Source organism: Sinohyriopsis cumingii, chromosome 11, assembly GCF_028554795.1.
Source record: "Sinohyriopsis cumingii isolate HCF-2022 chromosome 11, ASM2855479v2, whole genome shotgun sequence".
Lineage (NCBI taxonomy): Eukaryota > Metazoa > Mollusca > Bivalvia > Unionida > Unionidae > Sinohyriopsis > Sinohyriopsis cumingii.
The window spans coordinates 61,855,698-62,107,734 of record NC_142971.1 but is presented as its reverse complement, the minus strand read 5'-3'; the positions used below and the strand labels follow the sequence as shown (position 1 = coordinate 62,107,734).

General features: G+C 35.0%; 3 protein-coding genes across 6 annotated transcripts; 1 reads left to right on the top strand and 2 right to left on the bottom strand.

The window, feature by feature from the left end:
- Window positions 1-916: 916 nt before the first annotated feature.
- On the bottom strand, window positions 917-71,181 carry LOC149788554 (uncharacterized). 2 transcript variants are annotated; one of them, XM_089974587.1, is made up of 6 exons: window positions 70,795-71,181; window positions 35,579-35,670; window positions 26,806-27,053; window positions 20,120-20,273; window positions 16,790-16,954; window positions 917-6,255 (listed from the first exon to the last, which is right to left on the bottom strand). In XM_089974587.1, exons 2-6 carry the CDS (start codon window positions 35,652-35,654, stop codon window positions 6,251-6,253), a joined length of 648 nt encoding a protein of 215 aa, XP_089830713.1. In that variant the 5' UTR covers window positions 35,655-35,670; window positions 70,795-71,181; the 3' UTR covers window positions 917-6,250. The 2 variants fall into 2 exon arrangements, with proteins under 2 accessions (XP_089830713.1, XP_089830710.1); XM_089974584.1 differs by lacking the exon at window positions 70,795-71,181 and adding an exon at window positions 53,156-53,306.
- Window positions 71,182-123,405: 52,224 nt separating this feature from the next.
- Window positions 123,406-168,873, bottom strand: LOC149788553 (uncharacterized). Its single transcript, XM_089974583.1, has 6 exons — window positions 168,752-168,873; window positions 155,192-155,297; window positions 153,190-153,437; window positions 148,604-148,763; window positions 147,301-147,477; window positions 123,406-128,377 (listed from the first exon to the last, which is right to left on the bottom strand). The coding sequence occupies exons 2-6, from the start codon at window positions 155,268-155,270 to the stop codon at window positions 127,959-127,961; spliced, it is 1,083 nt and encodes a 360-aa protein (XP_089830709.1). The 5' UTR covers window positions 155,271-155,297; window positions 168,752-168,873; the 3' UTR covers window positions 123,406-127,958.
- A 1,492-nt stretch (window positions 168,874-170,365) lies between these two features.
- LOC149788552 (uncharacterized) lies at window positions 170,366-241,213 on the top strand. Of its 3 annotated transcripts, XR_016424166.1 has the most exons (3): window positions 170,366-175,929; window positions 215,750-215,841; window positions 240,704-241,213. XR_016424166.1 is itself a non-coding variant. In XM_089974582.1 (2 exons), the coding sequence occupies exons 1-2, from the start codon at window positions 225,606-225,608 to the stop codon at window positions 240,729-240,731; spliced, it is 1,353 nt and encodes a 450-aa protein (XP_089830708.1). In that variant the 5' UTR covers window positions 225,442-225,605; the 3' UTR covers window positions 240,732-241,213. The 3 variants fall into 3 exon arrangements, 1 of the variants encoding a protein (XP_089830708.1); XR_016424165.1 differs by lacking the exon at window positions 215,750-215,841; XM_089974582.1 differs by lacking the exons at window positions 170,366-175,929; window positions 215,750-215,841 and adding an exon at window positions 225,442-226,930.
- The last annotated feature ends 10,824 nt before the right edge of the window (window positions 241,214-252,037 follow it).

The window sequence follows — 252,037 nt, the reverse complement described above, 5'->3', positions numbered from 1 at the left end:
TTTTAAGTCAATGATGATATTGATTTTATAGTATCATCAAAGTTCCATGCATATTTTTAAGTCAATGATGATATTGATTTTATAGTATCATCAAAGTTCCATGCATATTTTTAAGTCAATGATGATATTGATTTTATAGTATCATCAAAGTTCCATGTATATTTTTAAGTCAATGATGATATTGATTTTATAGTATCATCAAAGTTCCATGCATATTTTTAAGTTAATGATGATATCATTTCCAAGAGAGGTTAAAGTGAGCGTAACATAAATTTTGGGAGAGAACAGGACATAGTCATTATTATGATTTGGTTACAAAGTACACATAAAACCATCTTGATAATGTAATAATAATAATAACAATACATTGGTCACCTGTGTGGAACAACAGCCAATTTTACCTTTTCACACGAGTGACTGCTATTGACAGGTGTATGTATGTATATACATAGATAGAGTAGGACTTGCTGAAACCAGCCCTTCAATTTTGTAAGAAAGAATGCAACATTTTGGAATTCCAAGTTTTTGCACTAAATCTATTGAGAAATGGCTTATTCCAAGTAAGCATCAAACAGTGCCACAATTGTGTGTGTATTTTTTGGGGGAAACTGTCATATTAGTAATTTCTCAATCAACTGTTCAAACCTCTGCTGATCAGCAATCAGTACAGTTTATCTTACAAAATGCACTTAAGTTTTATCTCTATATAAATAAGAATTAAACACAAACAAATAAAATGACTGAGTAATTATAACTCTGAAGGTATTTAATACAGACAAATGCATACATTCAGGTATCAAGACTAAATGTATGTACATGTATGACTGTTACTTTACAAAAAAAAGTGAGAGGCTCCTTTTATAATGTGGGGTTGTGTTTATCTCTAACTAAATAAGAAATGAAAACAAACTAATACGATGTTTGAGTAATTATAATTCTGAAAGTATATATGATAGACACATTCTGGTACCATGAGTGAATGTACATGTATGACTGTTACTTTAAGCAAACATACTGAGAGGCTCCACAGGTGTGTGTTTTGTAAAAAAAAAACCTAGGAAGGGTAAATAGCAAGTAAGAAACAATATACCAGTGAGGGTCAGTGTAATTGGTACCTTGACAGTCTTCAGATAAACATGACCAAATTGTTTTAGTTCTCTCTTCCTATCTTTCCCTTTTATATTGCCTAAACTATTTGATAACTGAATAAAAAATATAACTTGTGTGATTTTCTACACTGGTGTGTTTGGAAACACTTTACAACTCGGTAGACTATTACCAACTCCAAATGATAGGTGTGTTCGGAAATAAAGAGTACTCATCTCTCAGGATCAGCTACCTTGATTTTATTAAAAGCATATAAAATGTACCGAAAACGCATAACCCACAAGCCACGACTTTCAAACCTGATGGTAATACCTCCTTAAAGTGCATGACAATGTCAACACTGATACATGTTATGAACCGAATCAAGCCAGTACCAAAAAAAATGTTAGTGGTGGATAACATAATACATGATTTTCACATATTCACCAGATGATTTGGTGCAACTGCTTTAAGGAATAAATGTACTTCCTGGGATCACAAGAATAGATCTGTAAGACCTGAAATTTATGTAAACTATAGATATGCAATAACTATGATGCTGTTGGCGGTAAAACTTCAAACTTTGACAGTATTTTGCATCATATGACTACACATTTTTGCATTTTGTTTATGCGAGCCAGTAAAACTATTGTCTACTACTAGAGTAAACACTCAAACAATGTGTCAAATAAGTAGCAAGTTAAATTCAGTAAGTAACAAGTTTTTTATTTTAAAAGTTTAAGAAACTCTTGGCCTTAAAACCTGGCACTTATTTGTTCTAGAAAGGGAAAATATACATGCTATAACACACCTGCTGATATATTTCTGTCTTTGTTTGGTGTTCATTACCATACACATTTCTGATCCCTATGGTGGGGATTTGTTATGAGAACTGACACTATGGTTTTAACAATGAAATAAAAGTAGGGCTTGAAAATACAATAAGCTGTTTTCATGCATTTGCTTTATTGTTCAACTCTATTTATTAGACAAATTAATGTGAACCTACATCATGCATCCTTCAATAGACTTCATAAGACTATGGAATTTAAATGAAACATCCTACAATAGGCCTCATGCGACTGGAAATTTTCATGAAACATCCCACAATAGACCCCATACAACTGGAAATTTACATGAACATTTCCACCAAGCACATAAATTTTACAGCAGGAGTTAATGAAACCAAATTCTGAAGGAATTCATCCAGATTTGCATGATTTCCTATTCATTAATACCATAATTTCAGTCCAAGCTTGATGGAAAATGTAGTATCACAGAAGACATTGTTGAGAGAAATTATTTCCTTATAATGACTTCAGAGCATAACGAATGTTCAAAATTAAGAATCACTGTCAAATTTTAATGTTTTTAATTTATAATTGATATATATATATATATTTTTATTTTATTTTATAGAGAAAATTGTTATTATAAATTATATAGAAAAATTGACCTGATGTATTTAATACAAATATAGTTCATATTAAGATTTGGGGCTCTGCAATGACATTGTTCTATTCTAATTCCTATTTATTTAAAAATTATCTGTACTTTTACATTTTTTTATTCTTTTTCTTATTTAGTTCGAAATTATCTGTACTTTTACATTTTTTTAATTCTAAATCCTATTTAGTTCAAAAATATCTATACTTTTACATTTTTTATTCTAATTCCTAGTTAGTTAAAAAATTATCTGTACTTTTACATCTATTTATTCTAATTTCTATTTAGTTCAAAATTATCTGTACTTGTACATTTTTTTATTCTACCGGTAATTCCTATTTAGTTCCAAATTATCTGTACTTTTTACATATTTTTTATTCTAATTCCTATTTAGTTCCAAATTATCTGTACTTTTACATAATTTTTTTTCTAATTCCTATTTAGTTCCAAATTATCTGTACTTTTACATATTTTTTATTCTAATTCCTATTTAGTTCCAAATTATCTGTACTTTTACATAATTTTTTTTCTAATTCCTATTTAGTTCCAAATTATCTGTACTTTTACATACTTTTTATTATAATTCCTATTTAGTTCCAAATTATCTGTACTTTTACATATTTTTTATTCTAATTCCTATTTAGTTCCAAATTATCTGTACTTTTACATAATTTTTTTTCTAATTCCTATTTAGTTCCAAATTATCTGTACTTTTACATACTTTTTATTCTAATTCCTATTTAGTTCCAAATTATCTGTACTTTTACATATTATTTATTCTAATTCCTATTTAGTTCCAAATTATCTGTATTTTTACATATTTTTTATTCTAATTCCTATTTAGTTCCAAATTATCTGTACTTTTACATTTTTAGTACACATATTGCTACCCCCCATCTTATGCAATGTTCCCAAGGTAAGTCATGTAACTTGAAATTTTTGGTTTCACTGCCTTTACTTTCATTGAAAACTAAATGAGGTTAATTAACTTCAATATCATTATTTTAGTCATTCTAGCCATTTATCTTAATTTTTTGTTTTAAACAAATAACTTTTTTTTACTCTTCATTAAAAACAGTAAATAAAATAAATTCATAAGAAATCATGCCAGTGCAACATACACCTAAGTTGAAATCATGTACAAATGTGGACACCTGTTGCTTTAGATAATTACAAAGAATATTCTAACATAGTTAAAGATACATGTCAATTCTGACTATATGGTTAATGTCTTAATATGTCCAGCTTTATAATATAACATACAATAAATAATTTCATCATTTAGCAAATGATCCTAATTTTTAAAAAAATGAAAAAGCATAATTATTTCTTGATTATTAAAAAATATTATAAATTCTAAATACGTCTACAAAGTTCTACAAATCTTTGAACTTTTTCACACTACACTGGCTCATACAAAACAAATTTATGAAATCAACACTGATACAAGTTATATTGCAATCATACAAAACAAATTTACAAAATCAACATTGAGACAAGTTATATAGCAATCATATAAAAAGAATTTACAAAATCAACATTGAGACAAGTTATATAGCAAACATACAAAACAAATTTACAAAATCAACAGTGAGACAAGTTATACAGCAATCATACAAAACAAATTTACAAAATCAACATTGAGACAAGTTATACAGCAATCATACAAAACAAATTTACAAAATCAACATTGAGACAAGTTATATAGCAAGAATCACTCAAAGAGATCGATGTTCTACTGGCTGAAAAGAATTTCCAGGTAATCACAATAAGATCAAGGCTGAAACCATCTCCGATAATGATATTCTTTAAATTAGCTTCATGGTGGACACATTAGCTTTCTGATTTTCACCATTTTCGTTTAGGACCAATGAGACATCATAAAAAGTATTTTTTTAGACAAGCCATGTTGACAGACTTTCAGCTTTGGAAGAGTAACAATTATAATATTTTTAAGATGGCTGCCACAGTGGCCATATTAAGTATCAGACTGGCATTATGTTCATTTATTACCAATAAGATATCTTAAGAATCATTTTGGTGAAAGCACAGTATCAACATTACCAGTCATCCAGAAGTAGTGAAAGACTTTCATGAGGCCAATGTCCAGCCATATTGGAAGTCATATCAGCACCATTTTTATTTATGGCCATGAAGTCTTTCAGTGAATATACCATTCATTCAAGAGTAGTGATAACATGAATCTCAAGATGGCCACTGTGATGACCATACTGGATGTCCGAGAAGCACCATTTTCAGTAAGGACCAAGTAAATATCATAAGAAACAACTTAATATAAAGCAGATGTTGATACATCAATTTAGGAGATGCAGCAACAGAAAGATATTCAAGATGGACACCACATATTGGACTATGTTTTATTGGTCACAAGCTCAGCATCATTACGAAGTGAAAACCCATGTCAATATTGCTTTTTGTTCAGAAGGAGGAATGAAAATAAGATGGCTGCTGTGATGGTTATACTTGACATCAGATTGGCATAATTTTTATTTTGGACCAAACGTGATATCAAGCCAAGTCTTCTGGTGAAACCTTGTGTCTGTGTGACTCTTCATTCTGAACAAGTAGTAATAACAAGATGTGGTAGCCATATTGGATGCCATATTGGCATCATTTCTCTCCAGGAGCAAGTATACATCACAAGAAGTCTTGTAGCAAAATTCTCATGCTGATATGACCATCCATTCATTTTCAGTAATGCCACTCTCATGGCAGTCTTTTCATTCAGAACCAAACAGATATCAGATGTCTTCTGGTGAAACCCCATGTCATCATGATTTTCTCTTCAGAAGTGATAAAAAGATTTTCAAGATGACAGGTGTCGCAACCATACTGGATATTCATGCAGTACTATTTTCATTTAGGCTTCCTAATAAGATCGTGATGAAACTGTGTGCATTAGGTTTCATGGCAATTCTCCAAGCAGTTTAGAACGGGTGGCAAAAAATAAACTTGTGTTAGTGGACAAACAGACAAAGGACAACACACCATTCAATAAGGTCTTCTGGTCTTTGACTAGTCCAGCTAAAAATACAAAATATCGCTGCATAGATCATGGTAGTATAACGCTTTAGATGCAGTGATGTGATTACACTACACTTCAGTATTAAGAAGATAATGTTGGGTAATATTCAAAACCAACCAAGATAGACAAAAAAATTACCATTTTACAATTCTGTATCACAATATACAATTGCAACTGAATATTGGCAAAATGTTTACCACTTTACAATTCTGTGTCAAGTTATGCAATTATAATACAATATATTTTAAGATGTTATTTGATAATACATATCACTCTTATTCACCACTCTTAGATTGAAGATAATGTTTTTATTGGAATGTTGATAAACATAATAAAATATTGCAGTTTAAAAATCAGGCCAAAATCAAACTCTTATAAAGTGATTCAGTAAATATTTACTGTAATCAGCTCAATTTTATAAGATGCTTTTCAGGAAAGCATCAAGAAAAAGAAAAATATGTACAGAAATTGTGTTTTGTTTTTTGTGTTCCTGTACATGAACCACCACTGTGGAACCATGACAACCCAATAGAACAGTTCAGATTTGACTAGATGGTACCATGAATTGCACTTCTAGCTGAAGTTAGCCAATGCATCATTAGAACAGTCACATGACCATCACAAAGGTAAGGAGTAGATCAGAAGGAATCATCTTTGAGGACAGAAAAGTATTCAAGCTGAAAGAAAAAGCATAAAAATGTGTGATTCCCATTTTCATATCATGCAAAATAATTATGACATCTTAGACTAAGGAATTCTTTCAAAGGATCAAAGAAACATAATTAGTTGACCATTTAGTTTAAATAAGGTGTCCTTGCTATGTATTGGTTGACATGTCACTATGAAAAATAGACAAAACTTCAAAGCAGCCATGCATTAATTCACGTCATTAGTAAACATGGCCAAAACATTATAGCAGAACTATTTTCCAATATCTTAAAATTCAATTTAATTATTGATATGCAGTCAAAAATATACACAAAGGCTGTGATTCTGTGCGATCTCTCAATATTTTGCCTGAAACCAGCAACATGCCAACTTGCTAAAACTCTGCCATGAACTGCAACCATCAGACTGTTTGTTAGTTTGTTTGTTTGTTGCTTTTAATGGAACTTTTAAAATGTTAATGGCTATATCACTTTTAACACGTAAATGGCTTTCTCACTTTTAATATTTTAACAACTCCTCCAGTGGCCTACTGGTTAGAGCATCTGCCTCAGATGTGGTAGGTCATAGGTTTGATCCCTGGCTGAGTCATACTAAAGACTTATAAAAATGGTACTGACAGCTGCCTCGCTTGGTGCTCAGCAGTTAGAGGTTAGTGTTAGGACTGGTTGGCCAGGTGTCAGGATAATGTGACTGGGTGGGACATCATGCTATATGTCTGTGGCATGATGCCCCAGTGCTAGTTCCACACTGCAGACATTTTACAGATATGACTGAAAAATTGTTAAAGCTAAGTTCAAAAATCCAAATCACACACACATTTTAACTTGTAAATGACTATATCACTTTTAACATGTTAATGGTTATATCATGCCAGGGATATGGGAATTAAGTATCTTTTCCAAGGGCCCACTGACATTACTGACCTAAGTTGGCAGGTCTCAAACACATGCCACTATTTATTTCAAGATTACAGTGGCCCCAAGTGGTCTAAAGCACTCCCCATTTTGGATCACTGCCATCTCACCTCTGTCTGAGCGGGTTCAAGTTTTGGGTTCGGCCAATGTGGATATGTGAGAAAGGTTGCCACTAGCTTCTCGTGAGTCAGTGGTTTCTTCTGGGGTTTTCCCATGTTCTTCCTCCACCACTGATACTGGCCACCATGTATAGCCTATCCTGTGGTGAAAAATGGCATTAAACCCTACAACTGCAATAACAACAAGAACGAGAATTACACCTTACTAGCTAAACTACCACAACCAAAAGTCAGTGGATAGTGGTAGTAGAATACAGCGTGGTGAAAATGCAGGGAACAGCAGTAAATTTTGCCTTGAAAGTAGTTATGGGTGTCATAAAAAATGTTCTAAGATTTGCAAAGATGACTACCAAATGGTTAGACAGTCATTGAAAATATCAATGGATGTACAAAAAAAAGCTACTATACTATGCCACAATTAGCTTTTGTTTTAATCACAATTTAAACTCACAATTCATACTGGTCAGAAACATGATCAACCTAAACTGTCATGGATGGTTATTCACAACAGAACTGTTGCTGTTGACATCTGCAAATGCATCTGATAATTTCAATTATATGTATCTTGCATGTTTTCCAAAGATGGAAATTACTTTGCAAAATAGGGTAGTCTGAATTAAACAGTTAACTACCATGACTGCTCTACATAAGACATTTTTTAATGCTGTCTACTGGAAACTTAACAAGTTCCAGAATATCAACCATTGCATTGGGATCAAACACCAACCACTGCATTGGGATCAAACTCCAACCATTGCATTGGGATCAAATGAAACCAATTATTTTTAAAGTTTTATAATGAATTGTATACAATGATGCCAACACCCTCAAACTTGTGTGACACATAAACAAAACAAATGCTCTAGCCATATAGATTTTTCACAATTTAATTACCTGTATTGGCTTTCCAAAGTTAATAATTACGTTGAATAATCATCATAAATTATTTACTCATTGTAATCAACATCAGGTGATCAGTAAGGAGATGACAACATAGTTCATTTGGATTGGTTTGGTGTTTATGGCACAGCAACACAAGTGAGTTATTTTGTGCCAAGGCAATTGGAGTGAAGCATCCTGTTTAAGGGACACATCACTGTAGAATGTGTTGATCCATTTGGTAGGATTCGGTCCTGCACACATCACTGTAGCATGGGTTGATCCAATGGTAGGATTGAACCCTGCACCTTTCCCATGTCACATGTTTTGCATACCAACATGTTAGTCATGGTGGGCCATGTATCCATTGGTTGTATCTTACAACAATCCAATGAGCCACAGAAGCTCATGTATGCATTGGTTGCCTCTTACAACATGTGTGAGAGTGCATCCAGCCCATTCTACTAATCTCTTACACCATGCTATAGGGTGCATCCAGCACATTCTACTAATCTCTTACAACATGCTGGAGAGTGTATCCAGCCTATTCTACATTTCCAGGTCCACATATGTTTAGGAAATACTCTTAAATAAAAATCAGTGCTGTTTGCTGTGAAAACTGACTTAGATTTTATGTAAATTCTCCAAGAATGAATACATATCATCTAATGTATAATAACAAAGAGATAAGGAAATAAAATGTTTGGAATGGAAAAGTGTTTGCCTCATTAAAACAGGAGGAATACAGAACCATGCTCAACTTTTGTGTCCAGTAAATGGACCTGGATGGGTACTGTACCCTCACTTTTGTATGATGGCTATTATGTGAATCCCATCTAATGGCTCTTAAGTGAATATTATCAAATGGCTATTATGTGAATACCATCTGATGACTAGTATGTGAATCCCATCTAATGACTATCATGTGAATCCCATCTAATGGCTCTTAAGTGAATATTATCAAATGGCTATTATGTGAATACCATCTGATGACTAGTATGTGAATCCCATCTAATGACTATCATGTGAATCCCATCTAATGGCTACTATGTGAATCCTATCTAATGACTGTTATGTGACTCCCATCTAATGACTATCATGTGAATCCCATCTAATGACTACTATGTGAATCCTATATAATGACTTATGCAAATCATATTTAATGACTATTATGTGAATCCTATCTGATGGCTATTATGTGAATCCTATCTGATGACTATGTGAATCATATCAAATGACTATTAATTGAATCTTATATAATGACTATCATGTGAATCGCATCTACTGGCTACTATGTGAATCCTATCTAATGGCTATTATGTGAATCCCATCTAATGGCTATTATGTGAATCCTATCCAATGACTACCTGTTAATCTTATCCAATGACTATTATATGAATCTTATGTAATGGGTATTATGTTAATCCCATCTGATGACTATTATGTGAATTCTATCCAATGACAATTATATGAATATTACATAATGGCTGTTATGTGAATCCTATCTAATGGCTATTATGTGAATTCGATCTGATGGCTATTATTTGAATCTTATCTAATGACTATTATGTGAATCCTATCTAATGACTGTTATGCGACTCCCATCTAATGACTATCATGTGAAACCTATCTAATGACTATCATGTAAATCCCATCTAATGGCTATTATGTGAATCATATCCAATGACAATTATATGAATATTATGTAATGGCTATTATGTATGGCTATTATGTGAATCCTATCTGATGACTTCTGTGAATTCTGTCTAATGACTATTATGTGAATCCTATCTAACGACTTATGTGAATCCTATCTGATGGTTATTATGTGAATCATATCTAATGACTATTATGTGACTCCTATCTAATGACTATTGAATGAATCCTACATAATGACTATCATGTGAATCCCATATAATGGCTACAACATGAATCCTATCTAATGGCTATTATGTGAATCCCATCTAATGGCTATTATGTGAATCTTATCCAATGACTATCATGTGAATCCTATCCAATGACTATCATGTGAATCCTATCCAATGACTATCATGTGAATCTTATCCAATGACTATTATATGATTATTATGTAATGGGTATTAAGTGAATCCTGTCTGATAGCTATAATGTGAATCCTATATGATGGCTATTCTATGAATTCTATTAATGGCTATTATGTGAATCTTATTTAATGACTATTATGCAAATATTATGTAAAGGGTATTTTGTTAATCCCATCTAATGGCTATTATGTGAATCCTATCTAAATTAAAGTTTGCTTTGCCTTGGTCACATATTAGGGGGTGTGAAAGATAAAAGCTTAGCTTCTTTTGGAAATATAAGAGTAACTTTTTGTAAAAATAACTTGATCTTAGAAAAAAGTAATCTGGTATGCAGTGCAACATGATGCAATTTTTCTTTGCTGTCTTTTTAAACAGTACTAAGACAGGCTTTTGAATTCTTGGCAAAGGTCAACAGTACTCCATTTGTACTTATGATTACTCACTGAAAAGTATTCATACTCATTCTCCCAATTAGGAAAACCAGAAGTAGTTGTACTAATAATCCAACTAAACAAAAGTACTTTTACTTAAGTACAATAAAACATACTTGTAATTCAGTGCATTAAAAGTAATCTGCCACATATCTGTGTGATGAACCAGACAAAAGAGAAATTGATACTGGATACTGTGTAGACACAAACCTCTACAGGGAAAGAAATAGGGGAACTAGCATAAGATTTATATGCTTATTTTGTCGATTTGTGGTTATGTGAGAAAGCTTACCAGTAACTTTCTAGTAATAGGTGTTTCTTCATGAGGTTTCCAAAACGTTCTTCCAGTAAATATACTGGCTGCCATCTATAGCCTATCAAGTGCTGAAAATTGGTGTCAAACCCACAAAACCAATTTTCTTTTCTTACTGATTTAAAGTTTGATCCCAATAATTTTCCAAATAAGTAACATAAACAAAACAAAGACAGATACATAGCCAAGCTGAAAGTACATAGACAAAAACAGATGAGAATTAGTAGGTCATTTAAATTAAGTGAGAAGATACGGCATGTAAATTCAAATTAAGCATAATAGTAGAAAACAAAATAAAATTATATTAATATGCAAGTAACAAATCTAATACAAATTAAGTTTAGAATATATAAAAACTTTAGCTATGTCCAAATCTGCCACAACACTACAGGTACACAACTAGTAAAAGCCTAATTAGGAAGACTACAGGTACACCACTAGTAAAAGCTTAATTAGGAAGACCACATGCACACAGCTAGTAAAAGTTTAATTAGGAAGACTACAGGTACACAACTAGTAAAAACTTAATTATGAAGACTTCAGGTACACATCTAGTAATAGCTTAATTAGGAAGACTACAGGTACACAGCTAGAAAGAGCTTAATTAGGAAGAATACAGGTATACAACTAGTAAAATCTTAATTAGAAAGACTACAGGTATACAACTAGTCTAAGCCTAATTAGGAAGACTACAGGTATACAACTAGTAATAGCTTAATTATGAAGACTACAGGTACACAGCAAGTAAGAGCTTAATTAGGAAGACTATGGGTACACAACTAGTAAAAGCTTAATTAGAAAGACTACAGGTACACAACTAGTAAAAGCTTAATTAGGAAGACTACAGGTAAACAACTAGTAAAAGCTTAATCAAGAAGACAACAGGTACACAGCTAGTAAGAGCTTAATTAGGAAGACTACAGGTACACAACTAGTAAAAGCTTAATTAGAAAGACTACAGATACACAATTAGTAAAAGCTTAATTAGGAAGACTACAGGTAAACAATTAGTAAGAGCTGAATTAGGAAGACTACAGGTATACAGCTAGTAAAGTCTTAATTAGGAAGACTACAGGTTCACAACTTGTAAAAGCTTAATTAGGAAGACTACAGGTACACAACTAGTAATAGCTTAATTAGAAAGACAACAGGTACACAACTAGTAAAAGCTTAATTAGGAAGACTACATGTAAACAACTAGTAATAGCTTAATTAGGAAGACTACAGTTACACAGCTAGTAAAAGCTTAATTAGGAAGACTACAGGTACACAATATCTTAATTAGGAAGACTAAAGGTACACATCTAGTATGAGCTTAATTAGGAAGAATACAGGTATACAACTAGTAAAATCTTAATTAGGAAGACTACAGGTATACAACCAGTCTAAGCTTAATTAGGAAGACTACAGGTATACAACTAGTAATAGCTTAATTAGAAAGACTACAGGTACACAGCTAGTATGAGCTTAATTAGGAAGAATACAGGTATACAACTAGTAAAATCTTAATTAGGAAGACTACAGGTATACAACTAGTCTAAGCCTAATTAGGAAGACTACAGGTAAACAACTAGTAAAAGCTTAATTAGGAAGAAAAAGTAAAGTGCAGTAGACCCTCTGTCATCTGAAAATTATTTGTACAAATGATTATTTATCCAAAAGAATATAAAACACTTGCAGATTTTGCATAGCTCACACACACCCTCATTTACATAAACTTGCATTATTTTTAAAGTGTAGTTCTGACCATTCACTAAAAGAATAAATCAGGCTTTTTGTGTTTTATGTGCAGCAAAACTTTAAACCTATATCATGCTGAGTCAAGCAAAGAAAGTGTACTGCAACACCATCCAAGTAAATCCACTTTCATCCAACGGTGGGAAACGAACCCACACTGTTCTTGTCACAAGTTCAAAGCTATAAATGCTGCACCAAACAGATCCATGATTTCAGTTATACAAGGTTGTAATGTACTTCCTTGTAAAGCATGAAACAGTATAAAAGTGTATATCATGATTTTAATTGTACAAGGCTGTAGTGTACTTCCATGTGAGGCATGAAACAGTATAAAGTGTATATCCATGATTTTAGTTATACAAGACTGTAGAGTACTTCCATGTGAAGCATGAAATAGTATAAAAGTGTATATCCATGATTTTAGTTATACAAGACTGTAGAGTACTTCCATGTGAAGCATGAAACAGTATAAAAGTGTATATCATGATTTTAGTTATTCAAGGCTGTAGTGTACTTCCATGTGAAGCATGAAACAGTATAAAAGTGTATATCCATGAATTTAATTATACAAGGCTGTAGTGTACATCCATGTGAAGCATGAAACAGTATAAAAGTGTATATCCATGAATTTAGTTATACAAGACTGTAGTGTTCTTCCATGTGAAGCATGAAACAGTATAAAAGTGTATATCCATGAATTTAGTTATTCAAGGCTGTAGTGTACTTCCGTGTGAAGCATGAAACAGTATAAAAGTGTATATCCATGAATTTAGTTATTCAAGGCTGTAGTGTACTTCCGTGTGAAGCATGAAACAGTATAAAAGTGTATATCCATGATTTTAGTTATACAAGGCTGTAGTGTACTTCCAGGTGAAGCATGAAACAGTATAAAAGTGTATATCCATGATTTTAGTTATTCAAGGCTGTAGTGTACCTCCATGTGAAGCATGAAACAGTATAAAAGGGTATATCCATGAATTTAGTTATACAAGGCTGTAGTGTACATCCATGTGAAGCATGAAACAGTATAAAAGTGTATATCATGATTTTAGTTATTCAAGGCTGTAGTGTACTTCCATGTGAAGCATGAAACAGTATAAAAGTGTATATCATGATTTTAATTATACAAGGCTGTAGTGTACTTCCATGTGAAGCATGAAAAATGGTATAGGAGTGTATATAATGATTTTAATTGTACAAGGCTGTAGTGTACTTCCATGTGAAGCATGAAATAGTATAAAAGTGTATATCCATGAATTTAGTTATTCAAGGCTGTAGTGTACTTCCGTGTGAAGCATGAAACAGTATAAAAGTGTATATCATGATTTTAGTTATTCAAGGCTGTAGTGTACTTCCATGTGAAGCATGAAACAGTATAAAAGTGTATATCATGATTTTAGTTATTCAAGGCTGTAGTGTACTTCCATGTGAAGCATGAAACAGTATAAAAGTGTATATCCATGAATTTAGTTATACAATGCTGTAGTGTACATCCATGTGAAGCATGAAATAGTATAAAAGTGTATATCCATGATTTTAGTTATACAAGACTGTAGAGTACTTCCATGTGAAGCATGAAACAGTATAAAAATGTATATCATGATTTTAGTTATTCAAGGCTGTTGTGTACTTCCATGTGAAGCATGAAACAGTATAAAAGTGTATATCATGATTTTAGTTATTCAAGGCTGTAGTGTACTTCCATGTGAAGCATGAAACAGTATAAAAGTGTATATCCATGAATTTAGTTATACAATGCTGTAGTGTACATCCATGTGAAGCATGAAATAGTATAAAAGTGTATATCCATGATTTTAGTTATACAAGACTGTAGAGTACTTCCATGTGAAGCATGAAACAGTATAAAAATGTATATCATGATTTTAGTTATTCAAGGCTGTAGTGTACTTCCATGTGAAGCATGAAACAGTATAAAAGTGTATATCATGATTTTAGTTATTCAAGGCTGTAGTGTACTTCCATGTGAAGCATGAAACAGTATAAAAGTGTATATCCATGAATTTAGTTATACAATGCTGTAGTGTACATCCATGTGAAGCATGAAATAGTATAAAAGTGTATATCCATGATTTTAGTTATACAAGACTGTAGAGTACTTCCATGTGAAGCATGAAACAGTATAAAAATGTATATCATGATTTTAGTTATTCAAGGCTGTTGTGTACTTCCATGTGAAGCATGAAACAGTATAAAAGTGTATATCATGATTTTAGTTATTCAAGGCTGTAGTGTACTTCCATGTGAAGCATGAAACAGTATAAAAGTGTATATCCATGAATTTAGTTATACAATGCTGTAGTGTACATCCATGTGAAGCTTGAAACAGTATAAAAGTGTATATCCATGAATTTAGTTATCAAGACTGTAGTGTACTTCCATGTGAAGCATGAAACAGTATAAAAGTGTATATCCATGGTTTTAGTTATTCAAGGCTGTAGTGTACTTCTGTGTGAAGCATGAAACAGTATAAAAGTGTATATCCATGATTTTAGTTATTCAAGGCTATAGTTTACTTCCGTGTGGAGCATGAAACAGTATAAAAGTGTATATCCATGAATTTAGTCATACAAGACTGTAGTGTACTTCCATGTGAAGCATGAAACAGTATAAAAGTGTATATCATGATTTTAATTATACAAGGCTGTAGTGTACTTCCATGTGAAGCATGAAACAGTATAAAAGTGTATATCATGATTTTAATTATACAAGGCTGTAGTGTACTTCCATGTGAAGCATGAAACAGTATAAAAGTGTATATCATGATTTTAATTATACAAGGCTGTAGTGTACTTCCATGTGAAGCATGAAACAGTAAAAAAGTGTATATCATGATTTTAGTTATTCAAGGCTGTAGTGTGCTTGTATGTGAAGCATGAAACAGTATAAAAGTGTATATCATGAATTTAGTTATACAAGACTGTAGTGTACTTCCATGTGAAGCATGAAACAGTATAAAAGTATATATCCATGATTTCAGTTACACAAGGCTGTAGTGTACTTCCGTGTGAAGCATGAAACAGTATAAAAGTGTATATCCATGATTTCAGTTACACAAGGCTGTAATGTACTTCTGTGTAAAACATGGAAAAGTATAAAAGTGTATATCCATGATTTCAGTTACACTAGGTTGTTATGTACTTCTGTGTAAAGCATGAAACAGTATAAAAGTGTATATCCATGATTTCAGTTACACTAGGCTGTAACATACTTCTATGTAAACCATGAAACAGTATAAAAGTGTATATCCATGATTTTAGCTATACAAGGCTGTAATGTACTTCTATGTGAAGCAAGAAACAGTATAAAAGTGTATATCCATGATTTCAGTTACACTAGGTTGTTATTTAGTTCTGTGTAAAGCATGAAACAGTATAAAACTGTAGATCCATGATTTCAGTTACACTAGGTTCAACTGTACTTCAATACAACACATGAAACAGAAGACAAGCTTTTATCCATGATTTGAGTTTTACAAGGTTGTACTGTATACAAAGTATGACACAGTGCACAATGCATACAAGTTTCTATCCATGATTTCGGCTGTACAATATTCTACTGTACTTCTATGCAAAGTATGAGACAGTGTACAATGCATTCAATTTAATGAGTGTAGAGATTAATTTTTTAATTTTATTTGACAACTTTTTTGCATTTGGAAATGACTCTCTTAAAAGAAAAAAGAAAAGAAAGGTTTAAGTACATAGTTTCTTTCTCATATCTGGAGATTTGTCCAAGAAAATAATAATTGCTTAAGCGTTGAATCAAACAAATATTTTTTTAATTACTAGGGAATGGTCTTTTACATGGTATACAGTTTAAGTTTTATCAACAATCTAGAAACAGCATAATTTGATGAGAGAAAAACCCAGTCAAATACTTTAAATTGGAAAAAAAACAATCCCATATCCAGCTGATGTAAATCTTGAAGTAAAAATAACTGTGCACAGAAATATTGCAAACAAGTTTGTTACTGTTTAATGTAGCTTTGTTTTACATGACATGTAATATCCCTCTTGCATTAATTTCCAAATTTACTGAAAATACAAATAAACACCAATTACATACCTTTGGACACAGACGACATGGTATACCCTCTGTTGGGGTGGTTTTTGTAGTAACACCATGCTGCAAGAAACAGCAAGAGGAACGCCGAACACAAGCAGATTCCAACAACTATCCCATGTATTAAAGACATTCTTGTCTTTTCTTCCATGTCCACTCTACTAGGTGCTGAAAAATCAAAATTGGGACATATTTCCTAATCTAAGTTCTTTTTCTCAGTATTACAACTCAAATAAATTGACCAAATATAAATACACATCATCATCATCATCATCTGGAGACTACTGGGGTAGAGAGTATCTGGACTGAAACAGCCCTTGTCCAATCTAAGCCAATACTCTTATGTTCAGTTTACAGGCCACCTAGCATTAAAGCATTACTAAAGAAAGATTTAGAACTATTATATTTGGTGATTTTAACATTGACTACATGAAAACTCCACCATTAATATGGATAAGTCACTTTGAAACTTACAACTTTACTCAGTTAATTAACACCCCAACTAGAGTAACAGATAAAAGTGCTACAATCATTGATCATGTCTATACTAATAAACCTGAAAACAAAAGTGAAATTAATATGCCAGTGTAGGCACTGAGTGACCACTACCCAGTCTGTATTACTTGACATGTTCTGAAATCATCTAAAAATGGTCAACACATTGAAATACAATAAAGGGACTTTAAACAGTTTGATGAGGAAATGTTCTTAAATGATTTAAATTTGCAAATCCTTACAATCAGTCTGCAATATAGCTCATGTCAACACTGCCTTTTTCAAATGGTATCGGATGTTACATGCAGACAGACAAGCATGCCCCAATTTAAACAAAAAGGGTTAAACACCAAATTACACCCAAGTGGCTTACCCCTGAGATCAATGAGGCTAGGCACCTAAGACATAATTTCCATAAGAAAAAAGATGTGAAAATCTGTAGAAAGTGGAGGAATAAAGATTAACACCTGATAATTAAGGCAAAAGAGAACTACTATAAACAGGCTATTGATGAAAGTAAGAGTATCAAGACACTGGAAGCATATAAAAGAGCTGAACCCACCCAAAAACAGTTGTTTTCCCCTCTAGACTTAAGCAAAATGATGATATAGCAACATCTGTGCAAGACATTGTGGAAATGTTCAACAACTTCTTCATAAGCATCTCCAGTATCAGTATTCAGAACCAGACAAACAACCCGACTGAACTTGATGTTCTTCTATAAGAGCTCAAATTCCTGATGCTAATTATTTTTCAATAGCTAATGTTAATGAAGCTAATGTTTTTAATATGCTAATTAAGGTGAATAATAATAAATCCTCTGGATTGGATGGCATTGGTCCACAAATTCTTAAAATTGCTGCACCAGTAATAACAATGTCATTAACACATATCATAAACTTATTATAAGTATAATGTGTGGTAATTTTCCAGAAACACTGAAATGTGCAAATGTTACACCTATCTTTAAGAAAGGAGAAAAGGAGGATCCACGAAATTACAGACCAATATCAATTCTACCCGTACTGTCATAATTATTTGAAAAGCATGTAGCCATTCAAGTCTAAGATATATTTTGAAACATACTCTCTAGTTTTAAAAAGCACAATCAAGATTTAGAAAGTAGCACTCATGCCAAACAGAACTTACCAAATTAATTGATCTTTGGCTGAAGGAAATGGATAATGGACATTTGACTCAGATTGATTTCCTTGACTTCAAGAAAGCCTTTGATCTTGTTGATCATGAAATTCTGCTGCAAAAGTTGAACTGTTACAGGTTTGATAATCCTTATTTAAACTATTTTAGATCATAGCTAAACCAAAGGTCTCAACAAGTAAGCATTGGCAATATTAGCTCTCAAACTCGCACTGTTCATTCAGGGGTCCCTCAAGGCGCTGTTTTAGGCCCTCTCCTCTTCCTTATCTATATCAATGATCTACCATTAAATAATGAATCCACTTAATACAGATTTGTTTGCAGATGATGCAACCTTGTATACATCTATTTCTGATACTGGTTATCCAAATGAGATTAAACTCAGACCTTATTAGAGTCCAAAACATGGCACAACAAAATAGGATGGTAATTAATGAAGGTAAAACAAAATGTATAATTTTGGGGACATCACAAAAGCTACACAAGTCAGGGAACCCAGAACTATCTCCTGCAATAAATAATCATCTGTTAAAAAATGTCAAACATGAAAAGCTTGTAGATCTGACCATAGATAATAATTTATTATGGAATGACCATATTGATAAGCTTTGTAAAATACTGTCATTCAAAATTGCTCTACTCAGCAAAATCAAGAAATATTTACCTATGGAAACTCACAATCTATACAAGTTATATATTCTTCGGGCAATGGATTGTTGTTTTAATGTATGGGGAAATTGTGCTAAATCTCAGCTTGAGAGGATTTATAAACTTCAGAAACGAGCAGCACATGTAATTTTAGATGCGTCTAATGATCATCCCCTCAAAAGCATTGTTTACAGAACTTAAATGGTTCACAATATATGACAAGATAGATTTTCACAAGGCAGTTCTTTTATATAAATGTCTACATGGAACTGCACCAGAGTATCTTCAGGACTTATTCAGGCCTTTTTCAACAGAATGCCAGTTGAGATCAATATCACATGGAAACTTTCTAGCACCAAAACCAAGAACAATTTAAAAGAGCTTCCAATACTCTGGTACAGTTCTGTGGAACAAACCTCCACTGCATGTAAAATCTGCTGAAAATATTAGAGTATTTAAGAAGAGATATCATGAGCATGTATGTGTTTCAAATAGATAATGGAATTTAGTATTTTAACACTAAACATGTTAAAATAAAATAGTAATTATTGCTATCTTCATATAATGTGCATTGTTATACTCTCCTTAAGAGGGCCCCAAGGGAGAATAGTCCTTGACCAAAGGGTCACTCTCTATATAAATAAAGCATTATTATTATTATTATTATTATTATTATTCATGCAATGCTACAATATCTTAAACAGTCCATCATCATCATCATCAGCAGCAGCAGCAGCAGCATTCATGCAATTCTAGAGTGTCTTATAAGGTCCATCATCTTCATCATCATCATCGTTCATGCAATAACAGTGTCTTATAGGGTTTATCATCATTATCATCATGATTATCATCATCTTCATCGATATTCATGAATGCCAGAATATCTTACTTGGTTAATTTGAGTGCATTCAGTGGAAAATCATCATGTTTTAATATTGTTATTAATATTTTTTTATTATGATTATTATTATTATCATTATTACTTGTAACTAACATAGTTAACAATGTAAAATTCAAATGCTATATAATTACGTTGATAAACAACATCGTCTCCACATCTTGGGTACACAGTGGCACTGAAGTTATACTTGGGAGTCATTTCCATATCATCGATTACAAAATCTAATTTGAGTGTGTGGGCACTGCTGCACCATGGGACTTCCATCGACTTCTGGCAGCTTTCTTCCTGTATAGATAGGAAATAGTGTTTTACTAAACTCTTCAAATATTTTTGACAAATTCAAACCATATCTTTCAAGATTTCACATTTGTCTTACCTTTTGTACTATTTTTATATACATTTACAGAATTTTAATAACCTTGATGTTTCATCTAAATATGCCAGGACTCAGTACTCGTGGCATCCTGTTAGCCCAAGACTAGTAAATTTTCTGTCCAACTAATAGTCTTCAGAATTTCAATACTCCAGTCGCAAGTTAATTTTGTTGTGTGGCATTGTTTTGTGGGAAGGACTGATTAAGCACATCAACTAATTTATTTTATCTACTAGTCCTTCCAACTACAAAGAGATGGTAAATTCTAGGCATGTGTACCTATGTTTAGATTTTTGGATAGGGAAATGTTCCTAAAATGTTTCTGTAATTCTTCACTTTTTGCATTTTCAAATCTTTACTTTTAATTGGCAACTTACAGTCATTATTGTACTTAGATGTCACATGCTACATGCACTGTTTTACATGCTAATAAATACACACATAACACATGTTTATGCCCATTTTTACACACTAATAAATACACATATACCACATGTTTATGCACATCTGACACACTACTAAATACACACATACCACATGTTTATCGTTTTCTTTAAGACCAGCAAGACATCATACAAAATCTTTTAGTGAAAACTCCATCAGGATATGACTATCCATTCAGGATATGACAACCATCAGGATATGACTACCATCAGGATATGACTATCCATTCAGGATATGACTACCATCACGATATGATGACAACCATCAGGATATGACTACCATCAGGATATGAGAACCATAAGGATATGACAACCATCAGGATATGACTATCCATTCAGGATATGACAACCATCAGGATATGAATATCCATTCAGGATATGACTACCATCAGGATATGACTACCATCAGGATATGACAACCATCAGGATATGACTATCCATTCAGGATATGACAACCATCAGGATATGACTATCCATTCAGGATATGACAACCATCAGGATATGACTATCCATTCAGGATATGACAACCATCAGGATATGACTACCATCAGGATATGACAACCATCAGGATATGACTATCCATTCAGGATATGACTACCATCAGGATATGACAACCATCAGGATATGACTATCCATTCAGGATATGACTATCCATTCAGGATATGACAACCATCAGGATATGACTACCATCAGGATATGACTATCCATTCAGGATATGACTACCATCAGGATATGACTATCCATTCAGGATATGACAACCATCAGGATATGACTATCCATTCAGGATATGACTACCATCAGGATATTACTACCATCAGGATAGGACTATTCATTCACATTTCGATGCACATTTTCAGATGCCAATAAATACACACATACCACATGTTTATGTATTTTTTACATCTACTCATATACTATATTTCTACACACCTTTTAACTTGCAAAAACCCCATGTACATTTCTACACATTTTAACTTGCAAAAACCCCATGTACATTTCTACACGTTTTAACTTGCAAAACACCCATGTACATTTCTACACATTTTAACTTGCAAAACACCCATGTACATTTCTGCACATTTGTGAGCAATAACATACTAGTGCTGTGTACAACAAACAATTTGTTACCATGGTATTTCCAAACATACTTCAATATGTGCCATGATATACCATAGTTACATAGTTACCATAGTTACATTAGCTTAATTTTCTTGGGCTTTTTATTTCTATTTTAAATTTCCATCTGTCATTAGCTAGAAAAATAGCTTGCTCAGATTCATATCAAAATAAAACTAAATTATATTTTTGTATTACTGTATCTGAAAAAAAAATACAATAATAACTATTCTAAGAAAAGAAAAATATCTTAGTTAAAAACAAAATTACATTTGCCACACCCCTGAAAACCTGAATTTGCTATGTATGTGAATTACTATACATGTGAATTGCAATGTATGCAAATTGCTATGTATGTAAATTGTTATGCATGTGAATTGCTATGTACGTGATTTGTTATATATGTGAATTGCTATGTATGTGAATTGTTCTTATGTTAATTGCTATGTATGTGAATTGTTATATACATGATTTGTTATATATGTGAACTGCTATGTATGTGAATTGTTCTTATGTGAAGTACTATGTGAATTGCTATGTATGTGAATTGGTATGTATGTGAATTGCTATGCATGTGAATAGTTATGTACGTGGATTTTTATGTACATGAACTGTTCTGTATGTGAACTGCTGTGTATGTGAAGTACTATCTGAATTGCTATGTATGTGAATTGCTAGGTACATGAATTGCTATGTACATGAATTGATATGTGAATTGCTGTGTATGTGATTTGCTATGTATGTGAATTGTTATGTATGTGAATTGTTCTTTGTGTGAATAGCTATGGAAGTGAATTGCTATGTATGTGAATTGCTAGGTACATGAATTGCTATGTACATGAAATGCTATGTAAGTGAATTGCAATGTATGTGAATTGCTATGTATGTGAATTGTACATATACCACACACATTTATACACTAACAATCACACATATACCACACACATTTATATACTAACAACCACACATATACCACACACATTTACACAATCACACATATACCACACACATTTACACAATCACATATATACCACACACATTTATACACTAACAACCACACATATACCACACACATTTACACAATCACACATATACCACACACATTTATACACTAACAACCACACATATACCACACACATTTACACAATCACACATATACCACACACATTTATACACTAACAATCACACTTATACCACACATATTCATACACTAACAATCACACCTACCACACACATTTATTCACTAACAATCACAATTATACCACACACATTTATATACTAACAACCACACTTATACCACACACATTTATACACTAACAATCACACTTATACCACACACATTTATATACTAACAATCACAGTTATACCAGACACATTTATATAATAACAATCACACATATACCACACACATTTACACACTAACAATCGCGCATATACCACATGCATTTATACACATATTTTTGTATACGACACATGTCAATTCCAATCTGATAGAACTCGTAAAGTTTGTCCAAGATGAGAACCATTAACTTATAGAAAGGACTATAAACATCTGCCAGGTACCTGTCAATCCTAACGATCGGTTACCTTGGTGCATGAACAAAGGGAAAATTGATCATATTCAATGTGTATAAACCTGACCTGCTTTGATGTAAGCTGACGCTGACACTAATGTAATGCAAAAGTGTATTTTTTTGGTGGTTGAAGTGTAAATAAAAGAACTGTTTATTGTGTATTTATTTGTATCAAAATATGAAATAAAAAAAGGAACAAACTATTACCATATGCAGGTGTTTATGTAGAGATGGAGCTTGAGCTCTTTAACCGATTCGGCCCCGATCCCATCTGTAGGCGTGATGAGGCTGTACCCTACTTCTGAGATCTGCAGCATCAAGGTCATTTAAGATACACCAACGTGGGTGGTATTTAAAAAAAGCAGACAGATATAGCTCTAAAATGATACCAAAAAATCTAGAAGTTCTAGTTGCACTACAAAATACAGAGAAAAACCTCAATTTTTAGACTCATTTTTTTTTTTCCACCCGAAATTCGCTCAAGGTCGGAATGCGATTTTGTGTCCGGATTTTAGACCTTTTGGCCTCAGATCTAAGGCATACCAGTCTTAACTGCACACAGACAGGTGATTCTTTGCAAAAACTAGGATAAGGTGGGCATTTGGAATAAATTGCAGTCTCCATACAAAACTGAATGGTCCATTAAGCCAAAAAAATAATAATAAAAAAATAAAAGAACTCCAACTTTTACGCTTCTGCTCATGCGCAAGCAAAATAACCAATGGAAAATGATGTTTCTAATACAACTAGGCATTAGTCTCATGGAAAATCTCTTAAAAGATGATGTAGATGTATTCAGAAATAGCCTCCCAAATGTCTTTCCTATGCACATTTCAGGCAAAAATGACAAAAACCTTTGGGGCCGAATGAGTTAAGTAACATTTTGATCATAAATCAAAAGGCTGCAACTGACCATGTGTCAATTGTGTGGCAAGAGCAAATAACCACCCTCTGTTACTTGCCACTGAGCAAGTATTACACTTGTGGCTCAGTCAAAGGGTTGTCATATAAGAAAACTAGTCAAGGGATTAAAGTCAAACATTTACAGGAAAAGGCAGAACTCTACATGGCTTTAAACAAGTTTTCACTGGAACACCTGGACCTCTAAAAAAAGTCTGTGGTCACCATGCACTTTTATGCACATGTAAATCTTATCCCCATGGGTGATCCCATTCCTGTTCCCCCCGTTCCCATAGGTTAAAGATATATCGCTGTAATTCTCTCTGATAAGATGCTACTATTGGAGTGCATAAATGGTAGAAATGAGGGTTAAGACAATGCAAATCGAATATCTCTGAGGCATCTTTATGATTGATGAACTTGCATCAGTAATCCCATATAGAAATGAAATCAGCATCATGAAAATGGATTCATCAATAGGACCTGACACTCACTGGGTCATATACATTACAAACCTGGCTGGCTGGACCAAGATATGGACAGCTTGTTTCTAAAGCATTGTGTGCACAATGCACCTATTAATTTTACATTGTCACTCAGAAGTACGCTAATAGTATGTCTTTTTAACATTTACGGATTTTATTCAACCTGACATGGCACTAATGTGGATCTGAGAAGGTTTGCAACCAAAGAGGATTTGACCTAGTATACTAGCCAGATTGTTCTTGATGTTGACCTGGGTAATCTTGTGATTTTTCAAGACTGAACTGTAAAACTTAAAGCATCAAACGTGGACATTCAAGATGCTGTTTTGACGCTGTGTAGTGCCATTGTGAAAAACCTGTCTGAATTAAACAAAATAGAAGGAATTGGAAACTCTGGCATGTCAGCTGCATCTCTCAAATACTACGTTGATGGTGATGCTATAACAATAAAATACATGGATGAAAAGATCACAGAGATGCCTTCACTACCACGTATAGTAACTTTACAGAGCCAAATTCATGAAGCATTATTCACAGAAAGACAGGAATAAGCTGATACCATAACCTAAGCTAATGGTCAAACTGCAAATGGCTTTGATAGACTTACACATCACACCTTAGTTGTGCACAGGTCTGAGTCATACTCATTTATCAGAACTAGAGTTGGATGAGGTAGAATGGTGATTTGGACGGACAATCAGCAGCATCCTTTTTTCATACCAATACCATGTATTGACAAAACCAGTAAAAAGTGGCCAAATTTTTCATATATACAGTATCAACATTATTTGTTACCTGATATGAAATTCAGTTTGATGAATACAATGTTCATCTGGATGCATATCTGCATGTTACAAAACCCTCCCATGTACTTAAATATAATCTTGTTAAGGGTCAAATATCAACTGACAGTTGGAACCACCATGATGTACCAATCCTTGCTTGAAGCACATGCTACAAAAAACTTCAGGAGACATTGAATTTTTTTTTGTCAACTCATAAAACTGTTCTGCATATATACACGCCCAAACAGATCCCAAGGTATTACATATCTATTTTAAACTGCATAAAGAGTTGCAAGACATTACTCACATAGACCAATACATAACTTACAAATACCAAGACATTACTCACATAGAACAAGACATTATTCACATAGACCAAGACATTACTCACATTGACCAAGACACTACTCACATAGACCAAGACATTACTCACATGGACCATGATATTAGTCACATGGACAAAGACATTACTCACATAGACCAAGAGATATCTCATAGAGATCAAGACATTACTCACACAGACCAAGACATTACTCACAGAGACAAAGACATCACTCACATAAACCAAGACATTACTCACATGGACCAAGACAATGACTCACATAGACCAAGACATTACTCACACCAATCAAGACATTACTCATGCAGACGAAGACAATACTCACATAGACCAAGACATTACTAACAAAGACAAAGACATTATTCACTGAGATCAAGACATTACTCACAGAGACCAAGTCGTTACTCACACAGACCAAGACATTACTCACATGGACCAAGAAATTACTCACACAGAATAAGACATTATTCACATAGACCAAGACATTACTCACACAGACCAAGACATTACTCACACAGACCAAGACATTACTCACATAGACCAAGACATTACTCACAGATCACAGATATCAAGACATTACTAACCGAGTCCAATACTTTACTCTCAAAGACCAAGACATTACTCAAATGGACCAAGACATTGCTCACATGGACCAAGACAATACTAACAGACCAAGATATTACTCATATAGACACAAACTTGTGTATGCTTGTCTGGACAGACATGATAACATAACCCCACATTTTCTTTGAAATTTCTAAACAGATTAAAATAAAAGCAGGATATAAGATTATAGTATACCTTAATGACATCAGGTACCAACTCTCCAAAATGAATTTCAGTGGTAATCAACTTGGCGTAGCAATCAGCAAAGTTAGAACTTCTCAGATCAAAGCAGACACCACGGCAATTTTGGCTTCTTTGTACATTCATTCTGACACTGCACATGCTTTTCTGGACCATTCCCTTGGAAACTATCTGCAGCTCATTTCCCTCCTTGATTTCAAAGGCATCGCCGCTGCAAACACTGTCTGGACCATCAACAGAAACTGAACAAGGAAAAATGTTCAGTAAACATACAAGATTTATGTGAAACTCCAGGTATCACCTGCCAATATTATAAGAGTATATGGACTTTAATACAAAATCATACAGTTGACTCTACCATGGTCAAAATCACATGATAGTAATACACATAATGGATACTGCAATGCTGCAACTTGGATGAAATGACTGAAACTGATTATGTCCCTCAAAGAAACTAATGCACTACTGACTGAAAATAATTTCCAGGAATTCAAGATAAGACCACTTCTTCCATTCAAAACATCTATGACATTCTTCATCAATAAGATTTTCAAATTAGCTGCTGTGGTGGACATACTGATGTCAACTTGGTACCATTTTCATTTAGAACCAACAAGGAATCATAAGAAGTCTTCTGGTGAAAACCCCATGTTGATATGATTTCCATTTTGGTGAAGATTTTCAAGATGGATGCTGTGGTGGGCAAATTCAGTATCAGATTGCCACCACTTCTATTTAGTACCAACCAGACATCAAAAGGATTCTTTTGGTGAATGCCCAATGACAATATGACCAGCATTCAACTAGAAGTAAGGGTAACAAGATTTTCAAGATGGTCATTGTGGCATTGATTTATGACCAACATGATATCATAAGAAGTCAAAACCTGTTGCTGACATGACCATTCCTCCTTAAGGAGACACGGGACGTTTTCAAGATGGCCAATGTGGTAGGCATTAGGACAAGCTAGACATTATAAGAAATCTTCTGGTGAAAACCCCAATGCAATGTTATATTCAGGAGTATTAGCAATAATCAGATTTTCAAGATGGTCACTGTGGCAGTCATATCTGACATCATATTGTCACCGTTTTCATTTTGGACCAGCTAGGCATCTTAAGTATTCTGGTCAAAATCCCATGCCATTCATCATAAATGTAGTGATAACGATATTTTCCAGATGACATCTGTGTCAGTCAAATTGGTAATCAGATCTGCCCCATTTTCATTTGAGGAACAAAAACTAGACATCATAAGAAGTCTTTCAGTGAAAACTCCATGTTGATATGACCATCCATTCAGGACAAATAGTGATCCATGCATAGGAGAAACAATTAAAAAATTCAAAATAGTCACTCTGGTGGCCATAACGGCCAATAGATCAGCACAATTTTCATTTAGTACCAACTAGATCCATCATAGGAAGTCTTCTGGTGAAAACCACCAAAAATCAATACAACTTTTTATTCAGGATGAGGTTTTCAAGATTGATACCTTGGCAGCCATGCAGGACATCAAATCAGAACCATTTTTAAACTAGACATAATAAAAAGTCTATTAGTGAAAACACAATGACCGTTCATTCAGAAATAGTAGCAGTAACAAGATTTTCAAGATGGTCACTGTGGTGGACACATTAGATATCAGATCAATGCCAATTTCATTCAGAACCAACTAGACATTATAAAAAATCTATCAGTGAAACCCCATGCTGATATGACCATCTATTCAGTAGAGAAGCAGTGATTTTCAAGACTGTCATATTGGATGTCTGAGTTGCACCATTTTCATTTAAGGCTAAGTGGACCACGGGATGAATTTGTGCATAATGTTCCATGGCATTCCCTGTAAGTAGTTTAGGAGAAGTGGCAAGAACAAACTTGGGCTAACAAATGAATGGATGATGGACTACAGACCATCCCAAAAGCTGGACAGACAACAGATGATGGACTACAGACCATCCCAAAAGCTGGACAGACATGGATGATGGACTACAGACCATCCCAAAAAGCTGGACAGACAATGGATGATGGACTACAGACCATCTCAAAAGCTGGACAGACAGTGGATGATGGACTACAGACCATCCCAAAAAGCTGGACAGACAATGAATGATGGACTACAGACCATCCCAAAAAGCTGGACAGACAATGAATGATGGACTACAGACCATCCCAAAAGCTGGACAGACAATGGATGATGGACTACAGACCATCCCAAAAGTTGGACAGACAATGAATGATGGACTACAGACCATCCCAAAAAGCTGGACAGACAATGAATGATGGACTACAGACCATCCCAAAAGCTGGACAGACAATAGATGATGGACTACAGACCATCCCAAAAGTTGGACAGACAATGAATGATGGACTACAGACCATCCCAAAAAGCTGGACAGATAATGAATGATGGACTACAGACCATCCCAAAAGCTGGACAGACAATGGATGATGGACTACAGACCATCCCAAAAGCTGGACAGACAATGGATGATGCACTACAGACCATCCCAAAAGCTGGACAGACAATAGATGATGGACTACAGACAATCCCAAAAGCTATACAGAAAATGGATGATGGTCTACAAACGATCCCAAGAGCTAGACAGACAATGGATGATGGACTACAGACCATCCCAAAAGTTATTCTGGTCTATAGCCAGTAGAGTTAAATTCCCAGGAAAAAATCTTTGTTAAACATAATAATGTCAAACTAATACTGTCCATGTACTTCCCTTACCCTCCACCCAACACCCCAAGCGTCATGCAATGAATTAAATTAACTATGTCATGGCTTCCAAAACAGATATGAATTCTGTTATGTATTTTTAATCTTCATTAATTGTTAGTGTTTTTATTCATTAGATGCTGCGGGTTATATAAAATTGTATCTTGTAGCTGACCTTGTCCAAAATCAAGGTCATTTACTACCTTATCAGAATCATCCATTTTTTCTTTAATTCTGTAAAAAATATAGCTTACATTTCTCTGTTAAGTGTAGGATAAATATTCAGACCATGATCACAACCTCCTTGCTTTTATTGGCAAGATGAAGAAACAAAAATCACAGAATGTCAATGTGTAGTTTGATATCGCAGGAATACAATATTGACATCAGACATATCAAGGCAATTTAACAGCAGATGCACTTTCACATGTATATAAATATTATGTATATAAATATTATGTTGCTTCATGTATATTTGGTGTCATATATAAGATTTTATCTTATGTAAATTAAATCAAATGTATATTTCACTAACAGATAAAAGAAAGATTTATTGCATAAATCATTTTCTTCATGAGTGGAGGTGTAATCTACATTTAATTTGCATTGTTTGTTAGGTTTATTGTATGCTGAAGGTTATGTTAAATTATATCTTGTTGGTGACATTGTCCAAATTCAAGTTAATTGTCTATGTATTACTTATTTCAAGACCACAGAGTTGTAATAATTTGATATATACATAAGAAACACGATGTTTAAATGATTGATTTATGTGAAAAACCATAGCTTCCAAACAGCATGTGCTGATTTTAATTCACTATATACATGAGAAAAACCATGGTTTCCAGTCAGATATGACCTTGAAATATGAGAAGAAAAATGACTTCCAGACAGGTTAACATGTAGTAAAAATATATGCAGTCTTCAAACAAAAGGTAATAGAAAATGTGAAACAAGCATGTCTTTGTATATCCTCTTATAATCTGGGAATCAGTCCAATAATAATAATAGGATTTCTAAAACAGTGCAAAACATGTATGAATCACCAGTGTCTAAGGCAATCATTTATACAGATCATGGTGGCCAGTTTGATTGGTAGAGGAAAAACTACTGACCCATCGGAAGCTATTGGCAAACTTTCTCATATATGTTGACTGAGCTGAGACAAGAATGCGTGATGACATAGGTAAGATGTCAGTGATCACTGGGGGTGGCAAACTGGATGTCAGATTGGTACCATTTTCAATTAGGACCAATTAGACATCATAAAAAACTCTTTCTGTGAAAACTTCATGTTAAAACAAACATCCAATCAGAAGGAGTAGCAATAACAAGATTTTCATGATGGTTGATGTGGTTGCCATACTGACCATCACCATTTTCATGATGGTTGATGTGGATGCCATACTGACCATCACCATTTTCATGATGGCTGATGTGGATGCCATACTGACCATCACCATTTTCATGATGGTTGATGTGGATGCCATACTGACCTTCAGATTGCACCATTTTCATCTACAACCAAACAGACATCATAAGAAGTCCTTTAGTGGAAACCTCATGTTAATACAACCATCCACTAGGAGTTAAAATAACAGGATTTCAAGATGGCCATTGTGTGGTGGCAATACTGAATATCAGATCAGCACCTTTCTAGTTATTAATAATAATAAAAACTGTATTTTCAGATTTATGACACTAATCAGCTACAAATGAGAATTAATGTTAAGGCACAATCTAATACAAGCTATAATATGCATACAGACAGAGATACAGACATACACAATCAAATACATAAACAACTACAATTACATAAATGCTCCATTGATCAGAAAAGAATTGTTTTATTTAAAAAAATAGGCAATTAGTACATCATTTTTTAAACAAGTTTTTTTTTCATTTCATCCATCTAATGCACCTATTGTGGAAGGATTCAATATTTGGTACATTTAATACAATCCTGATATCAAAATAAGTCTTCAAATGAAAACCCATGTTAATATGATTTTCTGTTCAGGAATTGCTATTGAAAGTATTTCAAGATGGCTGCCAAGGTGGCCATAATGGATGTTAGATAGGCACCATTTTCATTTAGGGCTAACTATTACTAAACATCACAAGACTGTCAGTTAAAACCTGATGCTGACCAAGTATGAGAAGTAGCAATAAAAATATTTTCAAGATGGCCACTGTGACAACCATACTGGATATCCAAACAGCAGCATTTTAATTTAAGAACAACCAGATCATGGGGTGGACATAAGCATACATTTTATAGCAAACTTGTGCAAATGGATGGATGGCAGACAGACTATCCCATAAGTTCTCATGGTCTATGACTAGTAAAGGAAACAAAAATTATAATAATAATAAATCAATTAATTACTAAATTCAATCATTCATTCATTCATTCAAAGATGGTAAGACAATTATTTGAAGAACTGATCACATACACACACACATTCTTGTATTTGATGGATATCAAGGACTTGTATATGGAACCGCATACCGAGGACATTTGGTCTAGCAATGTTAGAGCGAAAAGAAATACTGTTTGAGGCAGCAAATTAATAGCAAATGGTGACGTATCAAGGAGGGAACTGTATTATCAGTTCTAAGGAATATGAAATTTAGCAATGCAAGTGAGGACGCACACATTTACACAAATATTCTGCATAATCCATGCAAACTAAGGAAGCACACTATTTGACAAAATCATGGAGACCGTGGACATTGGTACATTATTACCAACAAGGATATGTTTGCATATCTAGTTCAGTCTTAACAATCAATACGATCACTCAGGCTGCCTAATGGTTAGAGCATACCCTCAGATGAAGGAGGTTGTGGATTCAAGCCAAGGCCTAGTCATAACAGACATAAAAATGGTACTAATAGCTGCCTCGCTAGGTGCTCAGCATTAAGAGGTTAGTGTTATGACTAGTCAGCCTGGTGTCAAAATAATATGATGTATGGGATATTATGCTACATGTCAGTGGTATAATGTCCCAATGCTCGACATGACTATAAACTGCCACACTGCAGACATTATACCGTTATGACTGAAAGATTGTTAAAGCTACGTTAAAATCAAATCTAAATCACATACTAGTATTAAGTAACTATAACCTCCATAAGGGTTTTATCTACAACTGTTCTTTAAGGCAATTACATTATTATTTGAAAATATATCTTGTTGTTATTGACAAACCAATGAATTTATTGATTGACTGATTGTCCTGCAATTAGATTTTAGTACAACATAACAGGATTCAGACTAATCCACCACTTTGGAAATCATATTGTAATAAATATGGAGTATGCGCATCTGGTTATAGTGCTCTGTTTTAAGGAATTCTTAGATCTGTGTGATTACCTGTGTGATTATTGGAACTCGATGCAATAGAAATATTCCTTAGCCTGAAATAATTAGCCAATTAGTAGAAGCAAACATCACGGAGTGAAGTGTTTGTGAGTTTCCATGATGCCATAGTTGACTTTTAGTGAATTCACTTCAAAACCTCATGAGTATTCCTGGCATAATATAGTTCCTCTCAAAACCTAATGGTTTACATTGGTGGTGTGACTGCAGTGGCAGTATCTACTGTAGGAGACTGGTAAATTATATAAAGGAATAAACAAGAAGGGACTCGGCAGATACCATTTATGTCACCGTGGTGGCAAATGTAATGCAGTTGTACTGGCAAAATGTACCTTGAAACCATAATTGACTGGCCTAAGATGGTGCAGTAAAAATAGTTCCCTGTATTAGAGGATAGTTGTATAGTTTCTACAGTGTGGACTGCTGATGGTACGAAAAGTTGATGAAGTGAAACTATGCAGATGTGTGGTTGATAGATATTTGGCAAATTTTGAGATCTGAGGTCTTGCATTGATTAGAGAAAAATTTATGTCTAGAATAGACACGTCTGGCTTTCTAATTTACAACTGAAGTTGTACAGAGGTCTTTGGAAATTTGAGGTAAACTTATGACTTCTAGCGGAATCACGCCAGGGTTTGACACCACTCAGTCAAGCAAATACCTCTGGATTATAGCAATACTATTTGGCTGGATTTGGGCATTTATGGCAGGAAACTCACCTTATCTGCAATGACTGTTCGCTTTTTGACAAAACTGCTTGCACGTTTAGTCGCAGGTCTTAAACGCATGATAATTAAAAAAATATTGCTGTAATTAAATGTTTCATTTTGGGACTTTCTATATATTTAATGAAGTTTTGTGCATGTAACTTCCAAATTCAGTTAGTGATAATCTGATCACGGGATTTTTCACTTGATTCACATCTGTTCTCTCCTGTTTGAATACTAAGTAGGCAAATGATGAAATAAGTGTGGATATAGCTCATTTAATAATCATAAAATAAATTTCGCATAATTCGAGGATGTCTTTTCAATATCTTTACATTTGTAAAATCTCACCGCAAACAGAAAGTTTTAACTTTACAGATGGGTCGGATAATTAGCAATTTCGGTACAACTCTACAATGAATTCACCCCTATGTCCAATAGCGTTTTGATGTACTTCTTTCGTACATGTCGTAGATTTATTTGCCTGTATCGGACGTGTATGGTATGAATGTATCATTAGTTTCCCAACACTATTGTCTCACATGCCTCAAATATTAATAAAAAATATCAAGGACTGTTATATGCACCAGCTTATCTTCTTAAAGTTTAGCTAAGTAGTTGGTATCTTATGCTTGGATCTAAAGAGAGATAATATCTTTTTGCATTGTATAATTTTATAATGGAGATCTCTCTACAAGTTTTCCACTAGGCAATCGAGGACATGGTTTCGGGCGTGTGTATCGCCAGCTTTGGAATAAAGATACACTCTAAAATCGCTAGCAAATACCAAGCGTGTAAATGGGAACCTTCCTAAAAATCATGATTTAACATTATTCTAGGCTAAAATAGATGGGAGAAACAAGATTTTACCATCTTTCCAACCAAGGACAACATGCTCAGTTGGAGGTGTGTCCGTGCTACATTAATGTGAAATCTCATGAATGTCCTCAATTTACCCCAAATACAAATGCGCATACACATACACACACACACACACACTTACCTATACACAGTAGCATGTAGATGTATCATAAGTCAACATTGTATTTACTTTCTTTCCTTTCACCAGATATGCGGTTAGTGACAAAACAGATGAGTAGCATATTTAATGATGCCATGAGGCATTTAACATTTATGGATACAAATAGAGTTATTTTCAATCTCATTTTAACTACATCTCTGAAGCAACTGGATATATTGAGTCTAGAAGAAGGAAATAGAGTGGGCATTTCTAATATCAACTGGAATACTATTCCAGAGCAAAGTTCCAGAATATTTTGAATTTGGTTTGGGAATTTTACACTGTTTGGTAGATATGGATCGCAGGTGGGGACTATTGCCAGGCAGCCTATTCAGGAATAGTGACTGTATAGCTACAGGGGCGCTATTATTGGATATCCTTAACTTGGCTTTTCTCCAATAGACTCGGTCTTTAATAGGTGATATTTTTAACTAAATTTTCCCAGCTTTTTGTTGGGATTGATATTAGCTCAAATGCTCTTTTTTGAAGATGTGCTAGCTTTTCTATCCTTTTTATAATCCGATTTTACCCCATACAGTATTACAGTAATCTAAAGAACACTGTATCTAACTGTTATAAAATGGTTTTATGTGCTTTTCTGGTAGAAAATATCTTAACTTACTGATAAGCCATACATTTTTATGTTTTTGTTCATATATTTTATATGTTCAGTCCATGAGAGGTTATTATCTACCAAAACACCAAGTCAGGACAGACCAACTTCAACTAGTTTTAAAGTATTTAAATTGTTAAGGAAGCCGTGATGATCACTAAAATGCTGAAGTTTAACCATGAACTTAGATAGCGTATTAAAATTTTATTTGAATCAACTAAGAAAGATAATAATTTAAAAAATAAATCAATAAATGGATGAATAAATAAACAAAACATCATAATAACAAAAAATATTTAAGAATATCTCACCTTTTGTGACATCTACTCTTGCTGCATAGACACATGTCAGGACAAAAACAACTATGATGCAGACAAAGGCCCTCATCGTTCCTCTTTCTACACTGGAAAATAAATGAATCAGCAAAGATGAATACTACATCTCAAGACTGGCTTGTAAGGGTTAGTTTGCATATTGTTGACAAGCAGGTTTCTGAAACTGTAACAAACACTGGTTCCACGTTGACTTCATGGTCAAGTTTTATTCCTCAACATAGCATAAAGCAACTTCTTGGATCAATGAAATTAATCAGAAATACTTGTTTCGCTCGCTAGCTAAATATCTAGAAAGCCTGATACAAAACTTAGTCAGTGGATACAATGCTACCCAGAATGATACAAACCCATTTTCAGTGGATACAATGCTACCCAGCATGATACAAACCTTTGTCAGTGGATACAATGCTACTCAGCATGATACAAACCTTTGTCAGTGGATACAATACTACCCAGCTTGATACAAACCACTGTCAGTGGATACAATACTATTCAGCATGATACAAACTTTTGTCAGTGGATACAATACTACCAGCATGATACAAACCAGTATGATACAAACCATTGTCTGTGGATACAATGCTACCCAGCATGATATAAACCATTTTCAGCAGATACAATGCTACCCAGTATGATACAAACCTTTGTCAGTGGATACAATGCTACCCAGCATTATGATACATACAAAATTATTGTACCCTTCAGTACATGAATATCTCCAATTTTCAAATTGCACTAGCAAAAACTTTTTTCTCTCAGACATACAGTTTCTAACAAAGCAGAAAGCACAAACAAACACACAAACACACAGTATATGTGTGGTTTTTATTTTTAACGTAGCTTTAACAATTTTTCTGAAAATATCTATGATATCTGCACTGTGGCAGTTTATAATAAGGTCTAGCAATGGGGCATCTTACTGCATACATGTAGCATGATGTCCCACCCAGTCACATTATCCTGACACCAGGCCAATCAGTCCTAACACTAACCTCTTAATGCTCAGCACCAAGCGAGGCAGCTACTAGTACCATTTTTATAAGTCATTTGTATGTCTTGGCCAGGATTTAAACCCATGACCTTCTGCATTTGAGGTGAATGCTCTAACCACTAGGCCACTGGAGTGGTGCACACACAGTATATAAAACAACACTGTAAATAAATGCAACATTTCTGCAGAAATGAAAACGAAAAAAGCTGATGATGAAGTTGGTGCTTTAATATGCACATCCTATTTAACTCTAACGTGATTTCATTCTTCTAATAAACCTACTGTGGATGAAGAGATACCTCGAACTGATTAATATCATGTGTTAGCACCTGAAAATTTAAACATATTTTTGAGCAGCTCATTTGGAATTGGTTACTTTTGAATTGTGACCTTTTAATGATCTTAGATACAGAGGAAGAGTAGATTCTCTATGCTGGAAAACGGTGTTCAGGTAAAGGGGCTGAGTTGATTCTCTTTGCTGGAATAAGTTGTTCAGGTAAATGGTTGAGTTAGTTTTCTTTTTTGAAAAAAAATTTAAAGGGTTGAATTGATTCTCTTTGCTAGAAAATGGTATTCAAATAAAAGGGGTAGATTTTATAGACACCAATACACCATTCTGGCTTTTCTCAAGAATATTCTTGTATGCATGGATAATACATTGATTATAATCATTGCAATTTTGATGACCAAGATTTATTGACAGGGCAGGCATTTTCCTGGAGTCTGGAGATTTTTGTAACATTTGTAGCAGGTGTGTTCCCCTGAATTATGTTACAGTAGCCAAGATGCAGCTTTTCTTAATGTACTGTATTGGAATGAAGGCCTTGATTGTCTTCAGATGTCAGAGGTCAGAGTTTAAATACAACTTGTATGATGAGACCATTGCAAGTTTCTGTCTACAAATATGTACCAAAGATGTTATCAAAACAAGTCATTTTCAGAACACTGTTATCAAGGGGAACATGCAGCATATCCATTTGTAATCACTGTTATCATGGGGAACATGCAGCATATCCATTTGTAATCACTATTATCATGGGGAACATGCAGCATATCCATTTGTAATCACTGTTATCATGGGGAAAATGCAGCATATCCATTTGTAATCACTGTATTCATGGTTAACATGCAGCATATCCATTTGTAATCACTGTTAACATTGGCAACATGCAGCATATCCATTTGTAATCACTGCTATCATGAGAACATTCAGCATATCCATTCATAATCACTGTTATCATGAGGAATATGCAGCATATCTATTTGTAATCATTGTTATCATGGGAAACATGCAGCACATCAATTTGTAATCACTGTTATTATGGGGAACATGCAGCATATCCATTTGTAATCATTGTTATCATGGGGAACATGCAGCATATCCATTTGTAATCACTGTTGTCATGGAGAACATTCAGCATATCCATTCATAATCACTGTTATCATGAGGAATATGCAGCATATCCATTTGTAATCATTGTTATCATAGGAAACATGCAGCATATCAATTTGTAATCACTGTTACTATGGGGAACATGCAGCATATCCATTTGTAATCATTGTTATCATGGGGAACATGCAGCATATCCATTTGTAATCACTGTTATCACAAGGAACATGCAGCATATCCATTTGAAATCACTGTTATCATGGAGAACATACAGCATATCCATTTGTAATCACTGTTATCATGGAGAACATTCAGCATATCCATTTGTAATCATTGTTATCATGGGGAACATGCAGCATATCCATTTGTAATCACTGTTATCACAAGGAACATGCAGCATATCCATTTGAAATCACTGTTATCATGGAGAACATACAGCATATCCATTTGTAATCACTGTTATCATGGAGAACATTCAGCATATCCATTTGTAATCATTTTTATCATGGGGAACATGCAGCATATCCATTTGTAATCATTTATCATGGGGAACATACAGCATATCCATTTGTAATCATTGTTATCATGGGGAACATGCAGCATATCCATTTGAAATCACTGTTATCATAAGGGAACATGCAACATATCCATTCATAATCACTGTTATCATAAGGGAACATGCAGCATATCCATTTGTAATAATCGTTATCATGGGGAACATGCAGCATATTCATTTGCAATCACTGTTATCATGGGGAACATGCAGCATATCCATTTTTAATCACTGTTGTCATGGGGAACATGCAGCATATCCATTTGTAATCATGCTCTTTTATGCAATGTAGTTATCAGCAAGACTTGGTTCTGTATTGATGATCATACCATTTTCTTTGCATCATATCTGAAGTCTGTTGAGAGTAGTTTGTCAGTTTTTTTCTCAAATTCAGTTTGATTTCTTTGAGTATCAGACAAGGGAGTGTCATCATCATACATGTCAGTCAATAAGACGGCATCTCCTATGTTTTAGGGGTAGGTCACATACAAACAGAACAAATAACAAGGGCCTAAAGCTATAACCTGCAATACTCCAAAACTTACCATGTCATTTTCAGACATGTGCCCATTAAATGTTCCCTGTTAAAACCTTTTGCTCAAGCAGGATTTTGTTGTTGTTTTCCACACATGGTGGCCAGTATATTTGGTGGAAGAAGAACGTGGGAAGAACTATCAACCCACAAGAGGCTACTGGCAAGCTGCTACTGGCAAGCTTTTTCACATACCTATGTTGGCTGAGCCTGAGACTTGAACCAATGCAGAGATAAATGCCAGTGATCTGTAAAAGGAAGTGCCTTAGACCAATGCAGAGATAAAATGCCAGTGATCTGTAAAGGGAAGTGCCTTAGACCAATGCAGAGATAAAATGCAAGTGATCTGTAAAGAGAAGTGCCTTAGACCAATGCAGACAGAGATAAATGCCAGTGATCTGTAAAGAGAAGTGCCTTACATACATGTAAATGATAGTGACCTAAACATTATGGAAAAGGGGAACAATTCTGTTACTGAACAAAAGACATACTGTAAAATCCAGGTGCTCTTTTGGAACCCTCCAAATGATATCAACAGTGGCTTGATTCAAATTTACAGATGTAATTTTCTGCAGTTTCAAAGATGGTCACAAATCGATGTTAGATTACCCTTATTCTCAAAGTCCATTTTCTGCAATTGTTGAGTGGGAAAATGCTGCTGTGAAGGGATGAATGCAAATTGCAGTTTAAGCTAATAGTCATTTGTAAACTAATGTTCAGAATTAATAATTTTTGTCCATTCTGGTGGGTTGTGGTTTAAGATAATATTTATAAATATGGTGACATGGCGTTTGGATCTTAGAATGTTCTGGAAGTGAATGTATGACCCACATCCTGGCTATTTTGTTTTAAGATTTTATACAGGGTTGAGATCAGCAAAATTACTCATTCCTATTTTGGTAACAGTCTTTAAGGAATCACTTTTACTTGTGTTCAGTTAAAATTTGAGAGGAATTATTTGGATCATTCAGAGGGATTTCTAAAGTGTTCATGGACAGGATGAACACTATTTTGGGATTACCGTGAATGCATTCAAAGATAGTTTGGTTTATATCACTGTGATACATCAAGACTTTTAGTACCATACATCATCACATTCAAGATTGGAATTTGTTTGAAACACTCAATAAATTTGGACTTGTGATAGAACTTTTAGGATTATTTGAGATTTAATTCACAATACTGTACATCCCTCCCCAAAAAGTACATTTTATAACTTAGTGAATTAAAGTATTTGTTGATTTTACAAAACTTTTTGGTTTTTGCTTCTATCTGTTACTTAGAATGTAGAGTCATAACAGAAATTGGGAGCTCATCTGGGGTATTACATTTCAGAGATAGTAACAATTGTCTTTTGAAATTTAAATTTACTTGTTTCTGAATTTTTATTGTCCCTGGTAAAGGTATTAATTTCATGTATAAAAAATCTTTAGTGAAAATAATAAGTACTCACAATGTCATCTATTGTAGTGAAGTTTGCTGCAAATCCTACTAGAAAGGGTGTATGAAAAGTGGTAAGTTACCTGAGCCTGCCAGATATTTTATTTTTTCAGAAGTAAATGCATCTATAAAACAACAGGAAAAAAAACATATTTTCATTCAATATTTGGTGTAACAGAATGTTTTGGATAAAAGTACTTTGGGTTCGATTAGTAAGTTTGACTCTGGTTTTGGTAGAAACATTTTTTAAAAATCATTCAAAATCAGATGTAATTGGAATTATCAAAACTTAAGCTTCAGAAAGAAATGATGGAACAACAAATTCAGAAAGAGGAAAAGGAGAGGCAAATGCATATATAGAGAGAGAACAGGGAGAAATTCTGAGAGAGAAAAAGGAAAAAAACGTCAGCAAGAAAAGGACAGGGAAAGTCAGATACAGAAACAAGAGAGAGAGAATTAAATTAAAAGATTGAGAGAAAGAGAGAGAGAAAGAGAAAGAGAGAGAGAGAATTAAATTAAAAGATTTAGAACTGACAAGTGGAAAACAATACTTCAACCAATTATCAACAAGTTTATGTTTTGATGTTACCACAAATGTTAAGTACCCCCTTTCAGGAAACGAAAGCAGATAACTCTTGGAATTTTAGACTGGTCAATAAAGTACTGGACTTTATTATTATAAAGTGTACCTATTGGCAAAACTCGTGAAGTCTACACTTCATTGTCGGTACAACAAAGTGCTGATAATGATGTACTTCAAACGGCTTATATTAACTTAAGAGTTAAATAATTGATGACATGACCAACCTTGATAAAAACAGGTAAAAACTTTAGAAAATGCTGCTTGTACGGCTTATGATTATTCCTTGACTTGCAAAGTTTCTTTTCTCAATGAATCTTCCTATCAACAGTTTTTGGTTATAAGAAAGGCATTTCTGTCTCATGTGAGTACTTCCCATTCTCAAACTGGCACAACTTTTAGGAATCAAACTTCTGATCAGACTGATATTCGAGATTTCGGAAACGCTTAATTACGCGTATCTGGACGCCAATTTTTGATATGGGACGCAGAAAATCACTGAGGCGGGAGTCCTCCGTACGCATGTAATAGGTGTGCAGAAAAATTCAAAGACTTGCCAGTCCTGCTTCAGCCACCTGCTTTGTGGGAAAATGTGTTGATCAATTATCTGTACCGATATTTACAATGACAGAATTCGGTGAATGAAAGACCCCTTGATGTACATACATGTAGCCATTATAAGAGTACATAAAAAAGAACATGACGCAATAGCTGGGCGGCCACTTCAAAGGCTCTGACTAGCAGCGTGGTGGGAAAATGTACTGATATTTACAGTGATTGAATTCAGAGTCAGAAAGACCCAGAGATGTACATGTGGTCATTTATAAAAGTACATCAAATACACAACTTTAGCTTTCGTTATTGTGTTCATTTCCGAATGCGTCGGAATAAGTAGTGCACGAGAATCAAGACATGTTGAAACTTAGACAAAATGCCATTCGTAAATTTGGATAAGTATTTTGGGGTTAAACGGCAAACTTACGAAGATTGTAACGAGATTCAGAAGAGTGCTAAAGCTGCTAGAATTGATATTTCGGATAGGACAGAAGATAAGTGTAAGAAAGTGTGTGATGCCTAGCTTAGTGTTTGGAATAAATCCTTACTTGGATTGACAAAATTCAGTATCACTCCGATGGACGAACAAGAGCTATTTAAGAGGTACATTGCCTGACCATACGTTTTTTTAAAATGCCCTTCGCCTTAGCCCAATTAGTTCTAGTGTTTGTAGCGAAATGTATTCATCAATAGATCAGTAGCTAGAAGGGCCTAACCGGAAATCGCCTCGGACATTCGCCTCGGCCGAATATCCCGTTTTTAGGTACTATTTGGAAGTATTCGCCTCGGCAAATAATACGCGCACAAATGGTTACAAGTAAAATAATTCAATAAATATCGAACTTTTTAAAAAAAAGTTTTTTAATACATAATAATTTAGTTAAAAATAAATTATAATTACACAAACAGTTAACATTTAAAGTTTAAGCTTTGCATACGATAATGAAACAAACGGTGCTCTCCGGTGTTGCACCTACTACTCGGTTCGTGCCTGGATCTGGCAAATAGTACATCCAAATACTCGGATTCGGTACTCGGTGAAAATTATCTACTCGGTTAGGCCCTAGTAGCTAGGCCAAGTTTTGATATCAGTTACGTTGACAAACTCCTGCACATTCACGAGCATGTGTTTTGATAGCTGATTGACCATTTACCCTTTTTCGAGTAAGGTAGCAACTATCAATTTCCTGCATGATATCCTTTGTTGATAAAACATACATGTTTTTAAAGATCAGAATCGGTGATCTGGATATATATTAACTGCCTCTTGTACACTATTTCGTCATAAAATTAGTTTGAAACTGTAAGTGAACCAGTAGGCCTAACGAGAAATAATTGCGGACTTCGCTAAGTCTGGGATGTACCAGTTTATTAGATTGTCTGTTTTCGTACATCATCGGGCAAATATTTTCAGAAAAATATACAAATCATTGAAAGCAAAACCAAGGTGTTATTTTATTAAAGATTTAACTTTAAACTGCAAATTATGTAGGTCAGAAACGTAGAGGACAATGCTATGTTGTGGAATTCGCGAGATGCGCTTTAAGGTCTAAGCTGTTTTCCGACTTGACACGTATTTGCGAAAATACTCGGGAAAAAACAGCAAATCAGATACTATTTAACCATTGCCTAAAATTACTACAAGGACGTAGACAAAACAAATAAACCATAAATTTCCAATCCTGTCAATGGACTGTTGTAATGAAGCTATATTAAAGTGAGTGATTACATTATGGAAACCTCTCCATCTAAAATAGACGCGCTCACGTCTGTGTTGATTCTGTAGGAAAGAAGGGACTGCAACTTTTGATGGTGGGACTCCTATTTTTACCAAACTGGGAGTCATGTACTCCTTGTTTTAAAATCCTAGCGAGATCTCTGCCTGAGTGATATGAAATCCTTATCTCTTCATATGTGCACTTATTGCAAGAACAAAGGGCATATTGTTTCTGATTGCAACAGGTTAAAAAAGAAAGAAAAGAATCAAAACAGAGCTATTACAGATGCTCTTATTTCTTACAGGTCAAGGTTACGGTCTGGCATTGAAAGCAAGACATCAGTTGGGTGAAACAAATCCCAACCTTATCATAATATACAGAAATATGAATCATTTGTGTTGTGTCGAAAGGTTCTAAATCACTTACGGCTGATTCTGCTTATCCCTATTAAAATATTAATGGAAACAGGACCTTCTCAGAGTCTTTTGTTATTAGGTACATTGATTTTATCTTAGAAGATTTCAAGTGAAAATGTTCTCATTCAAGGTGTAGAGTGCAGCTTTATCAATGTTCCTCTCCAGTGTGACAAGTTGGCTTAGTCGCAGGACCCGTGACAGCTGGAGCTGAACCCTCTTTACCCATTGGGGGTATTCGTTTATTACTACCAGGAGATAAGATCATGTTTAATCTACTTCAAACTGACAAACCATGTTTGTATCAAAAAGTTGATTCCTGGTGAGACTGAAATCCCTGATTTCCATCCTTCTTGTGCAGTTACTAGAGCTCTTGAGAATGATAATGATGAAGAAAGTATTCCTTTAGCTGACACATTTAGTGGTCATGATTTTGATGAGATCACGTTTCCTTCTAGTATAGATCAATTAGCAGATACTGATAACAGAAGTCCTCTTCTTACGACTTACTTTACTACCCATTCTCTCTATTCTAATCAGGGTGACAAAAGGCAATCACCCATTGTCAAATAGATGTGCTATTAGCAAAACAGAAGTCACACAAGTACAAGTCTGTTATTTTGTAAAATAAATGGTGTCATTCTGAGAAAGTGGAGTCATTTCCGTCTCATCTGAGGTACCCACTGTGACGAGTGGTCAGTGAGCTATCAAACTGTTATAGTAATATTTTCAAGATGGCAGCTATCGTGATCCTATCATAAGAAATCCATGTTGATACCGCTATCCATTCAGGAGGAGTAGCTATGACAAGCTTTTAAGATGGCTGCCATGGCAGCCATACTAGAGGTCACAGCAGTACATCTATCAGAAATCTTCATAAAACGCAGTTTTGAAATTCTCTTTAGTATGTAGTAACACTTGTAGAATATAAATCTGTACTCGCATATATATTTCTTTTACAATAAATATAAGCTAGTTTTTTCCACGGCAGTCTTAGTTCTGGTACGAGTTGTAGAAAATTTAACACTACGGATGATATTTACATATTTTCGTCGCTTATGAATTGTGTGGAGTTTGTAATTCTTCTTTGTATTTGTACTTGAATGTTCGTTTTATATAGTAAAGGTTTAATTGATATCTACACTACGAATAAATTTATTCTGACTAGTGAATGAATCATTATTATTCAGGCACCCGGTCTACAAGTACAAATTGGCGAGTATAACGTTACATGCTCGTCCCTGGGACGAGTACAAGCAAGATAAGCTGAATACAAATACACTGTGCCAAACCTACCTACTTGCTGTCAGTCTACAAAAGTAACAAAGAAAACTACTTCGTTGCTTCTTAGCACATGCATTTGATGTAAGCTGGGTACCGAATTGGGTAAATGTTGTGAACATATTGTTTTGCAGTTTTACACTTTGCCCTTCCCGTTGTAATACTGTTCTCATTTAGTGACACGTTACAGTCATTAAGGCGTCATTTTGATGTTGAGAAAGATTACATTTCAACGAGCCATCTCACGTCTTTAATGTCCAAATAATTTGTAATTGTTTTGTCTGGCCAAGCAAAATGACAGCTGCCGCAAGTCACCGGTATTTTCAGGACTTAAACTGTATTTATACATTGTCACGCTCTATTGATACAATACATTGTCACAAAGGGAAGATGGCAGCAGCTATTTCTATAAGCATGTAATTACTTTTCACAAGAAAATTTTTATCAACGTACAAACGAAATAGGTAAGTGTTTCAGACGATTCAGAATTTTTTAAAATACAAAACATGCTGCTGTAATATATTAATATAACACATAATGCCGCCGAGATAAGAGCCAACCGGTCGAAATCTATTTGGGGTAATGGCCAGTTCGTTTGGGCGATAATCAGTCTCCCTTTTCATAGCGTTCGCGTGGTGCTCTCTAAAATGAAAGTTTGACAAAAACAGATCATTTAGTATGATAGCCAGACCAAGTCATACCTTGGACGGGTCTAGCATAATAAATTGTTCTTAATGATGTATGTACCTCTATTAGCTTTACAGCTGCTATCAGTGGTACCAGTCGCAAGTTTTGTATTATAATGGGTCAACACATGGCGTACATTTAAAACCGTCTAATGCATGGTCCTCTTGAAAAACATATAGTGACAATGTTTCAAACCGAGAAACTAGGGGCCCTGAGTGGCCGAGTGGTCTAAAGCGCTCTCCGTTACGGATCACTGCCATCTCGCCTCTGTCTGCGTGGGTTCGAGTCTCGGATTCGGATGTATGTGAGAAAGCTTGCCAGTAGCTTCTCGTGGGTCGGTGGTTCTTTCTGAGGTTTTCCTGGGTTCTTCCTCCACCATTAATACTAGCCGCCATGTAATGCCTATCGTGCGCTGAAAAATGGTATTACACCATACAACAACAACAAACCGAGAAACTGTATTTTCACACCTAGCCTCGATTTCTTTTTCAACTAATTCTGAAACTTGACATATAAGGCCTTGTAATACAAACATGACGGAACATGTCCACTTAAAAATTTCAACGTCTGACACGTGTCAAGCTGTTTCCGGCACTGCAGGCTAAAATCTAGTTGTGTAAGTAATTACGTTACTGACTTATTTCATTCTCGCAGGACAAGTATTGTCGGTCCACTTTGTTCCACACCAATCCTTATCATATTTAGCTGGAAGAAACAAATAACCTCTCGTGGATAAGAGTCTCTGTCCATAGCATGCGAAATCAATTACGTATGAAAGACCTCATTCGTGACCTGTTAGGTATTGAATAAGGCACTAACTTAAAAGTTGTTTAACTTGGGGAAACTTGCGTGCGACATGTGTTGGTGTGTAAGAATGCCTATTCCTACCAACCTCCTCATTTTGATGTAACAAGGGATGTGATTGGATCGGTTTCTTTCAGCTGCATTGATTCAGAGAGCAGAGCAGTAGATATCGTTTCAGTTAGCTATATTGCCAGTGATTAATATGGAACAAAGTAGATCGAAGATCTTTGGCCAAGTTTCGTAAATTCGCGTATTAGTAAAAAAAAAAAAAAAAAAAAAAATGATCACTTCCATTTAGGTATTCTGGGATCCCAGACTACAGGCAAGATTTATTTACCTCCGATATTGAAAAGCTTAGCAACGTCCAAAAGTTACACACCTAAACTAAAGTTCTGACAACGGAAGTGCTCCAATAAGCATAGGCAATTTCACGCTTAGCAGTAACACATGTTGACACATTTCTTTATTAAGAATTGTGCTTAGTTTAAATTGCAACCAAGAGACGTGTTGGGAACTAATTTCTGTTATTATACAGGCGTGACCTCAGAGCTGATCGGCGTAGGGGTAATATCCAAAACTGGACAGTAAATGATAAATGTAATCTGATTAAAATCAGATCTCCACTGTCCTAAGTGAAGATCAAACTGCGACCACTAAGAGGTCATGTTCTAGTGACCTATGGTATTACCATAATCGCTAATTTTATCAGCCAATCGGATGAAGTCTTATAGCTTCGCCTTTGGGAGACTGAACAGTATCACCAAAGAGCATTACTTTGAGAAGAACAATTTGATTCACTTTCAAATTTCTAGTACTTTCCTTTCTAATGGGTAACTCAAAGGACACCAGAAGATGACCCCTAAGCGGTCGCTGTGAGATGTTCACCCAGGACAGTGGAGATCTGATTTTAATCAAATTGATAATAATCGCCATATATCAGATGTGCATTGTTAGCTGGCATGACACAGAATGGGCTTTTTGCAAGCGATGTTGGTATCATTTTATCTAACACACCGAGGTAGGTTTTTTATGTATTGAAGAGAAACCTGTCAAATCAGTTTCATTGGACAGACTATCTCTCCAGAGTCTACTGTCAAAACTATTTTCCATCTTATAATGACTTTTTTTAACCTAACCCATTCGTGACTTGCATCCGCCCATAATGAAGTGAAATAACCTAGCATTGATCATACGTTTTACATCATTACGCATCACACCTAATCTGTGAACAACAACAAATTCTCCTACCACTTTAGGCTTGCTTTAATGGCCAACTTGAAAACATCCTATATGCCGTGCTAGATATGGAAAAAGTGGAAATCTCTGCCCATTACAGATTAGGTACACATATATTTAATTTGGACATCAAGACTGTCAAGGTCGGCCCATTCTGGTGTCGGACTATTCGGCCGTTAAGGGCCAAGATCGTCAGTAGGTCTACTCTGCTAGTCTCGTAATCGTACATTTTTAAACTGACATAACTCTTGCATAACAGCGAACGACGTTTAACACAAAGCTTAAATCATTATTTGTTGCTGCAGGCGTATGCAATATCAATAAGCTTTCGCACATCACTAGGATAAATTGAAAAAGGTGAACAATCGTCAGCTAGAACTGAACTATCGAGTTATCGATCCAATCCTTGCCTCAAATACATTAATTCATTTATAAATATTGTATACATAAAAGTTAAAAAATGCCTCTATCTCTCACCCCTAGGCCAAATTTAGGAAACAGTCAGACAAGTGCCTGTTAAGAAAAATGCCCCATGACAATGATTTTGTTTTGTAATTTACATACATACTCAGAAATATAAAACGAGATTTTGCAGTTGTTTCCAACGCAAATAACTTAAAACGTAACACTTTGTCCCACATATAAAAACCCTTATTTTTGGTATCGAGAAAGTAATACATACATTCTAACCCGCGTATATGTTATATCGTGCTGATCGCTACGTCTGGTGTACATGCTACTCTGAAATATGAATGTTACAAATATTGTCGTCGAATTATGTGACCAGACGTGCATAAATCATTCTATGCAGCAAATTAACAGGGATGCAACTTTCAAAGAAGTTGTTTGGGTTCAATTCCGGTTGCACAGTGGTTTCACTTATCCTTTTTGGGACAATCTACAGTTATGTGAGATTTATCAATAAGCTGAGTAAATACAGTTGTCAGCAAGGTTAACTACTGCCATAGATCAAACGTTCCCCAAAAAAATTCGACCATGGCCATGTGCTTTGAATTTCTTTACGCCGTTAATGACTTCTTTTACTTCCGGGATTCAGGATGACCGAGTGGTCCAAGCGCCCGCCTTTACCGATCACTGTCATTTCACCCGTGTTCGCTTGGGTTCGAATCTAGGGCCAGTGCACGTGAGAAAGCTGCCAATAGCTTACCGTGGGTTGGTGGTTCTTACCGTGGGTTGGTGGTTCTTACCGTGGCTTTCCCGGGTTCTTCATCCACCACTTACACTGGTCGCCATCTATAGCTTACCTTGTCCTGAAAAAATGGCGCTAAACTTCAAAACAACAACTTCTTTCACTTCAAATACGGGCCCGATCCTAGGATGTGAAGGGCCCATGGCAGCATGCGGAACCCTAAGGCAGCAAGCGATGAGCGGGGCCCCAAGCAACAAAAAAAAAAACAAATGCATTGCAGCGCGGGGCCCTAGGCGGTTGCCTCGTTCGCCATGCCCTAGGACAAGGCCTGTTCAAGTACATTAATGCTCTCTTGTAAGGTCTCACTGTTCCATTTTGTACAGCATAACCCAATCATCTTCGATAAATGCATATAATATATCGTCCAAATTATGCCTTAAGTTTGGCATGTGAATGACGTCATAATTTCTGTCAACGTAATTTGCAATGGACGTCCAATCTCTCTCTCTCTTCTATATAGAAAGAAAAGTAAAATTTACAGAGATAAATGGTTTATAAATAAAGAATATTAAATAGTGATAGCGATTCATTAAACTCGCCTTTCACGGAATTAGATATACAAACGGGTGAAAGCATGACAAGTAAAGTGACGTTACTTCGTCATTCTGTAATGCGACTAGTAGGCAATGGTTGAGAATGACTCCAAGTTTGGATACATGTTAATAAGTCCGGATTAGTTCTGGATACAATTTGAATTCATATTAAAAAATATGCGTATTTCCAGTATAAAAAGACATATCAATAAACTTGTACGAAACGAATCGGTAACACCTTATTTAGCCTTAGTGAAAAGTTGTAGGCTTCCCGTGTAGACTGAATAAATGTGACAGTGTTATAAACTGCAATGGGAATGACAGTGCATGAAGATTGATGGAGTACGCTAAACAAACCTGACAGTGTTATAAACTGCAATGGAAATATACATATACATTCGCGGAGTAGGTTGTATAAATCTGACAACTTCATCAACCGCAGTTAAATGTCGTACATGTAGATTCATGGAGTAACTGGTTCCTCGTACAACTCCATTATTTGAATCCATCTTTACTATTCATTATATTGTTTTTACATCGCTGTTCTACACAATACTTGTTTTTACCCGTTTCAAACTTCGATACGGTTATCGACTGTATCGGCAACTGTCTGATGGAATCACGTGATATCATACATAGATTCATCAAGGCAACTCTCAAAACACAGATTAACGACGCAGTCATACCTTGTACAGTGCTAAGCTGATCGAATACATTTTTAGAGACGTTTCCATTTATTTAGTATATTTATTTAATCCACTCAAAATAAGATACCGTTCTCTTTTAATGTTGTCTAGACGAGGACGAACCTCCGCCATCTTTCCTTCCCAACCTTTGAGACATACATGCAAATTGTCCCTTACAGATTTTGTCTTCACACTATTTTGGAATAAATGCAACGAGTAAACTTAACTTGAACAACTCGTGACTTGCTTTAGACAGTTTCATCCACTTTTATTGCACAACGTAGGCGTGCAGAATAAGATGCGCGTTGTTTGCGAAATAGAATGGGGAAGGGAATTTTAAACACGTACCATGGTAGTACTGCATTTGATTCCACTCCATTGATTTGTCTAATACGTATCCAGCAAGAGTATCGGGAACAAAACATCACACACCCGCCCTATATTTAATTATCCTCTTTGTAGATAAAATAACTTTCTGTGCAGAATCTACTTTCTTCTTTTTGTCATAGTGACACGAACCGTTGACCCAAAAATCGAAAAGCTTTATCTTTACCACATAAACAGTCCATGCATAGAGGTTGGTCCAGGCATATGATATAGAACTAACATTATTTTGTGAAAAACATATTTTTTCTTTCAAACAGTGATTTTGATCTTTGACCTTTTGGTCACAACATTAATAGAGTTTTAATTAATCTCAAGTTCAAGCTGTTCATAAACTTCATCAAATGTAGGTAGTGGACAACTACAACTATTGTGTGAAAACCATTCTTCTTTTTTCAGTAAGTGACGCTGATATTTAACCCTTTTACCTCAAAATATATTAGGTTCTAACTTATCCCATTATCCCAAGTGCAAGCCATCAACACGAGATGGTAGCTGTAGGTGCTGAACAAATATGAACTCGATACGAGTCTGTCAAAGTCACACTGATATTTTAACCTTAACTCGATACGAGTCTGTCAAAGTGACATTGATATTTGAACCCTAACTCGATACGATTCTTTATCACCCAAAGTATAAGCCATCCTCAAAGTTTGGTAAATGGCAGGCATGCGTATACAAACAGGAACTGGACCAATACCCGGAAGTGATTCTATTCAGAGCAAATGATCACTTTCACTGTTTTCAGGCCATGCATTATTTTTACAACGACATTTTGTAACAAAAGTCAATGAAATCGTTCAATGCATAGCACGAAATGTAAATGTGAAGTATACCGTTGTATTTATCCTGTACGAAATATGAAAACAAGACGATATATAATAACGGAATTTCCCGGTATGGCTCTAATGTAGAGAAGCGATGTAGTTGTTGTATGCTGGAGATTAAACATGGGTTTTTTTTCTGAATGAATCCATGGGATTATATTAAATAAAGATTAATCATGCCATCTTGTGAATGTATCCATGGGATTAGATTAAAATAAAGTAATACTGTAATTCTATTTTCAAGTCTGAGATCGGCCTCAGTGTTCGGTTTCAGAGTTCATTTGCATTACCCCCATTTCTGTGTAATGTATCCCAGTTACTGCGCTCATATTTCGAACTCAGACATTAGTGAAATCCGCCGACATACTTACAAAGTAAAACCCCAGTTACTGCCATTCTGGGATAGGAGGACATGATTTGTAACTTTCTGAAACTAATTCATTGTCATTTTCTAATAGGAACCAAACACAGTATCCAAGCTCTATTATGCCACAACAACACATATAGTACATGTTCAATCTCGAACAAAGCTAGAATCATTTCTTCCAGATACCAGCCTTTGTGATGGAGATCATTTCAATCTTGTGCTTATTAGCATTTTACTAGCGTATGTGTGCATGTATTCGCCGTTTTCCAGAGAGGGAGAGAGAGAGAGAGAGTAGGCGAGGTTCCATAAAACAAAGCAAAACTATTTTTCTCACTTTATTTATGAGCCCAATTTTCACCCCCATGCAAATCTCTCTCTCTCTCTCTCTCTCTCTCTCTCTCTCTCGGCCGAGTCATACCAAAGACTTACAAAAATGGTACTAACAGCTGCCTCGCTTGGCGCTCAGCATTAAGTGGTTAGTGTTAGGACTGGTCGGTCTGGTGTCAGGATAATGTGGCTGGGTGGGACATCATGCTACATGTGTGCAGCATGATGCCCCAGTGCTAGACATCATTATAAACTGACACACTGCAGACATCGTAGCGATATGACTGAAACATTGTTAAAGCTAAGTTGAAATCCAAATCACACACACACACAGAGTACTCAGCATAGTGCGTGAGGTACAGAGAGAGAGAGAGACACAGAGAGAGGCGGGGGAGTCCATGTCTGAAATAACATAAATATATGTATATATTTGTTTAGTTTGTAACATATGTACTGTCTACTGATGTCTAACTATTCAAAGATTGACAGTAAACTTAACCGTATGTACACCATATCAGCCCCTACAACAAAAGGTAACCTATTAAGATTTCACTTCGCACAGAAATTAGCAAACATATATGTCCATGCTGTGCCCAGTCAAGCACATGCAATTTGCAGTTACACGCTGTCAAAAACTGTCCTCAATAAATCATGTATAAGAACAGTTTGTTAAGGACCTTTCAAAGGGCTACTCACACAAGTACATTAATACGGGATTTGATTTTACTACTTAGACATAAATCATCACACAATTTTTCAAAATAATATATTATCAAAATCATTCTATCATTAAATTTTATATTTCTTAAAACAATGTTTACATATTGTATCAAAGAACGATTTCAGACTCGCTCAACTGCTGGAAGCAAAGAATGTGTAAATTACACTGTATATGCAATGCTTTCGCGATTCTGCATCTGCATTAACATGTACTTAGGTACCGCAAAGACTACTGATGGTTAAAATGAGCCAAAAACTAGGTTTGAAACACATCAGTTCATTGATTTATGTCAAAATGAGGAATATATTCGAAACTTACCGCACAAAGATGGCAAACTGAAAGAAGCACTGCAGTCTAGATCAAAATCAGCTGAGATGACTACTGTAAAAACGGCGCAATTTGACCTCAGCGGGGCACTCCAGGGAACAATGAATCGTACACTACCTTTACATTACGGTTTTGAAGGGCATGAACATATTCGTATCACGTGGCATTATCCATTACTATGGAACGTCATGACTCTCTTATGTTGTTGATTTTAATTATATCCAGTCCATTTGTCATTCTATCCAGTCCATTTATCTTTATACGTAGTCCATTTATCAGTATATACAGTCTAAACGCCTTTATATGCAGTCCATTTATCTGTATAAGCAGTCCATTTATCTGTATACGTAGTCCATTTATCTGTATATGCAGTCCATTTATCCGTATACGTAGTCCATTTATCTGTACATGCAGTCCATTTATCTGTATATGCAGTCCATTTATCTGTATATGCAGTCCATTTAATCTGTATATGTAGCCCATTTATCTTTATATACAGTCTAAACGCATTTATATGCAGTGCATTTGTCATTATATGCAGTCCATTTATTATTATTTGTAGTCCAAACACCTTAATATGCGCTCAAACACCTTGATAAGTAGTCCATTTATCATTATATGCAGTGTAAACGCCTTGATATGCAGTGTATTTGCAATTATATGGAGTGCAAACGCCTTTATGTGTACTGCGTTTCTCATCATACGCAGTCCATTTATCATCATATGCAGTGCAATCGTCTTAATATGCAGTTCATTTCAGATTATATGCACTGCAAACGCCTTTATATGCAGTAAAAACAACTTTATATCTAGTGCTTTTAACAAGAATACATTTAAATATTGATAAAGATGTTGTTAGTTGCAACTATACTTTTATCATGTCATTGGTTATATAATGATGAGGATATGGGAGCCAAATGTCTTTCATAAGGACATGACGAAGCAACCGACCCTGACACCCCTCGACGAGTACCGAACCCGCGACCCTTAGAGTACGAGTCAGACGCTCTACCAAGTGAACTTAAACGAGAAAATACGATGATCTGGTTATCTTTTTATATAATAACTCCAAATGATCACCGTTATAATCATACACACAGTTACGTCTAGTTATGGGCCGTTCATTTAGTACGTACGCATGGAGGGGGAGAGGGGTAACCCAAATGCATACGCTTGCGTGTGGCAGGGTCTACTGATAACGTACGTACGCATAGGGAACCTGGGGTGGTGGGGGTGAAACCTCAATAATAATTTGCCTAATATGTAACCTGTTCGACTGGGTTCAGTCGGGGTTGAATTTTAGTGGACACTAGACAAAGTGTTTAAAGTTACACAGCTCATATATTTGATGCAGCCAGACATTCAACGTTGGTGGACTATCTGTTTTATTAAACACTTTAATATTATTTTTCTTTTATGGTTTGGGGTCATCCATTTAGTATCTGCACAAAAATCTGGCAAAGCTTGACCCCCCACCTGTACACATGCGTACGTTTTACACCCCTCTACCTGCGTACGTACGCTTGACGCACACACCCTCCCGAATTATATAAAACAGTTGGTTTACAACAATGCGTCCACTGTCTGGCTTTGAACATCCTGAAATTCGTTGCAAAGATTTATAATATCTACTTGTTGCTCCTTTGTCGAGTTTACCCCTAGCTTATCGCCAGCGTCACTTTCACCTGCTCTTGGAGGAGAATCAACATCCACGCCATCGTTCTCGTCTGCCTGCATTGGCAGCAGCACAGCACTCTTGTATCCACGCAGTACGTTTACATGATATGTTACCATATCGCGCCTACCGGGTACAGATGCCTTGTTATTAACATCGTTTACCTTTCGGACCACACGATTAAGTCCCTGCCATTTTGTCTTCATCTTGGACGAATTGACGGCAAGATAATAAAGACTTCATCCCCTGGACTAAATTATCTTGTCTTCATGTGACGATCGTACAATTCCCTGATTTTCCTTCAGCAATGCAACTGTTTATCTTCGAGAACAGTTCCGATGTCGGTCAGCTTCTCACGCATATTCACAATATGCTCCACAGCTGACTTTTTCCTCGTATCCTTTTCTCCAATAAACAAACCTCGTAAAATCGGCATTGGCCCTCTAACTGGCCAACCGTATACCATCTCAAAGGGTGCGAATTCAGTTTCCTCATGTGAGACTTCGAGTATTCAAACAACAAATATGGTAACCAATCATCTCATTCATTCTTGTTGTCTGTCCAGAGCTTCCACCACAATGACTTCAACGTCCCGTTAAAACGTTCTACCGTTTCATTCGCTTGTGGGTGATAAGGCGTTGTTGTAACTCCACGGATATCCAATAGCTCATACAACTGTTTCGATTAAAGTTTTAGTGAAGTTGGTCTATTTGTCGGTTAATATGACCCTTGGAAAACCAGCATGGCTAAACAACTACGCTTGTTGCCTACATATCCTTCAGCGGAAAAGCTTTGTGATATCTCGTAGCATTATCAACGACCGTCAGAATGTATATGTGTCCAGACTTCATTCTAGATAACGGTCCTACAATATCCACAACAATTCTTTAGAACAGTTCTGTTCTCACGGGTGGTAAAACCATTGGTGCTTTCCCACCTGCAGTCCGTTTTGACGTCATCTGACATTCATGACACGATGTACAATATCTTGTTATATCTGAAAACATTCCACGCCAAACGAACGATTGGAGAATCCACGTTTTAGTTTTCTCCATATCTATGTGATCTGCAAGGGATCGATCGTGTGCCAGCTCCATTTCCACTTTTCGTAATCCTGCTGGTACAACAATTTGCACCCCTCCACGCGAACCATCACCAGATTTCCATTTCCGCCGCAAAATATCATTCTCCCAGAACAATGCCGCTGGCTCATCATCTTCACGAGTAGCAAAGGACTTCTCTCTAATACTCTGCAGTGAAATATCCGCAATCTGTAGTTTCGACAACATGTCTGCATTCATTGATGAAAGCTTGTCAACTTCAATGTCATCATGCTGATCAGTATCTGCTGTCTCGATGCTGTTGTTGACAACTTCATTCATATTCTCATCCTCACATTGGTCACTATTTTCCACAGTCCTACCATCGCCGATTCCTTTAACCAACGACCTCGTACCAACAAATGCCCCTTTCTTACTAAGGATATCCATCCGCAATAGAGCTTCAGCGGCTAAATTTGAGACAAATCCTCACTTGCGCCAGTCCCTTTTAATGCGGAATGTCGACATGTATCACATACAACTGTGCGGAAAATGGTTGTCAAAGAGATTTTCTCTTATCAAGGTTATATCTGAGTCAAGTGTCCTTCACAAACATAACCTCGCCTCCATTTATTTTTCATGCTTGTGAATGAGCCTCTTATGAATCGTTTTGCTTAGCAAAATATGTAGCGGGAATTCCAGGATACTTCACGTCATCCTTTTGACAATCCAACGCAGTATGTCTATATTGCTTGCACCAATAACAATGCCTGTTATTATATTCCAGATGGTCGTTCTTTGTTCCTTTTCTGTAAGTTTTACTCTTTCTCACTCGATTTCCCAACGCATCATTTTCAATTCATATTCCATTCCTAATTTTTCTCTTTCTAATTCTAGTTTTTCCATTTCTCATTCGATCTCCTTCTGTCTTAACTCCAGTTCTCTGTCATGTGTCTTTGCACTAGGTTTTCGCTTTGTTTCCTTGGGTGGTTGCATGTGCTGAAGGTGAAGTTCCCCTTCATTCTCCGGAATCTCAGTATCTGCAAATACCATCAAATTCTGAACGGCTGCTTTTCTTCGAGGTCGTCCTGAAGCAAACGTTGCTCAGTCAACTTCTACGTCATCAGCAACCGACATACTGACAAACTATATGTACGCACTGTAGGTTCTATCACTATATTCACAGCCATCATACAAGTTTTTCTTATCTACGAAGATATACACTTTGTACTTAGCAATCAACAACTGTACGTTATACGCACAGTACACATCACACACATATTCGCTGAATTCACAGCTTTCAGAATTGTTGAACACAATTCCAACGTAATGAACTTTTCCAAAAACTTCACCGAATTATTGGAATCATCTGCACTTAGCAGCCAACAACTGTACGTTATACACTTAGTACAACCATTCACTGCTAATATCACACACAGGTTCACTGAATCCACAGCTTCCAGAATTGTCGAATACAATTTCAACCTATTGACCAATTCCGAATAATTCACTCGGATTTTTTGGAATCGGTACCGCTGCCACCAAAATGGTACATTCGGGTTCAAAGTACACATAAAAACCAAGTAAGGGTCCTACAAGTTATGTAAAATAAAGCTAAAATGTTCACAAAAACTAAAACCAGTGTTGCTTATAGTACCAAGCCCAGCTACATAACTGCCTGCTCTCCCACTCTGCTCTTGTTTTAATAATGGTTAGAGATAAAGGATTTTAATTAATTTTACATCCAAGGACATGAACTGGCCAAGGATGAGTTAACCATGAGAAGATAAACAACTGAACCGAACCTGTTGACAGTCTCTGGTACAGTGCCGGATTTAGACATAGCGAGGCCCTAAGCTGTGGGAAGCTGTGGAGACCATATTTGGTACAAAATCACTTTGAGAGGCTCCTTCAGCAGCAGAGGTGGTGAACAGACCACTTGCTTTAAACTCCATTTATGAACATAAGACCTCATACGTAAAAAACCCAAAACATTAGGGTCAATAATGTCAAACCAAAGTCTTTAACTGACCGAGAGTTTCTCTAACTGGGTTACATTATCTTTTTGTCGTTCGTGTTTTTCAAAATTTTGTTTACCCACCGTGACACTCATTTGTGGTCGCACCCTCTCTGCTGCTATATTGTGTGGGTAATTAAATCATTATTATATCAATAATGAAATCTTACACTAGCAGACTAGCTAGAGAAAGATTAGAAGCAATTAGAAGATATCTTCCAGTTCATGATGCTCTCAAACAAAAACTGCAAGAACGACAAGAAGCACAAGTTGAATATGCAGAAGATAAAGATATATTTTTAAAACCTGTTATAAAGGTTACTGAAAACGTTGCAGAAGCTGCTGAAGGTCTTCTTCCAGTAATAAGACAAACTGCTGATCAAACTGAAGATAGCAAGAAGAATCAAACAGACAAAACGAATTTTAAGAGATCTTCCAGGTAAAATAGCTGCCGCTCAACCTACTGGCAAGGAATAAGAGATGCTTGAAGGTTTAGGTGAAATAAAAAAAGATCTTGAACCAAAACTTAAACCTAAAGTAAGAAAAGAAAATATTCCATTGATTAATGTTTGTTTAGAGAATGTGCTGTAGAAGAACTTAGAAAAGGTAAGGAGGAAAATTTACTGAATGCTGCAATGGTAGCTTTTCTTTTTAAAAAATGATGCTTTTAAAACCTGCGTATGCTGGTGTAAATGTTGATAAACTTTTTAAATTGGTATATCGCATATCTTGCAACAAAGGACAGGTTATAGATGATGACATAATATATCATCGATATATTACTGAGATAAATAGATTGTATGCAGAGTCACAAAAACAACAACCTTCTCAACCTCCTAAATCTGACGTTTCTCTTAAAGATAATTGACGAGAAAAGGTTTTAATGCTATCGCGAATGCAAAATCAGAAGTTTATGATGTTGCTGCAAATTATAAAATTATAGGGAAATATGTAAGAACGAAATATGCCGATTTTTGGACAAAAGATGATTGGGTTAGAGATGTAATTCATATCTCTACTAATCAAGATTATCTCAAAGATAATGATCCTGATTTTGAAAACTTTGAAAAAGAAGCAAAAGAGAACAACCTAAACAACCACAAATTACAACTTCCTCAAATTCCTCAACAGCTTCCTCAAATTCCTCAACAACTTCTTCAGATTCCTCAACAACGACAAAAGTAAAATTACCAACCAAATCTGAACCTCAATCTTATCAACCTTCTAGAGCTGAAATTGAAGCTGAAAAATAATGTACACCTAAAGGTTTAGACACAATTACGAATGTGGATTATTCTAAAACATTAGATATTGCTGCAAAATATGATGAAAGAGATATATATTTAAAACCCGAATATAGATCTTTGACAAATGATGATTGGATTGATAATATAGGCTTAATCACACTTGGTTCTAAGTATGAACATATTTTCCCCCATAAATTATTTCATGAATATGCAAGAGAACGAGAAGAAAAATTGAGACAAAAAGATTAAGATTTTTATACTGATTGGAAAACCTGAACCAAAACAGGAAGTGGAATAGGAATTTGTCCTGACAGTGTTCTTGCCAATGTTGACCCACTAGAAATTCTGATCGTAGGAAAACGCGCAGGAAATAATTCTCCAGAAAGTATTAATGAAATATCTGATATTTGTCGAAGATTACTTGCAGGCGGTGTTGTCGATAATACTATTTATTATTTCTCATTAATGACATTGTTGATAATTATTACAGCGACTGAAAACAATTACTTAATCAGCAGGAAATTTAAAAATGATTATACACAATGCTCAACGTGTACATGTAATAGATAGGGTAGCAAACTCACGATTGCCAACCTACAAAACAATTTACGGAGATTGGCTGGGTGATATTGTTCAAGGTTCATTTAAGAGAATAGTTCCAAAAGCAATAACGATTGCAAAACAATTAGTAATGAAACTATCGACGCCATTTGCGATAAAGGTATCAGTGCTGTTGGTGTTGGTAATGTTGCCGGTAAAGCATTTTCAGCAATCAAAGAAAGATTAACTCGATTGGGACGAAGAAAACGACGGCCAGTAAAATTACCCAGCACTGAAATTATGTCTGCAAATATCAGTAAAATAATAAATCAAGCTGCAAATCAAGAACCAGCAAAGTTGGCTGTTAATGAAGTTGTTCCTACAAAGTTGACTAATGAAATTATGCCGGTAAATACAAGTTGTATTTCAGGAAGTGGTCTTCGTGTTAGACGAAAATAGTTATAATAAAGTGTTTAAGCGTATATCCGATCCAGCGTTTGATATGGACGCACCAGTTCTTAAAGATGGATCTATACGCGATTATCAATATTATTCTTATGAGGCACTTGTACCAAATCAACGTGGTCGAATCGAATTACAAGTTCAAAATACAAGCAGATATTTCTTACCTGCTGAAGCATGTATTGAAGTAGAAGGATACCTTATAAAAGCAGATGATCCATTATATGGTGCTGCGGTTAGCTTTGGTTTTGTTAATAATGGTATTATGGCGGTGTTTGATAGCGCTACATACATGGTTGACGGAAGAAATATTGAAACAATTCAAAACGACGTTGATGTTGCTACAACGATAATAAATTTAGCTAGATATTCATATGATTATACAGATCCGCTGGTCCGTCAATGATGTTTGTAAAAGATAATACTAATCATCCTCAATACATCAGGGAAGTCGAGGGTAATGTAAAAGACGCTTCAGGAGCTGCAGCTACACCAGCAATTGTATCAATAAACGAAACTTCTAATTTGGGATTTGCTGTATGTAGAAGATTTTCATGCGCAATTCCTCTGTCTTATATCATTGGATTTTGTAGAAATGTCAGAAAAGTTATCTTTGGAGCGAAACATACAGTTGTACTTGTAAGAAAAGCTAATGATGATGATGCACTTTGGCGCCCTATCGGCAAAATACTATTAACAAAGCTTTCACTGTGGATGCCAGTGATGACTCCATCAATTGCTGAAGAAAAAATATTAATTACTTTTACGACTTCAGGCGCAAAATCATTGTTATCATGGTTGACAATGACCACATATAGCATTTAGAGTAATGTCGCTGGGTTGTTCACATGGTGTATTGCGTCGCAACAATGAGTTTCTGCACCAAGACATATTTATCGCTTTACAAAATACTACACGACTAAACTCACAAGTACATAGTCATATGATATTTGACGACCTAGCAGTTAGTGAAGTTTCTTTAAGGATAAATGGACATCAAGAACCATCTGAAGATATATTGTTAAATTTTGAAAACAATTATGTAGCACATGGATATCATCGCTTAATGACGTTTATGGGACGTGATCAAAATCTAGATAACGGTTTACAAACAGTTAGATTTCACAACACTGTTTCCGATCTATAACTTTCCGCTGGAGCATATAGACTTATTTAAACAATCTGTCGTTGATATCCATTTTAAAGCTCGCGTGAACCCATGTGCTAGCTTAATTATAGATCAATCGCAGTTATTCTTTCAGACAAAGCAATGATACTTGAAGGTGTTGGTGGACGAATGAGTTATTGACACTCTCGTAGAAAACATGTAATTAAATCGCTCTCAATATTTATAATGTCATATCATCATGTTAGCGTTACTCTGACTCCTGATCAGATTAAAATGCTTCAATCAAATTCAGCAAATAACACTGGAATAAAAATATCACCAAAATAAAGAACAGATGACAGGTGATCAAAATAAACTATCATTGTCAGAACGTCACCTCAGGCATTTTAATGATGTCAAACAATCAAACACATGCGTTAAACTCAATCTTTCTGCTAGTGTAGTTAAAGACTCAATTAAAACAAGGGGTATATTTTCACATCTTGCAGCTATACCAGCGTTAATAGCTGCTGCAGCCCCAGCTGTTGCAAGAGCAGCTGCACTTGAGATGGCATTAAAGAAATCAACAGGACAAGGATTTAAAAAGAGGGGAAGGGGTCTAAGATTACCATGAACCCCTTATTGATATGGGAAAGGTCTGAGACTTCCAGGAACAATTCCTTAATTCTTCCAATGTCAAATTTTGATTTACTTGATGCTGCTAAAAAGTTAAATATAAACGATTTCAACTGGGTTTTTTTGCGTGATCAATTACCAAAAACAGTCATACAATACTGAGACTGGTATTATTAATCTCGATACTAGTTCTTATCCTGGTACTCACTGGGTGTCATTTGCGATTGATCCAATTATTTATTTTGATTCGCATGGACTGGCTCCACCAAAAATAATTTTTAAATTACGTAAACACAATAAAAACTCCGGTCTGGTATTCAACAGTACCAACAAAAACAGTAACCGATCCGCCAATATGTGGCCGTGGAGTAATTTCTGTACTTGACTCTGTGTCATCATCAACATTACCACCTCATAAAGTCGTGCACTATTATACAAGTAGACGCGACGTTTTAAACAGATCTTAAAGTATAATGGTTGATATTTACGGAAGATCTTCATGTAAACAAAAACAAAAAAACCGACGGAATAACCCATGAAAATGTGAGTAAACAGATTAGTGATGAAATATCTGAATTATTAAATATTGCAAATGTAGATCCAAACCAAGTGGTTGTATTTCAAGATAAGCATGGATAATTAAAAACAAGTAATCTTTCATTGAAAGATATCATCGTTAAAATTATTGGAGAAACTGAAAATAATATCAGTGTGTTTGATAATAATGGACAAATTAAACCCGGTGTTATTGTGTCAACGATATTAGTATTCGTGGTCTAGAATAAAAATCCGGTGATACAATGGCTGGTTCTCTCAATATGTATAATAACAAAATGCATCCTTCCAATGAAGAACTCGTTAGTTTCAGTTAATAATTAAATGACAACATTTGGATCTCATTATACTACTCATGTAAATACTTGTTTGAATTATCGCAAAAGAATAAATAGAATTATTGATGCGTTCTTTGAAAAATCAGCATTTGTTGGTTTTACACTCTCCGAAATGAAATAAACTACCGACAATGTAGTATATACAGTAGCGTCTGGACAAGCATTATGGTCACCACTCAATAAATCTATCAAACATCGCGCTGAGGTTACCAGTGTATACAAGCTCGCAGTATTTGGTATTACAACATTTATAATATCTACCCCAATTATTTTGAAAATCTGCCAACTAGTCATCAGACTTGGTTTAGTGGGGATATGGACATGACTAAGTTCAAAAACTTATTTTCAAAATCAAAATCTACTCCACACGGATTTATAACAATAAATTAGCATGATCCTCGATCGCGATATCGTATAGGTCTTGATAAAATATTTGGTTAAGAGATTGATATATTAATGATTTAATTACTCACGCATTTATAGCAGTAGAGAGGGTGCGACCACAAATGAGTGTCACGATGTGTAAACAAAATTTTGAAAAACACGAACGATAAAGATAAAGTAACCCAATTAGAGAAACTCTCAATCAGTTAGAGGCTTTGGTTTGACGTTATTGAACTTATTTCTTTCTTCTTCGTCTTTTGTTTCGTATTAGGTTTTATATTCATAAATGGAGTTTAAAGCAAGTAGTCTGTTCACCCCCTCTGCTGCTCCTTCAGGGTGCTCCTTCAGACTCTGAGTCACTAAGTTGTAGCTTGTTTAGCTTATGCCTAAATCCAGCACTGCTCTGGTATCAAATATCCAGAATGCTTGGATTAATATTCTGGCCAACTGTCAATATTAACCGCCTGAATCTGATTCAGGCACTTAGAATTGAATAATACTGACAACACCAAATCATTGAGAAGTGAGTTGTCCCATTGGCAGTACGCGTCTGATTTAATCCCTTCGGTGTTATATAAATAAACAGAACCCCGCGCAAATTTTTGCCTAAACACATATAAGACTCGTGAAGTGGAGGTGCGTTGACAATAACGTCACACTTTCGGTGCTCGTGAAATTGCATTTACCTTACAGGAACATCCTTCGGTCATTTCCGTAAACTCTTGAAATAACCTATGAAGTAGTTGTAGAAATACACATAAATTTGGTGTTTGTTAATTAGCCTATGGTGGAGGGCACAGCATATGTAACGAAGCACATAAGGCCGACATTGTTGCAACTGTCACTTTGTCCCTTACTGCCGTCATATTGTTCTACGTGAGAAAAAAAATTGTACATCTCACTGACGACGAAATAATCTGATGTTTAGTTCTCAGCTTGACTGAAGAGACCGAGGATGTTCCGACTGACAGAAAACTATCATTATTCATCTCTAGCGAAAGTACATAATCTCCGTACTTGTTTTCCCATGATGCACCGTGCCTACATAAAATAACAAGCAGTTACTGCACTTCGGGAGAAAGTTTCCAAACTAAGAGTTACAGGAATGACGTTATTGTTCTGACTAACCAATCAGAAGAAACATATTTAATATTTACTGGCCTATGATATTGGCTTGAAAATTTAGGCCGGGTACTAACAAATAAATGGGGGAGGGGTACGCAACTGTCAACGTTGTGTCAAAGTTATGATCGTATATTTACACACATCTTAACTAAAGTGACAATTCCCCCCGATCCACCTACCTTCCACCCTCCATCAGTCAAGATTTGTTGATCTAGCATTCCAATAAGCACACTGCCAAGCTTCGTTGCGTAATAAACGTTGAGTGTGTTTAGTTCGACAGACTATAAAAACAGCCGGTTCATCTTCGCTAGCCAAGGTTCCAATATGTTAACACTAGCTACACCTTGGCGGATTGAGCAAATATTTCTGTGCTTAGGGTTTGTGAATTTCATTGGATGCGACCGCAAGCCACCGCATTCAATCAAAATTTGAACACTGTTCCTTAATGATCGAGGCAAGGGGAGCACACAGTTTGAACGGACTCATAAATAAGCTCATTTCCGCTGCCGGTCCGTGTTTGTACAAATAACTTCCACTCAAATACATCTGTAATGGGTTCTCTGTAGGACGTAATCATACTTTCTATGTTAAACCTACAGAGTATCGTTCTGATGTCGATTGCCTCCACCATCTTCTGCTGATGTACAATACACCGCTGTTACACGCTATTTGTTACTTGGCTTTACATAGTAAGGGAGGGCAACTGATGAAATCCAAACGATGTCACTAGGACAAATCACTAAAATATCTGCTCGATCCGCCAAGGTGTAGGTAGGGTTAACATATCTGAACCTTGGCTAGCGAAGAATGAGGCCGGATAAGTGATCGTCTGTCATAGTAGTACATCGTAGTAGCTGGTGATAAATGACTTAAACACAAATTAAGTAAGCTCGTATATCATCTTTGTTAGTTCTACAGTAGCAACTCGCAGTTATAACAAATTTGTCCTGTATTACCCCAAACAAACGGTGTTGCCATTACAATCTTGTCCTGTATTGTCGCATATAGACAGTTCTGTCATTACAATGTATCTTGTATTGTCCCATATATACAGTACTGTCATTACAAACTTGTCCTGGTTTGCACCAAACAAACAGTATTGTCATTACAAATTTGTCCCGTATTGCCCCAAACAGTATTGCCATTACAAATTTGTCTTGTAATGCACCAAACAAACAGTAGTGTCATTACAAATTTGTCCTGTATTGTCCCATATAAACAATAATGCCATTACAAACGTGTCCTGTATCGTTCCATATAAACATTACTGCCATTACAAACGTGTCCTGTATTGTCCCGCACAGTATTGCCATTACAAATTTGTCATGTATTGTCCCATATAAACAGTGCTGACATTAAAAACATGTCCTTTATCGTCCCATAAAAACAGTACTGCCATTACAAAGTTGTCCTGTTTTGCACCAAACAAACAGTGTTGCCATTACAAACTTGCCCTGTATTGTCCATTATAGACAGAATTGCCATTACAAAGTTGTCCTGTATTATCCCATATAGACCGTACTGCCGTTACAAACTTGTCCTGTATTGCCCCAAACAAACATTATTGTCATTACAACTTGTCATGTATTGTCCCATATACACAGTATTGCCATTATAAACTTGTCCTGTATCGACCCATATAAACAGTACTGTCATTACAAAATTGTCCTGTATTGCCCCAAACAGTATTGCCATTACAAATTTGTCCTGTATCGTCTCATATAAATAGTATTGCCATTACAAACTTGTCCTGTTTTGCACCAAACAAACAGTATTGTCACTACAAATTTGTCTTATATTGTCCCATATACACATTATTATCATGGTAAAATTGTCCTGTATCGTCCCATATAAACAGTACTGTCATTACAAACTTGTACTGTATTGCCCCAAACAAACAGTTTTGCCATTACAATGTTGTCCTGTATTGTCCCAAACAAACATTACTGCCATTACAAACTTGTCCTGTAATGCCCCATATAAACAATATTGCCATTACAAATATGTCCTGTATTGTCCTATATAAACAGTATTGCCATTACAAATTTGTCTTGTATTGTCCTATATAAACAGTATTGCCATTACAAATATGTACTGCATTGTCCTATATAAACAGTATTGCCATTACAAATTTGTCTTGTATTGTCCTATATATACAGCATTGCCATTACAAATATGTCATGTATTGTCCTATATAAACAGTATTGCCATTACAAATTTGTCTTGTATTGTCCCATATAAGTATTACTGCCATTGAAACATGTCCTTTATCGTCCCATACAAACAGTACTGCCATTACAAATTTGTCCTGTATTTTCCCATGTACATAGTATTGCCATTATAAACTTTTCCTGTATTGTCCCATATAAACAGTACTGTCATTACAAACTTGTCCTAGTTTGCACCAAACAAACAGTATTGTCATTACAAATTTGTCCCGTATTGCCCCAAATACACAGTATTGCCATTACAAACTTGTCCTGTATTGTCCCATATGAACAGTACTGTCATTACAAACTTGTCCTGTTTGGTTCCAAACAAACAGTAATGCCATGACAAATTTGTCCTGCATTTTACCTAGTAAACAGTAGCCCCATTACAAGTGTGTCCTGAATTTCATCAATAATACACAAATATTTCAAGGTTATTGTACTACGGTAACGTATCATATGTAGAGAAAAACTGTGGAAAAAGACAACCTCAAAGGGAATCATCCTGTAATGGGACAAAATAATTTTAAAAAGTTCAAGATAACACCATTTATATATTTTGACTGGCGAGTGATCTAAAATATCTTTGATATTATTGGGCAATAATACAATTCTCAAAATTCTCTGCCGTGGTGCACATATTAGATATCCATCCCCCACCCTTTTTTATAGAAAATGGTAGACATCATCAGAAGTCTTTTGTTGAAAACCTCATGTCATAATGATCATCCATTCCCAAGAAGTCGTGACAATAAAATTTGAAGACAGTAGTCGTTGCAACCATACTGGATGTACGACTGTCATCATTTTCATTTAAAATTTCGAAAACAATCCGACATAATAATCGCCTACTCACGGAAGAAGCTACAAAAAGATTTTTAAGACATTTGTCGCAGCCATATTGAATGTGTGACAGGGACCATTTTCATTTAGGACCAACTCGGTATTATAAGAAGTTTACTCGTCAAAAGACCGAGCTGATATCGCATCCATTTGAATAGATGTAGAGATTAAAAAATATTTTCAAGATAATACTTTCGATTCAGTATCAGCAATAAGAAGATATTCACTTCCGCCCAAGAAGACATCACAAAAAGTCATATCATGAAAACCACATGCAGCTAAGACAATCCATACACGAGAAGCAGAAATAACATGATTTTCAAGATGGCCACTTTGGCATCCATATTGGACATATGATCGCCACCATTTTCAGTAAGAACCAAGTAGACACCCTAAAAAATGTTTTAGTGAAAATTCCATGCTAATATGACCATCCGTTCAGGAGAACGATAACATGGTATTCATTGTGGCTGTAATGGCAGCCATGTTGGTCTTCAGATCGGCACGATTTTCAACTAGGACCAGCATGCTATCATAAGAAGTCTTTTAGTTGTAAACCCGTTTTTACTATGTCCATCCATTCAGGAGGAGTCGCAAGTAAAAAAAAATTCATGATGGTTGCAATGGCACGTCAAATCCGTAGGTACCATTTTCATTTACGACAAACATATGGGATAAGAAGTATGTTGTTGAAAACCCGATGTTGATAACAGCACCCACTCACGAGGAGCAGTGATCACAAATTATTAGTTGTCAGAGCAGTACCCTTTTCATTTAGGACCAATCAGATCATTGAATGAATATGTGTGCAAATTTCAAGTCAATCCTCCGAGTAGTTTTAGGAAGACCTGCGATAACAAACCTGTGTCAGCGGACGGACAACTGACCATCCCATAAACTCTTTTCATCTATGACGAGTAGAGCTAAAAACTATTGATGTATAATTTATAAACCACACAGTCGGTAAAGTGATTCTAAGTCTATAATACATAGAGCCATTTTGAATGAAAATATTTATCATAACGGCTCTGAAACAGTAGCCAGAATAGCTCTTGAGGTTAGGTTTAATGATCTCTCAATGCCTCAATCAGCCTATGCGAGGAGTGCATAAGACCGCTCTGGTGGCCTAATGGGTAGAGCGTCTGCCTCGGGTGCTGAGGTTTGAACCCCGGCCAAGTCATACCAAAGACATGAAAATGGTACTTAACAGCTGGCTTGCTTGGCGCTCAGCATTAACATGTTAGTGCTAGGATTGGTCGGTCTGGTGTCAGGATAACGTAACTGGGTGGGACATCATGATACATGTCTGCGGCATGACGCCCCAGTGCTAGACATTACTATAAACTGCCACAGTGCAAACATCGTAGTGATTTGACTGAATTTTTTTAAAGCTATGTTAAAAATTCAAATCACACACACACACACACACACACACACACACACACATTCTGTAAGTTGTGTATCTGCATTTCTGTAAAATTAACAGTATCCCTCCCACACTTTGGTTTTGACCAGTTTATTTGTTTACAAGCTATCAGTTTGCCCAAGCGATGAAAATTTACCATGTACAATAATGTGTCACGCAGAGATACAAATTTTGATTTCCAGTGTAATTATGCCACGCCAATTACCCACCTAATATGCTAAGAAATAATTAAAAAGAACAAAGAAAACAAGGTATCGAGCCTAATGTTCCTGAAAATAATGCAGTTTTAGTGTTCACATAATTGTCATACGGACACAAAATCTATATTATACCGTCTTCATTCCTCTCGATTCCATTGATACTAAATGTGTCTTTCACCTGATGTTATCATAAAATCTGATAAATAAACGAGGTCCTTTTACTCTTAAAACCATGGGGTCAATGTTATATGTACAGGTAGTTAGCTAGACGGGGTTTTCTCTGACCCTTGCCACCCTATTTTTGATATCTTTATATTTTGACATTTATGTTGAGGTGTAGGGTCAGAGTCCATTCTCTATCGAAAATTTGGAATTCACCATTTGGTGTCGGCATCGGTAACCTCTTACTAGCCGGCCCAGAAAAATAAATGACCTTTCATCGAGATATACCTGCACGAAATCGATAGGAATATGATTTTATTTCTTAAAAAATCGTGAGCATAGCATTCGTCATCTCTTGAATCCGCTGACAGACGAAACGAAAGAATGTTAATGCTTAAATTTGATCTGGATCTGGTCATTTGTATCCGGAGTCACATGACTATATAATATCGCAACCAACATGTCAATGACATCAGAGGTCATATAGTCACGTGATATCGACAATAAACAAATTTCCAAAGTTTTTTTTTCATACATAGAATTTGGACATATTACATAGAAGTCACTTAATGTTTGTAAATAAATATAATACACACTTAATTCTCAACATATTTATTCTGAGAACAACGACCAGAAACCTGGCGGTATCGCAGCAGGGTGGAGAAAACCATTTTCAAGAAGTACCGAGCACGAGTCAGCAATGTTTGTGTTGGTGTCACGTGACTACCATATTGACATGTGCTCTCTGCGTAGTGAATCTGGTTTTCCTTAAATTGTTCTAACATTTACAGATTTTTGGTCGCTGTTTTCAGAATAAGCATTTTGAGACGTTTATGTTTTTTTTCATTTTTTTTTAAAAATTACGTGACTTTCATTTATATGTTCGATTTGTTTTCCTACAGCAACATAAAAATTGTTTATTGTTGATATCACGTGACTGTATGACCTCTGATGTCAATGGAATGTAGAGAGTTGTGTAGTCACGTGACTAGGAATGCGAATGGCCAGATCCAGATGAAATTTCAGCAACGACGTACTTTCGTCTCGTCTGTCAGCGGATTAAAGACAGAACGAATGATATGATCGCAATTTATGAGAAAATAAATAATATTCCCGTCAATGTCATGCGGGTATATCTCGATGAAAGGTCGTTCAAATTTCCTGGGCCGGCTAGTAAGCGACTACCACATGCCGACACCAAATGGTGTCGCAAATCCCAAATTTTCGATAGGGAATGGACTCTGACCCTACTCCCCAACATAAATATCAAAATATCAAAACTGGGGTGGCAAGGGTCAGAGGAAACTCAGACTAGTAGTTAGCTTACACTAATATAATTTCTGAAATGTCTTAAAATGAGCAGAGTCGGGTTCTGAACGTTCCCTGCTATCAACCTGTCCAACATGTGGGTGCTACATTTAGGGGAGGCGACCACTTGGACCTCGGGCGTAAAAATAAAAGAACAAAAAAATGTATTGACACAAGTGAAGGTTGCTGGGAGCGCGCCGAAGACGCTCCTCGCCCGCAGCCCAATTTGGTCTAGAGCCGACCCTGCTACCATGTATCATGAAATAATAGGGCTGTACAGGAAATATACATCTGAATGCATACAATGAGTGAATATTCCTATGGGCCCCATACATACATCCACGCATTACTTACCGGTTCTGTGTTAGCCTTTAAGTGCGTTTATAAAGGTCAGAACAAAGACTATGTATTTCCCCAGAAAGGTGACCTAATTCCTGTTCATTCACCTTCTCTACGCTACACTGCTGCTATACAGTCCCAGTATATACTATGCTGCATCCTCGAGTGTGCATAAGTGCCCAATATGTAGGTACAAAAACCTATAACATACGATGTCTGTTTTGAAGGAATCGTTGTGCTAGCTTCCCGCTGAGTGGAAATACTGCACTGTTAAGGTGAAATGATGTATTCAGTCGATTTCGAATCGATCAGCAACAAGGCTTTTCTAAGTGTAGACACAAAGTCAAGCATCTTTGTAACCCACTGTAGCTGCTACTGGGACTAGTTACACTGACATGCGTCTTAATTTGTGTGATGTGATTTGGATTTTTAACGTGTGCATGCATATATATAAGTAGTGAATAGGGGCACATTAGCGACAATGGGAATTAGCATTACAGACCCCCCCCCCCCCGGTCAGATTAGCGACAATGGAAATTTAACATGGCGAAAAATCGTGGGTCAGATTAGCGACAAGGGAAATTAACATGGGAATAAATCGTGGGTCACTCTAGCGACAAGGGGATTTTAACATGGAACTATAGTGTGGGTCTGTCTAGCGACAAGGGAAATTAACATGGGGGGAATAGAGTTTGGGTCTGTCTAGGGACAAGGGGAATTGAACATGGGGAATAGAGTTTGGGCTTGTCTAGGGACAAGGGGAATGGAACAGGGGACTATAGTGTGGGTCTGACTAGGGACAATGGGAATTTAACATGGGGAATAGATCGTGGGACTGTCTAGGGACAATGGGAAATTTAACATGGGGAATAGATCGTGGGACTGTCTAGGGACAATGGGAAATTTAACATGGGGAATAGATCGTGGGACTGTCTAGGGACAATGGGAAATTTAACATTACGGAAACCCCTGGGGGATATAGCCTCAAGGGAATTTAACATATGGAAATTGAACATGGTGGATCTGTATAGCGTCAAGGGGAATTGAACATGGTGGGACTATCTAGGGACAATGATGGTAGAGGGTCAAACACAACAGAGACAGAAACATACATACACTAGTACAAGCGTGGGATTTATATATAAAGCATTACCAAGACCTGAAATCTTGCTGGGGTGTTCAAAAATTTGCATAATTGTAATGATGCTATAAATAGCTATAATCAAGGAAATGCTCAACGACAAAACGGATGTGACATAAGTAACGTTAAAATGACGAAATTGTCCCAGAATTTAAAGGAAAATAAACATATCCCCGAAACTTAAGTTACAATGGTTTAGACTAAAATGGATAAAATTAGTAACTACTTACAATATCAACTTCTGTGACGATCGTGGATAAATACCTATGTATCTATAATCAGCTGAAATTCCTATGAAATCCCACTATCTATTTATAGCTCCAACTTGTGGGTTTCTCCTTTGGAAAATCCCACTATCTTTTTATAGCCTCAGCTTGAGTGACGTTCCTGTTTATGAATTCTAGTATATATGCAAAGCTACAAAATGTGGAAATCCCCAAGTCGATATTTATAGTCTCAAAATTTCCAGCGTCAGTGACGTCACTGTACTGAACACTAGGGGATAAATGGCAACAGTGTTGCAAGTGGCTGACCTGAATACGCGCTACTGTAGGTAGGTAGGTAGAGTGTATCTGATAGGGATAAAGTGAGTTTTATAGGGACAAACAGAGACCAATACACACACACACACACACACACACACAACATAAGCGCGCAGACACACACACACACACACACGAGCGCGCGCGCGCGCGCGCACACACCACAGAGGGAAGAAGAATAAAACCATTATACACTATCCACACGGAGTGAAGAAATAACCCTTTATATATACTATCAACAGAGAGTGAAGAAAATAACCCATTATATTCCATCAACACAGAGTGAAGAAGAAAAAGTTTTTTGAAAACACCTAAGCCCTCACCTGCAATGACCAACTCTGCCAAACACTTACACCCCACCCCACCCCCACTCCCAACACTACAAAACCCATTTAACCCGTTATTTTATGGCATCAGTGTGTGCTTTAGGAAACATCAAGACACAAAAATGATGGATGAATAGACTGACTATTGTTTACGGACTTGCATGCCTAAAGAGCGTGCGTGAAGGAAAACATCCTTCCATTTCAATTCTAACTAAAACATGATCCAGAGGGATAGAGAGAGGTGAAAGAGCACAATTTCATAAAGTGTGAGTAAAAACAAAGCACGCCATCCTTATTATACAATGTCAAGACCAAGAGACACTTACGTTTTCTTTCTGGTCTATTCTCTTTTAGAAGGTAGTATGACATTTCACATCAGGGCCAACGCATCGGCTCACATTGTCAATTTTTCCATTTCCATGTCTTTACTGGCACAAGTTCTTCATCATCTTCAATTTCTTCTTCTTCTTCTTCTTCTGAATCCCTCTTCTCTGTTTCGTCTTGTTTTTTGTTTCTTCTCTTTTCTCGTAGGGCACTCTGAATTCCAGTGTCCTTTCCCTTGACAACGATATTAGGTATCTTGACTTTTGTCTCTCTTTCTTAGACGAAGCAGGTATTTTGGAGACAAATACCCATTTACCTTTGCAGATATAGCAAACTTCATTAGCACACACTTTCGTATGACTCTCATCAAATTAACGACCAAAAGAGTAAGTTTTGTTGCCACTTTCGCCTTTGAATTATGCTTTCGTATGACTTTTAGCAAATATTTGACCAGCAGGTCGATCTGTGCTGACTCATCCATCTTCGTGATCGTTTGAGAGCGGAATGAATACTCTGACGCTAAGACACTCTCCTTATATACAGGGACCTGCTGCGTATGAAACCTAGTCAAATGTAATTTTGCAATAAGATGAAACGATTTCATTGAGGAAGTAAAAGGCAATGATGTACCGTATCGCCTTACACAAAACCTGAAGTGTTAGCTCAGATCCGTGTCAGCAATTTCGAAGACGACATAACTGAGCTTTCATCAATGCTCTCCAATTATGCCACAAAACCACGAGTCCTGATTCACGCCAAAAGAAATTTCGTTCGGTCCATAAAAAATAGTATCACATCTGAGAAACGCAAAAACGAACTTCCAGAAAACTGAGAACGACGGCTTACACCTACAACGTAAATGTATGAGTTCAAGTAGTGCGTAAAACTTAGTCAAATTAAATTTTTATAGTCAAGACGAAACGATCTCTTTTCGAACAAGAAAGCAGACACCAAGCGACAATGGCAATCCGTGTCACACAACACTTTTCAAAATGTATATTATCAGAGGTTTGTTCTAGCGATCTGCACGGTTAAATTAAATGTTGATGTATTTTGCAATAAGACGGACACAATTTCCATGGGATCGCCCATGGTACGATTGTTCGTGCATTAGTTTAATTTTTAAAAATATTTTTTATATAAATCGCCTATAGGATAGACCCAGTAAAGCATGGCCATTCTCGTCACTGTCTGAATAGCTACTCAAGTCAATTCGAAGTGAACGCGGTAAGAAAATAAGTATAGCCAATGAAATGGCTTACAACGGGTGATGCATTGTTTTGTTCTAGGACTGTGTGGCGTAATAATCCCTATGTTCTTGCGTTGTTACCATTACAGTGCAGACAGACTGAAATGTGAACTTACAAGCCCTCTTTGTCTGTGTTGTACCATTTCTTCTTACCACATCAAAATACTGAGCGTCACAGTATTGGTTCGCGTTTTCAAGCTGACCATTTTTTTTATATCTCACTTAAACATTTTAACCTAAACAATCACACTCACATCGGTAGAGTCAGAACAGATGTGTTACAGTATTGAGGGGCATGTTATCTTTTTTTTTCAAACTAATAAATTTGGGGTTTGTATGAAGTAAAGAACCGAAAGTACAGTGAAACTCAAGGATGATGACCCAATCTGTCTGTCTATTGATGCGTGTATTTACTTAAGAAGAAATATGATCTCTAAAACACAAAGAGATACGGCAAGCATGATTAGAATGAACATAACGATGTTTTCCTTCACGCCCGTGTAATTTAGAGCTTCAATCCTCTTTGAAGACAAACTTGGTCTCCTTTTGTAGGTCTTGAAATAATAAAAAACCTGAAAAAATCTTAAGCACTTTGCTATAGATAATTTCATCAACAGACTAAACAACATAAATACCGTTACAACACTAGAAAGCCTTAAATCTTCTATCAAAAAGAAATGCATCAAAAAATTAAAGATTAACGATAACTAACCAATGAAACCGAATTTAACAAAGACAGTGACATGTGAAGAAATGGCTCTCACTTTGGAAAGGTAGGCGAATGTACTCTGTCATGCACCATCAACTTGAAAAAAATTATAAACAGAGAGAAACCTGAATTCAAAATTCAGTTGTTTTTTCTTCAAAATTGTTTCGTTTCTTTTTCTTTTTTGGAACAAATCTAAGCACTAATATAGAGTGGAAAAGGGAAAATGCACATACAAGCTTTGATATTTCTGAAAAAATGAGGGGATATTCCTAACGTTCATAACCACCTATATATGCTTGGACTTGTCTGTGACTTATCCACAAAACAAGATGTACATATTTCTGGTCAAGCTGCAAGTGTGTGCGTGTTTTTGAAAATGGTAAAAATTGGATATACAATTTTCTCGTGACACTTATAAAGTGAAGAGTCTGTGCAAGTGTCAAAAGCCAAAGTCATATAAGTTTTGTATTTTGTACGGCTTGTAAAGATTTCCACTTTAGAAAATGTGAAGTATCACAAGTTATTATCACAAACATAAGTGGAACATAGGGGCTTGCAAGAAAGAAAATAATCCAGACAGTTGGTGTCATCAAGAGTGCTAGAGACGGTACCCGAACTTGCTTGCTTGCTTACTTGAATTAAAGTGATTTTCGCTCTAATGGAGCATATATCACTGGTTTAATAACGCACCGCGTGATTTTTAATTACTCCTGGGGAAGGAAAGAGAGCCTCATCCCCCAGGCTTTTATGTACTCACAGACTACTTTTAAATTTAGCTACTCAGGTGTAGGACTAACTAGTCCTTAACAACCTGACTGAAAGGCTTTAAACATGAGTGGGAATAGTTTCACCACACACTCATTTTTCTGTCCGAGCGTGGTAAAGGAGGGAAAAGGTGCTCAGCAAGACAGCCATGGGTGTTAAGTACTCAACAAAACGCTAGCCCGTACTTATTTCAAATCAAGTCGTGTCACCAAAAAAGAGGACGTGTACGACATCAAAGGCATTGTCAAACGCAGAAACAGTAAAGTGGGCAAACGACGTGTCAAAGAAGTCAAAGTACGTTGGAAAGGATATCCACCCAGTTTCGATTCTTGCATCGACGCTTCGCACTATAAAAAGAAGTGACCATCATGCCCTTTCACACAGATTCAGCTACTGCGATCACTCCTTCACCCAATTCTTCTCTGCAAGATTTACAAACACAACCCTTGTGGGTGTGGTATGGAAAACGTGTGCCTAAAACGCAAATCGTCTTTTTCTGCCAAACCTTCGTGGTGTATTGTGTCATCGGTGCATCCATTGCCAATTTGAGTTTGCAACAAGGAGACAAACACTTGTGGACCATTGTATTGAGCAGTTACATCGGTTACCTGCTTCCTAATCCCTCCCTGAAATTCTCCTCGAACGGGAACCACGGGAACCTAGTGTCCAGTGCCAGTGCCAGTCACCAGTCGAACAACAACAACCACAACAGCAACAACAACCCCATTTTGGGCGGAGACACTCCTCTAACTTCCAGTATCGCCTCGGAGAGCCACAAAACTCTGGAATTATGAGCAATAACAACCAATTTTACTTAACCTTACCCAGTGACAGTTCCATGGAGGTGTTTCCCAAGAACACGTTGTGCTGTTACACGGTCAAATTACCTCAGACCATCCAGTTAGATCACGAAGCCCATTGGGAAGTGGCTTTAGTGGAAATCATTCACTCAACACAAATCAAAAACATCACCGAAAAGCAAAACACTTTCGAGGTGGAAATCCTGAATGCCCAATTGGAGGAAGAAACCAACAAAATCGGGTTTTTAGGGGACACAAGACCAGCCAGCAATCCAGCCTTCATTATCTACACCTTGAAAATTCCTTCAGGTTATTATTTTAGTGGTGAACATTTGGTGGACACTATTGCGGACAGGTTCAACTTAGCCTTTGGCAAAGCACTGAACAGAGCCAAAAAAAGTGTGAAGATTGAGTACCATAAAGTGGCTCATCGTCTCGTGATCAAATTTCAAGATACGGACACATTGTCCCTCAGGTTCAATGGTAGTTTGTTTGAAATTTTGGGTGGACATGCAGAAATGGTCGCAAACAATATGAGCCCCAAGATCAAAGGTAATATGGATTTTTACAGAGCTTTTGGAAACCCGGTAGAACTGAACCAAGGACTGAATTTGATCTTTGTGTATTCCGATGTGGTGGAGTACAACGTGGTGGGACACACCTCTATTCCGTTACTGCGTGTCATTCCTTTCAAAGTGGATAGTACCACAAACAATGACCAGGAAGGTGCAAACACCTATCACGTACACCGTGAATTTGTACATTCTCACTATTTGCCCGTCAGTAAGTCGTATTTAGACACTGTCAACATTGCTATAAAAGGAGATCTGGGACAAAATATTCCATTCTCCAACGGGAAAGTTACAGTGAAACTCCATTTTCGAAAACGGTTCTCTAACGAATTGTAAGTCAAGACAGCGAAGAGGGACATTTTCACCCTATAAAATCCGGCCAGATGCGTGTGGAATTTCAGTTTGCAGAAAATCTACGCGCAGATTATACGGTGAACGTCATCCTGTATGCTGAATTGGACAATACGATATAAACCAACAGTTTGAGAGAAGTCATTCCAGACTATTAGAAGTCATGGAAGACTTTTATCAATGTTTGTATAGTAGGGATTCTTTGGACATGGAATGTGAAGATCCTGAGGAAGGAGAACCCCAAGACAAAGACGAAGAAGTCATCATGATGAAGTCTAGATGGCCAGAACAAGAATCACATTTAGTTTCCTGTTATGCTATTGTCTTGACAGAAAAAAAATTAAGGAATTGATCAAGAAAGATTGCTATGGATGTCATAACGATCATCCCAGTGAAATTCAACACGATAAATGCCTGATGCTGAGTCAGGAAGAAAAATTGGACGAATATCTGGACGAAGCTTGGAGTCTCATCTCGGAAGAAGACGTGTTACAACAGTGGTATAAAGGCTTGTGTAAACATTATTGTCCTCCATTAACAACTCAAGAGATCCATCGCATCGAAGCTCTGTTGGATCAGAGTGAGGAGACAAGGTGAAGAAACGGTTACTTGTCAGACATTTTCAAGCAAAAAGTCAGGATCGAATTGATGACTTATCATTACCTGTGAAGAAGAAAAAAAAACAAAAATGGATACCTGAGAACTTTATTACCTTTTGAACCACAGTTTGTACACTGCTTCTTGGAATCCTGTCGTCTGTGCTAAAGATGAACTCCCTCATTGCACACCTCAAAACCATCAAGCTTATGTGATCAACACGGACGACAGTCATCTCCCAGGAACCCACTGGGTAGCCGTCTACTTTCCTCAAGAAGGATGTGTGGAATATTTTGATTCCTATGGACTGCCCCCTTTGGAAGACGATATCATTGACTTTATGAGAAGAAATGCTCAGACCACACGATTCAATAATGTGAAATAACAAGGCACATATTCCTTGGTGTGTGGACAGTACTGTGTGTATTTTCTGCATCATTGCAGCCTGGGCTATTCTTTAGAACATTTAGTGACTCATTTTGATCCTCGTCATTCTTCTAGAAACGATGTGAAAGTAGATCGATGGTTTTGTGACCAGTATGCTTATCTTTTGTCTCTAACTAGGAAACGTAGTGTCCATCAATGGCCTAATGACTTCCAACAGTGGAAATCACAATTTCATTCACAACGTTGTCAGCCCTGTTTAAAGTAGAGTGTGAATTGAAAAAAAATGTTTGGTATTTGAAAAAAATGTTTGATATTATAGTGTTGGATTATTGTTAAAAAAATGTTAGAGTTGTTTGTTAGTATGAATAAAAAAATGTTGTGTTTTGAAGAAAAAAATGCCTTTGTGGTTTGTTTGGCTATAGGAATGTTGATTCATGCTCTTTGACTTCTCTCTATCCCTCCCATAACACTATTTGAACGTTCCGGCTAGAAAACCGTGCAGTAATGTTTTCCTTCACGTCCGCGCTTTGACTTTAAGAACCGGGGAAGTTTCCAGTCTGCCCATCCATTGTTAACTCATCCTCCTACGAAGATGTGCTCCAAACTAGCTAAGCTAAACGAAGCCTACGTGAATTTGCATAGGGTCAGACACAGTCTGATACCGAAGCCAGAAGAGATAGAAAATGTGAGAATGTTAAAAGTCACTGAAGACCTGAAAGAAGAGCTCTTCAAGGAGGAATTCAAGAAGGAGAAAGAAGAATGGATGGAGAAGTACAGACTTCATAAACAGCAGAGAGAGCAGCAACAGCAGCAGCATGAAGCTGACAGAGGCTTTGTCAACAGTTATATCGACACCAAAGAGTTCTTCTTCTCTTTTCCGAAGAAGCAGACCTTATCCTGTGAGAAAGCCTGTCGTCAGAGGAGGTCGCCATCTTATAACCTAAGCGACCGCCATAGCTTCAAATTCCAAAAAAAATATTCAGGGCTACCCCATACTCTCGAAAAGAAATAACATTCCATTGCCTATGATATGTTAGTCAGTTAGAAGAAAAAATACAGAAGTGAGTCTATCAGCACATGATTTCTTTATCTTGGTTAGAAAGTGCGACTCTAAGTCCTTCGTTTCCGTCGCTTATCAAAATTTTAAAAATAGTAATGTTCTGTAAAAAAGTGAGTGAGTGTTTCTTTTAGGTTTGTGCGGTTTTTTTTTTGTTGGTGATAATATGGATAATGTAAGTTCGGGTACAACGAAATTAAAACAATTAGGCCCAGAACTCGGTGTGGAGGGAAGAAATATACGCAACAGTAGCGGGAGCAAGAAATGCAGACCTAGCCAGTTAGCACTCCACCCACCTCAAGAACACACATAACATCTAGTCAACATCCGACTATACCTAACAAACAACCTGCCCCGGAAAGAGTGGTGGCAAAACAAAGGGCCAATTATGTTAGACAAACGGTATGGCAAACTCAAATGTAATTATCGGAGGCACTACGTTCTTTTCTGGGGCCCCGAATGGCCGAGTGGTCTAAAGCGCTCTCCGTTACGGATCACTGTCATCTCACCTTTGTCTGCGTGGGTTCGAGTCTCTGATTCGGCTAATGTGGGTATGTGAGAAAGCTTGCCTGTAGCTTCTCGTGGGTCGGTGGTTCTTTCCGGGTTTTTCCCGGGTTCTTCCTCCACCATTAATACTGGCCGCCATGTATAGCCTATCGCGTGCTGAAAAATGGCGTTAAACCCTACAACAACAACAACGTTCTTTTCTCACTCCGATACTACAGGCAATCTCAGCTGAAAGAACAACCACAGCAACAATACCAGCGACAGACACCATAACAGCGGATTTGAAACTATCTACCTCAACTAAAGAATTAGTATCAGAACCAGAAGAGGAAATTGAGGCGATTGAGGAGGAGGAGGAGGGGGACGCTGACACTCGTTGAGAAGTACACCGAAATGGGACTAGATCAAGCATTGTATGACGTCAACAAAGCAGGGTAGTTTATTAGAGCCATACAATACGTTGCCTACAAATCTCTAGACACCTTTAAACCAAGACCTTCTCAATGGGGATTAGGGTCAGAGTTCTTCCCCAATTCTACAGACAAACCTACACTGGATACCCCCTCAGTCAACTGGTAGAAGCCGCTGCTTACATTGCCGCCCATCATGGCTACGCATTTCCTGATATCAAGAATCATGAGACTAGGAGTGCGGGAAAGAACGTGAAAGCAAAAGAGAGACGTGTTACCTTCTAACAGAAAAAACAGCCTTTTTTAGGGCTCCAAAAGATTGCTTTTTATTGACTAGGGAACCATATTTGGCTTGGTATCCCTCCTTGACTAAACTATTCTCGAAACAAACTTGACCCATTGGAACACCGCAACAAACTTAACTTTTTAAACCTAACAGTGACCAAACTGGTATATGTCGCTTAGACATAATAATTTAAATAAGATCAGGATGGCTATTTTTATGTACACTAAGTACTAATATTAGATAGATATGTTAGGAAGTAGGAAATTTAACAGAATCGTTAGATTTGAACTAATTGCACAAGTGGTTAACACATTATTGGTACTTTTTACTGTCCATTAGCAAAAACGGGACTTGATTTGAAATAAGTACGGGCTAGCGTTTTGTTGAGTACTTAACACCCATGGCTGTCTTGCTGAGCACCTTTTCCCTCCTTTACCACGCTCGGACAGAAAAATGAGTGTGTGGTGAGACTATTCCCACTCATGTTTAAAGCCTTTCAGTCAGGTTGTTAAGGACTAGTTAGTCCTACACCTGAGTAGCTAAATTTAAAAGTAGTCTGTGAGTACATAAAAGCCTGGGGGATGAGGCTCTCTTTCCTTCCCCAGGAGTAATTAAAAATCACGCGGTGCGTTATTAAACCAGTGATATATGCTCCATTAGAGCGAAAATCACTTTAATTCAAGTAAGCAAGCAAGCAAGTTCGGGTACCGTCTCTAGCACTCTTGATGACACCAACTGTCTGGGTTATTTTCTTTCTTGCAAGCCCCTATGTTCCACTTATGTTTGTGATAATAACTTGTGATACTTCACATTTTCTAAAGTGGAAATCTTTACAAGCCGTACAAAATACAAAACTTATATGACTTTGGCTTTTGACACTTGCACAGACTCTTCACTTTATAAGTGTCACGAGAAAATTGTATATCCAATTTTTACCATTTTCAAAAACACGCACACACTTGCAGCTTGACCAGAAATATGTACATCTTGTTTTGTGGATAAGTCACAGACAAGTCCAAGCATATATAGGTGGTTATGAACGTTAGGAATATCCCCTCATTTTTTCAGAAATATCAAAGCTTGTATGTGCATTTTCCCTTTTCCACTCTATATTAGTGCTTAGATTTGTTCCAAAAAAGAAAAAGAAACGAAACAATTTTGAAGAAAAAACAACTGAATTTTGAATTCAGGTTTCTCTCTGTTTATAATTTTTTTCAAGTTGATGGTGCATGACAGAGTACATTCGCCTACCTTTCCAAAGTGAGAGCCATTTCTTCACATGTCACTGTCTTTGTTAAATTCGGTTTCATTGGTTAGTTATCGTTAATCTTTAATTTTTTGATGCATTTCTTTTTGATAGAAGATTTAAGGCTTTCTAGTGTTGTAACGGTATTTATGTTGTTTAGTCTGTTGATGAAATTATCTATAGCAAAGTGCTTAAGATTTTTTCAGGTTTTTTATTATTTCAAGACCTACAAAAGGAGACCAAGTTTGTCTTCAAAGAGGATTGAAGCTCTAAATTACACGGGCGTGAAGGAAAACATCGTTATGTTCATTCTAATCATGCTTGCCGTATCTCTTTGTGTTTTAGAGATCATATTTCTTCTTAAGTAAATACACGCATCAATAGACAGACAGATTGGGTCATCATCCTTGAGTTTCACTGTACTTTCGGTTCTTTACTTCATACAAACCCCAAATTTATTAGTTTGAAAAAAAAAGATAACATGCCCCTCAATACTGTAACACATCTGTTCTGACTCTACCGATGTGAGTGTGATTGTTTAGGTTAAAATGTTTAAGTGAGATATAAAAAAAATGGTCAGCTTGAAAACGCGAACCAATACTGTGACGCTCAGTATTTTGATGTGGTAAGAAGAAATGGTACAACACAGACAAAGAGGGCTTGTAAGTTCACATTTCAGTCTGTCTGCACTGTAATGGTAACAACGCAAGAACATAGGGATTATTACGCCACACAGTCCTAGAACAAAACAATGCATCACCCGTTGTAAGCCATTTCATTGGCTATACTTATTTTCTTACCGCGTTCACTTCGAATTGACTTGAGTAGCTATTCAGACAGTGACGAGAATGGCCATGCTTTACTGGGTCTATCCTATAGGCGATTTATATAAAAAATATTTTTAAAAATTAAACTAATGCACGAACAATCGTACCATGGGCGATCCCATGGAAATTGTGTCCGTCTTATTGCAAAATACATCAACATTTAATTTAACCGTGCAGATCGCTAGAACAAACCTCTGATAATATACATTTTGAAAAGTGTTGTGTGACACGGATTGCCATTGTCGCTTGGTGTCTGCTTTCTTGTTCGAAAAGAGATCGTTTCGTCTTGACTATAAAAATTTAATTTGACTAAGTTTTACGCACTACTTGAACTCATACATTTACGTTGTAGGTGTAAGCCGTCGTTCTCAGTTTTCTGGAAGTTCGTTTTTGCGTTTCTCAGATGTGATACTATTTTTTATGGACCGAACGAAATTTCTTTTGGCGTGAATCAGGACTCGTGGTTTTGTGGCATAATTGGAGAGCATTGATGAAAGCTCAGTTATGTCGTCTTCGAAATTGCTGACACGGATCTGAGCTAACACTTCAGGTTTTGTGTAAGGCGATACGGTACATCATTGCCTTTTACTTCCTCAATGAAATCGTTTCATCTTATTGCAAAATTACATTTGACTAGGTTTCATACGCAGCAGGTCCCTGTATATAAGGAGAGTGTCTTAGCGTCAGAGTATTCATTCCGCTCTCAAACGATCACGAAGATGGATGAGTCAGCACAGATCGACCTGCTGGTCAAATATTTGCTAAAAGTCATACGAAAGCATAATTCAAAGGCGAAAGTGGCAACAAAACTTACTCTTTTGGTCGTTAATTTGATGAGAGTCATACGAAAGTGTGTGCTAATGAAGTTTGCTATATCTGCAAAGGTAAATGGGTATTTGTCTCCAAAATACCTGCTTCGTCTAAGAAAGAGAGACAAAAGTCAAGATACCTAATATCGTTGTCAGGGGAAAGGACACTGGAATTCAGAGTGCCCTACGAGAAAAGAGAAGAAACAAAAAACAAGACGAAACAGAGAAGAGGGATTCAGAAGAAGAAGAAGAAATTGAAGATGATGAAAAACTTGTGCCAGTAAAGACATGGAAATGGAAAAATTGACAATGTGAGCCGATGCGTTGGCCCTGATGTGAAATGTCATACTACCTTCTAAAAGAGAATAGACCAGAAAGAAAACGTAAGTGTCTCTTGGTCTTGACATTGTATAATAAGGATGGCGTGCTTTGTTTTTACTCACACTTTATGAAATTGTGCTCTTTCACCTCTCTCTATCCCTCTGGATCATGTTTTAGTTAGAATTGAAATGGAAGGATGTTTTCCTTCACGCACGCTCTTTAGGCATGCAAGTCCGTAAACAATAGTCAGTCTATTCATCCATCATTTTTGTGTCTTGATGTTTCCTAAAGCACACACTGATGCCATAAAATAACGGGTTAAATGGGTTTTGTAGTGTTGGGAGTGGGGGTGGGGTGGGGTGTAAGTGTTTGGCAGAGTTGGTCATTGCAGGTGAGGGCTTAGGTGTTTTCAAAAAACTTTTTCTTCTTCACTCTGTGTTGATGGAATATAATGGGTTATTTTCTTCACTCTCTGTTGATAGTATATATAAAGGGTTATTTCTTCACTCCGTGTGGATAGTGTATAATGGTTTTATTCTTCTTCCCTCTGTGGTGTGCGCGCGTGTGTGTGTGTGTGTGTGTGTTAGCGTACGTTGTGTAGATCGTATATTTGGTTGTTTTTTTTCTTCCTCCCGAGTGTGGATAGTATATTTGGGGTTTGTATGCGTTAGCGACCTTGTGTGGATAGTATATTTGGGGTTTGTATGCGTTCGCGTACGTTTGTGTGGATAGTTTATTTGGGGTTTGTATTATCTCCCCTCTGTGTTGATAGTATATTTGGGGTTTGTGTTTTCCTCTTCCCTCTGTGTGTGTGTGTGTGTGTGTGTGTGTGTGTGTGTGTGTGAGTGTGTCTGCGCGCTTATGTTGTGTGTGTGTGTGTGTGTGTGTGTGTGTGTGTATTGGTCTCTGTTTGTCCCTATAAAACTCACTTTACCCCTATCAGATACACTCTACCTACCTACCTACAGTAGCGCGTATTCAGGTCAGCCACTTGCAACACTGTTGCCATTTATCCCCTAGTGTTCAGTACAGTGACGTCACTGACGCTGGAAATTTTGAGACTATAAATATCGACTTGGGGATTTCCACATTTTGTAGCTATGCATATATACTAGAATTCATAAACAGGAACGTCACTCAAGCTGAGGCTATAAAAAGATAGTGGGATTTTCCAAAGGAAAAACCCACAAGTTGGAGCTATAAATAGATAGTGGGATTTCATAGGAATTTCAGCTGATTATAGATACATAGGTATTTATCCACGATCGTCACAGAAGTTGATATTGTAAGTGGTTACTAATTTTATCCATTTTAGTCTAAACCATTGTAACTTAATTTTCGGGGATATGTTTATTTTCCTTTAAATTCTGGGACAATTTCGTCATTTTAACGTTACTTTTAGTCACATCCATTTTGTCGTTGAGCATTTCCTTGATTATAGCTATTTATAGCATCATTACAATTATGCAAATTTTTGAACACCCCAGCAAGATTTCAGGTCTTGGTAATGCTTTATATATAAATCCCACGCTTGTACTAGTGTATGTATGTTTCTGTCTCTGTTGTGTTTGAGCCTCTACCATCATTGTCCCTAGTTAGTCCCACCATGTTCAATTCCCCTTGACGCTATACAGATCCACCATGTTCAATTTCCATATGTTAAATTCCCTTGAGGCTATATCCCCCAGGGGTTTCCGTAATGTTAAATTTCCCATTGTCCCTAGACAGTCCCACGATCTATTCCCCATGTTAAATTTCCCATTGTCCCTAGACAGTCCCACGATCTATTCCCCATGTTAAATTTCCCACTGTCCCTAGACAGTCCCACGATCTATTCCCCATGTTAAATTTCCCATTGTCCCTAGACAGTCCCACGATCTATTCCCCATGTTAAATTCCCATTGTCCCTAGACAGACCCACACTATAGTCCCCTGTTCCATTCCCCTTGTCCCTAGACAAGCCCAAACTCTATTCCCCATGTTCAATTCCCCTTGTCCCTAGACAGACCCAAACTCTATTCCCCCCATGTTAATTTCCCTTGTCGCTAGACAGACCCACACTATAGTTCCATGTTAAATTCTCCTTGTCGCTAGAGTGACCCACGATTTATTCCCATGTTAATTTCCCTTGTCGCTAATCTGACCCACGATTTTTCGCCATGTTAAATTTCCATTGTCGCTAATCTGACCCGGGGGGGGTCTGTAATGCTAATTCCCATTGTCGCTAATGTGTCCCTATTCACTACTTATATATTATAATAATAATAATAAAAGATAAAGATGCCACATGTAAAATTCTCAAAATATATTTTCACAATTTGCTATTACTGGATCATAAATTTAGGTTGCATGGCAACGGCTTGTGCTGTACGGAATATTCTTCACTGTTGTTTGAACAAAATAATATGAATGGATCTTAGATTGTCCTATTTCAGGAACCGAGTGCAAATAGTACTTGAAATTCTTATGTGAGGTGCTGACTAAAATCAAGAACTCTTGCAGCTGTACCATCACTGCAACCATTGTTATTGTAAAACCATCTATCACTACCAGCATTTATTTTTAAATTAGTTGCCATATTTCATATTATTATTATTATTATTATTACTTTCTGGCGTGCGTGAAATGATCTAAACATTGTATTTCCCTTTGTGTCTTCTTTCTAAATTATTGTTCTGCTTTGCTTCATTTGTTATCTGACTCTTCTTATTCCCTCAAACATAGGTTAGTAATACTTTCCTTGATGTTTTCTAGTCTGGTAAACAAAGAATCTACATGTTCTTTATTAGTCTTTAATTGGTTAGACAATTGATTACATTCTTATATTTAGAAGAAAAGGTTATCGTCGTTCAACATTTTGTTGTTTTAAATGTATTTAATTAAAAAAAAATATGTCTGCTATTTTAAAATGTAGAAATTTTCATAGATAGACGATCTAAGTAGGACGAAGTCTTATGTGAATAAAGAAAACGTCGAAGCACCAGGGATCAAATATGGAGGCAATACAAATTCCAACGAAGGCGAAAATTAATTAACTGAAAAAATGAGAAAACGGACTGCATGCTCATTGTAGATTTTATTAGATCATTACATCATATCAAAGCAAAAGATCTTAACCAGCTAAGCAAAGCATGTCGTATTTTATCTTTACATCGAAGAGAATGAATGCAAGAGGAAACTCAACAACGAAGGAATTAACAGAAAAGATAAGAATGGCCGAGTACAATAGCAAAGAATTTCGTAGGTAATAAAACATATAATTAAACGTAAGATACAAGCAAAGAAATCGTTACAGAATGAAATCAACGAATGCAGTTTTTCGTGTTGCAATGACCAAGACATTTACGCGTTCTTGAGTAACATTATTGGTACTAATTTGATGCAGCTCTCCTTCATCTTGTACTGGCAATACGACTAAAATGACTCCCTTTCATTAGATGAGGCCATTAAAAGAAACGAAATAGAGATTTTGTGTTAATACACTGATTCAAAATCAATCGTAAACAAACTAGATATTAATTTTGTCATCGGCACTCTATCGGAAGAAAAATTATCGAAATTTAATAAAAGATCAGCGATTGCACAAAACGCTGGCGACAGGAGCGAATAGCTAATGGTGAAAATAGAAAATGAACCACTTAAAGGGAACTTCATATGTAAATGCTCTAAATGGGTTTAAAGAAACTAAACGTGAACGTAAAGCAAAATAACAAATGCTTCTTTTATGCCATTAAGTCGTTTAGCATATTACCAACATATACGCAGATTATAACTGTGTAGCTAAAATGGTGTAGGTATCACGCTTCAAAATGCCCCCTTATACTGAATTTTATCAAATGTAATACAAAATATTCTGAAAGGGAAATGAATTACAATTTGTAAAACAATACTAAGGAAATACATTACAATTGGAAAACAATGCTTGCCTCAGTTTTATTCAGCTTTAACAATAACTATTACATTTACACATTTGTACCTACAACCGCAGTGCTAGCAAAGATGACTCGAATGGTTAATTGCTAGCTGTTGTCGATTTCGGTGTATCTTTGAGACTCCTCTCTCTCTCTCTCTCTCTCTCTTGCGGTGATTGCCAAACTGTTGTAAACGACAAACTACTCCTGTTCAAAGAGGCACGCGCCTATAAACCTTTGATTAAGCACCATATATTCATGTTATTTATATATATGCTTATAGCCGTACCTTAAGCGCATACACAGTTTAATTTCGTCTAATGTAAATATTCTGATAGCTATTGTCATGGAACCTAAACAGCTATACAAAAAAATAAAAACAACAACAACATTGTTTAGAAGTACTATGTACGTATTGGGGGGTCATATAGGTAGGTTAATATAAGGAGGCCTCTGTGCAGGGCCGTAGAGAGCTATCAACTGCCCTGGGGTTCGAAACACACGAGCCTCGCCTAGTTCTTGTTCAAACATAATAGTTCTTTTATGCCACCTTATTGGCCCGGTCGTTGGGGATATATCCCCTGTTGCCCCCACCCCTCTTGTCGGTCCTGCCTACATGGGGTCATATATTATTATTTGGCGTCCCTAATTTTAAAATGGGAGTGTTCTTATGGGTTCAAAAGTATTTATGGGATCAAAAGTGTTTATAAGGTCATATGTGCTTATGGGATCAGAGGAATTATAACTTCAAGGAGTGTTGCCAACATCAAAGACATAGACAACATGCACACAACACATACACACAAAATAGACAAACACATGTTTTCTATCTACTCCTTCTTTAAGCTTGACCACAGTTTCGCCCCTTGTGATTTCTGGGAGACTATATGTTCTGCCTTCTCAGTAGCGATCCAATCTGGATGGCCCAATTTTCTAACTTTTCCATACACCTAGATCCAGTCGGCATTGAGGCCCTGAACCTTCCTTTGTTTTGGCTCTCTTTTTTCTCTTTTTTTTTCGTTTCCACTTCCTGTGGTTTTGTCAAGACTCTTTGCTGTTTGAAATATAGCAGCATCCCTGCGAACATTACGTAGGGTGTACCATTGAGTCGCTGCTTGTTCCAGGAACTGCCCTAACCCCAGGTATCCCGTCGTTAGCGCGCCGACAAAATCGCCCACCGACAAAAGCGCGCAAGGCATAAATTATAAAAATTAAGTCAGATAAATAAGCAAATATTAGTTATTTTAAAAAATGTTTAATATTATTAATACGAGTTTCAGTGTATTATTTATATAATTGTTCAAAATGCAAAGTTATGTGCATAATCAAGACAAACATGCAAAACAATTATAAAAATTAATATGTTTATTTTTGATGTCTATTTTTTCAAATTGCAACGTTATGTGCGATTCTGATGTCTGCTCACTGGAAACTGTGATTGAAGCTATTAGTTTATTTCATTCGAAATGAGACATTTATCAATCAAAGACATAATACGATTACAGGCTTACAGTTTATGCAGCGCGCTTTTGACAGTGCGCATTTGACGGTCATATTTCGCTGCGCGCTTTTGTTGGCGCGCATTTGTCGGCGGGCTTTCGACCTGCGCGCTTACGACGGGGTGTCCTAAAACCCCCCTCCCCCCTCCCATCAGTTTCATTGCTTCCTGTACATTTTGCACCTTACAAGGCTGAACCTGATGTCATTCTTTGTGGTCGATGACGAATGGTTGGACCGGCTGACTGATCATGTATTTAAGTCGTGTATGGCATTTTGGCCTAGTACGACTGGCTTCTTAATTAATCATATGGAGGGAAGGAGATCCACCGCCATTACGCCTTAAGGTGTGCACCGCATACTTCTCTGTTATCACGTATGAAAGCGGTAACAACTGCCAGATGTAAGCTTGGTTTTTGTTTCCATTAATTTTAGATAGAGGTATTATAAGAATCGATCTCTCTAGTATAGAAATGTTTGTCAAGCAAGGGGCTCATTGTGGAGCATACTTGATTGATATGTATAATGTTTTATTGATTAAGGTTGATAACCCCGTCCAATATATCCATGATAAATTTGATGACATTAACGGTTGAGATGAAATTAGTTGGGATTTCTTTGTTTTTCCGTGTGATTGACTTACTTAAGGTAAAATATTAATTGGCTATGATTGTAGTCAATTCGTTTTTGCTTTTGTTGATGCATTTGGATAGGTTTTGGGTTTACTTTGTCTCTAGCTAAGTTTGGAATTTTTCGATTTTGATTTTATTTTTGCATTTTGTTATGTATTTATTCGTATAGTGTCATGATGGTTTATTTTTGTTTTTGCTACGAAGTATCATTGTAAGTGTTTGCTTTTGGATTTATCGAGATTTTTCTTCCTAGTTGATTGGTTGGTGTGATAATTGTTCTTAATGTCTCCTATTTGACGAAGTTGACAGATTTTATGGAGTGGAAATGTCACTTGCTGTTGTCTTCGTCTGGAGTTAAACCAAAGTCCCACGTAGCATGTTCTTCTGCATATTCGTTGTACAAAATGCCTTGGCTGCTGTTGGCACCTAACTGTTCGGTGGCTTCCTTCAAACAATGACAAGTAAAATATCAAAATTTATCTGGGGAAAGTTAGGTTCGAATGGTCTGGTACACATGATCTAGCCATCTCGAGCCACTCGAAAGGATTTTGATCGATGATTGAGAATCGCATTGCTCACGATACCGGTGAGTAAATGTTTGGGTAGCTGTCCTTGGAAAACATGTTCCTCAGTCTTGGATCGAAGTCCAGAGGTAATGTTGAAAGTTTTCACTTTCACCCGTCGTATCGGGTACTTGTCTGTCGTTCTGCTCAAAGTTTGACAAATGTCGTTTCCCACTTTAGGTATACACGGCGCAGGTATAGTTGGGCTTCTTCAACGTTGATTTTGTACTCATTTGCATCGTTTGTATAATAGAAACCGGTACTACTTGAATTCACTTTTAGGAGTATATCCAGTCCATTCTACATATAATTGTCTTGCATCACATATCCAAATGTAAACGACCCATCAGTTCTAAACTTCGCATATGTCTAATTTTGTTTCGACGTGTGTTAAATTCAACATGGTGGTCTTTATCATCATCTGTAATCAGTGATGTGTCTTTGAATTTGTCGGACGTGGCAGGTGTCCATACCAGAGACGCATCCAGATTTGTGTTGACTTTCTTTTTGTAAATCGAGAGTTTTCCCATGTACGATCTGTAACTATGAATATCCATGATGTTGCTGAATGGTTTGTTGTTCAAGCACAAATCCACTTCGCTGAATAACGAATAGATGAAAGCCATTGGATATACTGTAACATCAGCGCCTGGATTCGTGTTGTCCACTAAGAGAACATTGACTTTTAGGTAGAAGTTACTGTTATTCGAATGACTGTAATCTTCAGTTTGTTCTTTGATTTTAAATTCGATAGGGGATGAAGTAGTCAAGAGAACACAGAGCAAAATTCTACCCTTTGGGATTCGTACATCATCATCAAGGTGGGTGGGTGGCATGGCAAGCAGATTGAGATTTGATTTGGAACGTTCACAAGAATCTCAGTGCATCATTTTTCTTTCAAACACGTCAAATTATCTAACTGTTCGTCTTCTTTTATTATTATTTCTCTGAGATCTGAAGGTTTAAGAGCCTCTTTCTGGCTCGTCCTTGTTTTGGTGTAGAAGACGTTGTAACGCCTTGGCGAAAAACGTGCAGCGAATTATGGGTATGTCTGGGCAAATAGGTCTTTTTCATTTTAATGTAACACATTTTTGTCTGCTTTATCGAAGGCCCATTTTGCACTTCACTTGTCAATCAGGACGTTTGAAGAAATTACTTTCCTTGTTTCAAAGGAAATATACAATTTTAAAGCACGCAATCCTCGAGTGACCTTCGGTTTTAAGATTGGTGCTACCGTTCGAAAATCCACTCTGAAAAGAATGACTCTGAGTAATCGAGCTAATGTGTTTTCCACTCTGTACTCCACATTTGAATACACAAACAATACATTCATTCCTTCGTTCAAATGCACAGAGTGATGAAAATAATTATAGAATCGGTCGCTAATGTTGATCTATTTCGTTTCAAACCCAATAATGTGTCTACCCAGATAAGAAAACATTATAGTACAAGATTCACTAGTCAGTGTTTTGTCATTCTTAAACTACATTCAAAGACGAGCAATTCTATGGAAATCTTCTTTACACCTTTGTTATTTTTCTCCAATGCCTTTGCTAAACTGTTTTTGGAACATAGCGACGGCAGTCGTCTGTACCAGATATTGAGCATTACAATAACAGGAACTATTATGGTATAGGTACCCAAATAATGAGGATTGATGTATGATTGTTTTTTTAATCGTAAATAAGAGAAACATATTGTCCGCATTTCTTGAATTTCGTATTTTAGGATTTCTACAACGAAAGCGTTTTCATCGTCGTTGATATTCAGAACTTGCTCTGTGTGAATGGGTTCTACCAAAACTACCTAATGAGTTCGTAATCTAATTACATGGCTTGGGGTAATTCGGCCGAGAAACAACATAAGGTGTTTTGGGAAAACAAAGAACTGTCACTCGGTACAGGTAAACAAAATTGGTTAATCATACCTGTATGATTCTGCTCTCCGATATATCACACAATGTGAAAGGAGACTAATTTTCCAAGTGTTTCAAAAGACGGATGTTTCTGCTTGTTTTGACTGGCATTGGTCACAACGTTACCGTTGTTACTGCCTGTGGAATATTTCGAGGAAGGATTGGAAAGACGATAACCGATACAACTGCTGAATAAAATGGTCCACAATTTTGTCACCTTGTTGCAAACTCAAATTGGCGATGACTTCTCTGATAACACAACAAATAATAATAATAATAATAATGAGGACTTTGTATAGCACCTAATCTTTAGAAGCTCTAAGCGCTTTACAACATTAGACAACACCTATAAGATAAAAAACATAATAATATTATTACAAAAACAAACAACATGAAATTAGAAAAACATTAAAAAAAATAAAAAAACATGCTGAGAATATTTCAGGTAGGAAACATTATTAGGTCTTTAAGTTAGTTCTTGCAGTTGAAATAAGTGAGTTTTGAGAGCCCTCTTGAATGTGATCACTGTGTCTTTGTATCTAAGTTCAGTGGGCAATTCATTCCACGTTGCTGGGCCCTGGTATGCAAAAGAACGCTGTCCATATGACTTTGTTTTCATAGTGGGAATAATGAGTATACGAATGTCAGAAGAGGAGCGTAAGTATCTTGCTGGTGTATACACATGGGTGAGGTCAGATAGGTATGTTGGACTAGAGTCCGACAGTGAAATGTAGCACAGAGAACAAATGTTGTGTTTGATTCTGGATCGAATGGATAGCCAGTGTAGGGTACAGAGCAGCGGGGAGGTGTGCTCTGATCGTGGTACTCTAAGTATGATCCGAGCCGCTGTGTTTTGAAGGTTTTGAAGTTTTTGGAGTAGATATTGAGATGAACCAGACAGAATTGAGTTACAATAGTCCAGTCTTGAAAGTACTAATGAACACACAAGTGTTTTAGTGGCATCAACTGAAAGATATTTGCGAATTGAGCTGATGCGTCTCAGCTCAAAATATGCAGCCTTGCATATGTTCATGACATGTTGGTGCAATGTGAGAGTACTGTCCGGAGTAATACCTAGGTTTCGTACTGATTGTGTGAATTTAATGTTGGCGTTGCTGATATTTATTGTTTGAGGTAAAGGATGTGAATGAGAAAGTCTTTGTGTTGTGATCAGAATGGCCTCAGTTTTATCATCATTCATCTGCAGCTTGTTACAAGTCATCCATGATTTCACATCAGAGATGCACCTCTCTACACCTTGGATGGTAGCATCAACTTCAGTTGAGTGGCTAGATTTGTATATTTGGGTGTCATCAGCGTACAATTAGTGAGACACTGGATGATGATCTATGACACTTGAGAGCGAGTGAGTGTACAGAATGAAGAGAACAGGTCCAAGAACAGACCCCTGTGGAACACCACAAGCTGGAGTGTATTCCATTTTGCAGATACAATTTGTGTCCTGTGGACCAAGTAGGACTTGAACCACAGTAAGGCTGCATCATGAATGCCAAAAACATGCTGGAGACGGTGAAGTAATATATCATGGTCTATTGTGTCAAATGCTGCAGACAAATCATGGAGGGTGAGGACTGTAATCTTTCCGCTATCCAACGCAGAGAAAATGTCATTAACTACTTTTAGAAGAGTAGTTTCAGTACTGTGGCAAGGGCGATATGCAGATTGTACATTGCTAAAAAGACTGTTTGAATTTAGATGAGATACAAGCTGGGATAGAACAACCTTTTCTAAGATTTTTTAAATGAATGATAGATTAGAAACTGGACGGTAGTTCTTTAAATCGTTATGGTCTAGTGTTGGTTTCTTCAGCAGAGGCTTTACAATGGCAGTTTTGAAAAATGATGGGAATTCCCCAGATGAGAGAGAGGTATTAATATCATCAGTTAGTGAAGGCAATACTGGATCTAAGCACTCAAACAGCAGTGATGTTGGAATTGGATCAAGTTCACATGACTTTGGTGCACTCTTCATCACGACTGTACGTACAAAATCCATAGAGACAGGTTCAAATGCTGCTAATGCTTACCGCTCCAATTCTGTATCCCAACCGTATGGTGACGACGAGTCAAATGAAATTGTGGTGTCAAACTTATCTCTAATGGTTTGTACTTTGTCACAGAAGAAATTTGCAAACATGTTTGGAAGGTCGGCTCGAGAGAAGGTAGTTGGAAGTGGTGTTGATTTGTTCCTTGACATTAGCTTGTTAGTAATCTCGAAGAGCTCTTTGCAGCTGGAACTTTCCATGATCTTACTAGTGTAGTGGGCTGATTTCGCTGCATGGACTATATTTGTGACATTCTTCTTAGCGACTTCATAGATTCGCTTATGAATAGTGAGTCTGGTGGAAAGCCAGAGTCTCTCAGCTTTACGGCGGTCTCTTTTAGCAGTGGGAAGCTGGTCCCTAACACTGCTATACCATGGAGAACACTTTTGAATTGATACTCTGTACTTGGTAGCTGGGGCATGTTTGTCAAGTAATGAACGCAGACAGTTATCGAGTTGTTTTGCGGTAGGAGGTAAGCAAGTTGTTAGGTTAGCTTGGATGTCGTGCATTAGTTTGGTTCTATTTATCATACGGAGGTTTCTCTTAGTAGCAGATAAAGGGACTGATACGTCAAGATGGCATATAATGCAGAGGTGATCTGATGCAAGGTCACGGGATACCAGGGAGGACCGTAGAATGTTATCATCAGGTCTATGAAGAATCCAGTCTAAAATGTGACCATGTTTATGGGTGGGTTGGTTAACTGACTGTTTGAGGTTTGAAAACATTAATGGAATCGATGAGTTTTGATGTATTTGAGTTTCCGGGACAGTCAAAGTGAAAGTTGAAATCTCCAAGAATAATCAGGTTGCCACCTATCGAATTTCCATAGTCCAGGAGATTCGGAAACTGTTCCAAAAAGAGAGAGTCAGCCAGCTTGTTTTTTTTCTACTAGGAGGAGGGCGGTATAGGCAGAAAAAATGGACTGACCTTTGCTCCAGTGTGAGTGTGGTTTGGACTAGTTCAAACGATGGTGGTCGAAATAACAAAGATTTGGCAGAAAAAGTCTATTTTGGTTTCAGGCACACATTCTCCACCACACCCACGGGGGCTGCTTTTGCAGTTCTTAAACAGAGGAGTGTTAAGAAAGAGATATAACTGATGTGTTTGGTGTCAAGATGGGTTTTAACTTATAACTGACGACTTGCGAAGCGGCAATCCAAGCATCAATGCTATGTGGATATCTTATCTAACGCACTTTCATTTCTTCGAGCCGGCGTTCGCCTACTTCGCATGTACTTCGATGCTTTCGATATCCTACTCGTCGCCTTCCATTTTGGTCACTCGTTGTTTGCAACTTGGACAAGCAAAATATTCTATTAACACTTCACCGCTCGTGTCTTCCAAGTTATAGACGGCAGGATCAAGGTCACGTTTCTTTGGCACAGTATGTGACAATCCAAACATTCGATCAGAAACCACCACTTCGTTTTCCGAGTTCACATCCGATGTCACGATGGAACGATTGATTGTAAGCTTTGGAGAGGCGTAATAACACGTCCATATACTTGACAGTGTATTGATGTGTAAAATATGTCGACATACATTCTTTGAAAGTTCTTTGAATACGTTCCACGGCATTGGCGTTCGTTTTGTGGTTATTTTCTTTTATTCTGCTAAGGAAGATATCAACATCATCTTTTCGACCAAGGGTTTTATTTCTTTTTGTCTGGAGTAGGGCATGGTATCAACAAGGAAGCTGCAATCTTACTAGGTAGTGGAGCAGATTGAGCTTGAAACACTTCTCGTGTGTATTCCTCTTCTTCCGTCCTTTTGCTCACGTCTGTGTCAGTGACTTTACGTTAGTTTTGCATGATCGTCTTGAAATCGCTCAGAATATGTTTAGGTGTCTCGTCTAGACTTTCTGGTGAAATATACGAAAACTTTGTAATACTTAATATTACCGTTGCGATTGTTCTGTTTCGGACAAATCTCTTCGATTCATAAAACACTTTAATTCCTGTTGTATCTGTGATATCTCAGTGAATTAGGAGGTGAATGAGGTACCCGTTGTTCGTACGATCGTTTATATGAAAGTAAAGTGAGTTTTCGTCCTTCCATAAGAGTCAATAAGGTACGAGTATCTTGTCTTCCCAAAACAGGACAGCCTTTCTATCTCCTTTGTTGTTGTTTTTTCCTCCTTATCGCATGATTCCTCCTAAAAGCGGTCCAGCAGTCGACTCCAACAAAGGAGCAGCCACTTTTAGCAAGGGACATATCAGCATGGGTAAAAATCATCTGCGTTGAACGGTGAACCATATCTTTTTCTTTAGACTGATGGATATTTTTACACCATTTGGCAAAGAATGTTTCGGTGTTGTCCTATGCGTTGTTTCTGTATCTTCGTCCGAGGTAGCGTTCGTTTCAATACATTCAGCAAATATTTTCATTCGATGATTTCTTAGGTGCTTTTTGTATGCTTTTTATCGGTGGATTGGGTTTAGACAAAATATGCAATGTTTAGCTAGAGGAGAAGGGAGACCCTTTCTTTTACCATCTTTGTGGGAAGGTTGTGTTGGCTTGGAGGACCATGAGGAGGATGGTGTGAACTTCTTTGGGAGACATCTTTTGTTTCAGAACCATAACCACTGAAGTGAATGTTATCACACACACACACACACACACACACACACATATATATATATATATATATATATATATATATATATATATATATATATATATATATATATATATATATATATATATATATATATATATATATATATATATATATATATATATATATATATATATATATATATATATATATATACACACACACACACACACACACACTTATGCATTTACCCACCAAGATACTTTTCCTTAAAGTCACCTATACATTATATAATATGTTCCTAGGTCGAAATTGACCTATCGCCAGTTGTCAATCATTCTGCTCGATTGACCAATCAGCGAGCGCTATTATACACACCTCCATGCACTGTTTACGTCCGCCATTTTCCTCCGACAAGCTGCTTCTATTGATATCGACTCGGCTATTGTATATCAATAAAAAAAATTCAGTTCTTCAGTTGAATGCTTCCAGATCATAAATATGTCATCTAAAAATCTGAACCAAAGAGATGGATTAAACTTTACGTTTTAAATAAAATCCTTTTCTAATTCACCAATGAAAGGGAAGAGTATATATGAGCCATATTAATACCCATTATATGTATGTAGTTCGTATTATTAAATTGAAATTAATTATTTTTCAAGATAAGTTTTTATTATTTTACAAATATCTTCGCTAGATAGTGTGCTATTTTTAGGTTTGTTATCAAGAAAATATTTGCACGCTTCAATACCATCTGCATGCGGAATGTTGGTATATAGTGAGATTACATCTAATCATACCAGGATTGAAATTATCAGATAGATGTGGAATAGACTTCGACTTTTTGAAGAAAGTAGTTTAATGCATGAAGGAAGTGATTTCATTAAAGGTTGTAAAACACTATCAATAAATTTGGATAGGTTTTCAGTATATGAATTACAACCTGATATAATGGGTCGTCCTGGAAAATTTAAAGGTAAATTATAGTTAGGACTTTTTTGAGTTTTGTGTAATATGTAGAATTGAGGTGTACGTATGTTAAGAGGGAAATTATCAAATTCCTCATATATGGAATTATTATTTTTAGCGATCTCATTAATGCATGTTGAAATTTTTTATTTAATTTCTAATTGACGTTCAACTTCTTTAACATAATCATCTTGATTCACAATAATAATAGTGTTTGACTTATCATCCTTTTTAATCACTATACTGACGTCATTCATTAGATTATATACAGACTTAATTTCATCCTTATAAATATTACTATCATATTGCTTTAATTTAGTTAATATCTCTTTTGTGATCGCGTATATATATATATATATATATATATATATATATATATATATATATATATATATATATATATATATATATATATATATATATATATATATATGAATCACGTAAAAGATGACTTAATTCTGTTATCAAAAGGTTATTTGGGTGACAAGTTTTGGGATGACTTCTCCAACAAATTGAGGCGACTTCTCCAACCACTCTCGGGCGACTTCTCCAGATACCTGAGGGCGAGTTCTTCATGCGGCTAGTTCTCCGCATACCGACTAACTCAGAGAAATGCAAGCGATGGATAAATGCTCTCGCTTTCTGTCTCTGTCTCAATGTTGTTTCATATGGCAAATAATGCTCACCAATATCGTCTGGTATATCTTTTCATGTTATCACGCCCGCCATTTTCACAGAATGTTTGTCGGAGGTTAAGAGGTTGTCAAGTCACGTGTTCGGTAGGCGGAGTGATCTACCTTCTGGCGTAAGGTCAATTCGTAATTTACTCAGTTTCGTGACTGTTTTATTTTCATCACGCGTGATTAATGGAGATGGTTTTACAACATGGTTATGGAAGGTTCCACTGAATCACTGGGAAGTACGTTTACTTCTTACTGTGAAGACCGGCTATCTATATATTACATAAGTCAATTAGTGTCACATTGAAATTAATTTCCGTCTCGGAATTTAGTGTCTCTTAATCATATTATATATCATTGGAATATATTAACATAACTCTACCTGACAAAGCCCAAGCAAATTAAAGGGTTAGCTTTGGTAACCGATATTTAAATCATAACTTATAAATGAAACATTTCTCAGGATAATGACACGTACGGCGTGAGATTTCGAGGCCACCGGGGACAATGTTCTTAAATTACCCTACATTGCTGCAGAGAAAAGTTTTTATATCAACCTCACCTCGACCCTTTCCTCATGTGTGTCCAGGAGGGGGAGGGGTTGTGGAGTGAGCAGTGACGAGATCCACACGAGGAATTTTTTAAAATCATTTGTGCAATACTAACATGGCTCCAATTGATTTTGCCTTTGCCCAACCAAACCTCCACTCCAGAAATATTTCAGCGGGTGCTTATGCACGCATCACCCCTACCCCAAAATAATTTTTTTTTTTTTTAAGAATTGATTGTGTTACACTAAGGTGATTTTGAAATACTATCACAATTTCAACTGCAAAAATAACTCGGGCTACTACCCTTAGGCTCACGCGTTACTGCATTCCGATCTCCACCCCCCCCCCCCATGCCACCACTAAACAATGCTATCGAAATCAGTTTTGAGGAATAAAGCTGTAGCGCAGTGAAATGATTAAAACAATCGTCTCTAGCATTTAGATATAAGACAGCATGTAGATATAACACGGCATGTAGATATAACACAGCATGTAGCTATAACACAGAAAGTCCCTAATAAGTTCAAACTTTACACGAACGTTGTTCGGTAAGAGTTCTAGCCCATCAGTTAAAATATGTATGTACTTATCCTTATTGTTTTGTGTCTTCTGTCACGTGTTTAGGCTCTAATAAACAGTAACACAAGGAAGAGTAAAAACGACAAGCATTTAAAAAGGCAATAATTTATTTCCCTGGAAAAATTCTGTAAAAATGAGAAAAAAGGAACTTACGGTTTTGTTGAATCAAATCCAAAAATGATCCAAAATTAATCAGAGAATACAATTTTGGTTGTCCTAATAACAAAAGGTTCTAATGATTTCACGTTCGAATCTCGATGAAGAATCCAAGATGGAAGACGATGACGTATGCTACAATCTGTAGTGTTGAAGTCTACAGTTCCTTGTAGAAATAAGAATTATCACTCCGGTTTCTGATAGCTGAATACATTTTTTTTTTAAACTGTCCTTGTTCCACAATATTACATGAGCACAGTATTTTCCAGAAAAATAACAGAATTGATCCTTTTGAATCCAAGTAATTTGAAATAACTCCAAACCAAGTAATTTGAAATAACTTCAAACAACACAACCTACAACGAACAGTTTAACAGCCTATCTTCTACTGAAATTAATTCTCCAAAACATGGGCTACATGGGCTTTCTAAAACGTAAACAAGGGTCACGTGATCATCTTCTGGAAGTTTGCATAAGCAAATACTTGTTACAAATCACGTTTGCCAAGTGTGACCCTGACGAAAACCAATCATTTTTACTCTAAGAAATAAAAAAATAAAAAAATTATATCTGAAAGACAGGGTCCATCATGACCTTGGAAACAACCAATGATTTTAAAATAAAATAGAAGGTGTTTACGAAGGTTGCTACAAATTCTGAAATAAGGTCAGGATTTAGATCAACACCTGGTGTGTATAAACTAACAGTCAAGGTCAAACTATTTTCTAAAAAAGTATAATCTCTAGTGAATAAATTTACATTACAATATCATGTAATGAAAAATTCAAAATAAAATAAAACTGAGAAACAATTAGATTGAAATCAATATATATTAAATCAGATATAATTCAATCAAATATACATCACATGTGACTCCAGTATTATTAGTTAAAGGTTCGTTACTGCGTTCCGCATGTCAACTACACCCCTCTAGGACTTGAATAATTAACACTGACAAGTTATGAATGTATTCATCTCTTTTTTTTCTTTCTTTCTTGTTCAGGTATTTCCAATTCAGCAGCTGTTGTCAGTAATGGAGGTAGCAGTTAGCAGAATACGCTTGATTCTGTACAATCATGACTCAACATATTGCAAATTAATTGACTTGAATTACTAGTCAGTTCAACTTAGGTTTGCTTGTTGATTCGTAATTTTACAATTTCCTGTGTGAATAAACAGCGTCCGGTATAAATATTCAGACTGTGAACCCATAAAATAAACAACGATTCGTCAACACCTGTTCTAAAAAGGATGATGAACATATTACCAGTTTATGTGGCCTAAGTAAATACAGAATAGTAGAAAATCGAATGTGTAAGATCGAATGGATGTAAAATCTTCGTGTTCCTTTCAACTTTAATCAACCATTCTTTTAAGACAATTTTTTGAAATTGCTATTTTGAAGGCTGTAGTTTTTATTCCATAGAGAATTGTCAATATGATATGCAATATTTTACAAAGTCGTGGAGTTGGATTTATCATTTATCATGTCGGATTTATCATTCCGCTGTATTTGTGTAATATGTCTATATTCATGTTTCTCACATATTTTAAATGTTCATACCCATATTGTACGTATTACTTTGCCGTAAGTGAAGATGTTTTAATTGTCTCACAAAGTCGAGTCATCTTTCTTTTTCAATGTGCAAACACAAAGAAAGAGAATAAAAAGATGATAGGTTGCATATCGGTTATTTTTTTTTATTTTATTTTTTGTTTGTTTAATAACTACGGTACCATATTCTTAACATACAAAATATATCAAGAGCAAAATTAAAAATTAACGATTTCTTTGCTTTCGCGAAAGTTGTGAAAAAGGTGAGAAAATAAACAAAGGTCTGAGAGTCAGTACACTTGTAACTGTGTTTTCTGTGATTAGTTTTATTTCCGCGCCATCCAGTGTGTCATAGCGGTTGTCTCTCCTGAAGGCATTTTTCAGTAATTTTCAAATCATATTATAAAATCAGTACACTTTCGTGCTATGTGAACAGTATCCTGGTTACTTACGGTTCTTGTTGACTGTCACTAGTTTATTGTCTTCACAGTTTTTACTTGATTTTTTTATATAGGTTTCCTTTTGGCAACTACGTAATTTATTCATATATTTTTGATCCACACGTGTGTCAAATTATGATAGATATAAACTTATATAACATGTGTCTTAGTTTTTGGACTTCACTCTTATATAACCAATACATACACGTAATGCTGACTTCAAGCTATCCTTTTATCCTTGTATAACCAGTACACACGCGTCATGCTGCCTTTAAGTTTTGTTTGTATAACCAGCACATAAGTGCTGAGTGCAATGTCCCCTTCCAAATTCATGTAGGTGCATTTTTAGATACAACAAGATATTTCATTTGCAGTGTTAGACAAAATTTCGTAATTGTATTATCGACTTTGTGACTATAAAATTAACTACACATATGTACATTCGTATTTGTACAAGCGTATTGATGATATGTTTTGTACTTCGCACTGACTGGACATACTAGTTATGTTCTCACCACGATTCCAAAGAAAGGTTTATTGTGAAAATTCACCAGACTGAGGTGTGACAGTTAGTGATAGCATTTTAACCTTTTGCTAGTAATAATGACTTCAAATTAGTCATTTGCTTGAATCAATTCTGAATATAATGTTAGTCTACATTTTCGCAGGTTGTCTAAGGTGACTAAGTAGACACACAACACGTTTCATTAAATATTTAGTACTTATCATCCACATAATTTAGGAAATCGAAAAAGATAGGTCAGTATATTATATTTTATGGTGTGTGTAAAAGTTCATTAAATGTAAAACGATGTATATTTCTCCGTTTCTAACCTGTATTTCCTCTGTAAGAAACTATGTAAGTTTATGTCAGCCTGTTAAAGGTTCGGAAGTTTCCTGTTGGTTCTGAAGTCTAATTACAGATGATTTATTTTCAATTAGATTTCATAATGATATTTTATTTTAAAATAACACTTGTGCACAGTTCTGCGTAATTAAAAAAACCCAGTTTATCACAAAGTTCAATTTTGTTTCTTTCTTTCGTTGATAAATGCAATTGATAATTTACACCTATTCCGAGTTACATTGCCTACCTCTTTAATTGAGAGCTATTTCGTGTTAAAGTGCCAACTTCTAGAATTGAAAACTAATTAGTAACTCTACAATCGTTTTATCTTCTTCTTCTATCCTAGGTATTAAAGTGCATCAAAATGCGGGGCCCCGAGTGGCCGAGTGGTCTAAAGTGCTCTCCGTTATGGATCACTGCCATCTCACCTCTGTCTGCGCCGGTTCGAGTCTCAGATTCAGCCAATGTGGGTATGTGAGAAAGCATGCCAGTAGTTTCTCGTGGGTCGGTGGTTCTTGCCGGGGATTTCCCCTGGTTCTACCTCCACCATTAGTACTGGCCGCCATGTATAGCAGCATATCGTGTGCTGAAACATGGCGTTAAACCCCACAGCATCAAAATGCAGACGGGCATCGATACCTCTGGTGATTGTATCACAATGTTATGCCGATAAAAGAGATACCTAGCTGACTATATATGATCTGGATAGCGAACGCAGAGCACATTTTTGGTTGTCGAATGGAAACAGACATTTCTGTCTTAATTGATTTATGTATCGGATTTCTGAGGGAAAAAAACTAAGAATATGATTCGATCGGTTATACAGCAAGACCTGTTTTATTTAATGTATACTTTCATACATGTTAACTACCATGCGAAGACAAAATATTTTGCGTATGTGAAAAAGTTAACATATGTAAAATTAAAGATTATGTTATAGATGTGAAATTCCTTTTCGCTTTGGGAAATCTTTTCCCGCATATGTACCATCCTCTTGTATACGTGTAATAATAATAATTTATTCATATTTTTAGAATAAAGTTGTACATATATGATAAAAAAAATTGTACATTTAGGAAAATTATTTTTTCAGGTGTAAGATTCTTTAGTCACAGAGGAGGTATTCATATTTCTCGTAAGTGGAAATAAAGGACTTAATTTCACATACTAATATGTGAAAAGATATTTTGTATATGACAATATAAAGAAAGAGCTAAATAAATTTAGGAGAAAAAGATTCAGTATAACATTGGAATAACCGCAAAATTCGATATTTCAAAGAGATATATTTGTCTTAATAGGAAAACCCATTGCGTCTCTGATCTCAATCTAGCATAATTGGAAACGTCTCAGTTTTATCTACTAATTATAGCGTTATTCATGACCTTAATGCCATGCAATCTGACTAAGAAGCAGAATAAAACACATGTCTACAACCCGATACCTGCCAAGGCAATCGAGGCGCTTTAGTAGTATCATTGACCGTGGAAGCTCTATCTCAGCATGGTTATCTTTCAAATGATTTTTTTCTTAATTTAAAAAGAATCATACATCTGACAAATTTCGCTAAGTCATTTTCATATTTTAAAACTAATTTTCGCAAATAATGCACTTAAGTATTCAATAAACCCCCGCGTTATATAAAGTACACAATGCACAGTACCAAAATAACAGACAAATAATCAATATATACATCATCTTTTAATGTTTTGTTTTTAGCTCCAATGGTCATAGACCAAAAGAAATTATTTGTCGCCCGTCTGTCCTTTAGCACAAGTTTGCTACTGCCACTCAGCCTAAATTATTGATTGAAACTTCATCACACACAGAGGCTGCAACGATATATCGATATATGACGAGACGCCTCTGTCGTAATATTATCGCGATACAATTTTAGTATATCGCGATGTTTTCTTATATTTATACAGTTATGAAACAGAGCACCAAAATTTTAAAAAAAAGTAAAATGAATACAACGGTGACAATTGAAGATATTTTAAACGACAAAATTTAATTTCCTCTAGATCTAACAACTTGCAAATCCACAAGTCTTTATATGTCATGACCTTCTATGAACCCTATTTTCTGTCACCTGACTAACTATCTCCTGAATACAAAGTGAAAATGAGAAAAACACTTCAGATATTGCAAATTAAATCCCAAAAAATTCCAAGAATTACAGACACAAGTCCTAGTAATTTGAAGTCCTGAATAAAACTCAGTACAACTCTCAAAGAAATCCGAAAACTGAAGGCGATGACGTGTATGTTTTATCGTATAGAGCATTGATGTGTCAACGGTCTCTTGTTGAATCATTGCAATATAATTCTGGGTTCGAATTCAGTATAAATTCCAGTGATGAATGTCTTTATCCAAGAATTTTATCAGAGCACTTTTCTATTTCCAGCGAAAATAATCACTTGAATTCAATAAATTGAACCAGATTCCAGCTCAAAACTATTTGTCAGGACATATAATATACAACTTTAAAGTGCTAGATGCTAAAGTACGAAAGACCGAGTCCTCACAGTCACAAGATTATATAGTCCTCTACTTGACCCTAGGTTACAATTAGCACTTTCTATTTAAAAAAATTTACTAATAAAAAATTACCTTCTAGAATGATCATGATGTTTACAAAACAATAACCTTGATTATGTATAATTTACTTAGGAAAATCCAAAACCATGACCCAAATAAACATATTTACTTCTCCTAGTAATAATAATACTGATCTAAACCCATATTTATAGAGAATAATTTAGCTATGTATTAGTTGTTTACAATAAATGAAATAAAAAAGGTCAATTTGGTGCTAGTAGAAATGAAATCAATTTTGGTCAAGGTCAAGTCCAACATACAATGTTACATTACAATAGCATGCAATGAAATATAAAAATCTAAACCAACAAAGGAAATTAAATATGCACAACAGGCATACTACACTGAGTATCCTGTTCGAGATTGTTCCGCAAAGATACTGTTGAGGGTATAAAAGATTATCTGGTAAAATTTAGCCTAAAATGGCCGTATTATTTGAACGCCGAAGATTATAATTTGTTTGTTCAGACATAGGGGGAGGGAGAAATTCAATGATATAGTCTGAAGTCTGGCTCGTTTTAATGTTGTAGAGTGTTAGTAACCTTTGTCTTTTTCTTCTAGACTGCAGACTTTCCAACCATGTTTATGGTAGAGAGATTGCCTCCTAGTTGATTTTGACGGTCCTGTAACTATTCTTGCCGATTCGAGCTGTAGTTTTTCAAATTTGTCGGAATCGATCAACGAGCATCCGTCCCACACTATAATGGCGTATTCCAAGATAGGCCCGATATAAGTAATATATATTTTTACCAAAATCTGCATATTTAGTTTGTGTTTTAGTTTTCGTAGATTAGCCATTCGAGATGATTGATGCTCTGTTTTAAAATACTGTCAATGTGAACAGAAGCGGCGTTAGGAGTACGCGGGGCCTAGAGCCGACCATGACTGCGCGGGGCCAGAGTATCAGTATATTGATTGGCATACTACTGCAAACACTGATTATGTCTAGACTAGATCAAGTTTCGCGATTTGTGTGCATTACGTACGGCCTTTATCGGAGCTTCCAATTCAACATGTTGTTGTTTTTATCTTATAGAATATAGCTTGACACACTCATAAGGACGACCTTAGGCCTGAAGCGCGGGGCCCCCTCAAGAGCGGGGCTTGGGGCGGTCGCCCCACTTGCCACCCTTGAACACCGGTCCTGAATGTGAAAAGTCCATTGGTATTTGATGAAAGTTTTAATCCTAGATGGCGATGAGAATCCACAATTTAAGTTCGATATTATGGAAAACAAGTTCAGGATTATTATTTACCTTTCTTGTTTGTGAAAAACATAGCCAATGTTTTCCTGGAGTAAATTGTAAGAGCCATTGCTTGGACCAGTTTTATTAGATCATTATTCACGAAAAGCACTTTATCAGCACAATAAGGGGATGAATAATACAGAGATGAGTCATCTGCAAAAAGAAGAGTGAGAGAGCTCATATCAGCAGCAATATCGTTTACAATATTAAAATCAAGAGTGTCCAAGCACTGATCCTTGCGGCACACCAGCATTTATACTCATTTCCGGTGAACAAGTATCGTGCAAAAGTACCGCTTGTTTTTTTAGTACTTAAATAACTTTCAAAACATTTTATCAGTTTACCTGAAACACCGTATTCCATCGATTTAGATTATAAGCCTCTGTATCAGACCCGATCGAATGTTTTGGATAGATCACAACCTACAATACAATAACGTTTGGATTGTTCTAATGAACTGCAAATAATATGATATACTGCAGTAAGTTGAAAAACAGTGGAGTGACCAGGAACGAATCCTAACTGATACTTATCAAAACGTCGGCTTGTAGGAAGGTATTTAAAGACATGTTTAAAAACGCATTTTCCAAAGATTTTTGAGAAAGGGTTACGTCGAGATATTGGTCTATCTCGTGTGAATTACATATTTTAGGAAAGAAAAGAATGTGCGCAAATTTCCATTTCTCTGGAAATTTGTTCCCATCAATGATCGATTAAAAACCATTGATATTGGTGCTGCTATTGTTTCACTAACGCCTAAAAGCATTTTATGACTTATACCATCAGGCCCAGTGGCTTTATTGACAAAAATGGAATTAAAAATATATTTAATTTCATTTTCAGTAATTTCGTTTAGGATATCAGAGCATTTGTTGTGAAAAGTAGGGGAAAAGGAACATTACTAGATAAAATCGAGGTAAAATAATCATTTTAATAAGTTAGCCTTTTCTTTTTCATCATATTTGCAAACTAAAGCATTATTTCTTGCATCTATAAGTGCTGCAATATAATTTGAAGGATTTATCTCATTTAAAAGGGATTTTGTAATTATCCAAAATGTTTTAGGCGCATTCTTTCAGTATCTAAAAGTTGCGCATCAATATTATTCATATATTTCTTTTTAGCATACTTTTTCATGTTGTTTACTTTATTCCTGATTTCTTTGCATTTATTCTAACTGATTGGCCCTATCATGATTGATGGCAGATTTGCGTGCTCTATCTCGTTTCCTTGTCATTTTTCTTAAATGGCAGTCAATCTACGGTTTATCGGATGGGCGAGTCGTTATAGTTTTTACAAGTTGAGAATTCTGATAGTTTGGTCGTGAATATATCAGTTACCACATCAGTATTGATTGGTGTTAGGAATAGATTTGCCCAGTTCCCGTTTTCAGAACATTCAATTTGTTAAAATCACCTTGTTGTATATCCAAACAATGTGCATGTATGCATCTTGGTGGTGCATCTTAACGCTGATAGCTGTATTATGAGCATTGTGATCACTAAATTCTATATTAATTTTTAAGATATGTGTGTGAATTATACTTGCACTACTACTTACAAAGATTGGATCAAGCAAGGTTTCGGTAGTAGAAGTAACTTCTGTATGGTTTGTTATTACGTTTCGTAAACTATATCTCGCTATTAAATTAACTTAATTTGCAGAAATCGAAGGTACAAGTAAATTAGTGTTATAGTCCCCCATATGTTTATAATTAATCACTGACGGTATCAACTGGAGCTTCAAAACTTTCATAGAATTTAGTTTGATAAATACCCTACCCCTAATACTAATTTATGAGATGGTAAGGTAATCTCACTCCATATTAGTTCAATGTCAAGACAAAGTTTGAATTGTTCAGACGTTTGCAAATTAGTTTCTCAGAAACGTATACCATTACGCCACCTCCTTGACAGTTGCTATCTTTTCTAAAAAGTTCTTTGAAACCCTAGTTTTAAATAATCCATATGGATGGTAGAATGTAAATGTGTTTCACTAAAATAAAACGTTGAGAAATCCTCCGCTTTACTAAGTAATCAAGTTTTTGTTGGACGCTTCTAATATTTAAATGAAGTAAAGAAATTTTGTTACACTGGACAGGATCCAGGTTTGTTTCAGTGTCCCCGCAAAGAGTCAGTAGGAGTAAAATCATTAAAATGAAGGGAGTATTCTTGATATATCATTAAAATGAAGGGAGTATTCTTGATAAATCATTAAAATGAAGGTAGTAGTCTTGATAAATCATTAAAATGAATGGAGTATTCTTGATAAATCATTCAAATGAAGGGAGTATTCTTGATATATCATTAAAATGAAGGGAGTATTTTTGATATATCATTAAAATGAAGGGAGTATTCTTGATATATCATTAAAATGAAGGGATTATTCTTGACAAATCATTAAAACGAAGGGAGTATTCTTGATATATCATTAAAATGAAGGGAGTATTCTTGATATATCATTAAAATGAAGGGAGTATTCTTGATAAATCATTAAAATGAAGGGAGTATTCTTGATAAATCATTAAAATGAAGGTAGTATTCTTGATATATTATTAAAATGAAGGGAGTATTCTTGACAAATCATTAAAATGAAGGGAGTATTCTTGAGATATCATTAAAATGAAGGGAGTATTCTTGATAAATGTAGTATTCTTGATATATCATTAAAATGAAGGGATTATTCTTGATATATCATGAAAATGAAGGGAGTATTCTTGATAAAACATTAAAATGAAGAGAGTATTCTTGATATATCATGAAAATGAAGGGAGTATTCTTGATAAATCATTAAAATGAAGGGAGTATTCTTGATAAATCATTAAAATGAAGGGAGTATTCTTGATAAATCATTAAAATGAAGGGAGTATTCTTGATAAATGTAGTATTCTTGATATATCATTAAAATGAAGGGATTATTCTTGATATATCATGAAAATGAAGGGAGTATTCTTGATAAAACATTAAAATGAAGGGAGTATTCTTGATAAATCATTAAAATGAAGGGAGTATTCTTGATAAATCATTAAAATGAAGGGAGTATTCTTGATAAATGTAGTATTCTTGATATATCATTAAAATGAAGGGATTATTCTTGATATATCATGAAAATGAAGGGAGTATTCTTGATAAAACATTAAAATGAAGGGAGTATTCTTGATATATCATGAAAATGAAGGGAGTATTCTTGATAAATCATTAAAATGAAGGGAGTATTCTTGATAAATCATTAAAATGAAGGGAGTATTCTTGATAAATCATTCAAATGAAGGGAGTATTCTTGATATATCATTAAAATGAAGGGAGTATTCTTGATATATCATTAAAATGAAGGGAGTATTCTTGATAAATCATTAAAATGAAGGTAGTATTCTTGATATATTATTAAAATGAAGGGAGTATTCTTGATAAATCATTAAAATGAATGGAGTATTCTTGATAAATCATTCAAATGAAGGGAGTATTCTTGATATATCATTAAAATGAAGGGAGTATTCTTGATATATCATGAAAATGAAGGGAGTATTCTTGATAAATCATTAAAATGAAGGGAGTATTCTTGATAAATCATTAAAACGAAGGGAGTATTCTTGATATATCATTAAAATGAAGGGAGTATTCTTGATATATCATTAAAATGAAGGGAGTATTCTTGATAAATCATTAAAATGAAGGGAGTATTCTTGATAAATCATTAAAATGAAGGTAGTATTCTTGATATATTATTAAAATGAAGGGAGTATTCTTGATAAATCATTAAAATGAAGGGAGTATTCTTGAGATATCATTAAAATGAAGGGAGTATTCTTGATAAATGTAGTATTCTTGATATATCATTAAAATGAAGGGATTATTCTTGATATATCATGAAAATGAAGGGAGTATTCTTGATAAAACATTAAAATGAAGAGAGTATTCTTGATATATCATGAAAATGAAGGGAGTATTCTTGATATATCATTAAAATGAAGGGAGTATTCTTGATATATCATTAAAATGAAGGGAGTATTCTTGATAAATCATTAAAATGAAGGTAGTATTCTTGATATATTATTAAAATGAAGGGAGTATTCTTGATAAATCATTAAAATGAATGGAGTATTCTTGATAAATCATTCAAATGAAGGGAGTATTCTTGATATATCATTAAAATGAAGGGAGTATTCTTGATATATCATGAAAATGAAGGGAGTATTCTTGATAAATCATTAAAATGAAGGGAGTATTCTTGATAAATCATTAAAACGAAGGGAGTATTCTTGATATATCATTAAAATGAAGGGAGTATTCTTGATATATCATTAAAATGAAGGGAGTATTCTTGATAAATCATTAAAATGAAGGGAGTATTCTTGATAAATCATTAAAATGAAGGTAGTATTCTTGATATATTATTAAAATGAAGGGAGTATTCTTGATAAATCATTAAAATGAAGGGAGTATTCTTGAGATATCATTAAAATGAAGGGAGTATTCTTGATAAATGTAGTATTCTTGATATATCATTAAAATGAAGGGATTATTCTTGATATATCATGAAAATGAAGGGAGTATTCTTGATAAAACATTAAAATGAAGAGAGTATTCTTGATATATCATGAAAATGAAGGGAGTATTCTTGATAAATCATTAAAATGAAGGGAGTATTCTTGATAAATCATTAAAATGAAGGGAGTATTCTTGACAAATCATTAAAATGAAGGAAGTATTCTTGATAAATCATTAAAATGAAGGGAGTATTCTTGATAAATGTAGTATTCTTGATATATCATTAAAATGAAGGGATTATTCTTGATATATCATGAAAATGAAGGGAGTATTCTTGATAAAACATTAAAATGAAGGGAGTATTCTTGATAAATCATTAAAATGAAGGGAGTATTCTTGATAAATCATTAAAATGAAGGGAGTATTCTTGATAAATCATTAAAATGAAGGGAGTATTCTTGATAAATGTAGTATTCTTGATATATCATTAAAATGAAGGGATTATTCTTGATATATCATGAAAATGAAGGGAGTATTCTTGATAAAACATGAAAATGAAGGGAGTATTCTTGATAAATCATTAAAATGAAGGGAGTATTCTTGATAAATCATTAAAATGAAGGGAGTATTCTTGATAAATCATTAAAATGAAGGGAGTATTCTTGATAAATGTAGTATTCTTGATATATCATTAAAATGAAGGGATTATTCTTGATATATCATGAAAATGAAGGGAGTATTCTTGATAAAACATTAAAATGAAGGGAGTATTCTTGATATATCATGAAAATGAAGGGAGTATTCTTGATAAATCATTAAAATGAAGGGAGTATTCTTGATAAATCATTAAAATGAAGGGAGTATTCTTGATAAATCATTAAAATGAATGGAATATTATTGATATATCAGTGCAACAACTGCATTAAGTTGCTTATAAAACAAGTTGTGAGAAATATTTGTGATGTTGATTTTCACGGCTTTACCGAAAAGCATCGAACGATTGTTGATTACCCCGATGGAGATTCTATACTGCATTATGGAGTTATCCATTAATATTGGGGATTTGACTATACTGTAACTGTTGTCCTGTGAAGAGAAGATATTGAAACATTATAAAGAGTCTGATAGTGCAAGACTCTTTTACTGACATTGTGTATAGAAAGAGACAGAGAAAAGAGTATTTCGAAAAAGATAAAGAAACAATAGATGATATCATGCTTGCAAATTTTGAGTTAATTGGATGGTTAATTTGGCATTCAGCTGGGGAAGTGATGTAATGATTTTAAAGTTGGAACAAATACTTGTACAATGTTAAAGGTATACTAAATAAAGTCCATACAGGTCAATTCGAAGTAAAAATGTAAACACCTTAAAACAGAACATTGGATTGCATTCCACTGATCACAACGGTAAGATAAAAATAGCGAGATAACATGCAGCTTACCCATTCACACTTGCATCCATTAACATACACGTATACGCTCAAATGTGTACATATATACTTACATATGTACTTGTACAGACATATGCACATATACTTGTTGGTCTTAAATGTACATGTACCAATAATTGAGTTGAATGATATTTTTATCAGTTGAAAATAGAACATTACTTAAGCTGGGATAGCACGAGATACATATGTAATATACACTGTGTGAGCAATGCTAACAGCCAATCAAAATTAATGAGACAAGTTAAACACAATTAGCCGCACGTGCAGAATCGGCAAAAGCGACGGTATAAATTGAGTAAGAAGTTCAAAGTTTGCAAGTTGTACATAATTATTGAGAATATTTAACTTGTGTGCACAATCGGAGATTAAATATTTTAATTAATTAATGTGTGTGTGTGTGTGTGTGTGTGTGTGTGATTAGGATTTTTAACGTAGCTTTAACAATTTTTCAGTCATATTGCTACGATGTCTGCAGTGTGGCAGTTTATAGTGATGTCTATCACTGGGGCATCATGCTGCAGACATTATCCTGACACCAGGCCGACCAGTCCTAACACTAACCTCTTAATGCTGAGCGTCTAGCGAGGCAGCTATTAGTACCATTTTTGTAAGTGTTTGGTATGACTCGGTTGGGGTTCGAACCCACGACCTCCCGATTCCAATGCGAACGCTCTAACCACTAGGCCACTTAATTAATGTGAATAAGGAAGATACTGGGATATCTGATTCTGATTTTATATAAAATATATCACCTCTTTCTGCTTCCCTAAATGAGATATTCCCATCCTTTGTCCAGAAAGAATATATTTTATTCTTTTTCTTATGTTTTCTCAGTTTACTTATTTGATTATACCTGTACTTAGTTAAATCTTCAGTAATGAAAGTTCCATTGTCATTGTTTTTCAATATCTTTTTTTTTTTTTGCTGCATAATAATAGCTCGTGTATGATATGACAGAAGCTTCCCAGTTATTTGTGCCCTGCGTGGCTTCTTATCAATTGATCCAAAACTATGAGAGCGGTAAATTTTACCAGGTTTGAAAAAGTAGTGACCACAGTATCGCTGTTAAACTTCGTTGGGTCAGCAGAGTGGGACTGGAAAATTTATCATACGGAGGTTGTTCCGCCTCGTATACTTTTCAAGATTGTCTAATGCACGACTAATGGTCTAACTATCTTTAGCCTTCTGAGATGCCGTCTGTTTCAATCTATTAATTCAGTGGTCCTTTTCAGCCCACTTATGACTCAGGGGTTTTGGGTTGTGTTGCATGGCTGTCTCGATAGCTGTTGAAACTGCATCGACAGTGGTCTTGGGTGACCACTGTTAGAACTGGTTTCAGGCCTCCGCGATAGATGAAATAATTGAACTCAGTAAGTTTGTGATGTTCAATGATTCTACGATAGCCTAAGTTAAATCCCGATCGTAGGTTACGCCTGTTCCCTCTACAGTTCCCTCCGCATTAAGCGTGGATTGTCCGATTTCAGATACGTCGTTTCGAAAATCCATATTTCATAAAGCACTTGCAGCTAACAATGCTACAGCGAGATTTCTGTTACACTTAAGAGTCATGAAAGCGGTCAGGGGAGTCTTTGCTTCTTGTACTCATTGGTCGCTTACGATATAGATCAGTGGTTCACAAACTTTTTCGGGCTACCGCCTCCTTGGTTCCATAAACCCATCCTCAGCGCTCCCTACCTTATCCGACAAAAAGTATTATTCATAATAGTGGTTTACACAAGTCACCAAGGAAGATAATACAACATTTTAAATTAAATAGCAACAACTAATTTAAGTTAAACATCGCGCTTGGAGTGGCCCACCAGCGCCCTCTTCACCCCCTTCTACTATTAGCGCCCCGCCATCGGATATCCTTCCATCCCCAAGGGGTCAGTACCGCCCACTTTGGGAACCACTGATCTAGATAAAATTCCATGAACAGATCGGAGCAGGAAATAAATAATCTACGCAAAAAATAACAAACATATTCAATATTGTTTCAGAACTGTCAAGTTCCCTACAGTCTGGTTTCAGACAAAAACCATACGCACTCAGAATTAACAGACCGTAAGATAAATATTATGAAACTCCGTTGTTTTCTCCCAGCGATTTCCACACATGTTTGCACACTGCCGCCATGTCGAACATGTACCACTGATTATAGTTACAGTTTATCTACACTATGTACGTTAAAGTATGTTTTGCTTGATAAACTGTATATACATACAAACATGGTTTGACAAATAGTATTGAAACTTAAGAAGAACTTGTTTAAATTGGTTTAGTGCAAAATAAGATAAAACACATTTTTAAACAAAGTTTAAGTATAAAACCAATTTATAAGAGATATGTTTCATTTGCTTGGCCTTGTGTGTTTAAAAAAAAGAAAAAACAACTTATTGGGGATTATTATTATTATTATTATTATTATTATTTCTGAATGCTCATATTTTATTTATCAACACTATAAGTACGTGTACATGATGTCATGATATCATGCAAACCTTCCAACACCGATCTCCACTTCCCTGTCGATGTAAGGAAATAACAGACTCAATAGAATCATTATTCTAAATTAGGCTTGTGTACTCTGAGGAAAAGGACTGAGTCACATCGCGGACAAATAAAAATATATAAGTTTCCGCGCTGAAAAAAAAAGCGCTATGAATTGCCGGTAGGTATATTGCCACGCATATCAACAACCGGATAAATCAACCTGGGGCTTATTAATATACAGAGGTTGTTCATTCATCTCGGTCAAAATAACAATCTGCTGTACGTCAATCACAGCACACTATTGCATGATAGGTTTATCGGGATGGAGATGTATGAGAAATTTAGAGAAAATACATCAAATTTATAGTGGAGAAAACTAATATTGGAAGGAATACACGAGCCAACTATTCCCTCTTTGGACGAAATACTAATCATGTAAATCTGCATGACTACAAGGCGGTTCAAGAAATATAGCTATGAGTTTCATGGGCCCGTATCATGAACCAAGTTTTGTTAAAGAGCAGGAGTGTTTTATGAACGGAGGCTCATCCATGCGCAGTCATGGTGTCCACTATTTTTCTGTTCCGATTAACGATGCGGATGCCGTGACAAAGTCGTACACTAACATTTATCGGGCGTTCTCAGAACTTGGGATAAAATGATTGGAAATCTGGAATTTTCCAGCAATTAGTGGACAAATATTGGAAATATGACTTCGGTCGCTGACAATCTCGAGTAGTTGTGCTGCTATTCGGCACAAAGAAGTCTATTATATAAGCACACAAATCCTTGGAGGGTCTCTCTGTGGAGTAAGAGGTGGTAGCATCAGCGCATACACCTTTACATCATTGTTGTCTTCACGAAAAACTCTTGAAAACATATTAACTCCACTATTCTTATCCAGCAACAGGATTTTGTGTGTCGCAGATCCAGTGCATGATCAGGATGCCGCACCAAAATCTAAAAAAACGCGAGTGGTCGTTACGTGAACTATCCCTGCAACATTGTCTACGGATATTGTTTCGGATCCCTTTCCTTCTGGAAAGGCTATTATAAATGGCGATAGATGCATGAATAGAGCGTGAGACTAACGTAGAACCATACCTTTGCAATTATCTGGTCAACGTTTCAAATATTTCCCAGGGGGCCCACAAATATTAGCTGGTTTTCTGCTCTGCATAATGGATCCCCAACGTGGACGAGAGGCTATCGCATTAGTTACACAGAACTACTATAAAAAGTTAGAAAGTCATTGACATAGAGTATTGTTAGTTATGGCTTTCTTAGAATACAGATTTCAACGCTGTGTTCCGCTTGTCAGTATGAAGACAATATTGCACTGGGTGAGAGGCCAAAACCGATTCGAGCGCCTATCGTAAGGGAACAACCAAACCTCCGAGGGTCCGTCATTACAAAAACGTCTGCCACAAGAGTATTGATACAATGGCGATGTAAAATACAGGACTGCTGATTATTTTCAGTATATCAATGACTAAAAAATACCGCATATGCCAGATGTTTGTAAATATTGATATGCATGTACCAGATGGAATATTGTTTAGGAAAAAGTTCATGTACATCTTTGATAAATACAAGCCATTGCCACTCGTACATTCTGTGGACGATGGCAAAAACTGGTATGTTTTGGCTAACTTGGGAGCGCAGTTTCAGATGATGACATCAATGATTGCATCAGAAAAAAATCATGGACGCACAAAGCAATTTATTGCAAGTGTAGAAGCCAAAACATTACACTCAGAAGACGCTCCAGAATCAGTCCGTAAATATCAGGAAACCCTAGGGTATGGAAAGAGCCAGTTGGATTAGTTTGTCCCAAGAGACCTTTACATGATACCATCGTATATGGAGTTACAAACAGGATCATATGAAATATATAATAATGCTGTAATAATAGCAGGCGATAATTTACCCCTTTAAATTATTGCGGATGCAAACTCCGTCCCATCAACACCTCCAGTAACCGCCGTCCATCTATGTAACTATAATAGGTTATTTAGGCGTTTGAAACATCAAGCCACTTCCAACATATATTGCTGATATTAAAGCTTCTAGTTGGCCACTGAACACGCATGCCAGCACCAGAAGATCGTGGAGCATAAAATGAGTAAAACTATTGATATTTCTTTCTGGATTGGTTGGCGCAATAAAGTTATGGATGGTAAAAGCATAAAAAGATTTTAAAACAATATTCTTCCAAAACTGAGTTTGTAAAGACCTGGATTCTATGGGAAGGTCATGCCTTATCGGGCCGTATGGAATTTATGCATATTAGTTTGAACGAGTCGACAGGGTCAACATACAAGTTTTGAGTGCTGTTAGTAAAAGGATAGAACTAGAACGCATGTCTAATCAAGAAGCCACTGCCCCTGAGGCCAATAATCTTAGTGCAGAAGATGAAGATGACTGACTTAAAACTGGGGTTTTAAGAAGTTGAACAACATTATAACCCCAGAACAATAAATACAACACAAGCAAATATAGACGTGTAGTTGAACCTGCATTTACAAACGACATCTGAATGATTTATGGTTCCTCAATGGCGTGTTGCGACATATCCAATCCGAGCTGAAGTCGTCGTTACTGAATCGAGTTTGATTAATGAAAATGGTAATGAACATGGACATCTTTCTGTATTTTCGTAGAGAGGGCATGATTGAGGTATGATATGTTTACATTACCCCGTTGATATGTTAATAATAGTTCTCGTGGAAAGAAGAAGTACAGTGTCCCCAAGTTGTGTGTTTGTAAATTTATCACATAATGATACCATTGGTACATGCAGCGGAGACATATTACGTGATAAGCATAATGATACCATTGGTACATGCAGCGGAGACATATTACGTGATAAGCATAATGATACCATTGGTACATGCAGCGGAGACATATTACGTGATAAGCATATTTCATTCTCACGTTGTATTTGAGGAAATACAGAAGAAAATATCGTGCTATTTGGTTGTTGTGATTGAAGATGAATCAACCATTTTAACACTAATATGTAGACTGTTATTGCGGATGCTACCATAACATTAAGAACAGTAAATTTTCGCATAAAAATATCAGAAAATGAAAATGTTTTAAACCATTAAGTGGATGCATGCCGACAACTCCACGTGAGATACAGAAGCGCATTAAACGTTTTGGATTGGTTACACACTGTAATGGCTGGTATTACCCACGTGGGTGGCACACCTTTCATTGGTGCTTCCCTTAATATAGCTGGCGCACCTGCTGGTTCTGTGATTGGTAGCATTGTTACAGTGTGCTCTACTGTAACGTTTGCAAGCAAAATAATACAGAGCAAACAATTATCAAAATCCCCAAACCATGAAAGTCTTTGTTAGTTAGTCGCAATCAAGTTAAATGTCATAGAAAATGCTGTATTCCAGGTAATTTCGGATGAAAACATAGACGATGATGAGTTTAGTATAGTCGGCGACTTTGCGAAATATCTCGCTTCGTACTCTGCCATTAACCTTCACACAAATGCTAGAGACGCATAAGCCAAACATAAATAGTGCTTATCGCTCGCTTCCCCCCCCCCCTTCATAATTTTGCCAGCGTCTACGGCAGAAGCATGCTTACAGAATATAATGGTGGCAAATAAAATATATTTTTTTTATCATGAAGCATCCATCTTATATATTAAACAAGCGAAACATATTTAATTCAATATAAATGCAACATGCCCCCCAAAAGAAACTATTTGTTGTAATAGAGTGGTTGCACTTATTTTTCGCTGACTTTCAAAAAGTTATTAGTATTACATTGCTTTCATCAGAATATAGAGCTGAAGTTATCATTAATAACAATGTCAGCAAAACAATTTTTGTATGGCTTCCATCAAAAGTTATGATCGTAATGAAAATGTAAAATTGACGATAGATATCAGATCTTGCAATTACTTTTAGTTTCGTCTAGTCTTCATATAATCTGGACGCTGCGACTAGAACGATCATTTAATTCCAAATGGATCGTTAAATCCTTCGCGTTGCCTTATAGTCGCTCGCTCACCCATCTGTAGAATAATTTCCCACAACTCCTTAGCTCTTTTCTCCGCAGCAGGAACAAATGTAGGAGTGTCAGCAAGGAAAACTGCAAGTGAAGATGGTGCGGATGCTGCTGTAGCTGGCTGGAGAGTCTCTGGTGCGGAAACAGCAGCAAGGATATAGCTTTCGGGGTTGTAATGCACGCTTGCGGAAAGACGGGGATGAGTGGCAGCAGATGGTTATGCCGCTTCTCTTTGCCTGCGATCCCTGGCTTTCATACGTCCTCTGGCGCTTTCTAAAACAAACTGGTGTGGCGACACTGCTGGCTAAAATGATTCAATAGCACATTTTAGTTAGTATGTCGATCTCCGATTCTTAGACATTCAAGCCAGAACCGCGTATCTCATAATCAAATCTTTATTACCGAGCTTTTTACGCATATGTTACGATGTCCGTCCATGTTGTGCAACCCGTAGGTAGATGTGATGGTCTCCATTTCAAGATGCAAGTCTTCTAACGCAAGCAATTGTCGGGGTAGAAACTAATGAGTACGAGAGCTACAATCTCGCGGCCGTGACGCATGAGGTGGTGGGCGCATTGTTAACGATATCTGTATCGTCTTTAAAATTATAATATTGCTTTTATTGAAGCCATTTGGGTCTATGACATTTATATTTGAGTTCTTTAATTCAGTGGTTGCTTAGCACTATCTTAAAGAAAATGTACATTACGTTGTAAGAATCCCATTCATAAAGCATGGCCGATTGCAAACGTCTAGTCAACAACTATTTCAGTCAAATACCCCCACACATGCATTAATTTTAATAGAGGTCACATAAACAGTACGAGAAACAAGGAGTACCTTTATCCTGTAGAGCTCTCATGTACGCTCTAATTATGTATTGTCTTAATAATCTTATCAGGTTAGAACATGGTTGTTAGATTTTTTTTAAAAATCTAAGGATATAATTGTTCGAGAATATTTTGTGAATGAGATTCGATGCGTATATGGTGACTATTTAAGGGAACCAAACATGCACTGTCTCATTCTTCAGTATACGCCAGTTCTGTGAGAGGCATTGAGACGAAATAATGATTTATTTGTATTTGTTCTTTGGATTAGCAGAGTGGAAAATCTTTAATCAAACTGTCAGTACCTATTGTATAATGTAATTTTATTAACGGAAGTGAATATTTAAATAACTCTATTAGATTATGTGAAAGTTGCAAGGAATTGAATGATATTCAACTTTCACTGGATTACCCTAAAGCAAGCACATTATGGATTTAGAACTGTGATGCTAGCACAGTAGCATATAAACAAAGTATACCTTTCATTCGGAATAGCTTTGGATAATTTCCGGATTGTGTGAAATTGATAGTACAATTTAGGATCATGTTCTAGGAAATCATACACTGTAAGATATTTATAATTATGTCACTTTGATTTAGATTTCAAATGGATTTGTATTTTGGAAATTTATTGCTTGATCTGTTTACCTTGTTTTGCTGCTTAAGTTTAGCCCCTAGACGTAACAATATCAATTTAATCCATTTTTACTAATTATTTCTATATATCAATAGCATCCATGTATAGAAATTATCTCTAAATCAATAGCATCCATCCATAGAAATCATATATCATATCTTTATCAATATATATATATATATATATATATATATATATATATATATATATATATATATATATATATGTGTGTGTGTGTGTGTGTGTGTGTGTGTGTGTGTGTGTGTGTGTGATTTGGATTTTTAAAGTAGCTTTTAACAATCCCAGTCACATTATACTGACACCGGACCGACAAGTCCTAACACTAACCTCTTAACGCTGAGCGTCAAGCGAGTCATCTATTAGTACCATTTTTGTAAGTCTTTGGTATGACCCGGCCGGGGATCGAACCCTCGACCTCCCGCATCCAAGGCGGACGCTCAAACCACTAGGCCACCGGAGCGGTTTATATATATATATATATATATATATATATATATATATATATATATATATATATATCACCCGTGAACAGAAACTTTGCCCATATCACATTTGAATCCTTGCATACCAGCTACAATTCTCTATAAATATTCACAAACACCTAATAAAAATATAACAACAGATCACAGTAGGAAAATGGAGCCCAACCATTGAAAACCAACCATTTTACATACCAACCATTGAAAACCATCCAATGGAAACCAACCATTGGACATACCAACAATTATAAACGAACCATTGGACATACCCATGCATTACGCATCTCATATAATAAGACACAAACGGATACTCAGTATTATGGAATCCATTACCAAAGAGGAGAATGTAGTCTGGATCACAGAAACATATGGTACTGAGTCATAGAAACATCAGGTATTTGACTCATATAAACATCAGGTAGTTGGGTTTTAGGAACCTCAGGTACTTGGGTCAAAGAAACATCAGGTATTTGGGTCATAAAAACATTTTGTATTGGGTCATAGAAAAATCAGTATTTCTGTCATATAACATCAGGAATTTAGGTCTTAGAAACGTCAGGTATTTGGGTCTTAGGAACACCAAGTATTTGGGTCTTAGGAACACCAAGTATTTGGGTCATAGAAACATCAGGCAATTGGGTTTTAGGAACTTCAGGTGTCTGGCTCATATAATCGTCAGGTATTTGGGTCATAAGAACTTCATATATTAGAGTCATATAAATATCAGGCATGCAGGTCTTAGGAACTTCAGGTATTTGGGTCTTATGCACTTCAGGCATTTGGGTCATAGAAACATCAGGTATTTGGGTCTTATGCACTTCAGGCATTTGGGTCATAGAAACATCAGGTATCTGGGTCTTATGCACTTCAGGCATTTGGGTCACATAAACATCAGGTATCTGGGTCTTAGAAACACCAGCCATTTGAGTCATAGAAACATCAGGTATTTGGGTCTTAGAAATATCAGAAATTTGGGTCTTATAAACATCAGGTATTTGGGTCTTTGAACATCAGGTATTTGGGTCTTATAGACATCATGTATTCGGGTATTAGAGACATCAGGTATTTAGGTCTTAGAAACATCAGGCATTTGGGTCTTAGGAACTTGAGGTATTTGGGTCTTAGAAACATCAGGCATTTGGGTCGCAGAAACATCTGGTATTTGGGTCACATATACATCAGGTATTTGGGTCATATAAACACCAGGTATTTGGGTCATAGAAACATCAGGTACTTGGGTCATAGAAACATCAGATATTTGGGTGATAGAAACATCAGGCATTTGGTCTGAGAATTGTCTAAGGATACTAAACTTTGCTCTTGGTGACAAATCAATAAACTGTCTTCCCTCATTAGATGTAATCAGTGAAAGTTTTAGATGACCTATGGCTTTGAACAAAGAGCACTATATACTGTTTAACACATGAACCCCTGGAGGTTTTAGTCGTTTTCTGAATAAATCCTAATAAATCAACTTCCAGGTAATTTCCAATTACATAATGCCTAGTTGTTTTAGAAACATCGTTTTTGATTGGCTCTTTGGCTCGCACATGAGCAGAAGGGTAAAAGTTGGATTTTTTTGTTGTTGTTGCTGTAACGTACCCATTATTTCCGTATCGAGACCACTCTTTATTCCAAAAGCCCATCTTATCCAACTTTTTGCAAAGGTTCGTCTGTCTGTTTGCAGTTCATACCGGTCTGCATTAGATCTGAGATCAAAATGTCTAAAATCCGGACACAAAATCGGATTCCGACCACGGGCAAATTTTGGGTGGAAACAAATCGGGTCCAAAACATGAGGTTTATTCCTCTGTATTTTGTAGTGCAACTAGAACTTCCAAATTATTTGGTATCATTGTAGAACTACATCTATCTACATTTCTATAATACCATCCACTTTAGTGTATCATACACCACCTTGACGCTACAGAGATCGGCAGTAGGTTACTACCTCCTGCCATGTTAACTCGTCAGCATGGTTAAAGTGTTTTAGCACATACACCTGGAGTTACGATGATGTTTGGTTTTTTATATTGCCCATACCAAAATTTACTGACATAACTTATAAAACATATTTGATTAGTACTATGTTACATTTATTACAATAAGAAACGTATTACTTACTTTACACTGTATCACATTTTTCTAAGTACAAAACTATGATTAAATAAAAGATAAATGCAAAAACCATGGAGAAAAGTGAGACATTTAATGAAAATGGTTACATTTGGAATACAGAAACACAACGATCATTGATTTCTAGAAATGACACTCAAGTTAGAAAGTTGTGTAAGTAGACTTATCTTGGGAAATGTTCTTGCTGAGAATTGCTTTGTTTTCTATTATCCCAGAAATGAAACAGTGACATGGTTACAAACCTGGAATAATGTTGCACAATCATACCAGGTGCATGCGAGTCACCATAAAACTAAACAAGCAGAAATGTTATATGAAACAGTTTGCATCTATGTATGTATGTATGTATGTATGTATGTATGTAGTGGGACCACATTAATCCAGACACCTTTCCAAATATATGTCCCGAATAAGGAGTTTTATGGATAACTGAATCATGCATTTTTATTTTACAATCATCATATCGTATATATGTATTTTTAGCTCTACATGTATATTCAATAATAACGGTTGAAATAAATTAAGGAATACATATAATGACTTTGTTTATTTCACTTTATTATATCATGTGTGGTACATAGATATAAGTTTAAACAAACAAATCTTTTTTATGCTGGCTGGTACTTCACTCGTTCATGCTTACCTGATAATAGATGTAAATTAAATGGTACCATGAATACAAACTGCATTTAACTGAACTATAGTAAACTTGAAAAAATCCGTTATTTTGTAAAGTCGCATATTAAAACTATTATAGCTACCAATAATTGGCATCATTTTTTTCTGAAATGATGCCTTATACCGTCCAAAGACAAAATCAATCAGCTTTATTTGTACGGATATAACAATCTGTGATTGTTATATATAATCAATAAACAATAAAGTGACATAATGACATGCAAAGTTATGTCAAAGGTATGGATGGATTGATCACAATGTGTCTAATTATTCACACCCTCCTCAGCAAGTAGCTATAACAGGCATTGTTTTTAAAATCTCTGGTTACAATACAGTCATGATATTTTACGATTTTACACGCACACGATTATGTGATCAAGTTATAGCTTTCACATGCCACTGCAATTTAACCAGAGATTGATAAACTGACACCTCCAAATTCGTGTTGCTGATTCTGTGTTCTCATATACCATTATTCAAATTTTCTTATTTTTGGACAGATTGTTTTCCGGATTGTCAAGAAAAGTTTTAAAGCATCTTACACTTTGGTTCCCTACATTGATTTGTGGAACTGGAACCCAACTCATTTAACAGAGAAAATTACGAATTGGATATGAAAAATACAGGGAAGTAACAACGAAAGAAGAAGAAAACAAGAAACAAGAGAAACTGATACGAATTACAGTGAAACACATATATATACTTGCATATCCTCATAAAAATCTTGTTTCACCACAAGCATAAGGATCCCAGTATTCATATGTCTATACATTATTTCTTTACTGATATAACATTTGACAAAAATGTTTTAAAAAACAACAAGGAAACAAACAACAAAAAACATTTATCACTTGCTGTTAATACAAACTAACTTTACTTGCTGACAATATTGAAAGATTTTCTATCATAATCTTGTTCAAAGTCCACCTCCGTTCCCAACGATGAATTACATAGGCAATGTAACAAAAAAAAGTTTAAAAAATTCTACTGAAATTTAAAATTAAAGTTTTACTGAAAACTTAAATTTAGATTTAAATTCTACTTCGAAATTCAGTTTAACTATCTTTCTGAAAACATGCAGGATTGGCAATGTTTATAATTTTTAAATGACAGCTATAAATGCATCATTTAGCATACAGAGTACTAGGTGTACCACTTCCTTAGCAAAGTTCTCAATTATTTATTCTAAAACTAATGTTTCTGTTTTGAAAACCACAAGATCTTACTTTAATTATATTTTACCATTTCATTGACAAACTGATAAATTTCACAAAAGTATGCACTTAATATGTACAAGAAAAACAAAGTTCAATGACGATAATTATATTTCTAAAGAAGACATTTGAAGCAATAATTCTATATAACTAACTTAGCTTTGTAAGTTTAGTAAGTTTAAATATATAAGTTACAAAGAACTGCTACTAATATTTTTCTTGTAAAGTGGCATTTCATTTCGAAAGATTAGATTTTGTTAAACTGAGTCTGTTTATCATATATTTCTTCATGCTTTTTTGTGATAAAGCATGTACTATCATTTTTCTTATAAATTTCTAAAATATTCAATATTTAATTAACTTAAATGGCTTTAATTCAATTATAAAGATCGATAGCAAAACGTAAATTTTTTTAGAAATTGTAAGAAAATATTTAAAATGACAATCATCCAAACTATGCAGAAACGTCTTCCATTAAATCGTGTACACAATTTATACCTTTACCAAACAACTTTTTTAATTAAAAAACAAAACGAAAACATTTTCTTTTCTCTTCATTTTTGTGATGAACTAATGCCAAGTTAACAAAAATAATGCTCAGCGACAAGATTATGTTTCTATCTAATACATCTCGCTGAAGTCCAAGAAAGTTACTGTAAAGAAATCAAACTAGAAATGTTTCCGTTTTGTTTTATTTACTAAAGATATCCTTTCAATGAAATCAGTACCAATTTCTTCTTATCCATATAAGTCTCAGGGCATGCAAAACTTTGAAAATATTTAGAACTTTTAATGCACCATATTTATACTCTTATACCTTTCAGTTTTCTCTTTTGATAAAAATAATGATCTGGAAACAAATATTAAACTAATGAAAAACTTGTTTATATCGGCTTAGCATGTCAATATTGACAACATGTTTAAATGGGCTTGGTATGAATATTTAATTAATTGACAAATTGTTTCAGTGAGTATAGAATGGCTACTAAATTAACTGAAAATGGGTTTGACGTGAATACTAAATTAACTGCAAATGGGTTTTGCATGAATATTAAATTAAATGAAATTGGGTTTGACGTAAATACTAAATTAACCAATAACAATATGGGTTTTTAATTAATATTAAATTAAATGAAATTGGGTTTGACGTGAATACTAAATTAACTGTATATGAGTTTAGCCAGAATACAAACTTAACTGAAAATGGGTTTTGCCAGAATACTAAATTAACTAAACATGGGTTTATCATAAATACTAAATTAATCGAAAATGGATTTATCATCAATAGTACTAGTTGATCATTCTCAGTGTAACTAAACGTTTAGGAACTTTATTACAAATATAAGATTTTTTTGTCCACTGAATTATTGCATTTGTATATCCATATTTTAAGGAATGATTATGTACATTCATTGTTTCCAAATTAACGTTCTATTCTCTCTCACAGCCTTGAAAATCAAAAGTCCCTTAACGGAATTAACGCTTTCCCAGTTGAACCGAATTTCCAGGAAACCATAACACCATTAATGTTTTAACTGCTGAGTGTTCAGACATCTCTGATACTCTTGAATTACTTTTTGGTGATGCAACAAGCAATAACAAGATTTGATTATCAAGAGAGTTACCGTAGCGGCCATAGTGGATGTAATATCAGCACCTTGTTCATTTAGAACAAACGAGGTATCCTAAGAAGTATTGTTAAAATCCCCTGTTCTTTACAGTACAGCAACACAAGTAAGTTATTTAGCGCCGATGCAATTGGAGTGAAAATCCTGACCCTTGCTAATCGGATGGTAGGGTCATTCAGGAGGAGTAGCAATGACAAGATTTTCAACATAGCAAACATAATGGGCATACTGGATGTCAGTTCGTTTCCCATTTTCATCCAGGAACAACTATACTGCATAGGAAGTCTTCTAGTGAAATCCCATGTCAATAAAAGTACATATTTAGTAGTAGTGATAACAAGAATTTTCATGTTGGCTGCCATCAGAGTCAAAATAGAGGTCAGATTAACACCATTTCCATTTAGAACCTGATAGACATCATAAGCGGTCTTTTGGCAAAACTCCAACTCTCCAGTTAGGAAGAAAAGTGATAAGAATATTTTTAAACTGACTGCCATATGGGGTGTATTCGATGTCAGATCGACAGAGAAGGTCAATAACGCCGCTTTCTAATGAAAAGGAATAACGATAAGAATATTTTCAATATAGCCTATGTGGTGGCCATATTGAATAAAGCACCATTTACATTTAGGGTGAACTAGACATTTGGATGAATGTGTGTGTAAAGCCTCATGGCAATCCTTGTAATTTAAGAGCTGTGGTGATAAAAATCATGTGCAAATGGATGACGGATAATGGCAAAAATCATTGTCTTATACCCTAACATGACTTATTTATATCTGTACCTTTATACCTTTATCTTTCATTATCATATGAGGAACAAGCTCCTGACACAAAGCCAATACATACGGAGTTAATGGAGTCCCCATCTCTGCACCCTATTACCATGACAAACTAGGCAGAACATTGATCATTTACAACTACGCGTGATTTTAAGTTCCTATGAATGAGACAAATGTACTACTGATTCTCTAAATTCTCTGAACTAGAGCATGTTACCTAATTATTTTAGTTTCAAATAGTAACTAGGAAACAGCACACATCTATTTTTATGGGATTTTGCATACAGACATAAAATGTTACTCTCTCGATCATGTATCCAATGTAACAGTTACCATGGGAATAACTTCCTCCATGGAATGACCACCTACAATGGCTTCTTTATCATCAACTGCATTTTCACCTGCATTTTCGTTGGTCAGTTCCTCCACAATAAGTGGTTTAGTTTCAAACTGCACATCTTCTTCATTAGTGGTTGAAACAATAACTTCGGTATTTGAGGCCGGTGGTTTGGATGCAAATTCGGTACTTGAAGCCAGTGCTTTGGATGCAAGAGGAACCTCAATGTCGTGTTTTACAGAATCGATGGACTCACTACTTTTCTGTTTCGTCATCTGTTTGGGGGACTCTGTTTTCTTATAGGTTTCCTTTGGTAATTTAGATGATGAAGGCTGGTTTTTGCGACATCCACTAAGGTTAAGTTTTGAGCGGAAACCAGAAAATGAAGGGGCTGGAATAAAATGAAGGTAAGACATTAATTCTGACCATTTGAAAAATATTATAAGTATGAAATTAAATCGCTCATTTATTCAGTATTAAATAACAGTTTTATTACACGTATCGTTTTCTTTTTCAAGAAACATCATACCTCTACTTGTTGAAAATACAAACATTACCGATGCACATCAACGGGTGGAGAAAAAATAATTTATAACAATATGAAATTACAAGTATTGTCACTTGTCAGTGTTGGCAGGATGCTACCCTTTTGCTTCAGCAACTTCATTTGGCTAAGAAGGTGTCTATCTCAGACGTGCGCAAAATAAAAAATGTACACTTATACACCAATACGGTACATACACTGGCATGAACAAGTGCGAGTTAGTCTGTTGTCCAGTAACGATCCTTTCAGAAGCCTTCTATAGCATGATTCTCAGTGGGATTAAATTTAAAGGATCTGCATTTAGATCTTTATCACTATAAATTTGCATGCAGCGTCATTAGGCTTGAAATATGATTGACTTCAGTTGGATCTAGTTTTATTAGACTGTAAGGGATGAAACTTACTATCATTGTTCCGGATCTATGTATCATCTTTTGTAATTATAATATAGTTTTTATTTCAGTCGTTTGGCGCAATGATAGTTATAATTTAAATTATTAAAGTCAGCGCTGGCAAGCACTATAGTAATGTACATGTACACTACATCATAGGGACCTCATTAATAACAAGGTCGATCGCTAAGGTCAAATCAACAACTACCGATAATTCGGTCAAGCGTGCCAAGCGGATATGAATGGATGTCAAATAAACATCTCGTGGAATTCGTAGTGCAACTGCTCAGCAGAGAGCTATCACACACGCCCGAGCATTGGATGAGTTCAATAAAATTTGAAGTTCATGACAGGACTGTTTCAAAGAAATAAGATTTAATTGTTCGAGAAATTGAACTGAATCAGATTCTATTGATTTGGTGAGCATATGATTACTATATAATGACCATATGCACCACCTATCCCATTCTTCATGTTTATATCCAGCTTTGTATGAGAGAGAGGAGCTTCTGATTTATTTATATGTCGTTGGACATCGCAGAGAGGATGATCTTTAATTTAAAGTCAGTACTTTGAGGATGATGTGGATTTCTTCAAGAATCTGAATAGTTAACTAATTCCATCAGATTATGTTAAACTTTCAAGGACTTCACTGTTATTCTACGTTCACTGAAGTAAAACAATGGGTTAACAACTGTGTTAAATTCAGTGATGTTATCACGCTAGCACATATGCACTTTAGAACCGTCGTACGGAATACCTTTGAAGAGTTTCTGGATTAGTAAGAAATTGATAGTACCATTTAGGATTATTATGTTTAAATTTTCTAGGAATTACTACACTACAGTTATTTTAATTCTTTAACTTTGATTTTATATTGTATTTAAATAAATTTATATTTTGGAGATCTTGAATGCTTGTTTGGTTGTACATTGTCTTGTTACTTACGTTTAATCCCCTATACGTAACACAATACTGAGCTATCCAGCCTGGGTATGCCACCACATATATCTATATGACATGTAACTTTTTACATATGTCTCTGATGTCTCAAGCATGTATAAATGATGACTATATCATGAAAAATAGTTTAATGTCTCTTCCTCCTGACATCACGAAGCACTTTCCAAAGCAAAATCCACATCAAGAATTACAAGAGCTTTCTTTCCGCAATTTTAAATAGATTATCCGACCTACCTTTCCGTCTTCTGCCATTTATTAATCTTTAAAGTATATGTATTTCATAAACTAATACTTAAGTATATATAACGTTGGACAAAAAAAGTTTTTAAAAAGTAAATTTGTCCCGGTCAGACAAAGCCTGTCTGTACTGCAAGACCAGTTCATGCCACCCGCATATCCTAGATGCAGGTGAATTCCAAGCGAAAAGAGAAACACCGCAAAATATGTGTGCACACCTTATGAGGTCAAACTCGGCTGAGTTAAAAAGTGGACTCATCCCGCTTTTTTAAAGGAAGAACTTTGTAATAAATTATATGCAGATGACAAAGAATAAACAAAAATTACAGTTAATGTGTGCATTGTTAAGAAAAAAGTATGTAGTTTTCTGTACTTATTAAATCAACAACTGTGTATTAAAATTTCAATAAAAACACGTGTATTATATGTCATTAACATCAAATTCCTAACTTTATAAGAGCTGTCAAGGGATAACACGATCTTTTAAATCAAACTTTATCAAAATTACTATAAAGTTCCTTTAACATTTTAATTAGATATCGTATATTTCTGGAGCATGTGAAACCGTTCTATGTACACATCAACATTTTGATACAATATATGCGGGAAAAGATATTTAATACAGACAAATAACCAAGATTTAGTTAACTGTTCAACGTCATTACTGAATTTTTTGCTTTGATATTTCACGCCATAAGTGAAATTATGCGATGAAACTATATTAATGCCTAGCGTAACTGCAGAAAAAATCATCGTAAAGGAACTACTTAAAATTATGTACATATGTATTACAACTAGCATGGCTAAATAGGGACCAGTAAGAATCTTATTTGCCCAACACCTCCTTCATCATCTGCTTGTATTCATCCTAATTAGCCGATGTCCTCAACCTGTAATCAAACTTTCACGTAATTTGTGTGTCAGCACTATTTCGTTTTCATCATTATAAGTTACAGAATTCGAAGAGTTTACAAAATGTACAGATAGAGTCCTAGTAATATCGGAAGCAAGGATTGATTATCTAGTAATATCGGAAGAACGGATTGGTTATCTAGTAACATCGGAAGAGAGGATTGATTGTCTAGTAATATCAGAAGAAAAAACTGATTACCTAGTAGCATCGAAAGGATTGATTATCTAATAACATCGGAAGAAATGATTGATTGTCTAGTAACATTGGAAGAAAGGAGTGATCATCTAGTAACATCGGAAGAAAGGATTGATTGTCTAGTAACATCGGAAGAAAGGATTGATTGTCTAGTAATATCAGAAGAAAAAACTGATTACCTAGTAGCATCGAAAGGATTGATTATCTAATAACATCGGAAGAAAGGATTGATTGTCTAGTAACATCGGAAGAACGGATTGGTTATCTAGTAACATCGGAAGAGAGGATTGATTATCTAGTAATATCAGAAGAAAAAACTGATTACCTAGTAGCATCGAAAGGATTGATTATCTAATAACATCGGAAGAAATGATTGATTGTCTAGTAACATTGGAAGAAAGGAGTGATCATCTAGTAACATCGGAAGAAAGGATTGATTGTCTAGTAATATCAGAAGAAAAAACTGATTACCTAGTAGCATCGAAAGGATTGATTATCTAATAACATCGGAAGAAAGGATTGATTGTCTAGTAACATCGGAAGAACGGATTGGTTATCTAGTAACATCGGAAGAGAGGATTGATTATCTAGTAATATCAGAAGAAAAAACTGATTACCTAGTAGCATCGAAAGGATTGATTATCTAATAACATCGGAAGAAATGATTGATTGTCTAGTAACATTGGAAGAAAGGAGTGATCATCTAGTAACATCGGAAGAAAGGATTGATTATCTAGTAACATCGGAAGAAAGGATTGATTGTCTAGTAACATCGGAAGAAATGATTGATTATCTAGTAACATCGGAAGAAATGATTGATTGTCTAGTAACATTGGAAGAAAGGAGTGATCATCTAGTAACATCGGAAGAAAGGATTGATTGTCTAGTAATATCAGAAGAAAAAACTGATTACCTAGTAGCATCGAAAGGATTGATTATCTAATAACATCGGAAGAAATGATTGATTGTCTAGTAACATTGGAAGAAAGGAGTGATCATCTAGTAACATCGGAAGAAAGGATTGATTGTCTAGTAATATCAGAAGAAAAAACTGATTACCTAGTAGCATCGAAAGGATTGATTATCTAATAACATCGGAAGAAAGGATTGATTGTCTAGTAACATCGGAAGAACGGATTGGTTATCTAGTAACATCGGAAGAGAGGATTGATTATCTAGTAATATCAGAAGAAAAAACTGATTACCTAGTAGCATCGAAAGGATTGATTATCTAATAACATCGGAAGAAATGATTGATTGTCTAGTAACATTGGAAGAAAGGAGTGATCATCTAGTAACATCGGAAGAAAGGATTGATTGTCTAGTAATATCAGAAGAAAGGATTGATTATCTAATAACATCGGAAGAAATGATTGATTATCTAATAACATCGGAAGAAAGGATTGATTATCTAATAACATCGGAAGAAATGATTGATTATCTAGTAACATCGGAAGAAACGATTGATTGTCTAGTAACATCGGAAGAACGGATTGGTTATCTAGTAACATCGGAAGAAAGGATTGATTATCTAGTAATATCAGAAGAAAGGATTGATTATCTAGTAACATCGGAAGAAAGGATTGATTATCTAATAACATCGGAAGAAATGATTGATTATCTAATAACATCGGAAGAAAGGATTGATTATCTAATAACATCGGAAGAAATGATTGATTATCTAGTAACATTGGAAGAAAGGATTGATTGTCTAGTAATATCAGAAGAAAGGATTGATTATCTAATAACATCGGAAGAAATGATTGATTATCTAATAACATCGGAAGAAAGGATTGATTATCTAATAACATCGGAAGAAATGATTGATTATCTAGTAACATCGGAAGAAACGATTGATTGTCTAGTAACATCGGAAGAACGGATTGGTTATCTAGTAATATCAGAAGAAAGGATTGATTATCTAGTAACATCGGAAGAAAGGATTGATTATCTAATAACATCGGAAGAAATGATTGATTATCTAATAACATCGGAAGAAAGGATTGATTATCTAATAACATCGGAAGAAAGGATTGATTATCTAGTAACATCGGAAGAAACGATTGATTGTCTAGTAACATCGGAAGAACGGATTGATTATCTAATAACATCGGAAGAAAGGATTGATTATCTAATAACATCGGAAGAAATGATTGATTGTCTAGTAACATTGGAAGAAAGGAGTGATCATCTAGTAACATCGGAAGAAAGGATTGATTGTCTAGTAATATCAGAAGAAAAAACTGATTACCTAGTAGCATCGAAAGGATTGATTATCTAATAACATCGGAAGAAAGGATTGATTGTCTAGTAACATCGGAAGAACGGATTGGTTATCTAGTAACATCGGAAGAGAGGATTGATTATCTAGTAATATCAGAAGAAAAAACTGATTACCTAGTAGCATCGAAAGGATTGATTATCTAATAACATCGGAAGAAATGATTGATTGTCTAGTAACATTGGAAGAAAGGAGTGATCATCTAGTAACATCGGAAGAAAGGATTGATTATCTAGTAACATCGGAAGAAAGGATTGATTATCTAATAACATCGGAAGAAAGGATTGATTATCTAATAACATCGGAAGAAATGATTGATTATCTAGTAACATCGGAAGAAACGATTGATTGTCTAGTAACATCGGAAGAACGGATTGGTTATCTAGTAACATCGGAAGAGAGGATTGATTATCTAGTAATATCAGAAGAAAAAACTGATTACCTAGTAGCATCGAAAGGATTGATTATCTAATAACATCGGAAGAAATGATTGATTGTCTAGTAACATTGGAAGAAAGGAGTGATCATCTAGTAACATCGGAAGAAAGGATTGATTGTCTAGTAATATCAGAAGAAAAAACTGATTACCTAGTAGCATCGAAAGGATTGATTATCTAATAACATCGGAAGAAAGGATTGATTGTCTAGTAACATCGGAAGAACGGATTGGTTATCTAGTAACATCGGAAGAGAGGATTGATTGTCTAGTAATATCAGAAGAAAAAACTGATTACCTAGTAGCATCGAAAGGATTGATTATCTAATAACATCGGAAGAAATGATTGATTGTCTAGTAACATTGGAAGAAAGGAGTGATCATCTAGTAACATCGGAAGAAAGGATTGATTATCTAGTAACATCGGAAGAAAGGATTGATTATCTAATAACATCGGAAGAAAGGATTGATTATCTAATAACATCGGAAGAAATGATTGATTATCTAGTAACATCGGAAGAAACGATTGATTGTCTAGTAACATCGGAAGAACGGATTGGTTATCTAGTAACATCGGAAGAACGGATTGATTATCTAATAACATCGGAAGAAATGATTGATTATCTAGTAACATCGGAAGAAATGATTGATTGTCTAGTAACATTGGAAGAAAGGAGTGATCATCTAGTAACATCGGAAGAAAGGATTGATTATCTAATAACATCGGAAGAAAGGATTGATTATCTAATAACATCGGAAGAAATGATTGATTATCTAGTAACATTGGAAGAAAGGATTGATTATCTAGTAACATCGGAAGAAAGGATTGATTATCTAATAACATCGGAAGAAATGATTGATTATCTAGTAACATCGGAAGAAACGATTGATTGTCTAGTAACATCGGAAGAACGGATTGGTTATCTAGTAACATCGGAAGAAAGGATTGATTATCTAGTAATATCAGAAGAAAAAACTGATTACCTAGTAGCATCGAAAGGATTGATTATCTAATAACATCGGAAGAAAGGATTGATTATCTAGTAACATTGGAAGACAGGAGTGACAATCTAGTAACATCGGAAGAAAGGAGTGATCATTGTTGGAGCAATTAACAGAGAATTGGAGTGATGAAAAGCTTACGAAACCACTGAAACAGTTTAAAAAATACACAGTCAATATTTACGAGAAGAAAGCAGCTATACCGGTGATACAAAGTTTTCCTCGTCCCCAATCAACTCGAATATATCAAATAAATACTAGACAGGATATCATAGAACCCTTCATCTTATAGACATTGTGTAGCCTTCATAATAACTATTTGTGAAAGAACGTACTAACGTTGTGTGGTATATTTAATGAGTTCAGGAATAGATGTATGTATGAGACACTACAACGCGATTCTGCTTATTATCTCCGCGTTTCAGGTTTGTCCCTTGATGATGGTTTGAAGGGCATTCGTTAACAACTTGAACTGTTAACTACGACATGAACTGTTAACTACGACATGTTCCTTCTGATCAGGAGTGGAATACCTTACCAAAGAGTGGAGTACAAGGCGAAATGAGTCCAGTACCACAGCGTGGAATCAGACAAAGTATTCCCACCGATGCTACAGATAAATTTTTCTTTTTGCTAACCTTACTTTTCCAAACCCAGTCCAGTCGTCTCAGTCACGGTGTCCACGCACTATGAACTACTTTATAAAGAGACGCATCCATGTTTGTATTCTTCTTGTCTCAAATGAGTTGTTTCACCATCAAACAAACACCAACACTTGCAGAAATTTACCAAAATAGTTTTTGGGAACAGAAACAAAAAACTTAAAATAAGAAGAAAGTAACTAAGAGCAGCAGTTGGGGCAAGAAATCTCAAGTCACCTATGAAAAAATGACTATCAATGTAAATTTGCCAGATCTGGCTTCTAAACGCATCAACAACTCAAGCGTGTGAAAATATCTGTCAGAAACATATATAAAATAATGTTCCAGACAAACAAGTTTTACTGTCCACAAAACTCCTAACCCTCTCAACAACTACCAAGAACTAAGTAACAACAAAAAAAAAATGTGTAATGTCAAACCAGTTTTCTTCGGTAGAACATGCCCATTGTGCCATAGTTCAATCAAACATACCCATTGTACCACAGTTCAGTCAAACATACCCATTGTGCCACAGTTCAGTCAAACATACCCATTGTGCCACAGTTCAGTCAAACATACCCACTGTGCCACAGTTCAGTCAAACATGCCCATTGTGCCATAGTTCAATCAAACATACCCATTGTGCCACAGTTCAATCAAACATACCCATTGTGCCATAGTTCAATCAAACGTATTTGCAATCATAAATGACAAATCATGCACCGACCAATCTGATGGAATAATTTATCATGCACTGACGAATCAGAAGGAATCATTTATCCGCCTTCACGTTATTCGACAAGCAGATTTCCCTGTAGCATATCTTTTGCACTACTAAGAGCAACACTTGATATATTTCCAAAGTACAAACTATTGATTTTCCATGAAACGTGAACTTTCAGCACATGGTTATCCGATAGGAACTGTCTTTGGAGGGTTTTTCATACAAGAGTGTAATTTTGCAATGAATATCAGTTAAAAACAAAGCAAAAGAGTTATATACGATATTGACACAGATCTCTAATCACCTATGAATACTTCAACGCACTGTCGCTCATGTTACATTTTACCCTTTCTTATGGCCTAGAGCTGTGTACCCAGTATTGTTTCATTATTTACCAAAGAAAGTTTCTTAATTAAAGCTGCTAAAATGAAACTTTTTCCTTGTAATCAATATTAATTATTTACTGTTAATTTCATACAACATTCATCTATTAAATGTGATATTACCTCAATACTAAAAAACTTCTCGTTTTTATTTGCTCACGAGTAAAACATGTGTACTTCGGATGGACTGGTCACCCCACACCCTTCATTAGCATATTCATATTAATGCGCCGTATGTAAACAACATTTGCATTTGGCTATATGCCTTTTCGTACAATACTTACAGTAAGTAACAATTATACCATAAGTTGTAGATGTTTGTGGGTGAGTGCATATAAGCGGTAAATATAGTTGGATTCTATTGAAATGATTATTCAGATTTTCATAAAATATTATCAGCCCGAATCACCTACAGATAGATGTGAAGAAATAAAAGTGAGTGATGAATACTCTATGAGTTGAATCTGCTACACTGTATATTGCAATAATGCAAAGTTCTTTCAACTGTAAAGGATAATATATGTTGAGGTTTGCGCCGAGACACGTAAAGTCCAGTTGCGGGGATATATTATTGGTCTCTCACCCATAAAAGCATCGTAAGGAGACAACTAATGAAACCCCTTGACTGGGATTCCTTGTCTTGGCGCAAACCCGACCATAGATTCCATTACTAATGTACCATAGAGTGGAGTAAGATAAATTAGTATAGTACCACCAAGTAGAATACGAGAAATTAGCAGAATGCTACATTATTAAACTGATGCCAACAAGGACGATTACACATATTAAGAAAGACAAATTAGCAATGACGGTGAATATGACAAGTCCACCCGCATTCCTATATCATCCACTTGGATTTTAAGAATATATGTTTCAGCAAGATATCAATGCATGCCTGTTCAGTAAGTTAGACTGGTAACAAAACAATATATCAGATAAAAAAGCATAATTTTTTTTTATTAACCATATACGGTGGTTTCATGCTGTTGAACCTATTTAAGTGTGTAATGTACGAAATTTACAAAATGAATAATTTGTACGAAGACAATGTAAAACTACATAAGACTGTGAAGTTGTCTTGTACCCTCGTTGAAACTGACAACATTTACAATGACACGAAGGGTAATGTTGCATTTTACAATAAGAACAATGCGATCTTAATAGCATAATGAATAAACAGAAATTACCGACATTTTCATAGATAAACTAAACGAAATACCTACAAGAATATTGCAGATAAAGATCACACCTCTATTAATTTAGTACATGCCATGAAGAAAACTTGTAAATGAAAACTAAATGCATGATCAAAAGATTCAAAATTCAAAATGTATATAGCCTGCACTACTTCTAAACTAATCTGCCATATAATTACAACATGACGATGAACGATCTCCTTTGACAGCTCATGACGATAAAATATTTATGACTGACGAAGTAAGCATCATACCTTGTGGCTATTTACAATAATCAAAATCATATTCAATTAAGATTCAGAACAATTAATTGATAAACGAACCTGGAAACAAACACACCTACTTTTAAAGATATGCATTTGAAATCATAACGCATCGGACAAAAATATAAAATACATCCTGAATATAAAAAAAAACTGCTTAAACTGTCGTTGACTTTGAACGTCCTCACTGAACTTCAGAAGAGAGAATGTAGAAATGGCTGGCTACTTAGAACTAATTATGAACTGCAACGTAAGGAAGATGTAGAAATGGCTGGCTACTTAGAACTAATTATGAATTGCAACGTAAGGAAGATGTAAAAGTGCCTGGCTACTTAGAACTACACACGGACTGTAATTTAAGGGGAGGATGTAGAAATGCCTGAAAGCTTAGAAGCGCTATAACAAAATTACAAGGGAGTTTGATATAACATCCTCACTTAGGGTATTTAAAAACACTAAAACAAATAGAAACTAGGCATACTGAAAAGTACAATCATTAGACCGCATGTGAACCTAGATGTATGTAGGCAACGCCGTTGTGAACAGCATGGTCTTCGCTGTTATATCGTTTTCACTGCTGTTATATCGTTTTCATTGCTGTTATATCGTTTTCAACACACAGGTGAAAGCGTAAGTAAAGGAGATAAAATGACTATGAAGCAACCAATATACAAATATCGAAAATAATTCAAACCATCCAACTAGGTTATGCACAATATCTGTAAAAAAAAAGTCTCAAAAACAATGTAATGAGACTAAAGGAAATGATTTGAAAAATTACATAGTAATACTCGGTACAATTTAGACTGTGATCAAGGAAATAAAAGCTGCACTATTTCCGAATTAGATTTGCATAAAGGAGTGAGACTGGTGTAATTAAAAGAAAAGGCATGCATAGACTTGGCAAAATATGTCAAATCCACATCTGCTAACAGTAAAAACATATCCCTTGACGGCATACCAAGCTACATTATAAAACCTCTGGCCGAGGCTTTCTTAAACTGAATGATGTCAAAAATTTCAAAGATGAATTAAAGTTAGGTAAACAACAGATCGAAGGGATTAGGTCCCTCTACCGATAGACTGTAGAGAAAAATGAACGAATCGTTAACGTAATTACAAAGCCAAAGAGCACAAATAATTAACATAATAACAAAGAAACTTCAAAGGAATCATTAATGAATGTAATAACAAAGACAAAGCAAACGAATAATTAACGTAATAACAAAGAAAAATCAAATTAATCATTAACGTAACAACAAAGAAAAAACTATATATTTACGTAAAGAAACAGCAAACGAATTATTAAAGTAATAACAGCTAAATTTAGCAAACAAATCACTAACGTAAAAACAAATAAAAAGCAAACAAACATTAAAGGAATAACAATGCGAAAAAGAACGAATCATAAAATTGTAAAGCAAAGCAAAAGCAAATGAATTATTAACGTAACACCAAAGCAAAAGCAACGAATCCATGACGTAATAAATGATCCAAAGTGAAGGAATAACTGTTGCAATAACAAAGAAAAAGCAAACGAATTATGATCGTAATAACAAAAAAACCAAACTAATCATTACCGTAACAACAAGTTCAAAGAGAATGAATCATTAACGTACTAACAAAGGCAAAGAAGCAACTGATGAGAGATGGCATGAGAAAATACTACGATTTACCAAACAGTCCATTGGAGAAGACCGTTTTCTGGGTAAATAGAAAAAAATGTATTAATCAACTTTATTTGTCTTCATTATTAAATAATTATTAGTCACATGTTAACCGGTATAAAATGATTTCATGCAATAAGACAGAAGGATGTGTCTTTTTACAATTACTGCTGACCAACACAAACCGAAAACGCTTCCATAAAAAAGCAGGAAGCACATGTTGTACAACTGAGAGATTCTGCTGATACTGTGACTTTGTAATACTTCTTTTCAAATACAATAAAACATATCTTAGTTCTTTATTATGACATTCGAAACGTCAGTATTATTTTTATTGAACAAAAACACCGCCGCGCGCGCACACACACACACACACACACGCACGCACGCACGCACGCACACACACACACACACACGCACACACACACACACACTTCCACATATACAAACATTCAAACACACACAATTCGCTTTGACTATATTCAAATGGATTCAAACTTAGGTCGTTAACGTAGTCCCGTTTAAAAATAATGTCCTTTACAAATTTATTAATAAAAATAGTATCTTCCTACGATAAGCTATACCGCTACCACTACCATCATCATCATTATCAACACTTATATTATTTACGAAAAACACCTACGTTATTTAGAACACTTTAGCATTAAACGGCAATTTAGAACATTTTAGTTTTAAATGGCAGATTAGATTACAGATACCCTGATGACTGTCAGTACTGTTGAATTGAGGATTCCAGTATTATGAAAATAACACAAAGCATTTCCAGTTTAGTACTATGAGTGAGTAAAGTATTGCAATTGAGTCGACGGTCTTGATGTCAAGCACTACAATTCTACGAACCATCAACAAAAGCAGCAGCACAACAAATTTCATCTTTCCATTTACGTTCGTTTTGTCTGTTTTCATAATAACCCCAACTCACTCTCTCTCTCTCTCTCTCTCTCTCTCTCTCTCTCTCTCTCTCTCTCTGGTATCGTGTTTTTCTATGCTATCAATCTCTAAACTTAGGATTTAAACTTAAGAGCTATTTTGTCTTCGTCTTGTCTAATTTTCTGTCTCTTATCTCTGCTGTAGATCACAAGCGGTCATCATTATTTCCTTAGATACATCTAACGTGAATTTAAACTGTTTCAAGTCTTTCGTCTCTTTATCTCGTAGCGTAGAAATTTATAATGAACAAAACATAAAACACATTTAATAAATGAAAAACATTTAATAAATTACCTTTTAAAGCATTTTCTACTGAAATTATTGTTTTAAGTACTACAAGCATATTGTCCAACTATATCAAGGATGTAATCTAAGTCCAATTAAATCATCAAAGAATTAAAATTGAGCTATGCCCACTTGCATAACAAGGCTCATTTTTTCATCGTCATTATACAGACAAGTATATTTTATTAGAAATATAAAGTATTCAAAGTAACATTAAGTAGACAGTATGCCATACGACTGAAAGGGATAAATTCCTCCGAGCTAAAATGGAAACACAGTAACATGGGGAAGAACGTTGTTGTCTTCCTATCTACAAATGCATTTTGGCAGATTAATTATCAATACTGGCACGAAAATGGGAAGATCCTCAGTCTTTTCATATCTACTCAAAACCATTGTTTTGACGCTAATGCCTGCTGTTCTAGACTTGTTGCACTCGTAGCTTTCCTACCAAAGTAGGAAGAAGAAAAAGCAGGTTAAATATGATATATTGTTCAAGGGTTAATCCTACTGCGTTTTTTATGCAAGGAATATGTTACTGAATCGATTCTATTCCGTGTCGATATAACTCAAATAATTAACACGCAATACAAATGTAATCCACTCTCTACGGGTAGAATTGACATGAAGTTTTATGTTCATCAGCTGTACATATCACAAAGATAGCTCAACACATGACAGATTATGTATCTAAAATTATCTTTTTCATTACATTACGGTGCGGGTTTTTTTAAAAAAGTTTTAGTGTGAGGAATGTCAATTTATTACCTTACAGTGCGTGTCTGACGGTTTTTAATATGAGACATGTCACGTTTCAAAGCAGTTTAGTAACACTGCGAAGTTTGTAATGTGTGAATTTTTCATAGTCAAATCGTGCACGACACACACTCAATAAGTACTTGGTAGCCCAATGTGTGTGTGTGTGTGTGTGTGAGAGAGAGAGAGAGAGAGACAGAGAGAGAGAGAGAGAGAGAGAAAATAGTTTAAAATTCCCGAAATTGATTTGTGCATCTAATTGAAACGGTTCAGCCCAATACTTTAAGTGCTTAGTACAGTATATATATATATATATATATATATATATATATATATATATATATATATATATATATATATATATATAAAGACAACAAAGTCTAATCATAAGGCGAATAACATACCTTTAAAGTGTACTGGATCCAGCAAGAGATCACGTCGGGACTAACTCTTAATGAGTCATTTTAAAGGCAAAAACAAAACATAACAAAGACAACCAAAATAAACCCCAGAAAAAAAACCCATTAACGTCACAAAACATTACATTACCATTTCTACAGGAATAAAAGCTTGAAATTGTTTGGTTCAGCTAGTTTACTTCAACTTAAACTGTTCTGTATTTGCCGTTGAAAAAGATTCATTTTGAGTCAGAAGTGCCCAGGCCTAGTTAGAAACTAGCTTTGTGCTGTTCGTTGTCAGTTTATTGCATATATATATATATATATATATATATATATATATATATATATATATATATATATATATATATATATATATATATATATCCGATTCGGCCCCGATCCCGTCTGTAGGCGTGATGAGGCTGTACCCTACTTCAAAGCTCTGCAGCATCAAGGCCATTTAAGATACACCAACGTGGGTGGTATTAAAAGAAAGCAGACAGATATAACTCTAAATTGATATCAAATAATCTGGAAGTTCTGGTTGCACTACAAAATACAGAGAGAAAAACTTCATTTTTTGGACCCGGTTTTTTTTCACCCAAAATTCGATCGAGATCGGAATGCGATTTTGGGTCCGGATTTTAGACCTTTTGGCCGCAGATCTAAGGCATACCAGTCTTAACTGCACACAGACAGGTGAACCTTTGCAAAAACTAGGATAAGGTGGGCATTTGGAATAAATTGCGGTCTCCATACGAAAATGATGGGTCCATTAAGCCAAAAAAAAAAAAAATCCAACTTTTACCCTTCTGCTCATGCGCAAGCAAAATAACCAATGGAAAATGATGTTTCTAATACAACTAGGCATTATTCTCATGGAAAATCTGTTGAAAACCGCTGTATTACGATGTATTCACAAATAGCCCCCCAAATGCCTTTCCTACGCACATTTCAGGCAAAAACGACAAAAACCTCTGGGGCCGAATGAGTGTGCGAGTGTGTGTGATATGGATTTTTAACGTAGCTTTAACAATGTTTCAGTCATATCGCTACGATGTCTGCAGTGTGACAGTTTATAGTGATGCCTAGCACTGGGGCATCATGCCGCAGACATGTAGCATGATGTCCCACCCAGTCACATTATCCTGACACCAGGCCGACCAGTCCTAACACTAACCTCTTATTGCTGAGCGCCAAGCGAGGCAGCTGTTAGTACCATTTTTGTAAGTCTTTGGTATGATTCGGCCGGGGATCGAACCCACGACCTCCCGCATCCGAGGCGGACGCTCTAACCACTAGGCCACCGGAGCGGTTGGGGCCGAATGATATATATATATATATATATATATATATATATATATATATATATATATATATATATATATATATATATACCTACCTTCCCACTACCCACTCTAATTTTGGCACCTACAAAGCAAAACGATAGAATGTCCACCGGACCCATGATGTGAAATACGCAACCAGTGACAGAAACAGAAATATAATGAAATATTGAAATTGTTATACAAAACTACAAAGATTATCTACAAATACTTAAAAGGAAGTACAATTCTGCAACATAAAATATTGGTGAGTGGCACGAGGAGAAATGGCGTCGTTCAAGGAAACACCAGAACTGGAGGAGTATTTCATCTAACAAGCGGATAGTGACAGAGAAAGGATACTTTTTAGAGTGTAGTTATAAGGAAGTTACACAGGAGATAGACTTGTCCCAAATTCCTATGGAAAATAGACTCAGTATGTCATGCATTATGGTAGCACTTCAGCTTTTTTTTTACAAAGACTTTGTTAAATTTACAGACTCCTTGAATAGGAAAGGCTTAAACGGATGGATTTTAAGGACCAAAGGGAATAAGCCTATATCACCGTTTGGGGAATGGAAACAGGAGAATAGAAAGTAACTGTACAAAAATCCGGAACCAATTATACGAAAGATAAAAAAGGACAATAGAAGTACATCTGTCGGATATCCCCATGGAGATCCCCTTCAAAGCTACGGTCAAACGCTTCGGACATAAACTAAAAATAAAGGTTTTGAACTAAAAAATGGATATCATCCAACTAACGTTCATCAAAAATTGAATAAGGATAATACAGATTGAAAAGAAAGACATCATGAAGATTAAATCAGCCTTTTTCTTACACGGATTTCTCTTAGGTGCAAAATAATAATCAAGATTGAATTTATTATATCCAGGTCTACCGTATGACATTATCTCGGGAAAAAAATCATTATTTGAAAACACATTCACTTGAGTATAAGTGACAATCTTTTCGCCAGCACGGGTTACAAAATTATCATTCCTATTTACCCGCAGACACCAATACTCCTTTGTATTAATAATAACTACAAATGCCATGCACATAGAAGCCCGGGTGGTGAATAAAAACACAACTGGCAGCGAACAGTAAACTCATTTCTTTAACTTACCGACAGGACATCAAAAACAACGGTTATCTTTACAAAGCAAGCCGACCTCGGAAGCTGACTTTGGATACTCTGAAGCCGTTGTTTTTTGAAGGATATCAATACAAAGGTTATTTTTTTGCAAAGCAAGCTCACATCGGAAGACGACTATGGATTCTTTGCAGTGTGCCGATTATTGGGGGCGGGAGGGATATACAAAGACGGCCAAGATATGGAAGCAAAGTTTGGCTCCTTTTCGCCGGTATTCAAGGGAATTTTGAAAATAAATTCTAAAACAATGAAACAATTTTTAAAATGACACAATATAGTGCTTCGTGCACGGACATCGATGACCCAGCGTTACCCAGAAGATTTGGAGAAAATAAAATCATGTGATGAATTCATGAAGGCCAGAAGAGAAGCAGATGCTATCGCAGGCAATATGATCATTATCATGGATGAAATTCGAGTGTACTTTGATTGCGTTCCTGGACAGACTGACGATAAGATGTGGGTCAAAAGTGTGAGAATTAGCAAGACTGGTGCAGATTTGAAAAAATCTGATTTTAGTCCTTGCAGTTTCTCTTTCAGGTGATGCGTTACCTATAACAATTGTTCACGGTATGAGAAAGCTAAAAAAAAAATCATGCACCGAAAGAATGGATCATAGGTGTGCAGGAGAAGGGTTGTGTTGTTGAGATGCTGCTGTAGTGGATTAACAAGTTCTATCTCAAGTACACATTTCTGTATTTTTTTAAAATAAAATTTCAGTTGGAGTGCATTTTCTGACATTTACTTTTGAATGATTTAATAGGTGTCCCACAACTTATGACTTGAAAAAAACTATGTGCACAAAAATTACTTTTAAAATTAATATATCTTGTCCCAACAAATACAGTGCCCTAACATATACGGTAAAGACGGTATTTTTTAATTATTGGGAGTCAGTGTTGGGAAAATATTTCTCTATCCGAGTCATTAGCCAATTTCTAGAAGCACACTTCAAAATGTACATAATTCACCAGACTTTATAACAGCATGGGTTAATTTTGTAAAATCTCTAATTTTATAACAAAGGGAATTCTCTAAATATTTCAAGGTGAACGTGTGTAATAATTTGAGATAGGAGTAATTCCTCGTACTAGGTGTTTGGGTCATGCTTTGTACTACATGGTGTGAAGTACTAATATTCAGCCCGATAAAGCTTACTAATGATTCATACAAAGGAGAAAAAAGAGAAAACCAATGCAAGTGTGAAATTAGAGTTTATAATGTCAGGTTGTTAAGTGATTAAAGAACAATATTTGTTTATTTAAGAAACTTTCAGCTGACGACTGGTTTGTTGAAGTCCTTGGAAATTGAGGAAAACATGGACTATCGGGACACGCTCGCCCAAGGATTCAATTCGCTCGTTGTGATACCTATTCTGTGTAACAAGCTTAATAATGCAGTATTCTATCTTCTCGACTAAAAACAAACCAGACTGTAGTTTGACTAAAAACAGATCATAACGTAAGCTGAAGCGGTATTAATACAGAAATTTTAACTGATGACAAAAACCATAATGACAATTTTGTATTATCTTATTTAGATTAGGGGTGAAGTCTCAAGGACACGTTTAACGAGAAAAAAAAAATAATATAAAACTCAAAAACGTGTGCTTGGTTTTAGAAATTAAACTTTCCTCCAATGGGGGTTCAGGTGTGGATATAAAACTTGATTTTCAGCTTGTTGTGACCATGAATATAACAATTCAATACAACAACATGAAACGTTATGCCTACGGAGGATTCACTTGAAAACTAATTAATTTATTTTGTTTAAATGGTAAGGTAAACTCCTGTTTCGAAGTCAATAAAATATATTAGAATCACTCGCAGCAATGTTGTCAACTTTACCATTTGGAGCAGAGCTGGAACTCAGTCTAGAACAAAGCGTACTATCAATTCAGATTGACTGTAGTATTTTATGTGTGCTGCACTAAAACGAAGCACTTTCCTTTCTAACCTCTAAAAGTACTTTCTAACACTGGCTTGTTTAGTTGTTTTGTTTAAAATACCTAAAAGAAATACTTTTCCTTTTCATTCTGCACCGTTACAAATGCATACAAAACGTGCTTATTTTGAGGCAGATACAAAAAATGCATACAAAGAGTGCTCATTCTGCGGCAACTACAAATGCATACAAAACGTGCTCATATAGCGGCAATTACAAATGCATACAAAATGTGCTCATTGTGTGGCAGTTACAAATGCATACAAAACATGTTCATTTTGCAACAGTTCCAAATGCGTACAAAACATGCTCATTTTGCGGCAGTTACAAATGCATACAAAACATGCTCATTTTGCGAAAGTTCAGCAGATGAAAGTAGTTCGTACAAAAATATGCTAATTTTCCACATAGTTGTGATCAGTCTTTGAAGATAAGAATTCTACTAAGATAAGCGGCAGTAACCATGTTGGCAATGATGATACGTTGGAAGCTGCATAACGAACAACTGACAAGCATATGCGACGCTGCGCTAAATCAAATCAACGATAACAACATTTGCAAGAGACAGCAGCTGTTGGTTAAGCATATCTCAGACAAAAGTTACAGTTGATTTTTATGGTTTGACAATTTCTCCAGAATTAAATCTAAAGTTACTGACCTTTAATGAATAATGGGCCCGAGTGAAGTCCCGACCTGACAGGTTGGTGTTTGTAATAGCACCAGAAGACAAGAAGAATCACAAGGAAGATTAGCGCCAAAGACACAGACACCACAAGACCCTCTATAAGAATACGCCTGTCATTCTCCTCAAGTTCATTTCGGTTGTTGGACCTTTCTGTAATAATAATAATAATAATAATAATACTATCTAAACATAGTAATGTCACAGGAATATAAATGTGTGTGCATGTATATAAAAATGACGGTGAACATTTTATTGCTCCATCTATAGTCTGACTATATATCCCCTTTTGTTTTTACCCCTTTCCGATTTCAATAACGAAAACGTTTAATGTGATAAAAGGTGTACAGAACTAAGTCAATTGAATCATTGATTTATAATTTCTAACCTGACTGCGACCAGAATGGCAATAGTGCTGGCATTCCCAGCACCTTTCATGCTTAATGGACATTCCATACTAACACGGCGCTATACTGCGTACACTACGGGCTAGTTTATTTCCATCAGACTCCATAATGACGTAATTCATCCTATTCGGTAACTGCCGGATAATTCCGTAAATTACCATGATGTTGAGAGTTTGGAATTATATACCTTTGCACACATGAACATAGAGCTTAAACCGCTTATTAAATCCACGTGAAATGCAAATGTATTGTTGTCAGTCTTTTACTTTGCTTGCTTAGACATTGTCAATATACGAAGCAGACGACGCATGCATGTACATCTGTAGTCATGCACACATCCCTTTGCTGAAAATAGACTTGTCCAGGAACTGGAAATGGATCTCGAGCATGTCCGTCTATTATACTGAAAACTTCCGTTACACATGAAACGCGCAGGTGTTAGGGCTACTCTACTCACAGTCAGGTTAGAAATTATAAATCAATGAATGAATCGACTAAGTTCTGTGCACTTTGTATCATGTTCCAGATTACTGTTTGTGTTTTTTAAATCGGTTGGGGGTGTGTGTGTACAAACAGGGATGTATATTAAGACTATACATATTTGCAATGGAGTAGGGACTTGCTTGTCATTTATAATACAGATTTAGTTTGCAGTGATTCATGTTCCTCATGAACTTCTTTATTTGTCGTTTTATCATGTGGACAAAATGTATTGACCATAATGAGGAACAAAAAAATTTAAAACATTCAAGCTCTGAATAGACTTTCATCTCCCACCAATTTTCTGTATGTCCTACACTCTCATACACCAAATAAGTGGTTTGTAACTATATATTATGAAAGAGCGATGTTCAATTTAATAGTCACCTGACCTGGTTTTCCGGCGTCACACTGTGCTTTAGCCACGATAGCCAGCGAGTAGAGGTGGCTGACCCAACGCTGAGAGTATTTGAAGCTCTCTATGACCTCCACCCTGACTGAATCGGATGACCAACACCATGGGCCACGGTCCGGGTGACGGCAGTCATATACCTGCAGAAAAGTAAACATCCTTGTATTTGAAGTACGAAAAAAAGCCCGCTAATCTGGTTGTATTAATTTACCATGGTTGGATGGCTGAGCGTTAACGCATTCAGATATAAAATATAGCCCCAATATATTATCTAGGAATAGTTTCATAATTATGAAGACAGGTTATTTTATGTAAGTTTACTCAACTTTTCTTAATATTCGAGACCTGAAAACCCCATTCTTTGTTATAATAAATTTATATTGCATCGTTTATAAATTATTTCGTTTAAGGCAATGCTAACATGCTTAATATGGTGGGTGGGGTTTGTCTTTGTTATTATAAATTTATATTGCATCGTTTATGAATAATTTCTTTCAAGACAATGCCAACATGCTTCTTAAGATGGGTGGGGTTTGTCTTTGTTATTATAAATTTATATTGCATCGTTTATGACTAATTTCGTTTAAGGCAATGCCAACATGCTTCTTAAGGTGGGTAGGGTTTGTCTTTCTTATTATAAATTTATATTGCATCGTTTATGAATAATTTCATTTAAGGCAATGCCAACATGCTTCATAAGGTGGGTGGGGTTTGTCGTTGTTATTATAAATTTATATTGCATCGTTTATGATTAATTTCGTTTAAGGCAATGCCAACATGCTTCCTAATGTGGGTGGGGTTTATCTTTGTTATTATAAATTTATATTGCATCGTTTATGAATAATTTCGTTTCAGGCAATGCCAACATGCTTCTTAAGGTGGGTGGGGTTTGTCTTTGTTATTATAAATTTATATTGCATCATTTATGACTAATTTCGTGTAAGGCAATGCCGACATGCTTCTTAAGGTGGGTGAGGTTTGTCTTTGTTATTTTAAATTTATATTGCATCGTTTATAACTAATTTCGTTTAAGGCAATGCCAACATACTTCTTAAGGTGGGTGGGGTTTGTCTTTGTTATTATAAATTTATATTGCATCGTTTATGACTAATTTCGTTTAAGGCAATGCCAACATGCTTTATATGGTGGGTGGGTTTTGTCTTTGCAAAGTAACATGTAAAGAATCTAAAAAGTGGAAAATGCTACATTATTTAATTATGTAAATGGTCAACAGAACGTGCAGCTACAATCCATTTTGTCAAACATAGTATTGCATATTACGTGCAACATATACAAATGAACAAATGCATTTTAATTATCGTGATATATCAAGACTAAACAAGTTGCAATGAGCGTTTAATCTGCATACAAATGAACGCTTAAGTACACCGCGTGTGGCAAACATTCCGATGTAATGTGATGTGTAGGCTGCCATCATGGTCTTCCTCATAGTCAATATAGTGCCATGTATGAATATATATATATATATATATATATATATATATATATATATATATATATATATATATATATATATATATATATTGCATCTGTAACCCGATCGCTATTAAAATTTCCATGTTCAAAGCACACTTATGATCGGTACTGTTAACAGCGAAGACTACTGAAAGACATGTGAAATACAGTACTGATTTATTCCTTTCTTTACATTTAACTTGCCTTTTCTCTGTCGTTGTACCTGGTTCATTTATGTAAGTACTAATCCGCCTGTTAAGTATATTTAATTTAATTGTTTGTTTGTTAGTTTTAATATTTTTATATTCCATTACTTGCTATTATAAGGTAACTTTGTTTACTAGATTTGATATTGTCTAGAATAGAGTTCAGTTCTGACTGATTTTTATTTTTTGACGTAAACAGCTAATAATAGAGACATTGTATCTAATGCTGACCTAGTTCCTGACCTTGATTCAGAAACAGTGACAGTTATAGTAAACAATTAAAAAAAATGTTATTCTTTCCCAGAGTAAGAACCATTGATTTTAGTTAAGGCCATACTGGGAATACGTGATGTTAGACATGTACAAAGCTTCTATTTTGTTCTAGAAATATGACCATGTGACCCTCATACGGGAATGTTTTGCATCCTAAATTATTGTATAGCTGTTTTCTGGATAGAATTTGTGCATTTAGGCTCTAAACCATTGACACTTAATGGTGTTTTGTTGTGACCAGTTTGAGTTGAAATTTTTTTATTTTATGGAATACAAGTGATTCTTTTCCCTGGAAATATATAAGTGCTCATACAGAATTCTTGGACAAAGACATTCATTGAAATTTATTCGGTATTCAAAACTGGATTAATTTTCTCAGTGATTCAATAAGGAACTGTTAACACAACAACACTTTGAAGGTTGCAACAGACATCATCGCCTTCTATTTTGGATTTCATCGGGACTCGAACTCAAGATTCATATAGGACTTTTTAATAATAGGACTTCTATTTTTAATTCTTGGATTAATTTGGGATTTGATTCGTAAAACCGTAAGGTCTTTTTCTCACTTTTACTTTGTTTTTATAGGAAAATAAATCATTTGTTAAATTTTACAAGGCCTGTTATTTTAACTCTTTTCTGTTATGTTTTGTAACTGCCTAAACACCTAACACCGCCGAACTTGACATAATCTGGCATTATCAGTCCTTCCTTAATGCTCGTCTAATAATAATGAAAACTACATTCAATTTTATAAATATTATAAAAATGGTTTATATTTTGCGTGTAACTATGAGAACTAGTGTAATTTTCAAGGTAAACGGCAAGTCAGTTACATCTTGAATATCCAATTACACAGAATATCATGTCAATTACACGAATATCGTATGTCAATTACACAGAATATCGTATGTAAATTTTCACAGAATATCATATGTCAATTACAGCATATGAAAGAATGATAGATGGTATGGTGTTATGCATTAATGATTGAATTCTCAAATAAGCCTTGTATATTTTAAAATTGAACTAAATTATCATGCATAAATCAATCAATTTGCCAAAGTGCGATTCAAACTACGCAGAATCAGTGCTCTAAAGTCTACATCGGCTCTGTTTCCTCGGTACCAGTTTTATCTTTGTTTCCTCTGCCCGTGTTTTCTTTGCCTATTTTTTCTCTATCGGTGATTCCTCTGGCCTTGTGTTCGTATCGTCGTGTTTCCTCTGACCCTCTCAGCTCTTTATTCCCTGCTGGCTGAAGGGTCAAAGACCACTGTGTAACTAAATTGGTTGAATTTCGTTGCTACGGAGTACCTCATAACTTACTATTACCGACCACAACATAGGCGAATCGTCTGCATGAGATTTAATGGAACCAAGTGACCTCTGACCATTCCGTACCATGTAGTATAACCTCTAAGGTGTTTTGTAATAAGCACATTCTTCCGATTGTGTTATGTGGTTATTATTTACCCGAAGGATTACGTTTACTTGAACGAATTCGGAACTGAACCCGTCCCCCAATATGCACATTAGGATTGCATCAATCTGGTTAAAAGAGATAACTCAGACATAACGGACACCTGATGATTATTGATAAGAAATGACCTTTCGAGTCACCAATAAAATTACAACTGTTATTTTTAATGAAGTGGAAAACGTCATTCGAAGCATAACGTATGTTAACAATAACTATCCCTAACGGTAAACGCAAGACTTCATTTGATAGGCTACTACAAATAACTGGAATTCCGAAGTTCAGAAGATTAGGGACCTTTATCGGTGCCTGTCAGATCTACGTATTGTAAGTAGATCAGATTAGGCTTACATTTGACAGCCTTTTGATATATGTAAGGCATTGACAAAGTGTTGCCTTGCCTTGCTTAGGATGCAGTTGGTTCATTTGATGTACATCTTTAACTTCTTATTAGAACAAGCTTCCGTTTGTAAGGCATGTTTTTGTTGGATATATCTAGCAATTTATGTGAAGCTTCTTGCAGGACCGTCTGGGTATTGTTTCGTTCTGCCCATATGCATACGGAATGAACGCAAACGGAAGTAATGTGTAGATATGCCCATATACGTAGGTAATGAACGCAAACGGAAGTTATGTGTAGATATGCCCATATACGTACGTAATGAACGCAAACATAAGTAATGTGTAGATATGCCCATATGATGCTTTGTAAGACTTACAATGACTAAAATACTCTTCCATTGCCTACAAACTTTAAATGGCGATTCTTCAAAATAACAAGCTATTTTATTTTTTGACGAGTTCTTTCAGTTATCGCAAAAAATACATAACTTCAAGGACATACATTATAGCATACATATCTGAACGAATATAACGTAGAATTGAATATGAAGGTAAATAAGCCACGAGCGTGAAACTGTACATAATACAGGTTAACCTTAAATTTTCGTGAAATCATAGTTCTTCCTTTGATAAGAAAGGTGACCTTCTTTTGTGTAAAACGCTGGGTAAAGATATGCAGTATTTGACTGACTGACAGACTGACTGACTGATTGACCGACCGACCGACCAACCGACCGACTGACTGACTGACTGACTGACCGACCGACCGACTGACTGACTTGTGACACTCACCATGGCATGATCCTCTTTATCTTTAGAGAAGACAACAGCCGTGAACTTGACCTTGACATCACAGGTCGACATTTTCGAGCTGATGAAGGTGACACATATCCCGGTACACATACTGTTCTCCTCATGTGGTGCATAGAGCGTGACACCACAGTAACCTCTATGCGCTCGCCCCTTGGAGGTTATCCGTATCTCCTTTGTGGAGTTCATGTGGTATACTTCTCCGCAAAATTCACCTGAATCCATGTCCACTAATAAAAGAGAAAGTAAGTTGTGACTCCTTAAAAACAATAATTTGCATTTCAGCTGTTTAATTTATAAAAACACACTTTTTCCTGTTTTAATAAAAAGATAACAAAGTTGATTACCATTAATTAGTGTTACTGCAGTAATACAGCTACTGTATATAAATATATAATTCAACGTTATATGAAGAAATTTAAAATAAATATACATTACTAACATTGTTATGTTGCGACTCTGTGGTTTTAAACTAAGTAACAGAAAAAATCGAAAACCATCATGTTTTGTAAAATTCAACAAATAATTTATTTCCCTGTAATACAAAGTGAAAACTTAATAAGAACTTACATCATTGAGAATTCAATCCCAAATGGTCCTAAACGTTTTATCACAATTTTAAGTGTATATTCCAAATGAATTCCAGTGGTATTCCAAATAAGTTCCAATATTGAATGTGTTGATTTACCTGTAATCTTGAATATGCTCACGTGCCAATGGCCTGTAACATGGTGATGTGTTAACAGCTTTTTGTAAGCATCAAAATAATATAATCCAAATTATATCCTCGCCTGAATTCACTATAATTCCAAATTAATGTTCCAGTCAAAGAATATTATTGATGAGCACTCTATAATTCCAGTGAATAATATTTTTGAATAAATTAATCCACTCAAATCAAATACTGAACATAACAATATGAATGATTCTTCTAAAGATGTTAAAGCAATAACGAGTAATTTCTCAAGTAAATAACATTATATCAAAAGCTAAGACACAAAAACAGAACCAGAATGAGCATCTAAAGTTTATTTTTATAACATTTTAAGTTGTCAACAAGATAAAGCGTATTACTATAATGATAAAGAACATGGCAAACATCAGGTAGACCAGGTTTTTCCATGGAGCAATCGCAATATCCTAGACTCAGATTCAAATAAATATGTTTAACTAATTGATAATGATCTGAATATTTAATCCCAAGTCACAGAGAAAAGTTGAACTATGTATTCTAAAGTTTACACAATAAATGTTACGGCCAGGTACAATATGAACTTGGCGTGTGTGATCAGGACTTTTATCATAGCTTTAACAGTTTTTCAGTCATATCGCTACGATGTCTGTAGTATGGCAGTTTATAGTGATGTCTAGCACTGGGGCATCAAGCTAGACATGTAGCATGATGTCCCACCCAGTCACATTAACCTGACACCAGGCCAACCAGTCCTAACACTAACCTCATAATGCTGATCGCCTAGCGAGGCAGCTCTTAGGACCCTTGTTGTAAGTCTTTGCTTTGGTAAAGGTCAAGTAATAAATACATATGTGTATAACATATAATAATTAAGAAAAATCAATAACCAGTACAAATGAAATACACATAACAGTTATATGGTAAGAAATAAAAAACAGTGAGAATCTATTTATATCAGGAAAACCCGTTCAACTTGGTACCCTGTTTTAAACAATTTGTTTTCCCTAACACTATGTAACAGTTATATTTTGATCACTACGGTAATGATCAACGAATTTCTGACTACGGGTCACTTTCACTATTGAATTGTTTGATGAATCTTTGTGCCAATTGCAAGTCAGACAACTGACGCAAAGGAGATCGAATGATTACCAAAGCTTATCATTTCTGAAGTCTCTACCAGACCTTGATGTACGAAGACTTGAATAGACTGGGAACCATAAGCCTCAGTTTTGTGATATTCCAGCTTACATAAAAAGCAATAAAGGAGCCCGTGAAATGCATGCTTACCCAAAACATTTTCAGCTAATACAACCACATTTAGTTGTATCAAGAGCAGAAGTCCACTAATCATTCCAGGCGACTTCATCTTTTTCGATGCCTGCTCACATATAATCTGCAAGGGATAAAAACAGCAAAAACAACTTTGAAATACCATTCACTGAATCTAGATGGGAGGGAACCAGAAAAGGAATATAAATTTAGTGGATATATATATATATATATATATATATATATATATATATATATATATATATATATATATATATATATATATATGAGAAACAATATGCAATATAAAGTGCTTAGTCGCACTGTATGCATAATGGAATTGGGTTAAGCGGTGTTCATAACCTAAACATTTATTGAAAATCGTAAAATTATAGGATAATTAGAAGGACAAAAGCAAAGTTCACTATACCGTTGAATTAGTGCAGACCCTCTATGATTTGTCAAAATATGGAACTATGCATCAGTACTTAACGACTAGAAGACACACATTCCTATTTAATATTAAAGTTAGGTGGCATGATTGCCAGTTGAGAGGAGGAATACCAATCACGACTCCCTTATTCAATTAAAAACACAAAATAACAAAACTATGCCAGTAACAAAAGGGCGGTCGTTTTAAATTATTACCAGATTTAAGCTAAAGATTTTGAAAGGAGGACCACCACACACACACACACACACACACACACACACACACACACATATATATATATATATATATATATATATATATATATATATATATATATATATATATATATATATATATATATAATTAATCTAACGTGCTAAGCAAGTCCCTTTAGCGTTAATGCGTCAATCAGAATTTTGAGAAAAAATATCAAACCGATACACAATTTTACATCTAAAACAAAACTTTTGCCACATTCCATGTGAAACGTATAAACAACTCGTTTTCTATGACAGTGTGATGGAAGGCTGGGGTATATCAAAGGCGCTTCTAAGAAGTAAGTACAAGATAATCGAATCCATTTTACACTATTATGATGGTATTAACATTAGCTGTAAGTCACTAGTTTTCAAACCAAAAAATAACTTTTTATAAAAGTTAAGTGGCTTTCGAGATGTAAACTGGACTAGTTCAAACTGTGAAATCAGTCCATTAACAAATCTAGTAATGTAAACTGGACTAGTTCAAACTCTGAAATCAGTCCATTAACAGATCTAGTAATGGAAACTGGACTAGTTCAAACTGTGAAATCAGTCCCTTAACAGGTCTAGTATTGTAAACTGGACTAGTTCAAACTGTGAAATCAGTCCATTAACAGGTCTAGTATTGCAGAGAATGCATTGAGTCGTTGATCTGAATGCAGTCGTCAGGCATTCGAAAACAGAACAATACTGCATATCTCCTTAGAAGCTTGTACCGGAATGTCTCTAAATAATTTAGCTGAAATATGTATACAACAGTTGTGCCTGTATTAGATAATTGCAATGGCACGTCTTTCTTCAGCTTCAAGATGTAGTTTCCTCCAGAGAAAAATGGTATGGTCTCTTCCTACTACTACTAACAACAACAGCAACAACAATAGCAACAACAACAACAGCAACAACAATAGCAACTCAAGGCCTCAAAGGTTGTACAAATATTATTGGCACATTATTTTGATCACTGATTCATTTACGTGGAATAACTGAATATAACGAATTTATATTCCTGCTATCAGGGACCAACACGTGGCGTCATATCTATTAACTAAACTCTTGCTTGAATCATTGAGATCTCACGCAGCTAGGCGAAAGGTCTGATTGTGTCCGACTGGCGCATATATAATGCATGTTGTAATGTTTTATTCACACTGCTTCCAGTAGCTAAGGATATTTTTTATAAGAATCTTTGTCACTAAAATAAACATATTTCTTCTATGAAGGAAAATGCACGTGATATACCAGTCGTGCATTGCTCACGCCCCTCCTTCTTGGTAATGACAAACTACTGCCATCAGTTCATTCCGCAATCAATAGTTCGATCCAGAAACAGCTGCAGGATAATATCGGCTATCGGTGATATCTGAACTTGACTTGACCTTTCGGGAGCTTGTGATTCTAATGAGTGTTGTAGATAAGTCTTATTAAGCCAGGCACGCAATGAACGGCTACTTTTTGGAATTGGGATAATTTGTACCATGTAAAGTCTCGGAGGTCCTATAATTCAAATCTTGCCTTAAGCTGGTATCCGTCAGATAATAATCGTATAACAGAAAAGTTCAAAGACGCCAACCATTTTGATATACAAGTTCGTTCTGCCGGTCGTTCGAAAAAGATAATAACGAAAGCAGTGAAAACATATTTCTAAGAATTCCATTGCTTATGAATACAACAGTTAGTGTAAGGGTCAGGTGTTTATTTTCTGCTCATAAATATATACATTACAACTGTCATAGATTATGATTCTTAAGTACCAGTCTAAAACTCGGTAACAACTGATGAAAAATACGGCGTATTATATCAACGGTCCATATAATATGACCATAGTATGTGAATGGCCCATATAATATCACCGTAATATGCGAACAAGTCATAAAATAAAGCGTAGTATATAACCGATCCATATAATATGACCGTAGTATGTGAACGGTCTATATAATATCACCGTAGTATAAGAACAGTCCAAATAGTATGGCCGAAGAATGTGAACGGTTCATATAAAATGGCTGTAGTATGTGAACGGTCCATACAAAATGACAGTAGTATGTGAACGGTCCATATAATAGTACGTGTCCTCATTTAAACGCACTTTTTGTAAATTGACAGTTTTATGTCGACTGTAACATATGAATGCAAGAACAATGTCCCATTATTTTGCTTTGTTTCTGCTTTTACACAATAAACCAAGTTAAATAAATAAATAAAGTATGCATACTGTATATTTCTTCCAGCTGCTTGATCAAGTGCAAACGTATATATATTAAATATGACTTGTTTGCTAATAACATTTTATATAAACAATAGGAAATGGCCTAATTCAACAAAAGTGTTGTTCATACTGTCAAAACAACATGAAGTGACCAATTCTAACAACAGTATTGTTACACTGTCAAATCAATCGGAAGTGGTCAATTTCAACAACACTATTGTCCACAAAATCCAAACAACATGACGTGGTCCATTTCAACAACACTATTGTCCACACTGTCGAAACAATAGGAAATGGTTCATCTCAACAATACTATTGTCAATAATGTAGAAACAACAGGAAATAGTCCAATTGAAACACTACTTTTGTACATAATGTCGAAAGAACAGGAAGTGGTCCATTTCAACAATATTATTGTACATACTGTCGAAACAACGAGAAGTGGTCCATTTCAACAACACTATTATCTATACTGTCGAAACAAATAGTGGTCCATTTCAACAATATTGTCCATACTCCGAGAAACAACAGTAAATGGTCCATTTCAACAACACGGTTGTTCATACTCTCAAAACAACAGGAAGTGGTCCATGTCAACAACACCATTGTCCATACTGTCGAAACAACAGGAAATGGTCCAATTCAACACTAATGTTGTACATAATGTCGAAACAACAGGAAGTGGTCCTTTTTAACAATAGTATTGCCCATACTGTCGAAACAACAGTAAGTGGTCGAGTTCAACATTATTGACAATACTGTCGAAACAACAGCAAGAGGTCCATTTCAACAACACTATTGTTCATACTCTCAAAACAACAGGAAGTGGTCTATTCCAACAACACTATTACCCGTACAGTCGAAACAAGAGGAAGTGGTTCATTTAAACAATATTGACCACACTGTCGAAACAACAGGAAGTGGTCAATTTCAACAACACTATTGCACATACTGTTCAAACAACAGTAAGTGGTCCATTTCAACAACACTGTTGTCCATACTGTCGAAACAACAGGAAGTGGGCAATTTCAACAACACTAGTGTTCATGCTCTCGAAACGGGAAGTGGTCCATTTCAGTAATAATATTGTCCATACTCCGAGAAATAACAATAATTGGTCCATTTCAACAACACTATTGTCCATACACTGAAAACAACAGGAAGTATCAACAATACCATTGTCGATACTGTCTGTCATGGAATTGTATAAATCCTTTCATTTATTAAATACATGCACTCGTATTTCGCTTTTTGTATACAAAGATACCCGATGGTGATTTATGTATATTGTATAATATTTTGAAGCAGTGAGTTCGGTTCATCCAATGCCACACGTGCGAAGTGCTTTCGATGGGAAGAACCGAATACTTCCAGCGCACAGACGGTGTATGACGACATCGGCTGTGTATAAATGCCTCACCGTAAGACGAAATCTACACATTACGGAGCGTCTTGTCAGTGAGCGGTCTACTTTAAGGACTTGCACATCTTCAGCTGTTGAGGTATTGGAGTTATTTATTAATTTCTTGTGGATAAGTTATACCTATTGTACTACCACGTCGATCTTTGTATATTTTCTATGTAGCTTCGGCTTACTTAGTATAATGCAAATGTTTTGTATTCTTGTTTGTGACTTAGCAAGAGATTATATTAGCAAAATAAAGTTGCATTTTTAAGAACTGACCGATTGGTTGGCGCTGATTGCTTGATTGACCAATGAATTGAATGGTGGTCGACGACTACCTGGAATATTGACTGCTTGATTGACCTGTGTGACTGGTAGCCAGGTATGTTGGTGATGGAGTGTGTGAATCCATACATGTAATATTTTAGCCGTGGGCTAATTTTGGGGACATTGTAATACCCAGTGTTTTGCGATTGTAAAGATATTTGGTAAATCTGTCCCTAGGTTTTGATCATTTTACTATTTGAGTAAAATGCCTCATATTTCACTATTTGAGCGAATACATTTTGCTATATGAGTAAAGTACCACATCCCTTACTATTTGATTAAAACAACAACACTATTGTCCATACACTCAAAACAAAAGGAAGATGCGCATTTCTTCAACAACACTATTGCCCACACTCTGAAGACAACACGAAGTGGTCAACTTCAACAACACTCTTGTCCATACTCTCAAAACAACAGGAAGTGGTCTATGTCAATAACACTATTGTCCATACTGTCGAAACAACAGGAAGTGGTAAATTTCAACAACACTATTGTCCATGATGTAAAACAACAGTAAATGGTCCATTTCAACAACACTAGTATCCATTCTGTCGAAACAACAGGAAGTGGTCCATTTCAACAAGTCTTGTCCATGCTCCCGAAATAACAGGAAGTGGTCCATTTCAACAACACTATTGTCCATACTCTCAAAACAACAGTACGTGGTCCATTTAAACAATATTGCCATACTGTCGAACAAACAGGAGGTGGTCCATTTCAACAACACTATTGTTCATACTCTCAAAACAATAAGAAGTGGTCCATTCCAGCAACACTAGTGTTTATACTCTCGAAACAACACGAAGAGGTCTATTTCAGTGGTCCATTTCAGCAACACTATTGTCCACAATATTGACAAAACAGGAAGTGGTCCATTCTCATTTTCAACAGCACCATCGTCCATACTAACGAAACAACAGAAAGTGGTCCATTTCGACAACACTATTATCCATACTGTCGAAACAACAGGAAGTGGTCCATTTCGACAACACTATTACCCATACTGTCGAAACAACAGAAAGTGGTCCATTTCAACAACACTATTGTCAATAACGATTGAAATCATAATTACAATTTAAAATTTTCAATACATATTAAACAGGAATAAAACAGTCTACCAGTTCTACCATATACATTTTTTATCAGCTTTAGGAAATGAAGTAGAACCAGTAGTAGAAGGTCTCATAACCTTGTTTAGTCAAGAACTTAAAATAAAACGTTATAACGTCAGGTATTTACAATAAATGACTGAACACTACAATGCAACTACCCATGTAGATAATTCACACTGTAACTAGCCATATATACAATTCGCAATGTGGCTAGCCGTGTATATAATTCGCAATGTAACTAGCCATGTATACAATTCGCAATGTAACTAGCCATGTATATAATTCACACTGTAACTAGCCATGTATACAATTCACACTGTAACTACCCATGTATATAATTCGCAATGTAGCTAGCCATGTATACAATTCACACAGTAACTACCCATGTATACAATTCGCAAAGTAGCTAGCCATGTAAACAGTTCACACTGTAACTACCCATGTACACAATTCACAAAGTAACTACCCATGTATACAATTCGCAATGTAGTTAGCCATGTATACAGTTCACACTGTAACTACCCATGTACACAATTCACACAGTAACTACCCATGTATACAATTCGCAATGTAGCTAGCCATGTATACAGTTCACAGTGTAACTACCCATGTATATAATTCGCAATGTAGCTAGCCATGTATACAATTCACACTGTAACTACCCATGTATACAGTTCACACTGTAACTACCCATGTATACAGTTCACAATGTAGCTAGCCATGTATACAGTTCACACTGTAACTACCCATGTATACAGTTCACACTGTAACTACCCATGTATACAGTTCACAATGTAGCTAGCCATGTATACAGTTCACACTGTAACTACCCATGTATACAATTCACACAGTAACTACCCATGTATACAATTCGCAATGTAGCTAGCCATGTATACAGTTCACACTGTAACTACCCATGTATATAATTCGCAATGTAGCTAGCCATGTATACAATTCACACTGTAACTACCCATGTATACAGTTCACACTGTAACTACCCATGTATACAGTTCACACTGAAACTACCCATGTATACAGTTCACACAGTAACTACCCATGTATACAATTCATAATATAACTACTCATGTATACAATTCACACTGTAACTACCCATGTATACAGTTCACACTGTAACTACCCATGTATACAGTTCACACTGTAACTACCCATGTATACAGTTCACACAGTAACTACCCATGTATACAATTCATAATATAACTACTCATGTATACAATTCACACTGTAACTACCCATGTATACAGTTCACACAGTAACTACCCATGTATACAATTCATAATATAACTACTCATGTATACAATTCACGCTGTAACTACCCATGTACACAATTCACACAGCAAATATCAATGTATACAATTCACGATGTAACTACCCATGTACACAATTCACACAGTAAATACCCATGTATACAATTCACACAGTAAATACCCATGTACACAATTCACACAGTAAATATCCATGTACACAATTCACACAGTAAATACCCATGTACACAATTCACACTGTAACTACCCATGTATACAATTCATAATATAACTAATCATGTACACAGTTCACACAGTAACTACCTATGTATACAGTTCACACAGTAACTACCCATGTATACAGTTCACACAGTAACTACCCATGTATACAATTCATAATATAACTACTCATGTATACAGTTCACACTGTAACTACCCATGTATACAGTTCACACAGTAACTACCCATGTATACAGTTCACACTGTAACTACCCATGTTAACAATTCACACTGTAACTACCCATGTATACAGTTCACACTGTAACTACCCATGTATACAATTCACGCTGTAACTACCCATGTATACAGTTCACACTGTAACTACCCATGTACACAATTCACACAGTAAATACCCATGTATACAATTCACACAGTAACTACCCATGTATACAATTCACACTGTAACTACCCATGTATATAATTCGCAATGTAGCTAGCCATGTATACAATTCACACTGTAACTACCCATGTATACAATTCACACAGTAAATACCCATGTATACAATTCACACAGTAAATACCCATGTACACAATTCACACAGTAAATATCCATGTACACAATTCACACAGTAAATACCCATGTACACAATTCACACAGTAAATATCCATGTACACAATTCACACAGTAAATACCCATGTACACAATTCACACAGTAAATATCCATGTACACAATTCACACAGTAAATACCCATGTACACAATTCACACAGTAAATACCCATGTACACAATTCACACAGTAAATATCCATGTACACAATTCACACAGTAAATACCCATGTACACAATTCACACTGTAACTACCCATGTATACAATTCATAATATAACTAATCATGTACACAGTTCACACAGTAACTACCTATGTATACAGTTCACACAGTAACTACCCATGTATACAGTTCACACAGTAACTACCCATGTATACAATTCATAATATAACTACTCATGTATACAGTTCACACTGTAACTACCCATGTATACAGTTCACACAGTAACTACCCATGTATACAGTTCACACTGTAACTACCCATGTTAACAATTCACACTGTAACTACCCATGTATACAGTTCACACTGTAACTACCCATGTATACAATTCACGCTGTAACTACCCATGTATACAGTTCACACTGTAACTACCCATGTACACAATTCACACAGTAAATACCCATGTATACAATTCACACAGTAACTACCCATGTATACAATTCACACTGTAACTACCCATGTATATAATTCGCAATGTAGCTAGCCATGTATACAATTCACACTGTAACTACCCATGTACACAATTCACACAGTAAATATCCATGTACACAATTCACACAGTAAATACCCATGTACACAATTCACACTGTAACTACCCATGTATACAATTCATAATATAACTAATCATGTACACAGTTCACACAGTAACTACCTATGTATACAGTTCACACAGTAACTACCCATGTATACAGTTCACACAGTAACTACCCATGTATACAATTCATAATATAACTACTCATGTATACAGTTCACACTGTAACTACCCATGTATACAGTTCACACAGTAACTACCCATGTATACAGTTCACACTGTAACTACCCATGTTAACAATTCACACTGTAACTACCCATGTATACAGTTCACACTGTAACTACCCATGTATACAATTCACGCTGTAACTACCCATGTATACAGTTCACACTGTAACTACCCATGTACACAATTCACACAGTAAATACCCATGTATACAATTCACACAGTAACTACCCATGTATACAGTTCACACTGTAACTACCCATGTATACAATTCACACTGTAACTACCAATGTACATAATTCACACAGTAACTACCCATGTACACAGTTCATAATATAACTACTCATGTATACATTTCCCGTTCACAGTAGACAGCGACACTGATATATGCTGACATCAACTGTAACCTTTGGCAATTTAACGTTGTATTTCTGTTGCCCCTTTCATACGAAACTAATTTCTCAGAGATTCAGAATCTCTTAGAATGAAATTAGTTAGTACTGCTTTGTCCGACAATTACAGCTAGGAGTCGTGCTATAGGTTAAACTGAGTCCAAAGACTTGGACAAGACGGTCTTTGCACAGTAAGCTCGATCAAATCAAGAAATTCAACACACAGGGAGGGAAACTAACCACGCTCTTGGAGATGTTGATTTGAAATGTTTATCATGCATATTGAAAAACAGTATCTATGTAGTGACCAGCTAGATTCCAGGGACCGTGCATTTTAAGGGAAATCGCAATGATGAAATACTAAGGTAGTTCATCTGGTAAGATGATGTATGTACTGGGCTATCTAGGGATTTATGTTGATTCATATATATTGTACGATAATATAGGGCAACAAGTTGATGCATGTACTGTGCTATATAGTCAATTGATGCATGTACTGTGCTATATAGAGTCAATGGATGCGTGTACTGTGCTGTATAGGGCGGCAAGTTGATGCATGTACTGGGCTATACAGGGCGGCAAGTTGATGCATGTACTGGGTTATATAGAGAGGCAAGTTGATGCATGTACTGGACTACATAGAGAGACAATTGATGCATGCACTGTGCTACATAGAGAGACAACTGATGCATGCACTGGGCAATAAAGTCAACTGATGTAAGTACTGGGCTATATAGGGCGGAAAGTTGATGCATGTACTGGGTTATATAGAGAGGAAAGTTGATGCATATACTGGGCTACATAGAGAGACAACTGATGCATGCACTGTGCTACATAGAGAGACAACTGATGCATGCACTGGGCAATAAAGTCAACTGATGTAAGTACTATGCTATATAGGGCGGCAAGTTGATGCATGTACTGGGTTATATAGAGAGGAAAGTTGATGCATGCACTGGGCTACATAGAGAGACAATTGATGCATGCACTGTGCTACATAGAGAGACAACTGATGCATGCACTGGGCAATAAAGTCAACTGATGTAAGTACTGGGCTATATAGGGCGGCAAGTTGATGCATGTACTGGGTTATATAGAGAGGAAAGTTGATGCATATACTGGGCTACGTAGAGAGACAACTGATGCATGCACTGTGCTGCATAGAGACACAACTGATGCATACAATGGGCTATAAAGTCAACTGATGTAAGTATTGGGCTATATAGGGCGGCAAGTTGATGCATGTACTGGGTTATATAGAGAGGCAATTGATGCATGCACTGTGCTACATAGAGAGACAACTGATGCATGCACTGGGCTATAAAGTCAACTGATGTAAGTACTGGGCTATATTGGGCGGCAAGTTGATGCATGTACTAGGATACATAGGGCTGCAAGTTTACGCATATAATGGCGCTATATAGAGAAGCAAGTTGACTCATGTACTGTGCCATAAAGGGCGGCGTGTTGACGCATGTACTGGGCTACATAAAGAGACAATTGACGCATGTACTGGGCTACATGGACAATTGACGTATGTACTGGGCTACATAGAGAGACAATTGATACATACACTGGGCTATATAGTCAACTGATGCAAGTACTGGACTATATAGCGCGGCAATTGACGTATGTACTGGGCTATATAGGGCGGCAAGTTGAAGCATGTACTGGGATATATAGGGCTGCAAGTTGATGCATATACTGGGGCTATATCGGGCGGCACGTTGATGCATGTACTGAGCTATAGAGGGCGGCAGGTTGACACATGTACTGGGCTACATAGAGAGACAATTAATGTATGTACTGGGCTACATAGAAAGATAATTGATGCATTCACTGGGCTACATAGAGAGACAATTGGTGCCTGCAATGGGCTACATAGAGAAACAAGTGACGCGTGAACTGGGCTACATAGAAAAACTATTGATGCATGCACTGGGCTACAGAGAAAGAGTATTGATGCATGCACTGGGCTACATAGAGAGACAAATGATCCATGCACTAGGCTACATAGAGAGACAATTGATACAAGCACTGGGCTACATAGAAAGACTATTGATGCATGCACTGGGCTACATAGAGAGACAAATGATCCATGCACTAGGCTACATAGAGAGACATTTGATGCATGCACTGGGCTACATAGAAAGACTATTGATGCATGCACTGGGCTGCATAGAGGGACAAATGATCCATGCACTAGGCTATATAGAGAGACAATTGATGCATGCATTGGGCTACATAGAGAGACAATTGATGTATATACTGGGCTATATCGGGCGGCACGTTGATGCATGCTCTGAGCCATAAAGGGCGGCAGGTTGACATAGGTACTGGGCTACACAGTGAGACAACTGACGCATGCACTGGGCTACATTGAGAGACAATTGATGTATGTACTGGGCTAGATAGAGACAATTGATATATGCATTGTGCAGATGTGATAACGTGGGAGCATTGCAAAATGCTTTCCACTTGTTTACCTTTACCTTCATTTGTGCCTCAGAGACCCCCAACGTTTTCATTAAACCCCCAGATTTCTTTTATACCAAAGTGTTTTGTTTTTCACGCAGTCTGGCCTTCAATATGACACCAAGGGGATTTGTACTCTCACTCTTACATTCCTAGACGATACACTGAAAAACTAGCAGGTTCCAGATTTTATTTGAGGCCGTTTATCGTGTTGACAGCTTCCTAAAGAACTTTCTGACACACAACTTACAGGAGAGTCGACCCTTGTTACGGAAGTACAAATAAACTGCATAAATGTCTATCAAACACGACATCGTCGAAAGATATTTTGGTCTGTCAAACTTAGGGCACGGTGTATTACGGACGTGAAGTCGATCAAGTTTTCCAACAGTTCAATCATTACTGTGAAATCTAAAACTAGATACCATCGGAGCCTCAACGATTAATCACATTTGTCTTGTAAAAGTCGTCGAATAATATGCTTTCATTCTTGAGAATGAGCAGTGTGGATAGTCCATGACAAAATTCCATCTGCTATATTGCAATACAAAAGTTAAACCCATATGTATGGACAATTTAGATGCAATACAAAAATTTAACCCATTTCCACGGACTCTTTTTTAATTCTAATACAAGAATGGAACCCATTTCCATTGACTCTTCAATTGCAATACAACAATTAAACCATTTGTATGGGCACTTTAATCTCAAAAAAAGAATTAAACATATTTCCATCAATATATATATATATATATATATATATATATATATATATATATATATATATAATAATAAACTGACAACGAACAATGCAAAACTAGTATCTAACAAGCCTAAGCGCTTTCGACTCTTAATGAGTCTTTTTCAAAGGGAAATACAAAACACAGACAAGACAAACAAATAAAACAGAAAAACCGTTAGTCTTTGCAATACTTTACATGACTATGACTTGTTGCGGATACTGGAAGATATTTTATATTGACCTAGAAATCGTTTATTCATAGCGACATCTGTTATTTTATGTAGATGTATGTACGCGCAAATTAAATCCCGGATATTTCATTGTTATAGTTGTAATTATAGGCTGTCGCAAGTTAAGCTGATATTGGTAAAAATTTGTCTCTTAATACTAGCAAGTGTATCCAATAATACTGATACTAATTGATGTCTCCAGGTTGTTAATATTGATAAACTGTGTCCAGCAATGTTGACACCGGTACAGTTTCTGTCCATTAATACTGATACCGATACGGTCTGCCACCAGTAGAATTACAGTATGGAAACCCAGGACCGTAATATACATGTACTTACTGTTTTTAAAAAATATAATGTTTATGAGTACTTTATCTACTGGAATATGCTGCTGGTAAACACGTTTGAACGACTGAATAAAGCGCGTCTCTCTTTTCTATTAGAGAGAAAGAAAAGACAAAGATCTAGTATGACTAAATTACGCTTCGAATCCATTTTTACGTCAGTGGATCGATACACATGACCTTCACAGTATTAAGGAAGCCTACAAACTGTTGTAGAGCCTGATTATTTTTTTTAATGACATCAGTGCAGAGCAAACTGGGCATCTTTGTTCAATATCAATTCCAGAAAGAAAACAGCGATGAGGCCATTCTGTTATATATTCCGATAACCGAAATGATGAACACAAAAAGAACAATCTTAAGGTCATTTATATTTACGCAGTATAAACAGAGAAACCGATTCTTTCCCATCATAAACACTGCATTCCTATCTAGACACAACGCCACTGCATACCTAGCTAATCAAGGATGTTGATGAACCGATTTAATCTGTATATCTGCCTGCAACCCGAGTTAAATTACATATAAATAAATAAATATGGTAGCAAGCATTACATGGAAATATAAATGATTAAACGGCACCTACCTATCGCACGTTCACAGCATCCACAGCCAAAGCAGCTCTTCGCTTCTCTGGGGCGAACTAAGAGGGGCTCCGACGGGAAAAAATTGATAAAGCATACGTATGGTTCTTGATAGCTCGCGGAACTGAAGAAAAGAAAAATCGATAGTGGATAGAGCGACAGTTGTTGGCAGGTGCTTTATTACTCGTTTACTGAGAATGCATATAAACATGCAAAGGTGGAATTTGTGGTTTGAAGCTTATTAGAATACATAACCATAGTAGATACAATCACTGCTTCTTTTTTCGCTTTCAGCGGCACGTAAATAAAGCAGCCGATTATTAAAGGGGCTCGTAAACGATGAAGAAACTATAAACGTGTTCTAACGTCATTGCATTTAGTCTGTAAATACGGAAGTTATTTTTTTTTTCATCGTGTTTTTCATTCGCAACATAATAATGACGAGGAGTTATAAATGCGCCAGTTAATTTCGTTGTTTGAAGGAATAAAAATGTTACCTCGTTACCTCTGACCGGGTCAATGTCATTACAGCGGATAGAGTGGAATGGGTGGGGTGGGGTTATAAAATCCTTGATGAAAGCATATAATCATGGCCTTTCCTTTTAGACTATTCATAATAACAGTCAACCGATGCAGCTAAAATTCACGTTTAAGATATAGAAAATGAAATGTTTCTTCCATGGATTACATCGATACACCTAACTTACTTTCTCTTGAAACTCTTTCCCTGAATGCATTATAAAAACCGACCGCGCATCAAGGACAGTTGCCCAATATAGTCAGATAATTTAAGTTTTATATTCTTCAGGTATATATGACAGCAAAACAAGTAACACCAGTACAGTTGAATAGAATGATGTACCACAATAATATAATCCAAAAATGTCCTTGTCTGAATTCACAATACTACCAAACTAATGTTTCTTTTCAAGAATGGTATTGAGTACTTTGTATATCCAGTGAATAATAATTTGAAGAAATTTATCATCCAAACTAAAAACTGAACAGAACAATAAGATTGATACTGATTCAGATGTTAAGAAGAGAATGAATAATCCTAATATAAACAAGACTATATACCCCTCTATTTGATCTATATTTCAATTACCTTTTCTGAAAATACTCCGTCAACTTAATGGGAAATTCCCTTTCTTGTATATTCTAAATACAAGACTGTTTCTTTAACTCAAACTGAAGTAAACATCTATACTATTAATAATGATCTTAATATTTAATCTGTAATCATAGATAAATATTAAGCATGTATTATGTTGTTAAATAAACGGCACTTGTCGTGGACACCATTAACTTGATTTTAGAAGAAGACCAATTATAAAATACAGATATACAGAGCATATAATCATTGTGAAAAGACAAGAAATTAAATACACATAACAATACATGCATACATACATACATACACACCCAAGCACGCACACACGCACACACACACATATACATACATACATACATACATACATACATACATACATACATACATACACTTATACAGATGAATTATTACAGATATAACAGTACGTTATAGCCTATCTAACAACAATATAAATCAATGAAATGGCAAATAAATCAAAAATGATAAATTATTTATTTCATTCAGTATATTAGTATTTACTGTAACAAGAAGTAATTTGTATCTTTTCACGTCTTCAAATGATGACCCTAACATTTACCATTTTTCATGGTGACACATTCAACAAAATGTGAAGCCAGTTGCATTCACAAGATTAGGTCTGCAGGCAGTAACTCTTACACAATTTGCAGGACAGGAGGTAAGTGACACGTGGAAGTAACTGACACATCGAGGTAACTGACACGTGGAAGTCACTGACACATCGAGGTAACTGACACGTGGAAGTAACTGACACGTGGAAGTAACTGACACATGGAGGTAACTGACACATGAACATTAATGACGTGAACTGATTGTCTGGGTTTTTATATCACATTTTGTTTGAGGTATGCTTCATATATGCATTTTATTTTAAACAACAAAGAAAACAAAAGCAATATTGCATGTGCAGCATAATCCATACAATAATGTAAGGTCTTAAATATCTTATGTTGTAACATTAGAAACTCTTACACTATTTGAGTATTTATATTTGATTATTGATATGAAAATATCACAATAAATAATCGTCCTGTTTTGGAAATCCAAATAAAAAAATTTATAAGCACAAAACTGTTTCCAGAAAAACGAATTAATCTTTTAGAATCCAAATAATCTGAAGAAATATAAACATGTAACTCGAAAACTGTCTACAACAGATGGAAACGACTTGACATCAAGAGTTTTGGAGCCCATACTGTCTAAATTCTCTCTAAGCATTACTTATTAAAACTAACTAACGTGCAATTTCGGAAATACATGAATTGCCAAATAGAGGATCACGTGATCATATTTACGTTTAAAAAATCAAGTAGCCCCAATATGACCTTGATAAAAACCAATACTTTTACTCCGAGAACAAAAGAGTTGTTTACTTCACTAAAACTATTTACAAGCCTAGGGTCACGTATTCAGTAAAGCCTCAATCTCACTCTTATTACTCGCACAAAAAAATGAATTGAAAAAGTACTTGTTCGGGAACTAGGTCAGCTTTAAGTGTTTACCAAATAAACTGTCATAGTCAAACTATTTTCTGAAGGAAAAAATCCAAATCACGTAAACAAGATTATATTATAATAGCATGTAATGGAATAAAAATTGTTTTAAAGCTGACAAAGAAACAGTAACATTAAAATAAATATGAATTAAATCAGATATACGTAATACTTCCCCCATAAAGAAAAAGAAAGAATTACATGATAAAGCTTTCTTTTTACCCTAGATTAATTATACACGAGGTCAAAGAAAAACATAAGAATAACTCTTATGAATTATACACAGTGTACAAGAAATTCAGAGATAGACTTGATCTTAGCATCTATAGGTTTAACTTGTCCATGCCCCACGATATGTCCTAGAAAAGATCCCAGAAGCACTAATATTATAATTTAACTCATTCATTTTCTTCTTAACTTTGTAAGGGCCGTAATATCTAATCTGAAGAAAATTTAGAAGAATGAGCAAGAGAGACAAGACTCCATTATTACCAGACACAAAAGTTCTCTCTATTGAAGTTCTGTCAAATAGTAATTTCACTTTTGACTTGAATTGCTGAATGCCAAATTCAAGCATAATTGGCTGGAAAGTTCCAGACCTAAAATTCGACCCTTGACCCGACTAGACAAATTTGGAAAGGCCAAATTGAGTAAAAACACTTTATCAAAGTTTTAATATTCCTCAAAGGAATTGCCTCTGGAAACCTCTTTGACGCACAAATAATGGTCAACATGTATTGGTTACCTGACGTGGTCTTAGGTAAGGGACCAACACAATCTACCATACTTCTACTAAATGGTTCGTCAAAAGCAGAAATAGGTTGCACATGAGCCTCTGGTATTTTCTGATTAGGTTTTCCTACCATTTGACAAGATTTACAGTATTTACTAACATCACTTTTGATTTTTAGCCAGTAGAAGTAAGTCAAGATCTTGTGGTAAGTTGTATTAATCCCTAAATGACCATACAAAGGAGTTTCATGGGCCAGACTAAGTATTTCCTGTCTGTAATGTTTTGAAACTACAATTTTATAGTTCACTGACCACTCATCACCGGCAGGTACATCGGGAGGTCTCCATTTTCTCATAAGAATTCCATTTTTAGTGAAATAACAGACAGGAATTTCAATGGCTTCAGTTTCACTAATGGCCCTTTGAAACAAACAGGAGATCTTAGGATATTTTTCCTGTTCAATGACACATGATTTGTCATTTATCACCCTGATTAGAATAAAGACAACGAGTAGTTAAAAGAGGATCACTCTGATCAATACCTTCTATTGATCCAAATGAGGAGTGAAAGTGACCTCATCAAAAGCCTGGCCAATACATTTGTCAGCTAAAGGAATAATTTCCTTCTCAACATCATTCTCAAGAGCTTTCATTAACATAGCTCTGGTAACTGCACAAGCTGGAAACAAATCAGGAATTCTTTTTCAATTGGATCTACTCTCTGATCCAAGCAAGGCTTGTCAGTTATAATTGGATTAACCACAACCTAGTCTCCAGCTAGGTCGTTGCCTAGTAATAAATGAATGCCCTCAACGGGTAAAACAGACACAATGCCAACTGTCACAGGTCCTAATACTAAGTCTGATGACAAATGTACACAATGAAGAGGAACATTAACAAAGCCGCACTCTACTCCCTGAATAAGAACACTCTCGTTAGAAGAAGACTTCTCAGAGTTCATTAAAATATTAATAGGGATAGGATTGGTCGAATCACCCAATTGTGATATACCACCCTTCGATATGAACGGTTTATGATTCTCCATAATAAAATCAGACTGTGGTTTATTAGACCCAACAAATGTATTGTTTTCAATACATGACCGCGACTATGACTTCTTAGAAATAATAGCATTTGGAATAGGTCTGTCTCGATTCTGATGCCTTGTTTTCAATTTGTAGCAATCAGAAGTAACGTGTCCTTTTTTCTTGCAATAGGTACACGTAGGAGACAAGGATTTTGAATCAAGCGTATCAGAAGCTTGATTTTTAGAAGTTGTGCCAGTTTGAATTTTAAAAGGGCTTGTATTAGGCTGAAATACTTTTCTGCCAGAAGACTGTTGAGTAGAAGTCTTATTTACAAAAGGATCTTTATGAATTAAAGAATACTCATCAGCAGCTTGAGCAGCATTTTCCAAGGTTTCAATCTGATGCTCGTCAAGATAAGACTTAATGTCACTATCGACACAGTTTTTGAAATCTTCAAGTAACACAAGTTGTTTGAGACTTTCATAATCTTGTTCAACTTTAATGGCTAACTACCACCTATCAAATAACTGCTCTTTTTCTGTAGCAAATTTAACACGAGTTTCTTCAGCTTCTTTTCTATCGTTTCTGAATATTTGCCGATAAGCTTCAGGGAATAAATCATAACCCCTTAGGATGCATTCCTTAACCGTATCATAGTCACCACTTTGGTGAACGTACAGTGAATTGTAAATATCACTAGCCTTACCAGTGAGTACACATCGTAATAACTGAGTCCAATGCTCCCTTGGCAATTTCAAATTTTCAGCAACTTTTTCAAAACGAGTAAAATATTTGTCTACTTCTTTTTCTCTGAAAGGGGACACTAATCTTATATTCTTTGCAAGATCAAAACTTAAATTTGGATTTGAAGCATGAAAGAGGACAAACCTATTTTGATGTATTGTTATAAATCTATGCCAAGTTTCTTTGAACGTATCAGATTTTCCGCAGGTACGAATTAGCGTCATTGCCGCCAACATGTCATGTTTGAGATATTTTACCTCAAAATCCCTGGGAACTCATTTCGTATTTCTGATATTCTTGCCCCGTTGCGGTCCGACCACGACCGCGTACTTCGATTGGCTTTCCGACACATTCATCATTGAACTCTAAAAGAAACATTTTGTTGCTGATTCTAAGCAGTGGAATATAGTTTGGATAATCACTTGTATCAAATTTGTTTACAACTGTGTCTAATGTTATATCCAGACAGATATCGTCTGTGACGATATGCTAAAGAAGTGAATCTGTGTCCATGTAGAGCATCTTGAAACGACCATCGTAAAATGATTTCATTTTGAAATAGTAGACCTCGTAAAGGTCTAACACAGATCTACCAACATGCTAACTTCAGCTTGTCTTACTGTGGGCAGCTGCGAATCATCCGTCAAATATTTTGCGTGACTGAAATGCTTGGACCACAATTATTTCATCGAGTTTGTCATACTCACTACCCCGAATACGATCAATGCGTGTTCGTTTTCGTAAAATTTCGATCGTTTTGCCGAACACGACATAGTTCAACCGTTTCAATAAATCTTTCATAAACTCGTTCTTAGGTCTGTATGCAGGCCCGTATTCATATGTATATACGGCACCAGACAGTCAAGCTGGAGAAATCAACATACCCAGTGAACTTGCAGTATATGCTTTCCAAGCCGTATATACAGCTGCAAATTTCCCACTTGCACTTCATGATTGTGTTTAGTCCGAAGTTTCTGAACAAGCTTGGTGCATTCAGCAAACTTGCGTTTTGATTAGTCCACAATTCTACACTGATACTGGATAACCACCCGTGAGACACCATCACCAATTCTGGTGCCAGTGGATACTCATTATACGTGTGGTTACTGCAGATCAACTTCAAAGAAGTATCCGTGGTCGCCGTTGCTGTCGCTTCATAAACATATTTGTGAATATATATGTGCTCTGGATCAATCCATTGAAACCAAACACAGGTTTAGAAACTACAAGGAATCAATGAACTGCAGCTGACCCACGAGAAACGGTATTTTTTCTTCGTGCTGGTGATGATAATTACTCGTACATTTGACGATGTTGCTACCGCTTACATTATTAATTGGCCATCGACCTCACATAGGTTATAAAGCATTATGAGTTTTGTGCTTGTTTGGGTAAATTCGTAACTGTAGATTGCATACCTGATGTGCAGTTCCTCTGTAAGCATTGGTGATATGACAGTACTCGCGCACTTTATCATCGGTGGAATTGAAAAAGCAAGCACAGCTCCAATAATGCCTTGTCTCTGAAAACTCAGGAGTGTCATCTTTGGCCACAAGCATATCTACAGACTAGAAGAGTTGTTTTTGAATCAATTTTGCTAAAGCAAGAAGCTGTTTTATAAATACATCTAATGTGTCCAAACCACTGTACAACATTTGTGGTTCTGTTTGCCTGTCGCAACTGACTGCACTACAAGAAAACCTGCATGGGACCTGTTTAGCAACTAGGACAGTGTTTCACAAAACCTCAGTAGCGACCACTTGAAAGTTCAAGTATTAAGGTAATAGTGGATTTTTGTTTACGTTGCACTGCAGTGAATGTCAAGATGGACAAGTCTCACGCATAATTTTCGTTGTGGTTTCTCACGGATTCCGCCACAGTAATGTTCTTCGTTATCAAGCAACTATTATGGGCTAGACACGCGCATGCAACGTCAAAGTGGAAATTGTTTACACTGGTGTATGTTGTGTCGGTTAAGCAAACAGGAAAGCTCCTTTATCAAGAAGTAATGATGCTTCAACCTGAGCCACCCATGTTGGTCAACAAAAAAGGTAAGTTTTGTGCTGCTTGAGTTTTATAGTGGAAAATTGGGAAACAACATAGCCCTTCCTTGGTAAAATGTGAAAATGAAAGTCGATTCGATGTTTTAAGGCCAATATTAGTGATATGTACGTGACAGGCATAATCTTTTAATTGTATCTAAAACTGATGTATGATGCACACATTAAATGACTGTAAAATACTCACATGAATTCACGCTTAATATTATCTGCATGTCAATACATTCAAAGATCTAATTCTACTAAGCACAGTTTGGACGAAGAAATAATATTCTGTATTAAGAAACTACTATGGTATATAAATGATAGAAGTCCGATTGATTCTCAAACTATTTTGAAGGAATTAATTGATTTCTCTAAAAGTGGCATTAATTTATCAAACGACTAGAATATCAAAAGTGTAACGGGTAAACTTTCGCTTTATCGACTGAATGCATCATACAGATTTATGCCTAAGGCACAAAAGGTGCTATATGAGTTCTCATAGACATTGAAAAAGTTGATTAAATTGGGAGTGACCTTAGAAATGGAAATAAATAAACTTGGGCAGATCTATGAAGAAAATAAAATTACAAATAATCTGCTGAATATTGTCCATGCAAAAGTACACCCGCAAAGGAGTAATAACTCGCTAATATAGCTGCAAGTTTTTAATGCTTTTAGTGAGACTTGTCCTAGCTGTAATGTCGAGTATATCAAGGAGCGGGCTAATTAAATAAACGCTTTAAGTTCATTAATACGTGCATTACATTCGAACTCACCACTCTTCAGTGAAAATGCGAAAGGTAATATAACGACGCAAAAGAACTGCAACGCAAACACAGACAACGATTTTCATATGATATTACTGAAAGCAACGGAACAAAAACGATTAAGGATATTAACCAGTGATAAAAAAAAATGTTATGTTATTGGATTCCTGAGCACAGAGTGTGGTCCATCATGGTGCAGTACTTTGCCTGACGGTTCATTTGAGCCCATTTAGAGTGATAATGTACTTGAATTTATTTTATTCACATTTGCAAATGTTTTTGATGCTGCCAATCATAACGAGATATTTTTTCTAAGAAAGCCTGATTTAAAACATCGAGTTACCATAAAGTCCCTTAATGGACAATGTGAGGTTCACTATCCGCCTATCCTAGAAATAAGTGTGCACCCAGGTCCAGAGAAGGAGATAAAAAAAATTCGGCAACTAGTCATTAAAGACATGGATAGATCTGAATTGTTGCTGTGTTTCCACCAATTAGATAAACGCTTGCGTATATGCATATAACTCTCCATGGCCTTGAGACGCAATAAGTGCAAAGCTGTCTTCCATGGAAAATACGAACTCTGCGGCAGAAGGTCATTACGAATGGTTTAGAACACATACGATGTTCTTACGTCATGGCCCGGGTGCTCGGCCATGTCTTAAGTGCATCGGAGTCGGATCATAGGATCAGCTTTTCCGGCTCTGTACATCTGTTCGTGAATACTATCAAGCGCGAAAATTAAATGAACAGCACAAACACAGGTGGATCCTCCAACAAAATTAAGCATAAACAATAAAGCAGAACCAAATGAGATAATAACTAGGATTGAAGCGATTGTAGTTTCTTATCGTGATAAAATACAAATATTAATACAAACCATTGACAGAATTCTTAATTAGATACGCCTTTTTATCTTGTATGAGCATGTCTACCGTACTCCAGCTCAAACAACTCGCACGGCCGCATGGAAAACGCATGCCAAGTCGTTTGAGAAAGGTTGGAATACTTGGGTTATCGAGACATGTAATTACACTGAATCCACTACCACTGATTGTCATTGCCACTGCAGCAGCAACAGTAAAACAACTGAAAAAACGTGCATGTGAGAATAATATCCGAACACCAAGAGGTGCAAGAATAACTGATATCCTTGTGATATTATGTGAGCATGAAGAAAACCGTCGTCCTCGCCTTGCATCTGATATCGCTACTGAAGAGGCTGAATATGTTCGTGCAAAAACATAGCACTCATAAGTACCGGAATTCAAATATCATACGGTTTTGGAATATATTCGTGGAAAAACATAGCACTCAAAGTACCTGAATTCAAATGAAATATTAAAGAGCTTCTTAAAACATCTGAGAAATACTCCAATGCAAGATCGGAATGGGCTCTCGTAAGATGTAGCCGAGACGAGGTACATCTCTCATCCTATCAACCATTTCACGGATCCAGTTACATAGCAACCCCAGCGTGGGTACCACCAAGGTCAGCTTTATACTTACAAAAATTCTGACAAATGACGTTTTGAATGGCAGATTGTACCAGCGTTATCTGTGGCTAGTGATCACTAAGACATGCCCCGAAAATATCAGCAATAGCTGGTAGAACTTCTCTTTGGTGATATTGAATTTCTCGTGAATGTTACTAAAGCCACACTGAGTCAATTAGAAACATTTAATCCAGGTTATCGCAAACGGTACCCATGTGCTTGATAAACACGTAGGAGGTAATTGTCAAAACACCAAGCATTCCACCCGAATACGAGTCTCAGATGCAAACAAAACATCAATTCAAGTCCCGAATACAAGCATCAGATGCAAACACAACCTCATTTATTTAAAGAAGAAGCTCGCCTGGCGATCTTCACACAACGTTATACCTGTCATTCTTAGCAGACCTTCCAAGTGGAAAGAATATTACATTAAAAGCACGGGATAAACACATCGATAGAGAATGACTTGAAATGGTATTCAGGGAGTGTACTGGAAAGAATCAAGCTACCAGTGATCAGTGCGTTAATTTTGTTGAAACACTGAATGCATTTAGGAGTGGGGAAACAGGAGAAGGTGAAGTGTTTGATGGGGACATTTTATCTAACGTTCGTTACCTCAACCGGTAATGCAATACAACCAAATAAAACTCTGAATACCTGTATTATGTCTCTATGGTCATAAACTAAGTAACAGAAAGAAGCAAAACAAATAAACACGTTTTGCAAACCTTAACAACTAATTTGATTATCAAATTTATAAATGAAAGTGTGAGAGGAACTAACAGTATTATAAAATGAATCCAAACTAATCCTGATAAAGTTCTATAAAAGTCTAAAAGAACGAAAAGTTCCGTATATATTTCAAGAATCATGACGCTGTCAAGATGGCGTTGTCCAGGACTCCTTCGAATAATTCACAACAGTTCCAGAATAATATATATAAGTTAGAACGACGGCTTACACTTACACGGTGAAGTTTAAACATTTCATGTTAGATGTGACGCTGGAGAAAGAGTAGAGTTCATCGCAGATTTTTGAGACTCTTTGTTAACTACTCTTAAACGACAAAGTCAAACCAAAAATGACGATGTCTTGATCCCCTCTATTTATCTGAACAGTTTGAAGTCACACGTTTGGATCCAGTTTAGCAGACCTGCATAATTCCAAAGTCATCGACCAGATTCAACAGGTACAGCAATCCAAAGACAAGTTTTACATCACCGATGGCAAAACGACACTGTACATGACCCACATCACTCTTCCCAAAGGGACCGGATGTATAAAAGTGTTATTGGTGGACGACCTTCATAGCTACAAAAGAGCCTCGTCGAATTTAATAACACCCAAGACAAGATGTGTTTAACCCGTTTTATCGTCGTAGAACGAACGTATGCAAACAAGAACGACACGGTAGAATGGAAAAGAACCTGGAAAACTATTTAAAGATCGGACCTAGCTAAATAACAAAGTGAAGCAGAACTCATGGAAGCTGTCCAATCCAAAGACACACCCTGCGGCATTCCTGAAATGCAAACATTGCAAGATTTCTTGGCTCGACGCTACACCATAAAAGTAAACCGTCACAAAGTGCGTGGACGACAATTTCGAAGATGGAAAATACATTCACGTATATCATCACGATGAACATTTCGATGCCATTGCCAGTATCATCGGGTTCCTCGAATGCAGTTATTATTGTGAGAAATATTACTATGGCTATAACATTCGAGAGCAACATAAGCATTGTTGATCGAAATGACAGGGATGTTTGACTCCTAAACCCTGTATTGACGAAGGACAAGAACGAGTACATTGCCTTGCTTGTCAACGAACTTTTGTCAACAACATCTCATGACGCAAGATTAACAGCGTAAGAGTATTTGTCATCTCCTGATATGGTGCTTTACTTGTAGGCAAGTCACAGGTGCCAATTGTTCCAAGGCACACATTTGTCTATGAAAGAAACGATGTCACATATTTTACCAAATCGTGGACTTGGAACATGAATGCTACATACCGAAACACCAATCCAAACAGGAAAAGGAGGAAGATAACAAGAAACAGAAAGAGAATTTCATTTTATTTTATTTCGAATGCATGCAAGAGACCGGCATTCGCGTTTATAATTTCTGCGTGGCTCACCGTGTGTGCGAGAAGTGCATTCAAGAACTGATCATTTTTTGTCATTGCCTTCACTGTAGCAAGAGTCCTGGAGTACGTGAAAAAAGTATAGACCCTATAGACGTGACATGGAGTCAAGAGGACATCGAAAGTTACGGAGATTGTAATCGCTATGCCACTGTGATGGTTCACAATTTCTCTGGATAAGATGGACAATATACTATACAGAACAATGCACCGAACGTCCTAAAGTCGCTTTGGACAAAGCCAAAATCATTTCAATGCAAGTGGGACAAGTTTAGTTTAAAGATTCCATGAGTTACTTGGTTATGCCATTGTAATGACAGAAATGGCCAAAGGCTATTTTTCGCACTTTTTCAATACTGAAGCTAATCAACATGCCGTTCTGTCACATTTGGCTGAAGCTCACTACAACGACTCCGACAACTTGCTCTCCAAACAACGAGAAGATTACTACGCTTGGTACCACTCTCACGCGTCGGACCCCTTCGACCTTCAGGAAGAAATGTTAACGTATTGTTGTTCCGACGTGGACATTTTAAGGCGATGCTAAAGAAACTTTCGAGAATTGGTCATGGATTACAGAGGGATCGATCCTTTGAAAGACGCCTGTACCATTGCCAAAGCGTGTACCTTAGTGTATCGCAAGCGAGTCATGCCCTGGCTGTCATGCTCCCTCAAACGTCCAACTTCGTTACTCTGTCAAAGCCCAGAGCTGGTTGCATTACCTGCGCGACAAGGAAGACAAATGGATCCAAAAAGCTCAAAAAGGAGGAGACGAAAAGACCATTGGAACGTATTCGGTAGATGGCTGAGACTTAGAAGACCTTAAGATCGTTTACGGGTCTAACGGCTGATTATTTCACGAATATCCTACCTGTTTCTCTCAACGTCACACTAAAAATCAGTTTTTACAACGTACTATTGAAGTCTTGTATGAGACCACGGGTCAACGGCGCTTGAAGTTAGAACAGCAAGGATATCAAGTCGTTATAATGTGAGAACACGAATACGATCACCGTTTGAAAACATATCCCTAGACTAAACGCATCCTGGAAAGTTACAAGCTGCTGTACCCTCTGGATGGTTTGTATGAAGGATGGACGAATGCCACGTGTTTGTTGTACCACGCCGACGAGGAGAAAGGAGAAGAAATCAAATACCTAGACGTGTGTTCACCGTATCCTTGCGTGTTGAAATATTGTCATTTTACCGCAGGTCAGCTGCATTTGCTGACGGAACACACTGACGTGGAAAACATTCGACAATACGAAGGATTGATTAAATATAAAGTCTTGCCTCCCACGAACTTGTACCATCCCGTTTAACCCTACCATTTACAGGGAAAACTGATGTTTTCTTTGTGTCGCACTTGTGCCGAAAATTGTAATCAAGACCAGCATTGTCATCACACTCTGGATGTACGCGCATTCACGGGAACGTGGGTAAGTGATAAGTTGTTTCAAGTTCTGGACCTGGGATACCAATTGTTAGAAGTGTACTTTTCGAAGAGAGAATAGTACCAAAAGGTTGGCAAGACACAGAAAGGAATATTCGTGGACTACGCGAATGCCCTTTTGAAAGTGAAGCAAGAAGACAGCGGCTATCCTTGCTGGTGTCATCAAACTCTCTAAGACCAAAAGAAATTTAAAGTGAAATACTTAGATCAAGAAGGAATCACTTTAGACCAAGTCAGGAAAAACGAATGAAGAGTTCGTTTGCCAAAGTGATGTTGAATTGCTTGTTGTGAAAATGGCACAACGACCGTGTTTACCCAAGATGGAGTATTTGACAGAACCTTCCCGTTACTTCCAGATCAATCACGTCTAAACAAAATACCTGAAACACGCGGACGTCGTTCGTGAAGGCTTGATCCTGGTCAATTAAGAAGAACTTGAGTTTGCTGACGAATTTGGAAATGTCATCACTGAAGCCTGCGTTACAGCCCGTGCTCGCTTAAAATTGTACGAAGCCATACACCTCTTAGGAGATCGCGTCTTGTATTTTCAGACGGACAGTTGCATCTACATCGATCTCCTTGGTCACCGTCACCCTAAAATCGGAGACCGTTTGGTACCCTGGACAGAGGCGCATCCCATCGACAAGATTCTAAGTTTTGCTAGCGGCAGTCCTACAAATTACGGCTACGAAAACTGTGACGAACAAGGAGTGTAAAGTGAAACGATTTACTATAAATCATCACACATATCAAGCGGTGACCTTGAGCGTATTGAAAGAAGCCTTGCAATTTGCAGAGGATCAACACTTTAGAGTGACCACCTACGAACCGCACAAGATTGTACATTTACTCACACACCAAATCAGCCGTTGACCGTTGGAATAAGCTGTATCAAATTGTGTACCAGAAGGGAGTGCGACTTCTCAACCACTTCACTTTGCCGTAAGGACACGCCGATATTGGCCAGCATATAAAGGAGAAAGCTTGAAAGATGAATCCCTCCACACAGCAGGTATCCAGCGACAGACTCAAGTCCAATGAGAAACTCGAATACGATATTGTGCCTCACGATCACATCACTAATGCAGTACCACATCTTAGTTGTTTATTTACTGACGCTATGATAAACTATGTTCAACCAGTGTGACTTTCAGACTCCAAGACTTTACCTTATGGTCACGCTGATATCACCCAGTAAAAAACGGGACGACTTCCAAGAACGACACTTCATTGCGAGGACAATTGCTGAGAAAGATGAATCACTATCCTCAGGTGCAAAACGAGTAAGAACAAATATCATTGACCTCTTTCACCACCATACCGTCACAGAAAAGTGTGTCCAAGAAGGAAAAGGATTCAGTTGACCTAAAGTAGTATTTTAGCACCCACGTGACTCAGACAACGACTTCAAGAAATTTAGGACGACAACTTACACCTACACGGTGACATTTAAAGACTTTGGGTCTGACATTCCACCCAAGGAAGCAACAGGTTTTATTACAGATTTATTTGACTCCCTGTTAGAGGCATTCAGACGTCAGTGCAAAGTCAAAGATCGAGATAGTTTGAGCCTAGATATCACGACAGTTTGAACTCTACTGTATGTCTCGGGTTTAGTACACCTGCAGAATTAACTTCTTCTTAACTTTTGAGGGCTATTGAAAACGTGCAAACGATGAGAAAAAACATTTACATCACCGATAGAGAAGTGACCATTCATATGGCATACGCTGTACCTCCATGGGAAGAAGACAATGACCACGCTTGATCCGCTTACCGATTAGTGTACCTAGCAGTAGATTTACGAATGTGAGGGGAGTACGTGATGGGAAACATGCACGCTGAGACACACATGGTAGCGGACCAGATTTTAAACAACGTCTGTGACGGATAAAGAGAGAGAGTGTGTGTGTGTGTGATTTTGGATTTATAACGCAGCTTTTAACATTTTTTCTGTCATATCGCTACGATGTCTGCAGTGTGACAGTTTATAGTGATGTCTAGCACTGGGGCATCATGCCGCAGACATGTAGCATGATATCCCACCCAGTCACAGTACGCTGAGACACAAATGGTAACTGACCAGATTTTAAACAACGTCTGTGACACATAAAGAGATAAACGTGAACTGTATCTTATTTGGTAGCTTGTTTCTTGTATAATTTTAGCTTTTTCTTAAAAATGAACATATAGCGTGAAAGAAAATGGCCTTCGTTTATGAAATGTAAATACGTTGCATATGAAGTGTTTTTTTGTTGAAGGCATGAACTTTAATTTTAAAAGTAGAACCAAGAACTACATAACTTGTAAATAGGTTTGTTTCCTGTCCAAAATTTTATGTTTTAAACTGATAGTGGTTAGACCAAAGCACAGGCCAGAGAGTCCATGTATATACTTGAATAAATATTTTTTACCCATACAATAGACTTTTCATGGAGTCTCTATTCTGTCTATGAGTCTTTATTTGGAACATCTCTGTCCTCTTTTCTGTATGTTTCCATTTTCTTTGTTTGGATGTCTATTTGTTTGTTTATGTATGTCTATTTTTGTCCCTATTGACATTTGTCCCGATAAATACATTTAACCTCATAAATAGTTTTGATCCTATGAACCCCATGAGGTCACCAATGTTCTATTCCCTTTGACCCCCAGGTGTAATTCCCATGTTAAATTCCCATTGTCACCAAAGTACAAACCCCCTATCTTAATATTAAGGACCCATTGTCGCAAAAATGCCACCTATATAACTTACGTAACATTCAAACTTCAATGGTTCGAGGGTGCAATTTTTTTTAATGACAGATACGATAATGCTTTTATGTAAATGAAATTGTTATATTTGATTTCTCAATTGACTTCGTCCAGAGTGTTTAATTTGTGTGAATCGGACTTTTTTTTTACAGCATTTGATATTTATGATTCAGAATTTCTTTCTTTTTACACACAGCATATATTTAAATTCTAAATCGACTTATTCTGGAAATATGCCATAGTATTCATATTAGCTCTGATTATACCACTGGGATCTTTCACATAAATTCCCCAGAGGCTCGTATTGTTGCTTATAATTTAACTGTCAGTCATGCATTAATATAAAATAAAACTGTATGTTATGCACAGAAGAATTGTCTCCCTTATATAAGACAATTGACTCCAGTCAACAAACCAAAACAAGAACAGAACTCGTACTGGTGAAAAGTACCAGAGAGATAATGAGTGAAATATTCCATGAAACCTAAACTTAAGCCAAATTGATCATTTACTTTTTCACGCTTAAAATCGGATACAAATTTCGAGGTCTGCGCAAAGAATGAACAAACAGGAAACTGTTGACGTTTTGCCAGTTTGGCCTTTATATTTGTATGTGGTGCATAGTCCCAAAATGTTTTAAAACATGAGATAACTTTATAGCACTTGGGAACACACTGAATGGTCACATGATGCCGGTAAACAACAAATGACTTACTTTATCTATTACTCTAAAATATTACAGGTCAAAACTGATATAATCCTCAGAAGATATATTAATGAGTATTACAATGTCATTTCAAGCATGGCAGCAGTAAATAGTTCTCTAATACCGCATAAATTAACGTGAAAACATCTTAAAGTCTACCTGCTAATCACGTCTCTTCACAGTCTACATATTTAGGTATCATATTGTGTTAATCGCGTCTCGTCACAGACTACATATTTAGGTATCATATTGAGGTCTAACTGCTAACCGCGTCTTGTCACAGATTACATATCTAGGTATCATATTGAGGTCTAACTGCAAATTGCGTCTCGTCACAGACAACATATTTAGGTATCATATTGAGGTCTAACTGCTAATCGCGTCTCGTCACAGACTACATATGTAGGTATCATATTGTGGTGTAACTGCTAATCGTGTCTCATCAAAGACTACATATGTAGGTATCTTATTGTGGTCTGCTAATCGCGTCTCCTCACAGACAACATATTTAGGTATCATACTGAGGTCTAACTGCTAATCGTGTCTCATCACAGACTCTATATGTAGGTATAATAGTGTGGTCTGCTAATCGCGTCTCGGCACAGACTACATATGTAGGTATCATATTGTGGTCGAACTGTTAATCGCGTCTCGTCACAGACTACATATTTAGGTATCATATTGAGGTCTAACTGCTAACCGCGTCTTGTCACAGATTACATATCTAGGTATCATATTGAGGTCTAACTGCAAATTGCGTCTCGTCACAGACAACATATTTAGGTGTCATATTGTGGTGTAACAGCTAATCGCGTCTCGTCACAGACTACATATGTAGGTATCATATTGTGGTGTAACTTCTAATCGTGTCTCATCAAAGACTACATATGTAGGTATCTTATTGTGGTCTGCTAATCGCGTCTCTTCACAGACAACATATTTAGGTATCATACTGAGGTCTAACTGCTAATCGTGTCTCATCACAGACTCTATATGTAGGTATAATAGTGTGGTCTGCTAATCGCGTCTCGGCACAGACTACATATGTAGGTATCATATTGTGGTCGAACTGTTAATCGCGTCTCGTCACAGACTACATATGTAGGTATCATATTGTGGTGTAACTGCTAATCGTGTCTCATCACAGACTACATATGTAGGTATCATAGTGTGGTCTGTTAATCGCGTCTCGTCACAGACTACATATTTAGGTATCATATTGTGGTCTAACTGCTAATCGTGTCTCATCACAGACTACATATGTAGGTATCATAGTGTGGTCTGTTAATCGCGTCTCGTCACAGACTACATATTTAGGTATCATATTGAGGTCTAACTGTTAATCGCGTCTCGTCACAGACTACATATTTAGGTATCATATTGAGGTCTAACTGTTAATCGCGTCTCGTCACAGACTACATATTTAGGTATCATATTGAGGTGCTAATCGTGTCTCATCACAGACTACATATGTAGGTATCATATTGTGGTCTAACTGCTAATCGTGTCTCATCAAAGACTACATATGTAGGTATCTTATTGTGGTCTGCTAATCGCGTCTCTTCACAGACTACATATTTAGGTATCATATTGAGGTCTAACTGCTAATCACGTCTCATCACAGACTACACATTTTAGGTGTCATATTGGGGTCTAAATGTTAATCGCGTCTCGTCACAGACTACATATTTAGGTATCAAATTGAGGTCTAACTGTTAATCGCGTCTCGTCAGAGACTACATATTTTAGGTATCATATTGTGGTCTGCTAATCGCGTCTCGTCACAGACTACATATGTAGGTATCATATTGTGGTCTAACTGCTAATCGTGTCTCATCACAGACTACATATTTAGGTATCATATTGAGGTCTAAATGTTAATTGCGTCTCGTCACAGACTACATATTTAGGTATCATATTGAGGTCTAACTGTTAATCGCGTCTCGTCACAGACTACATATTTTAGGTATCATATTGTGGTCTGCTAATCGCGTCTCGTCACAGACTACATATGTAGGTATCATATTGTGGTCTAACTGCAAATTGCGTCTCGTCACAGACTACATATGTAGGTATCATAGTGTGGTCTGCTAATCGCGTCTCGTCACAGACTACATATGTAGGTATCATATTGAGGTCTAACTGCAAATTGCGTCTCGTCACAGACTACATATCTATGTATCATATTGAGGTCTAACTGCAAATTGCGTCTCGTCACAGACTACATATTTAGGTATCATATTGAGGTCTAACTGTTAATCGCGTCTCGTCACAGACTACATATTTTAGGTATCATATTGTGGTCTGCTAATCGCGTCTCGTCACAGACTACATATGTAGGTATCATATTGAGGTCTAACTTCTAACCGTGTCTCATCAAAGACTACATATGTAGGTATCTTATTGTGGTCTGCTAATCGCGTCTCTTCACAGACTACATATTTTAGGTATCATATTGAGGTCTAACTGCTAATCGCGTCTCGTCACAGACTACATATGTAGGTATCTTATTGTGGTCTGCTAATTGCGTCTCTTCACAGACGACATATTTAGGTATCATATTGAGGTCTAACTGCTAATCGCGTCTCGTCACAGACTACATATTTAAATATCATATGACCATAGTATTTGTAGTCATGCTTTATTATCCTCAATAAAACCATATTTCTGTAAAAAAAAAAAAAAACCACCCTTTTTGATTCTTATTTGTTTCAATATTTTTAGTTCACTTTTTTTGCTTTGCGACAGACTGGTACACTAGTAAGTTATTATAACATAACGTTGTCTGGCATCAATGTGCGAGAGACAGTCCAGTGTTGTCTGGCAAATTATTGTCTGCTATGATAAATCCTTAAAAGGATTTATTCTTTACATGACTGATGTAAAATCCTTGAAGGACACACGGTTTGGAATATATTGGTAAATGGGGACCAGCCTGGAAATGTGTGAAGAGAAAAAAAAAAAGTATTTATGGGTTTTGCTGGCCAGGATTGGTTAATAATTATACTATACGTTATGTTTTAGGAAGAATAATCTTTTGAGAGCTTATCCTAGTTGTAAGTGAGAAAAAAATATAGACATTGGTTTACTGATGGAATTTCAGTCCTTGGGTTTGGAACACTCCTTACTAAAATTAGCAACTGACTCTTTGGTGCGGAATTGAAAGCACATGTTTCAAACACACGCAACTTCAGAAAATGCAGCGGCTAATATCCTTTCCTCTACACAGAATTTGACATCCAGGTTTCATCTATACTGATAAATCTAGGTTTGATCATGAGCACTAAGAAATTTTAGAATTTTTAATATCATAGTGTTTGCATATGTTTACTATGGGAACTGAATTAGAACCGCGAGTCCTGAAGTTGGCAATGTTCTAATTGCTTCCCTTGTTCCATATTCTGGCAGTTGGTAAATTAGCTCCCTTGTTCAACACTGGATGTTAGTACAACTGTAATTTGCACCAACGGCATCAGTTATTGGACCAGGACTACCGCTGTCAGAGTGGTTGTATTTTGTATAAGGGTTTGGTTATATTTTATAAGTAATGCAACTTTCATTATTTCAAAAACCTTCTATTAAACGATGCCGTTAACATATAGTCCAATTTCAAACGTACATCTCTCGATATAAATTAAAGTGTCACTTGCTGTTTCAAACCTATTGGTTAGTCAGTGTTATGCCATGTGCACATTTGCATGTGAATCCAAATTCAGCTACGAGCCGTTGTCATGAGATCATGTCTTAAAGGCATGTGCAAATATTTAAAGAACTCTTTGTGATTTCCAAGTGTTTTTAAACCATAAAAGTATGCACATCTATTGCAGGTCTAAGTGTCAGAAATGAAATGTCTCACAGAAGAAAGAATGAATTGTCTGTTGTTAACAGACACAGTTGCCGCTTGATAAAGTTTTTGAAATACATCACAGAGGGTGATTATTGTACAATTGAGTTCTTCACAAGTCTAGTAAAATGCAGTTCAATTATATTTCATCAAGTGCTGTCAGTATTTGACGCTATTAAAACTAAAGGTGTTCCCAACCACGGCTTTTGGAGGTCAACATTGGTTCATAAGCCAGTCAGAAGCATGAAGACCAATCGTCAATGTTTGCATCAAGGGATGCCCGTCCTGGTCAATGATTTTATCAAGTGATATGAACATTGGTATTTACATCAAGTGATGCACCAATTGGTCAATGTCTGCATCAAGGGATGCATGCACTGGTTAAACTTTTATCAAATGATGTATCTACTAGTCAACACTTGTATCAAATGATGTATCTACTAGTCAATACTTGTATCAAATGATGTATCTACTAGTCAACACACATGTATCAAATGACGTATCTACTAGTCAACACTTGTATCAAATGATGTATCTACAAGTCAACACTTGTATTAAATGACGTATCTACCAGTCAACACTTTTATCAAATGACGTATCTACTAGTCAACACTTGTATCAAATGATGTATCTACTAGTCAACACTTGTATCAAATGATGTATCTACCAGTCAACACTTGTATTAAATGACGTATCTACCAGTCAACACTTGTATCAAATGATGTATCTGCTAGTCAACACTTATATCAAATGACGTATCTACTAGTCAACACTTGTATCAAATGATGTATCTGCTAGTCAACGCTTGTATCAATTGATGTATCTACTAGTCAACACTTGTATCAAATGACTTGATAAATCATTTGATACAGACATTGACCAACAGGTGCATCATTTGATCTATCGTACAAAAATACAAAATAGATATTCGGATCGTATAAAAGACAAAATACATATTGGGGTCTTTTGAAAGACATAATACATAATATATATATATATATATATATATATATATATATATATATATATATATATATATATATATATATATATATATATATATATATATATATATATATATATATATATATATAAGGATAGCTATATCGCAAGACTTTCGGAAGACTACACATGTCGAAGCTCAATATCATTTCATTATGCTGTGACATTTATCGGATATCATCAGTATTTAACATGAAAATAACACCTTACTATCTTTCGTAATATTTCGTTTAAATTTGATGGCAATATGATTTCAATATGTGAGTGCCATGAGGTGAAGGTGACATCAATAGTAAAAATAGTGATATATATCCTTTTCCTATTTTTAAGTGAATTTCTTCATCTTGCCTGAAATCAAGACATGTTTGGTACGATTTAAAAGCTGTTTTTTGTCTGATTACACACGCGTCTTGAATGCTAATTTTAAAATCAATGGTCTTAATCAAGGTTTAAACACAAACAAAGAATTCAATCTTTAGAAGAATATGTGCTATTTTTCCGTCGCAACAGTCAGTTATGTGCCAATTGTTAAATTTATACATTTCTTCATCTTTCTATTTTTGGTATAATTTAAAAGCTAAATAATGGATGCACACACTTTAGGAAAGCTGATTTGACTGTTAAGGGCCATGTTCAATGTTTAGGAAAGATAATTTGAATGTTAAGGGCCATGTTCAATGTTTAGGGGAGCTAATTAGAATGTTAAGGTTAGGGGAGCTAATTTGAATGTTAAGGGCCATGTTCAATGTTTAGGGTTTACACATGGGTACAAAACTCATTTTGATGACAATGAACTATTTCATGCCGCAATGTATCTTCAAACATCTCTGTCAACTCAACATTATTGTGGAAATGTCATGAGAAATATTTGACTTACGATACGATCTAGATTAGTTCGGTGATAGATCATAATGACATTTGTGAATTTGTGAACTGCGCATCGTTAAGCTTTAAAATAATAAATTATTTTAGAAGAAAAAAATATTCGTACTCATTATTAAAAGATTTGGGGAGAATGGTGAATTTTTAACTGTCACTTTATGTGTATGGTATCAGATAAGTAAATAATTTTGATTTCTACTCTTTTTCGTTTGGTTTGAATCAGGTGTAACATGGTAGTTTTCCTGTGTTTGTATAAACCTTTCTGGAAACATATTAATCTATGTTACAGTCTACGCGTTTCAATGGTTTCCAAGACGTTTTCAAAATTGCAATCATATATTATTTGGCATAGTCATAATTAGGTGCAACAAACATGGCTGCTCCGTTTTGGATTCAAATTCTACAAGCATGTTATAAGAACCCAACTGAAAACTGTCGCTCTTAACTCATTAACTGCTGGCGCCACGATGATGCGTCAGGAGGTAGTACCCTTCTTCCGCTCTCTGTAGCGTGAAGTTCATTTCGATACGCCAATGTGGGTGGTATAACGGAAAAGTATACAGATGTAGCTCTATAATGCTACCAAATAATGGACATTCTACTTGCATTACAAAGTACAGCAGGAAAAACGTACTTTTAAAACGTCAATATAATGCAACCTTGTGATCGACATGCAAATGACCTGTTTTAGTTTCGTTCATTTCTTCAGTTGTTGTCTTGATTTTAAAGTGAATCCCTGACATAAACAGAAACATGGTTTATGGCTGTGTACAATGTTCTAAGAAACTTTTCAAATGGTTTGAAGAAATAGAAAGTTATCTTATCCGGAAAATCCAATAAATAAGAATAATTTTCCTCCACCTACACTGCTTCCGTTGCCGAGTACAGTTTTACTTTCAGTTTGAACAAAAAACCCGAGCCACTAGATGCAGTACTGCGCATGGCCAGCAGATTTCATTCGGTCTTGGATGCCAATTACCTTTCCCATATAGTCCATACATTTGCTTGTCAGTAATGAAACGTTCCAAATCCTAAAAAGGCATATGTTAATGCAGTATCCAACACTTATTTTGAGAGGCTGGGCTGTAAACAAAACAACATGCATTTGCCCAGAGATTTCACTTCCGGACAAGCATCAATTCCTAATTACTCACAGTACACTGTAGCCAAAATGCACACAGGCAACCATAGCATAATGTACATATTCAAAAGAATAAACGATTTCCCATAAATTAATAAAAGAATACCTAAATATAGATTGTGTATCACCACCATAATGAGAGGCAAAATGGTCTAAATAGCATTGGGCATGGGGGTGGGCTGTCATTACGTTTGCATAAAACCAATACTGATTGGGCCATTGAATAGGTTCCGAAATAATTGTTTTTGTCTCCTCCCCCCCCCCCCCCGCTCCGGTGACCGCTCCGATTTCCTAGTGGTTAGAGCGACTTCCTCGGATGCGAGAGGCCGTGGGTTCTATCCCCGGCTGAGTCATACCATGTCTGCGGCATGATGCTCCAGTGCTACACATCACTATTAACTGCCACATTGCAGACATCGTAGCGATATGACTGAAACACTGTTAAAGCTACGTTAAAAATCCAAATCACATCATACACACACCTCAAACAAATGTTCACGGACAAGTGCGTCCTTAATAAATAACCGTCGATATTTTTCTTTTCCTGGCTGAGTTAATGTCAGAATAAATGTAGAATGTTTTAAACTGAATTTCATCTTCATCTATCACTGATGTGATATCGTATATATAAAAGATATTTGAAGACTGGCATCGGGTTCGTTACTTATTGGAAATCAGTCTGAGTCTTTATAAATGATGTGAATTGATTCTATCTACTATAATAACCTGATTTAATAAATAAATACGATCCTGAATCGCGCTGCGTTTAGATGTGAGGTTTACGTTTATTAGAAGCCATCCACGTTAGTACAAATAATTTGACCATTTGTTATTATATGCTCTGTTTTTTCTCCTTCGCTGGTTAGCAGTCTTAGACATTTTGTAAAAGAAGTTGAAGCAAAGGGTAGTTGTGATAGCACCTGAGTTTCCTTTGTATTAACGCAGTCGTTGATAAAAGCAAGCAATTTACAGGCGTTTCTGATTTCCTCGATTTTGTTGATTTCGGCTAGTGTTTTTATTTGTGACAGTACCACGCAGTTTCAAAATAACATTTTGAATGTCCATGTTAGACGTTTTAAGTTTCAAAGTTCGATCTTGGAAAATCACAGGCGTGCCTGGGACGACATCAACAACAACCCGACTGGTAAACTCGGTCAGATCCACATCGGTTCGAGTAGCGTGAGTAAATGTTTATAGTCATTTCACATACAATTAAAACCTCTGCCTGATGATATTCTGAGGTTTTTTCCGAGTATATTCCAATACTTTTTTCAGTTTTGGGGAGACACTTTGTGTCCCTCGACTGCTTCATTTCGAGCCATCCTGGATGCAGTTCTTTCAGCACCTTACACTGCTCCTTATGCAGCCGCTGAAGCAGTAGCTGGTAATGACGCTGGAATGGCAGCGAGGACTGGAATAAGCTCACCAGGTTATGTTTGCTTGTTTTTGTTTTGTCTTTTGTTTTTGGTTATTTTATTTTTTTTTGGGGGGGACGGGAGTTTCCGTTGCGTCACCTTTGACTCGGATAGCATTAATATCAACGTGGTGTACTTTTGTTTGGCCGTGTGAAGCTGATTAAGTTCTGTATAGGTAAACCACACGGAAACAATTCCAGTTAACTTTGTCATAGAAAGCATCAGTGTAATCCCGCAATCGTTTCCTATTGCACTTTTTATTTTCGAAGGCTGCTTAGGGCTAAGGCCAACCATAATTTCGTGATATGACATCATTACTGGAAAACATGTTAAATTACTATCTTGCAAATATAAAAGAAAGAAATTCTATTGGCCTGTCAATGTAGCTCGTTCGGCCATCAGTTCCCTTCAACAACAGCAATTATTAGTATAGAATCGCAGTAATGCATCTATAAGTGCCAGGTTTGACGGAATTTGACCCACCTACACGTGCACGAAAGTACATGTCGACCACAGACTGCTTTGACGACTCCAGGTGTTCCATTGAAAAGTAATAAATCAGGGACTACGTACAAATGTTCTGCTGAGAAATATGTCAATGTTTTGATGCCGGTGCATGTACTACAGCAGATCGTGATATTTATGTGCGACTTAGTTGTTGTTAGGTCAAGCAAAATTTCTTCTCTGGGTTCCTGATGACCGATTAACTGCAGGAAATATTCAGACACTCCTGCCGGTCAATTGTCGTCAAACTAAGGGTTAGATCGTTACCACGAGCTTCATCTTGAAACGCCACGAACACGTGTTTTGGTGCGGTTATAACATGTTGGATACTTATTTCCCGTATAAACTATCTCTGAAGAGTAAGACATGGCTTCGAGTCTATGGTGATAGGGAGAAATCATTGCGTAGACGCGGTTCCATACGGCATACACGACAACAAACGCGATTATTTGGTCGGTATAGGGATTAAAGCGAGCATCCATAATCCTGATATTGACAACACAAATTTACTATAAACGACATCTTTATCACGACAAAATTCATTGTTTATGGTGCCTTTACGAGTTAATTCGGCTATGTGTTTTGGCTCCCAAAATAGCCATACGATTATCTCTGCAAAACCAAAATATGTGATTGACGAGAATTGCACACGAAAACTTCAATGCGCTTCCATCAAGTTGTTGTCGATGCCGTAAAACTCCAGGGATAAAATTCTTGCTGGAGCATACGAAAAGATCTTGTGTAGCTCTGTATAGGTATCTGCACCATTTTGAGTTTGCCCAGTTACATACGATATATGATCTGGAAGATCGGATGGGTCTTTATTAAATATTGTAGACGGACCAGCTGACTTTGCATAATCATCGCTATATCTAGAGGGTATGAAAATTGTCGTGGCAATGCCAATGTTGTCTAAAATTGTTGCGCTGTCGAACAACGCCATGTTACCATTGTTAACAAATCCGACCTTGGAAACGGACGCGTAATCGTTATTGTTGACACGTATATTTTTTCCCGCATAAATAAAATATATTTAGCCCAAATGACCTCAAATGACCTGTTATCATGTATTGCACCGACTAAAATCCCACTACACTTGTACAGTTCTTTGTTGTAGAACTTGGGTGTGGATGCCATTGTTATATTAACACGGAAGCATTTCTTTAACTGGTTAGTTCACTGCTACATTCACTGATGCTTGTGATATTTTAACTACTCATTTGAATATCTTCATCTCAATCTTCTCTCACTGACGACTCGAATAACGTCAGCTACTTGAAGTTTCTTGCAAAATATCATACAATGGCTTCACTCTTTTTGTTATAACCTTAACATAAACTACTCCTTTGTTCTTCCAACACATTCTAGACGCTCCGATATGTATTTGAAAAATCATGCATCTGTTGAACCTCTTGGACAAATCGTCTTGGTTCATTGAACCGAAATAGCGATTTAATCTTTTCTTAGATGTTACCAATACTTCTTTGTTCGGAAAACGTGATTCCCTTGTTAGATACGCTTATACACCCTTTGAAACTACTTTACACATCAAACTGTGAAAGTTTGCCATCATATGTACATACTGCGGTAATTGTTGTATGGGTTTTATGCTTGTTAATCAGTACCTTTTCGAGGCCAAAAGCACGCGCTGATTTGAAGCTGGTACAACTGGTTTTCTTACAGTCAACAGATGTGTGTAGTCAGCAAATACGGAGGTTAATATTTGCAAGCTCGGATCAGCTCGTAAAATGTCAAACCTCATACTAGACGGTTTATGGCTTGTTTCAAACCATATTACATCTCAGAGAATTATGTGTGCCTCGTAATTTTAATTTAGGGCAACATTGCATCGTTCCATTAACTTTCATTCGATACTGCACTGTCTCAGTCAGAGGTATGACAATGTAACTGATTAGTTTCCCTAGAGTTCAGGCTGATGAAAGCTACGAGTGTTCACATATATTAGTCAATGTGGCAAACTGCGCAATTTTGAATTACCATTTCAGCACTGATTATATTACATATCCATTCACTGTCCCTAGCAATCGTAAGTAATGATGAAATAATATTGCGCATTCTTAAATATTGATTAGCTCTTCCACAGCCAATAACTTGAGTAGCTTTTGCGCTAACGGTTAACAATTTGGCCACATATTGCTTAAAGAAAAGAAATGTCCGATTCCGCTTTGAAAATAATGGGCACGTCAGTATATTCCGTTTCGTGGTTAAGTCAGAAAATCGTTATCTGTTCCTGGAGGTTTGAAAGGCAAGCATATTCATGTTATTTCTTGATTCAATACGTCTTTATACAAGAACTCATACTGCCTGGCAACACTACTACACAAAGGTTACACTGACATGCATCGAATTCGATCGGTCAGCTAGTTCTCTGCCAATGCCTAGCAACAGCTGTACTGATAAATTCATTTGTGGGGATACACTTGTGTGCTTTGGTTATGTGTGTCATAAAATTCCAATGATATCGATCGGTTTGTTTACCCTGCAGGCGTTGATGAATTGTACTTGTGAATGTACATTCAGTAGTAGTAGTAGTATGATAATAGAGTTTTTTGTACCCCGTATGGCTTTGTCCTCACATCATACGCGCAGTTACGCATATGCACACGCACGTACAACAATTTTTAACGCGGGAAAGATAATAAGGATATAGAAAACTTTGATCTAGGAAAGTACGAATGATCCAAAACTCCATGATCTTTATAATCATATTAGTTAATGGGACTAGTACATAATATTCAATGTAAATAAACATGTAAAACATGTAAATAACCATAAAAGCCGACCATGCAGAAAGAAAACAAATATAGCTCCAAGGTGACTCTACCCTACTGAACAGTAATGTTGATCTCTCTCGCGAGGACTTAAGCCATGTGTTTGATATACCATTTGTCAGTGTGATAGTATGAACTAATCCTCATAACCTTTGGTCAGACATTGGACATGTCTTAATGAGACCTTGATATCACCACCTGACTGCTAGTGAGATTCCAAGCTAATCCAGCCTTGTTCATGTATCAGCACCGACCTTGAAAAGATATAGCGTATATAGTTTACATTTTCTCGTTGAGAAAGATGTAGGTAGTTTTCATAGCATCAATCAGTAAGATGTAAGTAGCTATAATTACATAGATTAGTAAGATGTAGATACTTTTAATTACATGAATCAGTCAGCTGTAGATAGTTTTAATTACATGAATCAGTCAGATGTAGATAGTTTTAATTACATAGATCAGTAAGATAGTTTTAATGGATCAGTAACATGTATATAGTTTTAATTACATAGATCAGTCGGATGTAAATAGTTTCAATTACATCAATCAATAAGATGTAGGTAGTTTTAATTACATAGATCAGTAAGATGTATGTAGTTTTAATTACATGAAGCAGTAAGATGTAGATAGTTTTAATTACACGGATCAGTCGGATGTAGATAGTTTTAATTACATAGATCAGTAAGATGTAGGTAGTTATAATTACATAGATCAGTAAGATGTACGTAGTTTTAATTACATGAACCAGTAAGATGTATGTAGTTTAAATTACATGGACAGTCAGATGCAGGTAGTTTTAATTACATAGATCAGTAGGATGTGGGTAATTTTAATTACATCGATCAGTAAGATCTGCGTAGTTTTAATTACATGATTCAGTCAGATGTAGGTAGTTTTAATTACATCGATCAGTAGGATGTGGGTAATTTTAATTACATCGATCAGTAAGATCTGCGTAGTTTTAATTACATGATTCAGTCAGATGTATGTAGTTTTAATTACATCGATCATTCAGATGTAAGTAGTATAATTACATCGATCAGTAAGATGTAAGTAGCTATAATTACATAGATCAGTAAGATGTGCGTAGTTTTAATTACATGCTTCAGTCAGATGTAGATAATTTTTATTACATCGATCAGTAAGATGTGCGTATTTTTAATTACATGATTCAGTCAGATGTAGGTAGTTTTAATTACATAGATCAGTAAGATGTGCGTAGTTTTAATTACATGCTTCAGTCAGATGTAGATAGTTTTAATTACATTGATCAGTAAGAAGTGCGTAGTTTTAATTACATGAAGCAGTAAGATGTAGATAGTTTTAATTACACGGATCAGTCGGATGTAGATAGTTTTAATTACATAGATCAGTAAGATGTAGGTAGTTATAATTACATAGATCAGTAAGATGTACGTAGTTTTAATTACATGAACCAGTAAGATGTATGTAGTTTAAATTACATGGACAGTCAGATGCAGGTAGTTTTAATTACATAGATCAGTCGGATGTAGATAGTTTTAATTACATCGATCAGTAAGATGTGCGTATTTTTAATTACATGATTCAGTCAGATGTAGATAATTTTTATTACATCGATCAGTAGGATGTGGGTAATTTTAATTATATGGATCAGTAAGATCTGCGTAGTTTTAATTACATGATTCAGTCAGATGTATGTAGTTTTAATTACATCGATCATTCAGATGTAAGTAGTATAATTACATCGATCAGTAAGATGTAAGTAGCTATAATTACATAGATCAGTAAGATGTGCGTAGTTTTAATTACATGCTTCAGTCAGATGTAGATAATTTTTATTACATCGATCAGTAAGATGTGCGTATTTTTAATTACATGATTCAGTCAGATGTAGGTAGTTTTAATTACATAGATCAGTAAGATGTGCGTAGTTTTAATTACATGCTTCAGTCAGATGTAGATAATTTTTATTACATCGATCAGTAAGATGTGCGTATTTTTAATTACATGATTCAGTCAGATGTAGGTAGTTTTAAATACATAGATCAGTAAGATGTGCGTAGTTTTAATTACATGCTTCAGTCAGATGTAGATAATTTTTATTACATCGATCAGTAAGATGTGCGTATTTTTTATTACATGCTTCAGTCAGATGTAGATAATTTTTATTACATCGATCAGTAAGATGTGCGTATTTTTAATTACATGATTCAGTCAGATGTAGCTAGTTTTAATTACATAGATCAGTAAGATGTGCGTAGTTTTAATTACATGCTTCAGTCAGATGTAGATAATTTTTATTACATCGATCAGTAAGATGTGCGTATTTTTAATTACATGCTTCAGTAAGATGTAGATAGTTTTAATTACATCGATCAGTCAGATGTAGATAGTTTTAATTACATGGATCAGTAAGATTTACGTAGTTTTAATTACATGATTCAGTAAGATGTAGGTAGTTTTAATTACATAGATCAGTCAGATGTAGGTAGTTTTAATTACATAGATCAGTCAGATGTACGTATTTTAATTACATGAACTAATAAGATGTTGATAGTTTTAATTACATCGATCAGTAAGATGTAGATAGTTTTAATTACATCGATCAGTAAGATGTAGTCAGTTTTAATTACATTGATCAGTAAGATGTAGATAGTTTTAATTACATCGATCAGTCGGATGTAGATAGTTTTAATTACATCGATCAGTAAGATGTAGTTAGTTTTAATTACATTGATCAGTAAGATGTAGATAGTTTTAATTACATAGATCAGTAAGATGTTGATAGTTTTATTACATGGATCAGACAGATGTAGGTAGTTTTTTTACATAGATCAGTAAGATGTTGATAGTTTTATTAGAAAGATCAGTCAGATGTAGGTAGTTTTAATTACAATAATCAGTCAGATGCATATAGCTTGAAAAACGTGGATCAGTAAGATGTAGGTATTATTAATTACATCGATCACTAAGTTGTATGTAGTTTTAATTACATAGATAAGTAAGATGTAATTAGTAATATTGACATGGATCAGTAAGATGTAAAAAGAAAATTAACTACATGGATGAGTAAGATTTCGGTATTATAAATTACTTGGATCATTCAGATGTAGGTAGTTTTAAGTACATAGATCAGTAAGATGTATTTTGCTTGATTAAGATGGATCAGTCAAATGTAGATAGTCTTAATTACATGGATCAGTAAGATATAAGTAGTTTTAACTACTAGAATCAGTCAGATGTAAGTAGTTATAATTATATAAATCACTAAGACCTACCTAGTTGTGATTATATGAATCAGTAAAATGTAGGTAGCTTTAATTACATAGATCAGACAGATGTGGATAGTTTTAATTACATGGATCAGAAGAAAGTAGATAGTTTTAATTACACGGATCAGTCAGATGAAGGAGTTTTAATTACACGAATCAGTAATCTTACTGGTTTATTTAATTAAAACTATCTACATGTGACTGATCCATGTAAATAAAACTACCTACATCGGAATGATCCGTGTAATTAAGCTACCCATATCTTACTGATCTATGTAATTAAAACTATCTACGTCTGACTGATCTATATAATTAAAACTACCTACATCTGACTGAATCATGAAATTAAAACTACCTACATCTGACTGACCCATGTAATTAAAACTACATACATCTTACTGATCGATGTAATTAAAACTAAATACATCTTACTGATTGATGCAATTAAAACTACCTACATCTGACTGATCTATGTAATTAAAACTAAATACATTTTACTTGTCTATGTAATTAAAACTACCTGCATCTGACTGATCGATGTAATTAAAACTATCTACATCTGACTGGTCTATGTAATTAGAACTATCTACCTTTTACTGATCCATGTAATTAAAACTTCCTACATCTGACTGATCTATGTAATAAAAACTATCTACATCTTTAATCAGTAGTAGTTTTAATTACATGAATCAGTAAGAGGTAGATAGTTTTAATTACATAGATTAGTAAGATATGGATAGCTTAATTACACGGATCAATCCTATGTAGGTAGTTTTATTTACATGGATCAGTCACATGTAGATAGTTTTAATTACATAGACCAGTAAGATGTAGATAGTTTTTATTACACAGATCAGTCAGATCTAGCTAGTTTTAATTACGTGGATCGTTAAGATGAATATAGCTTTAATTACATAGATCAGTAAGATGTAGATAGTTTTTATTACATAGATCAGTCAGATGCAGATAGTTTTAATTACGTGGATCGTTAAGATGAATATAGCTTTAATTACATAGATCAGTAAGATGTAGATAGTTTTTATTACATAGATCAGTCAGATCTAGCTAGTTTTAATTACGTGGATCGTTAAGATGAATATAGCTTTAATTACATAGACCAGTAAGATGTAGATAGTTTTTATTACATAGATCAGTCAGATGCAGGTAGTTTTAATTACATAGATCAGTCAGATGTAGGTAGTTTTAATTACATGGATCAGTGGGATTAATTGCATCAATCAGTAAGATGTATGTAGTTCTAATTACATAGATCAGTCAGATGTAGATAGTTTTAATTACATGAATCAGTAAGAGGTAGATAGTTTTAATTATATATATTAGTCAGATGTAGATAGTTTTAATTACATAGATCAGTCAGATGTAAATAGTTTTAATTACATCGATCAGTAAGATGTAGGTAGTTTTAATTACGTAGATCAGTAAGATGTATGTAGTTTTGTTTACACAGATCAGTCAGATGTAGATAGTTTTAATTACATCGATCAGTCGGATGTAGATAGTTTTAATTACATCGATCAGTAAGATGTAGTTAGTTTTAATTACATTGATCAGTAAGATGTAGATAGTTTTAATTACATAGATCAGTAAGATGTTGATAGTTTTATTACATGGATCAGACAGATGTAGGTAGTTTTTTTACATAGATCAGTAAGATGTTGATAGTTTTTTTACAAAGATCAGTCAGATGTAGGTAGTTTTAATTACAATAATCAGTCAGATGCATATAGCTTGAAAAACGTGGATCAGTAAGATGTAGGTATTATTAATTACATCGATCATTAAGTTGTATGTAGTTTTAATTACATAGATAAGTAAGATGTAATTAGTAATATTGACATGGATCAGTAAGATGTAAAAAGAAAATTAACTACATGGATGAGTAAGATTTCGGTATTATAAATTACTTGGATCATTCAGATGTAGGTAGTTTTAAGTACATAGATCAGTAAGATGTATTTTGCTTGATTAAGATGGATCAGTCAAATGTAGATAGTCTTAATTACATGGATCAGTAAGATATAAGTAGTTTTAACTACTAGAATCAGTCAGATGTAAGTAGTTATAATTATATAAATCACTAAGACCTACCTAGTTGTGATTATATGAATCAGTAAAATGTAGGTAGCTTTAATTACATAGATCAGACAGATGTGGATAGTTTTAATTACATGGATCAGAAGAAAGTAGATAGTTTTAATTACACGGATCAGTCAGATGAAGGAGTTTTAATTACACGAATCAGTAATCTTACTGGTTTATTTAATTAAAACTATCTACATGTGACTGATCCATGTAAATAAAACTACCTACATCGGAATGATCCGTGTAATTAAGCTACCCATATCTTACTGATCTATGTAATTAAAACTATCTACGTCTGACTGATCTATATAATTAAAACTACCTACATCTGACTGAATCATGAAATTAAAACTACCTACATCTGACTGACCCATGTAATTAAAACTACCTACATCTGACTGATCTATGTAATTAAAACTAAATACATTTTACTTGTCTATGTAATTAAAACTACCTGCATCTGACTGATCGATGTAATTAAAACTATCTACATCTGACTGGTCTATGTAATTAGAACTATCAACCTTTTACTGATCCATGTAATTAAAACTTCCTACATCTGACTGATCTATGTAATAAAAACTATCTACATCTTTAATCAGTAGTAGTTTTAATTACATGAATCAGTAAGAGGTAGATAGTTTTAATTACATAGATTAGTAAGATATGGATAGCTTAATTACACGGATCAATCCTATGTAGGTAGTTTTATTTACATGGATCAGTCACATGTAGATAGTTTTAATTACATAGACCAGTAAGATGTAGATAGTTTTTATTACACAGATCAGTCAGATCTAGGTAGTTTTAATTACGTGGATCGTTAAGATGAATATAGCTTTAATTACATAGATCAGTAAGATGTAGATAGTTTTTATTACATAGATCAGTCAGATGCAGGTAGTTTTAATTACGTGGATCGTTAAGATGAATATAGCTTTAATTACATAGATCAGTAAGATGTAGATAGTTTTTATTACATAGATCAGTCAGATCTAGCTAGTTTTAATTACGTGGATCGTTAAGATGAATATAGCTTTAATTACATAGACCAGTAAGATGTAGATAGTTTTTATTACATAGATCAGTCAGATGCAGGTAGTTTTAATTACATAGATCAGTCAGATGTAGGTAGTTTTAATTACATGGATCAGTGGGATTAATTGCATCAATCAGTAAGATGTATGTAGTTCTAATTACATAGATCAGTCAGATGTAGATAGTTTTAATTACATGAATCAGTAAGAGGTAGATAGTTTTAATTATATATATTAGTCAGATGTAGATAGTTTTAATTACATAGATCAGTCAGATGTAAATAGTTTTAATTACATCGATCAGTAAGATGTAGGTAGTTTTAATTACGTAGATCAGTAAGATGTATGTAGTTTTGTTTACACAGATCAGTCAGATGTAGATAGTTTTAACTGCATAGATCAGTCAGATGCAGGTAGTTTTAATTACATGGATCAGTAAAAGGTAGATGGTTCTAATTACATAGATCAGTCAGATGTAGGTATTTTTAATGACATGAATCAGTAAGAGGTAGATAGTTTTAATTTCATAGATTAGTCAGATGTAGATAGTTTTAATTACATCGATCAGTAAGATGTAGTTAGTTTTAATTACATAGATCAGTCAATTGTGAAGTCAATTACCGAAAAATATTATATTTTCACGTCTCTACCTTTAATTATAATTTAAAACTTGATCCGCTTGACACCGACCTGAGGACTAGGATCACAATTTTCAGTTTTATCGCCTAGACACTGACAGCGAGACTTGGATCACAACTTAAAGGTTTATCACCGAGACACTGACAGCTAGACTTGCATTACAACTTAAAGATTTATCACCGAGACACTGACAGCGAGACTTGGATTACAACTTAAAGGTTTATCACCGAGACACTGACAGTGAGACTTGGATCACAATTTAAATCTTCATCTCCGCAACACTGACAGTGAGACTTGGATCACTGCTTAAAGCTTTATCGCCTAGACACTGAAAACGAAACGCGGGTTACAACTCAAAGCTTTATCGCCCAGACACTTACAGCAAGACTCAGATCACAATTTTAAGTGTTATGACCCAGACACTGACAGCAAGACTCAGATCACAATTTTAAGTGATATAGCCCAAACACTGACACCAAGACTCGGATCACAATTTTAAGTGTTATGGCCCAGACACTGACAGCAAGACTCAGATCACAATTTTAAGTGATATAGCCCAAACACTGACACTAAGACTCGGATCACCATTCTATGTGTTATGGCCCAGATACTGACAGCACGACTCGGATCACAATTTTAAGTAGTATAGCCCCCCAGACACTGACAGAAAGACTCTGATCATACTTGTTTTTCCTATTTAGTTCCTAAAAACTGTTTTATAGTACTCAACCTTTAGTTGCGTCCAAATCTTAATATATCATATGTTCATATAAAGTAACTTCAAAGATGAACTCCCGGTGAAGTTCTTTTCATAAGTTAACGATCTTTGTTTGGAGAGGCTGGACTGTAAATAAAACAACGTACAATGCTCACATATTTTCCTTCTAGACGAGCATCAATGTCTCATTAGTCACTGTGCACTGTCGCCAAAATACAGCCAGAAAACCACATCATAAATCCTCCTGTTCCAGAGAATAATCAATTTCCTTTAAATCAATACTACGAATACCTGATTCTGACTCGTGTGTCACCAAATGGGAGAGGAAAAAAATCCCAGAATTATACTAGAACTAAATTTACAAACTGAACAGGATAACATTATTTTAAACCCTAAATATGAATAATCACGTTTTCTGGGCGTGTGACGGGTACAATGTTCAGTCATTTCCACATATCGTTCTGTGTACCGTTCACAAAGACAATCAAGGATACATAAAGGTCACTGGCCACACGTATTGTACAAAAGTGTGATTTTATTAAAGTCATAAGAGAAACATATTTGTTGTCTTTTACTAGTCTTCTTGGTTTAAACCATACACAAATAAAATTATCTTTTGCAACCGACACATTTTCTTTTAAATAATTCTCTAAATTTGCCTAATAGCCTATGATTACTACAAAAATGAAATATCCGGGATATAATTTGCGCTTAAATAAATTTGCATAAAATAACAGCTATCGTTATGGCTCATCAATTTCTAGGTTAATACAAATATTTTCCAATATCAGCAGCAAGCTGAAATAAACTAGTTGAAACATAATAAAGTTAAAAGGCTGAATTCCTATAGAAACAGCCTCGTCAAGTTTCGCAAACATAACCGTTTTTCTGTTTTATTCGTTTGTCTTGTCTATGTTTTGCATTTGCCTTGAAAAAGACTCATTAAAGAGTCGAAAGCGCTCAGGCTAGCTAGATGCTAGTTTCAAACTGTTCGTTGTCAATTTATTACATTTATCTTCATCAATCCCTGACACACGTAATCCCTTGCTGACTCTAGTGCACTTGAAAGAATTGTTATTCGCCATATGATTTGTATTCTTTATATATATATATATATATATATATATATATATATATATATATATATATATATATATATATATATATATATATATATATATATATATATATATATATATATATATATATATATATATATACATACATACATACATACATACATATATATATATATATATATATATATATATATATATATATATATATATATATATATATATATATATATATATATATATATATATATATATATATATATATATATCTATATCTATCTATGTATGTATGTATGTATGTATATATATATATATATATATATATATATATATATATATATATATATATATATATATATATATATATATATATATATATATATATATATATATATATATATATATATATATAGTATTGCCCACACATACACATTAAAACCTAATGTCCGATGCAGTTTTTCTGCAAAAGTCAAAGCTTTTATAGGTTGTACATCCAGTCCTGTCAGAATTTCCGACACGAATTTAATAAATAAAAAAGATTTATGTGAAATGTAATAAAGTTTACAACCAAAAACTGCAGTGGCAAAGATATCCAGTTTCATATAAATAATTACTTAGCTCAGTTTTCTTATAGCGCTCAATAAACTAGACAACATTCTAAAAAGTCTACTGGGAGGAAATATGGGAACTCTATTTTTGCAGCACTATTTACAATGCTCCAGGTGTTCATTTCTCATAATAGTAAGAGTGGCGCTTTTCATGGCAGAGGATCATGCATAAATTCGTTGTCAATAGTTTCATCCAAATACTCCTATTCCATAGTTTATAGTGTTTTATTTTTCGACAACAAGAAGCATGTGCTTCTCTTCCGGGGATAAATGCACGTCATTTCCGGTTTGCATCCTCTATAGGAGGAAAATCTTAGCCAAGGGAAGGTTACAGCGTTGTATACTTCTATTTTGAGTAATCAAATTATTATTTCATCTTTATACTTGAGGTTGGTTTTAATTCGTTTTGTGCGAGTATAACTACTTTTAATCACCTGATGCAACTCGGATGTAAAAAGAGAAATGTGAGAGTATTGCCTGTGACCTGTAAAGAAATAACAACAGCTTATATAACTCCTGGATGCCAACAAACAATTATAATAAAGCGAACGTTCTTGCGTCCTCAAATAATTTAGTATGTACTCTTAAAATAGAAATCAAGAAGGAAAGAAAAAAGTGAAAGAAAAGAAACAAGAAATGTTTACAACTGTAAGTTCTTTATCTAAGTAATAAATATTAATTTTAATCTTATGAAGTACGAATAAATTCACACGTTATTCAATCGACAATTCCCAATTTACTTTCTTTGGACAAAATCCGAGAGACTGTCGCGTATTCTCCGCATTAGCGTCAATTCTAGGTAGAGACGCTTGCATTAGCGTCCATTCTAGGTAGAGGCGCTTGCATTACAATATCAGTAATGACATATGATACTTTCATATTGTTTGTGTCAAATCATAGTTTTAGTTAGTGGGGTTATCATTAATTATTATTATTTCAAATGATTATATTTTTAATACAAGGATTTCGTATTTCATATTTGAATGAGATCAGTAAGTCTGCTTTATAACAATCGTTCTTTCGCAGTATGCATGTATGGGGTTTAAGGGCCCATCAGCATAATGCAGGCTTTGAAGTGTTGAATAAAAGTTAAATTTTAAAAAATGAAAGCAAACTATTTGAAAATAACTGGAGCGACGACTTTGCTTTCATATATATACATATATATATATATATATATATATACACACATATATATATACACACACACACACACACACACACACACATATATATATATATATATATATATATATATATATATATATATATATATATATATATATATATATATATATATATATATATATATATATATATATATATATATATATATATATATATATATATATATATATATATATATATATATATATATAAAGAGAGAAAGGGGGAGGTAGACAGACAGACAGAGAGTGAGAGACAGACAGCTAAAGACAGACAGGGAGGCAGGTGGGAGGGGGAGAGAGAAATAAATGATAACAATCTGTTTAAAATCTACATTCCATCAAATATATGCAAGATTCTCTCAGGTAGTACATTTTCAACAAGCTTCTGAACTGTGTTATCAGAAGGTGAAAGTCAATACATTCGACACTAACTGAATTCACTTCAAACAGTATGTCTGACATGGTTAAAGTCCATATACTCGACACAATAAAGGTATGTCTGACATAGTGAAAGTCGATACACTCGTAATCAAGTGAGTCCACTCTATAAAAAAAATGTGTGACGTTGTGAAAATCCATGCACTCAACACCAGCTACTTTCCACTGCAAGCGGACATTGTCAATTCATGTACTCTGGTCAATGGTCCATCCTCAGGGTAATGGGTCAGATATCTGTGACAGCACCACATAATCATTGCGATTTTCTCTCTTTGGAGGGCGGAGAGGATGCTGAAGCTCATTTGGTAGAGTGGGTTCGATATCCAGCCAGGCCAGCACCAGTCAGCTGCTTTAATGTGTCCGTGTGAAAGTCGCAGCTATATAAAGAATACTACTCTCCAAAGATGGGTTGGATACTTCGGAGCTTGTTTGTTGAGTTTTCATTCCACATATTTTGCCAGTGAATTATGTGTTACTCTGCAAGTAGCAATATGCTTCACTTGAGGGCCAAAAGGGGCACTTAGGGGTCATACGGGAAATGCTATGTTAATTTCTCCATAGGTTAACATGCGAGGGGTGTGGGGGCTCTATGGCCTCTAAACGGTAACGGTGTTACAAATGGCTGACCTTAGTTGGAGTGACTTAGTAATAGTTTTGCAGGTGACCTCAATAAGTACCACTTGTGGGTCGATCGGAAATTCCTATGTTAAATGTGTTCTTAGGGTTAGCATGGAGGAACCTCTATATGTCAGAAGTGTTTATAGGGTTAAAGTGTTTTTTTCGTGTTATGTATATCTATATTTTTTATAACTCCTGGTACATGATTTTATTTAATTTTTGTATAAAAAATTGTTTGGTTATATACTGTATAGAATATATTTTGATATGAATGTGTGTACGTGACCTGGCTCTGTTAAGAACGCAAACTGCATAGGATCTATAAATAGATGTTTACGTACGTGTTGACAATCATTAATAATAACCTTAATAATGAAACTTAAAATGGCACCTAGGGCGTAATTTCTCAGTGACTGATGGGATTTGGAAGTTAGGAGAATAATTCTATATCTTCCCATTGGTTGCGCTAAGTCACGTGAATAGTCCCAATTCGATGCACATTGAGTGCATATTAAGAAAAAATTCAGCATTCAGATTCATTCAGATTTTTGGAGTCAAATACACTTCTTACCTTACTATTGTGAGTCTGCAGACGTGTTTTTATTGTACTTAGATATTTTTGAAGAGGAAAAACATTTGTTTGGACTGTTCAGTGGATGAAGAAAGTGCTCATTATTTGGAGTATAACAATATTCTGGTTATAAATTATTCGAATGACTTCTGGACAACACCATCTTGACAACGTCACTGTTCTTGTAGGATCAGTACAGTTCCGGTTTTGAAATAAATTTGTACTGAACTTTTCATTCATTTAGGACTTTCAATGGCCTTTATAAGGACTAGTTTGGATTCACTTCATAGAACTATAAGTTCCCCTCACATTTGTCATTTATAACTTTGATAATTAAATTGTTGTTTAAGTTTTATAAAACGTGTTGATTTTGTTTCTTTCCTGTTGCTTAAGATTGTGACCAAAGACTCTTAACAATAGGGTCAAACGAGAAGGGTAATGTTATAAATAAACAAACAAATAAACTAGCGTATAACGACACAAAACAGAGAGACAAAGCAAACATATTTAGCAATAGTGAATTAGTTAATTTTTTCGAGAGTTGATTGGCCCTAAAAGAGCCAATGGAGTTTCTTCTACTTCTTCTTGGGCTACCATTTCTGCCACCAAGTCATTTATGGGGAGACTCTCTTTTCTTCCTCAGGGATCGAGTCGGGATGACCCATCTTTCCGAATTTATTCTGGACCTTCATTCAGCTGGAATTTGAGCGATCAAAATCCCTCTCTTTCATTTGCACGTTCTCTTCTCTTTTTTTTTTTTCTTCTTCTCTTTCTGCTCTGGAACTTAATTGTCTTCGTTTCCTCTTCATAAATTCCTTAATGAGGTTCGTGGCTGAAGTACACCCACTTCCCGACGAACTGGACTTACAGTGTACCACTGACCCTGGACTTGCTCTAGCAGTTGCTGGAAGTCCACCGTGACGTCGACTACTTCCTGCAGCTTTTCAGTCTAACAAGCGTTATGTATATTTAGTATGCACTTTATTTGATAAGTTGTTTATTCATTATTTGCTATGGATAATTGTATTTTGGACTTGACCTTGTCCTAAATCAAGTCTATTTTACACCTGACCTGCGTTATTGCATTTTTATTATGTTAACAACTAATACATGGCCAATATTTTCTCTATCAGTATGGGTTTAATATTTTGATCTTTATTAATAGAAGTAATCATAGTTATCTTGGTCAAGGACATTTTATTTTCCATGTTTTTTTATTTTAATTGTAGTAATAACCCTTATAACTTTAATTATCTTGTAAACGTTTGGAACCACCTAGAACGAACGTTTCCATTAGGTAATACTTTGGTCAGAGAATGCTAATTGAGACGCAGGTCAGGTAGAGGACAATATAATCTTGTTACTGAAAAAAATATTTATTCATTCTTTAAGATCTGAGCACAAGCAGTTGTTTTATTGTTGTGTCCAGTATTTCATTTGGCTGGAGTTTATTTACTCAAATTATTAAAATCAAGCGATTCTTCTCTGGAAATACAAAGTGTTGAAAAAATAACATGCTTCGAAACAGAAACTTGGATTAATAGTGAAATTTCAAATAAGGATACGAGTCAAGCAAAGACTGTTGGCACAACACCACTACACTGGCCACCACATGCACACCTCCAGCGTTTATATTATTTTGCAATATCAGTAACTTTTATGCAGAATATCAAATATTAGGACTTACGTTAGAAATTATATGACTATTTGGGATTTAATTCGCAATACCGTAAGCTCACTTCTTACATTTTCACTTTTTATTCTAGGGAAATAAATTGTGTGTTGAATTGTACAACACTCGTTGGTTCCTACTCTTTTCTATTAACAATTTTAAGATCATAGAGTCGTAATGGAAAATCCGGTGTTCGTTCTTGGGATACGAACTTCTCTAAGATTTTCCAGAAAATTTTGTGTTTGAAATTTACATTCACTTTGCTTTGCAATTTTCTAAGTCTCAGGTATTTCAAATTTTAGAACGTTTTTGTCATCCAATAAGCTTTTACAATGTCATCTAAAATGGACAACTTTATTTCAAATCCTACCTAGGAAAGGTAGGAAAGGTTAGACTCATTAAAAAAGGATGAATTGTTCCAGCTTGCCAGAAAATATTATCTTTCTTTGGGGAAGGCTTATTTAACAAAGCATGAAATAAAAAATATATTGGTCCATTTTTTTGTCGAAATGAATGTTTTGGATAAAGTGTATTGGGTTTATTAGTATGTCTCTATCTGGCTCTAGCTTACAAGTTATGGAATTGAAATAAAAATACAAGAATCAAATCGAGTTAAGAAAGTTTCAGCTTCAGATTGAGAGAGAGAGAGAGAGAGAGAGAGGAATGCAGTTACAAAAAGAAGAAAGTAAATGCAATTGGAGAAAGAGTAAAAAGAGCCAAATGAACCTGAAATAGAAAATAGGTTAATGTAAATATAGATGCAATTTGAAAAGAAGAGAAAGAAAGAGAAAAGGAAGAAATGAATTTCAATTTACATTAAAAGAATTAGAGCTTGAAAGTAAAAAGCGCATCCCAACGTTACACACAAATTCAAGTTTTGTTGTTACTAAAAATATTGGATTGGTGCTACTTTTTAAGGAAGAAGAAGTAGATAAATATATCCTTATTTTTAACACAAAAACCAAAACATATTTAATGGCCAAGAGGGCATTGGAAAAAGAATACTTTTTGGCAAGGCTCGAGATATCTACGCTTCCTGTCAGCACAGCAAAGTTCTGATTATAATGTGGTTAAAGAAGTATGTTGAAGGGTTTTGAGTTGGTACCGGAGTTTTATCGACAAAAGTTTAGGAATTATAAAACAAACACCGGACAATTCCATCTCAATTTTGCATGAGATAAAAGAGCAGTTATTGGATTGGCGGTGCATAGCCAAGAAAGTTGGTCAAAATTACGAAAATCTCAGACGACTCATATTAGCTGTAGAGTTGAAGCATTGCGTCTATAGTGACGTTAAGATCTACCTTGATGAATATAACGTCAAAAAGTGTGAAAATGCTGTTCGTACATCGGACGGTTATTTCTTAGCTCATAACATTTCTTTTGAAACCATGACTTCCACTCAGCAGTCTCCTGGTCAAAGAAAAACTGTTTCAGTCTAAACTATTCCAGTCTAATACGAGAACATCCAAATTTCAAACTGACACAACTTTTAGGAATCGAACTTGCGATAAGACTGATCAGAAATCCTGATCTCTTCCTACATGTACCTATTGCAAGAAGAAATGGAACGTTATTTCTGATTGCTACAAATTGAAACATAAGGAACACAACCAAGGCAGACCTATTCCAAATGCTCTTATACATAAGAGGTCAAGGGTACGGTCATATAGTGAAAGCAATGCATCTGTTGTGTCAAGCAAACCCCAGTCTGATTTTATTATGGAGAATTATGAAATATTCATGTCAAAGGTTATATATCATTAATTGGTGAGTTTGCCAATCCAATCCCTATACAAATGTTAAGAGACACAACAGTTTCTCAGAGTCTTTTATTATATGGTACTTTGCTTTTTCTGAGAAGTCTTTTTTCTACTGAAAGTGCTCTCATTCAGTGAGTAGATTGCGGCTTTGTTAATATGTTCCTCTCCATTACGAAAATTTGTCATCAGGATCTGTGACATTCGGAATAGTGTAGTCTTCACCCATCGAGGGTAAATCATTTATTACTAGCAATGACCTAGCTGGAGATAAGTTTGTAATTAATCCACTAGTAACTGACAAGCCTGGCTTGGATTAGAATGTCAATCCTACTGGTCTATATTTTGCCACTCTTTGGCCTTAAAATAAGAGTAACAGAAAAGAGCGACAACCAACACGTTTTATAAATTTCAACAAATAATTAATTTCCCTAAAATACAAAGTGAAAATGTAAAAGAAAAATAACTTACAGTATTGCGAATTAAATCCCAAATAATCCTAGAATTTCCAACACGAGTCCTAATGAGTACAGATCTGAAAAACTTTAGTGGTATTCCAAAATAAATCCAACGCTGAAAGTGTTGATGTGCCTTGTAAAGTCCTGAATAACAATGACGTGCCAGCAGTCGTTTAATGTATCACAATAATAAAAATATCCAAGAATATATTTTTGATTTAACTTCGCTATAAATCCAATAATCTATTTCCAAGTGTCACGTATATTTGATTTAATCATATCTGATTTAATATATATTTATTTCAATTTAATTCTTTGTAAGTCTTTTAAAAAAAGATTTCATTTCATGCTATTGGAATGTAAATTTATTCACTAGAGATGATACTTTTTCCAGAAAATAGTTTGACTTTAACTGTTCATTTTATAAACACCAGGTGTTGATCTAGATCATGACCTTGATTCAAAATTAGTAGCAACCACGTAAATATGTTCTACTTTTATTTTAAAATAATTGGTTGTTGTCGAGGTCATGATGGGCTTTCGTGTTTAAAATGTAAACAATTGTTTTCATTTTATATTTCTTACAGTAAAATGATTAGTTTTCGTCAGGGCCACCCTGGGTCTTCGTGATCTTTAACAAGTACATAATTTTTACTAACTTCTAGAATATGATCACATGACCCCATTTTACGTTTTAGAAGACGATATAACCTTTGTTTTAGAGAGATTTTCTCAGTAGAAGCAGGTTTTTTCTTACACTAGAAGTTGTATGTTGTGCTGTTTGGAGTTATTTTAAAATACTTGGAGCTATTTCAAATTACTTGGATTCAAAAGGATTAATTCTTTTATCCTGGAAAATACTTGTGCTCATGTGAAATTTATTCAAATTTCCATAACCGGAGTGATAATTCATGTTTTAGCAAGGAACTTTAGACTTCAACACTGCAGGCTGCAGCATGCGTCATCGTCTTCCATCTTGGATTCTTCGTCGGGACTCGAACTTGAAATCATTAGAACATTTTATTAGGACTTCAAAAATTGTATTCGTGGATTATTCTTGGGTTATTTTTGGATTTGATTTTTAAAACCGTATTTTCATTTTTTCTTAATTTTTACAGAATTTTCCAGGGAAATAAATTATTATATTTTTTAAGCTTGTTGTTTTCACTCTTTCTTGTGTTACTGTTTATTCTAGCCTAAACACGTGACATAAGACAAGAATATGTTTTAGATGAGCTTTTTATATTTATAGTAAATAAATAATTTGAATAATTAAATTCCAGTCCTAATGAAATGCTGGACACAACAGTAAGAGTTAATTCTGCTTCGGATGCTGTTGCAAGAATGAAAAAATTCCCACTGAACAAGATTTTGTATTTCTCTCATGACCTAGGTCACAATTAGAATTTTCAAATAAAATCAATTACCTAATGGAAACTGTCATTATATTAGGTTCCAAATGTTTACAAGATAAAATCTTAGTTACAATAAAAAGGTATGTTACTAACAGTATAATAAAGAATATGGTAAATATGATTTCCTTGTCTCAGTTCAAGATAATAATCCTAATATTTATCCTTCAGTCAGAAATGGGTAAACAATGTTGTACACTGTCGCCGATTTTAGACAAGGTCAATTATACAATTAGCCTTAGCATATAATGAATAAGAAATATTGTAACACTCTAACAAACAATGCAAATTAAATGCACATAGCAAATTAAATATACATACGACATATATTGCTATGTATACTTAATTTGCATTGATTGTTAGTATGTATATATATATATATATATATATATATATATATATATATATATATATATATATATATATATATATATATATATATATATATATATAGAGAGAGAGAGAGAGAGAGAGAGAGAGAGAGAGAGAGAGAGAGAGAGAGAGAGAGAGAGAGAGAGAGAGAGAGAAATGCAGTTGCAGAAAGAAGAAAAGTAAATGCAGTTGGAGAAAGAGTAAAAAGAGAGCCAAATGAAACTGAAATAGAATATAGGATAATGCAAAATTGAAAAGGAGAGAGGTGTGTGTGTGTGTGTGTGTTGTATATCATATCGCGCCTCATTCCTAGAGCTTTTTTTTTCGTCGTTTTTTCCTCTTTGAGATTGGTCATTTTGAATTCCTACATTGTAAATACCCAACATAATTTATAGCGACGATGATTCGCATTGCCCTTGAATTGATGTTTATGTTCCTCTAGCCCAGATTTACTTTAAAATTTGGGCAACTTTTGTGGCCATTACTCAGACGTCCGGCTGATGTATAGAATGTTTATTTACTTCATCTTCCGCCAATTTTATAGAAAACAAATAGTACAATTGTTTCAGTGGCAAAATTGTGGCTGCACAGGTTTGTGTTGTGCCGGAGTTGAGAGGTGTGAATCCTTCATTGGTCAGCTCAGTCCAGCTTTGTTATTACGATTGTACTATTCTTTTTTTTATACGTATCTGTAGCATTCAGAGTATTTTAAACAATTCTAATTTATACTCAGGGATAGAAATTGAAAATATTCACTGTAGGACAGAAAACAGCATATATTATTCGATTTCTGGACAATCTATTTTTAAAATGATGCAAATTAGGATTTGTTAGTTGAGACAGATGGAAAATATTACTCACCGTGGCACTCATAAACAATCAACAAAATGAGGCTTTTTAACCTAAAAGAAATCATTCCCATTTCTCTTTTCCTGCGATTTATCTGGCCACAAGAAAACACGAAGTACGTTGGACCTTTCCGCCCATATACGATGACACATGGTTTCTTTACTTTCAGACTGAAGTCTGTGAATATTACCAGAAAACTTTTCGTCTCTGACGTCGTTTCGACAGAAGCCAATAAATCGAGGAATTGAATTACACCGTGTGGTATGTCATATATAAAATTACTGCGGGACAAATCAATGTATAAAGGGTCCGGCAGACACTGTTTATGGTTAATGCGTAAGTCCGAACACGCACCCTACCGTCGAAGGCGGCTTGAAGGCTCCATTACCATTATTAATCCGGTAGCGTTATCTGAGGAGAACACAACATTCTTATCCAAAACAATCAACACGCATTTATCCAAAGTTTAGAAGAGATTAACTTGTTAAAATTTCTGTTTACTCTAACTGTAGGATTTAAGTCACAGATGAAATGAGATCAGTTGTAAATCCCTATTATCCTTTATTTGACGAGAGAAAGTAAGTTTCATTTCAAAGTGTATGATCAGCTTTCAAAACATATAGGCAGAACATACTTGAGAAAACGGTATATAAATAAATTAAATAAATAAATAAATAAATAGAGAATCGAACAAATAAACAAACAAACAAACAAAGCAAGCAAATAAATAAATATCGTTTCAAATATAAATTTGCATGGTTATGGCCAGAAATAATGATTACTTGACTGGTTATTTTTTTATTTTATGATAATTTGGGTTAAAATAAATAACATAAAACTGTAAGCAGCTTTCTAGAACAATTTCAAGGCCTTGTTTTGATTGAACAAACAATCTCGTAATAAATACGTGTATAACCTTTAGCACCGAATCGACGACGACGATGATGATAATGATGATCGTAGTCGTCGTCATCGTCATCATCATAATGATCTTTGTCATCATTACTGATGTAGAGCTAATAAAAAAAAAGAAATGTATATTATTTTGCCAAACCGACTACTAATGCACATTTGATCGATCCAAAATACATGAAAGCATATTAATTGCTTTGAAACTGTCAATTCATTATTGCGATCAAATGGAAACAGAGGGGAATTTTAAGGGTTATGTATGAGACTGTTATCGATTACAGAAATGTCATAGTTTAATGCCTGCAAGGATGGAAAATGTTAACAAAGTAGTTATGACAGTTTTTTATATATAAAATAAATCATTATTTCATATCGTAGCAAGCTAAGGCAGATAAACGCACGGATATAAAATTATTTTTATGTTTCATTTTACTTTATTTCACTTACGAAAATACCTTGTGTACATCACAATTTCTTTTACAAAAAATAATGCACTTTACACACAACTGGATTTTTTAAAAATTAAAGCCCTATTTAGACAGTATTTAATTTTTAAGAAAATGCCACCAACTACTACAAAAGAAATATATTTAGCTATTTATGTTAGAGAAGAAAAAAGTTGAAAAGGCAACAAACAAACGAATATTGAAGAGCTTGAATTGTAAATTTTAATTAATCAAATATTTCTGGTAAGAAATGTATGAGATAAATGCGAATTATCAAAGAAAAGTCTGGTTTCTATTATGAACACATTAGTTCTAGAAGCATATGAAAATGAATTAAATACGAACCAGTCCGGTTGAAATCATATGAAATTATCAAATAAAAGAGAAATCCCGGAAATTCCCGATTTTACCTGAGATCCTCACATCAAAATATCCGTATGTTTAGACAAAATTGCACGGAAAACAACATTGGTGTTGTTGGGTCGTCTCAGTTTTAATCAAGAAAAACAACATTAATGTGGTTGGGTAGTCTCATTTTTAAATGAAGGAAATCAACATTGATGTGGCTGGGTAGTCTCATTTTTAATCAAGAAAAACAATATTGATGTGGCTGGGTAGTTTCAATTTTAACTATCCCATATGTAGCAATTATATTCGCATTGTTCAAAACACTGCCATACCAATTTGGAAATAAAGAAGTTGATTTTTAAAATCATAAATTGTAAAATATTTGTCTAAAATTTAGAATGCAGTTCCAAGTGTCATCTTTAGTATTACTCTCTAACAATATTTTGACAAGAATTTTAAATGTTCATTTATATTGAATACATCGAATCCACGTCATTTGAAATTAATATTCGAATATTTGTGCTATTTGCGGTTGTGGTACACGTGTCATGCCAAGTTTGCTCGTAACTACCAATTTCGGATATAAATTGTTGTACAAGAATTTTGTATGTGTGCTTGATATGAGAAGTAGCGCTAATACTATCCAAACAACTTCACTTGACCATAAACTTGATCATTTACTCGCATTCTACCATCAAGAGTGTTCCGGTACCATTAATTTACCATCGTTTGCCCAACGTTTGGATATTAGTGAACATATTTCAACAAGTGATTTTTCGAAATTCTGTTATAACATCGATTAAAAAGTACTTAAGGACTGAAGACTAAAAAGGTATTAATACATCTCAAACCAATTCACATTCAGGGACAGTACAGCTGTCAGAAATATTTATGTCAAGTAGTGGGATTATAAGTAGCTATACTTAAAGATACAAACTAAAAGATACAAACTAAAAGATACAAAGTATCTCTTTCATTGAGATAGACAGGCTCCAACGTTACATGATTCAGAACGAACGCCGATTGCCTGACACGAGTGAGACCCACTCTGACGGTGGTGACTAGTACTTTTCATCATAATACAACCGGGACAGAGCCTTAGTTTGTATAGCTTTACAACAGGAAAAAAAAGAAGAGAGTTGTTGTTGTTGTTGTTGTAGGGTTTAACGCCATTTTCACCACACGATAGGCTATACATGGCGGCCAGTATTAATAGTGGAGGAAGAACCCGGGGAAACCCCGGGAAGAACCACCGACCCACGAGAAGCTACCCACATTGGCCGAATCGGAGACTCGAACCCACGCAGACAGAGGTGAGATGGCAGTGATCCGTAACGGAGAGCGCTTTAAACCACTCGGCCACTCCCCCCCCCAAAAAAAAAAGGAGAGAGAGACAGACAGACAGACAGGCAGACAGACAGAAAATATAAATAATAATACCCCCTAGGTGGACCAAGATCGGATAATTTGTGTCCATGAAATGTTATGATCTTTTAGAATGATCTGCAGTACGTGTAAGCTGTATCTGGGTGTGAAAATTCAAAGAAGAAGAAATCCGCCATGTTCCAGTCAAAAGCTGTACTTATGTACTTGCAACATAAAGATAGTGAGCAAAAAGGCTAAATAAATAAAGCAAGAAAAATAATGGAATTAAATAACAGGAAAATAGATACGATCATACATTCATTCATCCAACAACACACACACACACACACACACACACACACACGCACACACAGACAGACATACATACATACATTGCTAATAATTGAAATTATCAAGAAGCAATTATATATATATATATATATATATATATATATATATATATATATATATATATATATATATATATATATATATATATATATATATATATATATATATATATATATATATATATAAACAGAAATAAAACTTGTTAGGGAACTGGAAGAAGAAGAAATCATTATTGTGCATCATTCAACTGCATTCAAAGCTCAACTGAATCTTTTTTACACGTTGCTTGCAGAACTAGACTATTGCGATGGTGAAAACTTCACGGGTGGTTGATAAATGACTATCAGAGTTTTGACAAAGAATTAGTGATACTAGTGAATTAGTGATACTAGTAGATCACATAACTCATTGTAGCTTAGATCAACTTTGGAATAAAATCTGAAACGGTTGTTTGTTATTATAATTTTGTCTTACATAGGACTGATACTGACCACTACTTAGTGCTTTACAAGCAGGTGTTGCCGACACATTGTTTGAAATTAACTGGTTGATTGTGTAAGTTTTCTCCAAACATGCTGGATTAATCTAAATCCAATTAGTGCAGGTGTTACGACTGGAAAAGCAAACACGGATTGATGCAGCTTGCTTAGAATTTATTAGATGTTCCAATTTTAGTGCAATATGAATGTTGTTGTATGTAGTCCATCAGCGGATATTTTAGTAGCTCCTATACTTCTGCAGCTGCAAACATCATACACAAATTATCCAAGGAAATGTGGATGAATATTTAATTAAGGACATACTAAGACAGACAGAGAAAAAAGACAAAGTTATTACTTAAATCAACACAGACAGAGAGATTTGAAGAAAAATTTATAATTAAAAAAATATCGAGACGGACAGAGAGATGTTAAGTAGAAACCGTTATTATTAGACAAAATTAAAGGCAGAAAAATGGGAATAAGAAAAAGTTATTATTAAAGAAATACAAAGACACAGAGAAATGGGAAGAAGAAAAAGAAGATAAATATTATGTTGTTCTTCTATCCTCTCTTGACGATGATTTAATGAAGCATGTTTTAAACATAAAACACAATTTTGTCTGGTTTTGAAGACATTTTTATATGGTTGTTTTTTATTATTATTTTCCTTTCTTTTTAAAATTTGTTTACTTACTTTCAGCTTAGTGAAATTGTGTAATTTATGGTTGCCGTAATTTGATGACATTAATTTTAGATGAATAGCGCAAAATTCAGTCGATGTAATAATTTTAACAATGTTTATAATGTGACAGCATTTTCGTACACTAATTATAAATCATTAAAGTACACGTACATTGTAGTTGTCCCTTGCATTCACAACGCCGTTAATACAAATTCCCAGGAAAATTTTTTTTTTCATTTTTGGATTTTTTTTACCTCCGTGAACAAAATAACTTTGCTGGTACTAATAATTATGCAGACAATTCTGTATACTCATCACTTCTGTAGACAATTACTCCTGATTTCTGTCTATAATTATTCATGACTTCTGTAAACAGTTACTCATGATTTCTGTCTATAATTATTCATGATTTATGCAAACAATTACTCTAGATTCTGTACATAGCTAATCATGTTTTCTGATAACAGTTACTCATGATTTCATCATATAATTATTCATTTCTGTAAACAATTAATCATTATTTCTGTATATATTACTCATGATTTCTGTAGACGGACAATTATTTATTATTCCGATAGATAATTAGTCATGGTTGGTTTGAGAAATAGAAATGAATATCATCCTAAATTTATATTATTGCATGATACTCTATTGTACGATTTTATGCAATGAAAACTGATTTCTAGCTTCTACCATTTTTCTTTCTATGTGCACTATTTTACATTCATGTTTCTATGAATTTTATTATTTCTTCTAACTTTGATATTTTGGCTTCTTTTCTCCACATGTGTGTACCTCGGTGTTTAAAATCCTCTTTCCTAGCTAAACCTGATATAGAGATCTTCTGTGAAGAAAGGCCACGTATAGAGTGGGTCGGGTTGATATATAAATCAATACATTTTGACTAATATATAAAGAAAACCTATTCATTACGGCCTATATAGCTGGTGCCTCAGTGGACATCAAACACGTGTTTTACTACGTATCTGTCCGACTCCATCCAACTATCTGTCCTTTATAACCTAGCTCACTTCTAATTAACCGTTGTTCCACGTCCATCCGTCCGTCAGTACATCCATCCATCAATTTATATATTCAAAAGACGAATGTCATGCCAGGTTTATATGTTATAGTAAACACCGGTGTTAGATATTGATTATTTTTTACTCCAGGAATATTTTAGTGTTTTTATCGTGCCTGACGGTAACATTTCGCCAAAGTTATAACGTCCACATTTGCTATAATATAATTGAAAAATTAATAAAGATTTATCGGAACTGTATTATGTGTAGCTTGATTCATTAGCAGCGCTCACCTCTCTCTCTCTCTCTCTCTCTCTCGGTATTTTTTATATAACCATGGACATTTAATTTATGTGTGTAATAAATTATAACACTGTTATTATGATTGCTGTTTCAATGGAGAATATCATTAAGTTATTTATACATTATTGATACATGCAAGTTATTGATACACTTCAGCCATTAATGCACATATGGTATTGATACATGTAAGTTACTGATACATGTAACTTATTGTTACAGTACTGATATATGCAAGCTATTGATATACGTACGTTATTGATACATGTAAGTTATTGATGCATGTAAGTTTTTGATACATATAAGTTATTGATATCTGTAAATTATGAATACGCTACTAAAAAATTTAAATTATTGACAGATTTAAGTTAATGATACACGTGAGTTATTAATACACGTACGTTATTGATACATGTACGTTATTGATGCATGTACCTTCTTGATACTTGTAAGTTATTGATAAATGTGACTTGCTGATACATGTAAGTTATTGATGTATGTGAGTTATTGATACACGTAAGATATTGGTGCATTATTAATACACGTAATACAATATCCTTTTGTTTCCACTAACCTGAGACAAAACACACTTGGTGAAGAAATTAAGACAAAAAATTACAAAAGTACGCGATATGTTCTTCTAAATGTATTCGTAATGAAGCAGCATCATGCCGTAAATTCTAAATATTCAGCCTGTTAAATGGAACACAAAACTGACACATACAGGAAAACATTGTTTATCCGAACCTCGTTCGGCGGAAATATCGATTCATCTGAATCTCGTTTGTCGGAATTATTAGATTATCGAAACAACTTATACATATGTGGAACGTACTTATTTGCATGGTTTAACAAATTACCTGTCCGTTCCATTTCTCCGAATGTTTTCTTTATCTTTGGAGTTTTTATAAACGAACCTTTCTCGTATCCCCCAAGGTCAGATAAACGAACGTTCTCCGTGTCCCTCACTTATAGGTAAGCGAGCGTGGGGCCTACTTTAATTTTATTCTAAGAGTAGAAATGTGAAGACGGGGACGAAAGATCTTTTGAAACTCTGTGCTTTTAAAATTACATGACTATTAATTATGAATTCACAAAAAGGAATTCTTTATTTAAATTGTGCTATATTAGCACATTTTGCATGGTATTAATTTGAAGGAACAAAAATCACAAAAGTCTAGAGCATTCTCTTTTATCGGACCATATTTCACGCATGAAATGTTAATTATGTGGATTTGTTCTAGTGATGTGACCTGGAAGATGATCCAAGTATGCAGATCAAGGACTGCAGCACTGGTTTTTTTTTTTTTTTTTTTTTTTTTTTTTTTTTGTTGGCCTTTGTATTTTTGCATTTTTAACCTAATTTCCATACATACCAATACTTCTATTTGTCACTGAGATAAAGTACACACTAAGAATTTAAAAGTATATTTTTACATGACGGTATGGATTAGTCAGTTGAGTTTTTTCAATATAAACTTTGGATCTCTTTTTATCAGAGGAGTACATCATTTATATCTATCCGCGATGTCGCCACATAAAGTAATTAATGAGCATGATTTCAGTTGCCTTCAAACATGACATACCATCGGCTTTAAGTCTCAGTTACAAAATTAATGTTTTTCGCTCCAAATTAATTTGATTCGGTGGAAATATTGGCACATTTTCACTTTGATATTTTCGTGTAATTATCCGAGGCCCTTGAGAAAGTAAGCTGAATAGTTTATTTAGTTACTGTAGCTGGCAATAGTCTCGCGAGCCTTCTTTGATATTGCTTCAGCGCAAATGAGTGTTCTTAACTGGATTTCTGGATGTTCAGGACATGTAGTGATGGCGTGGAGTCGGTAAATACCGGAAAATATTTTCCATGTCGCGTGTTTCGACTAACAGGCGGTCAGCCGGGGCAATCTCAAGAGTTTTGTTTGAATTTTAGTACGACTGAAACGGTGAGGTGGACCCGCGAACGAGTTATTGATGTTGTAATTATTAATTAATTTGTTACATAGAAACGGAGCTAAACATGTGAGGAATACCTCAACAGCGGGATTTATAATCTGTGAAACACTTGCTGGATATCGGCTTAACTTTAAATTTAGAAACGTTCGCACACCATAATATAAATTGAATAAATGATTCCATTATCTAACGAGAACATAATTATAGTTTGTTTGAAGCTTTTTTTCTTCTAATTACTCTTACATCACGTCAGATTAGTTTACGTAAAAATAGACCAGATTCTTACTTGTACGTACACAGAGAACAACAGTCAATATTTCACAACACGCATTTCCAAGTTTTAGCTGTTTTTAATTAATATTTATTAACCTCTTGAATATAAATTATTTACTCAACTTTTTTATATATAAAAAATCACTAGCACAAAGAGAAAAACGTTTGAGTATAATAAAGTCAATATAATTCTGAATATCAACTTGTAGATAATCATTTCAGTCATGAAAAGGTTTCAATGTACGATACACATAATTACGGTCGTATTTCTTCGAAAATGCTTGAAGAAAAACATGATATTTTTATATGTATATAAGGATATATCCAGTCAGTACAATCCAGAATTAGCTAGTCTAAAAGACTTATAAAATCTGTTGAGCCGACGTGTCTTATAAGCGTGAGGGAAAAAAATCTTTGAGTAAAATCATAGAACTCGAGAATAAAAATCCGAGTTTGAAGGCTATGTTTACATCAAGAACAACGTCTACGCCGTTGGGGCCAAGACAATTAGCAAACAAAAAGACGATGTAAATAACAATAATACGATATATTATTATTATTATTATTATTAGTAGTAGTAGTAGTAGTAGTAGTAGTAATAGTAGTAGTAGTAGTAGTAGTAGTAATAATAATAGTAGTAATAGTATCAGTAGTAGGATCAGTAGTTGTGGTGGTATTAGTAGTAGTAGTAAAGTAGAAAAGTAGACGATGCTGAAGAAAAGGTTGCATAAGGACAAACATTTTTATAAATTAATTAGGGAGGGATATATATATATATATATATATATATATATATATATATATATATATATATATATATATATATATATATATATATATATATATATATATATATATATATATATATATATATATATATATATATATATATATATGCCGAAGATTTTTTCTGTGTATGAACCATTTCTTAAGTACCATATACGTTTTATTCGGAATTTTATAAGTTTTTTTTGTGTGCTCAGTTTAACTCGCCCAAAATCGTAAAAGCATTACTTTTTGTTAATTAATTTAAATAATGTCATTATTGAGGGAAAAAACATAGTATATTGATGAATTACAATATTGCAATGTTGGTTAAAGATCTCGGATTTATTAAATATTTTTAATCCGTAAATTATGGTAGTTATATTTGTTCCTAATATAGAAAAATACAGACAGAGATTTTTTCAAGGTGCTTATAATTTCTAGGAAACGTATGTGCATGACTAGGACTACATACTTGCAACAAGCTTGAAACATAAAAAGACAGCAACTGCAAAGTAAATCTGTTTCTTCCCATTCCGCTTTTCGTTTCTATTTTGATATCATATTGCTCGTGTTATTTGTGTATGTTTTAGTACAAATTACACGGATTAACTTCTTCATATAGTCAGTAAGATAAGAGACTTGGAACTTAGAATATTTATCTCGCTGGACTGGAGTCGCCTCTTCATGTCTTCCAACAATCCAGAAGTCTACTACGCAAAACCGACCGCCCCTCCTGTCAACGCCAAAGAACGATAGGTCAGCAAGATAACGCGAGATTAGACCAATCCTCCTGACTAATCAAAACGTTCGTTTGGGTCCTACCCGGTATGACACATCTAACCACCCAAATATTTGGCTTTTGCAGGTTGGTGTATGGTTAATAGAGCAAACGTGATTCAGTTTAATTACGACACAATTCCCTTGTTTGAGTCAGTGTAATACGGTTTGGTGTACACAAGAGTAAGCAGAGAAACAACGAACTTGTTTCGGAGATGTAATTATATTAATTTTGGAATCTGGCTGTTTTTACAAGTTTCATTTTTGTTTACTAAACACTAAACAAAACCTTAAGGTATATTTTAACAACATTTGGGCAAATTTCTGGCTGATTTTGACCTCAATGCACTACACAAGTGTACCAATGCAGGGGCCACATTTTGACACCAGTGGCTATCAGGCCGGACTTTATGGAACATCGCCAACTTATGATGGTAGTTCTATTAAACTTCATCATGCTCATTACCCGGAAACGTCTGACAATTTTTATAACAGCTACCTGAACACGAGTAATACAGCTCCTAATTGTCTTCCAAAGGAACCGCCATCGTACGCTGAATCAACGTTGTTTTACTCCGGATTTGTTCAAAACCCCGGTACACCGTACTACAGGGTTCCGTCAGGACGTCCGCATGATCTGACGGATTATGCCAGCATCAGAAACAATGATTCAATGATTGTGAAGTCAGACACCATTGACATTAATCAGCAAAATCACCATCAGCAGCAACAACAACAACAACAGCGTATAGACATTAATCATAGCTTTGGTAATGAACAGAGTAGGCTTCTGACGGAAATTGATGCAGGTGGACAAACAGATGACCTTAGACATAGTGTAAAACTGGAGACGGAAGTAGCAGAATACAAGAATGAACTCGCTATTCGAGATGGATTGTCTCCTAACGAGTCAGAAGATTGTCTTTCCAATGCAGGGGATGTCAAAGAGGAAGACACGTCAGACAAAACTGAAGATGTAGCAGTCAAGGGTCAAAATGACGTTTCGGGAGGGGACAAATCGCAGGGAAATTCTGATATAAAACCAGCTTTGTCATATATAGCGTTAATTGCAAAAGCCATTTTGGAATCTCCGCAAAAGAGACTGAGTTTAGGATCTATCTATTCGTGGATAGAGAAGAACTACCCTTATTACCAGAACAGAGGCCAAGGTTGGAGAAATAGTGTTCGCCACAATCTGTCACTAAATGACTGTTTCATCAAAGCGGGTAGGTGTGAAGATGGAAAGGGTAACTACTGGGCAATACATCCAGCCAATGTCCAGGACTTTATGAGAGGAGATTTTCGTCAGAGAAGAAGGTCCAGAAGAAGAGGTCGCAAAAAAGACTGTGACTATGGAATGTATATGTCTAATGGTTGGGCTGGGTCTCCTTTAGGTCCAAGCGTTTCCTTTAACCCCGCAGCTGCTCTTAGTTCCATATATTCTCCTTATACCGAGGCTGAAAGACGGGCCTACAGACTGGATGATGCCCTTCTGAGACAAAGCATGAATAATCCATTTATGAAGTGGTACCATGCCAACGGAAGTTACTCCAACCAGAATTCTCCCTGTAATTCGGGAATGTATGGAAACGGCTCTCCCCAATGGCAAGCCGGGTACACAGACCAGGGACCACAGGCAGTATACCCCCTCAACTCTTTTTCACCCAGGTAAAAAAAAAATAATCTACTGCTTGAATTCCATCGCATATACTTTTCTTGTTCTATATCTTGTCGTCTCTTTGATCTCATTTCTTCCGCTCCGTTCAATGCTACATTTCCTAGATACACAGCTCTCTCGAGCCGATGTTGGCCTGAGATACATTTATTTCTGTTTGAATGCTAATATTTTTTTTCACGAAGTAAAATTTAGAGACTTGGTTATAGTTAACACATTAAAAGTAAGTTCCCCATGATTTATATTTGCAAAAGAATGCATGCGATTTCTTTATAGAAATCTTTATAACAGTAAAGTGGCCTAAACCACAAATTCTCTCTCTCTCTCTCTCTCTCTCTCTCTCTCTCTCTCTCTCTCTCTCTCTCTCTTAAATGATTGACTGGGCAATGTTAGGATTTTGTTTAAATATTTTTTATATCTTTTTGATGCAGTACAAATACATGCTGTTGTCGTTATCGATGTATATATATCATGTATACTTTGTCGTATAAATTTATTCTTTATATTTTGTTTAATACATTTATAATTTGTTTTATACATTCATACCTTATTTTACACATTTATACTTTATTTTACACATTCATACCCTATTTTCCACATTTATACTTTATTTTATACATGTATATTTTCTTTTATATACCTATCAGTTATTTTACACATGTATGCTTTGTTTGAAACGCAGCCTTAAATTTACCAGAATGCTGTTGTAGGTAACACTCTATATTATTTGTAGCAATTTGCTTAACATAAAACTTCCATCATTTTCAATACATGTGTTTTTCGTATGTTTTGAAAAAATGGCTTTTACTATTTGTAATTGTCTTGGATAACAAGAAATAAGTAAATTAAAACCTCTTTTCGTTGTCAGTTTCATTAATTGATCATGTATCAGTTTCTTATTACTGCAAGTTGGAAGTAGTAATATTGTTAATGTACATTCTTCTTCTTATTCTCCTCCTCCTCTTTCTTCTTCTTCTTCTTCTTCTTCTCCTTCTTCTTCTTCTTCTTCTTGTTCTTCTTCTTATTATTATTTTTATTATTATTATTATTATTATTATTATTATTATTACTAAATATTATATAATATAATAGCAAATAAACAACCTAGCATGAATAAAAAAATCAAGGAAAAAAATTACCCCTAAAGTCTATTGAGTAATGCCGATTTCAGATTATAGGAAATTACAGTCAATTAAAGGAAAATTATCGTATGGAAAGACAATTATTTTATTTTCGTTGATTTTACTAGAGTGTTTGTAAAAGACAGAGTAGTGTTATTATGATGAATCTATAAAGATTGAAGATGCTGGAGAAAACTTTATTTCTTATACTAACACTGACCTTTGTAAAGTCAAAAGTAAAGATTTGAAGGGAGTTTTAAAAATATATTTAAAAAAAAACTCGTATGTTAAGGCACATATGGTATGGACTTTTCATCCAGAAAAATATTGTGTCGTAAATAGTTTGTGAAGGACTCTAAGCGCACTGTTTACTCATTTTAGGCATTAGAGTTATCAAAGAACTACATTTTTAATAAAGTTCATATCATTTCTTTTAAGTCCTTTACATAATTTATGTTTCTTATTTTCTGGCACCAGTTTTTTGGTTTTTATCGCTTTGTTTTTTTGCTGGGATATTCCTTTTTTTAAATTTGAGAACAACCATCATCATCAGGGAAAACGGTTTGTTTTTCTATGCAAGATTAATTATAAGAATAGCCAGAAAATATTGATAAAAATGCTTTTTGATGAAACGGTAATGAAAACCTTGTATTCATATGTTAAAATATAGTTCTCAGAATGTTGGTAAAATTGTGAATATATGGAGTGGTTTTCTACAGATATGAACGTTGACTATATAAAAAAAACATCCTTTCAATCCTCAGACGTCCAGCGTGATTGATGTCTAAACGTTGTTTTGTTTATGTCATTTTTCCAGATTAGCAATTTGCAAACACAGTATGATTATTGGATTTTATATAAAGATTTATATGCAAGCTGTAACCAGGAGTTAAATTATCGCGATATCGATGAAAGATCAAAGCTATTATCTGATAATTCAGTAGACACAAACGTACAGAAAATCGTTTGTTTGGATGATATTGGATGTTATTGTCGAGTGGATGTTTGTGTTCAGAAGAGATCCGATTAAATACAAACATACTAGGCGTTTATGAAATTAGAGATGGTAAGCAACATTGATTCCATAGATAAGCATGGCGAGTCTCTCTCTCTCTCTCTCTCTCTCTCTCTCTCTCTCTTAAACTAGTGATACCAATATTTTGCAACAGATATACAATGAGTCGTTGAAACGTTTACTTTTCTTAAGAATATTTTCCATCATTCAAAATCACATTTTAGAGGAGTTTATTTTTACAATGTCCCTTTTCTGAAATCTACTTTAGGGAGATAAATTATATTGATATTTCGAGAATTTCAAAATAGTATTTTCCGATAAATTAAAGAAAATTGATACGGTAAAATCCAATGTTTCAGCAGGTTAGAAATTCATTCTAAAGTGTCAGTTATTAAATTTGTTACTGTAGAAATTGTCAACGTATACTGTATTGAAGTAAATCTAGTATTATGCCATAATTCTAATGTTTATTACATTTCCTGGCACATAGTGCTTTATTACATTTCCTGGCACAGAATGCTTTATTACATGTCATGGTACATAATGCTTTATTACATGTCATGGTACATAATGCTTTATTACATGTCATGGTACATAATGCTTTATTACAGTTCCTAGTACAAAATGTTTTATTGCAATTCATGGTACACAGTGCTTTATTACATTTTATGATACACTGCTTTGTTGCATTTCATGGTACATAGTGCTTCAGAGGTTTCATTCACAACTTTTGTTTTACAAACCTTCGACCATTTTTGCATTTCTCCAAGATAAACTTTATGATACAAAGGAGTAATTAGCTTATACATTACTATTAGGCACTGTTTTTAAGCTTATACAATACTATTAGGCACTGTTCTTAAGCTTATACATTACTATTAGGCACTGTTCTTAAGCTTATACATTACTATTAGGTACTGTTCTTAAGCTTATACGTTACTATTAGGTATTGTTCTTAAGCTTATACATTACTATTAGGCACTGTTCTTAAGCTTATACATTACTATTAGGCACTGTTATTAAGCTTATACATTACTATTAGGCACTGTTATTAAGCTTATACATTACTATTAGGCACTGTTATTAAGTTTCGCAAGCTTTATAACTTCAATCTTGCATCTTGGAAGCATGAATGCATATTTAGTATTTTAATCAATAATAACAATTTCTAAATTTCGGAATAAGGCCAGTAGGATCCTTAGATTTTCATTGACACGATGTGCTATGAAAGCAAATATGGATTAAACTCATTATTACAAATTAATTAAAACAGGGATATCTTTCTATAGATAGTTTTCAATTTGTTTTGAATATTGCAAAGAATAAATTATCTTGATACCCGGTAATAGTGATGTATAAGGTCCGATTAAATTGTTATACTTGTATTATTATTATTATTATTATTATTATTATTATTATTATTATTATTATGATGATGATGATGTCGTGGTTTGGGTAAAATCTGGAATAAAATGTCATGGTATTGATTACTTCCTCATTCATATAACAGCATTAATTATGTATCAAAATATTAATTGATACAATTACTGTTCCGATCCTCCATTCTGAAATAATTTCTCAGCCACCTTTATTGCCAACACGAGCTAATCATTTTTTCTTTGTTGAACAATCATCTTCTTGATTCATCCATATGTATTGAGGAACGGTGAAACCGTAACAACTTTACGTCTTGAGTATGTGCTTATTTATTTCCTTGAAAGCATACGAATGCGTCAATACGGTGTAGAATGGATGCTTTCGATGAAAACGCGCAGACGAATGAAATGGACGGGGGAAAAGTTGTAACCTTGAAGAAGAAAAAAATCTGGAAACAAATTTTCTTCTGGCTCGATGATAAGTCTCATCGATTGTGGGGATATTTTACAAAAGAGTGTCTTCATCATAATTTTAAATTATACATATTTTTTGCAAATTCGCCTGAGTAACTAATCTTAGGAAAGACAATATTTGACTGATCGATGGGATATTTGAATTTTGCAATGAATTGTCTCACATTTTTTACGTAAGTAAATATAATTTCGCAAATGTGGTTCCTCACAAAATCTCATAAAATCAGAATCATTTAAAAACGTCTGATTTACAGTATTTAAAAGAAGTCACGTTGTACTATATTATTAATAATTGTTCACTGTTACATCTTGAGCTTCCTGATTTCATAAAGAGGCAGAAAATAGCAAGGGCCTATTGAAGGATTAAAATTTGCATATAACCAAATAAACAATCTGCATGCATATAGCCAAATAAACAATCTGCATGCATATAACCGAATAACAATCTGCATGCAGATAACTGAATAGCAATCTCCATGCATATAACCGAATAACAATCTGCATGCATATAACCGAATAGCAATATGCATGCATATAACCGAATAGCAATCTGCATGCATATAACCGAAGAGCAATCTACATGCATATAACCGAATAGCAATCTACATGCATATAACCGAATAGCAATCTGCATGCATATAACCGAATAGTAATATGAATGCAATTAACCGAATAACAATCTACATGCAAATAACCGAATAGCAATCATGCATGCTGTACGTCATAGTAGCACACTTAAGAGAATGCACAATCTAAAAAAAAACTCGACTCATTTTAGTTAAAAATGTTAATTTATCGCAAAAGCTTCAGTTTATTTTCTTCATTCTAAAATCGAATGGATCACAACGTTCTCTTCAGTCAATGAGGATTAAACAATAAAAAAAAATGTAAATGTTTTACACGTACTAAAATGGATCATGAAGTTCGCTACACACAGAGTTATTTGGTAAAAATGGTTCGCTGTAATTTCCGTTTCTGCAAACTAGTCTTTAGGATATGTCTCCTTTGGGGACGAACCATATGTTTATATTACTTATATCATGAAGAAAATTACAAAGTCAACGCTTCAAGTAAAAATGTTTATATTACTTATATCATGAAGAAAATTACAAAGTCAACGCTTCAAGTAAAAATGAAGAAATTAAAGAAATATTCGATAACGTCAAACATATTCTGCATTTCAAAACTTGCGACGATACCCTATAACCCGATACAGTTTTCAAAAAATTATTTTAGGTTGGCCTGGGCATTCTCTTTAAATATGTTAACATTAATGTCGCTATTAAGAGTCTAAAGAGAGATTGTGTGACTCCTGTATAGTGGCATCGACATCCAATCCTGCCGGCACCAATGCGAACACAACCCCAACCAGAAGGTCTAATTAGCCGTTCCAAAAAAGTTAAAAGTTGTAAAGTGTTCAAACTACTAGTAATATGCCAATTTCGTCAGATTGGATATCGATGGAAAAATCGTAGATGCAAAACAAATATAATTTAAAATCCTGAGCTTGGCTAAACATATGTATTTGTTATCAAAGAAATCGACTGGGTTAGGCTTCACGTTTTTAAAACTTAGAAATACCTCTCCGACTAAAAGAATACTTACAAACACAAACAAAGCACATATCCTGACATATACCAATAGGATCAAATTCCTAAAGTTTTAACTTACACACACAATTTACTTTGGCTGGAATATCCAGCAAATATAGAAAGTTAGAACCATTTTACATGAATTCAGTTCAATTCTAATTAAAAGACTTCTTTAAATGTAGAAGGCCTGAGTATAAATCGTACCAGCTGTCATTAATCGGACCCTTTTAATTTATGATGCAGACAATAAAATAGATGCAAACCCTTGGTAGCCATCTAGATAAAGCAGCAACCAAGGTGACCCCTACTTTATTACACATCCATTTAATATTTCATGATAACCTGTATACAATAGTCTATAGTCTATATATGTTTGCTTTGCGAATGTATTCTTTTATTTTTTCCCCTGATAGTAATCCGTCGAAAAAGATTTATTATTAGTTAATGGCAACCTATGGAGGTTGTGGTAGGATCGAAGTCTGGGGACATCCGAGGTGTTTTCCGTTACGATTAATCCTATTAATAGCCAATTAACAAATCACCTTTACCTTATCCAAAACGACGCAAGGATGCTGCTGCATTCCCAGCAGCATCCTTGCCTCGTATTTGGGTAAAGTAACGGTCACGTGTTAATTGGCTATTAATAGGATTTGATGCAACCGAATTTACACGGTACAATTACAAGGGCATCATTTTGCACTTTCGTCGTGTTTAAACTGAATGTGTACACCAAACAAACAACTTTTTTTCTGAATGTCGCTATGTATGGCAATCATTTCAACACTAGGCGATGAGTATATTGTCGGTACGTAGGACAACTTAACCCGAGTTATCGAACAGCCCCTTTATTTCAAATGGTAAAGCAGAGGTTTAAAACACTTGATTTTTCTGCTTGTACCCAGGCCATCAGTCTAAAACTTGAAGAAAACTGAACGGACTTTAACCCATGCTAATTTTATGATTGATCTGGGATTTTTTTAGATGTTGAATTCGTTTTTTTAACACATGACACAATCAGATTGGAATTATTTAAGTAGTTTCCCTGATGTCAGAGCGTTGACATATTTTGATGCACAAAATCAGCTTCTGTAAATCCTAACCCGTTTTTAATTTAGTCATCCTGTAAAGGTGAAAATATGTAGAAAGTGTAAATGGGAGGGGGTGTAATAATATTATTTTATTTTTCCAAGACGGTGAAAGAACCTGTTTTAAATGGCTTTTTATTGTAAATGATATACAGTAATGACAGTCCAACTGGATAACATTTCATATACATAGCATACAATTATAACAGTCCAAATACACAAATCATAAACATCATATATAGTTATAACAGTCCAAATACACAAATCACATACATCACATATAGTTATAACAGTCCAAATACACAAATCATATACATCACATATAGTTATAACAGTCCAAATACACAAATCATATACATCATATATAGTTATAACAGTCCAAACAAATCATATACATCACGTATAGTTATAACAGTCCAAACAAATCATATACATCACGTATAGTTATAACGGTCCAATCAAATACACATTTTATTTACATATGTGACAATAACAATCCTTTATTGGTGCAGAAGGCCATACTATTGCAATTTAATAACAGTATTACAATACACTATCCATCCATCCATCCATCCACCTACCCACCCACGCACCACGCACCCATCTATCTATCTATCTATCTATCTATCTATCTATCTATCTATCTATCTATCTATCGTATGATCAATTAATCAAACGGATTATCTATCAATTATTACAATTTCATTGAAGCATAAATCCACTCGTCTCCCATTATCTTGGTAGGCAAACATAACTCAAGGCTGTACAACGCTTGCCTGTATTTATTAGGCGCAATATCACAAATCCTAAAATTCAGAAAATAGATGTACTTGAAACAACTGCCCATTTGTGTAAGGGCTTTGAATAGTCACCGTTTTATAAAAGGAACAACTACATTTTTGCATATCTGATTTATGATACTAATGATTTTTTAAAAATCTTCTCAATATTTGACAAATTTCATCAATACTTTGAAGACTGTACATTTTTTGCATGACACATTTTAATGTACGTATCAGGTTGGTACTGAAAAGAAAGGTTTTATTGTAGGTTCATTTGTATCTAGGCATCCATGCTGCATTACAAAGTGACAGAAAATACAGATAGATAAAACAGTCAAACTTTTCAAAAGGGTATATCAATAGCATCATCACGTGAACTCATTTGTGAAGATAAAACGCCATTTCGCTGTCTTTCATTTGTGAAGATAAAACGCCATTTCGCTGTCTTTCATTTGTGGAGATAAAACGCCATTTCGCTGTCTTTCATATAATTCATTTAAACACAATGATAAAACAAACAAACAAAGATATAAACGAAGCGAAAAAAAACAAGCGAACAGATAAACAAAACAAAACAAACAACAACAAATAATAAACAACAAAAAAAGAAAGAAAAGAAAACAAACAGTTAATACAACGTCGTTGCTACTACATTTAAGTAAGGAAGTGCCATGCACGCTCAAGACCTTGTAAACACTGGGATTTATAGAAGCTAAATGCAACCATAAATGTTTTGGATGTTTTGTAAAAGTGCGTATGTTTATCCATCTTCCTTTAGATACACGTTCACAAATAAGGTACAGTTTTATATTATGAATAGAAAATAAATTTATATACTATTAGACAGTCAAAGATACGATATCGCTCCGGTGGTCTAGCGGTTAGAGCGTTTGCCTCGGATGCAGATGTCACGGGTTCAAACCCTGACCGAGTCATATTAAAGACTTCAAAAAATGGTATAACAGCTGCCTCGCTTGGCGCTCAGCATAAAGACGTTAGTGTTAGGACTGGTCGGCCGAGTGTCAGGATAATGTGACGGGGTGGAGTATCATAATATGTGTCTGCGGCATGATACCCCAATGCTAGACATACTATAAACTGTCACGCTGCAGACATTGCAGCGATATGACTGAAAAATTGTTAGAGCTATGTTAAACATCCCCAGATCACACGAAACACACACACACACACATTTTTTCCTAGATACGCATTGATGTGTATGCCTTTAGACAGTCCAATATACGCATGCTTGTGTATGCCTTTCAACACATACGCATGTTTTTGTATGCCTTTTGGCAGTCCAAGTTACGCATGTTTTTGTATGCCTCCAGGCAGTCCAAGTTACGCATATTGTTTATGCGTTCAGGCAGTCCCAGTTAGGCATAATTTTGTATGCTTTTAGGCAGTTCGAAATACTTATATTTTGTATGCCTTTAGACAGTCCAAGATACGCATGATTGTGTATGCCTTTAGGCAGTCCAAGATACGCATGATTTTGTATGCTTTTAGGCAGTCCGAAATACGCATGTTTTGTATGCCTTCAGGCAGTCCAAGATACGCATGATACGCATGATTGTGTAAGCCTTTAGCCAGCCCAAGATACGCATGTTTTATGCGTTCAGGCAGTCCCAGTTACGCATGATTTTGTATGCTTTTAGGCAGTCCAAGATACGCATGATTGTGTATGTCTTTAGGCAGTCCAAGATACGCATGATTGTGTATGCCTTTAGCTGGTCCAAGATACGCATGATTGTGTATGCTTTTAGGCAGTCCACGATACGCATGATTGTGTATGCCTTTAGCCGGTCCAAGATACGCATGATTGTGTATGCCTTTAGGCAGTCCAAGATACCCATGATTGTGTATGCCTTTAGGCAGTCCAAGATACGCATGATTGTGTATGCCTTTAGGCAGTCCAAGATGCGCATGATTGTGTATGCCTTTAGGCAGTCCAAGATACGCATGATTGCGTATGCCTCTTTACATTTCATTGTCATCATTGAAAAAATGTCCTTCATGTTTTTAAAATTTATTTTAACGATTATTTTCAAAGAAATTTTATGAGGCTGACATTTTCAAGACTAATAATCGGTAATATTAAAAAATGTCTTTTGAATATATTTCATATGGGGGGGGGGAATATACTTCTTGTTTCATATGGGGAAATATAATTCTTGTTTCATATGGGGAAATATAATTCTTGTTTCATATGGGGAGATAGAATTCTTGTTTCATGTGGGGAAATATAATTCTTGTTTCATGTGGGGAAATATAATTCTTGTTTCATATGGGGAAATATAATTCTTGTTTCATGTGGGGAAATATAATTCTTGTTTCATATGGGGAAATATAATTCTTGTTTCATGTGGGGAAATATAATTCTTGTTTCATGTGGGGAAATAGAATTCTTGTTTCATATGTGGAGATATAATTCTTGTTTCATATGGGGAAATATATTTCTTGTCTCATATGGGGAAATATAAATCTTGTCTCATATGGGGAGATAGAATTCTTGTTTCATGTTGGAAAATATAATTCTTGTTTCATATGGGGAGATATAATTCTTGTCTCATATGGGGAAATATAATTCTTGTTACATATGGGGAAATATAATTCTTGTTTCATGCTCGGAAATATAATTCTTGTCTCATATGGGGAAATATAATTCTTGTCTCATATGGGGAAATATAATTCTTGTTTCATGTGGGGAAATATAATTCTTGTCTCATATGGGGAAATAGAATTCTTGTAACATATGGGGAAACAGAATTCTTGTTTCATGTGGGGAAATATAATTCTTGTCTCATATGGAAACATAGAATTCTTGTTACATATGGGGAAATATAATTCTTGTTTCATGTGGGGAAATATAATTCTTGTTACATATGGGGAAATATAATTCTTGTTTCATATGGGGACATAGAATTCTTGTCTCATATGGGGAGATATAATTCTTGTTTCATGTGGGGAAATAGAATTCTTGTTTCATATGGGGAAATAAAATTCTTGTTGCTTCGCAATTGATTTTCAGTATGAATAGCAATGATTGTATCAAGTGTTGCAACGAAAAACATTTTAAAATTAAAACTTAACATTTTAAGATTAAAACATTACATTTTCCCTAAAATTCAAGTATCATAATATTTAAAGGCTTCGATGAAAATATTGTCTATAACATATTGTCTATCAAATGTTGTCTATAAAATATTGTCTATAAAATATTGTCTATAAAATGTTGTATACAAAATGTTGGCTAATAAAATTGTTTATTATCAATGCAACAAAACACACGATTGGCTTCTTATAATTAAAGTCCTTTGTTCTCTCTAACCTTAAAAGGCATGTTGTTTTATCGTTTTACAGAAATTTCCATTCAAAACCTGATTATTATGTGTAAACACCCAAATATTACAATACTGTAGTGATCTTGTTATATACAGAAATGTCTTATGATTGCTATGTAAATTTAGGGGATCCGTGGAACTGGAAAATTGGTGAGCGAATATATTGGCTCTATGGAATTGGAAAATTATGAGATAACGTACTATTAAAGTCTATGATGAATCCTTGCAAAGTGGAAAGAACGGCTTTCTGTCCATATTCTAATGATGCATTTGTCAGAGTGGAAAGAACGGCTTTCTGTCCAAATTCTGACATCTATTTGTCAGAGTGGAAAGAATGGTTTTCTGTCCAAATTCTAATGTATATTTGTCAGAATGTAGAGAAAGGGTTTCTCTCCAAATTCTACTATCTATTTGCCAGAGTGGAAAGAACAGCTTTCTAACCAAAATCGAATGATGCATTTGTCAGAGTGGAAATAATATCTATTTGTAAGGGTGGCAAGAACGAATTTCTGTCCGAATTCTAATGATGTATTGTCAGGTGTTTAATTGAAAGTCTTGTGCATTCTTTCTTTCATTTTTTTCTATCTCATTATCTTGAGGTTACACATTGAAAAACTAAAACTAACAATAGTCAAAATGTTTCTAAGTTTACTCTTTCTTTTCATTCAGTGTTTGTGTGTGCTTATGTATGTATGTATGTATGTATGTATGTATGTATGTATGTATGCATGCATGCATCTATCTCGATCACATATCACCTAAAATAACGCCAAAAAAGAAAATAAATTAAATAAATATATTCATGACAAATCACGAGTAAGTATTCTAAACTTTCAATTTTTACATTGCTGTAGTTAGAATTACCTTATTTCAGTGACCTATAAACAATAATTATTAGAGAACAGATAATCATAACTCCCTTATTATTACCTTAAAAGAATCTTTTCGGTGCATAAACAGAAATATATACATTAATTGCCCCCATTTTGATAGTGTCATCAAATTCATGCATCTCATAGAAAATATTTTAGACAAATGGCACACACACACACACAGATAGATAGATAGAGAGAGAGAGAGAGAGAGTTGGGGGTAGGTTTGAAAGAGAATAATTGCATGACAAAACATGCACACGGGGCCCCGAGTGGCTGAGTTTTCTAAAGCTCTCGCCATCTCACCTCTGTGTGCGTCGGTTCGAGTCTCGGATTCGGCCAATGTGGGTATGTGAGAAAGCTTGCCAGTAGCTTCTCGTGGGTCGGTGGTTCTTTCCACGGTTTTCCCGGGTTCTTCCTCCACCATTAATACTGGCCGCCGTGTATAGCCTATCGTGTGCTGAAAAATGGCGTTAAACCCCACAACAACAAAACATGCGCAGTTGTTAAGAACACGATGACGATATAATGTATTTTGTTCTCCGATAATAACATGGAAAAATTTGTTTTATATATATATATGATTCAAGTGAAAGTCAGAACGAAAATAATCCCAGATCACATGTCAGATTTATGTCCGTGATAAGAATGATTTTGCAATTTCAATGAATTGATCGGCTACATGTATATCATCAATCAGAAGTTGAAAAGATGTTGAAGTTCAACTCTCAATGTTTAATTTGTATATCCAGTTTTTGGGTATAGACATCATACGTATCGCATCTACTTCGCAATTAATTCGAATCGTTTGCAGAGACTTGTATGTGCTTTATATATATATATATATATATATATATATATATATATATATATATATATATATATATATATATATATATATATATATATATATATATATATATATATATATATATATATATATATATATACATACATATTCTCTTATAACTCACGAACCATACAAATGTATGGCAACATAGACGAAAATTATAAACGAATACGTACGAGAAATGCTATAAAACGTTTTAAAATATTATAATTCACTCATGTTAAAATGACATAATCAATCTATGGAACGCATTTTCATTCATTTTTGTTTTCAGCGTTTATATATTTCAAAAGGAAAATACGTGGGATAGGTGAATATTTTTGATGGCGTTACGAGCTAATTTGCTAACGAAATCTTTTTCCATTTTAAATAATAATATTTTGTTTCTTAATGTTGAATTATATTTCAAAATTGTGATTGAATCCTTCACTTTAGCGGTTCCAATTTTCTGTCTCTCTCTTTTTTTTTTACATAGGTAGAACACACTTGAAATTGTGTTGGTAAAGATATAAGTCCCGACAATGATTGACAACTAAGACAAAGAAAGCAAATTAACTCGAAAACTTAACATATCAACCTATCACGAACCCGTACTATTTTTGGGCCTCAGCTATTTGTCTTTGAGGAGCAGCACCCCTGGAGCGGTACCATTGTTCTGGCACTCTAAGTGCTATTTAATGAAGTAGTCATTGTTCAAAACCTTTGAATGCCATGAAATTTAGAATTTGGTAATTTCTTTCTTACTGAAAACGGACCCAAAAGAAAAAAAAACGGAATACTTTTTAACACTAAAATCAATTCTCTCTATCTCTCCTTAGTGCATATATTGGCTGATGGTTTACCGATAATTGTTGTTGTTATTGGGTTTCTTCAACACTGTTCTTTGACATGATGAAGGATGAGGTGTGGGCATAATTAGCAGGTAATAGGAAACACCAGCCAAATTCACGCGAAGAGACGACATGTTCTTGAGAAATCAATCCGTCTATATCTACCTAATTCCTTTATCATCCACCCATTTAGGTAAGGTGCCTTTGTCAATAATCGAAATCGTCGTAAGTTACGCCTATATCATTTTAAAGAGTGAATACCATCCGAATTTAATCAGGGATTTCGAATTTTGTTGATCTGCGGATTTGTGTCCGATCTCTTGGAACGGTCTTATCGACTGAAGTGCACTCAAGACAGACAACAATCTTCTTTCCAGCTCCTGAAAATCACAACTTACTTTGATTTCGCTTTGGTTTACTTTCAGAAATTATACCACACCAGCACTCGTATGAGACTGCTGAAATTAAAATGGTGCTTGAGTGATATGGCCGAAACACAGTGATCTGTCAGAAGTAAGCAGGCGCCACAGGCTTGTCCTCACAGAACAGATGGTCACTGGTCAACGTCAGCGTTGTTCAAGACTTCAGTATAGTGGAGAGAGGAATATGACGGCAGTGTTTAAATAAATCGTCGTAGTGAACAAAAAATAAGGAATGAATTGTGTTTTGTTTATAACGAATGTGAAAAACCTGCTTTCCTCCACATAAAGCCGTTTTGTCCCATACTATTCTCTATATTAGCTTGAAACGTTTAGTCGATCAAAATTATGCTTTACTTTTTTGAACATCTTTTCAAAGAAGTTATAAAACTAAATATATTTTCTTAATACATGAAAACTGATGATGAGGAGATAAACCTTTTCCCTGTGAATGAAATATGTCGATGAAAGTAATGTTTATATAAAGATAAATAAAATGTACATATATTGATTAGATTATTTCGTTGACTAATCTATCTATCTATCTATCTATCTATCTATCTATCTATCTATCTATCTATCTATCTAATATCAAAACCCATTTAATTACTTAAGTTGATACACATTTACGTTGATTCATTCCATCACATCCCTCCATTTGCAAAAGATGTCTCATATATGTATTAAAAAATCCATAACATTAAACTTCATCTTCGGCGTTGTTGAAAGCAGTGTATTGAATTTTAATGAGAATATACAATTGAAAAAGCTGTGTATTGAATTTTAATTCAGGATAGACAATGGTAAAAGTTTCAGTTGGTTTTAATCAGAATAGACAGTGGTGAAAGATGTGTATTAGTTTTTCGTCCGACAAACAACATGCTAGAAGTTTTAAAACAATACGCCATCATATTATGCCTGTTTGAAATGTAGCATCATTTAGAATTCCTTTGTGTTCTACCATGACCTGTTTGCATAATTTGGAATACCTTTGTGTTCTACCATGACCTGTTTCTCAATGTAACATAATTTGGAATACCTTTGTGTTTTAACATGACCCATTTGCCAAAATAAACCCCAACTAATCCTACAATTTATAACACAAGTCTTAATGATAAAAGTTTCTGCATAACTTATAGTGGTATACCAAAATAAATATTCAAACGCTGGAAGTGTTGATGTGGCTGTGGTAGCCTGTCTGGTAGTAATGTGCCAACAGCCTTTTGTTGAATCACAAGAATGTATTCTCATTTGAATTCCACTATCAACTGAGGTCTCTATTTCCCAGAATGTTAATTTTGATCACTTTGCATTTCCACAGAAGAATAACTTCAATTGAATAGTTTTAATAAATAAATTCCAGTCCAAATGAAATGCTGGACACAACAATAACACAACGGAATTCTGTCTCTAATCAGGTCCAGTAATATTTTTGTTTCAATTATACTGATTCGTTTCAAATTTAAACAACTGTAATGACAGTAAACACACCATTTTTATTATGTCGAAACGGGTCAATATACCATTTCCGCAATTTCTAGATGATGCCCGAACGTTGTTATAATAAATGTGAATTTTAACCTAATTTATATATATATATATATATATATATATATATATATATATATATATATATATATATATATATATATATATATATATATATATATATATATATAGTATAACACGAATTTTGTAAAATCTATTTTATGCAACAGGTAGTTAATGCCTACTTTTTAAATTTTTTGCTGAATTCTTTTAAGGATATGGTAATGATGCCATCTTTGATAACAAAAGCAAGATGACCCCCTCCTACTGCTGGTTTCAACTGTACTGTATCAGTTTGTTCCGGTCTAGATCATTTGATGGCTGTGAGCCATTCCTGGTTGCAGTAGTTGTTTTGCATTTTTGTTTTGTTTTTGTTTTTCGTTGTTGTTTTATTTTCGTGCGAATCAAAACCATTTAAAAGAAGCACTTAAAGTTTTAAAATAAAGTGGTTTCATTTTGCGACTGGTGAGGACCGCCTTGAGTCCCAGCAGAGTCAAACAATTATATCTCCACGGTTTGTGCCAAGAGAAGTCAATACTTTCAAACTCGTTTAGTTTTAGATAGGCTGACGTCTCAAATGGTCTCAACCCCATCATCATTGCAATGAGAACGTGACGTCTCAAATGGTCTCAACCCCATCATCATTGCAATGAGAACGTGACGTCTCAAATGGTCTCAACCCCATCATCATTGCAATGAGAACGTGACGTCTCAAATGGTCTCAACCCCATCATCATTGCAATGAGAACGTGACGTCTCAAATGGTCTCAACCCCATCATCATTGCAATGAGAACGTGACTTGCTAGGTTAAGCATCCGGGAATAAAATGTTCTGAAAACACAGTTAATACTTGGAACTAGACAGTAAATCCGAACAAAATGCTAAAAGGACCAGAAACTTTTTTTCACTCTGAACTAGTTTCCCACATAAATGTTGTGTAAAACGTAAATGTTGTGTAAAACGTAAATGTTTATGCGAAATAAATTATATCTGAGACTGGGGTATATAGAAAATTTACCATGTGCTTGACCTCAGGTAACACTATGCTGTTACCGCATTGATATGACGGACTTTTTCATGAGTCCATTAATGTGTTTTTTTCTCTATATATTTGGTCACGTATTTTCAAGTGTGACATTTATTGACTTTTTGTATGACAAAACATTATATATGTGGAATTTACGAATCTTATACGGGCGGAGGCATTATAAAACTACAAGTAGAAGGCTTAAAACAGCTGATGAAAAAATCGCAGAAGAAAATAAAGCTCGTGAAATATATATGCATGTATCGGGTTCAAGGCTAAACAAATGCTTTATGCGGTGTTACGAGTCTATGCTCTTAAAATAAGTAACAGAAAAGAGTGAAAGACAACAAGTTTTGTAATATTTAACAAATAATTTATTTCCTTAGAATACAAAGAGACATTGAGAAAAAAAAACTTACGGTATTGCGAATTAAGTCCCAGAATAATCCAAGAATTACAGATACAAGTCCTAGTACTTTTAAGTCCTGAATAACATTCAGTAAAAGTCCAGAATAAATCCAAAAACTGAAGGAGATGACGTGTATGTCATATTTCCTAGCGTGTTGATGTGCCAACAGCCTTTTGTTGAATCACAGAAATATAATTCCAGGTTTGAATACAAAATAAATTCCAGCGAATGTCTCCATTCAAGAATTTTATCAGAACACCTTTGTATATCCAGAGAAAATAATCACTTGAATTCAACAATTTGAACAAAAATTATTCCAACCCAAAACTACTGGTCACAACATATATAATTTGAAAGTGTCGATGTTAAAGCACGAATGATAAAATCATCTCAGTTACAATACACATAGTTCTCTACTTGACCTCAACTCACAATTAGAAATCTATTTTTAAAAACTACCTAATGGAAAATAACCTTCTAGAATGATCCTGATGATCAAAATAAAAACAATAACCTGTAAAATTCACTTAGGAAATTCCAAAAACCTTGACATAAAATAAACATTTTTACTTCTTCTATTAATAATAATATCGATTTTAAACGCATGTACATATATAATAATTTAGCTTTGTAGTGTTTACAATGAATAAAATTTTAAAAAGTCAATTTGGGTCAAGCAGAAATGAACTCAATTTTGGACAAGGTCAAGTTCAACATACAATGTTACCTTGCAATAGCATATAATGAAATAAAATAAAATAAGACTAATTAACTAATTAACATTTGCAGAATAAGAAGTTCTGAAAAAGACTTTAGACTCATCCAAGAATTGACTACATTGTCGCTTTTTGATAGATAACAAACTCACGGATCTGAGGAAATCAAAATAGATACCAAAGTTAGAAAAGTATATATCCACGCTGATGTCAAATTTTCGAAAACATTCAATATGCGAAACTTTTGTTGACAATATATTTGTCACTTACTTTTTAAACTATTCGACGACAATGTGCATACCACTAAATCCCTCTGGAATTCATACAGATTAAAGTTTCTAACACTTTAAATAAAGCGATGGTTGAACGAAAATTGCTAATTTCGTTCATCTGAAATCGTCTTAGAATTTGATTGTTAATATAACATATATGTATTAAACATCTGATAAATGCATATATATTATAACTAGCTTGTTCTGATTTTGCTTCCAATAATTATTCATGAAAATATCAAAACATGCCGACTCAGATATCGGTTTATCCAATGTAATTCGCCACAGGTATGAAGAGAATGCAAAGGGCATATATTTACTGTATAGCAACTTCTTGGTAAAATGATTTACTAACTATCCGAAGACTTAAAACTGATTTCTTTATGTATGTTACTATGTTGTGTTCAGTACACGATTCAAGAAAAGAAATCTATATATTTTTTCGTGTTCTTATTTTCATTCTTTGTGCACATTATTCATACCATCCTCCCTATAGTGGATGCGTTTTCGTCATCGTCCAGCCTCTAAAGACCTGTCAATTTACCTCCTGATGAACGTGGGAACTGTACCCCGACTACGCGCTCGACCTTACACATTCCGTTGCCATTAGATCTAATCCGGACTCCCCGTAGTGACGGAATATTGGTCAGGAATTTAAGTGGCGTATAATATATGTGTTTCACATTGTGGAGTACAGTGGATTGTTCTAGTTGGTGAACTACAGACATTGCTTCTGGAATCCTGTCCTCTGACAATATAGAGTGTTGTTGAATCGGTACAAGTGATGAAAAGGTCAATAATTGTAAATGAAAATATTCTAGTTACTGCTTTGATAAATCAACAGCTAAAACAAGAACAGTGACAACTGCAATAATAATAATAATAATAATAGAAAATGGATGAAGATGATGTTGATGGTATGAACGCAGTCACTAATTAAACCAATTATAATATATTGAGATTTAATTATATTCATTAAGTAAAACAATTGTTAAATTATTAGGAAATATACTTAAAGTTAGATGAACAATAATACAAACCCTATATTTCTTTCTATTTCTATCTACTTACCTGCATTCCTACCTTTTAAGATAGATTAATAATAAATAAATAAATTAATTAATTAATTAATTAATTAATTAATTAATTAATAAAAGTAACCTGCATTTCAGAAGAGCCCACTCACATGAAAGAATGTTTTTTGTATAAAATCCAATAAGCATGCAATCTATATGCCAGCTACAACTCATTATTCCTATCCATCACATCAAAGTGTTTTTAAACATGCAACATAGCTTTCGAACCACGCCAGATCAACGTCTGAAAATACATGTTTTAACCATGCAACATAGCTTTCGAACCACGCCAGATCAAAATCTGAAAAGAAATATTTTCAAGCATGCTTATTCCAAACCATATCTATTAATTATTCCCAAATCATACCTATTTCTTAGTCCAATCATGTCTATTTCTTATTCCAAACATTTCCTATTGCTTATTCCAAGCCATACATATTGCTTCTTCCAAACCATAAGTATTGTTTATTTCATACCCTACATAATGCTTATTCCAGAAGATACCTATTGCTTTTTCTAAACCATATATATTGCTTATTCTAAACCATGCCTATTATTTGTTCCAAACCATAGATATTGCTTATTGCAAACCATAAATAAATAAATAAATAAATAAATAAATAAATAAATAAATAAATATACCTATTGCTTTTTCCAAGCTATAAACATTGCTTATTCCAAACCATACATACTGCCTCCGCTGCCAATGCAACACACCTGTTATAACCGACAAAATATTTCCTATGTAATATATGTTACTACCGTTAAGCTCATATTGAGTATTATAAATTCTATATCATACTTTAGAAACAAATTTGTTCCTTAAACTTAAACGAATTTAAGCTGAGAGCTAATTTTATAATAACCATAATGCATTTTTTATGGAATGTCTTGTAAAATATAACTGATAAATCCTTAAGATGTCTGAATTAACCCCGTTTTAAAAAATAAAATAAAATGAATAGTATATGAAAGCTCGTAGTGTAACGTTGCTCAAAAGTATCGTAATGACACTGGTATTCTATAGAATTCATGTCTCCCTCCCATAATTGATGAAATGTGTGAGATTTCCTGTATAATTTTTTGATGTATATAGTTTTGAAAGAAGCATTTAAATGCCTTGACAGAGGTAAATACGACTTGCTCGGGTATTTTTAAGCCATTGCACAACTATGATTTTCTTATTGCGAAAGTAAATAATTAATGAAAATTGTCTTGAAGCTTTCTTCAGTGTTTAGAAACGGAATATCTTGAATTGCAATATTCGCCTCATATGCGTATGAGAAAAATATTTCATATGATTTATTATATAACTAAGGAAACCTAGAATTGTATTTATCGAACTTTATTTGACTTTTTAATAAAAAAACAACATATTTTCAGATCCTTTAAACGTAAGAATTGTTACATTATTGGACTGAAAACCTACCCCAACCCGCAAGCCCCAACCCCCAGAAAACTTACGCCAACCCCCAACCCCCAAACTGCTGTATATATCATTTTAGCATAAGCATACAAATAGTATACAATTGTATCCGTGTTGTAAAGCTTACAAATCTCATTATTCCTGACTAACAAATCAAATTTGCATCCTACGGAATAAAAACAATATTGTTTATTTAGCTGAAGAAAAAGGAAAAAAATAACAGCATAAATGAAAAAATAGCATAAAACTATATTTGTTAGGCAACTATGAAATCCTTTACTCATCCATTACAAATGAACTTCTTGATATTATTTCGTAACTTTGTACATTTTTATCGAACCATTTTTCATCTTCTTTCTTATTACAGTTAGTACCAGGATTTTCATCTCTTGGTATTTTCAAATATCATATGAAGTTATTCGAATTATACGTCTTTTATTCGAATTATACGTCTGTTATTCGAATTATACGTCTGTTATTCGAGTTATAAGTCAGGCAAGTCTGAATTTCAAATATTAAAGAGAATTATTCAACATTTCCATCGTTTTTCAAAGTGATTATGAACAAGCAATTTCTGTTCAAGTTTGAGTGTTTAGTGTATCAATCTGAAGTTTTACCTTGAACATGTCGTATAAATTATTGACGTGTAGCCATCAATATGCCATGTTCTATTGATTTAAAAAAAACAACTGCAATTAGATACCAATATGGTACATTAATCAATCTATATTAGTAGGTAAGTGTGTACTGAAGAATACAATTTAAGGTTCTCTCCACCAATGACATCTTGCTGCAAGGTTTGAAGCCTTTCTATTGTCTCCAAACACTGTTTGACATATTTTAGTACATTTTCAAAAGAAAAAAATATCGATATTATTAACACTAATATGAAAATTAGGGAGATAAAATCTGTTTAAGTAGGGTAGAAACTAATTTCATATGCAGCTGGGAACTAAGAATGCCTCCGTGACCAATTTTATACTGAACCGTCGGATGGCGTAAATATTGTTTATTATGCGGTTAAATTTTGTTCTGCTTATTGAATCTGATAAAAACATGCTTTAGACAATATTGGAAACTGTGCATTAAGATAATATGTCTGGCACTGAGATAGTATGTCAAGCATTGAGATAATATGTCTGGCATTGAGATAATATGTCTGGCATTGAGATAATATGTCTGGCATTCGGTCCCTGAATGGTCATCAACTATCCTACTGATAAAGTTGTCTGTGTTTATCAATAGCTAAAACAATTTAGAAAATAATAATAATGTGATTTCCCTTGTAAAGATTTCAATGAGATCAACCAAATTTCTGGAGAGTTTACAATCCAAAACGCGAGAGTTAGTACCTCATATTTCATTCAGAGTGCTCGTTTCTTGAATAGGCTGAGAAATAAATTACTATCTTGATAAGTATAGTTTTCATTTCGAATTAGGATACAGTCTGATATAATTTCACCAGTGTCTTGAACAGACTGAGTACTCGGCAATTACATGCTGGAGAAGATATATTTTAACCAACGTGTGGATCAATCTTTTATTACCCGGTTTCTGTGAGCTGAATTAGCAACCAAACAAAAAAAAAAACAAAAAAAAAATATTTAACAAGTACATAACTTGCCAATCTATTACAAATTTAAAAGTTAACACGAGCAGCAAGTCTTTATAAAGAAAATAATATTATGAGGAACATTTGGACACTTCTTTCAACCTGTTATTTCTTATATTTTTAAAGCTTGCACACGTGTTGCGCAAGTGAGGAAAAATGCAGGACATTTGATCCCTTACTTCTATTTATTTAAAAAAACAACATTGCCCATCTTTATTCCACACATTCAACCACCGCAGCAAGCATAAATGACTAAATGTCAGTGCCCAACTTTTACATCAGACTTGTCTTGTGCTCCGTATTTAAGTACTACATTATTCCGTGTATAACAGCATTCACTGTACTAGATTATTCCGTGTATAACATTCTTCAGTGTATTATATTCTTCAGTGTATTACATTCTTCAGTGTATTACATTATTCCGTGTATTACATTCTTCACTGTATTACATTATTCTGTGTATTATATTCTTTACTGTATTACATTATTCCGTGTATTACATTTTTCACTGTCTTACATAATTACGTGTATTACATTCTTCACTGTATTACATTATTCAGTTTATCACAGTGTATCGCATTCATCAGTGTACTACATTCTTCAGTGTGTTACATTCTTCACTGTATTACTTTCTTCTGTGTATTACATTCTTCAGTGTATTACAGTCTTCCATATTTTATATTCTTCCATATATTACATTATTCCATATTTTTCAGTGTATTACATTCTTCCATTTATTACATTCTTCCATTTATTACATTCTTCCATTATTACATTCTTCACTGAATTATATTATTCCTTTATTACATTATTTCATTATTACACTCTTTTCTCTATTACATTCTTCCACATTCCGTATTACATTCTTCCATGTGTTACATTCTTCTATGTATTACAAACCTGAGCGGAACCAGATAATGTTTCATCGTCAGAATCTGCTTAATGCTCTTATTGAGAAATAGTAATTTTCATTCTTTCTGACATAAATTCTTGAAAGTATGCTAAAATAGAAAGTAACACACACACACACACACACACACACTCCCACACACACACACACACACTCCCACACACACACACACACTCCCACACACACACTCTCCCACCCCCCCACCCCCCACATATATATATATATATATATATATATATATATATATATATATATATATATATATATATATATATATATATATATATATATATATATATATATATATATATATATATATATATATATATATATATATATATATATATATATATATATATATATATATATATATATATATATATATATATATATATATATATATATATATATATATATATATAGGTAGGTATGTGGGGGGGTGTGGTTGTAGATTTAATTCAGTTTCTCCTAGATCATCTACACATCAAAGATGATTTAATGAAAGAAATAAGCCAATTGAATCGAACATGTTTTATGTTCCTGGTCAGTATTAAAAAGTACTAAATAAGTGTGGACTGAAGTCAACACCTTGTACGATAGCTCCCTGCATAATAGTAATGTTTCGCATGTAGGTACACTCGTTGATATTATAATTTCTGTGTACATCTAAATAATGATTTGAAATTAGCTTCCATATAATCCTAAAGGTAAGAATTTCCTAATAAACTTCAGACAAACAGCAAAACTTGAAAAACCATTTAGTTTTTTAATTCGTTTTAGTTCATTTTAAGTTCGTGTTTAGAATTCACTTTGCTACCTGATCATTTCTTTCAAAGTTTGGTTCAAAGCCATCTGGATTTCTACACTTTTGATGACATTCGTCTGAAAGTTTCATAATCTCATTTTGTAAAAATGAAGTAATAGTTTGATCAGAAAACGCTTGAGACTTATACTGTTATAATATTTACAGTTATGATAATTAAAAGTTTTGTGAAATGTTAATACCTTAGAAATATCCCAATAGTCTTTCACCTTAAAATAGGTTATAAAAGAAAATCGATAGAGAAAAGAATAATAGCACTGCATATCATAACACGTTGTTTGTTACTTCTCATATTTTCTTATTGTTTGAACTGAATGTACATTTATAATCCTGACTGGTTATCATTTTCATGTTCTAATCCGTCAAGATCATTGTGGGTATTTTCATCTTATAGCTGGTGCAAGTAATTACAATTGAAGTTCGTATTGTCTACTTTTCTGCACTTTGAATAAAAAAAACATTTTTTTTTCTCAAAATGTTTCTGATTTTGTGATCTCAGTTCTTGTTATCGAGTTATTACGAGTTATTATTTCAGATAAATATTGGTTCTTTTTTAGTGTGATTAAATGTTTGTGATATAGGAGTTTATGGAAAGTTGATATCGAGTGAACATAATTTCTGATTATCTTAGGTAAGGTGTAGTGGTTTTCTCCATGCTATTTATATATCCTATTAAACACACGCATTTATCTCTCACAACAAGCAAGCTTGAGATTTTTTCTTGCTACTTGACATTATTGTCCATGTAAATCTGATATCAAAATGCGATATTAACGTGTTGCAATGAAACGATCTTTCCAGTTTTTCCCCCTACAAAATACGGAAAAATAATCTTAGAATTCTGTTCTAACTCATTGCTCTGATCATGAAAACACAATTTAAAATTTAAGCCAGTCCATATAGTGTATCACGTGTTTAGGGTCTCATAAACGGTAACAAGAAAAAAGTGAAGACATTAAGCTTTGTAAAACTTAAATAATTTATTTCCTTCCAAATACAAGGTAAAACGAGGAATTTAACTTACGGATTTAAGAATCAAATCCAAAAATAATCTAATAATAATCCAAGAATTAAAAATTAGAAGCTCTATTAGCAGAATATTCTAATGAATTTGAGTTCGAATCCCGACCATATCATACATGGAAAGCGATGACGCATACTGTATCCTGTATAGTATTACGTTACCGTGTCAACAGTTCTCTGTTAATCCAGAAACAATAATATTCCGGTGTTTGAATTTCGAAACAAATTCAATAAATGTCTTTGTCAACAAATTTTTTATGGACACTTAAATATTCGCATCGTGAAAAGAATTATACTCTTAGAATCCAAATAATTTGAACAAAAATTAAAATGTAACTCCAACTGGTCACAACAGAGAGAAACACCACTTTGACGTGGAAATGTTTAAAGGCCCAACTCTACAATTATTTCTCAATACATTAATGTTATATCTGAATACTACACATTTCCGGTAAAAGCAGAATTTCAAAATAGAGGCTATTCACACGTGTAAAGTC

Coding starts and splice junctions, on each gene's coding strand:
- LOC149788554 (XM_089974587.1), bottom strand. CDS start 35,654: ATGAGGGCCTTTGTCTGCATCATAGTTGTTTTTGTCCTGACATGTGTC. Junction 20,274..26,805: donor TGGTACCTGATGTCATTAAG/GTATACTATAAT, acceptor CTATCTATACAG/GAAGAAAGCTGCCAGAAGTC. Junction 16,955..20,119: donor AGACGATGTTGTTTATCAAC/GTAATTATATAG, acceptor TTGATTTTTCAG/CACCTAGTAGAGTGGACATG.
- LOC149788553 (XM_089974583.1), bottom strand. CDS start 155,270: ATGAAGTCGCCTGGAATGATTAGTGGACTTCTGCTCTTGATACAACTA. Junction 153,438..155,191: donor ATTAGCTGAAAATGTTTTGG/GTAAGCATGCAT, acceptor CTCTTTTATTAG/TGGACATGGATTCAGGTGAA. Junction 148,764..153,189: donor ATAAAGAGGATCATGCCATG/GTGAGTGTCACA, acceptor ACTTTTCTGCAG/GTATATGACTGCCGTCACCC.
- LOC149788552 (XM_089974582.1), top strand. CDS start 225,606: ATGCACTACACAAGTGTACCAATGCAGGGGCCACATTTTGACACCAGT. Junction 226,931..240,703: donor CTCAACTCTTTTTCACCCAG/GTAAAAAAAAAA, acceptor GTTTACTTTCAG/AAATTATACCACACCAGCAC.